This window comes from Lemur catta, chromosome 1, assembly GCF_020740605.2.
Source record: "Lemur catta isolate mLemCat1 chromosome 1, mLemCat1.pri, whole genome shotgun sequence".
Classification (NCBI taxonomy): domain Eukaryota; kingdom Metazoa; phylum Chordata; class Mammalia; order Primates; family Lemuridae; genus Lemur; species Lemur catta.
Genome location: NC_059128.1, coordinates 92,585,940 through 92,874,297, shown reverse-complemented (window position 1 = coordinate 92,874,297; position 288,358 = coordinate 92,585,940). Strand labels below are relative to the sequence as shown.

At 37.3% G+C, this 288,358-nt stretch overlaps 2 protein-coding genes and 2 long non-coding RNA genes across 5 annotated transcripts in view; 3 read left to right on the top strand and 1 right to left on the bottom strand.

Annotated features, from left to right (window-relative positions):
* LOC123641027 overlaps positions 1 to 19,075 on the top strand; it is a 19,685-nt gene extending 610 nt beyond the window's left edge. The window contains exons 2-3 of the long non-coding RNA XR_006736196.1: positions 96 to 203; positions 18,937 to 19,075. This is a non-coding gene — a long non-coding RNA (uncharacterized LOC123641027). The remainder of the gene's footprint in view (positions 1 to 95; positions 204 to 18,936) is intronic.
* Positions 11,598 to 13,929, top strand: LOC123641033. The gene is made up of 3 exons (XR_006736197.1): positions 11,598 to 11,616; positions 13,571 to 13,659; positions 13,885 to 13,929. It is a non-coding gene; the product is annotated as an uncharacterized LOC123641033 (long non-coding RNA).
* A 34,651-nt stretch (positions 19,076 to 53,726) lies between the features above and the next one.
* C2CD4A (C2 calcium dependent domain containing 4A) lies at positions 53,727 to 55,604 on the bottom strand. Its single transcript, XM_045555453.1, has 2 exons — positions 55,499 to 55,604; positions 53,727 to 54,998 (listed from the first exon to the last, which is right to left on the bottom strand). The coding sequence occupies exon 2, from the start codon at positions 54,947 to 54,949 to the stop codon at positions 53,816 to 53,818; it is 1,134 nt and encodes a 377-aa protein (XP_045411409.1). The 5' UTR covers positions 54,950 to 54,998; positions 55,499 to 55,604; the 3' UTR covers positions 53,727 to 53,815.
* A 4,731-nt stretch (positions 55,605 to 60,335) lies between these two features.
* VPS13C (vacuolar protein sorting 13 homolog C) lies at positions 60,336 to 226,418 on the top strand. 2 transcript variants are annotated; one of them, XM_045530580.1, is made up of 83 exons: positions 60,336 to 60,524; positions 72,697 to 72,740; positions 75,016 to 75,058; positions 78,575 to 78,670; positions 80,061 to 80,162; positions 90,460 to 90,569; positions 94,057 to 94,116; positions 96,322 to 96,381; positions 97,211 to 97,291; positions 98,162 to 98,219; positions 99,693 to 99,820; positions 101,861 to 101,967; positions 102,512 to 102,683; positions 104,309 to 104,371; positions 109,162 to 109,291; positions 109,855 to 109,949; positions 112,388 to 112,530; positions 113,378 to 113,570; positions 114,751 to 114,865; positions 115,787 to 115,923; positions 118,092 to 118,215; positions 119,318 to 119,435; positions 122,798 to 122,927; positions 123,584 to 123,662; positions 124,348 to 124,487; positions 127,945 to 128,098; positions 130,711 to 130,790; positions 131,893 to 131,952; positions 133,159 to 133,321; positions 134,066 to 134,182; positions 135,614 to 135,717; positions 135,907 to 136,074; positions 136,593 to 136,897; positions 138,172 to 138,319; positions 139,040 to 139,148; positions 142,814 to 142,950; positions 145,036 to 145,192; positions 146,447 to 146,526; positions 147,057 to 147,116; positions 147,825 to 147,987; positions 149,772 to 149,888; positions 151,228 to 151,331; positions 151,764 to 151,931; positions 153,317 to 153,621; positions 154,561 to 154,708; positions 157,747 to 157,900; positions 158,731 to 158,843; positions 160,567 to 160,736; positions 162,052 to 162,296; positions 163,486 to 163,715; positions 164,940 to 165,032; positions 167,151 to 167,516; positions 167,901 to 167,987; positions 170,615 to 170,764; positions 170,934 to 171,198; positions 171,816 to 171,976; positions 172,972 to 173,093; positions 173,927 to 174,221; positions 175,489 to 175,878; positions 177,407 to 177,511; positions 178,226 to 178,390; positions 179,942 to 180,070; positions 180,350 to 180,483; positions 182,061 to 182,187; positions 188,020 to 188,255; positions 195,233 to 195,374; positions 196,387 to 196,527; positions 197,297 to 197,378; positions 197,493 to 197,562; positions 198,155 to 198,266; positions 198,395 to 198,508; positions 200,400 to 200,539; positions 203,229 to 203,310; positions 204,311 to 204,424; positions 205,192 to 205,267; positions 206,657 to 206,820; positions 208,160 to 208,205; positions 210,536 to 210,659; positions 211,042 to 211,156; positions 216,412 to 216,500; positions 222,588 to 222,711; positions 224,029 to 224,112; positions 224,445 to 226,418. In XM_045530580.1, exons 1-83 carry the CDS (start codon positions 60,425 to 60,427, stop codon positions 224,544 to 224,546), a joined length of 11,133 nt encoding a protein of 3,710 aa, XP_045386536.1. In that variant the 5' UTR covers positions 60,336 to 60,424; the 3' UTR covers positions 224,547 to 226,418. The 2 variants fall into 2 exon arrangements, with proteins under 2 accessions (XP_045386536.1, XP_045386544.1); XM_045530588.1 differs by lacking the exons at positions 216,412 to 216,500; positions 222,588 to 222,711; positions 224,029 to 224,112; positions 224,445 to 226,418 and adding an exon at positions 211,893 to 213,033.
* Positions 226,419 to 288,358: the final 61,940 nt, after the last annotated feature.

The window sequence follows — 288,358 nt, the reverse complement described above, 5'->3', positions numbered from 1 at the left end:
CAACACAGAGCAGTAGGAACTCTGGGCTCAGGAAACCCCTGTTCTAATGCTGGCTTTGACACTCACTGGCTTCTTTCTACTCTTTCCTCCCAAAGTGCCCTACCTCAGAGCAACGTTGTCACTGGTCACTGCTGAGGGATGCCTTTGAAGACAGTGGTGCCTTGGTCCAAAGGGAGGATCAAGTCTCCAACAAGATGAGTGAGGTACTGTGGGGTCTTCCTGGGGCACACTCTGCGTAGGTTGAGGCAGGCCCTATGCAGAAAGGACCCTTTTCCTACGGAATCATCATGCAACTGGCAATGTGAGCCATGTCTCACAGATCTGTTGTCTTGCAAGACCTCTTGCTGCCTCTCTCTTCCTCCATCAAGACACAGCTGTGATTCAGGCAAACAAAGCACTTTTGCAGGCACCATCTATCTCTTAGTTTTCTTACTTGGGGTCCATCATAATTGGGAACTTGCAAGAGCATCATGTGCTTTCAAAGGGACAAGATGCCTCCTACCTGTCTCTCCACCCACACTGTAGCGTTCATGGACAGGGGCCGTGCACTGTTTGTCTTTGTATGCTTCAGCACACAGTACGAGGTTTACTACTTCAACTAGTAGATGAGAAGGCCACACTCCTTCCCCAAGACTGAAATATTTTAAAGCCCAACTCGTTTTCACTGATTTGATGTGCTCATGCTATTTCAAAAAGGATATTTAATAGAAAATAACAAGCTCATTCTAAAGTTCATATGGAAGTAAAATGTGTAGGCTGGTTCCCACTCTGAAGTATTTTTGCCTAAAAGTAATAATAAAAGGGCACTTACCCTACCAAATATCAAAATGTAAGGAAAAACAAGTGTGGTATTGACACTGGACTAGAATTAAGGATGAAAGAACATAAAAACAAAAATAAGGCCCTGTGTAGTTGAAAATGAGATCTATGATAAAGGAGATATTTTAAATTTGGTGGGGGGGAAGATGGATAATATCTACTAAATTTTATAAAGACAACTGGCTATCCTTTCATAAAGAGAATTTATTTCTGGTTTGTTTGTGAACATGTGGGATGACATAGGCAGGGGAAAGTTGGGGGCTGCTTTCTCGGCCTGGGGATTTACTAGCTTAATATTTCACATGTTGAGACTCCTTTTGGAGGGTCCCCAGAATAAACTAGAAGGATCTTAGGCTTCAAAGTGTAAAAAATTTGATGGTTGTGTTACATGATGATGTAAGAGAGTGAACACATGAGCATGACCGATTGGGGTGAAGTAGAGAAGTGAGCTTGCTGGGCACTTCTGGTAATAGTCAGTTACACCCTGATAAGCTCTGGGCCAAGGAAGTGCTTAACTGAGCAATGACCTGCTCTCCAGCTGTGCTGCGTGCGCCACGGAGTGCTGGGAACTCCAGATGCGGAGGCTCCATGTGCTCTAACTGGAAGGAGCAGCTCCCTACCTTCCCAGGGCCCTCAGCTGTCTAGCTGAGAATATAGCTGGCTGGCAGGTGCGATTGGGCAACAAGTCATTTGGGCCTACTCCCAGCTCTCTGGGACAAGGGGTAGCAGAAGTCAGCAATAAAGTAAGCTTGGGTTTTTGTTTTTTGTAAACTCTTGGTGTAAACGTGTGTTCTTTGTTATTCGATCTAACCCAGTGCAGACAGAAACCAGATACACTGTAGTGAAACTGCATACATGGAAGTATGCAGAGAAAACTTCAAAAAGGAGAGGAGGAAATGAGGTGATAACTAGAGGAAGGTTTAGGAAAAAGGGAGGATTTGGTGGTTTTGCTTGTTGGTTTTGTTTCTGAAGGTGAGAGCGATTTGAGGCAATTTGAAGGGAAGGAAACTATTTTTTAAAGGGCTTAAGATAGAGGAGAAAATTCTTTGCACAACGTCATTGATGACCACAACTTTGATGACCATTGAAGCTGCCAGTCCTAGACACCTCCTTCAAGATTCGTATTTTCAGCTATCTACTGGACTTCAGACTTATCTGTAATGTCTTAATTTCTTCAAAGGAGAACCCGCTAGTGTATTTAATGAATAATTGGAAATTAATTTAAACCCATACCCCCAGAATAGAAGGCAGGCACATTATAAAGGGTGAGGTCAGAGCCTAGATGATGGGATGGTTGGTCTTGGTTAGAGAGGAGGGGGAAAATGGCGAGTAAAGATAAAAAAAAAATGCATGTGCGAAATGCAACAAAAGGGAGCACTTTCTCTGTGAAGTAGTATGCACATCCTCCCACCCTCCAGGCATCAGTGGGAATGCCCTTTTCTACAGTAACTTTGCGGGTGGCAGGTGCTTCTCAGGTTTCAGTGAAAGGACGTGTGGCCGAATCTCATGCTCCACCTATTGGTTAGTTGAATTTGGGGACCTGCCCGTGCATAGCAATTTCTGGGAAGCCAACATGCTGAATTCGGAGAATTAGGGTGCCTCTTACAATCTGAGCCTAGAAAAGTCGTTACCAGGTTAGCTTGCTGTTACGGACTGGCAGGGGTGTAATGCACGGATAAGTTTATTTGGCCTAAAGGACTAGGAACTGAGTGGGCAAATTAGTGTGGGACAGAGAGGGGGCCGAGAAGGGTGTGTGATAGGCAAAGTTGCTGACCAACTATCTGAAAGAATGACCTGTTAGCATTGAGGCCCCAGCTGAAGTTCTTAACATCTTCATTTCCTGTTTTGTTTTACTGGAAATATCCCAACTTCATTAACTCATTAGTACTACTGGACAATAATTACGTGTCTGCATTTTCCCAGAGATGTGTGTATTTCCAACAGCTTGCCTATAATAGCAGTGATTCAGGAATGGTCAATATTTGTACTGCCCTTTGTTACTTAAGGTTGCAAATCATTGTCTATCAGAGTAAAATACAAGCAGTTTCCTGTCAGGTGAACGTACTTATTTTTTTCTATTGTAGGCATTACCTTAGTGTTTCTGTTTTGTTTTTTTTTTAATCAAGAAAGAAGCTAAAAGTAGACTAGCTAACCCAACATAGTGATTAAGAACACGATTTTCGGAGAAAGATGCTCAGGGTATGAATCTCAATTTCACTGTGATAGCTGTGTGATCTTGCAAGCCATTCAACTTTCTTTGGGCCTCAGTTTCCTCATCATGTATAATGTGAATAATATTATAACAGCATGGGCCCCATGGCATTGTTGTAAGGAGGACATGAGACAATCCTTGCAAAGCACTTTGCATAGTGCCAGGATCTGGTAATATATTCTAGCTATATGTGCTTGTTATAAATGGTAAAAGATCCTGGGTAGTCTGTGAATTACTAAAAAATGAATCAGGATTTTAGAGCTTGAAGGGGACACCTGAGATCATTTGTACTAGGATGGCTAATATCTGGCTTGTTTTCCATCACTTTCCCACCATACCCTCAACAGATATCACTAATTAGAGCCAGCATTCTTTCTCATTGAAGTCAATAGGATTTCAGAATCCTCAACACAGGATTTTATCTGGTCATCACCAATGGGTTGGATTTGATCCCTGAGATGAAACCATCTGCCACCCCCAGTTGTTTTCAATGGGAGAGGAAGTGACGTTCCTAATGTGACACAGTTGATTAGCGTCAGAGCCTGGACACAAATCCAGTTTCTTGTCACATAGTTGACTATACCCATCTTTGTAGATAATTTACAGTTTTATATAATATAAACCCTTAAAAAGATCTTAAAAATAAATGTACTTTGAAGGAAAGGGTGTTTGGAAGAAAACATTGTGGGCTGAAGAAAATGGGAAATGAAAATTATTCTTATTTATATTTTAACTTTTCAATCTTGATTATGGGCCACAGTTTGGCTAGTGAAAGAAATTAAGCTGGCTATAGAAACCACACATTGTGCATCATTGTGAGAGGCTTAATTCACTCACTTACTCAGCAAACATATATTTGATGCCAGCTTTGTACCAGGTACTGTACTAAGCACTGAGAAGACACAGGTATCAAAATAGGACCTTGACCTTCAATAAGCTTAAGAAACAGTAGGAGAGACAGACATGAACAAAACTGGATGCGTCAGCAATGTGCACTTCACTACAGGTGTATATGGGGGCCGTGGGAGCAATGTGGTCAGTTCTACCCAGAGGGATGGGAATCAGTGAAGGCCACTTGACCTGGGAATCTTCAAGAAAAATTAACCTCATAACCCAAAAAGTTTGGAAAATGTTAGTAACCGTTACTGGCAAGCCAGAAGTTGTATTTTGGGATAATGACATATTTGTGGACTTGAATTTACTTCATTAAAAGTTGGTATTGGCCGGGCGTGGTGGCTCACGCCTGTAATCCTAGCACTCTGGGAGGCTGAGGCAGGCGGATTGTTTGAGCTCAGGAGTTCAAGACCAGCATGAGCAAGAGCGAGACCCCATCTCTACTAAAAATAGAAAGAAATTATATGGACAGCTAAAAATATATATAGAAAAAATTAGCTGGGCATGGTGGTGCATGCCTGTAGTCCCAGCTACTCAGGAGGCTGAGGCAGGAGGATTGCTTGAGTCCAGGAGTTTGAGGTTGCTGTGAGCTAGGATGATGCTACGACACTCACTCTAGCCCGGGCAACAGAGTGAGACTCTGTCTCAAAAAAAAAAAAGTTGATATTAATAGGCCACAAGGCTTTGTAAGGGCAGGCCATAGTAAATGTCGCTGCCTGCTATGAGGCTGATGGAACAAAGTAAGGTTTGCCACAGTCACATCTGCAGGAGCAGATTATTTTGCATATTTACCTGAGGGGCAAATATACTGCCTGGTCTAACAGACAGACTCTCCTCATGTGTCTGTCGGGCTGGTGTCAGGGAGTTCATGGTCTGACCCCAGGTGAACCCTGTATGGCCCAAACCTTCATGTCACTACCTGCAAGACCAAACCGATGCTTTACCCTGTTTGACGTCATGGCCTTAAAGTCAAATTTGCTTACCCTCATTCATCTGTTGTTAAACACACTCTGGTTATTGCTCTCTGTTTAGGTAAGGGAGAAAGATAAAGAGCCTCTATCCTGAAAGCCTGGGTCATAAACAAACCCATGGTGGCTGCACACCAACCATCCAGACACGACTGGTGGCCAGTGAAACCCAGAGCCAAATAGGTCACCCCGCCAGTTAAGGCTAATATTGGTAGACCAACTTATAAAAGTGTTTTTCCATTCTCTTTGGCAAGGATAAAGGGAAATGCATTCATTTACAGGCCAAGAAAATCAACCTTGCTTGGAATTCCATGTATAATGAAAGGCTCTACCACAATGTAGGCCGTGACAAAATGTCACTGGCCTAGATTCTCTGCTAAATCAACACCATTAAGAGATGACGACCCAGTTTCCACATGACCTTCACTTTCTGTTTTTGAGTTTGGATTGCCTGGGTTACTGCAGAAGCTAAGAGACAAAGGTTCCATTGGGTGAAAGACTTGGTGTGGATTGCCTTGATGTTCCATGAGGAACTATTGAAGAGAAATTTATGGCTGAGTTTGGGATGCTCTTGGACAGTATCAGACACAGACTGGACTCTTCTTATGTTGATGAAATTTGGCTAAAACAAATACCATTCTTCCCCAGTGGTATCTCTTAGTTCTTGGTGGTGGCTGCTGAGGTCACCATGGGGCTGGGGGCAAGATTGGAAGTTACGATGGATTTGTAGGAACGGTGCACTGTGGGGTACAGTGTGGGGTTGTGGGGGTGGACTGAGGTACATGGGACCCCTGGGCAGGATCCCCTTCAAAGAGTTGCAGGACATTTATAATAATTAGAGGAGCACCTGCCTGGGGAAAGAGCAGTGAAGCAAGCATGTCACCCCTAAGAGCCTGTCCGCTGTGGTCTGCGACATTCAGCTCTGGATCCAGACATGTGCACCTCACTCAACACAGGGAACTGCAAAGGCAGCTGAGGTGTTACCTGCTGTGACCAGAGCACATCCCATGGGGTGTACACGCCACGTCAAGCAGCTTCTAACTACATTCAGTTCTGAGAGGAGTTGCCCTAACTAGGATGTTCCTCACATGACTGCATTTCTAGTGGGGCTTCAGGGCCCCTTACAGAGACTGGAAAAACACCTGACCGGCCCATCGGTGCTGTGCTGAGGGTAGAGGCCGTCATCCCAGAACTCTGGGGCCCGCTTTGAGCATGCGCACTGGCTGAGCCTCCAGAGCAGCGGGCCCTTCTGAGTATGACAGCAGGGCTCAGAGTTGAGTTCCAAGAACAGAAGAGCAGCCCGGAAGGTTGTAGCAGCCAACTCTGGCTGTGGGCCTGGGCTCTCCACACAATGGCCCTGTTGTCGTAAGGTCCATGAAGTACAAAATTTTTAAATAGGATAAAGATATAATTTTAAAGAAATGCGAGCCTGGACATACAGAGCTTCTTACATTAATGACAGACTCTTCCGTGTTGCATTTTGATTGCTGACTTCATGCCACTTTCCCACTTCCCTGACCCTCTCGCCTTCATTCATGCAGCACACATTTACAGAGCATCTGCTCTGCTTCAGGCGCAGCTGTAGGCCCCGGACGTGCACTAGTGAAGAGGGTCAACCAGCTCTCTGCCGCCTTGGACCCTGCGTTCTAGTGGAGGGTCCGACAATGACGAATAAAGCCGAAACTATATATTATATCACATAAGGTGGTGCTAAGTCTCCGTCGTCTGGGGAGGAGGACATGAGGGGCCGGAGAGAAGTGTCCCTTGTACACTGCACCTCTTGGGGTTCAGAGCGTGAAAATCCAGAGTGGGGAAAATGTGCTCCCTTCAACAGAAGGCAAGACACCGGGGGTGCGGGCGAGAACACAGTGCGCTGCAGTGCCTCAGTCTGATCCCACCCATCCTGGAGAGCCCATTTCTCCAGCGCACCGGGCCACAGACACCATGCTAGCAGTGAGGGCTGCTCACACTTGGGACTTCCTGTCCCTCGCACTACTTATGTACCTTTCTCCCTGGACAGCAGCCACAGCAAGATGGTGGAGCTTCTCTGCTGTCAGAGAGGACACTGTGCCGGATGGCAGAGCCATCCTTATGGTCAGTGAAAGGACAATGACCCTGGCTCTGTGCTCAGCTGGAAGGCCTTCATCTATGGTGACCAGGCTGGTGACAGCTGGAGGATTCAGGGGAGGGGAGAAAGAGGAGCAGACAAGTTTAGATGTTGTGGGCACACAGTAAAGGGGCTTGGGGAGGGACTGCTGGAGGGTATGGCGTTACTTTCTGGGGGTAATTTAAATGTCCTCGAATTGGAGGCATAATTGTACAACTTTGTGAATATACTAAAAGCCTTTTCAAATATTCATATAACTCAAACTGTAGAATTTGAATTATATCTGAATTAGACAGAAGCAATTCTAAATTCAGCAGAAAATGAGAGGGGAGTTGGTCTTTGGACTTCAGCTCTTATATTCTCCCCATCATGCTACAGCCACCTTAATTATATTATTACATTAACCTTATTTCTCATCAAAGGGAAACACCGTAAAATCAGAACCATTTGACCTCTTCTGCCTCACGGTTTCTGGGGACTTCTGGTTCCACTTTTAGTGTAGGCTCAGTCATTTAATCCCAGTGCAGTTAAAAATAAGAGCTGTGCACTAACAGGAAGTCAGGACCAACGCCCGTGCACAATAGGGACAGCATGTTTCTGAGTCACTTGGTGGAACGCGTACGTGAAAGGAGAGCACGTGGGGTTACAGCACTGCCAAAGGCGAGGGCCTCACGTTGCTGAATGTGTTCCCCACACTGTTGTCTTCTGCAGAGGCCTGAGAGGCCGAGCAGTTAAAATCAGTAACCTGGGATTCTAAACACAGCGTGGCAGCACCATCTGGACAGGAGAGGGAAACGCATTGTGCAGAAAGTGAAACTTTTGCCGGGCAGGATGGAAGGGTTTTCCCACTGTTTCCTACCACCAGGGTAAGACCTATTAATAGGATCAAAGGGGAGCCTCAAAATGTTCACCTCCGGAGTTACTGTGAAATGCAGCAAAGCAATCTCCCGGCTGCGTCGCTTGTACCCATAAGACCAAAGGGGAGTTACATCCCCTCTCCCTGAACTTCTGTTTCTTCATCTGTGTGGTCGGGATATTAATAGTTCATTCCTGGTAAGGTCGTTATGAGGATTAAATGAGATCCCGTATATGCACATGACCTGGCACACAGTAAGATGTCAAAACTATGGTAGCTCTTCTTAGCTAGGAGGTAGCCAGGGGAGGTGTTATGTCCTGATTCAACAACAGATAGAGAAACAATAGCCAGAAAGTGTTTCATGACTTCTTAGGGGCAGAACTGAATAAACCTCTGTTTTATGACCTGGCTGAACAGACTGTCAAAGTCGTCTTAAGGATAATGCACATAAGAGCAAAGCAGAGTATGGAGGCCCCCAGAGCCACTCTCCAGAGAGCCCATGTTGTGACCCCTCCCCTGCCTTGCCTTTTGAAGTCACAAGCCAGCTCATGACATACCACCCTGCTCACGAATTGTGTTAGCTTCCCTTTCCTCTCAGGAGAAATCCCAGGCTCCCCGCTGTGACGAGACCCTGCAGAGATGGGCCCTGCCCCACTGCCTTGCCTTCCCTTGGTCAGCTCTTGGCCTGTCCTTTATGTGCCATGTGTGCCACCATACATACCTTTGTACAAGCCGAGCCCCCTGCCCAGGTGGCCCTGTCCTCTACCCACTCATGTCCCACTCATCCTCCAAGGTCTGTTTCAAACGCTGCTGCTTGGAGAAGCTTCCTCGCTCCCCTGGCCCTGTCTACTTCAGCACACCAGTGTCTCCTCCTTAAGCCCAAGTACTAGGTTCCTGAAACCCTTGGGATGGGAGAATTCTGCAGTTAAATAACTTCAGGTCTTAGAGAAACATAGAATCGGAGACTCCGAGGTCACAGACCTACCAAATACCCTTATTTTTACCTTTACATTTTATTTTTGCACATATTATGTAAGTATAATTTCCTTAGAAATGTTTCAGAATTTGCCTACACTGCAATTTCAATGATAGGCTTGTACATGCATTTACTCTATTGCTGATTAGATGCATGCCAACAAGTATTTTGTTTCCCTTGTCTGATTTGATGACTTGAAGCTGGTGACACTTGTCTCCCACTTGTACCTTGTCCCAGAAACCCACTAAAATGCACACTTTAACTCTCTTCCTTCTCACCAATGGGGGAATGCAGCTATAGTGCCACGGTTTACTGTTCCTTGTCATTCTTTCTCTACCCCCACGATGCATGGTAAATACCTTTCCTCTCACCCAGACGTATGGGCTACCATTCTTTTTTTCCCAGCTATTTTTTTTTCCTAATTACAGTCATGTGTTGCTTAATGATGTGGATTTGTTCTAAGAAATGTGTCCTTAGGTGATTTTGTTGTGTGAACATCATAGAGTATACTCACACACCTAGGCTGTATGGTATAGCCTACTGCTCTTAGGCTACAAACCTGTACAGCATTTTACTGTGTGGAATACTGTAGACAACTGTAACACAATGGTATTTGTGTATCTAAACATATCTAAACACAAAAAAGGTACAGTAAATATATGGTATTATAATGTTGTGGGACCACCGCTGTATATGCAGTTTGTTGTACTTAAAGAAGTTCAATGTTCAATGATTCTCTGATTGCTGAAAAGGTGGTGTGTGGAAGCAAATATGCAAACACCAGAATTTGGCAAAAGGAGAATGCATGACTAGGATGCAATTGCCTTAATTATCTTAATTGGGGACATGATGGAGAAATGCTGATTGAAAGATGAGAGAGTTAAACATAAGAATCTCTCTCCCTGCCCACGTGGTGTTTTCTCTCTGAGAATAGGGCTATAATTTATCCAGCTCTGTATCTCTAGTGCAGAATCATTATAGATTCTCTAATAAAAGTTTGTCCAATGGATGGAGAAATGAATAAATTTGTAAAGATAGAGTCATGATGACTAAAGTCCAGGATGAATTTAGGCTTAAAGACAATTTTAAGAACAAAATAAGAGTTTTTTTTTTATTTGGTTCAGAGCAGGAAGAACTGCAAGGGCACGAGCCTATCGTTTGGGTTAGGTGGTGTAATGTTTACATTGACAAAGAGAAAGCAGAATTGTTTTTTAATTTTGCCATCCTATCAAGGTTAATGATCTGCAGAATGAAAAACATAGGGACAGGAAATTGAAGCTCAAGATAGGATAAAGGAATGGGGGAAAAAAGCACCTGTTTGAATAGGTTCATATCCTGGTTCAGGCAAATTGCATGTAAATGAGATTAGCATGCCTGTCAGCTGTCTGAGGAATTACGGAAAACAGGAAAGTACTAAAAGATCGGAGAGAGGAAAACACTGCCCCAATTGTCAAAAAAGGAAGGAAAGTGAAGTCTAGAAACTCTACAACCAATTGTTAAATGAATATTTTGTAAACTCTCATTCTAGTAAGTAGAAATTCACTAGGAGCTAACAGTGGTTCACTGTAAATTGTGCTCAAAGAACTGTATTTCCCTTTTAAATAGGACTGTTGGCAGGTCACATCAGGAGTGTACAATAGGCATAGTGTATGCGGATTGCAAGAAGGTATTAAACAAACTCTTTAATGATGATAGGAGAAGCTGGGGAAATGCTGATTGAATTACAAGAGAGATTAATCTGTAACTTTTTGAAACTGAAACATGGAACTTAAAACATTATTGATTGATGAATGGATGATGGATTGGAAAAAGATTTGTAGATGCATGCTGTAGAGTTTTGATCCTGAATGGTCACGTTCAATGTTTATATCAATGACTTGAATGCAGACTGTAGGTCTCATTAAATTTGGGACTCATATAAAGATGTATCATAGTTTGATGGTAGAATTAGGAGCAAAATAATTTCAGCAAGAAGAGTGGCCTGATTTCAGCAAGGTGGAGTGTCATGGATATAAATATAAAGTCTTGCATCTGGGCTTTAAACATGAAATGTCCTAGTAGAGACGGAGAGTCTCAAGCCCCAACAGCAGTCTGTGGACAAGCAACCTAGTAGTTTAATTGACAAGTAGCTCTGTGAGAGCCAACAGTGTGTGTTCTGACTACCAGAAAACTGAATTTAAACCTTTACAGAGGACATGGCAAAGTGATTTCATGGACTAGGTAGGTGTCATGCTTGGAGGCCTCTACAGGCCCCCCAGTGCCAGGTGATGTAGACATGTGGTCCTCTCCTCCACTGAGAACAAGTGGGGTGTGCTAAGGCAACAGAGCAAGGCTGGGAGAGCAGACCATGTGGCTTCCAGGCCCTCTCCTCGCCGCTGGGACTGTCCTCCAGCCTGCGGGGGGCTTGCGCCTCAGTCCCCGTGGGTTTCTGGAAGGCTGATGGCTTCGCTCACTGTGTATCTCTTGTCCCAGCAGCTGTCTTCTTAGGCCATCTGTAGGAACATTGGGCCTCCTGGATTCCCCTGGCCTTTGTTTCTGCTTCTCTCTCTGTTTCTGGACCTACTGCTCCCTGCACCTGAGAGAAAGCCATTGGGGTCAGGGCAGTGAGGACTTGCTTGAGATGCCAGTAGCCCCTAACTGAGCAGTGTCGCTCCTCACAGGGCAGGGAGCTGGCCAGGCACCCATGACAGGATCAGGTCCTATGGCAGCAGGCACTTGAGGACCAGAGGCACGGGCCACGCTGAGGTCTGGAGACGAACCTGGATCTGAACTCCAAGGAGATCGGTATACACACCAAGTCTGGAGAGGCTGGGGTTGAGAGGTCATGCTGGCAGCCATAGAGCTGAGGGTTGGGAGTCTGATGGAGGCGGGACCAGATCAAAAGTAGGGGGAGCAGGGAAGGTCACAGGAACAGCCTGGGCCACCTTTATGGGCTGACTGGGCGGAGGCAGAGTGGGTGGAGCCCTGGACTAAAGAACCAGCGGGTGTCAGACGTCTATGAGGAGACAGTGCTGCTGAGCGAGGGATGACGATCTGTGTGAATGTGTGTGGGTGACAGTGATCGGAGGAGAGAGAGTCGAGTGATAACTACTCCTTGACGGACAACGGAAACGAGGTCATCCCAGGACGTGAGACAGTGCACACAGACCTTGAAGTCAGAGTGACTCAGGATTCACTCCTGCTCTGCCACCCGTCAACCACATGTCCTTGGGCAGGTCATTTAACTCCCAGAGCCTCTGCGTGCTCCCTGGTGTAGAGCAGACGATACCAGCTCTGTTATTGTGGGGGTGGAAGTGGGTTCTCAGCTGGCCCCTGGGAAGCGTGCGCCTGGCACAGAGTGGATGCTCAGAGAAGCCAGCACGGGCTCTTCCCGCTTCCCTTGCTTCACGTTCTCCTCTCTTCTTTTTCATTGCTTTCTCAGCTGTGATGGGCTGGCAGAAGCCGACGCAGTGCCCCATTTCTAAGCAGCGTCAGGGGCAAACACTCCTGTAGGAAGGCCTGACAGAGAGACAGGGGCCAGAGTCAGCAGCTACATGGCTGGCAGGTCACAGCCACTAGAGTTGTCCTTCCAGGGCTATGATTTCAGTCACATATCCTCTTATCCAAGGATGGAACACGGTCACCAGCAACATGGTAGTTGTACCTAACTCCCTGCTCTTCAAAGAAACCACCTGGGACTCCAGGGGAGTTAGTCCAAGTGGGATTTGTCTGTCTTTCCTATTCGCATGCCAAACTGCTGTCTTCCTCGAGGTGGTAACGATGCGGGCCAATTTCCTTGCCCTTCTCATGTCCCCTTCCGTCTCAGACTCTCCCCGTACCCCTTTCCTTGTAGACAGCCACGGATCTGCTTCGCCCTTCCCCATTCACAATCGTCTAGGGTTTATACTTTTAGGAATGCCTTGGAAAAATATACACACCTTTTCAAAAGAAACAATCCTTTAAAATGATGAAGAAACAAAACCTGAAATCAAAATGTGCACTTAGGGGCCACCCCTCCTCCCTGCAGGGGGGAACACACCAGCACAGCACTGATGCACGCTGCGTTAGTGATGGCGTGCTGCCTTCTCGTCTCACACCGCTGAGGTCTTGCATTCGGGGGTAATATAGAGCAGAGATGACTTGCACGTGAACACATAAAATTGTCCTCCCCCCCCCCAGTGATTAGGACTTGGCAAGCTATTAACAAATAATTTAGAAAAGCAAAGGGAGAAGCTGACTGGATTCCAAGCAGTTTAGGGATTCCTGGAACCAAGAGGATAGCCACAGTCTAACCTTGGGAGCCCCAACATATCCTTGAGCCTGACCTGCAGTGTCTGAGGACAGGACCTGAATTATTAGTACTAGTTAAGGGGTACAGACACACATACACACACAGACACACACACTGTGTGGGCCACTGTTTGACCACCTTCTCTACAAGTCACAGGTTTGACCACTGGCGAGTCAGCTATTGTTAGACACGCCAACTGGTATCACACATCTTCCTCCAGCTTCCCAACACAGGGTAAATGGTCCTCCTACTGACAGCTCTGCTTAAATGGTTAAAAACGCTCCTCTTTAGGGAAAGAGCTCCCCTGCTCTCCCCCAGGTGCTCCATGTCCTCATGAGCTCAGCTCTACTTTCTGTCCCTGCCTTCACTGAGTTACCCGTTTCCTTTCAACATGGTCCCCATTTTTGTTGAGCTAGCTTGCAGGGTTTCTGTTCTTTGTTCCCTGATAAAGACCCTGACATCACACAGGGATAAAAATGACAGAATTTGCCGGGAAGAAGGAGTGAGTCTGAGCAAAGAGGAAGGTGCAGGGTTGCTTCTGGAGCCCTAGACAGAAGGTAGGTGCCTGTGGCTTGGCGAGGGTAATTGGATTCTCTTAGGTTGCACTAGGAAGGCATTTTAAGTGGTTGCAATGGGGTGGAATTTATTTGCTAATTCAAAGTTGGATAATTGTTCCTTTGTTCCATGATTGGAAAATGTAGGCTTACGCTTTCAAAACAGGACTTCACCATCATTGGAAACGCCTTTTGTTCTATTCTCATGTTTACTATGTCTTCGCTCAGAAAGAGAAAGCACAGCCCATCGGTGACATTAATATTAACACGTACAAAGGAAAACATGAATCGTATTTGGCTCTAGCGGCGAAGAACACATAACAATGTTGAGAGAAATGTGAGTAAATTATTCTGCCAGTGACTCAGAAATTCTGCTGCCCTAAATGAATCATTTGTAGAGGCCAAACAAGTATTAATACAGGGGACATAATCCCAAACAAAGGGACAAATCTGACATTCTGTAATAGCTCTTTTTGTCACTTGTGGTCCAAAAACAGATGAGCTTTGGAACATGTAATTTTATTGCCGAAATCAATAAAGGCTGGCCTCAGGCCAATGCTTAGAATAGCTGTTGCAACTGGCTGGCAGATGGAGAGATTGCTGCTGCAGGCCTCCTGGGCTCGCTGTTCCTCTGTTGGTATAGATTTTAACCTGGACCCCCAAATCCATCCCCTCTTCCAAGCCAGGCCATAGCGGGCATCCTCCTTTTTCCAAGCTGAGGGGCTTCACCAGTGCAAACCCAGTACCTTTCCACTTCAGTGTGATGTATCTTGGTTTCTTTCTCAAAAAGCAAACAAAACATTATTTTTCCAACTCTCCAGCCCAGGCTGAGTCATAAAGGTCACTGGCCATTTTGGGACTTTTCTCTCCCATGTGGGAAAAGGATTTCATGCTAGTCTATGTGCTGATATCTGCTACTGCCCTACTGTGGGGTCCAGGAGTCTTTCAGCACTTTGGGGTAGTGGTTGGAGCACTGACCTGGGAGGCTGCGATTTAAGGTTCTCATTGCGGTTCTGCCACTAATGGGCTGTGTGAGCCGGGGCGAGACTGCAAGCTTCCCTAGGTTGGGTTTCTCCGTCTGTATTGGGCTGGAATTGAGCGGGGGTCAGGGACTTTCAAACTGTTCTGCAAAAATGCTTCAGGGGATCTGCAAACGCTTGAGTCAAATTTCATTAAAAAAATGAAAGTATCTTTAAACTATAATAAAAGACAGCAAGAATAGTGCAATAGATTGTATTTGATTTTAACTGTTAGGATATATGAGCACATTCATTTGTATTTCCATGTGAATTTATTCTGTGCTTTGGAAAAAATCTTATCTGGACAGCTCCCTCGTGCATATATTTTGATATTTTGTAGGTGTGCATTGGCCTGGAAGGGTGCCACTGGTCTTGTCTTAAAATCATGGCTGTTCATTTGCACTAGCACAGCTCCTGTGTGCCACACCGGATTAGAAGCCACACCAAGCTCAGATGCATCTGCTTGGCACACACTCTCATTGCAGACTGATTCTCACTTGTGCAATAACTAGTAAATGCCAAACATGTTGCAGTGTGGGAATATCATGTTATAGATAATTTAAGTAATTACTGTGATGTCTGGGTACTTTAATGCCAGATTTTTACTTACACAAACACACACACACATACACATACATGTATATACACAAATATGTAATATAATCTTTGCACTCATACATACATATATAAAATATAATCTTTCAAGCTTTAGTGACAGTTTTTGAGGTTTTTTTTGGTTTTCATTTTCCAGGCAGGAATTCCAGAATAATGACAGTTTTGTCAAAATGTCTCCTGAGGTTGATAGAAGAGCTGTTAAAAGACTGGAACAATTAAGACTACTTATCTATGTGGTAGGGTTTTCCTGACACTGAACAACCAAAACAGAAATACCCACAACACAAGTTATTAAAGATGATAAAAAATTTAACTGTCATCTAATGTCCCGATTGCTTTATTCTATTTTTAATTAAAAAATTGTATATATTTATGGGGTACAACGTGATATTTTGAAATATGTTTACCACATGAAATGGTTAAGTCAAGCTAATCAACACAGCCATCACCTCATATACTTTTTTTTATGGTAAAGTCCCATTTTCAAAACAGCCTCTTGTTTATACTTTCCAGGTTGTAATCAAAGTTTATAAATTTAAACTAAAATAAATTTATATTAATAAAATATGATATGCATCTGTTTTATAACTACTAGCATCCAAGGCAAAATTTAATTTGGAAGAAGAGAGGTGTTTCCTACTAAAAATGTTTGCAGTGCCTAGGAAGATGATCCTTCCTATTTTTACTGCCATTCCAGCCAGGACGGCCCTTGTGAAAGACGGACACCCATTTGGTGTGATTTGGGTGCACCAGGAGAATTCTCACTGTTGATGTGATTTACTTTATCGAGAGGCGAAGCCTTTCTTTCCATGATGCAGTTGGATAGTTTTCATGCCATGTCTGGGGAAAAATATGCAGAGAAGTAGAAATTCACATTGAGGTGGGAAAGATTTCCAGAGAGTAGGTTTTGGCTGCTGTGGAAGGCTCTGGTACATAAATAGGGGTAGAATTTCAAGGGCAATGGAAACTGGAGTTTTCTGATTTCTTCAATGGTTTTGACAAAAGAATTTTTGTTCTGACTCTAGGGGGAATAATTTTCTGGTGATTGGGTTGGGGTAGGGGGCACAGTATCTACAGATTACTATTAATAACTATGAATTCATTGTGCTAGGAGATATTCTCACATTGTGATCTCTTAATCGCCACAACAACTTTGCAAGGCACTGTTCTTATTTCCAAATTAAAGATGAGGAAATTGAGACATTGAGAAATTAAATGATTTGTTCAAAGTGAATCTGCCTGGTAAAAGGCAAGTTGGGACTGGAAGTCCGGTCTTTCCTACACATTCCACATTTGTGGGGAGGACGGAGGCGATAACCTTCTTTCTTTTGCTACAACTGGAAGGGGATTGTGCTTGCCATGGTGCACGAGGTTTGTGTGCACACAGGCAAGAGGGATAGCTACCAGGGGAAACTGGAGGTCAGGAGGTATGAACTAGAGCTGCAGTCCCCAAACCCTGGGGCCTCAGACCAGTATGGTCTGTGGCCTGTTAGGAACCTGGCTACACAGCAGGAGGTGAGCAGTGGGGCCAGCGAAGCTCCATCTGTATTTACAGCCTCCCCTTCACCGCCTGAGCTCCCCGCTCCCTATCTCATCCATGGAAAAATTGTCTTCCATGAAACTGGTCCCTGGTGCCAAAAGGGTTGAGGACTGCTGAACTAGAGGACTGAACTCTTCAGTATTTAGGTTTGGCTGTTGCAGGGAATAGCACAGTGATCTGTACTGAGCCACAGTGTCTCTTGGGTTTACCCTGAAGAAGTGTAGATTACGTTCTTGGCAGGGGAGAACTGAGGGGAAAGCGGGATGAGTCTGCATCCCTGAACCTATTCTCGCGAAACTCTGTATTTATTACTGATTGACAATAGTCACAATAACACCCTCTTGAATCCAGCTGATCCTAGTTAATGATTTAACCAGGGTGTGATATGCCAAATGGCTGACATTCTATGCATGAGGCTTTTTTTTTTAATAGTCCTTTTTAAAGCATGAAGTATGAGGCTTTTGAAGACATCATTTCCGTTCCCCATCTAGAATGGTGAATACTTTCCAGAAGGTTTTCTATTTACTTTGCCCAGATCCATCAGAGGAATCACTATCTATGGGAGCTATAGCCTTATGAAATGTATTTCTTAAATAATAAGACTTGAAAGTCCAAATGACTCCTTGAGCCATAGGCTGCAGAGTGGATGTTGTGTTAGCAGGCCCGAAAACAACAATAATCTCCTCATACTTCTCTATCAGACCTCTTGGTAACCACAGGCATTGTCAATAAGCAGTAATATTTTGAAAAGAATCTTTCTTTCTGAGTAGTGGGTCTCAACAGTGGACTTAATATATTCAGTAAACCATGCTGTAAATAGATGTGCTGTCATCTAGGCTTTGTTGTTCTATTTATAGAGCACGGGCAGAGTAGATTTAGCATGATTCTTAAGGTCCCTAGAATTTTTGGAAGGATAAATGAGCATTGGCTTCAACTTAAAGTCACTGGTTGCATTAGACCCTAACAAGACAGTCAGCCTGTCCTTTGAAGTTTGTAAGCCAGGCATTGACTTCTCTTCTCTAGTTATGTAAGTCCTAGATGGCATCTTCTTGCAATAGAAGGCTGTTGCATTTCCACTGAAAATCTGTTGTATAGTGTAGCCATCTTCATCGATGATCTTAGCTGGGTCTTCTGAATAACTTGCTGAAGCCTCTGCAGCAGCACTTGCTGCTTCCCCTTGCACTTTTATGTTAGGAGATGGTTTCTTTCCTTAGGCTTCATGAACTAACCTCTGCTAGCTTCAGACTTTTCTTCTGCAGCTTCCCCACCTCTCTCAGCCTTCACAGAATTGAAGAGCATTAGGGCCTTGCTCTGGATTAGGCTTTGGCTTAAGAGAATGTTGTGGCTGGTTTGATCTTCTGTCCAGACCACTAAAACTTTCCCCATCTCAGCAACAAGGCTGTTTTGCTTTCTTATCATTCACATGGTCACTGGAGTAGCACTTTTTGTTTCTTTCAAGAACTTTCCCTTTACATTCATAACTTGGCTCACTGTTTGGCACAAGAGGCCTAGCTTTTGGCCTATCTCAGCTTTCAACATGCATTTCTCATTAAACTTAATCACTTCTTTTGCTTTCTTAAAGTGAAAGATGCCCAACTCTTCCTTTCACTTGAACACTTAGAGACCATTGTAGAGTTATTATTTAGTCTAATTTCAATATTGTTGTGTCTCAGGGAGGTTGGAAGAAAGGGAGAGAGATGGAGGCAATGGCTAGTCAATGGAGCAGTCGGAACACAAACAAAATTTATTGATTAAGTTGAGCATCTTTTACAGGTGTGTTTCAAGGTGCCCCAAAACAATTACAATAGTAACATCAAAGACCACTGATCACAGATTACCATAACAGATATAATAATGAAAAAGTTTGAAATATTGTGAGAATTACCAAAATGTGACACACAGACACGAAGTGAGCACATGCTATTGGACCCAGGATTGCCACAAACTTTCAATTTGTAAAAAACACAATATCTGTGAAATGCAATAAAGCAAAGCACAATAAAATAAAGATGCCTGTCTTGTATTCAGGGTCTTTAAAGAGATAACTAAGTTAAAATAAAGTCATTAGGGTGGGGCCTAATCCAATCTGATTGGTGTCCTTATCAGGAGAGGACACAGACATGGACAGAAGGAAGATCATGTGAAGACACACAGGGAAAAGACGGCCATCTACAAGCCAAAGACAGAGGTTTCAGAAGAAAACGACCACCCTGCCAACACCTTGATTTGGAACTTCTAGCCTCCAGAATTGTGAGAAAATAAATTTCTGTTCTTTAAGTCACCCAGTCTGTGGACCATTGTTATCACAGCCCTAGAAGACTGATACACAGCCCAACTGGAATGTTCGTAGAACTGGCTTCAGTCTGAGGCTCTTCCTACCCAACCCTCCTTTCTTCCCACTCCCCTTCCCAGGCAGCCGGCCTCACTGCAGTCTGAGGTCTCTCTCCACCTACTCTGGCTCCCCTCTTCTTCCTTACAGGTGTTTCTCCCCAAAAAATCTATTGCATACTTAATCTCTTTTGGCATCTGCTTCTCAAAGGATCCAAACTATTACAAATATGAAAGAAAATTGTAATTAGACATATATTCCTAAGATTATTAAAAAATAAATTCTAATACTATGTGACAGAGTTCTTGAAAAATAAATCCAAATTTATTTTGCATTTATGTTCCACTTGCCAGTATAGACAGATGAAGCTGCATTTCTTGCCCTGACCCTCTAGGCCCTCCCAGCTGGGGTGTCATTTCCCCCTCCCCTCCCCAAGCAGGGGGGCAGCCCCGAGACAGCTGTGGGGACCAGAGGGTGAAGACCTCGCCCCTGAGGTTCTTTTCGGCTCTAGCATATGAGATGATCACTCAAGACCAGCCACACATCTCACACATGGGGAAACTGAGTACCCAAATAGTTAAGTGTCCATGGGACTAACCCAGGGTCAAAAGAGCCAACAAGTGGCTTTTATTGGCAACCCAGGAATGCACTTCTTAAATGAAATAGAAACTGCTATTTGAAATTATGTGTTTGGATAACCTATGAGTTACTAGTCACTTCTTTTGGCTATCTCTCTCATTCCTCTTAACGAAATACTGGCTATCTGGTCACACATGTGAGTTGGAAAGATGCCTTTCCCCTTCTCACCAATGCCTGGGGCTATTTCTAGGCACAGACTCCTAATAGCAAGAGAGTGGGTTGAAACTTTTTATGAGCTGTCACAAAGGGTAAAGCCTGGCTCAGTAGCTGAAGCTACAACACACCCACACAGGACAGCAGGGGCTGCCTCAGGCTGGCAGCAGACTGGGGAGGGGCTGCCTCTTCATCCCTCTGTCTCAGGGATCTCACAGACCCTCCCAGCAAGCTGGCTGAGCCGCCCTTATCAGCCCACAGTGGAGTAGCATGAGTGTGGGGCTAGAAATATTGGCAGAGGCTTAGCCTGAGTCCAAGGCCCTTCCTACACTATTCCTGCTTCTAAATCATTTGTTAGTCAACAGCTTGTGCTAGTCATATGGCAGAAGATCTTAATTGTTAGTGAAACGGGCCATCCTCTGCCTTCTCCACACCTCGCAGGATCAGGAGGCCCAGCTGAGTCAGAGCATAAGTAAGTTTCACAATTCCTGGCTTAAAAGAGGCCTCAGGGCCCAGTTGCTTCTGAAATACTATTTTGTAGGCAGTTGTGAGGCAGGGCTTGTTTCCCAAAGGAGGTAGCCCAGCCATTGTAACAAAAGTTATACAAGCTTACGAGTTATAAAAACTTATAAAAGCAAGCACCTGCAGTTTGCCAATTTAATTTTTGGTTCGCCCTTAAATTTCACAACTTTAAGGAAGTGCCTCACTTGACCCAGCCTAGTCCCAGCTCTGAGATATCTATTGCTTTCCTTCGGATGTTTATTTCCCTCCTCCTGGTACCAGAACACTAAGTGTCCTTTGAAAGCGACCAACCCCTCCATCTTTATTCTGGGTTCTGCGGCTCCTGCGGGATAGGCCCCGCCCCCGGCCCCTGATTGGCTGAAGAGCTCAACATGCCCCTCCCTCCCCACGCAGGATGGTTGATTCACAGGGCTGGCGATTAAGCTGGTTCAGGAAGAGTGAACTTGGGACTTTTAAGCCGGCAATGCGGGGCTGCAGACACTGTCTCTTCCCTGGGTTTGTGGCGTGAGGATATATGTCCAGGAACTGCTGGCACCACAAGAAGTGAGCTTAAAGCTTTGGGACACCCCCTGGACACCGCCGAAAAAGTAGAATCCAGGGATGGATGTGGGTTTTTTAAGGCCTGTAAGCTTATACCATTTTGTAAGCTTGTACAATTTTGGTGCGCTAAGAAAATAAACACATAATTACAAATATAAAATTAAGTACAAATTTGAATATCTAATTAAAATGAGAAAAGAAGTCATAACGAATTACAAATTGGAAAGAGCTGACAAATACCGCAAGCATCACAAAATCTAGGAAAACAGCACAAAATTTTTGTTAATTACTACTTGACATTCCTCTATAGTACTTTCCCCATGTTTTTGGCTGCATATTATTTGATCATATATTTATATGACAGTGATTTTGTAATATCATTTTTTATAGAGAGGATAAAAAGTCTTTACTTTGGATAACTGAAAATTTTTTATTATGGATAGTTTAGAAAACTATCAGGATCATAACTCATTACTGGTAATGACATGTGACATTTTTAGGATGGCTGTCAAATAAGGGAAGCTTAGGCTTCATTACCTCCTTGGTAAATCTACCTCTTATCTCTATGTCAGCTACATGCTAGGTGATGCCTCCCTGCCTTTCAAGACCTGTATAAGATTTTGGCTCAAATTCCTGTTCTAGGTCTTGCAAAAAATAAAATACCCTCCTCAAGATTTCTGCAATTCCTAGGGAGAGTCTTATATTCTCATTATATTAATAGTTATTTGGGGGCAGCCAGCATCTATTCACCCTATTTCTAGTGACAGTATTTTCAGTCTTTCCTCTTTTTCGCCATTATTAATCTGTGCATTTGAGTGGGACTCATCTCCAAAATTCAAGGTTGGAGCACATATTCCATATGCAAAACCACCGACAATTGTACCTCTCCTGGCCACCATGGTTGGCTCTGCGGTGGGCATAAGATTCAGTCAGAACCCATGATAATGATACTCAACTAGTCTTTTGTTGAAGCTTTTGGGGAAAAGATGCTTGCTCTCACCTGAAAAGGTGTGAGGTCTGATAAAGCGTAAAAAGTGTTTAAGGGACTGTGTGAAAGTGCTGGGAGAGATGGAGAAAACTGAGCTAAATTTAGCCTTCTTTGCTACCTTTGTAATGTTTGGGGAAAGGAAATTCATGACCCATCCTTAGGTTGACAGATGTCAAGATTAGTGCCAAAGGAAAGAAGAGAAGAACTGGAAAGGATGCATGAAAAACAGAATTTGATTCTCTTAGAAAGAGGTAGGCATCCAGCTTCTTGACCTTTAAAAGCAAATGATGGGCCCAGCCAAGGGCAACACAACAAGGTCTCCCTATGGCCAAAAAGGCCAAAAACGGCCCATCTATTTCAAGTTACGTTTAATGCATGGAATATTTGAGTTAGGAGGATCTTAGAAGGTAAGGTTTGAAAATACTAAGACTTTATTATCAAAAATTTAATTTCATATTCAATGCAAATCTGACTGGCGATTTTTATTGATCCTGCTTCTCAAGCCCTATGACAGTGGTAATCTCCATTTACATAAGGATATCATAAAAACTCAAGACAAAAATAATTATTCAGCCTTATTAGCTCTCATGGTACTTTGTACATTCCAATCTTGACAACCCTTTTCTCAGTCTATGTCAGCATACGTTTACAGATCTTTCTTCCCCCTTAGACTTCAAGCTACTTCAAAAGATCCTGCCTATATTGCATTTTCCCCAACAATGTCTGGCATATAATGGGCATTCAAAGCCAGCTAGACAGATTTACATTCAGAATCTCAGTTCTTTCACTGGCTGACTGGAGATCTTTGTAAAAATTATTTTAATCCTTATGAACACTCTTAGCACATGCTTGATGCAGAGTATGTGCTCTTCCCTCTGAATGAATGGAGGGAAGGAAAAGATTGATATTTGTTTCCCAGCAAACTGTTAAGGACAGGTATGGCAAGAATTCACGACTTTTGGACTCTTGGCCCAAGAATGTTACATGTCAATTTTTCTTATGTCAAGAGGAAGCCGTTTCTGGAACTCTTCTCCCAAATCCATCTTTGTTGTGTTTAATGAGAAAGCTGTAACCCATAGTAACTCCTGGCCATGGAGAATAAAACTCTATACAGCAGGAACTGTGTGGCTGGGCTCTATGCACAGCTGATTAAATATTTGAGCAACCCATTTTATAATGTGACTTCACTAAGTGCCTACCTATTGCACCAAACCCATTGACAATCAGATGGCTCAGAAATAGCCTCAGAATGCAAAGGCATATCCTTTGTGGCTTAAAATAGAAAAATCACTAATGCTCTCCTGAATGTCACAAATGGAGATGCTGGGACATAGGCTGTTTAATGACTCAGCCGGAGACAAGTCCATACTGGTGGGACTATTCAGAGGTTGCCCAAATGTTGCCACATGACAAGTACCTGTACAGCATGATTTAGAACATGTATTCCAGTGGTAAAACCCAGTGAATGTAGCTAAGGTTGGGGTTTACATTCCTGTTAAACTCCTGGACAGCAATCACTTCCTTTTGAGTTGTCTGTGGCTGACTTCCTCTGACGTCAATGAATTAGGCAGACTTCCTTCTAAACATATTTTCAAAAAAGAATCTAATGACTTAGAATTTTCCACTCATATGAAGCATATTGGGTCATAACCAGAATTTTTTTTTTTTTAAGTAAAATGGAGTAGAAATAGAAAATATGTGTCCACCCTATGCAGTAAGGGTAAGGGATGTTCTTAGCAACTTTTGTTTGAATTTCGTATATGAAATGTATTGTGATATAAATGTATTACTTACTTTGGGTCTTGGTATGAAAAAGAATATGTATAAATCCACTGGGTTTGAGGACACTTCTGTTTCTAAGGTGCTGTTGCCATATATATTTCCATGAAAATTAAACACTGTCATGGCTCATTTTGGTAATAATATTTACTATTTGTTGGATACCTACCTCATCCCTGACAGTGTAGAAGATGCTTCACATAACTTGTTTCAAGGTGAGCTTTAATATCCCTACTTTAGCACTGAGGAATATAAAGTTTAAAACTCTTCCTTGGTATGTCCACCATCACATCACTAGCAAGTATCTCATATGAGGCTCAACTGTCTTTTCCTTAAGCACAGCATTTTACTGAAAAATTAATTAAGCACAGCATTTTAATAAAAGGATAATTAAAGGTGCTCTTAAAAATCTGTTGATTTGGGTCTGGAAGAGATTTGAATCTGTTGGACTTAGTCATTTGAAAATTTGTCCTCCCTGCTCCCCCCTGCAAAGATCCGGATCTTTTGGGAGAATGCTTGGAAACATAGAGGCAACTATCTCTAGAGAATGGATGTGCAACTGCCTATGCTTCCTAGAAACCCAATCAAATGATCTAAGGAAGGTGAAAACAGGAGATAATGTGCACCAAGTTTGAAACTAGAGAAAGGTGTCCAGAGACTTGGCGGAATTTCTGAGAAAGTAGCAAGATGTCATGGGAAGTCTAAGCTGAATCCCCCTCCCTGGCTCGTATATCCCTTAATTTAGAGGGTTGGGTACACTGCCATCTCCAGCTCTAGTCCCCTTTCTTCCTCCTCCTCCCAGAACTCCTTCACCTACTGCTTAGCAACACATGCAACCGGATACCAGGCTGGGTTTGCCTCTCCGGGGCTGGCTTACTCTGAGGACCCTTCCTTGTCCTCGTCCTCTTTGCAGCTCTGTGTCAGGGAGGAGGGCCGTGGGGGGTAGAGTCCTGCAGGAAGGCAAGCTGACCCCTGCAGGACCCCTGTTTCCCAGGCTCCCGTGTCAGCTGGCTGCCACCGACCGGAGGCGCTGGTGGATTGGTGGGTGGAAGGGAGAAGCCGGGAGTATTTCTTCCCCTCCCTCTACCCCCGGGGGTATCCCCAGTAGCGGCTGTATTTTCTCTGTGGCTCCAGCTCCTGTTGGACAAGCCTGCGGTAGTTCCAGTTTCTGCTGCTTGTCTCTGGTCTAGGGGCACAGGGGTCGTTTGCTGTTGCTCATCTGCGAGTTGCCTCAACACACCCTAATGGCGCCTTGCTCTTCCAACACCTAAGTAATTTGTTCCCTGCATTAATGTCCGTTGGCTCTAAATACTGTATTCCTGGTTAGACGCTGATTCATACGGTGGAGTGGGTGGGGCCCCAGCCCAGAGCCATTCTCTGAATCTCAATCAGGCCCAGCTGGAACACCTTGTTTACCCGGAGACAAATACCCACAGCAGAGTGAGTGGTAACAATCACTCAAGTGTCTGAGAAAACTACTGGCATGCAGGTGCGATGTCGAAGGAAGGCTCTGGATCTCGAGTGATCTATTTCTATAAGCAGCATCACTGTGCTCTCCGGGTCTGATTGTGCGGTGGCCTCGTGGCTCTGCCTGGAGCACAGGGCTAGCTGCACTTTACTAAAAATGGGGAGGGAAGGAGGCACTCCACCACCACCCACACTGCCCTCATCGTCAATGCTTCCTGCCCAGGGACTGTAGGCCACAGAGAATGAGTCTTACCTTGTTATGACTCTCAGAAGGACAAGGACCCAAGGTAGCCAGGGGCTTCCAGCCAAAGTATATTCCTCAGCTGGCCTTTGGCGGTTTGTGTGTTTGTCTTGACTTTGTAGCAAATGAATTATATCTTGAAATAAAATTCATAGATAATAAAACCTGCCTGCATATATAACTTTTATAAATCAATTTAATGCCACAACTATAATATAATGGAGAAATAAAATAAAGTTAATAATGATAAAATGTATTCCAATATGTAAATGGTAAGGTATGATTTCACTAGAAGACATAAATTGGTCAGATGGTTGCACCTGTGCCTGATAAATGAGTTGGGCTTTGAGTGAAGGAAACAGATAAGATACCACTTAGTATGCAAAATGTAAAGGAAAGTAAAAGAGCAGTGGTACCCAGGGAGGACACCAAAGTAGAAACAAGTGTTTGGATACATAATAGCAGACCAGAGTCATTTATCTGTGATAAAAGAAAGCAGGAAGTAACCTTACTTGAGGCAGGACTAATATACCAAGATAAACTATATACTGACATAGTGGAGAAAATGAGGAAGCATAACATATTCTCACTAATGAGGTGGGACATATTTATAAGTACAGTATTCATTATTGCATCTGTTATGACGCGGACTGAAGAATGACAGAGTTTCACGGAAAATACAATTCCTATCTTGAAATCCTGCCACATGTAGAATTTTCTAATCCCATCTCTAGTGCCTAAAAAGACTTTAGGGACTATGTGAGTGTGTGTGTGTGTGTGTGTGTGTGTGTGTGTGTGTATAAATATATATATTTCATCCCCAAATATATATATTTCAATAGGTGATGCAGAATTAAGGATGGATTGGAGATCATTCAGGAGGCCGTGGAGTAAACATTGAGCATTGTTAGTAAAGATGGAAAAAGACAGTCAACTCTAAAACAAATGTATGATTTCAATAGTAGATTTCTTATCATTGTTCTAAAAAATTAGAACAAAAGTGAGGGCAAAGTTTTAAATGCAAAAAATTTTATAAATGAAATACAATAAGATTCTTGCGCTTAATATACATCAATATTTTAAATAATATTTGGATCCAAATCTGCTAAAGAATCTTCTAAAGGGAGTCTCTATTACATTTTTGTTACATTTTTACATGGGACACCTACAAGTGCAGCCCAAAGTACATGGCATGATTCTCCACCATGATGAACAACTTTTGGTACCTTTTCAAACAAAGTTCAGACTTTCCCTGATTTGCATAGAAGCTGTATTCTTGGAAAATCAGGGTATATATTAAAACAATGCAAACACTACTTCATGTTATGTGTGAAATGGAGTTAGATTCTAGGCTCATATAATTATAAAAAGATTTTTCTACTATATGAATACCTGCTGGAACATTCAAAAATCATACCAGACTTGAGAAAATCCTTTGTCCTATGGAACTGTCCTGCCCGTTGGAGGTTGTTTAGCAACCTTAGTCTACCACAAAATGTGCACAGTGTTCCCACAATCATTGTGCTGACCAAAAACTTCCCTTCAAATTACCAGTGTGCCCCCTGAGATACGATATCAGCTCATTGAGAACCATTGCTTTAAGCCATGAAATTATCTAATCAGCTGTTCCATACAGAGTCCTCCTCCTCTCCACTCGCTCACGCCTGACACAACCCCAGGGGCTGAGCTGATGGCTGTTGCCCTGTGCCTTGCTGATGTGGCTTTCCTGGGATGTGACACAGCTGCTGCGGTTCTGCACTTCATTAACAGCCCAGTCCCTCACCTACCCCCTCCCTGCGGTAGCAAGTGGCACGGAGGCCACTGACGAGAACGTGAGCTAGGGAGAGTAAGGCGCAGAGGTTTTTATCACGTACCCCATTGAGATGACGCAACATGTTGACTCCTAAACCTTTCACCACATGTATAAAAAGTAGAACAACTGTTTATTAAGCAGGATTTTTCTTGCTGCCCCGCCCCGCTCCCGGTGATTTAAGGACTTAAGATCTCTTTTTAAGATCCAGTGACTGCCCATCAGTTCCTCTACCCAGGTGCTATCCAGGCTGCTGCTAGCTCACAGGGCAGTGACAGTGCCTGTGACTGTCACAGTTACTAAGAGGCACCCCATCCTAGACACTTCTGTAGGAAAATGCCATCAAATACTGATACTGTCATCGTAAATCCACAGATCCGTACTGTCCATACTGTGACTATTCCTTAAGCCACCCCTCCTCCCCCAGTGCACAATCTGCCTAACTGTAGAGGCAGTCCTGACCTTGTCTGTCTGGAGCACATAATTCAAGCCTTTGCTATATCCTGGGCATTGATAACTCTAATCATTTTGACTCTGAATTAAATTAACAAGCACTCATTAATCACCTACTACATGTAAAGCTCTTTGCTCAGCACTGAGAGGCAAATATAGATGGATCAAGAAACGAAGCCTTGAGAAACTTATAATTTAAGTTTGAGAAAAGAAAGTGTGCTGTATATTGCCCTGGCTGCTGCTTTCGGATCAGCAACTTGAGGTTAGATAATTTGCTTAACCTTATCACAGATGGTTTTACAACAGGGATTCAACTGGTCTTCTACCAGTGTCACAGTAATTGTATCAGATGTGATACGTCAAAGAAAGATACAGGCAATTTAGATATTTTAAAAATACAGGCTTACATTACTGCCTTCTACATAACAGCTTTGGAATCTGAGCCTTGCTAGGATATTGTAACCGCTTGCCTTTAAGAAACTCAATTTTAGCTGAAGGCCAGTTGGAAGATGCATTACTTTTTAGTGTGTCTGCTGAGCATTTTTTTCAAGTGATTTCCTGGTGAGCTCCTTTTCTTTTTTAGCTGATAATGCACATAGGATGTGTCCTTCTCAGGGGAAGATTATGAACTTGTAATAAGAAAAGATTGCTGGCTTTAATTAGTCCTTTGACATAAATGCAATAATCATATTTTCCTCTAGGAGCCCTTCAACAATGCTCTCGTAATTAAAGTGCACTGATAAAGTTGTCCCCATCATAGAAAGACGAACAAATCACACAAAAGTCCTTAGGAAGATTGTCGTGAAATCAATTCTTCACCGTACCAGTCAAGGTGCTTGGTTGCAATTGAAACGGACTTTAATCGTTTAAGCAGAAAAGGAATTTATTGAGAAGATATTGGTTTCTCACTAGATCTCTGAGAAGACTGGAGGACCAGACTTGGAAAATGGGAGAAACAAATGCAGGGAATTCATACAGTTGGAACAAGATCCCAGAGCACATCCACCAGTAAACCAGCCCCACAAGGATGCTTGTGCATCCAACATAAGAGCTAATACTGGCTCAGCTGCCACTGCCCCTGCTGCCATGAAGAGCCAGTGCTGCTGTCACCCCGCACTGCTTCTCTGAGTCCCTATCTGTGCGCTTCCAATCGGCCAAGCGAGGTCATGGGCTCCCTGCCCTAGTCACAGGGAAGGCCGAGAAAATGAGCCTGGTCTTTTCAGCTTCTGTAGTGAGAGCTAGTCTGGAGTCCTACCCCAACCTCAGACTTTAGGGAATTCTGAAACACAGAAAGACAGTTTAGATGTCAGGCAGTTAAAGACAGGCAAACATTTGTTTCTTTCATGGAATGACTAAGGAGAACAACTGGAACATAGATATATTTTATCTTGCTGAACTGATATCTCACTTTGTAAATCTTCATCCTCTTTTTTCCTAAAAAATCCAAGTAGCATTTTTTTTCTATGTTTCCCCAAGAGATTATGTTTGGAAATAAATATCTTTTCCCCTTGCTTAGGAAGCCAAGACAGTACTTGAGGCCAAGAGTGTCTCATTGCGATTCCAAGCCTTTCATAACGTTATTCCCCTTGTTAAGAACTTGAAGTGACTCCCTGCTGCCCACCAAAGTGAATTCCAGCTCCTCCCATCTCTGTGCAATGAGCGCCCAGTCCTAACAGGCTACCCTGCCCCAGATGAATGGAAACGTGTCAGTCCACTGAAAGATTGCTGCATTAAACTAGTTTTTAGATGCTGAAGAGCTGACTCTATCAGGAAGCTCTCCATCAGCTTTCCTCTGCTGCAGGAAGGTGGGCCACAGAAGTGACCCTAAGCAAGTGTGGCCAATGTATGGGCTTCAACCCATGGGCTAAGGAAGGTCCATTTGATCTGCATGTTTCCATTGTGTAAATCACAACCATTGAATGAGTTATTGCATTTTTAAGTGAGTATTAATTCATTATATTAGTTCTGAAACAAAATTGTTCTTGAATAGATATCAACTTTAGTTAGATTTTCTTTCACATATGACCATAGCATTATGGGCCTGTTGAATACGTTTTGATTTGGGTTTTTCTATCACAACGATGGAGACAGAACATACCACAAATGTCAAAGCACATCTATGCTCTACTCCAGTGGCCTACAGGAAATAAATCATCCAGTCCGTTGCATGGTAACCTAAGTCTCCTCTTCCTAACTCCTAAATGACTGAGCAGTTGTGAGATCAAATAATACAGCACTAATTAAAAAGTTAATATGGACATGGATCACTGTATTACTTTGTATAATTCATATTTCCTCTACTTCTGCGAAAGCTTTTCCTCTTTTATTAGTTTCTCCTCAGGTTATTGGAATAGAGTATAACCCACTTGGGTTATTATAATGCTCAGAGAGATCATACATCAGCTTCACCAGTAAGTCCAGAGCTTCTATGAAATAGCTTTGATCATTGCCAGTCTCTTAAGCAGAGGCCTCAGAAGCTTTTGTCACAATCAGCAAAGATAAAGATCTGTCACAATAAGTGGTAGTTCTTTGATCTCTAGCCTCTTTTTAGTCAAGAAGATGTGAAGGTCTTTGTTGGAATCGTATAGGTACTGCAAGCCCACAGCATTGTTCTAAGGCCAAATGGAAATTTATTTTCCATTTCAAACATTTCCTCAACAGAAAAGTTCACTTTTCTAATATTTACCAGATGCAATAATATTTTGAAACTCCTTGTATTGTAAAATATAACACGCATAGGGAAATGAGCAAGAGAACAAGAACAAAAAGGTACAACTCAATGATTAACCGCAAGGGAAACTTACCTGTGTACCCACCACTCAGGTCAAGAAATGGAACCTATTTACACAAAATCTATACACCAATATTTATAGCAGCTCCATTCATAATCACCAAAAACTGGAAACACGAATGTCCACCAACTAGTGAATGAATAAACAAGCTGTGATATACCCATACCATGGAATACTACTCAGCAATAAAACAGAGCTAGCTGTTGATACATGAAACAACTTGGAAAAATCTTAAAGTCATTATGGGAGGGGAAAGAAGCCTGTCTCAAAATGTTACAGACTGTTGTCTTACTGATATGCTTAAATCCAGCCTGATTGCTCTCACCTTACTGACATGCTTCAATCTAGTCTGGCAGTGTTTTAAGTCAAGGGACTACCCACTGAGTTCAAGAGGTTAAGGGGTAGGAACAGTGCTGACTTGTTTGTACTTCCTACTCCAACACGTTTCATTCAAATTGGTAAAAATAACATAGTGGAACCTCAAGAAATATTTATGGAATCAAAGAGTAAAAATTTACAAAGGGTATAGTAACTATTTTCAAGGTACCTGCATTCTGGTATTGCTTTACTCAAAATCATCAAGAGAAATTAAATTATTTGTAAATTTGCTATAATAGCATTACATGCCATGAAATGAGGACAAGGTTTTTTGAAGCATGTTCTTTACAAAATTTTATTTCTGACAACTTATATCACTTTATCTACAGCAGAATGTGTTCTGTCTTCCCAAATAGAAAATCAAAGACTAAGGAACTCTATAGGACAAGAAAATTTAACAAGTTACCACCACTTAGAATAAAAACCTAGCAAGCTGAAAAAGGAAAACTATAAAATTAATGGTTATCTGATTGACATTTTAAAATTTGATTTATATATATTGGTAGAATTATATACATATATGTGTGTGTATATATTACTTTTTTGTTATTTTTGGTTTTGAGCTCCAAGTTGCTTCACATAACATTTTTTTATTACAAAGAATGTTATTTGGTTATTAATAAAGTTATGTACCCATGTGTGGCCAAGTAAGCTTATTTTTATGTACTAAGGGTGGGTGTTGGAAGACCAACATCTGTTGTTTTTGTCTTGGCAGCATCCCTGTGCTCTTTCTTTTGGGACAGCAGTCCTTTCCCCTGAGGAGCTGCCCCTCCACTGCACCATGAGGTTTGGTGCATGGACAACAGAGCTACCCGCTTACCTTGGCCACTGTGATTAGCCCTGGGAGGGTCATATGACTAAGCCAGGCCAGTCATTGGCTTGAGAGAGAGATACAGACAGGAATTCACACCTCTTCCATGAAGCCCTCCTTCATTACTCAGGTGACACTGACCTCCCAGTGTGCACAGTAGGCACTTCTGGGTTAAATGCTTGTGAGTGAAGCCTGCCAGTGTCCCCTCTCACAGGCATTACTAGAAATGCATAAGGCAAAAATGCTCACTTGAAAAATTGCTTCTTATACCTTAAATTCATAATATTTGTGCCAGTAGAAACCTGCAACTAAATGTTCCTGCCCTATAAAGATCAGAAATGCAGACCTGGAAATTAGGCACATTTTCTGGGGAACTTCCCCACTTTTGGCTCAGCGTTTGGAAACCTGACATTTTTCCCAGCAACCACTCTGACAGGAGGTGGCTTGGGGAGCAGTGGGGAAGGGAGGGGGCCAGAGAGGAAGTGTGAACTCTGGGAAAACAGTCATCTCTTTCAAAATATCACCAGCAGAATGAGGCACATCACGTCCAGCTGACATTTCTATTTTATTGAAGAGATGCAAACAAATGATTAGGTAAGGGCTTCAGCCTTTATTGAATCAATGTTAATTGCCCTTGGGCTTTACTTAGTGAAATCACAAAGATCACCAGGCTTAAGCTACTAGAGTCATCTTTGAGATGAAGAGTTTCATCATCTCTCAGCCGATGACATGCATTAGTAGGTAATCTCCCACGGCAGGAGGCTGTGCTGGAGCTCAGAGGACCAATTCCAAATTTGTAAAGGAGGGAAAGAGCCAGGTATTGAAGGTGGGCAGAACTGGATTCAGAGCCTTTATCTGCCTCCTACAGCAGTGTGACACCCCAGAGAATTCTCTGGAAAATGGAAATAAATCATACCTACTTTGCTGGATTGTGGTGATAACTTGAGATACTATTTGGAAAGCACCTATTTATGCCTTGCAAATAGTAGATGGTCAAAAAGTAACTCTCATGAAAGGTATGATGCCAAAAGGCAATGGACAAAATGGCTGGGTTGAATGTTACCAGATTTGTATACAACGATTATTTTTAACTGAGCAGATTTGTACCAGGCTACTTGTGATTAAAGATTCATATACACACTTAAGAAATGGAACTTACTCCTCAAAATGTGCCTAACACTTGAATGGATATTCAACTGGCTTCATTACTGATAATGCTTGCTGTCCATGTTTGTATTTATTTTAACTGGTCCTTTTTAATTTATTTATTTATTTATTTATTTTTAATTTCAGAGTATTACAGGAGTACAAATGTAACTGGTCTTTTTAATGTCAAAGAAAGGCTTAAAGCAGTGATGAAATGTATGACAATATTTGCTCACCCTGTGCCCATGGCAGACATTACTAATCAATTATAGCTCTACTTTTGTTGATGTTGAACTTGGATGTGGTTTCTCTATCCTCAACACGTTGCTCCAGACAGCCTTTACTAATTGATCACATTTGGTATTTGAGATAAATCTTATTTGGCATCCTGGCTTAAATTTGGATATGTGGCTAGACAATTTGGGCAGGGGGGAGCTCTGTGACCCTCAGTATCACAAGCAGCTACTTATAAGATCTGGCTAAAGCAGACAGAAACAAACATACATCTACCTTGCAACTCTTTGCAATTTTGCTGTTTACAATATTATTTTTATGTGGATTATTGGCATGGGTTTGAATCAACACAACCTATGTCCTTTGAGAGTCCACTATCTGTGGTACACCACAGTATCATGAATGTGACAGTGCAGGCAGCACAGAGGGCATCTGTGGAGGGATCTTGGTCTTGAGGTCCCAAGGGTGTGCTGGTCCCTCTCTGTCATCCAGAGGAGAAGGAAGGTAGAACATGCACCCTAGGGACCATTGGACATTTGAGGTCCTCACTGCACTTCTTGCCTGCAGCAGGGGTAGATGAGGCTGGCTTTGAAGCCAGAGTGCTGGCGTGGATGTGGGATTGGGCTAGACACTGGTGCTGACTTATAAGCCGATATTTTTCTCATTATCCAAAATTTAAATATTTTAGCTGGAAAAAAAATGAGGCCCAGCAGATCACAGCATCCCTCAAGCAGCTCCTTGGACATTAGTGCTCTGGTGCCCCTGGAGCTGGAGTCCAGGGTCAGGAGGGAGACTTGCAGGTCATCAGGCCCATGGATTTGCAAACTATTCTCCTAGAAGTCTGAGGAGTTCCAGGAGGTCCCCAGCAGAAGCTGTGGGTGTGAGGAAGAGGCTGAGGGATAGGGATGGGCCTTTGAACTCTATGCAGACCCTGGACACATTTCTCACTGCCTGTTTCCTCTCTGGTCTGAGCCACCTCACTTCTGGCCTGAATTAGGCACTAGCCTTCTAACTGGTCTCTACACTTCCACCGTCATCAACATCTAGTGTCTCCTCTATGCAGCAGCAAGAGCGAGCCTGTTAACACAGAAGTCACATCAGGTCTCCCCTCTGCTCAGATCCCTGCGGTGATTCTCCATTTCACTCAGCATAAAAGCTGAATTCCTGGCAAGACTCCGCAGAGCCTTGTGCCATCTAGCCCCGCCGGGACCTCTCCAATCTCATCTCCCACTGCTCTCATCCTGGCTCACTGCACTGCTGCCAGCCCGGCCTTCTCGCTGTCCCTCCACCGTGCATGTATGTTTACACGGAGGGACTTTGCTCCACCTGTGTCCTCTGCCGGGGACGCTCTTCTCCCAGGTATCTGTTGGCAGTTCCCTCATCCCATTTTCAAGTCTTTGCTCAAGCCTCACTTTGTCCTTGAGAAAGTGCCTTCTCTGACTCCGTTTATCGAACTTTCCTCCACACGAGCTGAGCACCTGGAGTCCCTTTCCCCTGCTTTACTTTTCTCCTTTCTGTCATGTGCATCTCCTTCGAACACACCATGTAATTCATTGACTTACTATGGCTATTTATAGTCTGCCTCCCCTTGCCAGAATGTAAGTCCCCTAAGAGCTGGGATATTTGCCTGTTTTGTTCACTGATGTTTCCCAGACAGTAAGAACACTGGCACACAAAAAATATTTCCAAAAAATGTGTGGAATTGGTATATGAATGAATTGAATGAAGAGGTTTCTGGATCTGTCATCTCTTCATCAACCACAGTAACTTCATCTTTAAAATTAGAGCCGAGTGTGGTGGCACACCTGCACTCCCAGCTACTCGAGAGGCTAAGGCAGGAGGATTGCGTGAGCCCAGGAGTTCACAGCCAGCCTGGGCAACACAGTGAGACCCTGTCTGTCTCTGAAAAAAAAAAAAAAAAAAAAAAAAAGCTTTGATGTTGGGTTTCTGTATATGACAACATTTGAAGGAAAGATATTTGGCAGCAAATTGAAAACTACTACTCTGGTCCAATCCTCCTTTTTCACAGATGGGAGAGCCTGCACCCAGAGGAGTCACACATCTGGTGAGGGCAAAACTGGAAGATGACCCATCTCTCCTGATTTATGCTCTCAGCCTCCCTCAGTCTGTTTTACACTCATTATCCCCACTAAATGCCTTCCCCTATTCCTGCCTTAAATCTGTATATTAATACTTGCTTTTAAAGAGCAGCATTTTACAATTAGTCTAATCAAGAGGGTCACTGCTAAGAAACAGTAACAGGAGACATACTCTGAAAAGCCCCTCTCTCTTTTTAGGCTCTGATCACAAGTGACAGGTTTGTAAGTATGTGATAAGCTGGGTTTTCTATTTCCAGCTCAACCCCCGCCCCCAGGTGTGATTAGGCTTATTGATGCTGTTATTGCTAGTAATTAGCTTTCATATATTTTTTTTCTTCTGGCAACACCTAGTTCCTAGAAATTTCGCAAGCGTTTCTCACATATGCAAAGGTGAATGCAGTGGTAAACATCGCCATCTGTTCTGTATTTTCCTCCCCAGCAGGTGTTTTTTTTTTTCTTTCCCTCTTCTTTTCCTGTTTATGGTATTTTATGGGGAAACGGTTGGCTAATCATCCAGCTAGAGTTAGAGACACAGTCTACGGACTTTGTCCTGTTTCCAGCTTTAAATAAAAAAGAAAAAGAGCCTGGTGGGACTCTGTCCCACGTGGCTGTTGTCTGGAGCAGCAGCCATTTATCTCTGTCTGCCTTCTTTCCCATCTAAGTGTGTGCCGCCACCCCATGGAAGTTTCAGTGGACATGGACATGAGTCCCCTAGGGCCTCAGAACTATTTTCTCGATTGTGAACTGAAGGCCGACAAAGACTATCACTTTAAGGTGGATAATGATAAAAATGAGCACCAGGTATCTTTAAGAATGCCAGTTTAGGGGCTGGTGCAAAGGCGAATTTCACATTGTTGAAGCAGAGGCGGTACGACTAAAGTAACACTGGCAACTTTGAAAATGTCTGTACAGCCAGCAGTTTCCATTGAGGGCTTTGAAACAACATTACTCTTATGGATGCAGTTGGTTCAGGACCTGTGCATATTAGTGGGCAGCACTTAGTAGCTGTGGAGGAAGATGCAGAGGCAGAAGATGAAGAAGAGGAGGTTATGAAACTCTTTAAGTATATCTGGAAAGCAAGATCTGTCCCTGGAGGTATTAGTAAGTTTGCACAGTAAAAAATAAAACTTGCTGTTGATAAAGAGGATGGAAAAGAAGAATAAGATGAACAAAGAGGAGAAGGAGGAGAAAGAGGAGGAGAAGAATTTTACGACAAGGAAACTGAAGAAAAATCTCCAGTGAATAAATCTATACAAAATGCTTCAGCCAAAAATGTACATCAAACCAGACTGGAAGACTGGAAAAGACTCAAACCCACCAAGATCAAAAGATCAAGAATCCTTCAAAACAGAGAAAAATGCTCCCAAAACACCAAAAGGACCTAGTCCTGCAGAATACGTTAAAGACAAATTGCAAGCAAGTGTAGAAAACGGTGATTCTCTTCCAAAAGTGGAAGCCAAGAAGAATTGTTTCAGAATGGGAATTGTGAAGAATTGTTTCTGGATGACTGACCAGGAGGCTATGCAAGATCTCGTAGAGGAAATCGTAGAGGAAATCTCTTTAAAGAAAATAGTTTGAACAGTTTGTTAAAATTTCCCATCTCATTTTATTTCTGTAACAGTTGATATTTAGCTATCATTTTTATAATGCAAAGTGAGAACTCTCCCTAGCATATTTGATAAATGCAAGAAAGGTATCAGAAGGTTACAAGTCCTTGAGAGAGACTATCAGCTGTTTGTTTTTTTTGTCAAAAGTTCCCCATAATTGTTATTGTTATTGTAAGTCAAAATGTTTTGCCTTTACCAGGGATTAAGAATATGGATTTATATAGGAAGCAAAAATTCTTTCAATGGGAAGCTGAGCTTTGACATAGACAAATTCATGACCGAAAAAGAGAGGCCACTACGGTTGGTCTACAGTGTGTGCTTGTCAACAGTGTCTCACAGACCCTAACCAAATAGAGGCTAGGAAGAGGCTGTCTGATCAACAATTCAACAATCATTGATCTCAGATAAGGACTAAACAAAGTGACCTTCTTTCTTAAATTGCCAAGACAGGGAATGCCCCCATCAAGGTTTTATAGGGAATCTGAGGCAGTGTTTGACCAATCACTCTTTTGCAAATTGGTCACTGCTCCCAAGGATTTCTAACCCTATGAGCCAGCTTGGATTGGAGACTTATCAGGCTTATGCCTCTATCTGTTCTTTATGGACTACTTTCTTATACATTCAACAGAAAACACAATATAGTACAAAACAAAAACACACGAAATGAGACTTTGTACATGTAGACAAAAGACAGCAAAAGCAAAGCAAACAGGGTAAGAAGGTTTGTGGTAAAAATATTTAGCAAATGATACACCTTCAAAATAAAAGATCTAATGACTTTAATCAAAGACCTAGGTCTAATTATTTAACAAATGGTACACTTCTGAACCAAGAGGTCTAATTAATTAATACGAAGACCAAAGCTTGGTGATCTTATTATGTGAAGACCTCCTTGCTTAACAGGTAGCAATGACAACTCAATGGGACTAGTCAGCAACTGTGACTATTGTTGAGACTGACTCACCCAGTGACAGATCTGAAGAACAAATGGGGTTTGGGCCCAGAGGGCCCAGTGAGGCATGTTGTTTTGATGGTTCCCTGGAATGCTCCCAAGCCAGTCTTCAAAATGATCTTGGCGGAAACTCTAGAAGCATTAAAGGATGATAAGAGCCCTACTCAACATCTGAAATTTAAAAACAGAAAATCAAAAACAAAGCTGAGTTTATTGCCTGCCATGGTAAGGAAGAACTATATTGATTAGGCACACTCTGAGCAGAACAAGTCTGCTAATATTATATAGGGCTGTGAGGAAGTATGGGGTTCAGGGATTGGAGGATTTTTAGAGGCATAAATATGTTGACATGTGTAGAAGCACGGTTACTCTCTGAGACTATTGCTGACTGGTTAGCACTCAGAGGCATGTTTATTGAAGTGAGTCCATCCTAACTGGGGGTCAACTTTTAGAAGTGAAGGTTGACACTGATTGGTTGGCTTGCAAAAGTCTAGTCACTGAAGCAAGTTGATTGATTAAACAAATTTAAAACCAGTTCTGGTGACTTCTTGTTACCATGATTACATAACGATCAGTCTTTTTCTAAGTTAGTGGGAACTTATTTCATTTTTGTTTTCAACCCTGACTGATACACCCACTTTAGTCTAGGTTAGGACTTTAAGTCTTTTTTGAACTATGCCTCTTTTCAACTTTGTGACACTTTACTAAACTTCAGCCACCTGAGTTATAAGATAGGGCTAATGATGTCTATCTCTAGGATTATTCTGAAGATTAAATGTTATAATGATTGTAAAAACTGTAAATTATAAAATAATCTGGAAGTATAAAACACATTTTAAATCCTCATAAAATTTGATAATATGCTAAAATGGTGTGTAAACTCTAAAGTGTTATGTAATTATAAATATTTATATTATCTTTTTAATATTTAGGTGGTTTTTTTTTTTAGTATTTATATTATTATCATGCCCTGTTCTTTAAGACCCAGCTCAAGTGTTTTTTCCTCCAAGAAAATATCTTTTTGGCTTTTTTGAGGCAGCGTCTCACTCTGTCATCCAGGCTGCAGTGTAATGATACAATCGTAGCTGTAACCTCGAACTCCTTGGCTCAAGCAATCTTCCCACCTTATCCTCCCAAGCATCGGGGACTACAGGCATGTGTCATCATGTCCAACTAATTTTTAAAATTTTTTTGTGGAGATTGGGTCCTGCTATATTGCCAGGGTTGGTCTCAAACCCCTGGTCTCAAGCAGTCCTCCCGCCTTGGGCTCTTAAAGTGCTGGGATTACAGGCATGAGCCACCACAAGCAGCCTCAAGAAAATACCTTTATGGAACTGGAGAACGTTATGTTAAGTGAAATAAGCCAAACTCAGAAAGACAAATCTCGCATGTTCTCACTCCTATGTGGGAGCTGAACATTGAATACAATTGATTTCATGGAGACAGAGAGTGGAATAATGGTCACCAGAGGCTGGGAAGGGTAGCGGGGAAGGGGATAAAGTGAGGATGGTTAATGGGTGCGAAAATATAGTTAGTTAATTAGATAGAATGAACAACATTTGATAGCATGGCAAAGTGACTGTAATCAACAGTAAGTTAGGGTATACTTTAAAATCACTGAAAGATTGGAATTGGAATGTTCCTAACACAAAGAAATGATAAATGCCTGAGGTGATGGATACCCCCATTACCCTGATTTGATTAACTCACATTGTATGCTTGTATGAAAACATCACATGTACCCTCTAAAGATATACAACTATTGGGCCGGGCCTGGTGGCTCACGCCTGTAATCCTAGCTCTTTGGGAGGCTGAGGCGGGTGGATTGTTTGAGCTCAGGAGTTTGAGATCAGCCTGAGCAAGAGCGAGATCCCATCTCTACTAGAAAAAAATAGAAAGAAACTAGCTAGACAACTAAAAATATGTATATATAAAAAAAATTAACCGGGCATGGTGGCATATGCCTGTAGTCCCAGCTACTTGGGAGGCTGAGGCAGAAGGATTGCTTGAGCCCAGGAGTTTGAGGTTGCTGTGAGCCAGGCTGACGCCACGGCACTCTAGCCTGGGCAACAGAGTGAGACTCTGTCTCAAAAAAAAAAAAAAAAAGAGAGATATACAACTATTATGTACCCATATATATTTACAATAATATACAATTATTATGTACCCATAATAATTAAAATTTAAAAAAGAAAATATCTTTAAATACTCAAGGTTTTATTGGTCTTATTATTTTCTAGATATTGACATTTATTATCTTTACTGCAAAAAGTAGCCCTTATAATCATTCCATCTTGATTTATTCACTGTAATTTCTGGTTGTTGGCCTTTTCTCCCCAGCCAGATTTTCGGTTTCCTAAGGCAAGAATCTTGTCTTCATTAACATCAATACATATCAGAGCTGGACAGCTCATGAGCTGTCAATAAATAGAAGCTCATGTACCCCCACTCCATTGTGAACCTATAGAGACGTAGCTAACCAGTTGGGAACTCTGTCCTCCTAAGCCCAGACATTACCTTAGAATTCTTTTCACCAGAGCACTCCAGGCAGCCACCATGAGTTTGGTGGTATTATACCTGGAATAAAACCTACTTGCTATGATGGATCTACTGTAACCCTCTTACTTTCCAAAGGAGGAAATTAAAGCCCAAAAAGGGAGTGACTTGCTCATGGGGTACAAAGCCAGAACAAGAACCCACATCTCCTATTCCTTGTCATCATCACTCTTTCTTCAATGTCACTAAACATGCCACATTGTTAATATCCCCAAGGTGCCTGACACAGGTGCTGAGGTCATACCATGTGCTCAACAAACACCTGTGACTGTCTTTCTCAGGGCTGACTTTACTCAGGTATGTGGAGAGCAGATCATTTCCACAATACTGCTGACATTGCAATTTAATATTGTTGGGTCTTCCTGGGTGGCAGCTTCATTCGTGATTGTAAGTTATCTGACATTTCAGTTCAAATTTGTAGTTTTCAAACACTTTTTCTTCTATAGTGAGGTCCACAAAGGATATCCTAAATCTGCTAATGTGCATGCCCCGCTCCCCCACCTCACTGCTTGCTGAAGTCTACAGGAGTTGCACAAACGGAATTGTAATTGTATAAAACTTCCCTGGTTAAACACGGTAATGGAAAAATACATTGATCACATTCATCATGAAAATTTGATTTAAAAAGCGTAAGTGTAAAAGCATATTTGCATGAAATTAGTTTATTCTCCTCCCAGTAATTTAAGACTGAGTTTGATGCATCTGATCTAATTTTTCCTTCCACTTCTCTTTCCAGGCACTTAAGTAGGCACTTAACAAACCAATAATTAAAGGCAGTAGGTTTTTTGTTTTTTTTTTTTTAAACCCCATTGCCATTAGCATTTTTGCTGTTTGGGGCTGGTTGTTGCAAACTAGACCCTGAAGTGAGAGAGGGAATTGGATAAGAAGGGGACCTTTGCTCAGCAGAAACCGAGACCACTAAATCCTTTCAGAAAGGGACCCTGATATCCATAATACATAACAATGGTAGTTGTTACTTACCAAGAGCAACCAAGCCATCCTCACTCCTTTTCATTTGCTGTGTTATCTCTGAGAGAACACTGGGTACTGGGCCATCTACAGATTCAGTTCTTAGTCACAAGCCTATTAAATTTAGGACTATCTCTCCCTCCCCCACCACAGTCCTTTCTTTCCTCATTTCACTTTGTGAAAGAAAATATAACCAACCAGAAAAGTCAATGTATAAATGTATATTAAGGACCATAACAATGTTCATAGGATTTGACGCTGAAATCTCATCACCTAGAATTTATTCTAAGAAAAACAACAAAGAAAGAAAAAAATAACAATAAAATGAGTAGAGTGAAAAAAGTTCAAATATAGGAAAATAATTAGGATATATTTGCTTCAAGAGCTATGATACCAAAGACTAATAGCAACATAAGCACTTAAACTATAATCATAAATAAAAAATAGAAAACAAAATGTTATGTATATGTGTATTATTATCGGGACCATATAAATGTAAATATACTTTGAGCGAAGAGTGGAAGGTAGTGAAAAAAGGCAAAAATGATTTAGATCAGAGTGGCAGGAAAACAGTTATGTTTTGATGGTGATCATTTTTAAAACATTCTTTAGAAACAGAAAAAATTAATGGTACACCAGTGTAGTTAGTATTATGGCATATGATAGCAGAAAGAGCACTAGTTGGGAAGTCAGAAATTGCCACTAACTAGCAAGATAAACCTGGAAAATCCTTTCACTTTCTGATCTCACTTTTTTCATCTACAACATGAGGACACTGAGCAAGTTATTTCTAAATTGACATGTAGTTTTAAATTCAATCATCTTTCATGGACTTTCTTTTTTATTTAAGTTGATGTTTGAAAGTTTTAATGTTTAAGGATAGTAAATATTTGTCAAATTTCAGGGTCTTGGTCCAGTCAAGAAATTCCCAGGCCTCAGTTTTAAGCTTAGAGAAATGGGTTACATAAAATAAAAAGTAATTTATCTGTCTTATCTCAAAACCAGCTATTTTTTAGCATAAAAATTCTATTTGCCCACTTTTCAGAAAAGCTCATATGTTTAAACTGCTGCTAACTGCATAATTAATTATGCAGAAAAATATCTCTGAAAGATGGAGCAATGGTGTTATTCAAGGGCAATCTGGTATATTGTGACTGAATAAATGGAAGTTTGACTGCCCTCTTCTAGTTGTTACAAGACACAGTGATGTCTATAATTTAGTTTTATGTGCTAAAAAATCAACAAGTCAAAGTTCCCAGCAGGTGACAATACAATCACCAACAGAACCTTCCCTAAATGTGCCCCCAGGCAGATGTTGGGGACCTAAGTAGCAGTGTTTCTAGAACACATTTTACTTATTTTGGCTCCAAAACCTATTTCCTTTTCTAAAGCTGCCCTTCTCCCTTTCTTCTCAGATCGAAGTTCAGCCCACCTTTTGAGTACCCAAGGCCTAGCAGAGGCTTTGTGGTCACATACACATGGGTCTAAATCATTGCCTTCCCCCTTATCGGCTGTGTGACCATGCAATTCTCTGAGCATCAGGATTGACTTACAAAGTTCTTCCCCACATGGCCGTGGCAGAGATCCAATAATGTGTCTAGGGCAAGGCCTGGAACATGGTGGGTATTAAATAAATGTTGGATCATACACAGTTTCTACTTGGCCTGTGTGGTTTCAGTAGAAGAAGAATTTTTTTTTTTCTGCCTAATATTCTCCACCAGATTAATGAAATCCAATTCCTAAGAATAGGAGACTGGCTTAATGGGATGTGGAGAAGTGTACTTATATCTGTTCCTTGCTGCTTATTCATTCTCATTCTCATCTATGTTCTTGTCTCCCTTTTCAGATCTCTTGTTACTTGAATACTAACTCAACTGCTCTCTCCACAGTTACCAACTCAGCTTTTACTATGTGAAATTTCTAGGGAAGTTCCAGACAGAGAGAATGAAGGAGCTCTAGAAATTTCACCCCAAAATATGACTCCTTGGTATAAAAAAATTTTTTTTTTTTTGAGACAGAGTCTCACTCTGTCTGTCACCCCTGTTAGAGTGCAGTGGTGTCATCATAGCTCACAGCAACCTCAAACTGCTGGGCTCAAGTGATCCTCCTGCCTCACCCTCCCAAGTAGCTGGGACTACAGGCACGCATCACTATGCCTGGCTTATTTTTCTATTTTTAGTAGAGGCAGGGTCTCGCTCTTGCTCAGGCTGATCTTGAACTCCTGAGCTCAAGTGATCTTCTCACCTTGGCTTCCCAGAGTGCTAGGATTACAGGCATGAATTAAACGCTCTCAGAGATTAACAGACCCTTGGAAGAGGCTTGCCCTCTATCTGCATAAACCAAAAAATGAAAACAAAAAATAAAAAACAATGGATTTCCCTTCCTCTCCCTGTTATCTCAATATATTGCAGGAAAGAAGATTAAGAATGCAACCAGACCGGGCCCAAATAATTTGAAACATACTACCTGTCTCTCAGGTTAATTTGTAAGTCAATCTGTTTTCCCCCCAACACCCCCCTCTATTCCTCCTTCATAGCAATTGTTTATTGCCCCTAAGCAGAATTTCCTATACTCCTCATTTCCCTGCCCCTCGAAGAAGACAGGTTTAAAAATATCTGGACTTCATTGAGATGTTGGGTAGTCAGTCTGTGATTCTCCTCATGTGCCTGGTAAATAAGCATTTCTCTTATTAAAAATAAAACAAAAATAAATAAATAAGTAAATAATAAATGAATGTTGGGACCTTCTTCACTTCTTGACTCCCTTTTTTAAGAATCCTTGTCTATTGGCCGGGCGCGGTGGCTCACACCTGTAATCCTAGCCCTCTGGGAGGCCGAGGTGGGTGGATCGCTCGAGGTCAGGAGTTTGAGACCAGCCTGAGCAAGAGTGAGACCCCATCTCTACTAAACATAGAAAGAAATTATCTGGCCAACTAAAAATATATAGAAAAAATTAGCCGGGCATGGTGGCGCATGCCTGTAGTCCCAGCTACTCGGGAGGCTGAGGCAGTAGGATCGCTTAAGCCCAGGAGTTTGAGGTTGCTGTGAGCTAGGCTGACGCCATGGCACTCACTCTAGTCGGGCAACAGAGCGAGACTCTGTCTCAAAAAAAAAAAAAAAAAAAACCACAAAGCAAAACAAAACAACAAAAAAAAAGAATCCTTGTCTATGGTACTGTTGTCTGCAACACTTACTTTGGCACCTTGTATTGTTCCTCAAATGATTCATATGAGCATAACTTGGTTACTAGCTCTCTTAGATATAGAGTCCAAGCTCTAAGATAAGCATCTATTGAATATGCTAGAAACTTGAGAGAAAGTCCAGTAACATCAACCATTAAGAAGAAGCAAAAACAGAACTAATATTATTGAGTGATTCTACATACCAGTCACTGCACTGCGGATTTATGAATGTATTATCTCCTTTAATCCTTACAGAAATCCCATGTGGTAGGTAATATTACCCCTCTCTACCAATGAAGAAATGGCATTTAGAAAGGCTAATAGATAGGACCAAGAGACACAGATACTAAATGACAGCTGAGATCTGTAACCAACATCCCTCTGATTTCTAATTTAAATTCTTCTTAAACAATGAATTTATTTTCAATAACAGTTGCAGAGTTGCTACAGAGTACCCAGGGCCCAGCACCCACCCCAGATGTGTAGATGGAATGGTGCTTTTGACTAGTGACTGTTAGAAACTGGTTCTGCAGCAGTGCTCTAGTGCTGATGTCACTAGATAGCTCATATTTCTGCTCCACCAGCTGCAGGGTAATACAGAGAGGAAAGGAGAGATTGTCGGCTCCTTGACAAAAGTGAACTCTAATAACTTAACCTAGAAATCAAGCAAGAGAGTCCCTAAGCCCTATCTCTATTCAGACTTTCCTTTAATGATATAATTGTTATCTCCTTTAATTGACTCTTACAAAATTTGATTCTGCTCTATGGTAGATCTCTTTTATCTGTATTGCTTTTAAGTGGCTAAATTAATGGCTTTTGAAAAGAAACCCAATAGCTTTTATGGAATTCTAAAGCTGTTGAATCAGCACTGAATATTTAAAAATCCTAATGTTCCAGGATTCTTTAATGGAACTAGATGGTTTATGAATATCTCATACCAAGATAATGATTACATTACTTTGAAATTCTTTGCCTAATGGTTATTGCTACTTTTTAATTATTAAAGTAAAACTGTGGTCAAAATTATTGAAGAGACTGAGGTACATGGTTGTAACAATACATAGGTAACAAAAATTGGAAACTTTAAATACAGGTGATCCTTGACTTATGATGGGGCTATATTCTGATAAGTCCATTTTTTAAGTCAAAAATGCATTTAATATACTTAATTTACTGAACATCATAGCTTAGCCTAGCCTACCTTAAATGTGCTTAGAACACATACATTAGCCTACAGTTGGGTAGGATCACCTAACACAAAGCATATTTCGTAATAAATTATTGAATATCTCATGTAATTCATTAAACACTGTATTAAATGTGAAAAACAGCATGTTTGTATGAGTATTCAAAGTATGGTTTCTACTGAATGTGTATCAGTTTTTCACCACCATAAAATTGAAAAATCGTAAGTTGAACTATTGTAAGTTGGGGACCATCTGTATAAATCTCCTTCAAAATGTCCTTATATGTGCAAGTGTTGTTGAGGATGTAGAGCAACCAGAACTCTCATATCTTGTCAGTGGGAAAGGAAAATGATACAACCACTTTGGAAAAGAGTTTATCAGTTTCTTAAAAAGTTAAATGTACAGCGACCATATGATGATCCAGCTATTCTACTCTAGGTATTTACCCAAGAAAAATGAAATCATATGTCCATGCAAAGTCTTATACATGAATATTCACAGCAGCTTTGGTCACAATAGCCCCAATAATCTAAATGGTTATCAACAGATGAACGGATACTGATTCTGGAATTCTAGCTTCCTGAATGGGGTCAGCTTTCCTTCTTTAAGCTTAGAATGAGCTCCAACACATAAAGAGCTTAGGCATTGTCACTCCCATTCTTACAATAAGAAAAAAGATAAACAAACTAAAAATTGATGACTTTTTTTGGACCCATCAGAGATTTGAAGTAGCAGGACAAACCACCACCCTGAAATCTGGAGAGGCAGGCTGATATGGAGAGTCTAGATCAGCTTACCTGAAGCAGAAGCTACCAGAGCCACAAACTGACAGGAATACTTAAATGGTAATTTTGACAAACTGCTGGAGGCCGAGTAAGAACTAATGCACAGTCTTGGCGTGGGGGTGAGGGTATTGTAGGTGGCACACTTTCATTGATCATTCTTCAGAAGTCCCACCAGGTTCTCATGGTGAAGAGCTAAGAAAAATCTAAATAGTAAGAGTTAAAATTTTGAAATATTCTCAAAGAAATTTCCATAACACAAAACCTACTCTTTTTCTTTCTTTCTTTCTTTTTTTTTTTGAGACAGAGTTTTGCTCTGTTGCCCGGGCTAGAGTGAGTGCCGTGGTGTCAGCCTAGCTCACAGCAACCTCAAACTCCTGGGCTTAAACGATCCTACTGCCTCAGCCTCCCGAGTAGCTGGGACTACAGGCATGTGCCACCATGCCCAGCTAATTTTTTTCTATATATTTTTAGCTGTCCAGATCATTTCTTTCTATTTTTAGTAGAGACGGGGGTCTAGCTCTTGCTCAGGCTGGTCTTGGACTCCTGACCTCGAGCCATCCTCCCACGTTGGCCTCCCAGAGTGCTAGGATTACAGGCGTGAGCCACTGTGCCCGGCCCCAAAAAACTACTCTTTAAGAGAAAAAGACTTTACTAGAGCCATATTAACTCAAGGGAACAGCAACTACCCAACTCTAGCCCTGCTAGGCTTCCCGTCTCACCTGGGGGGAAAAAAGATAAGGAACCTTTGTGAAGGCCACAGCCCAGGGACACAGGCCCACTAAAAAACTGAAATTTAATCATAGGATTCTAGATTGCTTCCCCTCCCCAGCATTTACCACCATATCAACAGGGGTCCAGGACACCCGTGGATAATGGCTAAAAGAGCTGCAAGGCAGATACTCTATTTAAGAAGGTTTTCTTAGGGAAACCCAGATACAACAGAGGATATTAAAACAAGGACACTGAACGAAACTGAAGCCTCAGACACCTACGGCTGTAACAAAGAGTAACCACAGCATAACTCCTACAGATATACATAAACTCTCTTACTAAAGGCCTGTTCACCTCAGTTTCTATTATCTAATGCATTATGTTCAGCTTTCAATAAAAAAATTACAAGGCACACTAGAAGGCAAGAAAAAAACAGTCTGAAGAGACAAAGCAAAAATCAGAACTAGACTCAAATATGACACAGATTTTGGATTGATCAGATGGAATTTAAAATAATTATGATTACTATGTTAAGGGTTATAATGGGGAATGTAGACAACATGCAAGAACAGATGAGTAATGTAAACAGAGAGATGGAAATTTTAAAAATGAATCAAAAGGAAATGTTAGAAATGAAAAACACTGGAACAGCAATGAAGAAAGCCTTTGATGGCTTTATTAATATTAATAGATTGGGCATGGACAAGGAAAGAATCAGTGAGCATGAAGATAAGATATGTCCATAGAAACTTGCCAAACTGAAATGCAAAGAGAAGAAAATGAAACAAAGAACAAAAACCAAAAAAAAAAAAAAAGCAAAAAACAAAAACAAAAACAAAAACAAAAAACCAAAAAAATCAGAGCAGAATATCTAAGAACTGTGTGATATTTTCAAAAGGTGTAACATATGAGTAACAGGGAGGAGAAAAAAAGAATAAAGCAAATAAAATATTTGAAATAAAAATGGATGACAGTTTTCCAAAATAAACGACAGACACCAAAGAACAGATGAGTGAAATAAATGACAACAGTGTTTTAAGGGATGGAAGGGAGGAATGGAAAATTCACTTTTATAACATACCTGACTAACTACCCATGAAATGGTATAGTGTTATTTGAAAGTGGATTTAGATTAGTCATAAATGCATGTTGCAAGCACTAGGATAACCACTAAAGAAATTTTAAAAAGGAATATAATTAATATGCTGAGAGAGAAGAGAAAATGGAATCATATAATTCCATATATAAATTTTAATATAAAACACAAATTTTGGGCGTAGGTTTTCCAGAGTTGGTGGGTAGGATCAGCCGTGTCATTGAGGAACAAAGATCATATAAAATTCTCAATGAAAACCAGAGAAAGCAGAAAAAGAGGAGAAAGGGGAAAAAACATTAACAAGCATAAGGAATAGGAATCGTTATGAATGGATAAAATATTTATAATTGTGATTTATTCATTACATAGTCCTATATTCAGCAATATAAAGGAACAAACTATCAATATAGGCAACAACAGATATATCTCAAAATAATAAAGCTGAGTGAAAAAGCCATTCTCTCAAAGCCAGCCTTTCCCTGGGAACCAGAGAGAGGAGGTGAGGAGTGGTAGGGGATGGGGATCACAAAGGAGTGTGAAGAAACTAGCAGGATTATCTTGATCGAGGTGATGGTTTTCATGAGAGCCTGTGTATGTCAACACTCATCACATCATATGCCTTAAATAAGTGAAATTTATAATATGTCAGTTATACCTCAAATAAATAAAGTTTTTTTTTTTTTTTAAAAAATGGGCTTACATAAGGAGATGTCTCTTACTGTTGTGAGATGTTGTAAAAAAAAGCAGTGAGCACGGAGGTCTGAGAGGTCTGCAATTACATTCATGGTTTACTTGCTGCATGATCTTGGGCAACTTATTCAAGTCTTCTGGATCTGAGTGTTTTTGTCTGTATAATGGGTATTGTATCCATTAAGATTTTGTGTTCATACATATCTAAACACTTGAGAAAGGTTGAAATAAGTAAGGGATGGATTTGTCTCAGGGACACAAATTTTGGGTGTAGGTTGTCCAGAGCTGGTGGGTAGATCAGCCATGTCATTGAGGAATCAAGATCCCTCTGCCTTCCTTAGTGCTGGCCGCTTTTGCTTGTGTATTCCAGCAGGAACGAGGAGGAAGGGGAGGAGGCATCATCTACTGACTTCTTGTGTCTCATTGGCCATAACTGAGTCGCATAGCTATCTGAAGCTGCAAAATGGTTTGGAAAGGTAAATTTTTGTTTTCTAGCTTCTATAGCACAGAACAGAAAGTAGTAAGGGGTTGGATTGGGTGTTGAAGGAGCCAACCTACAGCATCTACCACAGGTACTATGAGAGTAACTACCCTAAATAGTGGTAGAGGAACTTTAAGGGCATAAAGAATAAATGTTTGCTGTGAAAACCATAAAATGAAAAAAATCATTTGTTCCTTGTCCTAGTCCATTTTAACAAAATACCATAGACTGGGTGGCTCATAAACAGCAAAAATGTATTTTTCACAATTCTGGAGGCTGGGAAGTCCAAGATCAAGGTGTTGGCAGATTCAGTGTCTAGTGAGGGCCCATTTCCTCATAGATGGTGGTCTTCTCAGTGTAATCTTACATGTGAGAAGGGGTGAGGGTTCCCTCTGGGGTATTTTTTATAAGAGCATTCATCCCATTCATGAGAGCTCTGCCTAATTACCTCCCAAAGGTAACCACCTCCTAATACTATCACCTTTGGGTTAGGATTCCAACATGAATTTTGGGGGGACATACACATTCAGTCCATTTTATTCCATCCCTGGTCTCTGAAAATTCAAATCCTTCTCATATGCAAAATATATTCATTCATCCCAATAACCCGCCAAATCTCAGCTTGTTCCAGCATTAACTCAAAAGTCTAAAGTCCAAAGTCAAGGTCATTTGTCTATTCCAGCAGGAAGAGGGAGGATGGTGAAGAGGCACCATCAGCTGACTTCTTGGGTGTTGACTGCTTGGATTGAGTATTGAAGGAGCCAACCTACAAAACCAATACCAGGCACAATTACAGTAACCAGCCCAAACAGTGGTTGAGAAGTTTTAAGGGAATGAAGGATAAAAGTTTGTTGTGAAAACCATAAAATGTTAAAAAAAGAAAAAATATATTGCTATATTTGTCCCCTCATCCTAATGCCCCAGAAGGCCTAATCTGAGCAGAGTTTGGCATTCTCTCAAATTAATGCAATAGCCATTATAGGCCCATAATAAAATTCTTAGCTAATGAGATTGTGCCATACACACGTACAGAGTAGTAAACACAGAGTTTGTAAGCACAATGGGATGTCTCAGGTCTATTCCATTTGTTGAACTCACAAGTCTGGAGTCAGAATAGCTTCTTATACACCAGGGCTGAACCCCACACTAGGGGGTATTTCCCCATACCAGTAAGATGCTAGCAGACTTCCAAGGAATGCACTTATCAGGTGACCCTGGGAGGGTGCGAGTACCCAGATCAGCACATGGGATTGAAATACAATAGCAAATTTAAGTGACACATAGAGAAGAGACTCATGTCAGGTCTTCATAGCGGCCTTTCTTAACTTCCCAACCTAAGGTGCCCCCTCAAATCATTTATTGTATCTATCCTCCCCTGACTTTGCAAATTTAATTCCAGAGAGCAGGGGTTTTTTTGTGCCTCATATACAGTTATAAATCTAGAATCCTGAACAGCATTAGTCCCATAATAGATGTTGTAAACCAACCTTATCCACTTATATGTTTTTCTTGCTTTAATATTATACAGATCACATAGTCCCTACTTTTTGCCTTGTCTTTCAAATGTCTTTAGCCAAAAATAGTATTTTGACCGAAGTCTTGGGAATGGATATAGGGAGAACATTTGTGAATCATTGAAGTGTGTATTAAAAAATTAAATTCAAAGATATAATCTTCTAGGCATGTTTGGGCCATATGCAAGCTAGTGTTTTAAGTGTAGAATGCCTTATCTTTGTAAAACCAAGCGACAATGCAGTGATTTCTAAATTTTTACTCACCTAATGCCATTTATACTGGCATATTCTCTGTTGTGTAGGGTTTTTCTTTGAGTATGTTCAGATGTTTAAACCACAAAGAGGAAAGATCAGGCCATATAATTTGTGGAGAAGATGGGGTACCTAAAGCCTGATGAGAAACATGAGTACTCAAAGCAGTTTTCTGCAAACAACATGCCATTGCCACACACTCCCAACTTCGTTATTACTGGGAAAAGTTTTTCTCCTCTCTTTTTATCTAAAAGATTTTTTGCACCTTCTGCTATTGGATAGCTGTATTTAGTTTTTTTTTTGAGATTTGACTCTTTACCACAATGTAATATTAGCAAATATCTCTAAGAACATAAGGTTTGGGCACTAGATTGGTCTTTATTTAGTTGAGATGGTCCAATACTAAGGAGATAGAACCACAGGGAAAACTCTTGAGAGATCCACTAGAGGGCAGCAAAGTGTAAACCAAATTTAAATTTGTCCCAGAAAAGTTGATATTGAAAAAATTTGTATTGCAAATAAGATTTCTTAAATGCAAAAAATTCAAATTAGGTCAGTGATGTAAAAATAATTTATGTACAAATGTTTCTACTTTCCTGGAAATAGTGGTGAAAAGACTCACTAGATTGAAGGGCAAAATGAGAATAGAATTCGTTCTAGTTCCAGCTCTTTTACTAACAGTGTGATTTGGGGCAATCTAAAATTTGCTTCTCTGGTCCACATCTATGATATATAGATTTGCACAAAATGATTCTTAAAGTTCTTTTCAATTCTGAAATTCCATGATTTGTGATTCTATTTCAGTTCTTTTAAAATCTTTTTGATTAGGCTCTTAGATTATTTGATCAACCATAACTTGGCATTAATGGAGATTCTGTTTGGAAATAATCATCATTATTTCATGGAAAATTTAGGTCCCTGTAATGTGTTGATTTACTTTCTTGGAAAAATCTACTTAATAAAACTACACGTATATAATCTAGTGACAGTAGTGATTGCAACGTTTTCTGGAATAAAGCCTTGCTGTCAAAATTATCAGCACAATCTGTTTTTATTTTTTAAAAAACAGAAAAATAAAAACCCACAATGATGTTTTACATAGCCAAGTTATTTTCTCTCTCCATTTATTGTCCTTTTAAAGTACTTACATTTGTGAAGTCGGTAGTAGTTACCCTACCAAAATTCTAAAATCACGAAGTGGGTTATGCGTTTAAAAAAAATGTTGGCTTGAGGGCCAAGGAACTAGTGACTGAGTACATAGAAAAGTACATGTTAGATCTGAACTACTGCACGTCATCATTCATTTGGTCAACTGCTGCAAGCTTCTGGATGTCCTTCACTTTGATAGAGTCAAAGAATTCATAGTATTCTTCACAATTGTTCAATGGTCATCTTTGTAAATACCCATCACAATAATCCATATTCAGTTTATGCCTGATTTGTGACTGAAACTCAAACTCTTTTGTAAATAGCATTTTTCAAGAGCACCAATGGATAAAACTGTCAACAAGTGTAGTGGAAACAGAAACCATTTCTGAATCCAGACTGATAATGTGCCACATATTTAAATATTTTCAACTTTTCCAGCCCTCATGTAGAACACATTTTCCTCCTATATGTATAATAAAGGAAGAAATATGCCTGGCTGGTAGTGAATGTGAGGAACGAAGTAAAGTCATTTGTTAAATCATAGGATTATTAGATCTATTATTATCAGAAGCCAGGGGTAGAACAATGTTCCATGTATGTATACCCTAGACGCCCTGTTCTGGCAGATTAACTCACCTGGTGAGTCAACAATTTCAGAGGGAAATTGCACAATCTCACAACTTTAATAAGATAAGCCCTTTAGACCTTGTAGTATTACTTATATTAGTAACAAGTGATATACTGCTTGCCTGGGTTCAAATCCCAACTCGGCTCTTTATTCTGTGCCTCAATATTCTCATCTATAAAATGGGGATAGCAGTGCCTACTTTTTAGGGTTGTCTTAAGAAGTAAACAAGTTAAAATTTGTAAAACTATTATGATTATTATTTAAACCTAGAACATTAAAATGGTTTCATTTTCTCCAGTGCTTTTCCAGCAAGATGTAGCTAAAAGAACCAGGTTGGAGTCCTACTACCTACTAATAATTCGCTGTTGACCTTGGACAAGTCACATCACCTCTCTTGGCCTCAGTTTTTTAATCCAGGGTCTTAATGCTTTAAAAGTAATACATGCTCTAAGATGGTCTCAAAGGATGCTGTGGAATGAACAAACTTTAAAAGGAGGCTATTGGAGCCAATAAATGGCCAAGACACCTTCTAGTTCTAACACTTCATATAATTCATTCTTTCCCAACAGAAGTGTGTGTGCTACGTATATGCAATTGACTATCTGCATTGGGAAACACTGCAGAACACCGTTCCATTTGCTGAAATAATTTTGACGGTATCTACGCAAAATATCACATCTTTTACTGTGATAGTTAATCCAGTATCATCTCTCCCAACAAAGGCCATCTCTGAAACAAAGGCCTGATTAGAAAAAAAAAAAAATACACGTTTACTTTGTACAAAGCAGCTGTCAGAGTCCAGAGTCCCCCAGCCGGCAGAAAGCGCCCCGAGGGAGGCCCGGGCCCTCAGAGGAGCAGGAGGGCGCCCAGCGGCAGCTCGCCCTGGCCCAGCAGGCGGCCCCGCTCCAGGCCCCGGCCCTTGTTCTCGGCCTTGACGCGCACGGCCAGGCGGCGCACCTCGTCCTCCGTGAGCCCGTCGAAGCAGAAGTCCTGGCCGACGGCGGCCTTGCGGCTCCGCCGGAGCACGGAGCTGCGCTGCCTGCGCGTCGTGCGGGGCGGCTGCAGGACCAGGCTGATGCGGCAGCCCACGGCGCGGGGCTCGGAGGCGCCTCCGGCCAGGCCCTCGGCGCGGAGCAGGCGGATGCGGAGGCGCCCGCTGCCCGGACAGTACTCGGCGGCCAGGCGCAGGGCGCCGCCGGCGCGGGCCAGAGCCACGGTGCCCTCGGCCTCCAGGCGCTCGGGCCGCGGGCCGGGGAGCGACGGCGGGCGCTCGGAGGGGGCTCGGGTGGGGGGTTCCGGGTCGGCGCCGCGCTCCTCGTCCTCGTCCCCGCTGGAGACTGAGCGGGCGCGGGCCAGACCGCGACTCCTCCGGGCCCGCAGCGCGCGGCTCAGCAGCCCGTCGGGGGCGCGCAGGAGGCGGCAGCCGCGGCACCGCGGGGAGATCGCGTCTCGGGGAGGGCTGGGGCAGCCCAGGGCTGCGGAGGTGACGGCAGGATCCGGTCTCACGGGCACAACCGGGGAATCTCGGCCGCCGCCACTATAGGTGTGGGCCCGGGGACGGGGCGCGGGCCGGGCGGCGGGGGGCCGGAGGAGCGCGGCGGCGCCCGGGTCCCCGAGGAAGAGCGACTCCTTGCGGCGGGTGTGCGGGCTCTCGAGCAGCGCGCAGAAGCCGTAGGCGGTGCGCGCGCGGGGCAGGTGCGGCAGCGAGAGCGCCGCCTGCGAGCGCGGGTCCCAGTCGGTGGGGGCGGCGCCTTCGTCCGTCTCTGCCTTTTCTCCCCAAGAATCCCGGAGCGCAGCCAAGGCCAGGCTGGGCACGAGTCTCGGTGGGATACAGAACTCGGGTATGCGATCCGGTGTGAGCACGTTTGCGCACGCGGCGGTGGTGCGGCCGCTGGCGCCCCGGGCCCGACCCAGGAGAAGCCAGTGCCCGCCCCGGCGGAGGCGGTCAGGACCCAAGCAGAGCTTCTCCAGGCACCACATCTGGCGACAGGTGCCGGATCGGGACGACCCTCTGCTGGATCCTGCCTGTCTGCAAGGCACAAACACAGGCGGATCGTCAGAGCGAGCCCCGCAGGGTGCAATAACTCCTATCCCTTTTCTTCTACTTTCAGGGTGTTTCCTCCTGCTTCTCTCGGGAGAAGGCAAAAGACACTTCACGCCCCTATTGCAAACTATTTTTTCAGTGATTTAAAAACAATTGTTTTTCTACTGCCCCGTCTCAATCCCGTTGTCATGTACACTTCGGGATTTGTTGCTTTAGTTTCCATCCGCCCTCGCCTGCCTGCGGCAGAGATTCTCAAAATGTTGGTTTCTAATTTTGGTCGCACTATCCTCGATGCTAATAAGCAGCTCTTAGAGTAGTCATTTCCTGAATCCTAGGACTATTACGTTCTAGTTTTCAGCGAGAATTAAAACAATAATGAATATCCCCTCCAGGAAACTGTGGTTTGTTTTCCCCTTTCAGAGGCAAAGTACCTGAGACGAACCCCCCAGGGAATTAAGCAAGCCGGTGGGTCCCTCCTAGTGTACCTGAAGTCCGCTGTCAGACGGGTCTCCGCACCGGTCTGCCTGGAGCGCTGGCCAAGAGAGGCGCGTAGCCTCCGGGAAATTCAAAGCGCGCGCGGCGGGGTTCAGCACCGGTGCTCAAGGACAGCTGGCGTGAGCCTTTATACCGACTGCCGGGAGCGGCGCTGCCCGGTAACCTGATGCCAGGCCCTCCCTTTCCCTCTGCCACGTGGCTGGATCTGCGGAGCAAATTTGGAAGACCCAGTTTTTTTCCTCTTTCCTGCTTCAGGTGGAGGTATTCTCCTTGGAAACTCTGAACATGTTTGTTTCCTCTTGTGCAAAAGACGGTTAAGCTTTGACTCTATCGCAGTCATTGTGAGGATCGACGGACATAATCAATGTGAATGCATAGAACCATGCTACATCACAATTAAAATGAAGACACAAGTCGGGTTTGTCTTATTCTTACCTGATACCCTTCCCCCAAATCCGGCCTCCGGTTGCACACCTTTCGAAGTGATTTACTTGCTTTCTGATTTTCAGTTCTGATTTGAGATGTTCTTTATTGATTATAAACCACTCTGGGTTAGGGGAAAGAAACCTTATGAGGTGCTGCAAACGTTCCATACCTTGATTTGGGTGGCATTACAGGGGTGGATCCATTTATTAAAAAAAAAATCACCTAGTTCACTACACTTAAGATTAGGGCACTTTATTGTATGTTATATCTCAATTTAAAAATCACAACCCACTTCTTAAGCTATGTGTGCTGACTTTTTGACTGTGAACATATGTCTGGGTTGTTGGAATTATCCTTTGGAGGCACCCTGACTACATCTGGCCTTTCTAGGATGTGCCCATCTGAGAGACCCTTTTCCTTCCTTTTGCAAACTAACCTGTGTTCATTCTGTAAGAGAGTTGCTTCCAGCTAGCTTAGGCTGAAAGAAATCTGAGGCATTTTGCTCACGGTTTGGTGTATGACTTCTGCTTAGGATACTGCCTTGCAAGCTAATCTATTCATTAAATAATGTTTAATGAATTAAATTGGATTCATGAAAAGGTGATTTCAGAATAGAGCATGTGCATTTTGTTTTCAGGACACACAGACACTGTGCTGGATGGTTTACATATAGTTTCCAGACTTGTTATAGAAACCCTGCAAATTCTGATCATTCCTATCTTACAGATGAAAAACTGAGTTTCAGAGTCAAGTATCTTATCATGGGAGATGGAAGAAATAATACCTATTAATGGGCATAAAATGAGTTGTTTGGGGAATTGAATTAATAGTTTAAAATATTTTGCACAATGCCTGGAACATGGTGAGTGCTGAATACATAGAGGTGGTTAATAATAATTATTATTAATAAAGATAGAAGGGAGGTTGTTAAGAAAATTGGGTCTGATCCATTTTTGATTCCAGAATGGTAGCTCACTATATGACCTTGAGCAAATTACTTAACCTTTCTAAGATTAAGTATCAAATGTAAAATTGGTAATAGTATCTACTTTTAGGGTTGTTGTGAGTATAAAACAGGATAATGCATATGAAGAGTTTAGCATAGAGCCTGACATGCACAATGTTAGATATTATATTTATTATCATTAGAGAAGAGAACAAATGCTCATTAATTAATTAATTCAAAGCAATATTTACTGAGTGTTTCCTAGGTTCCAACCACCATGATAGGCAGGTGTGTCCAGGCTGTACAAGATCATATTGGCTGTGTAAATTCATCAGAAGAGGAATGAAATGATGAGGATGAAATATTTGAATTCAATCTGGGTGAAGCAGGAGCAAGAAAAGACTATTGAACATTATTTACATATTTAGGAGGCAGGATTGGTGGATTTCTGGCTTTACTAGCTACTCTTTTGTCTTGGTATCACCTCCACTCCTGGCCAAAATTCTTGGGCCAGGCCTAAATCTATGTGAGAATGATTACCAAATTGTATGCTTGAGGGCCATGTGCATGTGTTCTGACTAAACATTTTTAAGAGATGAGATGCTATTAGCTCTGTGACAGCCCAGGTTGCCCTTGGTTAAAATAATGAGGAGCACAGACCAAAATTCATAGTCTAAGTTGGCTAAGAAGTTGTTAAGCAAGTTAATTAACCTGTTTGAGCCCAAGTTATAAAATGGAGATAATAATATCTACCACATAAGATTGTTGTGAGAGTTGAAAAGATATGCCTGAAAAATGCTTGGCAGGCAGTTAAGTGATGGCTAACAGTTAGCTGTTATTATTGTATTACCATTGTTATTATTATTGTGAATGTTTGGCCAAGGATTAGCTGATTCACACATGGCTTCCTTTAAAAACATTCCTCTACTCATCCAAGTGAAGCAGATTTGTTTTGTTTCTATTAACAATTCACCTGTTCAGTAACATCTTAATAGCATTTCCTGTATATGATTTCTTGAAAACAGAAATGTGCCCTTGTGTGGTTGGTCCCCTGTAACCACATTAAGCCTTATGTTTTACTTAACTTGGAAGCATAAACAACCCAGTACTCAGGAGGATGGTGTAACAGGGTCAGGAACACACAAATCTGCTCTGAGGAAGACTGCTCATTCCCAGCTCACAGATGTAGCCATGGGAACATCCAGTAATGGACCTGGAAAACAATTCTGTGAAGTGAGTATGAGTAGATCACACGCCATCAAGGCCAGAGGTGCTCTCAGAGTAAAAGGAAACTGAGCACTTTGAAGCTGAATACAAAAGTATTATACAGGAGGCTGGATGTCAAGGAAAGCTAGCGTTTAAGACCAGTAAAATACTGGTGTTCTGACATCCATGACATTCCACACAACTAGAGTATGGAGTGCTCAGGGAAGCAAAGGAAATTAATACCGGCTGTGTGATTTTGGGTAAGTCACTGAACATTCTTGAGCTTAATTTGTCTATAAAATAGGGACAATACTACTACCAGCATTACTTGCCTCCCAGATCTTTTGTGAGGATTACATGAAAATACCTACCTTGGCGTAATAATGACATGATAATAATGATATGATAGCTCATGATAACTGAAACATAATATTAATAAAATGGAATGATGCACACAAAAGCACATTTATACATTCTTTCAAAATTGTAAAGTACCATAGAACTGTAAGGAATTACTGTATTATGCAAAGCATTAATATTGCTCACTTCTCCCAAAAGATTGTACCTTTAGTTCCACTGGCTTGATGGTGCCAGACTGCCCCTGCTGTCTTTCAAATTGTCTGGCACTGTTAGTCATACATCCTTGCAGCAGTTTGTTTCTTAACTTTTTATGGTGCGTGCCTTATCTCAACCAGAACATATTTCTTTACATTCGCCTCAGTGTGAGCATACAAGGGGAAAGGGATTGTTAGGCGCAATGACTAGAAAGAACTTGGGGACAGACTGAAGAGGGTGTTTAAACACTGGGAAGTTACTGGATGTTTTTGAGCCGATGATCAACCTAAGCTCATCTGTGCTTAGGAAACTAACTCTGGTGACAGTGTGGAGAATAGATTGGAGGCAGAAAAACTGGGGGCTAGGAGGCCAGTTGCAAGGTGATTGCATGGTCCAGGGAAGAAGATATGAGGAGAATTTAGCAAATGGCAAAAGCAGAATAGATAGGTTTGGCTGTGAATAGTGAAGAAGTCTAAAGTTCCTGGTAGGTATTTTGTATGTGACCAGGTAGGAAAAACAAATGGTAAAGGATTTGTGTGTGCAAGAGTTCAAGATGAAAGTGGATATTGATAGTATAGTCAGTACTGCTTCTTTCTTTGTACCTTCAATTTTACATAAAACCAGTTGTAGCCATCTTGATTATTTTTCTCTTCTTCAATAGATTTTGAATTTAAGACATACTTTTTTGTGTGTGTGTGATCTGCACAACCCTAGGTGGGTTAAAAACAATACACACATAGTCTTGCAGAGATTACTTTCTGGCAAAGCATTTAATAAATGCTTGTGATGACAAATAATCTGAACATTTCTTAGGTTTTTTTCTGTTTCCCCTACCTCAACAGCCTTTTGAAATATATTTTAGAAAAAAAAAATTCCAGTTCTCTGAAGAAGTGCATTTCATTGGGTGCTTAAACTGCACCAAGGTTGAAGGCATCAGAGACAATTTAATGATAGCATAGAAGAAAGTGGTATATAAACAACGTGTTACTTATATTTAGGAAAAAAAAAGGAAATATCGTGTTTGTTTATTTTCGCAATGGGGTAACTAATTAGTGGCATCTGAATTAACTAAGCGAATTTTAGAGGAGGGAGCAAAAGAAGTAGTTTCCAACAAAATGCACATTCAGTTCTATCTGCCATTTTGATGCGGTTCTGTTCCCCTCCACCATTTAAATTATTAGTGTGTTTTCAAGCAGCAAAAGGCAGCGGAGACCTTGCCCAGGAGGAGTCGAACTCTTGCAGGACAAGAATGCAGGGCCTCCTTTCCCCGTCCTGATCCACAGGTAAATCGGTGGTCGCTTAGCAGATGCTCAGCTCGGACGCGAGGCCCGGGGAGCGCCCGGTTCCCGCCGGGCCGGTCCGGAAAGGGGCCGCGGCTGCTTTGGTCCTGACGGTAAAGCTCTGCGGGACTGAAGTCCACAGCAGGCGACGGCTGGGAAGCAGAGCTGCCGAGTAGATGTCCCTGTGTTCAGTAACTCCGGCTTTTCCCTTTTCTTCTCGTGCAGGCCGCTCGAGCACGGCTATTTAGGAAGGCCCAAAGTCGGCTTCCCGGCTGCTCTTCCGCCTGCCCCCGGTGGCCGAGACCACAGCGGCCACTAGGACGCCCAGTCACGCCGAACCCACGCGCCTCCCGGGCCAGGTGGCGGCGCGCCTGCGCACTGGCGGGGTCACGCGCGCGGCGCGGGGGCGGGCCGGCGCCGGAGGGGCTGTCATTCGCGGCGCGGGTCGCCGCCCTCAGCCGCGCCGGGGCGGTTCCGGCTCCTCCCGCCGCCTCAGTCCCACCATGGTGCTGGAGTCGGTGGTCGCGGACTTGCTGAACCGCTTTCTGGGGGACTATGTGGAGAACCTGGACAAGTCCCAGCTGAAGCTGGGCATCTGGGGCGGTAAGCGAGAGGGGCGCGGCCGGCGGGCTGCGGGCGCTGAGGGCCCACGCCGCGGACTCCTCCCTCCCGGGCCCTGCCAAGTCCGCCGCCCGCGACTCCGCCTGCGGGCGCGCGCCCGGCGGGACCCCCTCGCGGTGCGACAGGTGCGAGGTGCCGGAGGCCTGTGCCCCCCCCGGCCCCCCCGCGAGTCCCCAGGGTGCCGAGTTCCCGGCTCGGGGTGGGGACACGCGGCGGGATCACGCCCGCGCTAAGCTCGCACCTTTCCAGTCCCTGAGGCCGAACCCCTTGTCTGCCCATCTTTGGGGGGGAGTCTTCCCGCTGCGCTCAGTATGGCCCCTTGGCTCCACAGCGTTAAACAAAAAAGCCTTTTCTGCCTCGGTACTGCATGGAGTGAGCATGGTTGCCTGGTTATATATGCTCAAATAAAGTGGCAGCAAGAAAAAAGAAAAAGGAAATTGTGTTTTCCAGTTATCTTCCCTACCATTTTTTAGGAACTGGGTTCCTTCTCTTTAAGGTTGCCGGGTTTGGAGAGGATAGGTAGGAGATCTTTAAGAAAGGCGTGTCCGTAGGGCTTCTTACTCCTGATGCTTTCAGCTCCTGAGAAAGTGATCCCTTCCTTTAGTAGTTTACTTTTCCGTCCATACAAAGAAGACTTTCAGTTTTGTTTTGGAGCAGCAGAGAAAAATTCAAGCCTCAACCAGCATCGTCATTAATTAGGTGCCTGCTTGGTTGCATGCCCAGGAATTTATGCCAAGGTTTTTATCCTAGAGATTAAGTATTTAGAGGTAGACAATAATATGCTTGCACATGCTTCAGAAAGCTTTATTTGCCTGAATTATGTGTTGAGCTTTGGGGACTTTGAGGGTACTTTATCACTCTACAGAAGATTTGGGAATTTTGTCAGCTTTCCAGGGAAATCCGAAAAGCTAATCAAATGGATGGAACAAATAGTTTCTAATGGGGTAGCCACTAGCCACTGTAGCCATTGAGCACTTGAAATGTGATTAGTGGGAATTGAGACGTGCTAGTAGTATGAAATGCATACTGTTTTGAATTGAATATTTTTCCTAATGAAGCAGGAGAATAAGAATGTAATACTTCATTAATAATTTTTTATGTTGATCACATGTTGAAATAATAATATTTGAATATATTGATCTAAATTATGTTAAAATTCATTTCTCCTGTTTCTTTTTACTTTTTTTAAAGCCTGGCATTTAAAATTTATAATTACATATGTGGACCATATATTTATATTGGGCAATGCTGTTATAAAACTGTGAGTGTTGCCCTGATTGTAGAGGAGCCTGTTTTTATTAATAATAGGTTATGATCATCTGATTGGTTCACTGTGATTTGTTGAACAGTATGGTGGTCCCTTGGTATACCCCGCAGGATTGATTCCAGGACCCAATTTAGGATATCAAAGTTGGAGGATGCTCAAGCCTGTTATATAAAATGGTCTAGTATTTGTATATATCCTATGCACATCCTCCTGTATACTTTAAGTCAATTCTAGATTCTCTAGATTACTTGTAACACCTAATACAATGTAAATGCTGTGTAAATAGTTGGTATACTGTATTTTTTATTTGCATTATTTTTTATTATTTTTCATTTTTTCCCCAGGTATTTTTTATTAGTTGGTTGACTCCTTCCATGTGTACGGCCCACAGCACATACTTTGTTTATATACCCCCACCGCACTAAGTGTAATACAAAAGAAAGGGAAGTAAAGAAACACTTAAGGAATTAAATGTCTAGTGCCTTCTGCAGAGATCAAGTATTTCTTCAGAATACTGGCAATATTATTTCCAGTTATTCCTTATAGTTTTCAAATATTATTTGAAATTTGAAAAAGCAAATCTGAAATCTGAAAAAACCACTGAGTTCTAGGCCTAAGGTGTGCTGTGCTGCACAAGCCATTTACCTTCTTGGGCCTTCATCTTAATGGTTGTTGATGGTTCTTCATCTTACTAGTTTCTTCATCTTAATTTAAAGTTTCACAGAAAAAATATTTTTAAATTCTGAAAAGTTTAAGTCATACTGGGCAGTATAATATTCCCACGTAATTACTACTCAAATTTCAGTAAGTTACAATATTGTGCTGTATTTACCTCAGACACTTTTTAAAGAGATAAGATGTATGGATACAGTTGAAGGTTTCTTCACCACCAAATCTTATTCTTATCTTTGAAATTAGAAGTTGGACTAGGTACCAAGTAAGGGTCTTTCCAGTGCCAATATTCATTCTAATTGTAAATGTTCTTACTATGACATTGAGAAGTATGCTGCCTGAAGATTTTGAACCTTTTCACAACTGAAATTAAAATGCCATAATTTTATGCCATTTCCCCATGTCTTTTTTGGTGAAATCTAGAAAAAGCGACTTTCTTTTCTTACATTCTGCTTTCTCTTACTAAGGTATTCTGCCAGTGACCAACATTAACTTATAATAGTCCTGAGCAAATAAACCCATTTCTTTCACAATTTGTGTCCAGCGTACGTCCAATCAGGAGTCTCTCAGCTTTATCAGCCCATAGCTCTGCCTGTATAAAATTTTGCTGCCTTTTATTTTTGTGGCTCCTATAAATAAAGCTAGAAGTTATGAGCTTTTATAGTTATTGCATAATATATTGTCTAGAACCCTAATTCCCCATTAAAATAGGCAAAATACTTGAGTTGGTTATTTCTGTTCTTTAGAAATTTTGCTGGAGAAATTTGTCTTAAAGTTTTTAGGGTAAAGAAATGGGAATAGTAAGTTAATTTAATAAGGTAGCTGATATTTATGATATCCATGGTGTTGACAAATTTTACAAAGAATGGATAATTTGATATGTTATTTGAAAACTATTTGCTTTAGCAAATATTTTACGAGTTTGGTCTTTCAGTTTGTCTTGTTGAATTTTTAAGTCTTTATTTATTTATTATTTATTTATTTTTGAGACGGTCTCACTCTGTTGCTTGGGCTAGAGTTCCGTGGCATCAGCCTAGCTCACAGCAACCTCAATCTCCTGGGCTAAAGCAATCCTCCTGCCTCAGCCTCCCAAGTAGATGGGACTACAGTCATGCACTACCACACCCTGCTAATTTTTTGTATTTTTAGTAGAGATGGGGCCTCCCTCTTCTTGCTCAGGCTGTCTTGCTTGAACTCCTGAGCTTAAGCGATCCTCCTGCCTTGGCCTCCCAGAATGCTAGGATTACAGGTGTGAGCCACCATGCCCGGGCTATTTTTCAAGTCTTGAGAAAGAGAAGAATTCATTCTTTAAAAAATTCACAGACCTAGCCATGTGTGGTGGCTTGTGGCTGTAATCCACTTGGGAGGCTGAGGCAGGAGTTTCACTTGAGGCAGGAGTTTGAGGCTATAGTGCATCATGATTGCAGCCTGTGAATAGCCACTGCCCTCCAGCCTGGGCAACATAGTGAGATCCCTCTAAAAAAGGTTTCACATATCTGATCACACTATTCTTCGGAAACAAATGATAAACTACATTGATACATCTTAAGAGTATTTGAGTAGTCTAAGGCAGTGGTTTTCAACCAGGGGTGACTTCGCTCCCAACAGGATATTGGTAATGTCTGAGACATTTTTAGTTGTTACACTGTGAGAGCGGAGGTGTGTTACTGGCATGTAGTGGGTCGACCCTAGGGGTCCTTCTAAACATCCCACAATGCAGCGGACAGCTCCCTGCAAGGAAGAATTATCCAGCCCAAAATGTTAGTTAAGAAACTCTGGTTGAAGAAGACTGAGATTCTCTTCTGCATTTAGAGGATATCTATAGGGTGCTGAACAAATTGTAGTAAGGAGTTAAAAAGGACTTAGAGGAAGTATATTATTCTTATAAAATTTATGGCTCGAGAGAGAGGGAAACTGATGTTTTAAGAAGTAATTGAGGCCGGGTGTGGTGGCTCAAGCCTGTAATTCTAGCACTCTGGGAGGCTGAGGCAGGAGGATCGCTTGAGCTCAGGAGTTTGAGACCAGCCTGAGCAAGAGCAAGACCGCATCTCTACTGAAAAAGAGAAAAATTAGCCAGGCATGGTGTCGCATGCCTGTAATCCCAGCTACTGGGGAGGCTGAGGCAGGAGAATAGCTTGAGCCCAGGAGTTTGAGGTTGCTGTGAGCTCGGCTGATGCCATGGCACTCTAGCCCAGGTGACAGAGCAAGACTCCACCTCAAAAAAAAAAAAAAAAAAAAAAAAATTTTTAATTGAAAGGTTTTGTGTCAGTAAAAATGCATACATCTTTGCTTCGATGATACCCGGAAGTAGTTTTAAGAATCAAAATATTGTGTTAACATGATTTGAAAAAGATTGTGCTGTGCATACATTCACACTTATATAAGGCATTCACAATGAAATGCACAATAAACAAAAAATTATAGAGTGACAGAGATGGGGAAAACTATTACAGTGTCTAGAAGCAGGGAGTGTATTCTGGGTATTGCCTTTAATTTGGAGAAACAAAAAGCAACCCACCTCTGCCCCCCCCAAAACTCTGAAACCTTGCTGTTTTCTTTCTGTATTCTTAAAGTTTTTTTTTAATGCCAAGCAATTCCTATGTATTTTTCAAGTGGTTTAAATAGAATATCCTTTAAAACATTCTTGCCATTATAGAAACATGAGACCCTGATTATTTATTAGCTGTGGGACTCTGGGCAAAATATTTTAATCCTATAAGCTTCAGCCTCCTAATCTATAAAATGGATCTGTAACACTCACTGTGTTTGTGAGACAAATGATGTGAAAATCCTTTGTAATTGTTAATAGTACTGCTAGTAATAGTGATAAACAAACTTACTTGAGTGATGACAACGGCCTGCTTTGTTTTATTTCATTTTCATAAGTATGTTTCTTCCAACATCAGATTTTAATTTTGTGTAGAGCTAACATTACATATCTAAACATTTCTTATTTTCCAAATAAATCTCTGAAAAAAAACTTATTTGCATTTGAGTTTACCTTTATAATACTTACATAGTATTACCTGGCAGTTAGTTTGTAAGTCAGGCTTTCAAGGATTTAGAAAAGTGCCTGGTGGGCATGTGCTGCCTACACAGGTAGGAAGGTTTATCTAGATTTATGTTCCTCACAAAGTGGTACCAAGAGATAAATTGCACAGCCCTTACCTATTTGAGGTGTGTCAGGGATATAATTGTTTTAAGAATAACATGTATTTGAAAAGGTCCGTTGAAATGCTATATCTTTTGCAATTTGGTTTAAGTAGTATTGTTGCAATGTAGAACCTTTGCCAATTTGATTTTTCAAAGTGATTTACTGTGGAGAGTCCGCAGGAAAATCCTCCATTCAGAACTCTGTTGCTCTTACTTCCATTGGATAGGTGGAATAAACATAGAGGATGTGATGTGTTGAATGCAAGGGTGGCTGTGGTGACCAGGTATAGGAGCCAGGGAGAATGCCCTTAGAATTTGCAGCTCTGCAAACCAGGCCAAGCCTGTGCTGTTTACTGTACTGACCCTTCCCCATGAGCTGCCACGTATTGCTGGAGCAGAGCAGCCCAAGGAAGGAGGATGAGCACTGGAGCAGGAGAGAGCAAACCTGGGATCTAATTCCATCTCTGATGCTACCTAGTTGTGTGCCTTTTAGCAAGTCTCTGACCAGTGACCATTAGTTTCTTATCTGTAAATGAAAGGGTCAGACAAGGTCATCTCTTCTGTCTTTAAACTTTTGTGACTTGAACAAGGCTGGATCAGCGTGAGATCCTTTAAATAGAAAAGTGGTACTGCCACTTTCTCTGTATTCATAGTGAGAAATGGTAGTCAAATAATGTATCTTTATCTTTTCTTTTTGTTCTTCATACAATACTGGTGAATAAAGAGCCACTCTTTGCTCATAGCCGTGAACGATGACAAGATAAATGAAGTTCCAGGTGCCTGTTATTTGCAAATCCAAATCTAATATACTGTATTACATTGTCTTAATAGGTACCTAAGGCAGCTTGAGAATGAAAGAAAAAGCAGGTCTCTTTGCCTTCTTTTTTTTGCCTTGACACATAAAATTATGGCAGTATCTAGGTATTTCTTCACCTGTAGAAGGATGTTGTTTTTAGTCCTTTCCTCCCAGCTTCCCAGTATAGTGGAGGCCACATTTTTATTAGCTTGTCCCATAGCATATTAAATAAATAACAATAAAAAGGTCAATACTGTGTAATGTATTCAGGTTCAGTTCCTATCAGTTAAAGCAATGCTTAAAAACTTAAAACTCCTTTCTATGTAGTTAAATAGCATTATTAGTTAAAAATGTACTCTTTTTCTAGAAATAGTACTGAGAATTGGTACTTTGGTAACCATTCTGCTAGGAAACTCTGCCATACAACTCACTATCATGAAATCCCTGAATTGTATGGAAAGGGAGAAAGATCCTTGGTAACATTGCAGCCTCCACCTTTCTTTGAGAAGACTTCCTGTTTTAATAGGGAAATGGAAAGAGTAAGAGTCTGTTGTTTCCTTTCTCTCTTCTACCTTCCTCTCCCAGGACAAAGACATTGTGAACACCTATTAGAAGGGATCTAGATTGGTATATTTGGGTTGAATAGCTAGATTCATTTGAAATAAATAGCTATAATATTTTCTTCAGTATTCTTTACTGAAACATCAGTCATTAAAATAGATTCATGCTTTTAAAAACTGTTCATTTACTTTAGATCACTTCCTTGGAAAGTAAATGTGTCTGAACATTTTAATATACTTTCAAATAAATAATGAATGTTTATGTTATAGATACATAAACGAAATCTTAAAAAATAAGCATATAGCATTATATGTTCTTTTTTCACTATTTTACAATATGCAAAGCTAGTTTTTCATGGATTATGGCATGGCATTTTTATTTGTTGGTTTTTGTTTTTGATCACAGTTTTGGATGAATCTCTATGTTTTATATTAAGAATATTGACTCAGGAGTCAGGAGACATAGATTCTATTCTTAGTACTGCCACAAAATAATTGTGTAACCTTGGATAAACCACCTAATCTTTTTATACTTCAATTTCTTATGTATAAAGTGAGAGGGGATTAGATTTAAAGATCTTTATGGTCCTAAATAGTTCTGGATCCTCAGAATTTCTGTGTTATGTTTTGAGAAAAAAATAGGTTTTTTACAAGTACTAAAACAACCATTTTGCAATGCCATCTCCTGTGTCTATGCTTTTCCCTGTGGTACTACCTCTTCTGGTAATGTTCCTAACATAATCCTTTGACTTTCTTCTGCATATGCGCTTGTTGTAGAAATTTAGTTACCCTTTTTGTTTTTGGATTTTTTATATCTCTTTTAAAATTCAGAGGCTAAAAGTGAAAACAGCAACTACATAGGCCTATCAACACTGAGTCTGATTCTTTTATGGCAATTTTTTTGGGCAAGAAAAGTAGATTTACATTTACCTTCTGAATTAAAATACTGTATCGTTTCTGCTATATACAGTAGTGTTCTGAACATAGCATTGAGTGCCATAAGATTTGAGCCTTAGCACTACCACTTTGTAGGTTGCCATAGGATTCTTAGCCCAATTGTCTAACTGCTGTAAGCCTCAGTTTCTCTTGCTTAATATCTATGACCTGTCTTGTACCCAGGAGGCCCTGAGGATTGAGTAATGTAACAGATCTGAAAGTGTTTTCTAAAATACAAAGGTTTATGTTATTATAGTTGTTTCTACCCCAGCACAATATGCATTCTAAATCAATTAAGTCAGTATTTATTGAGTACCTATTATAAGGAGAGTCAGTAAGGAGTTTATAATCAGGTTGGGAATTTATATAAGGTTAAGTGTTAAGTACCATAAGAAAGGTATACCCTAAACTTTTGTAGAAGTTCAGAGAGATTATTTCTAGTTGGAGGTATGTAACATTAGCATATTTCTTATGTTTATTTTGTAGACCATTATGTGTTTTATTTATTTTTAATCAAAAAAAATTTTTTTTAGAGACAGGATCTCACTCTGTCCCTTGGCTAGAGTGCAGTGGCATGATCATAGCTCACTGCAACCTCAAACTCCTAGGCTCAAGCTATGGTCCTGCCTCAGCCTTCCTAGTAGCTGGGATTACAGATGTGCACCACCACACCCACCTGATTTTTTTAGAATTTTTTGTAGAGGTTAGGTCTTGCTATGTTGACCAGGCTGGTCTTGAACTCCTGGCCTCAAGTCACCCTCCTGCCTCGGCCTGCCAAAGTGTTAGGATTATAGGTGTGAGCCTTGGCAACTGGCCCATTATGTGTTTTAAAGGGTATTCTTAGACTTAGGCAGGATTGTTCCATATTATGCCAGTACCATTTGATTTTTATTCATAAATGTACCAACTTGGTTGTTTTCTATAATTTAGCAGCTATTTCTATTTTATTTTCTGAGATGACTCCAGCTCTTGGTGTCATTTGCTAATTTGATGGATTTATTTCCATTTTCTGGTTCATTGACAAAGATTATTAGATAAATTTTGATCCAGGATTTACCCTTTCAGTGTACTTCTTAAAATATTTTTCAAGATTGGCTTTGAGACTTTAGGTGTGACTTTCCCACAGCATATACTTATCCCATATATTTGTAGCTTATTACTGAGAATGACATGGGTCTCTTCTGAAGCATAGACTGTACCTGTTGCTTACCCTCATCCTGTACGCCTGTCAGTCTAGCACAGGAGGAGATCACTTCATGGAACTTTCTAGTCTGTCCCCTTGGTCTCTTTGGACTTGATGAGATTAGAGCCTCCTGATTGTGGGATTGGCTTTAGTGCTTTCCTTGCTGGCAGAGTTAAGTTTCGTCATCTCCAATCATTAGTCAATTAGTCATCCTGTCCCTATTATTTTCTTTTTTTTCTTATAAAGATTAGATACAAATATTTACCCTTCTTTTAGTTTTTCAGGAACGTCTATGGCTTCTGTATGTTCTTAGTCCTGGTGGTTTGGCTACAGCAGTAAGGTTACATGTGTATAGAATTATTATGTTAGAGTAGAAAAGGAGAATAAAATCTTTTTATTTGGTATTCAATTAAATATAAAATGGTTGATTTTTAGGGGAGAGCTGCTTTAATTTCAGTTTTACAATTTATTTTTTTAAGTGGAATTTCTAGCATTTCATAGGCTATATAAGAAACTGCTGCATGTTTATCCGTCAGATTAGCATGCAGTTTAGTGGAGATAAGACACTCACCTACTGGTTAAATGAATGAATGTACTTTTACCCCATGTTAATCTGAAATTTGCTGCCACTCCTCCCCTTTTCTTTGTATTAGGACTGGTGGCTCCTCCTTCAGTGCAAATAATTTATAGGATGTAGCTTTCTTGTTTCATTGTTATAGTTACTATTTGTGAGACAACATTCACATTTTCAAAGAGGAAGTATGCATATGTTTGTTCCACTCTGGGTAGTGGAAATAGATATTTCTTTGTTATTTTTGTGTGTCTTGGGTAGATATTAAATATACAGAGAATTTATGTAAAAAATATTGAGGTCATATTGACATTAGAATTTACCTTTGTTTTATTTCCCCATTTCCCTTATTATAATTTGTATAATAATTTCACATTAAAGTAATATCTAATTATTATAAAAACCAGAAAATACTGAAACACATTAATAAAAAAGCCATCTTTAGTTCTACTACCCATTGATAATCACTGTAATCTCTTTTTGTCAGTCCTTCTGTATATGCTTGTTTAACTGTGTTAGCCATATTGGTAGTTTTCAGTATTTTATGTCTTAAATATCACCCATTACTTTACTTTATCAAAGAACCAAAATGTCACGGCAGTAGTACTAGCCCACTTTTTATAAAGATACTTATATTTTTACAAACATTATGTTAGTACCTTAACAATGATTATAAAAACTTCATCTCTGATGCAAATAACTTCTGAGCACTCCTGGCAGCTGAAGACCCACCAGTTACTGGGTAGAACAGTCAGAATTCATGAGCAGGTTTGCAGGTCTGCATGTGGGCCTTAGATCTTGTTAAACTAGTTTGGATGGCTTCAAATATGCACTGGCATCTTTGCAGATCACTCTGTCGACTTGAATAGAGTTCCCAACTGTAATTTTATGTAATTCATTATGTAACAGAAGTAAATCCAGGAATATTTTTTTACTGTATGTAATTTTAGTGTATATAATGCTTAAGGACTTTTTTTCCCCAATTGCCAAACGCGGCAGTCTTCCATGATTGCTTTATTATCTCTACATCTGGGCACACCTGTCATGTCAATTCTGCCTGCAATATAACTCTTTACCATAACTCTACCTTTTTGATCCTGAAGTTACTGCCTTATTTTAGGTTATCTTTTCTTTTCTCTGTTATATAGAAGCTGCCTGTCTGTATCATTTCACTTTCTTCCTGTTACAATACTGTAGTATTTTTTCCCTTTTGTGAGGTTTCTTACTTCCCTTTCTCCCCTTGTTTTCAACAATTTATTTTAGAAAATTTGAAAACCATACATATACAGAAAATGAACTTTATTATGTAGAAATAACCACTGTGAGCATTATGGACAGATCGGCAGTTATTCCTTAGGAGAGTGAAGTAATGATTCTGAAATACTGTCATCTGTGTTATATATATTTTGTCTCTCTGTTGTGACCAGTCTGAACTTTTCATACTAAAGGCTCTTTGTTAGTCTGGCCCTGCCTGCCTTTCTGACTTTATCTCCTATTCTTTTCTCACACCCTCCAGCTACACCAAACCACATGTGCTTTCTTAAGTGTGACTTACCCATGTCTGTTTGTTTTTCTTATCAATTCAGTAAATACTTCTTCAGTCTTCCAGCCTAAACCTATGTGTGTTCTTGGTCTACCTAGGCAGAGTTAGGTGGTTCCTCTTTTGCATCTTGTATACTCTTCTGTTGGCTTGCTAATAGAATATTTCTAAAATTTTCAAAATTTAGTCTCTTCCACTAGGCTAGACTGTGAGTGCTTCAATAGCAGGGTCATTGTTTGAGTAATCTTTCTCTTTCCAGCATCTAACCCATGGTAGGTACTTAATAAAGGTTTGAATAAATTTGAGATCTGGGGAAAAGCAGATCTCTAAAATGGCATAACCAAATTAAATATACTTTTTAATTCACTCTCAGATACCGTGGAGAAAAAATTATTTGATTGAAATATATGAATGGAGAGTATAGATACAATAGTATATATTTTTTCTCATTTAAAAAATTTATTTATTTATTTCAAAATATTACGGGGGTACAAATGTTGAGGTTACATATATTGCCTTTGCACCGTCCGAGTCATAGATACAAACATGCCCATCCCTAGATAGTGCTTACCGCACCCTTTAGGTGTGAATTTACCCATTCCCTCCTCCCCCTTCCTTCCTGCCATACACCAATGAATGCTACTTGCATATGTGCACTTAAGTGTTGATCAGTTAGTACCAATTTGATAGTGAGTACATGTGGTGCTTGTTTTTCCATTCTTGTGATACTTCACTTAGAAGAATGGGCTCTGGTACCATACAGGATAAATAAATATTATGAGTGATTAAGAAAATATGTCATAGTAATTTATGCCTGTATTTAATGTTGAAACTGTAGTTTTATTAACCTTTGGAATTTAAGTGAAATAAAAATTTTTGGCTTAAGTTTTTATCTGAGCACAAATACTTAACTATCATATAAAATTTAAGTAGTGTAATAGCATCCTTAAGACTTTAGTTTTTATAACAACATCTGAATGACTATAAGAAAGGTTGGACTAATTAAAGAATATTAGAAACATAAATAGTAGTCTTTGAGAAGGTAGAATGTTTGGAGTCGTGAAAGACTAACACCAGGTTTCCAGAGAAAAATGTTAATTGATACCATGATTCAGGATTCCAGTATAATTGATGTGTCCTTGTAATCTCTTAATGTCCTTTTGAGATTTTTGGCTTTATCATTCAAAAGGATGGCTGCTTTCTTTGCCTTTAAAGTTCTTCGGTCCAAATTCTTTCTCGTTTTTTATTTAAATGTTAGCCATTTCAAATGTTTTGTAATTTCTTTTTTGTTGGGCTAACCTAAAGTGTGCTACAACTGATAACTCTTGTCTATATATGGCAACTATTTTGTGCCAGTAACCTTTTAAGTTCTTTTAGTCTGCTTTGTTTGGCATTGTGTTCTTAGCACTGTGTTATGATAGGTTATACTAATTGATGTATTAATGTTATATTTTTTCTCTTTTTCTTTTTCTAAAGGTAATGTGGCTTTAGATAATCTACAGATAAAAGAAAATGCCCTGGTAAGTTTTTTAAGCTACGCTAATAACTCAGTTAATTTGGTAAGTTTGCTTACTGGGCATCTGGTACCACGTACCAGATAAAGTGATTGAGTCACTCAAAGAAGGATTACTTATTTAACTATTTGTTGTTTGAAAATCTGAGATTAAAGATTTACAAATTATTTTTCCTTAATGATTAAAATCGTATCTCTTGGAAACGGTAGTGTTTTTCCTTAACCTAATTTGACTATATACCTTTGTAGTTGACTTTTTGTTTTACAGGAATATTTTCCTTCAGAATTATCTTTACATATTTTTCCGGTAAATAGGGATTGATTTTTAAAAATTTATCTAGTGAATAATGGTATTTTTGGAAATATATTGACAGTCTAGTCTAATAATAGTATAGTAATATTAAGAGGTAAAATAGAGTTTTTTGGACTCTAGCTCCAGAAAGTAATTTGTGTTATTTACTGTTGAACTAAAAGCAAAACAACACTCTCCCCTTCACCCCTATCAAGTTTATATTTTAGCCTGTTGGGCTAAATTTGCATTTATAAATTCATTTAAGAATGAGTTTATTGTTTATTTTTTCAGTTTTCTTATTTCTTAATATCATGGAGCATCAGTTGATCATCTTAGAGTTAATTATGAAACAACATAATATATCTGTGTCTTTCTGGCTTGAATAAGATGATTAGTAGAGCCTGGCATATAGTAGGTGCTTAAAATATTTCAATTTTCTTTCCCTCTCTTTATATAGGATGCTATAACTTTTAAAATTTTATACAGAAATTTAGAATTTATGATTCTGTTGCCAGGGATGGGAATGTTTTTTCTCTATGACAATATTTTATAAGAAAATAAATAGAAATAGAATTTGTATTTGGTGACAGGATATATATCTAATGTTGTTTGAACTCTGTGTTAGCGTCATTTGAATTTTGGTTGTAATTAAATACAATGAAATTCTTTGTAATTTAAATTCTCTTTTAATTCAAACTAGCCACTAGCCTCCTTTCCCCAATTAAACCAGATTGGTGAGGTTTTACCGTATTATTTTGTATGAAAATTGTTTCAGGGGGATCAAAATGAACTTGAGACTGCATTTTTAGAAGTGTGTAGTTTACAGTTTGTATCCTATACAATGTGAATTCCCTTGAATGTATCTTTTCTGTCTGAGGACAAAGCTGCTTTCTTATTGGCAGTGAAGTTTTTTTTTTTTTTTTTTTGGTATAAAAACAACTTTTTGTGAAGAGTCATTAGTTTTTTGTTCAATTCCTATTGACCTAGAGTGCACGAGTAATCAGATGATCAGGTAAATTGATTACTTTAGTTAATTGTTACCTTAAGTACTATCTTTCAGTGGTCAGATTTTGGTAGTATTAGTATATATTAAATCTAATAGAAAGCCTGTACTGATTGGTTTAATTTTTAATAATTCTGAAGACTCAGGTGATCATTGTGAATATCAGTTATTTAGTATTCTGAATAAAAAAGTTATCTGAACTTTCTAGTGGTTTGGAATCTAGGTAGGTGAAAGTTTATTATTATTTGTTGATACTTATCTAAAGGAGATGCTAATTTGGTAAATAATATATTGGAAATCTACCTTTTAAAATTTTTATTTATTCATTTACTAAATATTTTATTTGAGAGAGAATTGTTATTCAGTTATAGTTTTCGACTAATTTAGCCTAAAGGATTCTATTCTTTTTCTTGTATTTCAGATATGCAATGCCTACCTGTTTAAATTGATTTGATTTGAATTTCTGTTCAATTTGATTTATTAAAATAAGTAACCAGTTTACTCAATTACCTTCTTTAACTACAAACTTTTTCTATTTTTCCTGTCTTATAATTTTGCTTCTCTGTGAATTCTTTCTTCAAAGTCAAAGTTTAAGTTAATGAAACTCCAGCCTGAGCAACATAGCAAGACCTTGTCTCTAAAAAAATAGAGAAATTATCTGGGCTTGGTGGCACTCGCTTGTAGTCCTCGCTGCTCAGAAGGCTGAGGTGGGAGGATCACTTGAGCCCAGGAGTTTGCAGTTGCAATGAGTTGTGATGATGCCACTGTACCTGTAGCTCAGGCAACAGAGTGAGGCCCTGTCTCAAAAAACAAAAGTAATAAAACTCTTTTTTTTGGCCATAAAATGTGTTCTTTATGAGTTACTTAAATATAGAAAATTTGTTTTTTGTTTTTTTTTAAAGATGAGTATATATGAATGATGATACAAAAGTGATTTTGGGGGAGCTTAATTTAAGATGTCCTTTAAATTTTTTCTTCCTTCTGAAGTGCGAATTGGATGTTCCTTTTAAAGTCAAGGCTGGCCAAATTGGTAAGTACTTCAGTTTTCATTTGAACTATTCTTAGTCCTTGTAGTTTTTTATTTTGCTTGTGTTATTTAATCTAAAATCTTTTTTAGCTTGACGAAAAGTGTGAGAGATTTTTTGAATCACATTAATTAGAGCTTGTAGAGTTCTGAGCCTAATGTATATGATACATAATACATACATACTTGTTTTTTTGTGGAAAGGGTAGAAAATTACTCTCTAAAATGGAAGGACATTTGAACTGCAATTATGCTCTTTAGGCTTTGGTTCTACCACATAAAAATATCTTCATTTTCAAAATTGATATCCAAATTTTGTGCTTTTTCTTTATATGTGAAAGTAGTATAATTTGCACACTCTAGTAAATAAATTTTAAATGTAGCTTATTTCCGTCATGTTTTTGTTCAACTGTTTTCACTTGAGATATTATGCAGCAGTGTGTGGTAGAGGATATGTTTTGGTAAGTACATAGTCTCTTTCTTTGCAGCTAAACTCTTATACTAAAGACCATCTATAAGTAAGCATATATCTTTGTTGAAGAAATTTTTCAGTAGAAAATTTGATTTACAAAGTCTTCCCTACTAGATCATGTACCTGATTTTTACTTTTTAAAAAAAAGTATAAATTAAAACTCTACATGGCTTACTTTTATTTTAGAATTTTCACCTATGCCACATTCTCCCATCTCCGTCACCCTGCGAGTACAGCACCTCGCTTTTCGTCTTTAGTCAGTATTCTGTGTTCTAGGAAGGCTTGTCTTTCATTACTCTAGCATCTCTTAGCAATATCTTGACTATTTTGTTTGGGTTCATTTTATATCACATTATGTGTCCTTATAATACAAAAGAACATTTTCATGTTTTTGTCTCTTGAAACAGGAGCTATTCCCTTAGAATGAAAACATCTGTAGGGCATGTACCATCATTTTTATTAATATTTGTCTATTAAATAATGCTGAGTGTGGTGGTGATGTTTAGCAGTGCTCTAGAAGTATAGTTGTGGCCCTACATGCTTGATTGAAATCCTAGAGTGTAGAAGTTATAGTCATTCATTTATTCTTTTACCTTCGAAATATTTATGTACATATGCTATGTACAAGACTATGCAAGTAGCTATGGGAGAGGCAAAGGTTGAATATGACATCTTTGTCTTAAGAAGTTACAGAGATGTAAAACTAGGACATAGATTGAAATTGCATTTCCAGCATTTTCAGTGAGTTACAGTTGACAAGAAATTTTGCATCATTTATTATATTCTTACAAATAGATTTTTGTTTTGGAGGAGATTTTCTAATGATTCAGAATTTTTTCTTTTTGCTTTTAATGTATCATAAGGATTTAATGACTTCCTTTAGGGTTACTCATTGAGTTACAAGAGACCTTTTACATATAAGGTTGCAAAGCATATTTTTTAATATTTATCCATTTTTTTGGCTTATGGAGCATTTATATTAGTTACTAAATTTCTGCTTAGGTTAAAATATTATACCTAGTGGTGTATACCTGCAGCCCTAGCTATTCAGGAGACTGAGGTAGGAGGATTGGTTGAGCCTAGGTGTTCAAGTCCAATCTGGGCAACATAGTGAGACCCCATCTCTAAAACAAAACAAACCGAAACAAAACACCTAAAAAACATTATACTTAACCTGTAGAGTCAGTGTGGCTAAGTAAGCTAAAACATGATTTGGTTTTTTAAGAGCTAGATATATTTGTGGGTGCCCCTGGGTTATCCTTTTACATAAATTTTTTAGAAAATTTCCTGATCTCTATAAAGAAACAGTGATATAACTAACTGAATTCCAGGACCTTTTTGAGAGATGGAGGGAATAGTGAGTTAGGATAAATGGAGAGAAGGAAAAGTTTAGGGAACAGATAATACCTTTTTGGTATGCTAGTTAAAAAGGCGTTTTCCACTTTTTCAGTCTTATGTGTACCAAGAAGGCAATCAAATAAATTTTGTTAGGAGATTATGAGATAATTACAAATATAACAGTACCCATCTAAATATAGGTGGTACTCACTATAAAATCACCAGACTTAGAAATGACCCAAAAGTATAACTGATATTACCTCTAGGCTTCTCTGACAAGGGAGCCATTTAAGAAACTCAGCCGGTTTATAAGCTGAAGAGGAATGAATATTTAAATGGAGAAATAATTTGTTATTTTAACCCGGGAATAGATTCCTAGGTAAAACTGGCTTGCCTGTGTAGCCATCCAGGTGACCCAGAATATCCTCCCTTACATTGCATTATTTTATTTCCTCTTCAGTGTGTTATACTGTTTATCTATTCTTTGAACTTTGAGCATCTTCATTTAAACATGCCGATGATTCTGGTTGTGTAAGTGACTTGATTATTCACCTTCTAGCATGGCTTAGTTGAATCAGACTCTCTTCTCCTAAGTCTTGATCAGCAGTTCTGAGAGAACTGTAGTTTTTATAGTGTCATTATTTTTTCAAATTATGATGAAAGAAGGTATTTTATTTTGCAACATGGAAAACTTTAGAGATAGGAAAGGTTTAGATAGAATTGCTGTAGTACTGTTGAGGGCAAATTGGGGCATTAGCTGCCTGGAGATCTGGAAAGAGGGAGTACTAAAGATTGGGAAAGGATAAGAAAATAAATAAGGAAAGATATCAAAGACAGATTTTGTCCATTTTGAAACTTAGCTGAGAGCATGCCTTTTTTGTCTTTTCTCTTTTGCCCTGTACAACCTTTTCCCCATAAAACCCCAAACTTGGGTTAGTACTATTAGGGCTATAGTTCATTTGTGTTGTGAGTGAAAGTTTTTGTGGGCTTATCTCTAAAGGACCTGACATTAATGGCATTGTTTCCAAAAGAGAAAATGTTTACTGCCTTCCAAGTGATTTATAAGTAGATATTTGGAATATAACTGGTCTCAGTTGCCTATAACTCATAATACTATTCATAAAAGAGTACACCTTGCCTGTAGAGCTGTCCTCTTCCAGTCGTAGCGATTTGGCATGCTGTCAAAGTTCTATTCCTTAGGGGCTCTTCTCTGTATTGCTCCTTCAGTTCCTGGTATCATGTGCAGCTATTATTTTACAGTTGATCTGTAGAGATTTAGATAGAGCATTATGTACAATATTAAGATTATTAACTGTTGTCATGCATTGCGTCTGGTTCCAGCACTCTCACTGATGACCTGGGTGGACTTAAGTAATTAATTTAACCTCTCTGGGACTGAGTTTCCTTTTTTTCAAAATTGAAATAATAGCTGCCTCATCCATCTTGTACTTTTGGAATATTAAATGAGATAATAGTTATCCAAAAGTTTGGAAACTATAAAGCACAAGGTGAATATTCACTTCTAATAGTAATATTATATGGAAAAGATATTTGTAAACTTTAGTGTTGGAGTTTTTTTCTTTTTCCTGAGTGATACACATACTGTATGCATGAAGAGTTTTGTTATACTTTTTCTCTTACTGGTAAGTGAGAAATTTATATTTTTTTGAGCAGTCAAATAAGAATTTACAATTGAAATTATGTTTCTTTAGATAAGTTAACTCTGAAGATTCCTTGGAAAAACCTTTATGGAGAAGCAGTTGTTGCGACCTTAGAGGGATTATACCTGCTTGTTGTCCCTGGAGCAAGTATGTTGTTTTAGGTTATGACCATTTAGTAACGTCACAATGAAACTAAATTGTTACCTGGGTTAAGCATTTTAATTTATTTTGTAAGAGAGAAGATAATTTAAGTAAACTAATCATATACATATATGCACATAAATACCTACATTTTACCATGTTTGTATATAAGATACTTTTATGTTAGTGTTGAAAAGAATAAATTTAACCATTTAAAAAATTTACTCTTTTCTTGATGAGTATTTTGCAACGAAGGCTGCCTGTTGAGTTGAGATGCATTAGGCACATTTACTGATGAGGAATGAAATGAAATATGTTTTGAAAACATACTGATGTGTTAATCTGCAGATTTCAAAGTTGGAATTTTTTTCCCGAATTTTGTTGCTTCTGATTTTGAGTGAATATTCTCTCAAAAATGTGTGTAAAATAGGCAATTTTTTCTCTAGGAATTAGTATTTTTAGTGAATGTTTTAATGTAGTGATGTTCAATGTCTTTAGTTATTAATTTTTTCAGTTAAAGACAATATAATGTTAAGAAAAGTTTGATGTTTTGGGGAAAAATTACTTAATCATTTCTCAACCGTAATATAAATATAATTTTTATGTTTGCATTTTGCTTTCCAGTTTTTACCATATACATACTTGATTTTAAGTAATAATTATCATCTTATATATGTAACACTAATCTGGCCTTTTCACTTAATATATACAGTCTTATATGTTTCACAGTTTTCATGGTGATAGTAGATTTTGAAAGGCTGTATGAAACTCTGTTGCGGGCTGGCTACCTACTCATTTTTGCTGTTATAGTGAATACTATAAATACTTCCTTCTTATAGATCTGTTTTATTATTTTGCATTGTTTCCTTAAGACACATTATCAGAAATGAGATTACTAAATAAAAAGTGTGTATATATTTTATGATTGTTGATACAATATTACTGAATTACTTTCTGAAAATCTTTTTATCAATCTGCATTGATACCACGTGGTCTTAATATTAGATATTAATTTTTTTTGTAGTTACCCAAAATTTTACCACTCAGAGATGATAACTGGCAATATTCTGGTGTATTTTCTGCCTCCCTCTTCTTCTCCCCCTTACCCATCTACTCACCCTTTTCCCCTCTTTCCCCTTTTCCTATCTTCCTTTCTCTCTATAATTCTGTACCCTCCCTTCTTTCTTTTTGATACAAATTTTATAAGTAAATAGGAATCATATATGTTTAAACTTTTTGTAAAACTAATCCAAAGAATGCAATAGTATTTTTATATTACAAAAAATGACTCATGACTTAACATTACACATATACACAATTATAATGAGGCTGAACTTTCCCATTTGTTTATTTACTAATTCCATTTCTTTTGTGTGGATTAACTAAATATTTTTAGGTATTAAATATGACGCTGAAAAAGAAGAAAAATCCTTGCAGGATATTAAACAGAAAGAGCTATCTCGAATTGAAGAAGCCCTTCAAAAAGCAGCAGAAAAAGGTAATGTAAGTTTGTGTTTCAGATAAGATTTAGATAACTATATTTTAGATATATTTAATGTCCTTTAAAGAGTATGATTTCATAAGCATTTATAAGCTGTTGTTCCAAAGAGTCTTTTTAAAAAAATCTCAAAATATTGACTGTAAATATTTTAATTACTCACATGTAGGAAAAAGTAATTGCCTTTTTTCTGTGATTGTTTTATCTCACTGCCAATTTGATTATCCCATTTTTTCTTAACCAGTCATTTTTATTGTGCTACTTTCGGAGACTTTTCAAATTTTATGAGTTTTTACAGAGCTGTTTTGGCCAAATGTTAGTAGTTTCTTTCTTTGCATTTTTACCTGTGTTCTTGCAAAATAATGAGGTTAAGCATATTACTATAGTGAAATGATGTTTAGAGGAAATGCTGCTGTAATTCTAGTCCTAGCTATCTCTCTTCTTAACATATAGGATATTTTTAAACACTTGATTTTTCAGGTTTCAACATTGTACCATCTTGTCTTAAATTTTAATTTTTGTTTCTGTCTAAAAATAAATCTGATGACTGTTTTGATTTGTATATAGAGCAAGAATAAGGATAAGGTGAAAAAGAATATTCTATAGAGTGATGAGTTGAGGGATTCTTGCAAACATTCAACTTGTTTGTCTCTTTTAAGTCAAATTATGCCCCAATTGTATAAGAATTATTAGCATTTTACATTTTTGTGTCATTTAGTGGCATGTGTGTATATTTTTATGATGAAGGAATATGTTCTTTCTTAAATGATAAAGCAAATATTGGGTTAGAAATGGCATAAATTATCTTTAGCTATAATAAGATTTCTTTTCATGGCTTAGGCTACTGACATTTGATACAATCAATGAGAAATCTGTCTTAAAAATATTTTCTCATTAAAGTTTTTCCTTAGTGATTCTAATTCTTGCCCCAAGTTTTTTTTTTTTTTTTTTTTTAAGAGACAGGGTCTTGTTCTGTTGCCCAGGCTGGGGTGCAGTGGCATCATCATAGCTCACTGCAACCTCAAACTCGTGGGCTTAAGCAATCCTCCTGCCTCAGCTTCCTAAGTAGTAGGGACTACAGGCATGAGCCACTGTGCCTGGCCCAAGTATTTTTTTTCTTATGCAGAAATATTAATTCTTTTACAAAAAATTACAAAACTACTTAAAATAGAAGTTACCATAATGGAAGAATTTTTTTTTAAGCCTATGCTTTTTTCCCTTTTTCTTCATACTTAAGCATATTTTGTCTTTCTGCTGAAGCTTAAATGTTTTTAGGAAAATAGTTTTCTTTGTTTTCATTAGTTTTGTGTGCCAAATAAAGCAAGCTGAGAATGGTTTTATGACAATTCAAGTGTGATTCTTTTCTTTATATTCTGTTTTGGTTAATTAGTATTTGTAGAAATAGTGTTATAAAGATGAAGAGGAAGTTGGAGAGCACTAGAGTTTCATTTCTTTCATGAAACTGGTCAGATTTAATATATTTTATTAACTTAATATGTAATAAATTCATCAATAGGTATATTGACATATACTTAGATTTCTTGATATATAATTATACATTTATAATTTGTAATATATATAATTATGGGTTCTTTTGATAAATAAACCCCAGACTTCTCCTTTTTTTTTTTTAGATGGAAATAACTTGGGATTGTTAAAAAATATTTCAGTGTTTTCAGTCATGTGTAGGAAAAATTATGGTATAGCCTCGTCTGTTTTAGTAATTGACAGTTTGATTGGCAAAATGATAACCTGCTATGCATACATTTTGTACTGAGTGCCTATGAAATTTTGTCTCCTGAGTCTTCAGTGCTTCGGAAGCTGATAAAAGACTATTCTGGATTATTGGGTTGATCTATGGAGGGCATATATCTATAGTATTAATTTTGTGTAAATTGAACCATTAGGTTTATGTAATCTATAATAATTACATTATAGCTTCTTGGACAGTAAAATTTCAGTTATGTTGGGATAGAACTAAAAATCAGAAAATGAAACCCAGTTGTAACATACCATGTTAGAATTGTCGAGGAATGTTCTGAGGATAAAAGAGATGAATTCAGGAATTCGAAAATATGTTGAGAGAGATTATTTTTCCTTAACTATGAAGAAATATATTTAAGTATCTTGACTACATATATTTTCTAGTTTCTATGGATATGAGTCACATCTTCATATATTATACTTGGGAATGATGAAAGACAATGCTGGCCTTTAGATCTTTGACATTTTACCATTATTAATTAATAGTTATTACTTAATTTATTTTCAGACTTATTATTTTTCCACTTGTTTCTTGATTTTAAAAGCATGAAAGCAGCATTGTACATGAATAGGGACTCAGAGGGTAAGGAGAGAAGGTGATTCAACTGTGAGCAGCAGATGATAAAAATGAAAACAAAATCTTCATGCTGATATGAAAAAAACCCTATTTTTACTTAATTAGTTTCATTTGATAAAAGAATATTTTCCACTATTGTGGGGAAAAAAAGGAAATTGAATATTACTTTGAGTATATTTCTAGAGAATTTGCTTAACTGTAAAAATAAACTTTGTGATATTTTTCTCCTTTTACTTCATTGGAGTGAGTTTATTTTTCTGGCAAGGGCTATCACACAGTAAAGGGAAAGAGTAAGTTCCTAGTAGGGCCAAAAGATTTCCAAATGCTAGATTCTGTATTTAAAATTTTGACTTTAGCAAAGTTATATATATACACAATTAAAAATCAAATAGTTTTGTCAAAAAGACATGAGAAATGGCAGTCTCCTCTTCCACCCTTTGCTACTTTTCTGACCCATTCCTTAGAGGGAACCATATTTTTGTCAATATTAATATTTTGTCATTATCTAATTTATTAACATAAGGCATTATCTAGAACTTCCTGTTATGGTAGTCAAGGAGTTTACCTTTCTTAGTATCACCTTTCACCCTAAATCATAATATGGATGTATATAATAATAATTTTTGGCCAATTGTCAATATTTATATTACTATGATAATATAATTATTGTTTACTGCAAAGGTCAAATAATGTACTCTGATTATATTTCATTTCTTAAACAATCTTTTGTTTTCCTTGAATTTGTAAATGCTTCTTTTTTTATTTGCTTAGTCTTCTATGTAAACTTACTTTTAATTCTTTTCACATGCCACATGAAATCTGTCTGTTATGTAAGTATTGATATTATTTTCCATTGCCTAAACCCACCTATTAATACTCTTTACCTATTCCATTTTCTTTTGGGCTTCTCCCTTTGAACTGGTTATTTTTTAGGCCTGCTACATGGTTGTTATCTTGGGACTGGTCTTTATTGCTCTTCTATGTTTAATTCACTGTTTTCCTGGGTCCCTTGCCTGTTTTTTTTTTCTTTTTTCTTAGTTTACTCCTTTGTTTTGCTGGAGCACATGTAGAAGCTTTTTAAGAAAGGATGCACTGGACATAATTTTCAAAATTCTTTCAAGGCTGAATGTCTTTGTGTTTTACTTCTACACTTGTTTGGTTTGTCTGAGGATAGAATGCTAGGTTGAAGATTAGAATTTTGAAGACATTATCTTCTAGATTCGAGGTACTTTTGAAAAGTCTGATCCTAGTCTGCTCTACACATTGTTGGAAAAACAACAAATAGAAAAATCCCTGGACCCTGCTGTCAAACACCTTACATTTTAATTGGGCAAATACGACATTTGCATAATTTTGAGCAAGAGAAAGTGTTGAGTCCTGTAAAAGAGATAGAGTGTTATAGGAGTTCAGAATTCATATGTTATGTTCAGCCAAAGAGATCAGGGAAGAAGACACTCTGAGGGTGTATTTTTGAGCTGGGTCTAAAGGATGGATATGCAGAAAGGAGAGAGGGCATTCTAGATAGAGGAGACAGTACAGGACAGATCGAGGGGAAAGTAAAAGGAAAAGTATAGAGCATCTTTGGGGAACAGCTAACAATTTGGGAGTTTGATGCGGTACAGTTGATTGTAAGGTTGGAATGCTAAGTTTAGGTCAGTTTTAAGAGATCTGATGCCCTAATGATGTTGATGGTAATGACAATGATAGCAACTGACATTTATTGAGCATTTACTATTTGCCAGTCATTCTTCAAAATGCTTTATATGAATTAACTCAATAGTCACTACTGTATGATACAGATGCTATTATTGTTACCATTTTAAAATTGAGGAAGCTGAAAGATAATAACTTGTTCTAGGTCACAAAGCTAGAAAATGGTAGAGCTAAAATTTGAACTCAGTCTAGCTCTAGATCTTATATTCTTAAACTTGTGCAATAGTGAACATTAATTTGTAGCCAGTGGGGGAGTCTTTCTTTAAAAATCTAAGGAGCGACATGACAGAGCTGTGATTTAGGGAGGTTAAACTTGCAGTGTTGTCTGGGATAGGCTGCATTTGGGGGGAAAATGGAAGTCGATGCCATCTAGCCAGCATTAGCAAGAGTGGATATAAAGGACTTGGACAGTGTATCTAAAGGGAACAGATCACACTTAATTAAGATGAAGCCGTTTCAGTTGATTCTAAAGTTAGTGTCTGGCTGGGCATGGTGGCTCACGCCTGTAATCCTAGCACTTTGGGAAGCCAAGGTGGGAGGATTGCTTGAGGCCAGAAGTTCGAGACCAGCCTGAGCAACATAGTAAGTCCTTGTCTCTACCAAAAAAAAAAAATTAGCCAGGCATGGTGGCTTGTGCTTGTAGTTACAGTTAATAGGGAGGCTGAGGCAGAAGGATCGCTTGAGCCCAGGAATTTGAAGTTTCAGTCGACTATGATGACACCACTGCACTCTAGCCTGGGCAACAGAGTGAGACCCTTTCTAAATAAATAAGTAAATAAATAAATAAACTAAATAAAAAATAAAATAAAATTGGTGTCAAATATCACAGTAATATTTCATTCTAAAAATGGGCAAAGTGGTAGACAAAAAGAGAACCAAAATAGCAGATTTTTGCTCTGTTTGAAAATTTGTCAAAGATTTCAGTGAGGTATTACCCATAATTGAAATTTGCCTACCTCATTTAATTTGAAATGATTAATTATTAAAATTTTAATCTAGAATTTTTGTTTTCATATTGTGAAAGTTAAGTATACATGTTGAAAGAATGAAAATGGTATCACTGTGACTATTTTCTTAGAAATAAATGGTTTGATGTCACAAAATTTCAATTGTCCTGTTACATGATTTCTAATTCTTTAAAATTAAGTTTAGGCATATTTTACATGTGAAATTAAAGGTATCTTTTAAATGCTTTGCATTTTGGTTATTGCTGCCATGCGGATGCAGGCGCACATTCAGGGGAGTTCATATATGGCTTGGAAAACTTTGTTTACAAGGACATCAAGCCTGGTGGGTATGCATGGTTAATTATATTCAACTATATAAAAATTATATTCTTATCCATACTTGTGCTTTTAGTGGAGTCCATTTGATGATGTGCCATCCTCTTAGAAAATATGGAAATGTAATTTGTGTTTTTTCCTATTACCATCATTTCCTTTTCCCCATATCTGTACTCGTTTATTCATTTATTAAATATTTGAGGGTCTTCTTGTGGCAAGCACTATGCTGGATGCTGGTGTTCATGGAGTAAACAAACACAATTCACTCTGCCCTTATAAAGCTTAGAATTTGATCTACTGATAAGTTTCAAATTCAGACTGCCTTTTTAACTTTAGTTCTATAGTACAGTAGGTTCTTAGTTGAACAATTTCTCCTATAGCAGTGTCTTCAAATTTGTAAAAGCAATAAAATGGAACTTTTTTTTTTTTTTTTGAGTGAGACTTTATTCAGAACCTTGATGGGAGGTGCTCCTCTGAGCTTCTCATATCCTCCTTGATTTGTTTCACTTTTGTAGTAGCTCTGGAAACACCTTTAGACCACTGTCCTTAACAGTATATTTAAATTTGAAGCTTCACAAAAGGCGCATTGAAGGCTGTTTGCTTGAGGATTTACAATAGGATTCTTTTATATATTAGGAAATCTACCAAATATATTAAAATAATATTTTTTAATATTTTAAATAATTTGATTTATTAAACTTTGTATTTTATGTAACACTTCAGGAATAAACTGAATCACACTTACAATTTGTTTTGATTAAATTATAAGTCTGTGCCTCAAAATATAAACAGTAAACCTCATGTAAGAATTACCTCTGTAGTGAGAAATTTCTTTAATATGTTGGGTCTTTATGACAAATAGAAAAATTTGCATGGCAGCTTTCACAGCATTAAGTGAAATTACCCTGAAAGCAGTTTCCCTTCTATCAGATACGTTCCTTTAGTAAGTGTGGCTGACTAACTGTGTTAATTTTTCTTACAATTACTTTGTTTAATGTAAAAGATAGCATGAAGATATTCATGTTTCACTGTCCAATTTTGTAGGTTATAATTGAACCAGCTTTCTGTAGTCTGGGCAACATTGTTAAAAAATAGCAAACTATAACAGTCATGATAAAGGCAATCCTAATTGATTCAGGTTTTTTTTTTTTTTTTTTTTTACGTGCATTAGCCTGGATTAAAAATGAGGTCTAGAATGCTGGTGCTTCTGAATTGAGAATAGTTAATTTTGTTGATGACATCTTCATTCATTTGGCTAAGACTTCATGTATGCATCATGATTATTTCCTCTTTTCGATTTCTGAGTGTATATTCGTTCCTCTTTTGATGTTAGTTTCTTTTTTTATTCTACAGCAGTGATTGTCAAAATGTCAAAACTATTTTCATAATCATACTAAGGCATTATTGATTTTTCGCTATGTTGACATTTGCATTGCTGGTGCAGGAGCATTGATGTGTAAAATTGCTTTTCTGACTTCCTTAGCATGACTCCAGGCAGTGATACCAAACTGTACTAGTAGTCATTGTATTCTTCATTACCATGCATTCACAGTAAAAAAAAAAAAGTGCCAGTTTTACATAAGAACTTCCTTGATGAAGTGAGAAATTCTTTATTTTAATAAACTTCAATTTTTGAGCACGTACCTCTTTAATATTTTGTGCAACAAAAGAGGATGTATGCATAAAGCATTTGTGCTTACTGAAGTAGAGCGACTGTCTAAAGGAAAAGTATTTATGCAGTTGTCTGAGTTGTGAGCTGAACTAGTTGCTTTTTTTTTTGTGGAATACCGTTTTTACTTTGAAGAATGACTGACAGACTATCATTATTCAAATTTGAGTGTTTGGTAGATATTTCAACAAAACAAACAATAGTTTACTTCAGGTAAAAAAGCAACTTGCAATATTTGTTGCCAATGATAAAAGTTGAGCTTCTGAACAAAAATGAGAATTTTAGAAAACTTGTACTTACCACCTTGAGCTTCACGGCTTCCCAGTAGTACTTTAAGACTTTTCTGATGAGATTGGTTTGTATTCTTAATAAATGTGACTCTTGATGTTAAATAATGAAAAGACTCAACATTTGGAAGATTTTTCTAATTCGGTAAAGTAATATTTCCATATTATCAATGCATACATATGTAAAAGGTCCATTTAAAGTACAAGGTGGACCATTGATTTTAATTTGGATGAAAAATTTAGTGATAGGGTTTCAGAGTCCACAATGCAATTACCTTTCTTTAAAAAACTTCCACTTCTTGAGTTTGCGTGTAGTATCCATAATTAAACGAAAAAACCATGAAAATGCACCTCCTTTTTCCAATTACATATCTATAGTGAGATCATATTTTTATCATATACTTCAATCAAAACAGACTATCTCAACAGATTGAAGGCAGAAGCAGATACACTAATCCAACTGTCTTTTTACTAAGACAGATGTTAAAGAGATTTGTAATGAAGTAAAACATGCTGCTCTTCTCACTACAATGTTTTGTTTGGAAAATACAGTTGCTTTTCATAACTGTATGTTATCTATGTTATATAATGGTTTATTATTATTTTTAAATGAATTAATGCTTTAAAATTTTTTCAGTTTTGATTTCCAGCATGGTAAATTTTAAATAGTTACAACCCACACACATAAAAAGGTGTTTAGACTTCAAGTTTTAAGTGTGTTAAAAGGGTCCTGAGTCCAAAATGTTTGAGAACCACTTTTAGAGTATAATTGAGAATCATGAATTTATTATTCATTGAAATTATAATCTTTCTCTAAAGAACTATGCAGCATTCAGATTAGAGTTGAAACTGTTCAGAGAGGCTTAAACATGGTGCATCTGACACTGAGATCGAAGACAGAACATGGGGCTAGAACAAATGTGAAACCAGAAAGATAATTAGTTAGGTAAGAAGAGAATCTAAACCCAGACAGCTGAAATTCTGTCTCTGAAAGCTATTGAATCCGAGTGGAATGGTATTTAGGGTTAGTCTGGCTTTCTTACTTGTTTCAAATGGTATTTCTTTGAGGATCCATTCTTTTTCTGTATGTTTAATTTATGAATGAATAGTCAGGGACCATCATTGTGGCAAGAAATACTGGTAATAGCACTATCTACATTCTGCTGTATGTTTATTAAATATTTTCTTCTTGAAACTCAGGGTTTATTCTTGTAATCCAAGATTTGGTTCTTAATTTTTTTAGTGGCAGGACAATTTGCTTTAAACTATCCAGGAAGAAGAAATTCAAAATTTCAAGCTATCTTTGACATATATTCTCTCATATATTATATTGTTTATATATTGTGCTATAATGTTCAAATGTGGATTTTTTGAATTATTTGAACAGATAAGTACTGTGTGCTTTGCACCCAGATATTAGGATAATGTCTGCCCTAATGAAGCCTCCTGCCTGATGGCAAGATAATTATGCAAACACTTCAAAAACAGTATAGTCACTGTTAAATGGAATTCTATGTAAGATATAGGCCCTGGAGCTGCTTAGAGGCCTTCCTATTGAAGGAAGGCTTCATACTGGAAGTAGTGCTGGACCTGAGATTTAGAAGCCCCGAGGAGTTTGCCTGGTGAAGAACTTCAGGGAGGGCAACCCAAATTCAGGGAATGACATGTGTTAGAGGCATTAGGCATTAGAAGGTATGGTTTGTTTTTGAAAGTATAAATAGTATTTCTGTAGTATCCAGTGCAAGGATGAGTGGCAGGAGATAGAACAGGACAGGGAGATAGGGGTCAGATCATAAAAGGACCTTCTGTGTCATGCAAACTCATTTTGATTTTAATGGGCAGGCTGCAGAGAATCTTTGAATAATTTTGAGCAGCCGATTAACAGGCTGTGATTAGAATTTTAGAAGACATCAATCTGGTAGCAGTGTAGAAGGACCTGTAGTAGGAGGTGAGGATGGAGACTTGAGGCCGTTAGACTGCCTCAGGGGTTCAGACTAGAGGTGATGCGTTGTAGGCAGTTGATTGTGAAGATTTGTAAGTTGCATAGGACAGGTGTTAGACCAAAACGTGGTGAGGCAGTGTCAAATAAAAGAAGATGAGGTTTTAAAGGAATTACTAAGCTAACCCAGCGTATAGTTCCATGTACATGGTACACTCTTTTTACATTTCTTAATATCCTTCAGTTATTAAATAATTTGCTTGTGAGGCGTATCATCCAAAGGAAGTCACCTGTCGGCAGTCTACCCTTTCATTTCATTTGTGTTCCTATGTTCCTACTATACGTTTATCAAAACCTTTCTCTGAAAGTTTTATAATCTGTCATTGTTACATCTCCAGTATTTTGGTAGCATTGAAATTAAAGTGAATCTTTGTATTGTGAAGTCATTAATATTACAAAGGGCATTGAGTAATGGATATTTTTCCAATTTTAGTATAATTGTGCCTGCTAAGTTATTTTCTAGATTACCGAAGGTTATTCTTTACTAAAGAAGGTTTGTGAATTTGTGTTTGTATTGAAATAGCAGGTCAGTTTAGAATAAGGTAAGGTGAGTTGTACCAAAATTTGCTGTCAGGAAGAATTCTCTTATTTTCTTTTCTGTCCTCTTGTCTGCTAACTTGAATTTTATCCTTTTCTCACTAAAATGCTTCCACTGAGAAGGACGTAAACGTAAAAAGCACAAAAAACATTTTAAGAAACCTTTTAAAGGTCTTGATCGCACAAAAGGTAGGTAAAAGTAGTTTTTATGCCGTATGTTGTTTATACACATTGCCACTTGATTTCTGTCTTGGAAGGTAAAATGAATGTTAGATTACAGTGTATCTTCAAGAATAAGTTTTAAGGTGGAAATGCATATTAAAATCTAAACTAAATCTGAAATAAAACAAAGACACTAGAATAGGCTGTAATTTCTATTGAGTAGTACCTTAGCTATCCTTTGGTAAGTAATTATGAGATATGTGAGAATTTCAACTCTTGAGCTTGTATTTTTCAATTTTTTTATAGATAAACCAAAAGAAGCCAAAAAGGATACATTTTTGGAAAAATTGGCAACTCAAGTAATAAAAAATGTACAAGTAAAAATCACAGATATTCACATTAAATATGAAGATGATGTAAGTAACTTTTGTTTACTTGGTTTAAGTTAGTAATTAAATATGTATTTCATAATATTCTTGATTTATCTATATATGGATCATCTGTACCCATCTTTAAATCCAAGATTGATTTTTCTCCTGAGGAGTACACTATCATATTTTCTTTCCTGTGTTAGGCTAGTTTTATTGGGCATTTAAATATTAATATGTAAATCTACCGTTAAACCTCCATGTGCTCCTTTCTGAAGCTGATATAAGAGATTTTTGGATTGTCCTCTATTTTTTTTGAATTTTGTTTCATATGTTAAGACTCATAAGGGACTAATTTTTGCTTTTTACTGAGAAAAGCAGTAGTTCCAGAAGGTGATGAAATGACTAATGGTAATAATAGCCAAAAGGGAACTAAAACTCTGGCCACTTGACTGTAGTCCCATTCTCTTTGCATTTCACTGAGTTGGACTCATGACCCACAGCTGCTCATACACATGTGCAACAATATGTTTAGAAACCAAATTTCACTCATGACTAACAGTTTAAATTTAACTGTTTAATCTTAATTAAAATGTAAAAAATAGTTTGAAGTTAATATGCATTGCTTTGTTTAACAGTTTGAAACATGTAAGAAACCCTGAATTTTTTCATTTAACTAGGAAGTTGGAAGTCTTACTCTATCTCTTCTAAAAATGAATTTATGTTCTTTTTTGTTTTTATTTGCTTTAAGTTTGAATTGAATTAAAGCAATGCTGACATGTGTAGAATTTATTTTCCTTTCTTGGTAAGTTTTTTGTGTAACTTGATATTCAGTAAGATATTTGTAGTTTTTCAAAAAATACTATCATCTCTATCTTATACCTACTTTATCTCTTAGCTTTATGGAGTCATTAAAATTAAATTTGTTAGTAAATAAACGTCTTACAAAACCTAACTCATAAATGTCCTTGTTTATAACAAACTTAAGAAAATAAAATGTATTCAATACATTATGGAAACAAAAGAATTATTGTTAATATTATGTAGAGAAAAGGGAACCCTTAAATACTGTTGGTGGGAATGTAAATTGCTACAGCCATTTTGGAGTTTCCGTGAAAAACGACAAATATAATTACCATGTGATCCAGCAATCCTATTTCTAGGACTAGTAGTCACCCCTTATCTGTAGTTTTGCTTTCTGTGGTTAGCAAGTTAGTTATCCATGGTCAACCTCAGCCTGAAAACATTAAATGGAAAATTTCAGAAATATTACATATCACATAAGTTTTAAATTATGAGATGTTCTGAGTAGCATGATGAAATCTACTGCCATCCTGCTATGTCCCCAGTGGGACATGAGTCACCCCTTTGTCCATTGTATCCACATGGTATATGCCATTAGTCAACTTAGTAGCCTTAGTAGCCATCTGAGTAATCAGATCAGTTATCAGATTGACTGTTGTGATATCGCAGTGCTTGTGGTCAAGTCATCCTTATTTTACTTAATAATGGCCATAAAGTGCAAGAGTAGTGATGCTAGCATATTGTTATAATTGTTCTATTTTATTATTAGTTAGAAATCAGTATGCTGAAGAGATGATCTACACTCTCATGTTCATTGCTGTGTTATTCACAATAGCCAAGATGTGGAAACAGCTTAAGTGCCAATCAGTGGATAAATGGATAAAGAAAATGTGGGATATACAAACAGTGGAATACTATTCAACCATAAAAAGAAAGCAATTCTGTCATTTACGAAAATACGGATGAAACTAGAGGACATTATGTGGATTGAAATAAGCCAGGCACAGAGAGACGAGTACTGAATGATCTCATCATTATGTAGAATCTAAGAAGTTGAACTCATAGAAGTAGAGAGTAAAATGGTGGTTACCAGGGGCAGAAGGAAGGGGAAGATTGTGGCCAAAGGGTACAAAGTTTCACTTTGTGGTCAGGAGGAATAAGTTCTGGTGATCTATTTCACAGCATGGTACCTATGGTTAATAATAATATATTGTATATTTCAAAATTGCTAGAAGAGTGGATTTTAAATGTTTTACCACAAAGAAATGAGGGATATATTAATTAGCCAGATTTGATCATTCCACAGTGTATATGTGTATTGAAACATCACATTGTACTCCATAAATATATACAATTGTTATTTTTCAATTAAAAATAAAATTATAAAAAACAATAACAAAAAAGTAATGGTATATTTTTGAATGAGAACCTCAGTTTGAACTTAAACTAAGCTTTTAACTGAGCAAATACAATTAGGTACATTATTTCTCTCCTTTTATAAAAACAAAAACATAGGTACACAGGAGAGGGATAAATAACATCAATCACATTTAAATTGGTGTCAAAGACAAAAGATATTAAAATAATCTAAAAGAAAACTAAAAAGTGCAAAGGATTCTTGAATTATGGCTCTTTCAATGTAATTACCTTAATTATTGTATATATTAATAGGATAATGAGAAATATAGTGTAAGAAATAGCTGTAGGGAAAATATAATTTATCATAAACATGCTCATTGGTTAATAGCAGTAGTTTGTAGGAAATGCATTAGCAACTGACAAGTTGTGTTTAATTAAACTAATGAAAGTTTCTTCTGAAATAAGTACAAGTTATTTTGAGCTAGTTGTGTATAGGTATAAAAAGATGATCATGTAAACAAAGGAAAATGTTTTGCCACAACTCATTATGTATCTGATATTAATTAAAATTATTTAAAATGAGGCTCATAAAGCTAGTTGTGCTTTTCAACTATACCAGAGCCTACATTTTTTCCTATTTGAGAAGGGTCCATGTGACTAAACTCTGTCCCAGTTGTAGGATTTAGAATGTTATATTTTTCCTGTCTCCCTAGTTCCCTAGTTTCTGTCATGACCAAACAATTCTATGTGACTTCTGAACATCTTTAAGATGTCTGAAACAATGACCCTGGGCACATTGTGGTATAGTTTAAGCACTGTGTGTAACTTAGGTATTGAAGATCAGAAATAGAGCAATAATATTAATATAACATTGGCAGATTTTGGGTAAAGAGACTGTGGAAATTTAGTTTTTCCCAACAAAGTATTTTCGAGATGTCAAGAAAATTAAAGACTTAAAGAGATAGTTCACATTTCCAAGTATGAAGGCCTTAAATGTTTTAAAAATGATTTAGTGACAGTGTTTTCTGTAACACTTTTTAAAATATATCTATGAAGAACATCCTTAATAATACACATAAAAAGACTGTCCCTTTTTAACTATCTAGAGAGAAGTCCATTTAGTTGTAGTGAGTTGTCTTCTAGTAGGAAAAGAGTTCCACTGGGAAAGTATCATATAAGTGTCGTAGAAGTGTTATACCTTCAAAAAGTAGAAAATCCCAGCCTTCCTCCCTTTCCTTTTCCACAAATCCAATTGGGTTGTGTGACTTACTTGTAAGTACATTTTCTCTCTGCTGTGTATTATAAAGGGTAGGGTGTGGATCCCACCTTTCACCATCCGTATATTTTAACATCACCTATTCTTCTTTGGTAGGTCACTGATCCAAAGCGGCCACTATCATTTGGCATCACACTGGGAGAACTTAGTCTATTGGTAATGTTAGCCTAATTTAAAATTTCTGTGGAACCTGTAAAGTATTCTGAAGTCACTTTAGAATTGATTTTAGGTGAATTGCTTAAAATCAACTATCACTATTATATTTTTTATGTATTATCTTGCTACAGCTTTTCTAGAAGTTTAACATTTTTAATGATGCTATTATTACATTTTTTTAATTATTTTGATTTGTTCTTCCATGTAACAAATATCAAAATACCATTATCAAACAATTTAAAAGAAATAAAAGTGATACCTTAAAAGTGGGGAAAGAAAGGGAAGATAAATTTCTATAGAGTCATATAATCATCCTTGGTACAGGTAGATGAATTTTCTAACTAGCTTATACATGTGTACGTGTGTGTGTGTGTCTTTGTGTGTGTTACATTGGGATGTATGTAAAGTAATTCATTTTGATTAAGTATTTTATAATACAGTTTGTTTTTCTCTTTAAGGGTAGAGAGTTGTGTTTATACAGGCTGGACCTTTTTTTTTCCCCATTAGGGACAACTCAGTGGTAGGCAATGTGTTTGGGGGCATACAAGTGAAGAAAAATAGGTAAATTAGGTTTTTTTGTAGAGAAAAAGATGTGGTTCACATATACTTGAAAGTTAAGGGCAGTGAACCATAAATCATACTGGCTATAGGCTTGCCTTATGATTAGTTATATAGAGAGGGCCTCAGTAGAGAAAGAAGAGGTAGAAAAATGGAAGGGAGGTAGACTGGCAGACAAAGAGAAAGAAGGACATCGTTGTGTGGAAGGGTTAAGAATGACATATGCATATAGAGAAGTAGAGATATACATCAAGTTGAAGGACAGAGCAGAAACAATAAAGAAAAAGCTGCAGAAACAAAGAAAGTCAAGGTAGCTAGTGTTTAATATACGGTTTATCTTCTACCTGTTTCCAAAATGAATTTGAAGTAGCTTTCAATAAAAGAGTATACAGTAATACCTTAAAGAGACCAGAATCTGTTCTGAAGGGCAGAGGGAATTGTTCCAGAAAACTTAGACTAACAATAGTCATCATAAAGGAATGCAGTATATAACTTTAAGCTTCTAGCAGACAAAATAGAAAATACGAAATAGTCATGTATCTCCTATAGTCTGATAACAAGCATACTAGTGTATAAAAATATGTAGCTTTTTTGGCGTTTGCTCTTGTTTGATCCTTTGTTCAGACTCTTTGTACTGTTTTATTTGCTTGTATTACTGTCGTCCCTTTGTCTGCCTGGTGATTCTACTCAGGTTTTAGTATTTATGTGATGTATTACTTTGTCTTTCTCATTTTTAAAAATTTTTCTCTTAGAATTTACCTCTTTTATGTTTCCCATTATATTTTATCAAAGACCTGTAATGTATTATTATACTGGTTACCATGTTAATCTCCTTCTATCTAAACTGAGTTCATTCACTAATATAATAGTATCATACTTACCGTTTAGTGGTTTTATAATGATTAAATGAGATACTTCGTGTAAAACACTTAGCATATTGTCTGGCTCAGTTATTTCCTGATTCAACTACTACTGTGGCTATTATAGCGACAGTAACAGTAAATCTATATCTTTTTTTTCCATACAATTCCTTTCTTCCATTTTTCCAATTAAAATCTCACTTAGATCTAAAGTAGTCTTCCCACCTCTGATCTGGATCTCATCTTAACCCATGTTACTGGCTCCTTACCTGTTGTATTGTGACTTGACTCACTGCACTGAAACTGTTCGTAACAAGTTCATCCGTAATGCCCTGGCTTCTAAATAAGTTTAACATGTGGCATTGCTGACCACTCTGTCGTTTTAAAAACATGGTCTGTGCAGTGATTTTCATTCTCTCCTGGTTTTCTTCCTATTTTACGATAATTACTTTATTTGTTTTTTTTTTTTTTTAATAAAGTGCACCCTCCTCAGTAGTGTAGGCTGGCTCTTTGTTTTCATTCATACCCAATTCTTTCCACAGCTCATACATATAGTAGCCCAATAATTATTTTCTGAATGAATGAACTCAGTTAAATTAGGACCTCCTCAATTCTATTTTCATTGTTCCTTTGATTTTGCCATTTCATATATGAAGAAACAGCTGACATTAGCTACCATTAGCTAGATTTATTTTCTTCCTAAGTTATTTTGTTATAGTTTACAAACATAAGAGCACTATTGTATGACATATATACCACATTTCAGTTATTTTCTTTTTTCTTTTAGACTGCCAACAAACACTGGACTCCATGCATATTAAATGAAGCAGAAAAAATTATATACAAGGTATTATTAGAATAAAAATTTCTTGTTAGTTTCCTAGGTACAAATACTTAATGTGTTTTCTTGGAGAAACCTGGATGGAGCAGAATGTGCCTTTGGAACATGAGTTCAAAGTCTAAGGTCTAGTTTTGGCTTTCCTATTTATTAATACTATGTGACATTCTATAATCACTTCCCTATTCTGAGGTTTCGGCTTTTCATCTAGCGAATGAAGAAACTGGATAAAATTATTTCCCAAATGATATTTTATGAAGCATTAGGTAATTGAGATATTTTTAAATGTTGTAGAAGAAATATTCTCTGGTCAAGTGAGATTACTGATTCAAGTACTAAGCTACACATAATTAAACGGTATGTTTCATTTTGTTTTAAACTACAGGATTTCACAATACTTTCAATATGCTAGTAAACACTTTGTATCTCCAAGAGGGATGTTTAGCATGTGGCTTCCCCCATCTTGTTGATTGTAGGCTCCTATCGTTCTCTTCTGGAAACCAGTATTTCTCATATCTGCTGGAGGGATCATGTCTTTCTTATTCAGCAAAACATTTATAGGGTCTGTTAAAAATTCTCAATAAATATTTGATAATTGAATGAATGAATCTCTTGGAAATAGTGTTCTCAAAAGCACAATTTAGCGTATGCTAGACCCAATAAAATCTATGAATAACATGAATATATTTTCCCACCATTTTGTATGATTTTATGTCTTTTAGAAGTTCAACATTGCAGTTGGGTAATTTTAGAGTAATGAATTTGAGAATAATATTTTAATATTGATTCATAACTTCAATGTGTTAGTTGCTTGACCTCTTTAATTTTTCTTTTATAGCTTATGCAGCTTGATAGTCTTAGTGCCTACTGGAATGTAAACTGCAGCATGTCTTACCAGGGATCAAGGGAACAGATTTTGGTAATTTCAATTTATAACTGTAAGAGCTAACTACACTCCCTAAATTTGTTGAATGTAAGAGATCCTTAATGAGGACAGATACCAGTCATTTGTTTAACTTCTGTGTCACTAAGTCAAAAGTGTGGAAAATATTCTTTGGAATCTACTGTGTGTCTTCAAAAAAGCAGTTTTGTTTTTGAAGATCTCTGTGTAGATAGTGACATGAAAACCAATAGTATTAAATTAAAACTGCATTTATGTTTTTTTACACTCTCATTTTGATGGCATTTTTGTTATGTTGTGGTATTTCATATGCAAATGATTACTTTAAGAGTATTATAAAGAAAGATGATAACTCTGCAGTATAAAGCATATATCCTTGGCAAATGTTTTAGGCATTGTGGTGATGATTTCTTGAACAGTAGAGTATTCAAATTCAAAACTTGTATATGCTAAACTAATGTTAGTCATGTAATTTACTTAGGAGAGAAAGGAAGAACAATTGAATTTTCTGAAGGGGGTTAATTTCAAAGTTCTACTTCTTATTTCTCATTCATATACGGTAACAAATAATTTGCCTTTGAGAATGTGTTTGAGATCCCAATTCATGGATGTACATATATAAACATATGTTTTTTTCAAAGTCAGAGGTAAACACAGCATTACAATATTGTTTCCAGATATTTAGAATTTCTTAAAAAAATATCTGCTTCTGTATCTTTTTACTAAAGAAATATACTTGTAAATAATGCTCATGTATTTTTCTTATGGACTACTAGTTACAAAAATAGAGGAATAAAAATACTGATGTAAGAACCAAGTTTTTTTTCTGTATGTATGGCTGAATATGTGTGTATTTGCTTTCTTATTCTCATTCAATTTTTTGTTTAGGATCAGCTGAAAAATGAAATTCTTACAAGTAGAAAGATACTCCCAAATTATCAATGCAGTAAGTAATAGTAAAAGTTTATTTCTTGTTACAGGAAAAACGTGGAATTAAATATTTTAACAGACTTTTTCTGATAAAGTTACTTTGACAAACAGAACATATTAATTTTATACCTTAGTGATATAATACAACGTATTTGGGTTATAAATAATTATTTAAGAATAGATCATAACACCTACACCACTAGAGAATAAGAGTTCACTCCCTACACCCAACCTCCTTTGGCCTCCACATATTCTTCTTACTTTGTTATTGTAGTCTTTCTTTTAGGATTTAGGTTTTCTTTGTTTTTTTTTAAAAAAATGACTAAATCTCTGAGATCCTGATATTTAGGTCACCCCTAGCATGTACTATTGTAGTGTTAAGATAAACCAACCACCATAGAAATAAAGATTTTTTTTAGGTGAGCTGTTCTGTTTCTTGGCAGCCTCACCTTTATTTTAAAACTAAACAAAGCTACCTGCTTATTTATTTATTTTTTTCCATCTGTTTTCTTCATTTCAGTTTCATTCTAAAGAAGCTATTGGTTTGTTTTTATTTAGTATAACCCTTTATGATTGTTCTCAGCTTTCATACACATGCTATTCTGTATGACTCTGGTTCACTGTTGTTTTCTTCATGTTCTTTTATAGCTCATTGTTATTGGATGATAGTTGGCACTTTATCTTATGTTCATAGACTCCGGTATTTAATGATGACAAAATTTTCAAGTGCTACTATTTTGTGAAAGCATTTAGTTTCATTGATGATAGAAGTAGTTCAGAAAAATCTACGACTTCATTCTTGGGCATTTTCCATTTATAAATAACCTGCATATCAGTTACAATTTTTGTACAATCTTATATTAATACAAATTGTAATTACCATAAGGTATCATAATTTTTATAGTTTTAACACTATTTTCACAGTTACAGTTTATCACCTTACTTTTCCCTGTCATTTTCCTGTATATACCTTTTTATACTACTTCTTAACCTGAAGAATATCTTCTTTAGTTGATTCTGAGATTATGTATATGTGATCATTTCCAAAGTCATAAAGTGGTGACCAATTGTTTTTTTCTGAAATGAATTTTGTGTTCCTAAATTCTGTCAGTGATTACATAAGACAGAGTTATTGAGATTTCACTTCCTTCCTTGTGTTAGTATTTTGAATGACTAATAAAATCATTAAATGTAGCAAGGAAGAGAAGCCTGATTTTATACAGACTGAATAACTAAGAGTAGATTGTCTGTTTTATACATTTTTTGCGTAGAAGCATAGGACTCCACTTTCCTTCCTGGGGATTCCACTTTACCCATTGGAGCTTATTATTATGCAGACAAGTAGATGCTTAAATATTTTTTGGTAGTGATTTTGTTACACATATTTTTGATTACTTTTCTTTAAGAGTAACAGTATCTCATAATTATTTACAATTGTTCCCATGTAAGAGCATATAAACATATCTTACCTCTTCCCATGTGCTGTAAGTTTTCCAGCCAGTATCAGCCTCTGCAAAACTCTACATGAATCCTTATGCAGAAACAGAGCTCAAAACACCCAAACTGGACTGGAACATGGAAGTACAAAATATTGCCATTGAACTGACCAAGCCTCAGGTACAATTTATTTGGACATTTCTAGCTTTGTTTAGCCTTGAATTTTCACTGTTTTTATCCTTTGTGATTATTGCTTCTCTTATGGTCTGGTAGTTCTTTTGGTTCGTTATATTGCGATTTGACTCTTAAAAAATCTTTTTTTAAATAAGAGAAAATAGATTTCAAGTTTAAAAAATAATTTCCTTTATTTTACCTGATATTTTCCTAAATGGTGGAGAATCGTATTAGGCTATAGTGAATGACATTATTTCCATTTAATTCCCAATTGTTGGTGGAGGATTTTAATATGTTTTTCCCTCCTCAGTTTTTAATAACAGACACTCTTTTTTTTTTTTTTGAGACAGAGTCTCACTTTGTTGCCCGGGCTAGAGTGGGTGCCGTGGCATCAGCCTAGCTCACAGCAACCTCAAACTCCTGGGCTCAAGGGATCCTACTGCCTCAGCCTCCTAAGTAGCTGGGACTACAGGCATGCGCCACCATGCCCGGCTAATTTTTTCTATATAGATTTTTAGCTGTCCAAATCATTTCTTTCTATTTTTAGTAGAGACGGGGGTCTCACTCTTGCTCAGGCTGGTCTCGAACTCCTGACCTCAAGCGATCCACCCGCCTCGGCCTCCCAGAGTGCTAGGATTACAGGCGTGAGGCACCGCGCCTGGCCAACAGACACTCTTATATTAAATATTGTTTCTTTAATTTTTAGAACAGCTGTGTTAGCAGCTTTTTCTTCCATTTGTTTTGCAAGCATTGTTTCCAAGGTTATCTATCCAGAGTGTTTGGGTAACAGACCTGGAGAACTGAAAGTGAAAGGAAGACAGGCAATTTAGCTAACTGAGCTTTTAGCCCCGTACTGTCCAATTAAAATGTAATGTGGGCAGGGCGTGGTACTCACACCTGTAATGCTAGCACTCTGGGAGGCCAAGGCAGGAGAATGCCTTGAGCTCAGGAGTTTGAGACTAGCCCCAGCAACAGCAAGACCCTATCTCTACTAAAAATATAAAAATTAGTCCCAGCTACTTGGGAGGCTGAGGCCAGAGGATCCTTTGAGCCCAGGAGTTTGAGGTTGCAGTGAGTGATGATGACACTACTGCATTCTAACCAGGGCAACAGAATGATACTCTGTCTCAAAAAAAAAAAAAAAAAAAAAAAGTAATACAAGTTGTTTTTGTAATTTTAGTTTTTCTCATAGCTAATTAGGAAAGTAAAAAGAAAGAGGTGAAATTAACTTTAATAACATTTTATTTTACTTAACCTAACATTTCTAAAATATTATAATTTTAACATATAATCAATATAAAAAAATTAACAAGATATTTTACAATCTTGCCCCCTCCCCCTCTAAGTCTTTGAAATCTTATAGACTTACAGTACATTCAAGTTTAGACTAGACGTATTTCAAGTGCTGAATAGCCTCATGGTAACCCTTAGTTAAGAATTGCAGTAAGAAAAATTAGAGAGGAGGAAGGTAGACTTGCCCCTTTCTCTGTCTTGCCTGAACTCTGGTTACCTCTGAGTGTGTGTGTTTTTCTTCCATTTGAGTTGTTTATCAGATCCACACAGAGTTGCATGTGTTGGTGGTAAGGTGGGTGCTTAGATAGCTTTATCTTGCTTTAGTTATGCAGTAATTTTCTGGAGCAGTTTAAAAATCAACACATAGATAGCTGCTGCTGAAATGATGGTCCAGAGGAAAAATATGTAGTTTTAGAGACAGATGTTTCATGTTAGCAGTTACAGATACCATCTTTTATTGTTTCTAAGACATAGATTTATTTCACATTTTAACATATCTGGAAATAGGATATATATTATTGGTGGTATGACAGTTTAATTGGCAGCAGTTTTCTTTTGTAGTGGAATCTAAAAATTATGTTACAACTTACAATTGATAGTGCCTTAAGTTTGGTAAAATGCAGTATATTATTGAGTTACCGGGCAACATTGTTCAGGGAATTTAGAGTCTCACTAGACTGAAAAGTATAATAAAATTTGGTCTTTATTCATATGTGCAATATAATAAATATAATTTTATTTTTGTTTTAATAGTACTTAAGTATGATTGACCTTTTGGAGTCAGTGGATTATATGATTAGAAATGCCCCTTACAGGAAATATAAGCCTTATTTACCACTTCATACCAATTGTCGACAATGGTAAGTTATGCTTTGTTTTTTATTTTATAAGAAACGTATGTAGTTAGGGACTCTCAGAGTTAAAAATTCTTTAAATTCATGTAATCTAGCCACTTTTTTAAAAAAATGGACAAGAGTACGATATCTTTTCTATGTCCATGTTACCTTTTTCATAAACGTTTTCACTTGTACTCCTGCTCCTAGATTCCCAAATTCTTAACTTAGCATTTAAGACTTTCAACATTAAAAAAAAATCTTATTTCTCATCAGTTACCCACACGGATTCAATGTTATAACCATACTGGAATACTATTAATTTCCTATAACATGTCATTTTGTGCCTTTATGATTTTTTTTCATAGTCCCATCCTGGAAGATTTTTTAAAATATCTTAATCTATTTAAGTCAGAGAATTGTACTGGGTAATTGAAATATTATTGCTGAGCTCTTATAGGAAGACACTTAAGAACAACAAAAATTTAGAAGATCTGAAAAGTCAAAGGTATTTTTTCCCTTTTCTTAAACCTTTATATTCAAGTGTGCATTAACAAAATTTGATTTTCAGGTGGAAATATGCAATTGATTCTGTTCTGGAAGTTCATATAAGAAGATATACACAGATGTGGTCATGGAGTAACATAAAAAAGCATAGGCAGTTACTCAAGAGTTATAAAATTGCCTACCAAAACAAGTTAACCCAGAATAAAGTCTCAGAAGAAATACAGAAACAAATTCAGGTATATCTTACATATATTAGTGAGAGCTATTATTTGTCTAATCATCCTTTAATATTAATTCTGCATTTAATTTGAATCAATGTATAATTTTAGAAAGAACAGAACTCGTCTCTTTTTGAGAGAGAATTTTATGGGAAAATGCAGAGTATTTTTTTCCCATTTTTTTCTGTAAAAAAAAAACCAACCCTTTTTCCCCATCTTAATATCAGATAAAATAAGGTTACTATAAACTATTTGGGGAATTGTGTCTGGTTTTTTCAAATAATGTTTAGAAAATCAATATCTTAGCTATTTATATATGTATTTATTAGCTAGCTATATCTTGTTTTGTTAGTAAAAGCCCTATATTTATATGGTAGTGGCTTTTTTAAATACGTCAATATTTTATTTAGAAAAAATAGCTTTTACTTTTTGAGAAAGGAGAAGAATCTGATTTATCCCCTTTTAAAAGATAGCATACACACACTGAATCCATAATTTGCTTAATATCATTTGATCTAGGTTATAAAACTATTTCTGCCACTGATTCATAGTGTGAAGAATGAATTGAATTTCTGTTATTCTGAAATATATGACAATCAGCAGTGTCTTATATTAGAAATAGCATAAGTGTTAGAATCAGATGGATTTGGGTTCAGGTGCCAACTTGGATATTTACCAAGTGTTCTTCTGACCGTGGACACAAGTTTCTCAACCTTTTGGGTCTAATGTTCTCGTATATAAAATGGAAACAATATCTGTCTTCCAGAATTGTAAGAATCACATGAAATGATACATAAAGCACCTATAACAGAGGTCATCCAGTTAATGTTAGATTCCCCCTACAAATTTTATATAAATTCCTCAAATCAGTTTCCACTTTAGCCTACTTATTAACTTACAGAATTTTACATTCTTAAGTTTTGTGTGTTTTATAATGGTGCAGTGGTACAGTGGTTGTAACATAATATAGAATGGGGAGAGTAAGAAGTAAGCACCATAAGGATAATACCTAAAACAAGTCTCCTTAAATGTTTTCATGTGCATATATGGCTGTCTATGAATTATAATGGTCTTACAGAAAAATTATTATTTTCATACTATGTTTAATGAGGATTTACTTTCTTGGAGTACTTATTTCCTCTTATTGTAAAAATTTAAAAAATGTGGCCTGGCGTGGTGGTGGCTCACTCGTGTAATCCTAGCACTTTGTGGGGACTGAGGTGGGAGGATCACCTGGGGGTGGGGGCTAGGAGTTTCAGACCAGCATGGACAGCATAGTGAGACCTTGTCTTTATAAAAAAAAAAAAAAAAATTTAGCTGGCATGGTGATGGCGTACCTGTAGTCTCAGCAACTTTGGAGGCTGAGGTAGGAGAATGGCTTGGGCCCAGGAATTCGAGGCTGCAGTGAGCTATGATGATGCTACTGTACTCCAGCCTGGGAAATATAGTCAGATGCTGTCTCTACAACAAACAAACAAACAAACAAACACCACTAAAAAATTCAAAGCCTAGTGTACATTCAAATTTATACTTTCATTAGATCACAAGTACTGGTAATGGACTAGGTAAGCCTAGAACTCATAGAAGAAAATTTTTTTTCACCTAATCATTTTTCTTTACAAACGTATCTCTTTGTTTTATAGGACTTGGAGAAGACTCTAGATGTTTTTAACATAATTTTAGCACGGCAGCAAGCACAAGTTGAGGTAATCATTTTTATCAGCTAATTTTATGTTTTAAATATGTTAATACCAGTCCTTTAAACCTAGGATCATGGCTGAGTTTTTATTGCTTAATTTAGTCTCAGGAGAAAACAAAATGGAATACTGGAAAAAAGCCACTGACGTGGAGGGGAAAAAACTTGAAAAATTTTATAAACTTTTGTAAATAATTTGAAAAACTCCTAAAAGAAGATGAATAAAAGTTATCCATAATCCTAACAATTTAGAATGCTACTGTTAACATGCTGGCATATAGCCTTCCAGTTTTCTCCCATGCTTGTATACCTACTTATTTATGATTTTTGTCCCTCGTTTCTTTTACTTTTTCTTTCCTATGTTTCCTTTTTGTTCCCTTCCTTCTTTCTCTTCTTCTCTTCTTTCTTTTCTCCTTCCCTCCCTCCCTCTCTCCTTCTCTTTGTTTTCATCTTCTTTTCTTTCTTTCCAAAATTGGAATTATTCTGTTTATAATGATTTATGACAGTTTATTTATTGATGTCCTGTGTATATTGCTCGATGTCCTTTCATTTCTAAGAGTCAGTAACTTGACTTTTTGGTATTTAAAAAAATATATTACAAATGCAATACAATTCATTATAGAAATATTAGAAAATGTAGATGAACAAAAGAAGAGAATAGAAACACTCTTCTTACATACTAAAGGTAACTACTATTAAACCTTTCTGTATATCCTTTTAGTCGTTTTTATGATTATAGATCTCCATGTATACTCATACTTTTAAGTGAGATTAAAGTATATACAGTTGACCCTTGAACAATGTGAGGGTTAGGTGTGCTGACCCCCCTGCACAGTTGGAAAATTTGCATATGACTTTTGACTACCCCAGAACTTAACTGCTAATAGTCTGCTGTTGACTGAAGGCCTTACTGTTAACATAAACAATTGATTAACACATATTTTGAATATTATATGTATTACATATTGTATTCTAACAATAAAATAAGCTAGAGAAAAGAAAATGCTATTAAGAAAATCATAAGGAAGAGAAAATGTATTTATTATTCATTAAATGGAAGCAGATCATCATAAATGTTCTCATTCTTGTTTTCTTCACACTGAGTAGGCTGAGGAGGAGGAGGAAGAAGAGCAGTTGGCCTTGCTATCTCAGCAGTGGCAGAGGTGGACACAAATGTGTGTTTAAGTGGACTTGTACATTTCAAACCCATGTTGTTCAAGGGTCAGCTTTACATTTGTTCATTTATTTGGCAAATACTCATTGAGTGCCTATTGTGCTAGCATTATGGGTAAGAGTTTGGACTTGGGAGTGAGATGGTCTAGATTTTGATACCAGCTTTGCTGTCTCCTACTTGTATGATTTTGGGCTATTTAACCTCTATGTGCCTTGGCTTCCTGATTTATAAGATGAGATTAATTAATAGTACCTATATCATGGGTGATGTTGTGAGGAGTTCTATAATGCATATAAAGCACTTAAACTGTTAGGTGCCTGGCATGTAGTAATTGCTAAATAAGTAATACTTTTTCTTGGTCATCATTATTATTTGCATTAGCATACAGAAATGAACAAAACAGATACATTTGCAATGTAACTCCATACTTTACATTCTTGTAGGAAAGGAGGTTCATAAACAAATACATAAATAAAAATAAAGCAGGAAAGAATATAGATAGTGCTGGAGCTAGGCAGTGGTGATGATTGCTGTTTTAAACAGGGTGGTCAGGGAAAGCCTCACTAAGAAGGAAACATTTGAGCAAAGACCTTGAAGGATGAGTCAGCCAGAAAGCTATCTAAGGGAAAAGTATAACCAGGCAGAAAGAATAAAGTGCTGAAAGATTTTGGGGTAGGGACATATCTGGCTCATTCAGGGAACTAACTAGAATCGTGAGAGAGGAAATAGAGTGGTTAGTGGAGTCAGAGAAGTAAGGTAGCAGAGGATGTGTGTGGGGTGTTTGTGAGAGTTGGGGAGGAAGCCAGGTTGCATAGCATTTTAGAAGCCACTGTGTAGATTTTAGCTTTTACTCTTTTTTATACATACATATATATATATATATATATATATATATATATCTCAGAATTTGCTTCACTATTTCCCAGTTTTTATTTAATTATAAGTGATAATACAATGAATAGCTTTCTCTGTAAATTTTCTCAAATGTCTCTTATTTTCTGAAGTATAAATTCCCCTAGGTACAGTTGTTAGGTACAGTTAAAAGGTATTTGCATCTGCTAACTGTGAAATAGAGGCATGAATACTGGCAGAAACATATTGTTTTAATCCTCCCTAACTTAAATTGCTTTAGTGTAATTGTATCTTCTTAACACCAGTTACAGTTGCTTAAAAATTGAAGAAAGAGAATTAATTGTTGGATACAGTAGACAAAGAAGGATGACTATGAAAGAGAAGGCAATTAGATTCATCCAAGATTGGTGGTTTTTCATTGTAGTGGAAAGTGCAAAGCGCCAGAGAGTTTAAAATACAGGCTGTGGATTGGCTGCAGTTATTTACCGTGGGCTCTTAGCTGGACAGGGAAGGGACTCAAGGCAGCAGATGAGTATTTGGGAAAAAGTGAAAGGGTTCTGTATCCATCTTCATAGTCAGTCATATATATATTTTATTTATTTTAGGTCTTTCATATATTTTATTTTGAAATAATTATAGGTTTAGAATACATTGCAAAGATAGTTCACAGAGGTCCTGTGTACATCCAGTTTCCCCCCCATGGTTACATCTTACATAATTAGAGCACAATATAAAAACCAAGAGTTTGACGTCGATATGATGTGTATGTTTAGTTCTGTGACATGTCTCGAATTTTTAAATGTTAATTCTTGTATTTTTAAATGACAATCGTCAACATATAAGAAAGCTTTTCTTCATTATTTTTTATTCTGTTACTTTTTCTTTATAGCCTTTGTCATTGTTTGAAATTAGTATTTTTATTTGCTGTTTTCATGTTCATTTCTGCTTCTTCTCTTAAGTCTAAGATTTTCAGTTCATTTTGAAATTTCTTCAGATTTATTACATGTTGGTCACACCTTTAACCAAGATTTCAATGCTAATAATAGCTTTATCTTTTCTTTTTAAATGTTTTTAGAAATTTAGGTAGAGATTTGGGAAAGGGAGAGGTGAATGCTGGGATTTGTCACCACGTTATCTTGATGTCTCTTATCAAGATATTATTTTTAAATCCTTTCATAGTTTATTTCAATTAATTCATTTTTCCAAAATAAAAATATTTTTTCCTCAACATTAAAAAAATATTATCTATTATAGAGTAAAATTTTTATGGGGGCTAAAAATATGGTAACAGTTAAAAAACAATTTAGTGCCTGCCCTTTTAAAACTATCAGTTTACTTAAAAAGATTTTAATAAAATATTCAGATGTTTTACAGTTCCTTCTGTATTTAGATTTATAAAGAACTATTATAAATCCATTTATTTTTTAAGTCTGAGTATCAAAGAGAGGTTTGAACTTGCAATCTCTGGTTGCATTTTCCCTAAAAGAATTGGTAGTAGATTCTTTAATGCTTAAAAGCACAGATGATATACATTTAATTGCATGTCATTTCCAAAATAGCTCAGTTTCATCTACTTGGAAAACTGTTCAGGGAGTTAAACTCCTTGCTTGATGGTCTCTGCTTTTGTTGAAGGAAACTTATTTGTTGTCATCTCAGTGGTTCAGAACCCTGGTTGCACATTAGAATCACCAGGGGATTAAAAAAAATACTGATGCCTGGAACCCACTCCCTCAAGATTTGATTTAATTGTTGTGTAGTGGGACTTCGGAACTGGAATTTTTTTTTTAAAGCTTCCAGATGATTCCTATGTGCAGCAAGAATTGAGTACCACTGAGCTGTGTATCCACAGTAGCTGACTCTCATTCACTTTCCATTGGCAAATCCAAACAGGGCTTGAATGTGTGCACTCAGCCATGGCTTGTGACAAGTTTAACATTTTCCTTATGCTCAGTCTTTACATTCACTAATCAAACCTAGTCTCTTTACTATAGAATTCAATTCTTTTCATTTAACTTCTCTTTTAGATTATTTCACTTTTTATTATACACAGGTGCTTACAATATGTTATCAATTCACCCTCTATTTAAAATACTCTATATTCTAAGTGGAAAAATCATGAAGTGTACTTATTCAGGGAATGAGAACAACGAGTCTGAATTACTTATCCCTTTATTCTCTTTATCCTTCTGTTTTCTGCTTTTTGGTTATTCATCTATATTTCACTGAAAAGTGGGCAAAGAGAAGGAGCAATAGAAAATCAAGTCAAAATTTGTTGAGCAAAGAGGATGAAATGAGATTTGAGGACCATTTTTATTTACATCCCTCCTTCCCCTGCCCTGTTCATAGTTAGCAAGCCAGCAATGTATTAATATATGAACTCTGAAATATGATTGTTTTAAACTAATAACGTTTTGGGGTGTGGTCACTTTCAGAGGACTTTTTGTCTTAAAAACCTGCAGGTCTATTGGCTCCTTAAGTTAAAAATTTGGAATTCATATTGCTCAGAAAAATTTTACTTGAAACCTTAACTATATATTGCTGACAAAATGCAGCCTCATCAAAATGCTATCAGTTGATGTGGCAAGTCAGTTAACAGAGGGAGTAGGTTAACCAAACCGTATTGTAAGCATTATTTAAGATCAAACTGGCTTTTTTTTTTGACTACTTTCATCTAATGTGGTGTTTAAAAAATTAACAATTGTTCTTACCTGGCTACACCTGAAAATGAAGAGGGCATTATTCCTCAATTAAATTTTTTAATTTTTATTTTTTAGGTGATTCGGTCTGGGCAGAAATTAAGGAAAAAGTCTGCTGACAAAGGCGAGAAACGTGGAGGCTGGTTTAGTGGGTTTTGGGGTAAAAAGGAATCTAAGAAAAAAGATGAAGAATTGTTGATTCCTGAAAGTAAGTTTCAAGTCAGATAATGCATTGTACACTGATAAGAAACAACTATGTAAATGATATCTTGCCTGTTAGTTGAATTTTTTTTTCAAATTACATTTAAAATAAAATTAGCTCAGTATAGTAAACATATAAGCAAATACATCAGGCTGGAACATTCCTGTGTTTATCCAACTAAAATAAGATTTTGATTTTTTGGGGAAAAATTATATCAAATTTAAAATGTTTAAATTTAGAGGCCTCAACATTTAGCGTTCTTTATTGTTACCTTTTACATGGATATTTAATTCCAAGTTTTACTTAAGTTTTAAAATACTTAAGAAATTCTGAAATCCTCATAAGAGAACTGAATTTCCTTCATGGTATCTCTTTGATTTTTCTTGCCCTAAACCAGCCATGTTTGTTTAACTAGTCAAAGTAGTAGTATACTTGAGATTACTGGGCTAAATTTGCTTTAGGATTTGTTTCTGTTGATTTTAAGACTATTGTTAGTTTGGTTTGACTTTTCAATTGTATCTGTAAAGCGGAAGCAATTAACTTCTTAAAATACTGTCTTTTCTTTGTAGCTATTGATGACCTTATGACTGCAGAGGAAAAAGATAAGCTCTTTACTGCTATTGGTTATAGTGAGAGTACCCACAACCTAACTTTACCCAAGCAGGTAATTATTGAGTGGTTTAATAGATATTTCTGTCTCATTTTACTGTGTTAAATTGAATTGGGTTAAAGTTATTGATTTTTTAAGCAATTAATAAAAACATGTTATTAGTTTCTACTTTACTGTTTAATTGTTGAACATTTCTAGTCAGGCCTGATGAAAGTTCTCTCTATAACTTTAGATTTAGTTGCTTTAGTGAATGTAAGAATAACCTGATAAAAAGTACTTATTGTAGTATTAAATTGAATCTTAAAAAAATTTTACCTTAAGAAAAAATTCTTAAATTTTGAAATATTAATATAACTCATATGTAAAAGCATGAGCAAAACCAAAATGTCCTGCTCATTTGATCAAAAAGGGAACAGGTATGTAACTATTATTAAGGTCAAGATTTAGAATATTGCAGAGTTCCACTGTAGAAGCCCCTGCATCCCCCATCATTGCTTCTGCAGAGGTAACCAATATTCTGATTTTTGTGGGAATCATGTCTTTGATTTCATTTTGTTTTGTGCTGTAAACACTATAATTTTGTTTTGCATATTTTTTATCTTTCTACAAATGGACTCAAAAAATATGTATTCTTTTTGTGTTCAGCTTTGTTGTTAGATTCAAACCTGTTGTTGCAGTAGATGTATTTTGTTCATTTTCATTTCTGTATAGGATTCAATTATTTGAAAATACCACATCTTATTTATTCGTAGTATTGTTGATGAACATTTGGGTGGTTTCTATTTTTTGATTGTTATGAACAATGTTGCTCTGAACTTCTGAGTGTCTTTATATGTGTATATGTAAGATTTTTTGTTTATCTACTTAGGAGTAGAATTGCTTGGTAATAGGATATGAGTATGTTTAATAGTAGATTCTACTAAACAATTTTCCAACTTGGAGAACATTTCCAGTAGCAGTATATGAGGATTCTTATTGCTGCACGTCTTCACTGACAGTAGACATTATCAGTCTTTTAAATTTTCGCCATTCTAAATGGGGATATGTAGTTGTTTCATTATGGTTTTAATTTTCATTTCCTGGATGACTAAAGAGGTTTTATACTTATATATTTATTGGCCTTTAGATAGCCTCCTTGTGAAGTGGCTTTTAAGTCTTTTCTCCATTATTAAGTTGTCTGTCTTTTTCTTATTTGTTGTAGGAATTCTTCATGTATTCTGGATATGAGGCCTTTGCTAGTTAGACATATTGTTAGTATCTTCCTCCACAATGTGGCTTGGCTTTTCATTTTTAATTGTGTTGCAAATATCTTATCTCACAATGTAAAGTGCATTTTCACTGTCTTAATAGTGTCTTTTGATGGCTATTTTTAATGTTTATTTTATTTATTAATGTTTTCATTTATGGCTTGTGCTTTTTTGTGTCCTGTTTAAAAAGTCTTTTCTCACTATAAGATCATGGAACTATTCTTCCAGAAGCTTTATATTATTTTACTTTATATATTTAGATTTATGGTTCATCTAGAATTGGTTTTTGTGTGTGGTATGAAGTTGAGGTTAAAATTTGGTTTTTGTCTACATGGCTGTCTACTTGATACAATACCCATTATGGGAATGACCATGCATTCCCACTACTCTGCATTTACCCCTTAATCATCAGTCAAGTCTTCATATACTTGTGGAATCCCATTCTCTACTACATTGGCCATTTGTCTGTCTTTGTAGTGTGCTGTCTTAGTTACTGTAACTTCATAATCAGCCCTGCAACCCAGCTGTGTAAACCCTTCAACTCTGGTTTTCTTTAAGATTGTTTTATCTCTTCTTGGCCCTTTAAATTTCCATATAAATTTTAGAATCTGCTGGTCAGTTTTCTCAAGAAACTGAGATTTTATTTTATTGAATCTATAAATTAATTTTGGGAAAATTGATATCTTTATAGTATTGAATCTTATAATCTGTTAATATAGCATATGCCTCTGTTTACCTCTTTTTTCATGTATCTCAATAATGTTTTGTAATTTTCTCTGTAGAAATTGTTTTGTTGGTTCTCTGTCCTACTTCCGGTTTTCACCCAGCAAATTTTGGGGCAGGATTTTTTTCCAGTGTCTTACTAACGCTGTACAGCTATTAAGCAGATGTTCTGTAGAGTTTTTCTTTTCCTCAGCCAGAGGATTGGTCCCAAATACTTAATTTGCTTTAGTGAAAGCTGCTGAATTGAATCTGTATGCCCAATAATGTTTTATCATTGTTTCATGTTATAACCTTTAAAACTAAGAGAAATGAATTTTTGAATCTTTTGTAAGTGTCCTATTGGAGCAGGCAATTTCATATTGAATTTTTAAGTGTTTTTTGTTTATAGTGAGCCTATGAATGCCAGAATGTACCATGCTCTATTTGTTACATCACTTTGTTATTCAACAAATTTAAATAAGAAATTATCAAAGAAAGTAATTATTTAAATTTTAAAACTTTTCATTCTTTCTTTCTGTTTAGTATGTTGCCCATATAATGACCCTGAAGTTAGTAAGCACCTCTATTACAATCAGAGAAGACAGAAATATTCCAGAAATACTAAAAATTCAGATAATTGGCCTGGGCACTCAAGTATCTCAGCGACCAGGAGCACAAGCACTTAAGTAAGTTTTTAAAAACTTCTTATTTCAGTTTTTCTTTCTAGTTATGATTTTATGACAAAAAATTGTGTGTTATTCAGAATTTAAAAAACTCATTAGTAGTAGCTCTTCTTTAATTTCTTTTCCCTGTATGTACCGAGATAATCTTTTTATCTTTGTTTTTGTTGTGTTATAGAGCTATTTGGATACCTCATCATTTGTTCCACCCTCCCTCCTTTCCTTCACAAATATTTGTTGGATACTGTTTTGATTTATAGGCTCAATTCTGTGAAAGTTTTGAATAGGTACACAGTAAGTTTCTGTTTTCAGGAAGTTTATGCTATTGTTGATTAGAGAAGATATATATAAAAAGTTAATAATTTAAGAACAATATAACATATTAGACAGTTCAAAGATGAGAAGGTGTTGTAAAATTAAATACATCATAGTTAATGCTACACCAGCTCAGTCGCAGAAGAGAATAATTGAGCTAGGAGAAGGGTTATGCTAGCTGAATGGAAAGAACTCGGAGAAGCAGGGATGAGGTGGGAGGGTGTTGAAGGTGGCATGGAAATAGGGAGAGGAGTTCATCCATGTTGCATGAGCTTTTATTCATACAACGGTGATCAATACTTTTGCAGTATTCTAGAGTTAAATAAAATGGTTTTTTTTAATCTGGATAAAGAGGGGTTAATAAAAACAACAGCAGCGACAGACCAGATTGTGCCAGGCTAAGGAGATTGAACTTCAGCTCTGGGTAATGGGCATGATCCTGGTTCTGAAAGGTTTTTAAAAGAAAATGTATATTTTAACCTATTACATTACAAAGGATATTATTTATATCACTTCCTTTTTCTTCATTGGATTGTAGGGTGGAAGCAAAATTAGAACACTGGTATATAACAGGTCTGAGACAGCAAGATACTGTACCATCACTTGTGGCTTCAATTGGTGATACTGCATCATCGTTGCTTAAAATAGAGTTTGAAACCAATCCAGAGAATAGTCCTGCTGACCAGACTCTGATTTTTGAGTCTCAGCCTGTGGAGGTCATCTATGATGCTGTAAGTGCAAGGAGAAAGTGATTCTTTCTAAAAACCATCTTATATTTTTGACATGTGTTTTTCTTATTTCTCCTCTCTCATACTTAACATTTATTTACTTAACAGGTATATTTCATAACACTTTTTTCTTGTTTCAAAGCAGTACGTGCTTAGCTATTAATTTTGAGTTTTTTACATGCTATAGATTTTTTTTACTGTAATGTTTACACTTATGTTAAATTTTTAAAAATCTAATATACTTTAAAAAATCATGTTTATTGTACCAGCTACTACTCCCAATTAGTTATACACTGACTTCCTACTTCAGCTCCTTATTGTGTATTGTTTCTTTGCCGTCAATGTTTGGAACGAATTCAAAGAGCTTTAGGAGTGATGAAAAGAAATTTCAATATTGTTCACATGAGAAAAAAGTATCAGCATTTATATGTTATTGAAAATGTTGACTCTTCAAGTTCTGTATCTGTGGCTTCACCTTTTATTCAGGCTGTCTTAGCCATCATCTCACTTTAGTCAGTAAGATGGGCATGGTTCACTACTTGTCTCATTGCTTGGAGATTGGCCCCACCCTCCTGTTGAGATCCTTGACTTAATTTTACTTTGCAGTTTAGAGCTTGGATTCACCATGTGTATGGAAGGCAGTATATAAAGACTCCAGAACTCATTGTATTCTACAGTTTTAAAAGTTGTAGTGTTAAGTACATTCACATTGTTGTACAACCAATCTCCAGAACTCTTCATCTGGGAAAATCTCTGATTTTTTTTTTAAGTTTAAGTTTGCATATAGGTAAGGGCTGAACAGCTTTTTTGCTATTTCTTCTCTAAACTTCAGAGTGCAGGGGAATCCAATAATAGTGTGGAGAAGTGGAATTTCACCTTCTCACTAATTGGAGACTAAAACTAGAAGTAATGTCTGTTGCTGCATCCATATGACACTGGCAAACGTGTACTTGGCACCTTAATGATATACACACATTTGTTGTCTCTCCAATAAGCTTACTTGGGGTATTTCTTTCTCCAAGTTCTCTTTCACTCCATAGGGAGATGTACAGTAGTGGGACAGAATATCTTTAGAGGTCCTTGGTTCAAAGCCACAGCGGTTTAGAATTGAGGTGAAACCTTAAAATTTATAATATAGAAAGTACTGTATGTAACTTGGTTATGTTTTGAAATTCTTTCACAGAAAACCATCAATGCAGTGGTTGATTTCTTTCAATCAAATAAGGGATTGGATCTTGAGCAAATAACATCAGCTACATTGATGAAGCTGGAAGAAATTAAAGAGAGAACAGCTACAGGTAAAAAATTTGAGTGTTTACATAAGCATCAACTAAACTTTAAAAATTTTCTCTGTTCTAATGTAAACGTTATATTTAAAATAGTATACATTCCTTTTTTTATTTATTTTAACACATATTGACTGCTACACTAGATAAAAGAATTTTTTCCTTGGGGCCACAGTGTTTTATTACAAAAATAGAGTAAAAACTTAGAAAACAACACAATCCTTTCTCATTTAATGAAAAATTTGTTATTTTTAATTGTTTTCTGTGGGTGAGTTATATGCAACTTGAAAAATAGTTCATGTGGCTCCTGAGGTGAAGAGATGTGAGTTACATATGCTTCACGAGGCCCTGGGCTCAAAACTAGCGTGAGTTAAATAAACTCATGAGGCAGTTAATGTGTTAAACTCAGGCTGCATTATAGTACAGAGTGGACATGGCTTACTTGAAGTCATATATACCTGCTAGACTGGGTGAGAAAGAGAATAAGGTGAGGTGTATATGATTATGTCTGCTATTACTTTCAAGAACCTGTGCTCAGATAAGCTTGAGATTGAAAACATCCCTCCATCTCACTTTTTAAGAAACTGTTCACCACTCTGTGAGTGAATCTAGTTTTAAAAATACATACTTTTGTATAACATGGCCTCTAAACTCACAACCCATTTTATCTGGTTGCCTTACCAAGGAAATAATAAGTTCTTCTATCTCTGTATAAAATACTAGCTATGCTAGGTTTATTATACTGTGCTATGATATGATTGTTTCCCACTGACTTTGGGCAATTTTCACCTTACATGTTGAATTGAGAATCTAATTTGTGAGGAAAACTGACACTCCTTCATAATGCTTTTCAGGTAAAATTCTTATTCTAGTTGTTAATAGTATGGTTATGTATTTCAAATTGACCAATCATTATTTCTTTGCCTTCTTTAGGACTTACGCATATTATTGAAACTCGAAAAGTTCTTGATTTAAGGATAAACCTGAAGCCTTCTTATCTAGTAGTTCCACAGACAGGTTTCTACCACGAAAAGTCAAACCTTCTGATTTTAGATTTTGGTACATTTCGGGTAGGTATATGTGGATTTTTTCCTCAAGAGTTCACTTAAACTAAACCTAGACTTACTTTTTCTTAGCATTTTTTCAAGCCCAGAGTAGAGTATTTTATATATATTTTATGGTTATTAAAACAAACCAAAAAAACCCCCAAATTTTCTATAGTGGTAGGTGATTTGACATTGAGGACTGGATTACTTCTATCTTCTCCTAATTAGAGAGAAGCATTCCTAGTTTACATGGTTTCCAGAGTTTAATTGTTCAGTATTATCTGTTGCTTCTATATTTTGACAATAGGAAATTGTACACATATGAATGTATATTTGTTACAGCACTGTCAATAACTAAGTAGAGCAAGAGAACTTCTAGATTTTCGTAGGAATGTAAGCCCCTGTTAAACGGTGAAGATTTCAAAATATATGAGGAGGCTTCAAAAAGTTTGTAGAAAAATGGAATTAAAAAATAAAAATTTAAAATATAAACTTTCCCAACATAAGCTCCGTCAAGTTCAAGACCCTTTTCTAAGTGATGATACCAGGCATTTAGTCCATCCCTAAAGAACTGAGGGTCCTGGAAATCTAAGGATGTCAACACAGTCTTTTTTTTAATATTACTAACTGAAGAAAAATGGGTGCCCTTTAACAGTTTTTTAAGATCAGGAAACAAAAAGAAGTCAGAAGGAGTCAAGTCAGGACTGTAAGGCTAATCAGACTGAAAGGATGCCCAGTGCTTACCCATCAAAACTCTCACAGAATTGCCCTTGTTTGATGAGAGGAATAAGCAGGAGGGTTGTTGTGGTGGAGAAGGACCCTGGTCAAGCTTTCCCAGGCATTTTTCTGCTAAACCTTTGGCTTATTTTCTCAAAACACCCTTATCGTTCTTTGGCCCTTCAGAAAGTCAATAAACAAAATACCTTGACCATTCCAAAAACCTGTTGCCGTGACCTTTGTTCTTGATGGGTTGCACTTTTGCTTTGACTGGGCCACTTCCATCCTTGGGAGCCACTGCTTTGCTTGTGCTTTGTCTTCAGAATTGTACTGGTAAAGCCATGTTTCATCTCCTGTTACAATTCTTCAAAGAAATGCTTCAAGATCTCGATCCGCTTGTTCAAAATTTCCTTTGAAAGCTCTGCTCTGCTCTGCAGCTGATCTGGGTCCAGTGGTTTTGGCACCCAGTGGAAAGTGGAAAGTTTGCTCAACTTTAATTTTTCAGTTGGAATTGTGCAAGCTGAACCTATTGAGATGTCTGCGATGTTGGCTATTGTTTCTGCTGTTAATTTTTGGTCCTGTTTAATTAGGGCCCAGGATTAATTTTTTCCTCACAAATTGATGTGATTATCTGCTGCTGGGGGTTTCATCTTCAACATCGTCTGGTCCCTTCTTAAAAAGTTATTTGTTTGTAAACTGCTGATTTCTTTGGGTCATTGTCCCCATAAACTTTTTTGTAAAGCATCAATGATTTCACCCTTCCTCCACCATAATTTCGATGTTTGTTCTTGCTTCAATTTTAGCAGAATTCATGTTGCCTCTTGATAGGGACTCTTTTCAAGCTCATGTCTTATCCTTCTTATTGCCTCATACTAGATCCCGTTGAGACATGTAGTAACAGGTTAGTATGAGTTTATTTTGGTGCAAAATAATTTTTAAATCCGTGTATAGTTTTTCATAATATACATTTCACATGAACTTTTTAAAGACCGCTTGTATAGTCCTGAATTAATCCTTGCCACTGGAAAGGGGGAAAGGAAGTAGAGATTGGAGCTGAATTCTAATAGCATAATTATGCTTATAGTATAGTGGTGAGAAGGAACAACCCTGCTATTTTGTGGTGAAAGGTGTAGGTTGTTAGTAGTGGAGCTAAGCCATAAGTGGCAGTTACTCCTCAGAGCCAAGGAGGAGGAGTTGCATCTTAGACAGGTTATTTGAGGCAGACAATTATGTAAATGATCTTCTAATTAATGAAAATGTGCTGAGCACCTATTTCTCAACTATAATGGAGATGTATGCTGAAGTATATTCCTAATAAAGTATTTATAAACAATTATCAGAAAATTAATCAAAATGTGAATTCATTAAGGACAGTCATTTATTTTAGTTAGGTTTTCAGAAGCCTAACTGAAGTATGTTGATGTATATACTTTGCTGTTTTGGAAAAAAAAATTCAAGTTTTTCCTCCATTTTAGCTCAACAGTAAAGATCAGGGCTTACAGAAGACTACTAATTCATCTCTGGAAGAAATAATGGATAAGGCATATGACAAGTTTGATATTGAAATAAAAAGTGTGCAACTACTCTTTGCAAGAGCAGGTAAACAATTATTCAAATTTTAGAATCTTGAAATTAATGTTGAGTAGCTTCAGTAATATATGTGTGTGTACATGTGCATGTATATCACCCCGGCAACCGTCTTGCACACATATCCTGTTGGTCACTTAAGAGAACCAGATAGGAGCCTATTAGCATAAATCATTGCCACAATATCGTAGATACAGTCTTAAAACGTTAAAGGTAATTAATTATTTCCCAAAAAGCTTTGGTGTTTTCTACTACTTAAGTAAAGATTTTTGGTTTTTTAGGCTTGTTTACTTTCTAGGAGCAAAAAGTATTTGTTAATTACCCTTGAATATATCACTTTGGAGTAGGTCATTGGAGGAAAGGACAGACATGATCTCTGTATGCAGAGTTTATACTCTAGTAGGAGTGATGAGATTTATTAAATATAAATATATAATGCTATACTTAATTTTTATATCCTAGGAAACTGTTAATTCCTTGAAGGGAAGTACTTACACAGACCATTAAAATGGCTTTTTCTTTTGTATGTACTTAAGTATAATTGTTTGAATTATAAGTGATAAAAAATGTTCAGTCATTGCCATCAGTAAAGATCTGTATAGGACTCCATTAGCCATTGGAAAATCTGTCTTGAGACCTTATTTGAAGAAAAGTGATTATTACACTTTTTTGTCATAAAATCTTACTTGATAAAACTCATTTTTACTTTGGAATTATGTGCTAACCTAGTGTAAATACTGCACTTAGGAACCCCATAAATCTCTTTTTTTCCTTTTTTTTTTTTTCCTATTTTTTTCCCTTCTTTTCACTGTAACTGTCTACCATCACTAATTCTGGAATCAAGGTAATAAATTCCTGAGGCTTTTTTTTTTCTTATTTACTTTGACATGCAAGATGTTATCATATGAACATTATGCAAATACTTAGAATTAATTTTATATCATAGTCTTTGACTCTCGCCTATGTGTATTATAAAAATAGGTTATTTAACTTGTATGCAGAAAGAAGTAAAAGTTGATAATCATTAACTCTGTTTTAACTTAGAATGATTTTCCACAGAATACCTGATAATTTAAAAAAATAGCCATTTAATATTTTAAATTATTTTTTAAAGAGGAAAACTGGAAAAAGTGTCGATTTCAGCATCCATCAACTATGCATATATTGCAACCAATGGATATTCATGTTGAGTTGGCCAAGGCAATGGTAGAAAAAGACATTAGAATGGCCAGGTAATGTATGAGTTTCTTTTGTATTGGAAAATCAACAAGGTTAAGTATATCTGCATCAGTTACTGGATTTTAAGGAAAGAAAGATAAATTTCTGTAGGAGATAGAAAAAAATAATGATTGTTCTATCTTGTAGCAGAAATACATTTTTAAGAAAATGTATATTTGAATTACATATCAACCTATCTTATGTCAGAAGTATTTGGACTTTTATAATATATTCTGTAAAAGTTGGTAATGTATGTTTTTGAATGGATCCAATTGAAAGTTCAATATCAATGAAATAAAATCTTCAAAAAAATTAGAAATTCTTTTGATCATGAAATCATGTAGAATCCTGAAAAAACTAAGAGAATAAAAAATAGAAACTGAATTTTGAATTTAAGTAGACAGTTTTGAAATATTTATGCTGCCTTTTTAAAAACAGCTTTATTGAAGTAGAATTGACATCCAATAAGCCATATGTACTTAAAGTTTACAATTTGGTATGTTTTGACCTCTTCTGTATATCTGTGAAAGTGTCATCAAAATAATGATGATGATAATGAACACATCCATTGCCTTCAAAAATTTCTTTGTTCCCTTTGTACTCCTTCCTTTCCTTCCCTGCCTAAATCCTCTCGCCCAACTTCCTGCACAACATTGGTCTGCTCTCTGACATAGATTTGTTAGAATTTTCCATAAATGGACTCATAGCATTTTAACTTTTTTGTTTGGCTTCTTCCATTCAGCATAATTAGTTTGAGATTCCACTTTTATGTTGTTGTGTGTAGCAGTAGCTCATTGATACTCTTTATCACGTGGATGTTAAGCCAGCCTTGCATTACTAGGTAAACGTCACTTGATAATGATGTGCAGGTTGAACATCCTTAATATGAAAACCCAAAATTTGAAATGATTCAAAATTCGAAACTTTTTGAGTGCCACGCCACAAGTGGAAAGTTCCACACATAAGTACTTAACACAAACTTTGTTTCATGCACAAAATTATTAAAAATATTAGATAAAATTACCTTCAGGCTATGTGAATAAGGTGTATATGAAACATAAATGAATTTTGTGTTTAGACTTGGGTCCCATTCCCAAGTTATCTCATTATGTATATGCAAATATTCCAGAATCCCCAAATTACAAAGTCTGATGCACTTATTTTCCTAAGCGTTTTGGATAAGGGATACTACTCCACCTTGTATTATTTTTTAAAAATATTATTGGATGTGGTTTACTAAAATTTTGTTATGAAGTTTTATATCTTTGTTTATGAGGGATATTGATCTGTGCTTTGCTTTTCTTGTTTTGTTAACGGCATAATAGTGGCTTTGTGGAATGAGTTTTCTAGAGGATGTTGTGTAGAATTGGTATTATTTCTTCTTTAAATGTTAGGTGGAATTTACCAGTAAACCTGTCTGGGCCTGGAGTTTTCTTTTTGAGAGGGTTTTAAACTATGAATTCAACTTCTTTAACAGATAAAAGGCTATTCAGGTTATCTATTCTTTTGAGTGATCTTTTATATGTTTCAGGTTATTTATTCATTTATTTATTTTTAATTTTTTAGATACAAGATCTTGCTCTTTTGCCCAGGCTGAAATGCAGGAGCATGATCATACCTCACTGTGATCTCGAACTCCTGGGCTCAAGTGACCTTCCCACCTTAGTCTCTTTTCTTTTCTTTTTTTTTTTTTTTTGAGACAGAATCTCATTCTGTTGTCTGGGCTAGAGTGCCGTGGCGTCAGCCTAGCTCACAGCAACCTCAAACTCCTGGGCTCAAGCGATCCTACTGCCTCAGCCTCCCGAGTAGCTGGCATGCGCCACCATGCCCGGCTAATTTTTTCTGTATATTTTTAGTTGTTCAGCTAATTTCTTTCTATTTTTTTAGTAGAGACAGGGTCTTGCTCTTGCTCAGGCTGGTCTCAAACTCCTGAGCTCAAACGATCCACCTGTCTCAGCCTCCCAGAGTGCTAGGATTACAGACATGAGCCACTGCGCCCGGGCACACCTTAGTCTCTTGAGTAGCTAGGACTACAGGCATGCACTACTATGCCCAGCTAAATTTTTTAAGTGTTTTGTCAAGATGGGGTCTTGCTGTGTTGCCCAGGCTGGTCTCAAACTCCTGGACTCAAGTGATCCTCCTGCCTTGGCCTCCCAAAGTGCTGGGATTACAGGCATGAGCCACCATGCCTGGCCTGAAGTGTTTTAAATGAGGTTTTGAGTTATTTGTGTGACTCAAGGAATTTGTCCATCTTAGTTGTTAAGTTTATTGGTATAAAATTACCTTTATAATACATGAAGAATCTGTATTGATGTTCTCTCTCTCACTCCTGATATTAGTAATTTGTGCTTTTTCTCTCATTTTCTTGATCATTCTGACTAGAGGTTTATCAATTTTGCTGGTTGTCTTCTGAAAGATCCAGATTTTGGTTTCTTATTTTCTCTATTGTGTTTCTGTTAATATTTTTCTATTTTGCTGATTGCCACTTTCATATTTATTATTGCTTTCTTCTGCTTACTTTGGGTTTCATTGGCTTTTCATTCCTAGTTTCTTAATGTGAAAGTTGAGGTCATTTGATATCTTTATTATGTTCCAATATTGGCATTAAGTGCTACAAATTTCCCTCTAAATACTGCTTTACTGTCTCCCAGTAATGCATCTAGCAGTTAGTCATCTGTCAACTTGAGCTGTTGATAGTTTAATCAGGAAGCCAAAGTTAAACAACAATCTAAAAGAGCTTTATGAGCAGCAGGTAGCTGCCACAAAACTATTGAGAGAGGTGAACATGAGGCAGTTCCATTGAGTAGGGAAGCAGAATAGAAGCAGCTGGCAACAAGTGAGCAACTGATGAAAGGGTGATGGTGATTCACCAGTGAGTAAAACAGATGTCCCCATGGAGCTTACATTTTAATCAGAGGAGACATAAAATACACAAGTGTATGTTAATATATGATATGTCAGGTGCTGCCAAGTGCTCTGTATAAAAAGAAAGAAAACAAGACAAGGGGATAGAGAGTAGTAATGGTGTAGATACTCTTTTGTGCTTATGATGAGAAATCTTTGATTCCAGGAACTAAAGTACATTTGGTGTTTTTGGTTTTACAAAAGTATAGTGTTTGGAAAGAGTTTCATAAAAATTAGTTAACTTAAAAAGGTTTGACTCCTTAAGAAGGATTTGTTTAAATTATCTGGAAACGTGGCTTGCCGTAGAACTTCCCATTTCTTGACAGTGTCTAAAGGATGCAGAAGTGTGATTAGATTAAAACAGGTCCAAAGGAACTTTGACTCTGCAATGTAGTCTCTTCTCCCATCCACTCCCCCCACCATAATATAGAGAAGCTGACCTTAAAACCTTACAACTGAATTGTATTTTTAGATTTAAAGCAACAGGAGGACTGCCTTTGATGCATGTGAGAATTTCTGACCAGAAGATGAAAGATGTGTTATGTTTGATTAATAGTATACCCTTGCCACAAAAATCATTGGCACAGTCTCCAGAGAGACAGGTAAATGGATATAATACAAATGCTAAATCTCTTATTTTCACTAGTGTTTTAGAGTAGTGCTAGAAAGTCAATCTTAGGGCAAAGGGTATAAGTGAAAGGACCAAAAATACAGAAATGAAAGGAAAATATTTTTCAAATTTATAAGATATGTTTTAAATAGAAATAGAAATTTTCTTTAAAATGATGCAGGTAGAACACTTGGTGTAAAATTTCATCATATATTAGACTTAAAAGTTCTAGGTCATTTTATTTGGAATTGATCTTTGCAACATAAAAGAAATGTTGGATTTCCACTTACTTCGAAATGAAGTTTGAGAGAGCCAACTGATGGTGATACCATTTTCCAGGGACCTGTAGTAAAAATGTATGTTAATATTGTAATGGACAGCATGTAAATTATACACAATGACAAACAGACTAACCTACTAGACTCATACATAGTTTTGTCCTTGTAAATGGAGATGGTAGTTGTCTTAATAATTTGTAAATTATACCCAATCATTAGTTAGTTGATTGCATAGTATGTTTTGTTGGAAGATTTGTATATTATGTGTAGAAGTCTTTCCATCTCTCTCTATCTCTATTACTTTTTAGTCTTTAACATTTAATCCTGCTGAATGAATATTTTTAAGAAGACTTTTTAAATTCTTTGCTAGGTATCATCAACTCCCATTATTTCAGGTGGGACAAAAGGTCTACTTAGTACTTCCCTATTGCTAGATGGAGTGGAATCAGGTAAGGAAAGTATTAATAAAATATTCTTTATTAAAGCAAGCTTATAACTTGTTATATAGAGATAAAATTTTCTGAAAATAAAGGAATTCTGGAAGTCCTATAGTCATTTACTGGTTCTAGTTCCAGTTGTGCTACTAGTAGTGTGACTTTGAGTCATTTATCTTCTTTAAGCTCAGGTTTCCTCATTGGATAAATGAACAGATTTTTGTGGTTGACAGTGCTTACTTAAGATTTTAAATAAGCTATTTTTTTGTCCCAATCTCTGTGTGTTCCTTTTCTCTGGTTCTGTCCTAATTTATCTCTTTTAATTTTGAACTAGAATGTAAGCTTCATGAGGACAGGACCATGAATATCCTGGTCATTCTGGTGTCCTTAGCGGCTAGTGCAGTCTGATACATGGTAATTGATGCCCAGTGAATATTTTGTTGTGTACTGAATGAATGAACTAGTGAAAAACAGAATTATCAAAGAAAAGATTTGCTATTTGGTTTTAAATATGATTACCACATGCCAGGTTGAGCCATTTTGTGGAACTTTGAAAAAGAAACTATTTTGATGTTTAATATGAAGATTATACCTAACAAGTGAAATTTACTTTTGGGAGATTTAGATTTGAGTGTTTTGAGTGTTTATACAGTTTTCAGTGAACATTGTCTCATATCAAATGAATGTTTTTTTCCTTTAGAGTCTGATGATGAGTATTTCGATGCTGAAGATGGAGACTCACAGACTGGTAAAAGTATGAAAGGATCAGAAGTAAAAAAAGTTGCAGAGGTCCCAAATGAAGAGCTCATTAATCTTCTACTCAAGTTTGAAATTAAAGAGGTATATGCATTTTTTTGTCAATAAATAAATATATTCTTATTGTTACTATCTTGTAAACTATCTCAAGCTAGCCCTAAATGTTAAGTATATTAAAAATGTGGTACTCTATCTTCGCTACTGCCCAGAACACCTGTGCACACACACATACTCAACACACAAAGTTTCAGAAAAATGTTATTTTCTAAAAAACTAATGTAAGAGTGATTCATGATGTATCTACTTTATTCTGGAAGAGCTTAAAACTCTTAATTAGGGTTTGCTTTTCCGCAGAAAATTTTTATGATGTTTAATTTTTTTAAATTTTTTTACTTCTAAGCTAAATAATATTGCTCATTTTCATGTTCATAATTTGGAAAACTGCAAGCAACTTAAATATCCAACATGTTCTTTACAGCCTTTAAGAGTCATGTAGTAAAAGTAAACATGGAAAGATGTTCACAATATATCATTATTTGGGGAAAATATTACAATACCAAGGACATTATGATTCCATTTAAAATGACATGTATATATTTTCTTTGATAAATTACAGACAGTATTCATTTCTGGGTGGTGGGATTACAGTTTTTCATATTTGCCTGTTTGCTTCTCCATATATTCTACCATTTCTATAATAAATTTATATTGCTTTAATAATAAAACACAAAAGATATAAAATGGAGAGATGTTCCTTATTGACTGTTTTATATCCCAAAGTGAGAGCATGTCCTAAAATATAATGTTAGAAATACCAGATTTTAATTGTGTGTACAAATCTAAGTAGTATTGATATTTGTTTTAGAGAAAGATAGGTTCTCTGCTTTTAGCCTTGTTTGACTTCTCTCTTTCTCTCATACTCTCCTCCAAAATATGAGCAAATCCCTTAACCCTAACTTCAAAATACATTCAGCTGTTTGCTCTTTCCTTCCACTGCTAGTGTATTGTTCACGTCACCATCATGTCTTTCCTGGATTATTGCAGTAACCTCTTACCTGTCTCTGCTTCCGTCAGGTACTCTGTTCTTACAGTTGCCAAAGTCATCTTTTAAAAGTGTAAGTTAGGTCATGTCACTACTCTACTCAAAATCCTCCACTGAACTGACTTTAAATCTCACTCAGTGAAGGACTAAGTCCTTCCCATGGCCTATAAGGCCTTACATGTGTCACCGCTTGTGACTGGCTTTATCTTCATTCTCTCCCACCTTGCTTACTTTGCTTCTGCCATATTTCTTTTATTCTTCCAATAGTATTTTTCATGTGCCATCATCTACCAGATGTTTTAGATACTGGAAAATAGCAGTGAGTAAAGTTCTTGCCTCATGGCATGTACACTTGTCTTTTATTCTTCCTTATATATACCAAAGCACATTCTTGTGCTTGCTGTTTCCTTTGCCTGGAACACTCATTTCCTACATGGCTTAATTCCTTAGTTCTTTCAGGTATTTGCTCAAATGTCATCTTATTGGAAAGATATGACCACCCGACACAACATAGCAACCACTTTCCCCAACACTCCCTAGAATGTAAGCTTCTTGAGGATAAGGATTGCCTTTGTCCATTTTCTGTTGCTGTAACAGAATACTTTGGACTGGGTAATTTATAAGGAAAAAAGTTTCTATTTCTTATAGTTCTTGAGGCTGGGAAGTCCCAGGGCATGGTGCCTACATCTGGTGAAGGTCTTCGGGCTGCATCATTCCATTGAGGAAAGGTGGAAGAGCAAGTGAGCTTGTGTGAAAGAGAAAAGCACAAGGGGCTGGTCTATAACAGTCAGCTCTTGCGAGAACGAACCCACTCTCAGAATAACATTAATCCATTCATGAGGGTGGAGCCCTCAGGACCTAAACAATTTCCATTAGGCCACACCTCCCAACACTGTTACATTGAGGGTTAAGTTTCAACATGAGTTTTGGAACGGGCATTCAAACCATAGCAAGGACCATTTCTGTTCTGGTCATTTTGGTGTCCTTAGTTGCTGGCATAGACTGTTACATGGTAGATGATGTCTAGTAAATATTTATTGAATATTGAATGAATGAACTAATGTGAAAAACAATCAGAACCACTGAAGAAAATAGTAGTGCTATTTGAAATATATTTCTCAGTGTGACTTTTTTTGTTGTAGTTTCACATGTTTCTGTAGTGAAATTTATTGCATATTTTCTTTATGTCCCAGTTTTAATGTATGTTTAGAAAATTCTGTTACAAATATATTTACCCGTGATTCTGTATATTGTTATACTTTATTATTTCATTGTTTTCATTTAAATCATTTGTATGAAACTTTTTTAAATATCAATTTTGTACTTAATACCTTACTCTATACTATCTTATTGTCATCTTACTGTTTTTCAGTTGATACTCCTGGTTATTCTTAAGTATATAATTATATCATCTGCTAATAATAGTAATTTTTGCCTTTTTTTCAGTATTTATATTGTTCTGTTGTTGTAGTTACTGTTGCTGCCTATCAAGTTTCCCTAAAACTTAGTAGCCTAAAACAGCTATTTCATTTTGCTCACAATTTTGTGCTTTAGGAATTCTGGTAGGGCCCACTTGGGTAATTTTGTGTATAAACTTTCATTTGGTTGCAGTCCAATCTTGTCTGGGGCTGCAGTCATATGAAGCCTCAAGCTAGACTCCATGTGTCCCACTCATGTGGTTGCCAATTGATACTGGCTGTTGGCTGGGAGCTCAGCTGGCACTGTTGACCAGAACACCTACTCATAGCCTCCCAGCACGACAGTCTCAGAGTAGTTGAACTTTTTACATGGCAACTGGCTTCTCCCAGACTGAGCATTTCCAGGTGGGAGTTTCATGGCCTTTTTTTTTGATATCAGAGGACATCATAGTATCACTTCCTTTCTACCCTATGATCGAAGCATTCATAAGCCTGCCCAAATTCACAGGGTGGTGATAAAAGCCTCCACGTCTTGACTGGAGTATCAGAGAACTTGTATCTTTTAAAAATTGCTATGTATATGTTTTATTTTTTATTGGGTAAATATTCTGGCTGTCATTTCCAGAATTAAGTAGTAGTAGGATCGTGAACATTCTCGCTTACTTTTGGCTTTAATGGGGATACTCTTTTTTTAATCACCAAACATGATTTTCTTTTTCTCTTTTTTTTTCTTTCTTCTCTTTCCATCCAGATTCTAGAGCAGATTTTTGTTTTTAAATACAGGTTTTAGAAAATCATATTAAGGAAGAACCCATACATTCCTATTTTATTAAATTTAAAAAAGTAAATCAGTGGAGTTAAATTTCATCATGATGTTTTCTAGATGTACTTATATTCTCAATAATAAAATTTAAGATGATAATTTCTGATTATGTTAAATAATATTATGATAGTAGAAGAGTATGAGCAAAGCTTCTACCATTTTCATAGTGAGGTTTATAGAGAAAGATTTTGTTATTGTTATTTTAAGTATGATTCAGACTTCTTACCAACTTTTCACTGGCTGTGCTAATTCTTTTAGGTGATTTTGGAATTTACTAAACAACAGAAAGAAGAAGTTACAATTCTAGTATTTAATGTTACTCAGTTAGGAACAGAGGCTACAATGAGAACATTCGACTTAACTGCAGTGTCTTATTTAAAGAAAATCAGCTTGGATTACCATGAAATTCAAGGTAACAGCCATAAAAAATAGCACTAATAGCCAATAATAAAAATAGCACTTTTGATTATCTGAAACACTTTAATTTATGATAGATAATAGCTAGCACTGTTCTAAACACTTTACAAGTAATAACTCATTTAATCCTTATAACAATGCTGTGGGGTAGGCAATGTTGTTATCTCCAGTTTACGTGTAAGTAAACTAAGTCATAGATTGGTTATGTAATTTACCCATAGTCACACAACTAGTATGACTGAACTAGTTGTTAGGGGCTGAACCATGGTTTTAATGCTAGAAATCCGGCCCTAGGATCTATGGTCTATTATCTATTACCTCAGAGAGTTTATAGAAATCCCCTTGATATAGGGAGTATTATTCCCATTTTACAAACAAAGAAAGCCTAAGTAAAGAAAGATTAAGTGGCTTACTCAATGTCATGTATCTCTTAAATGGCAAAACCTAGGATTCATCTCTGGTCTTATGATATTGAAAGCCTTGTTCTTTCTATTAGTTCGTAGATCACAAGAAGCACCAGGTTATGAAAATAAACGTGGTAGGATGTAAAGTTAGCTCTTCTAGAAGCTTTTATAGTTTATTCATTTCAATGTATATCTTGTATGCTCAGATATTTGGGGCATGAAGGAATGGATGAATCTACAGTAATTAAAATTCCCTAATATTTGCCTAATGCTTTAGTCAAATACAGTCATCCCTTGGTACCTGTGTGAGATTGGTTTCAGGATCCCTATGGATACCAAAATCCGCAGATGCTCAAATTCTTTATGTAGAATGGTGTAGTATTTGCATAGAACCTACACATCTTTCCGTATACTTTAGATCATCTCTAAATTACTTATAATACATAATACAATGTAAATCCTGTGTTATGGTGTTGAGTTTTGAAATTTGTACTATTTTTGATTGTTGTATTATTTTTTATTTTTTCAAATACTTTGATTTGAGATCGGTTTATTCCATGGATGTAGAATTCACAGATATGGAGGAGTGACTATATAAAGACCTGTGCTTTGTAATTTTTTTTTTTTTTTTTTGAGACAGAGTCTCATTCTGTTGCCCAGGCTAGAGTGCTGTGGCATCAGCCTAGCTCACAGCAACCTCAAACTCCTGGTCTTAAGCTATCCTTCTTCCTCAGCCTCCCAAGTAGCTGGGACCACAGGCATGTGCCACCCTGCCCGGCTAATTTTTTCTATATATTTTTAGTTGTCCGGTTAATTTTTTTCTATTTTTTAGTGGAGATGGGGTCTCGCTCTTGCTCAGGCTGGTCTTGAACTCCTAACCTTGAGTGATCCTCCCGCCTTGGCCTCCCAGAGTGTTAGGATTACAGGCGTGAGCCACCGCGCCTGGCCATGTAATTTTTTTAATTGTTGAAAACTTTAGAGGAAAAATGTTTTATGTCTTAGTAATTTTCTCTGGGCACTGTGTTAAGATAAGAGCTTACTGTCTTGAGGGAAAAGATATAAATAATAAATTTTCTAGGCTATTTTGTCCCGGGGAAGGTTATGACCTTGGAAGTTAAGGAAAAGTTTTAAGATGTCTACGGAGCAAGAGTTAATAATAAAAGATGTATAAAATGGTGGGCAAGTAATTTCTCCCTCCACAGCTTTTAGAGGTGGTAGTTCCTTGGCACATCTATATAACGTTATAGAGGACATCTGGTAGTACCTGGTGTTTTTAAGTTAAAAAGAAGTTTAAGGCCAGGCGCGGTGGCTCACGCCTGTAATCCTAGCACTCTGGGAAGCCGAGGTGGGTGGATCACTCGAGGTCAGGAGCTCGAGACCAGCCTGAGCAAGAGTGAGACCCTGTCTCTACTAAAAATAGAAAGAAATTATCTGGCCAACTAAAATATATATATAGAAAAAGTTAGCCGGGCATGGTGGCACATGCCTGTCGTCCCAGCTACTCGGGAGGCTGAGGCAGTAGGATCGCTTAAGCCCAGGAGTTTGAGGTTGCTGTGAACTAGGCTGATGCCACGGCACTCACTCTAGCCCCGGCAACAAAGCGAGACTGTCTCAAAAAAAAAAAAGAAGTTTAACAGTTCTTCCTTAGAAAAAAATCTTTCTTCTTCTAAGTAAGTCATCTCTCTCAGTATAAATAAAGGAAAATTATTTAAATTTCTCCAATAGAAATAAGTTATTTGCTCTAGAATGTTGGAGCTCAACAGGATATTAGAGATTTTTGTAGTCCTCCAACCTCCTTGTTGTATAGTTGAGGAAACTGAAGTTAAATAATTTCTAGTAAGAGTAGAGATGGACTAGAATTCATATTTCCTGATTTTTATACCATTGGTCTTTCTACTACCCTACGAATATACATATAGCCTTAAAAATATCTAGAGAAGTTTTATTTTTGAACACAGATGTGAAATCAAGTGAAAATAAATATACATGTTTTTAAGTAAGTTGAATGCCAAAAGTAAGGTAAAGATTTGGATGGGTTTATTTTTTAAACAGTGATGGCCTTAGTATTTAATAACCATGACAATATGCACAAATATGTTTTTAAAGCTTAATTAACAAATTAAAAAGAAGACATGTAGAAAGTTCAAAAGTTAAAAAAGACCAATTTATTTGAAACACTTTTTTTCCTTTTTCTTTAATCTAGGTTCCAAAAAGAAACCCCTTCACTTGATTAGCTCTTCTGATAAACCTGGATTAGATCTTTTAAAAGTGGAGTATATTAAGGTACGGGCCATAGAATGATTATATATTTATTGCATACTCGAAAGTATACCCTTGGAAGGAAAAAGATAATAGTACATTTCTAATGGCTCTGGATGTGTATCACAGTTTTTAATTACAGGAATATCTACTGTTTCTTTTTTCATCTATACACCTTATTTCACCTTCACTTAATTTCAGGGCTATTACAATAGTACTAAACTTCTTGTCCCTAGAGCCTGGGGACAAAATAGGTGCTATTTCTATCTTCTAGGGCACATTTGCATACCTACACTCATTGTAGGTCATATATAGGTGACATTTGGCTGAGTGTCCTGCATCAAAAAGGATAAAGTCAAATTAGATTGGATTCAGAAGAGAACTTCTAGGATTGGGAAGGAACATACGGTATTTAGTTTCATTGAAGATTTGTTGATTTGCTTAATCATTTAACAACTATTGAATATCTGTATGTGTTATTGAATGTCTATATTGTTAGGCCCTTGGGATATAGAGATGAAAAACATTCCCTGTTCTAAAGGAAATTAAAGATAGACAAGTATACAACATTTAAAATATTAATATAATGTGATTGATTTTCTGATAAAGAAAAGCTCAAAGCATTATGGGAGTAGAGAAGCAGGGAAACTGGCCAGGCCAGAAAGCATCTCACAGGAGGTTAATCTTTGAGTTTGAATTTACTACATTTATTCTCAAGGGACAGAACTTGGACCAATGGGTAGTTATGATGTGAGATAAGATTTTCAGCTCAGTAGAAAGACCTCACTAAGTCAAAGTTCTCTAAAGATTGGATTTGTAAGGAAACAAGATTTCTTTCACTGGAGATTTAAAAAAAAATAGATTTACTAAAGACTTTATAGAAGGATTTAAGCATTAGATGATGGACGGACTAGATGACCTCTATACCTTTCAGCCTTCAAAGTTTATCATTCTGATCTTAGCTGCAGTTTCCCAGAAGTGAATGTTCTCGCATGTTTAAAGAGGATGACATATTTATAAAATACATTTATAACTAAATATAAATAAATTCACCAGAGATCATAAAAAAGTGATTTATTTACTTTGATCTTAATTCATTCTTTAGAACTCTTGTTTGTTTTTTTAGGCTGATAAGAATGGACCTAGTTTTCAAACTACTTTTGGAAAAACTGAACAAACAGTTAAGGTAAGAAATCCTGTTAAAGGAATATATTCTATTTGCAAATAACCTACTTTGGAAGTCTCTATCCTTTGAGCGTAATTTGATGACATAATCAAGGACCAGTAAAAGTTGTATGTAACCTTACCAGATACTTACCATGCTCTGTGTTTATGATTCACCTTACCAAAGCTGTTGTTTTGGCTTACTGTATCATATCCTGATATCCTTAAAAGTTTTAGTATTTTTTCTAAATAAGGGAGTACTATAGACAAAGGAACTTTGATTTACAAAGAGCTAACAGGATTCTAAATAAACCAAATTAGATTAAACCATTGTTTAATGCAGGGACAAAAAAGTGAATCCAACTGAGTCAAGGAGAGATGTTGGGTACTTTTGAAATTATATTACTTAGGTAGTAGCTTAGAGGAAGAAGAGGCAAAATGTGCTTATGAGTTACATTAAAAGGAAAATGAGAGAGATGAGCTCTTTTGAGAGATTGCAGAATCTGTTGTAATATTGTGAACCTTCTTTTTGTAGTTTTTATATCCATTTAGTGATTTGATAAAATGAAAATAAATTCTTTTCTCTAAATAGATTTTTATTTTAATTTGCTATTTGAAAACCACCCATTCTTGAAAACAGTATGTTGTTCCTTAGCTTTCTAAAGTCTTTGTTTTAAAAATGTAGTACTTTCCCCCTAAGTTATATATAGTCTATATTTCTTTTTAAATGATTTGACAATTACTATAGTTTTAGATCATTTAGTAACTGAGAACTCACTCATATTGTCCTTTTTGTGTTTAAATCTCACGGGATACCACATTTGAAATAATTTCTGGAAATAATAGTAGCCCATGATAGTTCTAGAGTTTTGTCTTTGACTTGTGCATCTTATATAATCATAATAGTTATTGGAGATCCCAGAAACCATATATGTATGTTGAATGTTAGGATGGCCATGAGAAGCAGATTACAGACTCCATGACCATTATGCTTGGGAAATAGAGTAATTAGGTTATTGTGATACTCTAATGTAACCCTGAAGTGTGTAAGTATAATTTACTCTATGTATATTCCCTAAGGGAGTTATGAATCTTCCTCTCTTTCCTCATCCTTCCAAGCAGTGAAAAGCAGTGATGCAAGCCCAGCTGTGGGAGCCTTTTGGGTCCATTGTGGAGACAGGTTATAATTGGCTGAGGAAAACTAATTTTCTCTTTAAAACATTCTTAGGTGGCCTTTTCATCTTTAAATCTATTACTACAAACACAAGCTCTTCTCTCTTCTATTAATTACCTGACAACCATTATTCCGTCGGATAATCAAGACATAGGTGTTGCCAAGGAGGTACAAATTCCAGCTGAAAAACAACAAAAAAATTCAACTCTACAGAAAGGTATGAAAACACATTTTAATTTCTTATTAGAAAGGGTTTTAGAATTCTAGAGCTAAATGAGGAATATTAGAGATCATCTAATTCAGTCATTTAAATGCTGTGTCCCCCCCTTCTATCCCTTTCTTATGCAGGTGCCTGTTATATAAGGCAAATCTAATCAATATCACTGTTTTAAAAAATGTTTGTATTTGTTCTTATTTTGATGGTGGTAGGGGATGTCTTTAGGTAGATAACAGAGGAAGAAGACCTGTATTTATACTGAGCTCTTCCTGCCCTCTTGGTGATTCCTAAAGGGGCTTTAGGAAGGGTTAAGCTCATCTTCTATTTTACACACAAAGGAATTAAGACCCAGAGACAGAAGTTAGGCATTCAGGGATAGCATCTAATCGGCCAAGAGCCTAGATTTTGGATCAGAAAGAACTCAGTTCACATCCTGATTCTGCTACTTAAAGTGTGTGGCCTTAGGCGCATTATTTAACTTCTCTGAGTTACAATGTACTTATTTATTTATTTATTTATTTTAGATTTTTTTTTCTTGTTATTAAATTACAGAAGTAACATGTCTCACTATTAAAAATGTAAACTCTACAGAATATGTAAAGCAAAAAAAAGTGTTTGAAATTTTTAAGAGTTTTATAATTTTTTTTTAACAGAATACTGGTTCATTTAATATAGGGAAGAAAGCTGAATAGAATTTAGATTACTAGAATCTAACTGTGATGGAATACTTTGTTTTATTTTCAGTGATTGTATCCTCTAAAGATAGTGACATTATTGGCTTCAGCCTATTTGCCAAGTTGAATGCTTTCTGTGTCATTGTTTGTGATGAAAAGAGCAATATTGCCGAAATCAAGATTCAAGGTAAAAGTTCTCAGTGGTATTAAAAATTGCTGAAAAGATAAACTCCTGAGTTCGCTCTTTTTCCCCCTCCTGCCCGTCCCCCCTGCTTGTTAATGCTAAAGAATATACAAATGGAGTGAGCTGTGAAAGCTGAAAGGACCTGATCGCACTGCTTGCGTTCTTCTCTCTGGGGTGTAGATGTTGGTCAGAATCTGACCATCCAGATGAAACCCATACACACTCTGGTGTTTGGGACCTTCCTGAGAGTTGTCTGGCGGGTGGAAAGGGGTACTGATGGCAGTGTAGGCATCCGGTTGTTGGACTGGAAGAAGTGTCAGTCTAGAATTCAGGCGAAGGTCTGTGGATATGCTTTATCTTTATAATATTTAATTTTTTGAATCTATTTATGTTTTTTACTTTTGTATTAACTTTTTATTTTTTTATTTGAAAAAATTTCTTAGATATACCCTTGACTATAGACATTTTTTTATTTCTTAAAATTTCTTAGATATACCCTTATATTATCTGTACATATGATATTTTATATGTAATTATATAGTACATAATTATATATTATATTTATCTTTATTTAATCATGCTTTATCTTTATGTAAAACAACCTTACAATGAAGAACAAAATCTACAAGCCCATTAAGGTTTTTTTAGGCAAAATCTGCTAAAACTCAGCTAGCTTTTCCTTTGGCCTTATCTTTACCAACTTATTGTGATCTGGTAAAGGTAAAGAGTATGTTCAGTGAGATTCTTTAAGAACTTAAAAACCAGAATACTATGGTCTTTTTTTTTCCACTGTCCTTTCCAAACTGGCAGTGCATCTAGTAGCCTGAATTTGATTTGTGACTTTTCTTTTTAATTTTTTTTATTGATACATAATAATTGTACATATTCATGGAGTACATGTTACATCTTGATACAAGCACACAACATACAATGATCAAATCAGGGTAACTGGGGCATGATTCACCTGAAACATTCATCATTGCTTTATGTTGGGAGCATTTGAAAACTTCTAACTATTCTGAAATACAATAAAGTATTGTCAACTATAGTTGCCCCATTATACCACTGAACATCAGAACTTCTTCCTTCTATTTAACAGAATTACCCCTTGATTTGTGAAACTTTTATAGTTTCCATGTAAATGACTAGATGAAAGGTAAAAAGGACTTCCGTAAATCCTGAGATAATCAATTTGCACTAGATGTGTTTTTTTTCAGAAGATTGAAAATTCACATAATTATTTTTTAACAAACTTATAGGTTTTAGTGTTTATAAAACTGAAAATACCTAATATTGTCATTTGCTTATCAATTCAGAGTTCAAACATCGTTAAATTTTAAAAAAATATCACCCCAAAATAAAATCATGCAGTGGAAGGAAAGCTCTTATTTATGGTAGTTCTATAGAAATTATAATAATACAATTCTTTTTCAGGCCTTGATTCCTCCCTTTCTCTTCAGTCAAGAAAACAGTCACTTTTTGCCAGATTGGAAAATATTATTGTCACAGATGTTGATCCTAAGACAGTTCATAAAAAAGTAGGTGATAGTAAACAGTTAATATTTTTTGATGATTGAATATGAGGTTCTATTATAAAATATATTAAAAAACATTAATGAAATATGCTTCAGTAGAATGTTTTTATACACACAATCCCTTTTCTAAATGGTCTTTTATTTTGTCATTAACTTTCTGAATAGAATACATTTCAAATCTCTGTTTTTCAGGCTGTGTCAATAATGGGAAATGAAGTTTTTCGTTTTAACTTGGATTTGTATCCAGATGCTACTGAGGGCGATTCGTATACTGACATGTCCAAAGTGGATGGTGCACTATCGCTGAATGTTGGTTGTATTCAGATTGTGTACCTTCATAAATTCCTTATGTCACTTCTGGTAAAGTCATTATTTATATATTTTTTCAACTGAGAACTAATTAAATAACTGATGGCAATTATTTAATTGATGAACTAATTAAATAACTGATAATTATGATGGCAAATATTATAAACTTTAGATTTTAGGGTGGGCATTGTTTTGATTATATAATAGGTGGTATTTATGTATGAATGTAGAGGTCAAAACTACTGTTTAACAGTTGAAATCTGAATCATTTGATATTTTTTGTCTAGAACAATTTATTTTTGCTATAACATAATGAAGCTAAATTCTTGAATACAAAAGTTACTGAAAAAATTTTTTTTTCTCTGTTCATTAGACATATGACATTAGCCCTTGTCAGGCAGATCATCACTGTAAATGGATTATCCGTAATTTCTTACTACCTCTAGAAAAATAGGGTGCAACTGAAAGTTATCTATTGTAAAAAATTAACATATATAAAAAGATGATAGTATTATTATTGATGTGCCTGTGTTCTGTTTGAATTTCTCCTTTTAACTTTATGTCTGTAGAACTTCCTGAACAATTTCCAGACAGCCAAAGAGTCTCTGAGTGCTGCCACTGCCCAGGCTGCAGAAAAGGCTGCCACAAGTGTGAAAGATCTTGCCCAGAGGAGTTTTCGTGTTTCCCTCAATATTGATTTGAAAGCACCAGTTATAATCATCCCACAGTCTTCCATTTCCACCAATGCAGTAGTGGTAGATCTTGGGTTAATCAGAGTGCACAATCAGTTCAGTCTGGTGTCTGGTGAACACTACGTAAATCCTCCAGTAATTGATAAAATGGATGTTCAGCTAACAAAGCTCACACTTTCTAGGTATGCTCTCAGTAATTGTGGATTTAAGTATTAATGTTTTCCTTGAAATTTTATGACCATTGAAATTCATACCCAACATACCTCTTCTATTCTACAGAGCAGTTTATTTTTTCATGAACTTTTTATTTTGAAAATTTTCAAACCTACAGAAGAATTGCAAAAATAGTATCATAAGTGTACCTACATATACTTGTAGATTCATCAACTGTTTACATTTGCTTTAATCTATATATATACATATTAATATTATTTAAAGCATTTTTTGCCAAATTATTGAAGAATAGACATTGTAACCCTTTGCCCCTTAAATACTTTGTGTGTGTCTCCTAAAAACAAGGACATTTTTAAATTAACCGCGATGTAATTTTCAAAATTTGGAAATTTCCTTTTGATAAATACTATTATTAATATCTAAAATACAGTCACCATTTGGATTTTACCCTTATCTGAGCAATGTCCGTTGTAGTAATCTCCCCCACCCCGATTCAGGATCACTCATGGCATTTAATTGTATTCTGTAATACTGAGGGGAATTTCTGTATCCATGGAAACTTATTCTGGAATAGTTCTTCAGCCTTTCTTTGTCTTTTATGTTTATGGGTACATAACTACTATGTTATGAATTTTGAAGAGTAAGGTCTAGTTGCAGAGAATTCCTCTCAGTTTGATTTTGTCTGAGTGATTCTTCATGGTTTGATTGAGCTTAGACATTTTGTCAGGAATACTGTATAAGTAATGTTACATCCTCACTGCTAACCCTAGGTGACACATGAAGTCTGTACATAATTCATTTAAAAATCATTTTCTACCGTATCCAAGGAGATTTAATTATTCAGAATAAAAATAATGGTTATAAGGCAAGTCCAGAAAATAATCTTGGAGAAGGGCTTTTGAAATGCCTGAGAAAATGCTAACTGTCCACCTTACCATTGTTGTCTTCAGTCTCTGTACCAGTACATCTGTTGATCCTTAAAGAAATTGTATTTGACGGTTTCTTCCATCTCTTCAACAGTGTGAATTTCTTTTAAAAATTTATTCCATTTTTACCTATCTACTGTTTAAAGAAAGAAGTTTTCTTAATGGTTCATTATATTATCACATATCTTAATCCATCTCTCCTAGTGGATTATAGATTAAGTTAATTATAGATTTAGTTTTGAAAACAGCAGCACTGTTTCAAATCAGTATTCAGACCAGCAAATGACTGCTTGACTCTGTTTTTTAAAATATGTTGCATTTATTTATGCATATGCATCATTTCTATTTTTTATTAGGACAGTGATCCAACCAGGCATCTCCCATCCTGATATTCAGATGTTGCACCCAATTAACTTGGAGTTTTTTGTAAATCGGAATCTAGCTGCATCTTGGTACCACAAGGTGCCTATTATTGAAATTAAAGGACATCTTGATTCAATGAATGTAAGTATATGAGTGAAGAAAACTTTGCTATTGAAATTTTAAACACTGAAGACTTTCTCAATATAAATCTAAATGAAATGTAGAATTTTATACTGAATGGTGTAAGAAAAATTTCAGTGAGACATCGTTTAACAAGGTCCTTATTATTTTTAGTAGAATATTACTTAACTTTTAAATTTGCTGTACGTACACATTGGTAGAATTGTATGTAAATTACTTTTTAGCATATTATATTACATCTCATACTGCATATTTATACACACATTTTTATTGTTAGGGATATCTGAGTACTCCTCAGTACTCAGTGATAATTATAGCGTTGAGGGAAATGCCTATTTTTTTATATTAAGGACAACTCTATTTCATTGGAATTATTATTCTTATAAAAGAATTTATGTATTTTCTGAATTTTTCACTTTTTTAAATTGATCAGATTTTTTTGATCATAATTAATTTTCAGTAAAGATAATATGTTAAGCCATTGGAGCTAATATTGAATCATAAATTATATTGTTTTTCTGTCAATGTTTTATTTGTCTTTGAAAATAAAAATTTTAACATGAAATAAGTAGTGAAATAATTGAGTGAGTAGTTAACTTTTCATTCAGTGTTAGTTATTATCCTGTCCTTTGTGTTTTGTTACTGTGAAGTTATTTTATGTATTAAAATTGTTTCATTTTAAAATGTAATATATATATTTTTTAACATAATATTTCACAGGTTACTCTAAACCAAGAAGATCTTAATCTTTTACTTAGGATACTAGCAGAAAATCTTGGTGAGGCTGTTGAAGACGTGGATAAAGTGAAACCAAGGGTACAAGAGACAGGTAAGAGGCTGACAGTAGGGGGCATAATACACGTGTCTATTTTACAATTTAGTAAGGAGACAGACAATAAAAATGAAGTAAACGAATACATATTTACAAATTGTGATTTGTATTAACAAGATAAAAACAAGATGCTATTGAATGCAATCATAGTTGGAGATGATTGACTTTTTTTAGTTAAGCAAACAGTCAGTTATAGTTTCAGACTTTTTTTTCTAAGTTGCATGAGTTGAGAGGAGGCCATAAAGAAGGGTTTCAAATCAGTTGTGGATTCCTGGAATAATTACTGAATTTGTATGTATAGAAAGAACATTTTGAGTTGGCATGATGGTATGGTAGCATACACTATCTGGTTTTAAAATAAGTCTTAGTAGCAAAATACCTGTAAGAATTGAGATAGTTAATAAAGTATCACTTCCCAAAGATACTGAAAAAATTATACTACAATAAAAATGCAAAGAAAATTTAATTTATTATAGTGGCCCTTTTGACCTAATGACAAAGTAACTACCAGACTTATTTTTTTAAACTGCAGTATATGTATATTTATACATAATGTACATTTACATTCAAGTATATAATCTTTAATTTTTTCAAACAAATGATAGTATCCTATATATATGTGCATTTGTGTTTGTGTATTTATGGACATTGCTGTTTTTTAAAAAGTTAACCATCTCTTTTGGTGTCCATTCCATATCTGTGGATATACTGTGTATAGATCTGCTTCATTCTTTTAATGGCTGCCTGGTATTAATTTCTGTCGAAGTGTCATAATTTATTTATCTAGTGATAGACATTTCAGGTTGTTTTCAGTCATTCACCATTACCGTGTTGCATCAAATATCCTTGTATATCCACTTTCACAAGTGCATGCATATCTGTAGGATAACACCAACTAAAGGATATGCAGTCTTTATTAATCTAACATAAATCCAATCAATAATTAATTAAATCAACAAATAAATTCAGTGAGCTTAATTTAATTTAAAGTTCTGATGGATCATGCTGATTGCCTTCCATAGAATTTGTACTAATTTTGCACTCCCACCAGGTTATTTTCCATACCTTTCTAATGTAGTATATTATCAGATTTTAATATTTTTGTCCATGTGCTAAATGAGAAGTGATATCCCACTGTATTTTTTATTAATAAAAAATCTTTTTTCTATATGTTAATATGTACAGTAAAGTACACAAATATTGTACAGTTTGATGAATTTTACATATGAGTGCACCTGTGTTAGCACCACGATCAAGATACAGCACATATCTAGCACCCCAGAAGGCCTCCCAAACACCCTGCCTGCACATTTACCCAGAGGTAATTACCATTTTAACATATTGACTGCCACATCACAAAAAAAATTTTTTTCCCTGGGGCCACAGTGTTTTATTCAAACAAAATGATCCTTTCTAATTTGTTATTTTTTTGTTTTGTTTTCTATGCATGAGTTATATGCAGCACAATCCCCATTTTTAGAATTCAATTGTCAATATTAATTGTAACAATAAGAACATCAATGAGTAAGATTTTCATGAACCAGCTGCAGGGTTTTGCTTCACAAGGCCCCAGGCTCAAAACTAGCCTGAGTTAAATACAACTCACATGGCAGTCAATGTATTAACTTGTAATAGATAGATTAGTTTTGCCTCTTTTTGAATTTCATATAAATAGAATCATACAGAATTTACGGTGTTTGGCTTCTTTCATTCAACATTTTGTTTGTGAGATTCATCCATGTTGTTGTATGTAGCAGTCGTTATTTTTGTTCCTGTGTGGTACTCAGTTACATGGGTGTATCACAATTCATTTTACCCATTCTATTTTTGATGGACATTTGGGTTGTTCCCAGTTACCTATCACAAATAAAGTTGCTATGAATGTTATCATACATGTCTTTCGATGTACTTATATACTCTTTTTTTGTATATATAGGTAGGAGTAGAATTACTGGGTCATATGTTAGATTTACATTTAGCTTCAGTAACTTATGGTAAATTATACCAAGCAGTTTTCCAAGTGGTTATACTAACTCACTTTCCTCCCAGCAGTGTATGAGAGTTCTAGCTGTTTCACATTCTCATCAGTACTTGGAATTGTGAATTTTTTAAAATTTAGCCATTCTGGTGGATATATAGTGGTATCTTGCTATGGTTTTTATTTATTTGACTTACGAATGAAGTTATATGAACATCTTTTCATATACTTATTGGCCATTTGGATATCCTTTTTTGTAATATAACTGTTCAAGTCTGTTGACAATTAAGTTTATTGAGGTTTTTTAGTTGATGTATAGGAGTTTTAAAATTTGTTCTGAATATGAGCCTTTTGCTGATTATATGTATTATATCTATATATATGTGTTGGTATATATGTAGAAATATCTTTTCCCTGTCTGTGGTTTGCCTTTTCACTCTTAATGGGTCTTTTGATGAATAGAATTTGTTAATTTTACTAAACTTCAATTTACTGTCTTTTTCAATGATCAGTGCTTTTTATTTCCTATGTAAGAAATCTTTGCCTATTCCAGGCATTGTTTTTTAAAAGCAAAATATTTGCTAGAATTATTTTCCCTGGTTTACATTATGTTTGGAATAGTGCTAGAACAAGATGATAGTTAAGAAACCTTAACTACCTCAAAGGTAGTTACTTTCTCAAAGATAATAATTAACAGCAGTGGTTTTCCATATGGAATTCTGGTATAGTTTACACTGCAGGGTTCCTGTGTGTTGTGTTATTTGTCAATATAATGCTAACTCTATTAATAGTAATAATTAATTTAATGATATTGAGGGGTAGTAAAGAGTGAAGGCTATAAAATCAGACTTACAAATTTGGATTCCACCACTTGTGTGACACTGGGCAAATTACTGCATCTGTCTGAACCTCAGTTTTCTCATCAGTAAAATTAAAAATAAAGGACAATAAAGTTCCTAACCTCAAAAGAATGTCATAAGAATTAAATAGAACAATCCACTTATAGCCTTAGAACAGTGTCTGGCACACAACTATCACTTAGCAAGTGATAGTTGTTATTTTTGTGTATTACAGTTTAGAAAGAAATTTTATAGCATTTCAGAGTATGTGAATTCAGGAAAACAGCATAGGGTTTATATAGCTTTGCTTTTGTTTCTTGTTATGGCATAAGAGGGCCTAACCTCCCACCGCTTTTTTTTTTTCTTTTCTAGTCTTACCTCTTGTTATCTTCTCATTAGTTAACCATATCAAATTCCATTCTGTTTGCAAAATGTGTTATTGTTCTTTGATTTTCCACACTTTCTTATCTTTTTCTTGGAATGTCTCCTCTGGGTGAGGAGGTCTTTCCACTTTCTTTGAGTGATGCCTCCTCCATTAAGCCTTTCTTGACCTCCCCACAACAATGCCATGCCTTGTTCTGTGCTTACAGTGCATTTCATACAGAGTCCGTTAACACTTCTCCACTTCATGTGACTGTGTGAGGCCTACTTATTTTGTTTATTCGTATTTTAAATGTATAAGTCTCTTCTACTAAATGATGAGCTTTCTTAGGGCCAGAGCTATTTCTTATTTGTGGATTTTCAGTGCCTGCACGAGATCTAGAGTATTCATATAAGTCCACAATAAGTATTTGTGGAAGAAATGTGTGAATAAAAGTGAATGAATTTCTTTTAAACATTTTTAGGTGAAATTAAAGAGCCCCTTGAAATCTCTATTTCACAACAAGATGTACATACTTCAAAGGATACTTTAACAACTGGAGTGGAAGAAATTAGATCTGTAGACATCATTAATATGCTGCTGAATTTTGAAATTAAAGAGGTGTGTAATTTTCATCTATTTTTGTATAGTGAGGTGAATAAATAATGGATATTTATAATTACCTCTACTAAAGTAAACTTGTAGATAATTGATACAGATGAAAAATATCTTACATAGGCTATTTATGTGTGACAGTGATGTTTCAAAATTTGAAAGTTTATTCGGGGTGAATTATATTTGGGAGATATAATATTTCATAGAGAAAATGGTAGCATGTCCTATTACATGCTTTTTAATGATTTTAGTACAGTTGGAGTATACCTTTCTTTGGATTTCATATAAGAAAGTCAGGAAAGGGCAATAGTGACAGAGAAATCCTTTGCAAATTTTAGAAACCCATAATAGAATAAAACACAATATGTCTACATTTTTAAAAAAATGTTACATTACTATATGTTTTTCACCTGCAGATTCTTGAGGAAAGATTAAATGAATTTTCCTCTTTATTCACACATTAACAAATATTTATTGTATGTGCTAGGTGCTAAGTATACAGACGTACAAGGCAGAGACTTTGAACTCAAACAAGAAGACGAGCAATTAAAATTTTTATATGTTCCCTTTAAAAATACACTCACTGTCTGGGGAATGGTCATGCTGGAAGGTGCTGACTCGGGGAGGTGGGGGCAGGGGAGGGGATGGAGGTATGACTACATGGTGAATGCCAGGCGCACTGTCTGGAGAATGGACACGCCTGAGGCTCTGACTCAGGGGGATGGGCGGGACACGGACAATGTATATAACCTGAGCTTTTGTACCCCCATGAAGAGCTGAAATAAAAAAAAAAATACACTCAACGTACTGTTGGAGCTTGTGGTGTTGATGGTAGGGAGCGGCATCTAAGCAGACTGAGAGGGTCAGGGAAGATTTCTTGGAGGAGATGACATTTGAGTCAAATTTTTAAACAAAAATAAATCATCTGGGAAAAGAAAAAGGGATCAGGAAAGGCTCTGCGTCAGGGTAGAAAGAGAAACAAGGCTTCAATGCTGAAAAAAAAAAAAAAAAGAATGGCCAGCCTTCAGGCTGCAATCTTTTGTGAGAAATAAAGCTCTCCTTTCCAAAAAAAAAAAAGGGAAACAGGCATAAAAGTATGTGTATGTGAGAAAGCATAGTAGATAACAGGGGCTTTCAAGAACTTCCTTCAAAATCCCTTTATCATAAATAGTGGTATGGAGGTGGTGGTCTTTTCTAAGTTAAAAATAATAAGCTTGTTTAAACAAATGAGGCGGTTCTCCTTTTTTGATCTGAAATACATCTTTGAAACTAATTTCTTTCATCTTAAACTTCTGAGTGTTTTTGGTTAGTATGAGTTAGTGAAGATTTTTAATCTTGGGTAATTGAAACATTGATAGATGAATCATTCTATTTGTAATAGTACTTATTTAACTTACTTAAATCACTTAATTAAATCAACTACATAGAATTACATAATTCTATTAAGTATTTAAGTAATAATTAATATGTACATAGAAAACTCAAGTCATTTTTAATATTATTTGTAATACATATTATGATAGTTCCACTTCTTTAAGACAGTAGTTGAGGGGACAGTAAAGGGGAAGCAGTTTGCAGCTTCCAGGTAGATATTTGGCATTGTCTGAAAACATTACCTGGCAGGGAGTGTGCTAATGGCAACTAGTACGTAGAGGCCAGAGATGCTGCAAAATGTCCTACAGTGCACAGGACGGCCCCCACTGCAATGAATTATCAGCTCAACATGTCAGTAGTGCCAAGGTTGAGAAAACTTGCCTTAGGAGTAGTATAAAAATTGGCTGTTTGTCTCACAGATTTGCAGATGGAAGGCCATCCATCAGACTAAGGGTTTGGGGAATTAGGCTGAACCTGCCTATTTTTTTTGGTACTTTACTTTTGAAAACTATCAGACTGTTGTGGTGATACTTCAAAAGTCTGAACAAATAAATGTGCTTTCTGAGATAGATAATACTAGGCAGTTTTTGGGCTCAATAGAAGTAAATATCTTTACATTGTGTGAATTTCTCATATCCTAATGGTTATTACATTTTTGACTTATCTTCATTGTGTATTAGTGACATAGTTTGTGTTAATATTGATACCTTCTTTTAGGTTGTGGTTACTTTGATGAAAAAAGCAGAAAAGAAAGGAAGGCCTTTACAGGAATTAAATATCTTGCACCTTGGAATGGAAGCTAGAGTCAAAACCTATGACATGACTGCTGAAGCTTATCTTAAAAAAATTAGTATGCGATGCTTTGATTTCACTGGTAAGTGTGCAATATCATCTGTGTAAATTGCTCCTTAGGCAGAAGGTCCCTATCTTTTTGTGAACATAAGACATTTATTTGTGTCACCATAATTATTTGGTTAGGTTAAGTAAATTATTACACTGAAAATTAGCTGTGCGTGGTGGCATGTGCCTGTAGTCCTAGCTACTCAGGAGGCTGAAGTGGGAGGATTGCTTGTGCCCAGGAGTTTGAGGTTACAGAGAGCTATGATCAGGCACGTGTACACCAGCCTGGGTGACAGAGTGAGACTGTCTCTTAAAAAAAAAAAAAAAAAAAAAAAAAGGTAAAACATTAAAAAAAAAGTTATACTGATATAGAGGAATTTGTTATTTTAAAAATTTTACTAATTTATGTAGTTATTTATCATAAACTAAGAATTTATCTCAATATCTGTATTTAACATGAAGGAGAATATATCTAAAAAATGAAACACATATCTTTAATGTATACATATTAATACATAATACTTCAGTACTTGTAAAAAGCATCATTTCATTCTGACTCTGCAATGAGAACTGACATATTAGGGAATCAGAAGCCAGGTATAACACCTAAGTACAGAGTCCACTGACCCTTTTTGAAAAGTTGAGTTAATTTACTAGGAAATATAGCTTTTATTTGTTTTTTTATTTTTAAATTACATAAGTTTTTAAGTTTGTTTTTAATTATATTAATAGGAGCTTATGAAAAATAAAAATTAAATAAAGGAGTATGTAGAGGGAAAAATTTAACATCACTTTGTAGTTTTACTTCCCCTCAAATAAATACTAAATTATTATTTAGTGGACATCCTTGACACTATTTAAATTCACTTTCTAAATTGCAACAAGCCAACTTTTAAACTTAGATGAGTGTTTAAAGTTTATAAGAATGCTATGGGATATCTTTAAGTAAAGTAAATTTGTATTGAGAATAATTCCTAGTTTATGTATTTTATAAGTTTGTTCTTTAATATAGTATGATTAGTTTAAATGAAAGTAATACAGTAGTACCAAATGTTATACTCGTTGTAATTGGCTGGTACTAGGTTTTTTGTTGTTATGGAGTGCCTTTCTACTTTTCAAAGCCAAGTTTATTGAAGTATGGTTATATCCAGTGTACTCTACCCTTTTTAGTGTACAATTCTATGAGTTTTGACAGACATACATTTGTGTAACTGGCTGGTCCTGTTTGAAAACATGTTTAAAATGTTTAAGAGACTTGATGGGTCAACCTTGTCTTTTTCTCTTTTAGACTCTAAAGGAGAACCTCTTCACATTATTAACTCTGCTAATGTGACTGATGAACCTCTTCTGAAAATGTTATTGACAAAGGTACCCAGTTTAATTTCTAGGATTCTTTAATGTTTGAATATATGAAGTTATATATATTACCCTCATATTTAATATTCCAGTTTTCTCTCCTAATATTTTTTATTCTAAACCGTTGGTTGTGGTGAATTATGCAAGCATTTGAAAATCCTGGATATTTTCATTAACCTTCTGCGTTACCCTATGTTGTTGAATAAATGAGAGTAGTACAAAGTTCTGTTGTAATTTGAAGCAAAGTATGTTAAAATCTAGATATATATCAGCATTTCTCCTACTTTTTAGATTAGTATACCTAATCTAGATATACTAGCATTTCTTCCCGTGTAGGATAAGGAATTTGAATTTTTGTTTGTATAGAATGTGAGAAATGCTTATATGGTCAGTTCATTTTGGGCATGTTCTTCTTTGCCTTTAGGAAATATGTTTATATTGTTTTATTAACATACTTTGAAACGTATTAACAATATGTGTATTTTCAACATGTGAATTTTTAGTGTTTATAACCCAGTGTTTTAATTTCCTACTATTTGTAGGCAGACAGTGATGGACCAGAGTTTAAAACTATTCATGATAATACCAAACAGAGATTGAAGGTAAATTTTTTATAATTTACTATAAGCCTGGGTTGTGTTGATTAAATCTAGCTCCATAGCCGTTTTCAGTTGTGAAAATGTGAGTTCTAAAATTAGAAGGAGGGTACGAATAATAATAGATCTAATAATGGATCTAATTTGTAGATAAAGTACATGGATATAGAATTGAAATAAAGATTTTATAAAAGATTATTTGTTTCCCAGGTATGAATTGATTACTTGGTAAGTATAAAAATAATACTCTTAAAGGGAATTTTGTTTATTTTTAGTTCATTATGGTTATTTGGCCTAGTGTTGATGGAAGCATTGAACATTTGAATTACGTATTGGCATTAGGGTTAGAGTAAGATTAAGGACAAAGATAAAGCATGGCCTAGTATAGACATTGCCCACGGCCCATGTGAGCATATCATAGTCAGTCTTGGAACTATCTGAAATGTGGCATAAGGCCTGATAATACTTCCTATTTACTTAAAACTCATCAAGTTTTGTTGAAGTTAGAATTGTGGTCATACTTGCAAGTGGGCAAAGTGTTGGTTTATTGTCTTGTGAGGATTAACATTGTAATAGCAACTCCTTTCTTAAAAAAGTAAAAATTTTAAAAAGGCTCTTCATTGAACTATTCTTGAGCTATTTGTATCTGTTGAAGTGTAACATAAAAATGTTACTGTAGCTGAAATCTTCCTCTCTAATTGTTCATTGTCTTAGGTTTCATTTTCATCTTTAGACTTAGTACTTCATTTGGAAGCTTTACTTTCCTTCATGGATTTTTTATCATCTGCTATTCCATCTTCTGGACCATCCTCTTCTGAGAAGGAGTCTGAGCTGAAACCATTCATGAGGGAGTCTAGAAGTATCACTGGCAAAGCTGGTATTAATTTTTGAGTCGTGGTCTAATACTTTCTATCCAAACCTTAATAATCATATAATAAATTATTTTTTCAAGCTAAGATAAATATTTAGCACCTTGACGTTACAGCTGCTTTGACAGACTAGGTTAGTTTCAAAAGAAAGCAAATGTTATCTCTGTGGGATTATAGAGCAGTTTATGGGGGATCTTAAACAAATTTTGTTTAATATTGATTATGTATTTATATTTCATTTTACTGTCTAGCTTTTATATAAAATAGAAGTTGAGTATACTCTGGGCTGAGGTTTCTTTGCAGTCTTCAGTCCAATGAAAGTGATAAAGAAGTTAAATTATGTATACAATCATACATAGTAACTAACAAAGGCCCATTTCTATTAGTCAAGTGTAGTGCTCAACAATTTGAAGTGCTTTGTGAGATGCTGAAGGGAGGGAATCTCATGGAAGAGACAGACTCAACTTTCGTTTCTAACCAAAACTGTTACTGAGATCGCTCACAGATATGGGTGCATGTTCCTCTGGCATATTACTTGTGCTATGAAATATTAAGTATGAAGTATCCTGAGTGAATAAAGAACATATTCCTGTTTTTAAGTCAAATATCATTTTAATTATTTTTCTTTCATATTATATGATGCAAATATTTAACATCTAGTAATTTAATTTTCAGACCATTACGACTTTGAGTTATATCTACATTATTGGCATCTTCAGTGTAAAACTGGCAGTACTATATTAGCTCTGATACAAGGATCTGATTTTTTTTAACAGTGCAACAGAGCACTAATTTTGTTTTATACTAGAGTAAAGGAGTTTTACCTTCTTTGCCTTTAATGTACTTGTCATATTAATATCCTTACAAGTAATATCATTAGAAACACCTCTTCTTTATATAATATATATGATAATACACAACACAGTTGATAAATGAAAAAGCCATGTTTAAACTCACAATAAACTACAAATAATATAATCCAAAGAAACTGTCTTCGAGTTTTGCTATATAGTTCGTCTTAGTGGTTTGATTATGCTACAATAAATATTAAAGGAAAAAACAGCCTGTCATCATATTGGTGACTAAGGACTTATACTCTTCATGCATTTGCAGTATTATCAGAAGGGTCTGTTTGCTTCAGGCAAGACAGATTTCTAGGAAAATGTACTCTAAATTTATCAATCAGGACCTGGACTACAGTAGATTTAGGGAATCCATTTGATTATGATTCTTATACATGTACATTACAAAATAATTTTAATTTTTAAACTGTTCATTTTTCATAGAATTTATTTTAGAAGCAACAGGATATAATCTAGACAAGTTGATTTTGTAGCTTATAACATGAACTGTAAGTGCCATAGTAAATAATATGTATTTTATTAATCACTCATCAAACTATTTCAGTTTTTTATGTATTATTCATCTTTAATTTATGAAAAGTTCAGAATCAAAATTTTAGACTAACAGATTTATAGAATTCTAATATAGAGGCTTTTCTTTTTTCACAAAAGAAAAATTACTGTAAAGTTTCCATGTAGTAAATTGTACTTTCAATGTGCTATTAATAATAGTTGCCTTTATTCTTAATTTGAAGGAGAACATGCTAATTTTTGTCTGATTGGCATTTGAAAATTGATTCAAAATCCATATTAATTACATGGTATCTTAATGGAGGCCTTTTAGTTCCTCATAGTACATTCTGTACTTTTGTTCTAGTGGATTTGAGGTTACTGTGAGTGTTACATCATCTTTGCCATTTGCTAATCACAGGGTTTCTATTACTTTTCAGTATCTAGCAACACCTCTCAAAAGGATGTGTTTGATTTAAAGATCACAGCCGAATTAAATGCATTTAATATCTTTTTCTGTGATCAGAAATGTAACATTGCAGATATTAAAATACATGGTAAGTTATTATTCCTTGTAGGTATTTCTGTTTCTTTACATAAACACCCAGGAAAAATTGGCTTGTAGATTGGTAGATTTCCCATCAGTCATCTTTTGGTTTACTTATATTGAAGACTTATGCAAACTTTTCAAAGGTATACCTTAAAATGCTAGAAGTAAATTTGGTATGATGCATTGCTGACTTGAGACATTCTTTATGTATTAAAAAATTGCAGAATAAATCTGTTTTAATCTCTTACTGTTCTGACTGCATTTTTCAGAATAATATAACTTTAAATTGAGAAATGGATACATGGTAATGTCTTACTTAGTAAAACAAAGTCATTATCCTTATTTCTGTGGACTTTTGTGCATATATCACATCAGGAAAGGAAGTTTCTAAAAGAAATCTTGTAAGCTTTTCCCATCATTAGCTTGATGTAAGAACAAAGTATTATACATGGTGTAATGGTTTAGATTATACCATAGATTCTAAAGTCATCTTGCCAGGGTTCAAGTTTGGACTCTAACATTGGCTGATCTTGAGCAAATTAATTTGCCCTTCTATACCTTAGTCCTCTTCTGTAAATGGAGATACTAATAATTATTCGTGGGGTTGTTGTGAGGATTAAGTAAAATTTACACATTTATGTATGTTTAGAAAAGTGCCTGATAAGTAGTAAGCAGTTTTTTAAATAGGTTAAAAAATCACTTCCATTCAACACATATTACTGTGTATCTTTCATGGGAGACATGGTAATAGTTTGGGCTTGTTACTGTGTCTCAGCTTCAGTTATTGTCTATGTACTAAGGAGCAGTTGTAGAAATCATTATTCCCTTAGAAATTATGAGAATGAAAAATTTTTTTGGAGAGCAATCTTAGAAGACTGTGTTCTAGATACAGTTTATTGTAGAAATAAAAGTACTTATTTATCAAATGGTATTCATTTACTTTTAGTTATTGGAGCATCACTTTTAATAATAAAATAAACTTTTGTGAGACAGATGTTTTAGCAAATATTATGTCTTCCTAAAGGACCACTTCTGGTCTTGCCAGTGGACAGGATATTTGTGTTTGTAGAAATGTGATTAATTATCTTTGAAATTGGGTGTGTGTTTTTTCGTTTTGTTTTGTTCTAAAATTTCTACAACTTTTATGTAGGAGATCCCTATATCTCTTAAAGGTGTTATTATTTTTCTCAGTTATCTTACACATGGAAGTTGATACCATTAATATGTCTAGTAATGGGTAAATTTTATTTACTCTATATCTTGTCAGTATATTACTGAGCTTAAACATCACTGAATTGGTTCACTTGGATTAGGTGAAAAGTTTGTAAATGTTATGTTTCCCCTAGGATTGGATGCCTCTATTTCTGTGAAGCCGAAGCAGACAGATGTGTTTGCCAGACTTAAGGATATCATAGTTACAAATGTAGATTTGCTGTCCATTCACAAAAAGGTAATTAAAAATACATTTCTATGTTGACATTTATTTTGCTCCTTGGATTTGAGATGCTATTATTTATTTGTTCAGAATACATTTATTAGTTGTGTGTCATGTGGCAGGTGCTTTATTAGGGATTAGAGATGAAAGTGGTAATGGTCGGCTTTCACATTGTTTATAGGTTAGGTCTCCTGGTACACAGTGATTTATAAAAGTTATTTTTGAACAGTTAAGTTATTGATATTTCCATTGATCAAATGATTTTTATAGAAATAGGAAAAAGTTATTGTCAAGTAAAATATTTTTAACTAATAATTTTTAAGGTTGAATTTATGTATTGCTTCTTTATATATCAAGGATTTTGTAATAAGGGAACTTATTTACAATACATTGATAAGGGCTATACAGCCCTTTTGATACAATAACATGTTATTCTAATACTTTTAGGCTGTCTCTATTTTGGGAGATGAAGTCTTTAGGTTCCAACTGACTCTTTACCCTGACGCCACAGAAGGAGCGGCCTATGCTGATATGTCTAAAGTGGATGGCAAACTTAGTTTCAAAGTGGGCTGTATTCAGATTGTTTATGTTCATAAGTTCTTCATGTCTCTATTGGTAAGTTTATTGTTTAAATGCATTTATTTCTTATTGAAGCTGAAATATTTTTGCCTATACAACTGAACCTAGATAGTATAAATCGTCATTGGTAGGGCTATGTGATAAACGTTCAAATACTGAACAGAATGTTATAGTTAAGGAAATCCTTCATATGATGGTTAACCAAATGAGTTTTTAAAATTACTGTTTTGAATATATAAACTATCATTCTCTAACATTTCCATAGTTATGTATTTTGAAAGTACTTTTTGATATTTTAATTTAGGCTTTTCAAAAAGTGTTACTTGTTTGATGAAATACTCTTAAGAGTATTTAGCTAAAAGAATTTTTTAAGGAAGCTGACAGGCATTCGAAGGACTAATACTGGAACTTGCAGCTTATAATTGCGATCAACGAGACCATGAAATTCTTTTCTTATAATGTTATTTATTTCCATTTAAGTGTCATGTTCTGAAGAGTTTAAATCTGCTTATACCTCTTATCAGGAATGCTAATTAAAACTTACAAGTCAAGAATTTCTACTTAAACCATCATGTTCACTTTTCTAGAGAGTAATTTGTTTGGAGCCAGAATGGGGGGAGGTTAAGTTACTTTTGTATTATAAATAGATGAGCATCAAGAATATTGCTTAAAGCTCTGATTCGGGGGGAGAGGGGGGGCAAGGGCAATATACGTAACTTAAACTTCTGTACCCCCATAATATACTGAAATAAAAAAAAAAGAATATTGCTTCTAAGAATGTTCTTTTCGTCATTGGGAACATCTTTCAGTTTTTAGTTGAAATTGAGATGAAGTACATCTAAGTATAAATAAAGAACCTTTGATTTTTACTAATGATTACAGGGTCATAGACAATTAAACATCTTTCCTTATGTGTGAGTACATTTTAAAAAAATCTTTAGAAATAAGCTGTCAGAACCTTAGTTTCTAAGAGTAAACTTTATTCCTGTGTCCTAGCAGTACAGAATTGAACCTACAGTGCTCTCTCTCCTCCATTCCTTTCATTTAAATCTGAATTTAAAATGTCCAATATTCATTAATAAAAAGAATATTAAAAAAAGAACTGTTATAAAAATTTGCCATAAAAACAAAATAATTCTGAAATATAAAAAATGAAATTTAAAGAACTTTTTCTAAGCTATAGTTAATAGCTATTCTTAGTAGCTATTCTTAGTAGCTATTTTAAGCTATTGTTATCTAGCTATTATTCATAGCTCTGAGTGTATATGGACTTTCTCCATATAATCATAAATAAATAAGATCTCTTGTATTACATCTTTTATTTAGTTTTTCTTTTTCAAGTAAATGCTTTTTAAAGTGTTTCCTTTAAAAAATAAATACCTTTTTGGGAGAACTCTCTAAATATTCATTTCTTCCAACAGAACTTCCTCAACAATTTCCAAACTACTAAAGAGGCTTTGAGCGCAGCCACAGTCCAGGCTGCAGAAAGAGCTGCTTCCAGCATGAAAGATTTGGCTCAAAAAAGTTTCCGCCTTTTGATGGATATCAATTTGAAAGCACCAGTTATTGTTATTCCTCAGTCTTCGGTATCACCTAATGCTGTTATAGCAGATTTGGGTTTAATCAGAGTTGAAAATAAATTTAGCTTGGTTTCTATGGAACATTTTTCTCTTCCCCCAGTCATTGATAAAATGAACATTCAGCTAACTCAGTTGAAGCTGTCCAGGTATGAATATATAATTTAATTGTATATTGCTTATTAGAAATAGGGTTTTCATTTTTGTCTGAGGTGTAAAATACTTGAGTAATTTGTGGTTCTCATTCTTTATTTCTTCTATTTATGAAACCTTGGCCACTGTTTTTTGGTCAGTGGTTGATAGTAGTGTGTTTCATAGAATCTGTATTTTGTCTTACTAAATTTATAATGTGACTTTTTTTCCATTTTATAAAAATTACCTGTTAACAAAATTATAGTTCACTCAATACTGAATTTAATTTTTTTTCGCACTTTGCACATAGCTATTTCCTTTTCTGTAGGTGAGAGAAAACTTCCTAAAATGTAATAAATTTTAAGATTTATTTCTCATTTTCAGACTTTGTCACATTTGGGAATTCTCAGTGAGGCATTTAAAGGATTTTTGAATCCAAATGGGAAAGTGTTGGCTCTGTTGAATAGCAAGAGTACTTATTTGATTGTGGAGATGGGTGTTGGCAGGCAAGCTAGAATGACAATTACCGTATGTTCATTTAACTTTTAGATTTGGTGAGTTTTTTCCTCCTTGAGTTTGGGGAAGTACCAGTAACATTAAGGGCTCATTATATGATCACTGTCTTTATTGTCCAGTTTTAGGAGAATGTAATGTTTGTATGACATTGTACTGGTTGCTTTATCAAATAGTCTTTGTGAAAAACAGAAAATAATGCAGTAGTCATACTGTATGAAAATTATGTCTTTGAAATCATTTGTTATATAGGCTTTACTTTAGATAGTTCTACATATAAGCTTGATTTCTGATTCAGATTGATTTGTGAAAGGAAGTATCTTCTAAAAGAATTCTGATAGAAGCTTTTAGTGTTTATGAAAATGCTGTGTGGAAACTGTCACACTATATGATAGTCCTCTGTAAATTTCAAATAAATAAATACATTCTTGTTTTTCTTTTAGAACTATTTTGCAAGCTGGTTCTCCACAACATGACATTGAAATTTTAAAACCAGTCAACATGCTTTTGTCCATACAGAGAAATTTATCATCAACATGGTATGTGCAAATTCCTGGGATGGAGATAAAAGGAAAACTAAAACCTATGCAGGTAAATACCTAGTATAAAATATATGACAATTGTTTGATAGGCTTTTATCATGATCATAGTGCTATACACAGTTCTAGTGTATATCAGAAGTGATGCTACATTGAAAGAGAAAATTTCGTTAACTGCAAATGAGACCATCCTTGTTTCCCACACTTTTTTTTATTTCATTTTAGTTAGATATTTAAAATGAAGAGGTCTGAGATAAAACCTATTGGAGTCTACTGAAAATATTATCCTCAATTTTGGAAAATTAAAATTTTAACACAGTTAAATTATAAAACAATGCAAAGTGATGTTCAGATACCACATATTCAAAGCATCTTAGTTTTTTAATGTGTAGAAGCTTTCTTTTAAGTAGAAAAGTGGACATAATTTTGAATAGGTAAATATATTTGTTTGGTAAGCATATAAATACAGCAGTATTTTTAATAGTATAATTAGCAGGTTACATGTCGGCTCACAGGGGGAGGTGAGACTGGTTAAAGATAGTCACAGAAGTGTAGGAGTCCTGTGACTCTTGCATGCATATGTGTGAAACTGTTGAAGCCAAACGGCAGGAGATGAGGGAGGGAAGGACATACAAAACAAATAGAGTATGTGAAGAACAAATACAAATTTAATTTAGTGGTTTTTGATATCTGTGATTATTTCAGAGTTGGTTCTAAGATAAACAGGAAGGGTCAAAGGAGCAGAGTTCTGCTAGGGAAGAAGTTAAAATTGAAGGCTATTGTGGAAATGAAGGTTTCTGTTTGTATGCACTAGTGGATATATTACATGAGGAAGAATTACTGAATTATGTCTGTTTGGGGTATTCACAGAATAGGCTGTTTTCCAGAGTATGGATACTTTTCTTAATTTCTCCCTTGCTGCCCAGAGATTAGATTCCAGGTCTAATATTTGACTCTTCCTTTTAAAGATTATGTGGCTATAGGTTTGCTAAAAGCAACAGTAAAACCTAAATGTCTGTCAGTAGCAGAGTGTGGATAAAATTATGGTATATTTATGTAATGGACGTTGTAAAGCAGATAAAGTGAATGGACTAAAACTATATGAAACAAAATGGATATATCTTAAACATAAAAATGAAAAAAGCGAGTTGCAAAATGATAGTACAGTTCTATATTATTTCAAATTTTATAACAGGCAAGATAATGCTATATATATTGTTTAGAGATGCAATAGTAGTAAACGTAAGCAAGTATTCATGGAAATAATAATTCTCTAAGATAGTGTCTTTCTCTGGGGATAAAAGGAGAAGGAAGTGGGGTCTCAGGTACACATGGGGCTTCAGCCATATCTATAATGGGGAAATGAGATCTGAAGGAATATGGCAACTTATGACTTGACAAAGCTAGGTGGTAGATTGACAGAGGAGGATTAATTATAGTATTCTCTATCCTTTTTCTTTATGCTTGAAGTATTTCAAAAGAAACAAGGAAAAAAATAACAGGTCTGATAGTTTTGCATGAAAATATGATCTTTACTTTCACCATAAGAACCTTTGTTAAGTCAAGAATGTAGCTGCAGGGAATAAGGTCTCCACTGCCTAACTTGTCAGTGATCCAGGCCTCTGTAAACACTTTGGTCATAGTCATAGTCTGTATAGTTTTGGTCATAGTCTGTATAGTTTTCCTGGGTTTGGGGTGCAGCTAAGAAAGGGTATCAGGAAGGTGACACCAACAAGTTGTTTTGGGTAAATCAGTTTGACAGTAGGGGCTATCTTTCAAAATTGTCCTTCAGACTTATTGAGGGTGAATATAATATATAATACAGTTGCTCTTTTTACCCACAGCAAACTGAAGGAGGTGGTGAAGTTAGCTACTCTTCAGGTAGCTGTGGTATCTTGGTTGGTATCACCAGTGGGAATGGACACACAAGGAAGTTACAAGGAGTTAAAGTTACACCTGTTATTTGAGGACTAGGGCTTGGGACAAACAGGAAATTCCTGGTCCCTATCTTGTGCTAAAGTATCTCTCTATTTTCATTTAGGCTGGGAACCAGGCAATTTCCCTGGTGATAGGGACCTAATTTGGGAGGCACAGGGTATTGTGACATTCACAGGTGATTTGCTGTACATGCATGCTTGTATGAATTTGTGTGTAAGTGCTTGAGACAGGCCTTTTGGACCACTGTAAATGTAGGGGAAATTTACAAAAGGTAGAACAGTAAGAACCTTCAAAGAAAGTACTGATTTAATGGATCTTAGCAACCAGTAACAGCTTCGTTCATTCTAGTTGCTTCACGTTGTTCTGCAGCCACCTGTGAGGAAGATGGTATTATCCCTATTTTAAAGATTATGAAATTTGAGTTAAGGAGACTAAGAAACTTGACCAACAACACAACTTGAAAGTGGTAGAGCTAATACAGATCTTCCTGATGCAAAATCTCTTTCTTTCTTTTCTTTTTGCTCTACATATCCTATTACAAAGATAGCGATGAAGAAGATACTGTCTTCCTGATTAGTTTTTTTGGTTTCTAAAAATTCTTTGTAGATGCATTTGTTATTGTTTAAGAGGTGTTATTCTTGATAAGTTTAACAAATGTTTTATGTATGTCCAGATGCGTATGTACTGAGATGAAGAGGTACATAGCAGGAGAGAATTTTTTTTACTTTTTGGTAGAGATCAGAAACTGAACAGCATTCTTCCTGTATTGAGTTTGGAGGGAAGTAGATAATGTAGAAGAAGGAACTAGTACTGGGTGAGAAGAGAGAGAGGCAGAATTGACATGGGAAGATAGGGAAAGGGCAGAGAGGCACAGGTCCAGGAACAGGATGGCATAGTAACAGACAAGGCAGGGAGAGTGTTAGAGTGCCAGAGGGGGCTTGGATATGGGTAGAAGCAGAAGTGTGCTTACACACCTTAGATGAGGTGAAATGAGTCTAGCCTGGTGTTTGTGGTTTCTTCTGTTTCTCCTTTTCTCTTTAAAATAGATGAATAATTAGTTAATTTGAGAAACCACAAATTGACAAGAAGATACGATAGTCTGCATTTTTTATTACTTTATGTTAACAAGTTATTGGTGGTTTCTATTAATAGGTTGCTCTCAGTCAAGATGACTTGACAACTTTAATGAAAATTTTGCTAGAAAATCTTGGAGAAGCTTCTTCACAGCCAAGCCCTACACAGCCGGTGCAGGAAGCTATGAGAGTGAGAAAAGTAGATGTCCCAAGTGGACTTGACCACCTTAAAGGTATAAATTGATGAAGATGTTTTGCTTTTATTATGGAAAAAACTTAGTATTAATGTCATATTTATATTTAGTGGTTTTTCTTTTTTTTTTTTTTTTTTTTGGTCGAATGTAACATGGTATGAACTGATTCAGTATTTTACTGTTTACTGTGGAAAATCTTCTGGGGCTGAGGCTGCCTCTTGAAGGTCCTGGGGAAGGAGGTAGCTGGTGGTACCAGCATTATAAAAGCACAGCAGCCTGAGACTATTTATTATAAGGATATCATCTCTTTTTAGCCATGAAAATATTAACCTCTTTACAGGCTAATCACACACGTGATATTCCTATCTATGACTTTAAATGATGAAAAACGAGTGAAATAACATTTCACATAATCTGTTTGAGAAAGTAAGAGGAAACCTTATATTTTAAAATGGCTGAATTCAAAAGGTTCAATGCTTTTAATAGGTTCAATTTTAATGATCTGAAAATTTGTTTTATGTATCTGACTGCATAATTCTCCAGTACAGCCAGATAAGTAAAGCTGTTGCTATGCAAGAATAGTAACTATGCACTTGTTGCTTGCATGACGCTTATTTACTTTTTACTTATGAAAGCTAAATTTGCTGAATTCACTAGGCACGGAAGTGGTATAACTTAAGAGAAGAGTCAACTAGGCATGCAGTGTAGCAAGGTCCCAAGAATTAAGAGAGAAAAGGACCTTGGTATCACATATCATGCTCAGATGAGTGAACCATGAGAAAGGTATTCTTGTGTAGTAACAGCTTTGCTTAAAATCACATGCCTACTTAAAAGCTTTTTAATTTCCATATTTATGTTTGAACCATTAGAACAGGAAGATATGACAGACTCAAAGCCTTCTGTGGACCAGAATGTCACTCTCCAATTTGACTTTCACTTTGAATCACTTTCCATTATTCTTTATAACAATGATGTCAACCAGGTATGTAGTAAATTTCTGTAGTTAAAAATAAATCCTTAGTTTTTTACATTCAGCTTTAGAATATTGACTTTTTTTGATGTGGCTATTCAGTGAAAATGTTAATATCTGTAAAATAATATTTGGCCTGTAGAATATGCACTGATCCTGCCCTCTGTCTTTACTTTGTTAGTGTTTTTAATCTTATAAGGCTAAGGAAAAGCACTGATAGTTTTCTTTCCAAGTAACATTAGCACAAAAACACATTTTGATTGATCATTAATATAGGAATTTTATATATGAGTGGTTAGTTATATGTACTGTTTTATTACATAGCTAGATATATGTAACTATTTAAGAGGAGTATTTTAGTAGTGGCTTTGGAGCCTCAGATGATTATTTTTAAATTCATGATTACCCATGATATATAAGCATTAATTATATATTCACTGAATAAATGTTACATGTAGTAAGTATGTATTAAAGATGCCAATTAAAGAATTGAATTAAAGCCTTGTGTCATAATGAATCTGTATTGATGATCTGTTATTGTAGTCCATTTGTATATGTTCATTTATATTACATATTGTTTTCTAAAAAATATACAATATTCATACGTTGTTACTATTGAGTTTTGGTCTAGTATGTCATTTGTATAATGAACTGCTGTAACTTCTAATGTTTAATACTCATGAAAACATCATAAAATGACCTTGTAGGAAGTGAACAGTAAAATGCATTCTTCATTTCACTTAAGGTGCCATTATTCTCCTGGTTCCTCAGCCTTAGAATTTTGCTATCTTCTTTTACTTCTTTGTTCACCTTCCTTCTTCACGTAGATACTGAGTACTGTCAGTTTTTTCTTTGAATGACATTGTGTTCTTTTCTGTCAGTTCTCACTGCTGCTTTATTTGAGACTCTTCTTAGCTCATGCATATAATCCTGCAATGGCTTCCTTGTTTGTGGCTCTTTTTCCTTTCATCCATCCTAGATATTGGCACAAGTTCAGTTTACTAAATGAATCTCTTGTAGCTATTTTCAACTTCCCAGTCTACTTAAAAACATTCAGTGTTATATTATTTGAATTTCATCTCATGGGAAAAAAATTCAGTTGCTCCAAATTGTCTATATGAGGATACCATATTAGTAATCACATCAGGAAAACATTAGTTATGTTGTGATCAGTAGATGTGTCTGAGATCATTTCTATTAATGGGTACAGAAGAGAAGTTTGTGAATTACTTCTATTTTTTATAAGTTAAAGGCATTCAAAGTTTGCCAGTATTAATGTCCTTCTGACCCTACTGTCTTGAGGGAGAAAAGGTACGGAGTTCTGATCAGTGTCCTAGGGATTGCACATCGCCAGCACCCCTTTTATTGCTGTCCTGGTCTCTAATATCACAGTGCTTTTTGCAGAAGAGCTCATGAAATATTTATTAGTTTGATTGATTGATTGACAAAAATCTTTCCTGACTATTTTTATTTGCATTGAACTGTAAATCAGATAAATTTTTATGTACTTAACCATTGTTGAATACCTGCACCACATATATGTACTTATTTGTATGTACATATATACTCATAAACATGCATATTATCTTCCATTCCATTTATGTCTTTTAGCACCCATACTTTTAAAATTTGTGAGATTGATTTGCCTTTAAGCTCTGAATTAAGTAATATGTTTAAAAGTAATTACATAATATTTAAAGATAACTGATTCTTTTGCTTGAAAAATAACCCACAGGAGTCCAAACTTTCATTACACAATGACACTTTCCGGCTTGGTGAACTCAGACTACATTTTATGGCCTCCGCAGGGAAAATGTTTAAGGATGGCTCAATGAATGTCAGCGTTAAACTTAAGACATGCACCCTTGATGATCTCAGAGAAGGCATTGAGAGAGCAACATCGAGGTTTGTCAGCTCTGAATTTGCTATACATTATTTAAGGTTGACATGGCATCTGGCATTGCTACCAGGCATTGCTAGGCTAGGAATCATCAAAAGAGATTTCTGTCTTTTGGTCTTACTTCCTTATTTGAATTGCTTCAAGAAGTAGTGATAATTAGATTCAGCTGCTTTAAAGTTTACATTAAAGAGAACTTTAATAACAAAAGGGAATGCTATCTTAAAAATGGGAACTAAGAGAATATAACAGTTTTGTTTTTATTTTTGTTTTTATTTTATTTTAGTTTTTTATTTTTTTTTATTCAGCTTATTATGGGGGTACAAAAGTTCAGGTTATATTGGTAATATATTTTTCTAAATTCTCCCCAGCAGAATAATTTTTTTTAAAAAGTCTTCAAGTTATAGATCTTTCGTTTGTCATATTATTTTGTTCATGTCTTTTTAAAATAGTTCTGCAAAATTTCTTTCAAAGTTTTGATAGAATCTCTAGCATATTCATGTCATCAACCGATTTTTGAAGGAGTAATTTATATTAGCCCCCTATAAAGTGGGAAATGTGTAATTTCAGTAGCTTAATTACATTTTTATTTCTTTCTCAAATAATGAGACACATGATATTTTGTACTTGATTTTTTTTTGGGGGGGAAACTATGTTGCTACTTAAATTTGGACTCTGTTACATACATACTAGATATTTCTGAGTCCTTTGTTTTTCTGAAAGATCAATCAGTGAGGAAAGAGTGCCATCATGCAACTAGCTTTTCCAGTTTGCAAATTTCATGTCTGGGGTAGCTGTCATAGCTCTTTAGGCAAGGGTGATAAGTGCCATCATCTCTTTGGTAGCAGGCTCTCTCCTGCACATGTGAGGCTATTGGGGAATTATCACTGGGGACACTTGAAAAACGCTTACTGATTTGAGTTGCATTGGATTCAAATTTTATAGAATAATATTTGGAGATAAATTCCTTCAGGGGAGGTTATATCTCCTAAAGTAATATGATATTACATTTTGTGTGACCACATTGATGTGTTTTGTTAATCGCTCAAATTCCTTTACAGCATCATTGGTTTGTTTCTCTAGGATTGCACTATAGTTATAAAATATTCTGTAATTGCTTAATAACATGGGTCTTGCTTTGGAGATTAGGAGACCATGTCTAGGTTGCTAATGGGTAATTAGATCCAGTTAACACTGACCTGTTTTCTATTTAGATGAGAAACTGAAAGGTGAAAGAAAGATTATTGAGTTATATAGGAAAATTTTAATCTTTTTAATTGTTTTAGCAGAAATAAAATAATGAATGGTATATATTTTTTTCAGAATGATTGACAAAAAGAATGACCAAGATAACAACAGTTCTATGATTGATATAAGTTACAAACAAGACAAAAATGGAAGTCACATTGATGCTGTTCTTTACAAGCTGTATGTATGTGCCAGTGTGGAATTTCTGATGATTGTGGCAGATTTCTTTATCAAAGCTGTGCCTCAGAGTCCAGAAAATATGGCAAAAGAAACACAGATTCCAAGACAGACTGTCACAGGGAAAGTTAAGACAGAGAAAGGTTAGCAGAATTTATCTGTTATAGATGACAACTTGAATATTTTAACAAAAGTTACAAAGAGGAAAAAAAGAAATGAGAATTTAAGAATGTAAAATGAGTTTTCCTTTCAGATTTAAACATGTTATATATAAAAACTGTAGTACAGAAACGTTTTTAAGAGAGAGATGCAGTAGAAATTGGTTTAGGGGCTAGGAAACTCTGCTCTGGTTCCAACTGTGTCATTAACGTTTCTTTACTCATCCAGAAATAGCAGTAGTTAATCTGGGTCAGTGGTTGACATCCTGTTTTACAGGAGGGGAAACTTCTTTTCGAAAAAAACATTTTGAAAATTCTAGCACATTGAAGAGCAATTGAAATTTAAAAGCAGGTGGGGACATTGGAGGACCCAGCAGTACTCCCGTGGATATCACCTTAACTGCCTAAACTATGTGGAATAGTTTGCAATTGTCTGGTCTAGGTGTACCCTGAAGCCACTTCAGTTCTATATTTCTTTTATTACAGTGTTACCAAGTAGACCAGTGATTTTTTTTTTATGTTAAATTATAATTGTCTAAGGTTAGGCATTTTTCGAATATATAACTCAGCAAAATTGGAAAACTAACATTTACTGGCAAAGTAAGAATGTTGTATTTTTATTACTTTTAATGTTTCTTAAATAGTGATCGTATCTCATATCTCTGTATTCATACATGCCTTGAATATATTTATACTATAGATTACATGACATTGACTATGAACTTTGGATGAAATTGAAGTAAACATGTAACAATAGTCTATCTACTTATCAGGGTCTCTTTTCCTCTTCCTGATATTCCCTTCTCCAGTTTTCTCCTCCTTGCCCCTGCAACATAACATTACATATGCGTGTATGTATGTATGTATATATACACACCTTAATTTTGACAAAAAGAACTTCCTAACAAGATTATTCTTGCTAGGTCAAAGTGGTAATGATCTTGTTGGGCCAGGGATCAGATTACATTATCTTGCACAGTCAGCATTTGTTAATAATTATTTCCTCGGTATTATTAATAGTAATAATAAATATTAATACCTAATTATTATATCATTAATTTCACCAGGTTCATTATAGCAAAATATTTAAAACAACATAGCAACTTGTAGATAACATGTAGTCAGGTGACAAGATTTACTTGAAACTTATTTGGTTCCTGTTTTGTTTCTTCAGATGACTCTGTAAGACCAAACATGACTTTAAAGGCCACAATTACAGACCCAGAAGTGGTATTTGTTGCCAACCTGACCAAGGCTGATGCTCCTGCCCTGACAGCCTCATTCCAGTGTAACCTCTCTCTATCAACATCCAAACTCGAGCAGATGATGGAAGCTTCTGTGAGAGATCTGAAAGTGCTTGCTTGCCCTTTTCTCAGAGAAAAGAGAGGGAAAAACATTACCACAGTAAGAATTACCTTGTATCCTAATCTTGGAGTGGAGAATGGCAGAGATGGTTGATTCATAGAATCCTAGAATATGAGAGCTCTACAGAACCTTGGCCATTATTTATTACAAACTTGGGGTTTTACAGATAAGGATGTTGAGTTCCAAATATATTAAATGACTTAGCCATGGCACCTAGTGACAGAACTGGGGACTACCTCCAGATTGGTTTTGTTTTCTTATACTATCGTCTATTGAAAAGTATTTGAATTTTAGTATAAATCAATACTCTTTTTCAGCTGTTTCTTTTGTTCACCATAGTATATCCAATGAGTGAATATTTAAGCTTAGAGTGAAAAAATTAAATTAGAATCATGTGACCAAAAGAGATGTATTCTGCTATTATTAAAAGTGAACTTCAATTATGTTTTCATATTATTGAAAAATATTTTAGTCAATTAACTTAATTACCATAGCAATTATTTTTTAATATCAATAATTTCATTGTAAAAGGCTCATTATGTTATGTGACTCATTTGTAGTGGTAAAAATTCGTGGGCAAAGTGACTTGCATAAGGAAATTCAGTGCTACTAGGCTTCATCTATACTTTATTGTGAAATATTCTTTGATAGGACCATCTTTTGACATGTCACAGAAAGCTTATATTAATTATTCCATTAAAAGCTCATCCTAATTTTTAAAAAATGACAGTTATGTAAAACTAATTACCCTATGCAGTTAAGCTGAAAGGTTATTTAATTTATATCTTTAATGATATATCCATCTACTTTGAAGATTTGAAATTTATTCTAATAAGGACCTTCTATGATATACAAAATTGACCTGTTAATCATCTGGAAACTGTTCATTACCTACCTTACTGTAGTCTTTAGATCATTTTTATAGACATTTCAAAAACATATTTTACAGAGGGCATCATTTTAAAAATATCTTAGCAAAAGGAAACATTTTAAACTTCTGATAGTAAATGTTTATCATTACTTAAGGATTTGGCAAGAAGAGATTCATCAGAACTGCTTAAATTCTTTTAACAGTGTTTGCAGATTTATCACAGCTCAGAAGAGCCCTCACAAGAGATTTTCAGCTAATTTAATGTCTTTTTGCTTTTAGTAGTGGACTATATACTTAATAAGATCCCAATTTAAGACATGGTTCTTGTGTGTATAACATATGTAATGGATCTTTTACTTAAAGAAATGTAAATTTCATTTATTTATTTTTAGGTCTTGCAGCCCTGCTCTTTATTTATGGAAAAATGTGCATGGGCCTCAGGAAAACAAAATATAAATATTATGGTTAAAGAATTTATAATTAAGGTTAGTGCCTATCATATTATTTGAGTTAATTCTTATTCTTCTAACAATATTGTATATTTGCAGTTACTCGACATAGTATCTTTTGACCTCTCCCATAAGTCAAGCTGAAATCGATTTCTCTCTCTCTGCCCAAAGGACACAAAAATGAGGTGGTTAATATCAATAATGGTAGTAGCTTTACTTATATGGTCATGACCAGTGGTGACTGAACTATGGCTCAAACTCATTTCTTTTGAAGTACCATGTAGGCCAGGCGCTGTGGCGCATGCCTGTAATCCTAGCACTCTGGCAGGCTAAGGCAGGAGGATTGTTTGAACTTAGGAGTTCGAGACCAGCTGACCAAGAGTGAGACCACCTTCTCTACTAAAAATAGAAAAATTAGTTGGGCGTTAATGTTGTGCGCCTGTAGTCCCAGCTACTCGGGAGGCCGAGGCAGGAGGATGGCTTGAGCCCAGGAGTTGGAGGCTGCAGTGAGCTGTGATGACACCACTGCACTCTGCCTAGGACGAAAGAGTGAGACTCTTGTCTCAATAAAAAAGGAAATTGAAGTACCATGTAAATAGCAGTGTAGTTTTTTCTCAATATTTTAAAATACTGGAAGTGTTAGATCATGTTTTAGTAATGGATTTATTTTTTAAAGATACAGAGTAGTAAATAGAGGGAAAACTTGAATTTGCATGTATTTTCTCTAAGGCACTAGGTTGGATGCTGGGGGGATTTTCCATTTCTTTGTACATAAATTTATTTATTGATTCAACAAACATTTTTTGAGCTTTTACTATGTATAAAAAATGTCCTGTACAAGACATTGGGTATAGATGGTCCTTGCCTTCAAAAAACTTAATGACCTATGTTGAAGAAAAGTAAATCAGTGATTACAGCTTTCAGTGCTAGAGGCTAGAGGCATGCACAGGGTACAGTTGGTAGCATAGGCAAGGCGCCTTTAATTCAGACCAGGACATCAGGGAAAGCTATGTGGAAGCAGCTATTTGATAGGACTGCTTGAACTTTGTTTTGAGAGTCCAGTGAAGGTAGATGGAGAGGGAGGGGAAGGGCTCTCCAGACAGAAATGGCAATATGCACAAAGGCAGAGGTGTGAAAAAATTCTTCAAGAACTTAGAGGGGTGGTCCCATATGGCTGGAGAGAATGGTGTTGTGGAGTTGTAGGACTGGGAGCATTAATTATCAATGATATTAATAAGTCAAGGAAAAAAAATATTCAGTTGACAAGTAAGTTAGGAAAGCAGTGCATATTACATCCTCCTTTTGGTGATATAATTTTATCTCCTTAGCATATTAAGTGAGTAAGAATTATGAGAAGTAAACAATAAAGAAATACATTTAACTTATTTAACCCAGGATTGCTCAAACTTTGGGGAATTCTGGGCAGCTAACTAAATAGACACTAGGCCATAAAGAGCTCTGTACACTAAGCTAAAGAGAGTTTGAATTTTATCAAAGTTATGGGAAGCTGCTGAAGATTGTAAACACAGGAATGCCATGCCAGATTTAGGTTTTAGAAAATTACGCTGCTGGCAGTTTGGAGGGTTGGCTGAGAGGGTGCTGACTAGACATGGAAGATGTCATCAGTGTAGAACTAAGGTACAGTGATAGGAATGAGGAGAGTGAGACTCTATCCAAAGATAATAAGAGGTAGAATTTGCAGAATGTAGGGTAAGTCAAGGAGATGCATGATTTACAGCCTTCCTGTTTCAATAAGACATATGGAAGCCCAGCTGTGTCTATCTTGATGAGGAGCACACACTTTGGTTTACTTAATGCAGTTGATGTGTAACTGAATTTTTCATTTTCAGTTTACATTTGTCTGTTCACCTAACACTACTTTGCTGTGAAATGATTGGTTTAATTTTAGGTTTTTGACTATTGACATATAACCTTGGTTACTTAAATTTAGGTAACCTGAGCAGAAATCAGTGATATGTGGCTAGTTGACTTTACACATGATTTTGTGTGTTTTCTCTTGTTTTTCTTAGTTATGAATTTGATATACTTAAATTTTTAATGAGTGACTTTTTAACTTTTTTATCATATATATATTATTTCTTCTCATCAGGGAAATAATTTATTTTAAATATTTTTCTGCTTTCTTTTTTAAAGATTTCACCCATAATTCTTAATACTGTGATGACAATCATGGCTGCTATGTCGCCAAAGACAAAAGAAGATGAATCTAAAGATACGTCTAAGGAAATGGAAAATCTTTGGGGTGTCAAGTCTATTAATGATTATAACTCTTGGTTTCTTGGTGTTGACACGGCAACAGAAATAACAGAAAATTTCCAAGATGTCCAGCGTCCATTGATAGAGGAAAATTGTGCTGTTGTTGTGGAGTCAATTCAAGTTACCTTAGAATGTGGCCTTGGGCATCGAACTGTCCCCTTATTATTGGCAGAATCTAGGTTTTCAGGAAATATTAAAAATTGGACTTCCCTACTGGTTGCTGCTGCTGATATGACACTAGAGGTATGGCCACATGATTAATACCTTCAGAGCCAACTTTTTGAAAGTATAATTACAGAATTAAGATATGAGCTCTTCTTGTTTGTGCATGGCCACTGCAAGTAAATATGTGAATAGATAATGTATTCTAACATTTGATTTGTTGATGTATAGTGTTATTTTTTGGTAATTATTTTTTAAAGATTCTTTTGCAAAATAATTTGTTCATGGTAGTAAAGTTAAGAGAATAAAGGAGATACACTCTATATATTATTTGTGTGTTTAGGTGGGTTTTTAAAATGTATAAGACATATAACATTAATTTACTAAATATTTTTTTCCTACTGGTTACAGAAATACGTGATTAAAGTTGAAAGACTTGCTTATTATAATTTTGTGCCTTTCTAGGTTCACTATTACAATGAGATCCATGCTGTCTGGGAGCCACTGATTGAGAGAGTAGAGGGGAAGAGACAATGGAATTTAAGGCTTGATGTAAGGAATCTCAACATATCTTTGTATACAGTGATACTGTGCATATCCATTAATATTTTTTAACTCAATGACTCTGAGGATGTGAGCCAGGATCCTTGAAGGGGATCTATGAGGTCAGAAAACTCTTGTCATAATAATACTCAGACATATATCTCTCATGAGTATACAGTGGAGTTTTCCAGAGACTATGTGAATGCAATATTGAAACATATTGAATGCAGAGCAGAAATGAGAATTTATCTGTCTTCTCTTAGGGCAGGCACTAAAGAGATTTTCATGTACCCCTCCTTTCACTATATTTTTAAATAAGATTTTTTATTAAACATCTTATTTATATTAACATATAATTTTTACTTTAAAATGAATATTAAAAATGTTCTCAGTTTTAATTTCTAGTAGAGTGTGTATTGGTAGATTCAACACATAAATGAAGCTCTTTAGGTTACTTGGTGATTTTTAGGGTGAGACTAGAATTCATTTGAGAACTGCTCTTCTAGTTCATGAACTCTTTTATGTTATCTTTTTATGGTATTTCTTGAGAATACTTCAGAATTCTAGATACTGAAGTGCATTTTTTCAGATTAACAGGAATGTGAGTAAATTATCACAGCACACCTCTCTGGGGCAGCCGGACTGAGGAGTCAGGCACTGAACTTGACTCCACAGATTTTTTTGTTAAAGAGAAGTCACTTAACCTGTGTCCCAAGTAAGGTAGAAGTAATAGTCTTAGTAAAGTGGAAGTAATATTCTGACCTATCTCTTTCTGATATAGGGAGGCTAACAAAGAATGTTTTACAAACCTTTTGAAATGTTATTGTAACAAAACCTGATGGAATCTGATGGCTAGTTGAAAGCTTATTATATTACTTATTCGTAGGTGTTATTGCTAAAAAGTAGAAGGAAAAAAACATTTCCAGACAGTAACTCCAATCAGGATCAATTTATTTATATATTTTTTCAGTTTTTTCAAATTTTTAGTTGTTATGGATACATAATAGTTGTTTATCTTTATAGGGTACATTTGATGTTTTGATACAATGTGGCATACAATGTGAATCAGTCTAATCAGGGTAATTGGGCTTTCCATTGCCTCAGGTATTTAACATTTGTGTTAGGAGCACTCCAATGCTACTCTTTTAGTTATTTTAAAGTATATATGAACTTATTGTTGATTATAGTCTCTTTGTTGTGCTATGAAATGTGGTTCATTCTAACTAACTATCTGCACCTACTAACCATCCCCACATTATCCCCTCCTTCCCCACCCTTTCCAGCCTCTGGTAACTGTCATTCTGCTCTCTATCTCCATGCAATCAATTGTTTTTAATATTTAGCTCCCACATATGAGTGAGAACATGTAAGATTTGTCTTTCTGTGCTTGGTTTATTTCGCTTAAAATAATGTTCTCCAGTTCCATGTTGTTGCAAATGGCAGGATTCATTTCTTTTTTGTGGCATATAATATTCTGTGGTGTATATGTACCACAATTTCTTTTTTTTTTTTTGAGACAGAGTGTCGCTTTGTTGCCCTGGCTAGAGTGAGTGCCGTGGCGTCAGCCTAGCTCACAGCAACCTCAAACTCCTGGGCTTAAGCAATCCTACTGCCTCAGCCTCCCGAGTAGCTGGGACTACAGGCATGTGCCACCATGGCCGGCTAAATTTTTCTGTATATATTTTAGTTGTCCATATAATTTCTTTCTATTTTTAGTAGAGACAGGGTCTCACTCTTGCTCAGGCTTGTCTCGAACTCCTGACCTCGAGCGATCCGCCCGCCTCGGCCTCCCAGAGTGCTAGGATTACAGGCGTGAGCCACCACGCCCGGCCTTGTACCACAATTTCTTTATGCATTCATCCATTGGTGAACATTGACAACATCTTGGCTATTGTGAATAGTGCTGCAGTAAACATGGGAGTGCATATATCTTTTTAAAAAAATATTTTGATTTCTCCTCCTTTGGATATATACCCAACAGTGGGATTGGTGGTTCATATGGTAGTTCTATTTTTTGTTTTTTGAGGAACCTCCATACCCTTCTCCATAGTGGTTGTGCTTATTTACATGCTTCCCGACAGTGTTCAAGGGTTCACCTTTCTCCACATCCTTGCCAGCATGTGTTATTGCCTGCCTTTTTGATAAGAGCCATTTTAACTGGGGTGAGATGATATCTCATTATAGTTTTGATTTGCATTTCTCTAATGACTAATGATGTTGAACATTTTTTCATATACCTGTTGGCCATTTGTATTGTCTTCTTTTGAGAAATGTCTATTCAGATCTCAATAAGGATCAATTTAGACTTCAGAGTCATCTTAGACTGCTCATCAATACATAATCACTAGTTAGGCAATAGTGAATAAATATAGCTATGCTTTGGGGAATGCACAAGAGACAGGTATTTTAGCTAACTTTGAGTACTTTCGTGGCACAATTCTGAACCCATGCATAGACTATGCACTGAAAGAAAGAATGCTGATCTGTATGATATCAAAGTGAAGCACTGAATATTTTTGGAAATGAGACTTTTGAGATTATAAAGTGACCAGTTTAGGAGAACTTAACTCTATTAAGTATTTTAATTTTATTAATTGGCTCATAACTTAAGCTTGTTATATTATTTATCTTCATAGGTAAAGAAGAACCCAGTCCAGGATAAAAGTTTGATGCCAGGAGATGATTTTATTCCTGAGCCACAAATGGCAATTGGTATTTCTTCAAGAGATACAATGAATATAACAATATCCAAAAGTTGTCTTAATGTTTTCAACAATTTAGCAAAAGTATGTTTGATTCTTGATTGGAATATTTCAAGTGGAATTTAAAAATGAAACATATATGTATTTTTTTTTGTCATCAGAATTAGTTTCTGAAAAATATGTAGTCTTGGTATATTTTGGAAAGAATGTACCTTTTGAAGAAATTTTATTCTGATGTTGTGTTCCTTTTCAGGGTTTTTCAGAGGGCACTGCCTCTACTTTTGACTACTCTTTAAAAGACAAGCCTCCTTTTACAGTAAAAAATGCCATGGGTGTTCCCATTAAGGTTCAGCCCAATTGTAATCTCAGAGTAATAGGCTCTCCTGAGAAAACTGATATTTTTGATGTTGATGCTGGCCAGAATTTGGAATTGGAATGTTCCAGCATGGAACTTTCACATCAAGGGAAACTGTCTATATTGAGCCGTCAGGAAAGCTCCTTCTTCACTCTGACCTTTGGTAGGCCATATTTATTTTATTTTAAGGACATCTTAGGAATTGTTTGTGTGAGCTTATTTTTGATAAAATATGAAAAAAAATTTGCTGCAGATATCTTAGGATACAGCATTTCTAAAGGCTTTAATCATGTAGTTGAAACTTGTCTCTTGTTTTCTTCTAAACTCGAGAAAATGAAACTTTACTGATTTAATTAAGTACCTAACAAACTTGGTTATTCCTACGCCTTTAAATAATACAGTATATAGTGTGCCTCAAAAAGGATGAGCATTCAATGAGGAGAGAAAATAACTATATTCAGAAGTCCTGAAATATTGACAGTAATTATTACAAGGAAAAGGAGATGGTTGTTATATAGTTGAGAGAATAAGAAATAAGATGAATTTTGTTTTAATATATTCAAAACCCTAAGAACAATCATTTGGGTCAAAAATTTTATATCAGTAGCTGGTTTTCTTTCTTTATTAGTTCCTTTGTCTTAGAAAAGCATTTTGTAGTGATCATTTCTAGTCATGAGGAAAAATACTCATCATTATTTTGAGGTGTTGATGATTATTCTGTCATAGAGAAATATCAGTAAGTTAATATTTGGAATTTTTTTCACTTGTGCTCTGCCTTAGTACCTCATGGATATACAGAAGTTGGGAATATCCCTGTTGCCAGACCTGGACGCCGATTGTATAACGTACGGAATCCCAATGCCAGTCATTCTGACTCCGTCGTGGTACAGATTGATGCAACTGAAGGGAATAAAGTAATCACCCTTCGCTCCCCTCTCCAGGTGATACTTTAGAGTGAATTGTGTTCCTACAAGTATATCAAGAAATACTAAATCATTTAGCTGAATGTAGGAATATAGTAAAACTTCCTTAAGTCAATACTGATTATTCAGAAATAAATAGTAAACTTAAATGGCATCTATTCCCTATCCAAGTTGCTTTTGTAATATTTTTTATTTTAAATATCTATAGTTTTGTTCATTTAAAGTTCATTTTTGTTGCCTTCTGGGTTTAAAATTAATGAAGTTTTTTTTGTATATTCCTTTAAATATTCAGAAATGAGGAATATTATAGTTGGTTGTCAAATAGTATAACATTCTGTTCTCTTTGCATATCACTTGGAATTGTGTTTTTCAAGTATAAAGGAATACTGGAATGATGTACTCCACTGAAAAAAAATTTAACATGTTAATCTATGTAAATACTTTTCTACCTTTACGGCTTTATCATACATTTTCTTTTTCTGTGCATTACTACACGTTTCATTATATGGTCAGCAAAAGAACATTTTTTCCTGATAATGACATAAGCTAAAAATGAATTCAAATTTTGACCATTGTTATCTCTTTGTTATTAGTTCTGGCATGTAATAGACTGTAGGCAAAAAAACCAAACTTGTATTACTCTTCTCATATTTCTTTTGCTGTCCTTTTCTGTGTAGTAATGATGCATTGACAAAAGGTTGTAATTGAGAAAATATGGCTGAAATCTTCAAAGAATAACACATTTGAAAGATAATATTGACTAACAATAAACATAAGCATGTAATATATAGAGCATATGCATATCTTATTAATAATTTTCAACTGCCACTTAAACATCTAATGTAAAATATATATAACACTTAACTATCCTAAAAGATTTTCAGTTGCTAATAAAAATATCTTCCAATAGTGAGTTTGAAATTTTTAGATCTAAAGGTAATTGTGTGCCTCTCACATTTTTCTGTTAAACTTACATATATTTTTAACAACTTGTATGTCCTTTTGTCCAACAGATTAAAAACCATTTCTCTATTGCATTTATCATCTATAAATTTGTTAAGAATGTTAAGCTGTTGGAGCGCATTGGAATAGCCAGACCTGAAGAAGAGTTCCACGTTCCTTTAGATTCATATAGGTAGATACTTCTTTGAATATACCAAGCTTTACAAAATTTATAGTTATATATTTTTAATTTCATGATTTGGGGATCTATATTCTAGATAAAACCTCTGATTTTTATTATCTAAAGATCTATAAAAGCCAGATTTAAGATATATATTGTTTATCCTTCTGTAGGGAAATACATTATTATCGTTGAATTTACCAGATGAAAATTCCTTACTGTGTATTTGATGTTTTTGAATTTTCTGAGATCTATTTTTATTAGATTGCCTTTGTATTTGAAATGGGGAAAAATTTTTTTTTGAGACATTGTCTTGCTCTGTCACCCTGGCGAGAGTGCAGTAGTGTCATCATAGTTCAGTGCAACCTCAAACTCCTGGTCTCAAGTAATCCTCTGGCCTCAATTTCCCAAGTAGCTGGGACTATAGACATGTGCCATGATACCTGGTTAATTTTTTCTAATTTTAGTAGAGACAGGTTCTCGTTCTTGCTGAGGCTAGTCTCGAACTCCTGACCTCATGAGATCCTCTTGCCTCGGCCTCCCAGAGTTCTAGGATTATAGGTGTGAGCCACTGCAACTGAAATGGAAAAAAATTTTTAAGTCCTTATTTACAGAGTGTTTTTTCCCCCATAAATTTCCTCCACGAGTCAGCTGTGTGACATTGGGCAAGTTTCTTAACCTTTTTTAGCCATGGTTTCTTTATCTGTCAAAATGGGAATAATGGCACCCAACTTGTAGAATCAGCATGAAAATTTAATGAGATTCTTTTTCTTAAGTTCTTGATCAAAACTTTTTTCCCCACTGTTTTTTGTTTGTTTGTTTGTTTTGGTTTTTGTTTTTTGCAGATGTCAATTGTTTATTCAGCCAGCTGGACTCTTACAGCATCAGTACAAAGAATCTACCACTTACATTTCCTGGAAGGAAGAACTTCACAGGAGCAGGGAAGTCAGATGCATGTTGCAGTGTCCATCAGTAGAAGTCAGCTTCTTACCGCTCATAGTGAATACAGTTGCTCTGCCTGATGAACTGAGCTTTATATGTACACATGGGGAAGACTGGGATCCAGCTTACATTATTCATCTTTATCCTCCTCTCACTTTGCGGAATCTTCTCCCGTATTCTCTAAGATATTTACTTGAGGTATATCTCTTGAATTTTGTTTGATTTTTGTTGTTGGACAGAGTGAATTCTGATTCTGTTTTACGGTATTTTTAGTTGCGGTATGTGTTTTATATAGCATGTGTGTACTTCTTTAATAGTATTAATGATAGCAACAACTGGCATAAAATCTATGTGTTTGGAACTATACCCTGTACTTTACATGAATTAACATAATTTAATTTTTACAGTAACTTCCTGACGTAGATACTATTATTATATACATTTTACGTATGAGGAAACTGAGTCACAGTTTCTGTGAGTGGCCCAAGGTCCCACAGCGAGTAAATGGTGCAGCTGGCATTGGAACTCAGGCGATTTGGCTCCTTGATCCCTACCACTTTTCTCTGCTGCATCTGCCATAAATTAAGAACCCATAACCATCTCTTTATTAAGTAAAATTTCATTAACTTAATGATAGAAAACAGCCAATGAAAATATATTTCATCTTAATTTAAGGTTTTTATGTTAATGTTAATATGATTATTTGGCCCAAGGTTCTATTGAAAATAAAAATAATTCCTGGATCTGTTAAGAAATAATTGGGAATATTTTCTAATAATGAGGTATGATAATTTTTGTTAAATTCTGCATACCATAATACATTAAAACACAAAAATCGGGGAAGTGTTTGGAACCTAAATTATTTGTTTATCTGACAATGAGCCATTCCTGGGTTGTGGAGACAAAAATTAATTAAATGAATTAAATAGTATTTATACAAGAGAAGTTTTCAGTAAGGAAGCCAGATTAATATGTTGCTGTTACTTATTTTTAAAATAGTTCCACCTTACTTAGATAGCCTGTCAGAGGTATTTGACATCACTTTCCCTATTCCATTCATATGGGAACCATTAGGCATGGCATGTGAACAGAGAATGAAACTGAAGCCCGGACAGTTAAGTGGCTCATTTAATGATAGCTCGAATGTTCATTCATAAATGGCCAGGATTCATGAATATAGCCTTGATTCTTTATATAGATCTGATTTTTTCCTCAAAACTTTTGGTTACTTGCCTGTTAATGGCCCAAAGTCCATTTCTGCCTGTAGCTATGGTATAGTTTTTTTCTTTTTAGTTTTTAGTGATTACTAGACATTCATAATATGTAAACAAGGTACTTCAGGGAAGACTTGACTATTAACTGGCATTTGGTTATTTATTTAGTATTTGTGTAAAATATGGATTTTGTTATTTCAGAGGTTTTAAAAAATACTAAGCAAACTCAGTTGTTGTTTGTTTGTTTTTAGGGAACAGCAGAAACTCATGAGCTAGCAGAAGGCAGTACTGCCGATGTTCTACATTCGAGAATCGCCGGAGAAATAATGGAATTAGTCCTGGTGAAATACCAGGGCAAAAACTGGAATGGACATTTCCGCATAAGTGATACACTTCCCGAATTCTTTCTTGTGTGTTTTTCTTCTGACTCCACAGAAGTGATGACAGTTGACCTGTCGGTACATGTCAGGCGAATTGGCAGCCGGATGGTGCTGTCTGTCTTTAGTCCCTATTGGTTAATCAACAAGACTTCTCGGGTTCTCCAGTATCGTTCAGAAGATATTCATGTGAAACATCCAGCTGATTTCAGGGATATTATTTTGTTCTCTTTCAAGAAGAAGAACATTTTTAGTAAAAATAAGGTATGTTTTCGTTCACATAACAAGTTAAAGTAAATTCTTAATCTAGAAACTTGGGAATTATTTGCCTTGCCTACAACCATACTTTCCTGTTTGCTAAGTGCCATTGGTATGAACTGGGTCCAATTCCTTTTAAGAAATGCATAATGAAGTGGGTTATTAGGAACTAACAACAACAGTTTCCTGAGACTAAGTTACCTTTTTCTCCAATTCCTGTAGAATTACTTCTGTTCTTGGAGTAGTGTCAGATAGAATGGCTTGATTTTATGTACTTTACCAATGATAAAATGGCATTTCTAAAGATGCAACTGTTGAATTTGGCTTATGTTAACTAAGCCTTCCTGTATATGAAGCACTAAGCTAAGCCTTTGGGAGAGAAACCTAACGCCTAAGGCTGGTCCTTTGTGCTCTGGGTCCTTCTTTCCTCTTCAGACTCATGTTTTGCTATTCCTCACTACATGCTTTCCCAAGTGCTCACCTCTAGGCTTTTGCATATGCTGCACCCTCTGCCTAGAATGCCTCTTCCTGGTTGTCTGCTATTCATCCTTTGGCATTCGGCTTAAGCTTGATATGTGTGAAGATTTAAAATGAGTCTAGATATCCCATCCATGAGTAGTGGTTCTCAAATTTCGGCATGCATTAGAATTGCCTGAAGGGCTTTTAAAACTGATTGCTGGATCTTCCTGACTCTAAAGTTTGATTCAGTAAGTCTGGGTAGAGTATGATAATTTGCATTTCTAACAGACTAACAGATTCCCAGGTGATACTGATGCAGCTAGTTTGGGGACCACTTTGAGAACCACTCTCTTAGAATATTGATTAACGCATAGTATTGTAATTACTTGTTTATGTGTCTGACCTGTGGTTGTCCTCAGGTTTTTAATAATCTAATTGGGTGGATGGGGGTTTGATTAATACAGGGCACAGTTAAATCTCTTCTGTAAGACTTTTCTAAAACCCAGAGCCAGAAGTAAACTCCTTACCCTCGTACCTTGATAGCATTTTGTACCTCTTGTATGGCTCTTATCACATTGAGCCTTGCATTATAATCATTAATATTTCCTATTCTCTCTGTTTAGTTGGAAGCTCATTGAAGACAGGAACTATGTCCTATTGTCTTCCATTCTGTCCATCATAAAACCTTTCATATAGTGTCTTGAATAATGTTAAAGACAAATTATCTATGTGCTAAAATTTTAAGAATTTGTTAGCTCTATATGCTAAGTCCAACACTGGAAAATATTTTGCATTATAATTCTTTTTAAAAACAACACAAAGTCTCATTGGCATACATCTCTAAATTCACTGTACTTACAGCACAGGTGAATGGGAAGGTCAGAACTATGCTTTTGTTGTATTGTTCTCGAGAGTTTTCTGTGGTTGTGTTACCCATTTCCAGTATGGATTCGATTATATTTTTATGTGTCCCGTGATACTAAAGAAATTTCTTATAATCTAGCAACTTTCCATCAAGTAAAATTATTATAGTCTTTTAGGTTTCTTATATGATGGTGTGTGTTCTCTGATATAGGTACAATTAAAAATTTCAACTAGTGCCTGGTCCAGCAGTTTCTCGTTGGATACAGTGGGAAGTTATGGGTGTGTGAAGTGTCCTGCCAACAATATGGAATACCTGGTAAGACTCTGCTTGCTTATTGGCCTTTGACTCCACTCACCTTTTTCTATAGTTCAATAAACAAGTTGGCTCCTAAAGGGTACAGAAATTTGAATTCAAAGTATTATGTGAAGGGCTGTTATCTCTCTAGATTTTTATGGCCTTTGGTATCAAAGCAAAATCTGAATTTGTCTAAGTTTAAAACAGTGAGTTGAATCCATCCAAGTGAGCAACTTGGTAAATACTCAGTGTGCTAGAATCCTCATTCCATACCACCCACGTTTCTTAAATCTTAAATTTGACTACTATGAAAATTTGAATAATCTGATGCCAGTCAACTTCTTTTATTATTGTTTTGAAATTTTTGTTTTATTAATAACAAATAATAAAACAGCAAAACTTGAGCCTCTACAGTAATTATAAAGCGGTTTATGTTTGGAATGTTAAAAAGTAAAGAATACTAACCAAATTAACTTTGTTATTGCAAGTCTTCATTAGTTAAATTACTGATTGATATTTTTTGGATTGGTATCTGGTGGAGCCAAATTAAGGAACTAAAATTTTTTTTCTTAGTGAGAAGATAGTATTGGAATATGGCTTATCGTAGTTACTTTATTTAAGAATTCTTATTTTAAAATATTTTAAGAAGTTTGTGTGTGAATGAGGGTTTGTGTGTGTATTTCAAAGAGATTGAATAAAGTACTAGAAAATAAGTTTGTTGTTTTCTTTCCATAGGTTGGTGTTAGCATCAAGATGAGCAGTTTTAATCTTTCACGAATAGTTACTCTGACTCCCTTCTGTACCATTGCAAACAAGTCGTCATTAGAACTAGAAGTTGGTGAAATTGCGTCTGATGGCTCAGTGCCGACTGTTAAATGGAACTATATTGCTTCATCAGAGGTAAAATTTTTCTTTAATATAGCTGGTTCCTAAAATATAGAAATAAATATTGATATATGAGTAACAATTGTATATTCCTTTTTATCATACTCTGCTATTATATTTATGTGTTAAAATGGGACGGCCAGCTTTGAAAGATTTTTCTTTCACATTGTTACTATATGTAAAAAAAATTTTATGTGATAATTTTTACCACTTGTCTAATGTAAATGGTTAATGGTCTTCCTCTAGTTCTTCTTATATGTGTAGGAAATGGATATGTACTGTAAGAAGCACATAAAGATAATATACTATGTATTGTCTCAATAGTCAAGATACTGTCTCTATATTCAAGAAGCTATAATTTTGTTGGAGGAGCCTAAGACTCATATAAATCAACACATGGAGAGAAAGGTAGCATATGATAAGTTATAGGTGGTTGTAGAATTTCTGAATAAGTGAGCTAGAAGTTTCCTTGAAAATTAACTAAAATTCAACTCTCCCACTTTATGGAAGAGAAAACTGAGTTTCAGATTTTTCCAAGGTTAATAAAATCATTGGTAGTTGGGATGGAGGTGTTCTAGATCAAAAGGTAAAGTTTCAGGGAAGAGGTGGAATTTGAGCTAAGCTTTGTAGGCCCTGTAAGGTTTGAAGAGGTGAGGAGAATGAGGGAAAGAGTGGGAGAAGACAGGTGCAGAGATAAGAACTAGTGCTTGACTTTGAGTTTTCAGCCAAAGCAGCTGACCCTCAGGATACTTGAAGGTCATTCTTTTTTTCCTGAAAGAAAAGATTATAAAGTTATTTAAAAAAGTACTTAACAAAAGGCTCAAGAGGAAGGATTCCAATTACAGCATAAACTAATTTAGAGATCTAAGAGGCATGGTCTTTTCAAGGCACTGAGAATGATTTCCATAGAGTTGGCAACAAATTTGTATTATCTATCTTTGATGTGAGCTTGATAACAGTAGTATTTTTATTCAGAAATAGGATTTACCCAGTATTCTATAACAGAAGGACATTTTGTATTAGGAACTAAATTTCCAGTTTTCCAGATAAGAAAACTGAAGCTCGAAAGTAGTATATAGTTTGATTGAGACCAAACAGCTAAGATGGTAGTTATATAAGGACTTCCAACTAGATGTGTGGTGCTCTCTCCCCTGCCTTCTGTCTTTCTAGTTTATCTAGGGTAGGACATGCTGAGGAATAATTCATCATGTTTTAATTTATTAAAATAGAATATGCATAAAAGCAAATGTTACTCAGATTATATTTTTTAAATATTCAAGATATTTGAGGCATTCTCAATCAACAGGCTCTTCCATTTCTCATAGTATGATTATACCATAAGTGCATATAGACTCATATATGTGTATTCTTCTGATGAAGTTTCTTTGGTTTCATAAATAGGCGTTATATTGTCAGTAATCTTGATACGAGAAGTGGAGGGCATATTTTAAGAAACTTAGCAATAATTTAATCAAGATCAGATTTAGAATTGAAAACTTAATTAGTCAATGTCTTACATATACCACAGTATTGTTTTAAGACTAATACTAACTTTTATGTTTTTAGTGCCTTCCATTTTGGCCTGAAAATTTGTCAGGCAAACTTTGTGTGAGAGTGGTGGGCTGTGAAGGATCTTCCAAACCATTCTTTTATAACCGCCAGGATAATGGCACTTTATTGAGCATAGAAGATTTGGTAGGTTTTCATATTTTAAAATAAAATGTCTTTGATTTTTAAAATTTACTTTAAAATATTTCATTAAGCCATGCTATAAAAATCTACTGGTAATTATTTGAAGGTGCTTCTGTATCAACATATAATGCCATACATATATTTGTAACAGTTCGGAGCCAGTTTGTTTTTTATTAAGAACTTAAGAAAACAAAGCTTTCATGTGTACATAATTGATTAAAATTCCATATGCAAGTGCAGGTTAAACCAATGTGTCCAACATACTTTTTTTTTCTGCAATAGAATTGTGGTATCTTGGTGGATGTAAACACTGCCGAACATTCAACTGTTATAACTTTTTCTGATTACCACGAAGGATCTGCACCTGCTCTGATAATAAACCATACACCTTGGGACATCCTCACATACAAACAGAGGTATGAAAAAAAAGAGTTAATGGAAAATCTCATTTGTTTTTATTGGTCTACAATCCCTTCTGGGAATCACTCGAGTTTCATGTTTCAAGTGTTTTCAGATTTTAGAAGGGTAAGATGGAGCACATGCGGTTGATTACTAATACCCTCAGCATATTTTGAGACAGTACTCTGTACACAAGCACACTAATATTTCTGCAATAAAACTTATGAATATTTGCACCAAGTGGGATAAATAGGAAGTATTAATAGTTTCACATCAGTTCAGATCAGGTTTTACTGTCAAATGACTTTTAACATCAAACTTCCAGACAAATCTTTGGGCTTTTGGAGCTTTTTAAATTTCAGAATGGCAGATTAGGGAGTAAACCTGTTTAAGCATTATTTTTCATTTGTAATCTGGTAATGTTCAATGAACTCTGTATAAATCTATATTTAGTTTTTTTGGCCAGTGTAGTAGAAGCTTAAATGGGAGAACAGTGAGTAGACAGTGGTGCCGAACGTGTAGTATAGGCTGACAGGGGTTTTGTTGTTCATGCCTGTGCTGTCATTTGGCTTGGATGATGCCATTATTTGGTGGTGAATAGTTTAAGGCCTTAAACTATATAATAATAATTTTACATATATACATCTATATACACATAAAAATATATGCATATATGTAGATTTCTTGAAGATTTCTTTATTTTTAACTCTCATGGAGTAAATCTAGTGAGAGATTTAAAAGTACAGATTAGGTTAGAATCCTAGTTGGATTACTTTTTTTTTCTTTTCAGTTCTCTGGAATGTTTTTTTGTATTGTATGGTATTGTATGGACCAATACTTCTTAAACTTTAATAATTAATTTAAAAATCTCCCAAGAATCTTGTTAAGATGCAGATGCTGATTCAGTAGGTTTGGTGGGGTCCAGGGTTTTGCATTTCCAGCAAGTCCCCAGGTATTGCTGATGCTGGTACACAGACCACACTTTGTGCAGTAATGGTATGGACCTTTTTTTTTTTTTTTTTGAAACCTGCAGTATATGTTAAGTATTATATTGATTTAAAAGTTTAGCTGGGTTTGGTGAGGCACATTTGTAATCCCAACTACTCACGAGGCTGAGACGGGAAGATCACTTGAGCCCAGGAATTCTAAGGTATAGTGCTCCATGATCTTCTTGCTTCTGAGTAGCTACTGCACTCCAGTCTGGGCAACATAGCAAGACCCCTTCTCTTAAAAAAAAACTTTAAGCACTGAGTGAAGTTCTTCTGCTACTAAAGATATTTGCTATTTATAGCCATTTCTGCAGGTGGACTCTGATGTGCCAATCTTTTTGCCTTAATGAATTCCATTGGCATGATTCTGCCTGGAATAATTCAGAGTGTACTGAAGCTTTGGAAAGGGCAGTATTCTGTTTCTCCAAGTTAAAAACTATTAGTTTAGTGGACATTTTAGGGTACTTATTTTTAGGCAGAATTGTGTTTTATTAACTAAGGCAATTTTGTAGGACTTTTGTGCCAATCCCCTCATCAATAAACTATAGGTATGGGTTTCTTGAGGCCAAGATATTCTAATCTTCCCTCTGTTAATTGTGTTTTAGTGGGTCACTGGAACAAGTGGAATTGCCACCAAGACAAGCTCGACTTTTTGCCTGGGCAGATCCTACTGGTACCAGAAAACTTACCTGGAGATATGCAGCAAATACTGGGGAACACAATCTTTTGAAGGTATTATTTGATGCTGTGTGAGTTGCCTGCTTGCGAGGGAAGTAAACAAGCTAGCTTCACCAAGTCTTCCTTGTCTTTACTGAACTAAAAATGAATTAGAAGTATTTTCAGAATAAATTACTTTTTGACTTTGGATTGCAAATACTGTAGTTCAAACCAGTATTTTATCTTCGATTAATCCAAGTAGTTTATTTACAATTTAAAAAATATGCCTGCTTTATCTTGCCCAAGTAAAGACTAGTAGTAAAGCACCTTTTTTGTATACATTTATAAAAGGAAGGAATTTTAAGGCTAAGTGAAAATAACTTTATTTTGAACGTTATCTATACTCCTGTTGGCTGTTAGGTTGTTAGGCATGTAAGGCTGTATGTTTTATTAGTAAAGTCAGGTAGTATGTAAATTATCCCATATAAGACATTTAATGAAATTTTTATTGAAACAATGTTTAGGTAGCTAAATTAATTAAATATGTTATTTATTAGATTCTTACACTCTGAAATGGGCTTAAGAATTCATCTCCTAGTCTCCCACCTGCTACAGGAATTTCTCCTGCATTAGTGGTAGATCATCTAGTTTCTTAATGAATATATTCCATGATGAAAAAGTTCGTATAGTGTCATATACCATTGTCCATTAATGCCAGTTGTTAAAAAGGTTTTCTTGAGTTTTGCTTTAAAGTGGTAATTGCCAGCAGTGATTGAACTATCCTCATTTCTTCTCTCCTCACATTTGATACTACTCAGCAACCACAACTCCCAGTAAGTAGCATATAAACACTAGAGAGAAAGTGGCAATGACATTCTGGAGGAGGATATTAAAGGTCAGTGCATAGAGGCAGATCCAGAAAGAATCCTAGTAACAGTGTATGCAGGGATTTCAGTTTTTAATGTTTCTCATCTATTTGGTGTTAAAGAACCAGGCAGTAGGAAAAGCAGGTGATTCTACCTCAGTCAGCAGATAGACTGCCAGGTATTGAAAACTGAGCTAGAAGCAAGGAAAATTGCCCATTTTCTTCCTTACTAAATTGACCTAAGAAGGGAGTTCTGCCCAGACCCAAGTGGACATGACAAGGGAGTTTAAAGAAAACTCTTACATTATTGGCAAACACTAGGTCTGCACAGATCTTTCCTTATCTAAATATGAATAACAGGAAAAAACAACATGGAGTTTATGAAAAAAAGCACTTCATGACAAAAATGTAACATTATCCTGTAGATTCAGATTATAGTTACACCTCTGAAAAATTTTTTACTATGGGAGCAAAAGAAAAATTTTAAAATGGATGCCTGACATCCTCAACTAAGTTAGAAAGATATGACAGCAGAAAGCAGAGGAAAGCAAGGTGAAACAAAAACCAAAAACAACAAACTACAGTGAAAAGGGAGAGGGGAAACAATAGAATCTGTGCATACTATATATATACCATTAATCCTAAATTTTAATTAGAGAAATTATTTATGTAAAAGATTATATCTTTTTTAAAAAGCTATTAATTAGAACTATTATAAAATCAGAAAGGAATTTCAAAATAATTGAGAAAATGAAAATAAAGCAAACTTTGCCCTTATAATAAAAGAAGGAAACCTATGAAAGTATATAATAAGTGACAGATAATGTTTCATTCAGTGCATATCAGACTTCAAATCTGTTTTATCTGGTATAAGAATAGCTAGCTACTCCTGCTCTTTTTTGATTTCCAGTTACTTGGAATATCTTTTTCTATCCCTTCACTTTAAATCTATTTTTGTTTTTATAGGTGAAATGAGTTTTTTGTAGGCAACATATTATTGGGTATTTTTTTTTATTCATTCAGCCACTTTGTCTCTCTTAACTGGAGAATGTAGTCCATTCACATTTAATGTTATTATTGATAGGTAAGGACTAACTACTGCCATTTTGTTACTTGCTTTCTGGTTGTTTTATAATCCTCTCTCCCATCCTTCACCTGGTTAAATTATTTTCTCTGGTAGTATGTTTTACTTTGTTGCTTTTTATTTTTAGTGTATTTGTTACAGATTTTTGCTTTGTAGTTACCATGAAGCTTACAAAAAACATCTTATAGCTATAACATGTTATTTCAAAAAAGATGACCACTTAACTTTGGTCACAAAGAAAAGAAAGAAACAAAGGAAAAACTGAAAAACTCTACATTTTAACCCCCCCCACATTTTGATTTTATGTCATCTCAATTTATATCTTTTTATATTGCCTGTTTCTTAATAAGTTGCTGTAATTATTATTTTTGATAAATTTATCTTTTAGTCTTGACTATAGAGGTATATTACACATCACAAATACAGTATTAGAGTATTCTGAATTTGTATGTGTACTTACTTTTACCAGTGCGTTTTAGAGTTTTATACCTTCAAATGTTTCCTCCTCCCTCCCTTCCTTCCTGCCTTCCTGCCTTCCTGCCTTTCCTTGCCTGCCTTCCTTCCTTCCCCTTCCCCTTCCCTTACCTTTCCTTTTTTGAGGCTAGTCAAGTGAAGCAGTGGGAGTGGAGAAGGAACAAAGAAATCTGTAAGTGGTTGTGATCAATTAGTTCTAAACATCATCACTGTACTCAGACCAGCCCAGATGTTTTCTTTTTACACATCAGTGTCCTTTTCTTTCATATTGAAGAACTCCCATTAGCATTTCTTGTAAGATGGGTCTAGAGGTGATGAATTCCCTCAGCTTTTTTTTCCCCCCAGGAAAGACTTGATCTTTCCTTCTTGTTTGAAGGAAAACTTTGTTGGGAACAGTATTCTTGGTCAACATTTTTTTTGTTTGTTTGTTTTGTTTTTTTTGTTTTTGAGATAGAGTCTCACTCTCTTCCCCAGACTAGAGTGCCGTGGCATCAGCCTAGCTCACAGCAATCTCAAACTCCTGAGCTCAGGTGATTCTTCTGCCTCAGCCTCCCGAGTAGCTGGGACTACAGGCATGCGCCACCATGCCCAGCTAATTTTTTTGTATATATTTTAGTTGTTTGGCTAATTTCTTTCTATTTTTAGTAGAGATGGGGTCTCGCTCTTGCTCAGGCTGGTCTCGAACTCCTGAGCTCAAACGATCCTCCCATCTCGGCCTCCCAGAGTGCTAGGATTACAGGCGTGAGCCACTGCGCCCGGCCCCTTGGTCAACAGTTTTTAATTTTTCTTCTCCCTCTTCAGCACTTTGACTGTGTCATCTTACTCCCTCCTGCAGAGTATGGTTTCCACTGAGAAGTCTGTTGCCATACAAATCACAGCTCCTTTATACATTGCTTGCTTATTTTCTCTTGCTGCTTTTGGGATCCTCTTTGTCTTTGACCTTCAAGAGTTTGATTATTATATGCCTTGGAGGGTAGTTGTATTTGGGTTGAATCTGTTTGTATTTGGGTTGAATCTGTTTGGTGATTTCTAACCGTTCTGTACTTTGATATTTATATCTTTCTTTAGGTTTGGAAAGTTTTTTGCTAATATTTCTTTGAATAAGCTTTTTACCCCTTGCTCTTTTTCAGCTCCCTCTTGACCACCAGTGATTCTTAGATTCACTCTTTTGAGGTTATTCTCTATTTCTTGGAGGCATTCTTTGTTCTTTTTCATTTTTTTTCTCCCCTGATTGTATTTTCCGACAGTCTTTCTTAGAGCTGACTGATTCTTTCCTCTGTTTGATCCATTCTGCTTTTGGGAGCCTCTAATTAATTTTTTCAGTTCAGCATATATATTTCTCAGTTCCAGTATTTCTGTTTAATTTTTAAAATTTTAATCTCTTTGTTAAATTTCTCTGATGAATTTCTGAATTGTTTTTCTGTGTTATCTTGGAGTTTGCTAAATTTCCTTAGAACTGCTATTTTGAGGTCTTGATCTGAGAGTTCACACATTACTGTCTCATTAGGGTCAGTCACTGGCTGTTTGCTGTTGTTTCTTGTAGGCATATGTCTATGACTTCGCATTGAAGGATTAATTATTCCAGTCTTTGTTCTCTGTTTTGGTATTTCTGGGTTATATTTGCTTAGAGGTCCTTTGCAGTTGTCTGTGGGCCCCCTTAATCCTAGATTACTGCCTATTTTCAGCACTAGATGGTGCCTTAAGCCCAGATTTGCCTTGGCTCTCAGAAATATTGGCATATTGCCCCTCCTGGGTAGTGGGGGATCCCAAAAGGGATACCCTGGCTGTATGGGAAGACTGGCTAGGTGTTCATACCCAGAAGACCCATGAACTGTGCCTCCTGTAGTGTGGTGCTCCTAAACTGCCACAATGAATTGGCATCTCCTTTGACTGAGATAAAGAGCAGGGTTTCGTGGGCTCGGGTTTCTAGTTCAGCTTTCTCTCTTTATCTCTACCTGCCCTCAGTATTTTTTCTCCCTGTAGGCCTTGGTGATGCTTCCCGTGGGTTGACGCAGGACTGTTTTTCCTGAAAGGGAATGCAAGATGGTGGGAAAACTGGCTGTCCACTGTGATCTCACTTTTCCCATTGTAGAAACTATGAGTCCAGGAGAAATTTTCCACACGTGGTATTTGGCATATTGTGGGAGGAGCGTCACAGATACAGAGATTTCTTTCTCTTACCATTTGCTTGGAGTTTTTCACTTCTCTGTGGCTGTAGGGAACATCTCAGCGTCAGATTCGAGTTCTGGGGTATTGCTGGTAATAATCTTGGCATTGATGTTGTGTTTGGTCTTCAGTGGGAAAGAGTGATTGCTTCCACTCTGCCATTTTGGTGACGTCACTCTCTCTGTTGATTTTAATTTCTCACCAATTATAATTTAAAACAAAACCATTAAATAGATTATGATAATGTGACAAAGAAAGAATGATAGCCATAAACCTTCATGCAATGAATAGCATCGCATCAATATATAAAACTTAAAATGCTAGAAACTAGCTGAAATACAATTGATTAGGGATATTTTAACATACTTCATTTAATGTTTAACAGATCTAATAGATGAAAAACAAATAGAATTAGAATATATTAGAATAATAACTGAGATTGAACTAAGATACATATCAAATTTTGTAATTTACAAAGAAAATTCACCTTCTTAATAAGTAGGTATTTCAGAAATTTGGCATTAAGAGTAAAAAAAATTAGACTATTTTGACCATATAATATACCTCAAAAGTAATAAAATTTAAATGACAGCATTCAGCTATTCCTATGATCTTGATACATCATTTATTTGTTTTTTGTTTTTTTTCCCCAAGAAAGCGTGAGATGAAGTATATAGCAGGTACTTGTACTGCCTGTTGAGATGACCTATTGTTATATTTATGTTAAGCCCAGAATGAAGAGGCATTTATTACTATTATTTTAGTGTCTGAAAACAGTGACCAAACCAAGCCTACTATTTTTAAGTGCTATATGTAAGCCTCATCCAAGAAAGCTATTCTTAGTGAAGCTTAGTACAAACTGATTACCATAGTTGACTATTTGACAATGTGATTTACATAAATATTTCCTTTGTTGTAAATTACTACAACATAAAAATAAACTAAGTTAGTTTTGCCTGAGATTACTTTTCTAATAAAGTTGTGAACCATTCTGTTCTCCAGCTTGGAGATAAGTTATGTTATGGCATTGTTGTTACCAAATGATACTCTTGTTCCTGTTTAGTGCCCTTTGAGCACTAACTAGGTAACTCAAATTAAGGTATAACAAACTAAGCACTATTAGTCTTAGTCATTGTTTGAAAATAATTGGTATATTTTAAAGTAGATTATAGCTTTATTTACATCATTTTGATGGTTACAATTTTTCAGTTTATACACTTTTCAAACTTTTCTAATCTTTCTCAGTTACCATAGTTCAATTTCATGTAATAAAAACTACTTATGTGTAGGTTTAACAAAAAGTCTTTCTTTTTCTAAGGATGGATGTGGACAGTTTCCCTATGATGCAAACATTCAGATACACTGGGTATCGTTTCTGGATGGGCGCCAGAGAGTTTTGCTTTTCACCGATGATGTTGCCTTGGTTTCCAAAGCTCTGCAGGCAGAAGAAATGGAACAGGCCGATCATGAAATAACCTTGTCTCTCCACAGTCTTGGGCTTTCACTGGTTAACAATGAAATCAAACAGGAAGTTTCATATGTTGGGATAACCAGGTATGTAAGAAGAAAAATAGGCATCAGAAACCTATAAAGGGCATTGAGCTTATAATATCCAATTTGATGAGGGTAAACTGATACCTGATCTGAATTTCATGTGCTGTACATTCATTCAGTAAAACTTACTGAATAATTGGTGTGAACTGCTAGTTAAAAGGCCCCAAGGATAGAAAGATGACTGATATTGTCTTTGCCTTCACGATACTTGTTGTTGGTTGGTGGAGAAAAAAATGGTTTGCTTCTTTCTTTGTTGTTTGAATGTGTTTTTTAAAATGATTTATAAAAACACTGAGAAATTATACAAAGATGGATGTACATGTGCAATAGAAATACAGAGGTAGGAGTAACTACTTTGTTTTGTGCCATAGAATTTGGAAAAAATGGCATGGGTCAGGGGAAAGAAACAGAAATAAATTGGAAAAAGGATTCATAAGAGGATGCAGTATTTGATACGAGTGTTTCCTCTTTAATGGTTAGTCATTGAGAACTTTGTAATACTTATTTTCTCTGGTTCTGTTCATACCTATATAAAAATACATTTGAGGCCGGGCGCAGTGGCTCACGCCTGTAATCCTAGCACTCTGGGTGGCCGAGGTGGGTGGATCGCTTGAGGTCGGGAGTTCGAGACCAGCCTGAGCAAGAGTGAGACCCTGTCTCTACTGAAAATAGAAAGAAATTATCTGGCCAACTAAAATATATATAGAAAAAAATTAGCCGGGCATGGTGGCACATGCCTGTAGTCCCAGCTACTCGAGAGGCTGAGGCAGTAGGATCTCTTAAGCCCAGGAGTTTGAGGTTGCTGTGAGCTAGGCTGACGCCATGGCACTCACTCTAGCCAGGGCAACAAAGTGACACTCTGTCTCAAAAAAAAAAAAAACAAAAACAAACATTTGAATATTTATTTGGTTTTTTAAATGACACTTAATTAGGTAGAAGACTCATTCTTTTTTTGGAGGCTGATGGGTGGAAAGGTTAACATGATACCAAATATAACCAACATGGTTGGTTAATTATCATGTGTTCAGGGAATTAAAAGCAAATTAAGGAGAAAATTAAGTAAATAAAGAGATAATATATGTAATTCTCTTTTTACAGCTCCTGACAAGTTACAGGTTCTATAACTGGTATCATATATACTATTAGTATAATATTAATATGTTTATGTGTATGTAAGTAGTATATTGTCTTGGTTATACAGTTCAGTATTATATAGTATTTTTAACTAAATGTGAAAATTATTTTTAGTCATATAGATCTAATTTTCTCTTTTGTTCTTTGATATAACTTCTTTTTAATATTACAGAGCTATTGTATTTTGTCAGGTTGGTGTTTATAAGGACATTTTAAAAATTCATCTAAAAGAACTTGATTGCCTTTTTTCTCACATTGTATACATTCAATAAAATCTAGATTTTAAAAGAAATAATAAGCCAGTTATATAATTTTTTTAAAAAGACTCCTTTTTTTTAAAAGCAGCTTTAGGCCTAGAGAAAAATTGAGTATAAAGTATCAAGTTCCCATATACACACAACCCTGTTTGCCCTATTATTAACATCTTGCAGTGGTGTGGTACCTTTATTACTATTGATGAGCTAATATTGATACTACAGTACTATTATCTAAAGTCCGTAGTTTATATTAAAGTTTATTCTTTGTACTGTACGTTCTGTGAATTTTGACATTTGTGTAGTAACATATAGTCACCATTAGCGTTAAATAGAGTAGTTTCACTGCTGTGAAAGGTCTCCTGTCTTCCTCTTGTTAATCTCTCCTGCCTACCCCAAACCCCTGGAAACTACTAATCTTTTTACTGTCCCCAAAGTTTAACCTTTTTCAGAATTTCATGTAGTTGGAATCATATAATGCGTAGTCTTTTCAAATTGGCTTCTTTCACTTAGTAATATGCTTTTAAGGTTCCTCCATTTCTTTTCATGGCTTGACAGCTCATTTGTTTTTCTCATTGAATAATATTCCATCGGAGGAATATCTGTTCAACTATTGAAGGACACTTTGGTTGCTTGCACATTTTGGCAAGTATGAATAATGCTGCTATAAACATTTGTGTTAAGGTTTTTGCATAGGCATAAGATTTCACTTCTTGCAGGTAAATATCAAGGAGTGTGATTGCTGGTCATGTGATAAAAGTGTGTTTAGTTTTGTAAGACCAAACTGTCTTCCAAAGTAGCTGTACCATTTTGCATTTTCATTAGCAGTAAATGAGAGTTGTTCCACACCCTTGTCAGCATTTGTTGTCAGTGGTTTGGATTTTAGCCATTGTAATAAGTGTGTATTGATATCTCATTGTTGTTTTAATTTGTAGTTTCCTGATGACATATATTGGTGAGCATCTTTTAATATGCTTATTTGCCATTTGTATATTTTCTTTCATGAGCTGCCCGTTTAGATCTTTTGCCCAATTTTTAATTGGGTTGTTTTCTTATTGTTGAGTTTTAGGAATTCTTTGTTTATGTTGGGTACCAGTTTTTTATCATGTATGTGTTTTGCAAATATTTTCTCCCAGTCTCTGGCTTGTCTTTTCATTCTCATAAACAGTGCCTTTCACAGAGCAGAAGTTTTAAATTTTAATGGAGTACAACTTATTGACTTTTTCTTTCATCGATTGTGTTTTGGTGTTGTATCTGAAAGTCATCGCTGTACTCAAAGTCACCTAGATTTTTTCCTGTTATCTTCTAGGAATTTTATAATTTTGTGTGTTAAATTTAATTCTAATTCAATTTTAGTTAATTTTTGTAAAAGTTGTAAGCTCTCTGTCTAAATTCATTTTTGTTGCATGTGGACGTCCAGTTGTTCCAACATCATTTGTTGAAAAGACTGTTCTTTCTCCATTGAATTGCCTTTGCATTTTTCCAAAGATCAGGTAACTGTTTTTCTTTGAGTCTACTTCTGGGTGTCCTGTTCTGTTCGATTGAGTTGTCTGTTTTTTCAACAATACCACACTGTCTTCATTACCATAGTTTTATAGTAAATCTTGAAGTTGTATCAATCTTCCAACTTTGCTCTCTCTTTCAATATTGTATTAGCTTTTTTGGGTTTTTTGCCTTTCCATATAAACTTAGAATCAGTTTGACAGTATTCACAAAATAATTTGCTGGCATTTCAATTGGAATTGCATTGAATTTATAGATAAACTTGGAAAGAACTAACATCTTGAAAATATTGAGTCTTCATATCCATGTCTATGTAATATCTCTTTATTTAGATCTTTGATTTCTTTGATCAGATTTTCATAATTTTCCTCATATAGATCATGTACACATTTTTGAAATTTTTGTTTATACCTAAATATTTAATTTCTTTGGAGCTAATGTAGGTGGTATTGTGTTTTTATTTCAAATTCCAATTGTTTATTGCTGGCATATAAGAAAGCAATCGACTTTTACCTTGTATTAACCTTGTATCTTGCAACCTTGTTATAATTGCTTATTAATTACAGCAGGTTTTTTTTTTTTTTGGGGGTTCTTACTGATTTTGGGGATTTTCTGTGTAGACAGTGTCATCTGTGAACAAAGACACTATTTCTTCCTTCCTAAATTTATTTTCGTGTCTTATTACATTATCTAGGACTTCCAGAATAGTGTTGAATGGGAGTGGTGAGAATGGACATACTTGCCTTATTCCTGATCATAGTGGGAAAACGCCTAGCCTCTCACCATGAAGTATGATGTTAGCTATTGGTTTTTAATAGATGCTCTTTATGAAGTTGAGGAAGTTCCCCTCTATTTCTAGTTTACTTGGAGTTTTTATCATGAATAGGTGTTAGATTTATGTATTTTATAGTAGATATTTAATTCACTACCTTCATTGTCTAGTATCCCCTAAACACATATACTGAGGACATTGTCATTGACTAATATCAATAAGCTTATATAAAGATATTATAGATTTATATTTTATCATTATGCAAGCAGTATTCTCTGATTCAAGTGTCAGCAAAGTATGGCCTGTGAGCCAAGCCTAGCCTTCTGCCTGTTTTTGTACAGCTTTTCATCTATGAATGATGTTTTACATTTTTATATAGTTGAAAAAAATCCAAAGAATAATATTTTGTAACACATTAAAATTATGAAATTTAAAGTTTGTTGCCCATAAAGTTTTATTGAAACACAGCTATTTTTATTCTTTTACATATCTGTAGCTACTTTTGTATTGCTACTCAGTGCACGACAAATCACAGTGAGTGTTTGAGTGTCATATATGTTGCTGTACTGCAATATTTATTTATTTTTTATTACTAATGTAACCCATCATGTCAATACCAGAAGAGAAGAGTGTACTTTGAATTCGCTTTCTTAGGGCATAATGGAATGTGGAGTATCTTCTTATCAAATTTACGGCAAAGCGTTATTTTATTATGTAATGACACTAGAGTCAATGTTTATAAACTGTTATCATATTTCCAAACCACAGGAAAGCAATGGCCAGAAAAATTAGAAAATTTAAGGCACAACATCTCATCACAGCAGAATTTCTTCACAAAAATATAAAACAATAATGTGGCTGTGTTTCAGGAGAATCCTGGGACTGTGTAGAAAAACCAGCCTGCAAACTGAGAGGAAGCCAAAAGACCAAAGAATGATGCAGACAAGTCCAGCTTGTCAGTTAGATGAGTTTATTAGAGGTTACTTACAAGGGCACTTGTTCCTGGGTGGCACAGGAATTTCTTCCATAGGAGCTTGCTTGCATACAAAAATCCACACCTGCCCACACTATGATGTTGCCTTAAATGCCTTCCCAGTGAGTAATGCAGAGCTTTTGCATTGTGTCATCACTTGTTCACAGTGAAACAAATCACACATAAGCAGTACCATCATCATGCTGTCATGCAACCTATGTAATGTTAATGATATTACAATTTTCCACTAGGCAGAGATTTTAGCATTACAATTAGCTAAAGGGTACTGTAGGACAACCAAAACAGCTCAGGGCCATTTGAGCCAGCTGTCATTTGAGCCAGCTGTTTCAGGGCAAGAAAGTGCTGGGCACTTTTTCTGATCCCAGTAGTTATCTTGGTACCTGCCTAATCTACTTTGTGACAATTTTGCTAAGCACTCTAGGCTAGCATACTGTATGGTAGGGAACCTACATTTTTCCCTCAGGGTGCAACCAAAGTTAAGTTTCTAAGTGACTCATTTGTGAGCCAAGCAAGAAAATCCTTTTAATTGAATCATTTCTGATTTCAGCAGCTAAAGAAATGTGTCTTGAGAAAACAAACTTGGTTAAGGCTATTAGTGTTCCAGTGAGAACAGTTGCTTAAAGAATTGAGGACATTCAGAGCAACATCAATAGTCAATTAAAAAAACAAGGCAAATGGTGTTGAGTGGTTTTTCTTGGCTCTTGGTGAGTCAACAGATGTTAACCAGTTGTATATTTGTGGAGTTAATGCTAAGTTTAAAGTGACTGAAAAGTAGCCTCTATGAGTCTGCGTAGAACAAATACGGGTGAGAGTATTTTCAAACATGTTGAAGAGATAATACTTTGGTATAAGCTGAAGTGGAATCCTCTAAGATATATTACAACTGATTATGGGAAAAATATGTGTGCAGCAGAAAAAGACTTAGTTGGACAAACTTACAAAGCTTGTGAAAATGTAAAGCACTGAAAGCATCTGTCAGTAGGTACCTGGTGGAAAATATTAGGTAGAATCCGTTGTGTGTTATCAAGCCATTAGCATCAAACATTGAATTTTATTCAGTCTTATGGACTGAATCATCATTTTTGTGAATTTTCATCAGAAGTAGAAGCTGAATGTCCTGATTGGTGTTACTACACGGAGTTTGATGACTTAGCAGCGGTAGCTTTTTATTATACTTTTTTTGAGTTTTAGGCCAAGGTTAAAATCTTTCTGAACAAAAAGAGCCACCCTCACCCACTATTATTGAATAGTGAATGGGTTTGGAAGTTAGCTTTTGCCACAGAATTGATACTGTTTCTTAATGAATTTCAATCTAAAATTGGAAGGCAAACAGTACTTACATGTACAACTTACAGTGCAGTAAAGCCATTTCAAAGACAACTAATGTTTGAATCGCAAGTAATATCAAGCTGTTTTATGTATTTCCTGTGTTGGCCAAAGTTAAAACAAGAAGCAAGATCTCCACTCTCATACATGTTTTGAGAGGGTATATTTTATGACCTGCAACTTCAGTTCCAGCAACATTTTTCCCAACCCAATGCAAATCACATTTCCACCTTTCAAAATCCATTTGTGCAGTTGAGGAGCTTCCACCTAGTTTTCAATTGGAAGTGATTGGTCTGCAGTGTATTGATACGCTGAAAGACAAATATCAAGAGAATAATTTAATGGAATTTTATAAATGCCTTCCAAAAAAATAAATAAATGCCTTATAAGTGATGTATATGCTCAATTAAAATAATATATTCTTATAGATCAATATCAGCATTTGGCAGTACTGTTCTGCGTGAAAGGACATTTTTAAAGATGCTCATTACAGAACAGCATTAACAGATGAAGATTTGCAATTGATTTTGATACTAAGTGGCAGTAATTAGGTCAAATATCACTTGCTCAAAAGTTTAGTTTTCTCATAAATAGACTTGTGTTTTGAAAAATTACACTCAAGTATTTTATATTTTAAATTTCATCAGTTAAAAATTTATTGAAGATTCTTTTTCTCTCTCCTGAGTACCTGCGTAATAACCTCAATTTTGTCTCAGCACACAAAGCCTTTAAAACATTTATTATATGGCCCTTTGCAGAAAAAGTTTGCCAATTCCTTAATTAATTGATGTCAATGTGTGATAAAAAATATTTTCTTCCCTACCCCCTGTCTTTATGTAATTTTGCAACACAGATATAGTTTGTTATTTTAAGAAATCTCTTATTAATATAATTTTTATAGAAGGTTGATAGTTACAATAATCTGGAGTTGAATAAAAGTTCCACAAACCTAAATATGTATTCCTGATTTAATTTTCTTTGTGAATTATTTTAGTTCTGGTGTTGTTTGGGAGATGAAACCAAAACAGAAATGGAAGCCTTTTAGTCAAAAGCAGATAATCTTATTGGAACAATCCTATCAGAAACATCAAGTATCAAGAGACCATGGCTGGATTAAGCTAGACAGTAATTTTGAGGTATATGAAAATTTTTTTGTTTTGATTTTTATGTGTGTATTTTGTTGTGGTGGTGGTGGTAGTAAGTGAAATTTTAATGCCCAAGTAACGATGTGTGCAGAAATTAACTAATAATGTATTAGTATATTTTCAATTAAAACATATCGTTATTAAATCATATACCATGAAATAGGACTTAAGCCTGTTTTTCTTCTGTATTTTTATAATTTGTTCTATTTACAAATCAGTTTCATGGAACTTGTTTTGTTTTCAGTAAGATTATAGAGAAGTTAAGATTGCTTATTGAAACTTTTTCTCTTATGATTTGAATAATACTAATATATGTGACTAAATAAATATAGTTTATTGATGGAAAACATACAAAAGCCTGCTCAATTCAGTTCATTAAATGTGAATGATTGTTGGACGTGAGTAGGTGTCCACAAATAAAGGTGTGCCCTACATGGGCTCTTACACAGTAAAAACTACAAGTCACTCACCTTTGCTCCAAGAAGACTCCAGAAACTTGACTGCAATTTCCAGCTGGCCATGGTTTAATCATGCAATTTGCTTACTCTTTGTGGTGTCTGATGGTTCAGTTTGCACTGGTTGCCAGTTATGTTCCCTACCTACCCCCATCATTGTTAGCTGTACTTAAATGAAAAAAACTATGTAACAAGTGTCACACATAAAGAAGCTATTAACTATTCATTGTAAAACAAAGTTTAAGAACTATCTGAAATTATCCTTTACCACTGAATTTTTTTTACATAAAGCATTTTTTTTTTCAGAACAATTTCTGTAATTAAAAAGTTTCACGATTGTTTTCTTGTTTTTCTAATAACTTTTTTAGAATAATTATGCTTTTGCTTCAAAGATTTCAACTGTAGATTACCTTGAGAGAGATCTTTTGGTGAAATACAGAGATAAAGATAATTTTTTCTTTCAATTTGGTAGATAAACAGATATTTAAAATGGACTAGCTACTGCGCTAATACCAGCTCATCACAAAGCCATGTGCTTTTTCTTCCAGGTCAATTTTGATAAAGTTCCAATGGAAATGCGCCTCCCTGTTCGGTGCCCTATAAAACGAGACTTTTTATCCGGGATTCAGATTGAATTTAAGCAGTCTCGTCACCAGAGAAGTTTAAGGGCCAGGTTGTACTGGCTTCAGGTAACATCGTCATCCTCAGTTAAATAGCTATTTCTCATCACTATGGGAATCTTGGGAATGAAATTTCTTATTGTAATTGATGTCTTTGCTTTCTGTTTGTATGTTTTTTTCCCCTTCTCCCACATATCCTGTGGGTTCAACATCTTACTTACACTCTAAGTCCAAAGACCTTGTGACTGTGGAGATTATTTAGTTTGATCAGTTGGCATGCAAACGTGTTTTTTTGCACTGAGATTATATTATTGTTAAATGTTTCTTTGAATTTATCGTGGAGTACCCAAGTAAGAGTTTCCATTGTTGTTCTTCATGGCAAAGAGCAGAGCAGGGTTCTTTTCGGATGCTTGCTTGCTCCCTCTCCGCCTCTCCACTTCCTTCCTTTTAACTATTAAATACTATTCAGAACATTTTTATTCTTTTCTACCTGTCCTCTTGTTTCATAGTCAGTCTCTACTTACATTTTATTTAAACCATAGACAATGAAAATCTCACATTGATCCACAGGTACAAATATTTCTGTTAATGGTACATGTACTGTACAGTGTTAATGCAGTTATGAGGCTATTTATATATTCCTTTATTTAAAGGCTTGTCCTTGCTGAGGTTTGTAAGAAGTTTTACAGATTTAAAATGAAACTTCTAATTGTACTACATATACATGCAGATACTCAATTATGAAATTAATGGCTTTTTCTATAACATTGTCTTTGAAACTAAAAATTTAAATCTAATTTATTTTAAATCCTGCTAAGTTGGTCTTCTTTTCTTTCAGATTGATAATCAATTACCAGGTGCGATGTTCCCTGTTGTATTTCATCCCGTTTCCCCTCCAAAATCTATTGCTTTAGATTCAGGTAAATAAACATTAAGTTGAAATACAGATATACCATATTTATAAATGTTAAATAGACATTAGTTTAACCTAGTATAAAGCGTGTTTTTTTCCTTGTGCTCCTTCTTCCTCTTAGAGCCCAAACCTTTTATAGATGTGAGTGTCATCACAAGATTTAATGAGTACAGTAAAGTCTTACAGTTCAAGTAAGTAAAGATTCCCCATTTGTCTAAAGGAATTTAAAACGATAATCTACCTTGAAAATAAATTTTACTCTTTTTGAAAGTGACTCATATAAAAATTATCTTCCAACTGAACATTAATCCACTTTTGGTCAAATAATCTTTTATGCTTCAACTTATTTTAATAACAGTCTGTACATATTTTAAAGTGTAGAATTCCTTCAGCTATCTTCTACCCTTTGTAACCCCAATTAGAATATAAAATAGTACGTGAAATATAAATGACATATGTATTTGTGTTCTTTAATGCTATTGCTGTGAACTTTAAAAAATGGATAATACACGCTATATCATCTAGTTGTATTTGTCTCTTTTATGGCATGATAAATGTGGCCATTTGGGACTTTAATGCTAAGTGTTAATACATCAGTATTACCTTGAGTGGAGCTTTCACTCTAGTGAAAATGTCTAAGTAGACTTTGATCTTATTAACATAATTTTAAAGAGATGAAGGAATGAAATCTTAACTGTGGCTTTTGACTAAAATCAGTTTTAATGTTAAAAATTACGAGGTTTAATGAAAATCCTTTTCCATTTTTAAAAACATTTTCCTTAGGTATTTTATGGTCCTCATTCAGGAAATGGCCTTAAAAGTTGATCAGGGGTTTCTAGGAGCCATTGCAGTACTGTTTACCCCAACAACTGACCCTGAAGCTGAAAGAAGACGGGTAACAATTTTTATTTCTTTGGAAAAATATAAAATTTTTAAAAATTTTAATCAGCCTTTTTTGAACAAAATCTAATTGTAGTAGAGAAAAAAAATTAAAGTAGAAATTCTTGATTTTTTTTTTTTCAGACAAAGTTAATACAGAAAGATATTGATGCTTTAAACACAGAATTAATGGAGACTTCAATGACTGATATGTCAATTCTCAGTTTCTTCGAACATTTCCATATTTCTCCTGTTAAGGTTTGTGGTAATTATTATTTTGAAAATTTAGTGGAATTGTTGTAGAACTTTTAAAGGATGTGTGTACAAATGTTTAATTTATTACATCACATATTTGGTGAGAATTTTGTTTGATTAATCAGAATAATTAAGACAATTCTCTGTAACATATGTACAGCCTTAATTCCCACAGAGAAACCACCAGAGCATGTTCCCTAGTCTTGAATTAATAACCCCTTTATTCAAAGAAGAAGCTGACAAAAGCATTTCTTAATTAAGCGTAGAAGTGCTTGCCAACGTTTAATGTTTTGGTTGCACTTTGTAACTGCTATCACCATCTAAACAGAAAGCTATAATGGGGGCCCAAACCAGAATGTGAAAACGCTGAAGTAGGTATTATACTGTTGATGTGGTGTTTTTCCCCCTTCCAAAATTTGATTGTAACTGAGGGAGTGGAAAATTGGATACCTTTCACTTGCCTGATTTTGTGGTTTATGAATCCATTTCCTTTTCCCCTTTTGTTGTTCTTTTTAGCTTTTATTGAGAAAGGTGACTGCTTAGTAAATTCACAAATGCTGTCAACCATAATGCTCTAAGCTTGTGTAATGGGCCAGATTTACAATTAAGTAACTCTTTAAAATATTGATGATCTTTACATTTTCAAAAACTGTTTACAGAACATTATTTTCAATTGCATTCACCAGTCCATTTAGCTAAATGCATGAATTTTTAAAATGGAGTTATTATTTTTAATTAATGTATTAGTTTGATGACATCAGCCATATTCATAGTGTCAGGTTTAAAATTGATAGTGCTTTATATGATAGGCTATATACAATTTCTTTCTCATTATTAAGTGAAAATCAGTTATTTATGAGATTGAAGAATACCTTCAACAGATATTTGCTGCCCATTTTCAAAGTTGGTGTAGAAGTATAATATGACTTCATGGAGTTTATAATCTAGGGAGGTATTAAAGTTTGATAATTTACTTGCTCATGTTCTTAGGCACACTGGAATTTGTGCCATGAAGTTGAATGATGAAGAATATGAACCACAATTCTTGTCTTAGTCCATGGTGATTTTGCCCAATGGAAAGGCTGGGTCTCTGTCCAGCTGTGCTTAGCTTTCCTGGATCCCAATACTCCTAACTCTGCACAGGGGCAGAAGTTCACATCAAAGGAAAAACCAAAAGCCAGGCTTTCCTGGCCTTGCCCCAAGTCCACTTTACTTGAGCTTTATATTGATTAGGTAATATGTGGAATGACAAAATGGGAAGGGAGAGTCACCTGCTTTATTTATACATGTTGAATTACCTTTTGCTTGTGTCTGCTTGCATTATTGCACTAATTAGAAGCTACATGAGAATCTGAAAATCTCGTTTACTGAGTTGGAGGGTCCATGGAAACTGAAAACCTTATTTTTAAAAAATTTATTTGGAAACTTAATTATTGTTGCCTTACTTGTCATGTTGTTATTAATTGTTATGATTATTACATAATTTTTATTGTTTTTTTTGCCATAAGTGATTTACCTTAATTGGATGAAAATAAATGATTATCCATTATTTTGACTGGTAGACTACTTGTGTGCCAGTTGATTTGTTTTTCTTCTTAAAACAATTATGCCATTTTTGTAAAGTGTATTGGTCTCTTCCATATAAATACAATGATACTTATACACTTTGAATAAAATTAGAGCTCTGTTTTTGGAACAGAATAATTTGGATTTTATCAAAAAGTAAAGAGAATCAAATATAAGTGGGTTCTGTGTAATATATAGAGTGACAAATAATAGCTTTCACTAGGACTCTAATTGAAAGATACTGTTTTTGTATCTCGAAGACCTGGTTCCTGTGTATGCAATTCTTTTGCTTTTAGCATTCATTTATTGAACATTATTTTTCTTTTAGTTGCATTTGAGTCTTTCTTTGGGTTCTGGAGGTGAAGAATCAGGCAAAGAAAAAGAGGAAATGATTGCAATTCATTCTGCCAACCTGCTGTTGAAAAGCATAGGTGCTACTCTGACTGACGTGGATGACCTTATATTCAAGTAAGACTTCTGTTAGAGTACATTGGGAAGCAGGTGTGCCAAGGTCATGTTTCTTCATATTAATTCTCTCCATTTGTGCAATGTTAGCTTAGAAAAATGATAACTTGGCTGGTCGTGGTGGCTCACACCTGTAATCCTAGCACTCTGGGAGGCCGAGGCAGGTGGATCACTCGAGGTCAGGAGTTTGAGACCAGCCTGAGCAAGAGTGAGACCTCGTCTCTACTAAAAAATAGAAAGAAATTATCTGGCCAACTAAAAAAAAAAAAAATATATATATATATATAGAAAAAATTTGCTGGGCATGGTGGCGCATGCTTGTAGTCCCAGCTACTCGGGATGCTGAGGCAGTAGGATCGCTTAAGCCCAGGAGTTTGAGGTTGCTGTGAGCTAGGCTGACGCCATGGCACTCACTCTAGCCCGGGCAACAGAGCAAGACTCTGTCTCAAAAAAAAAAAAAAAAAGAAAGAAAAATAAAAATGATAACTCTTACTACTCACACTTGAAGAGTTGGCTCATTTCTAATTATACTCTTTAGATATGCTTATTTTATTCATAATGACAAGGTAAAGAGTCATATTTTCTTTGGGTACTCATATGTACATGAATATAGAATAAGATTGATTTTTATTGTGTATTATAAATTGACCATGTTTTAAAACAGACCTACATTTATAAATATGTAGCAATAGGGTGAGATTTCAGTATAATTATATGGTAAAGTATAGACAATAAGAAAAACTTGCTATATTTAATAGGAGAATATGTATCTATGCCAGATATATATAAATTAAATATTAATAAATGTTTATTGAATCGAATTTTCAACAATGGTATTAGAAAAAGTAGTTTCATGGGAGGAAAAGAACCCATTTAGATCATTTTCACCCTATGTGTACGCTACCAAATTTCGGAGTAAACAAAGGATAAAATACAAAATTCAAACTGAAAAGACTAAAAAAAAATTAATTGCTATCAAATCTTTGAATAGAAGTCTATAAGTTCAAAAGCAATGAAAAAAATCCCAATGAAAATACAAGATAGATTTGAGTACATGAATATTAAACACTACAACAAAATCAGTGAAAACAATTAAAAAAATAACTGGGAAAATATGACAGAGGATTAATGTCTTAATATTAAATATTGATAAGAAAAACCTAAAGATTTCAATGACATAATGGCCAATGGACAATAAGAGGTAATTGACGAAACAAAAGATACAGTGGCTGATAGTTGAAATGTTTAGCCATATTATCAAAAAATACATGCAAATTATTAAAAATTTCAAAATATGAGCCATCCTAGTAGTAGAGAGGGTGAGTCTAAGAAATGGGCACTTTCTTATACTATTGACATTAAGTGGAAAACTTCATATATAGGAACATTACATATTTTTGTTGTTTTTCACTCAGTAATTCTCTTTTTGGGAATTCTTTTAAAAAAAAATCTTGCAAAGAGTTATATTAAATATATACATGGCATCATTGATTATCATGCAAAAAATTGGAACTGTCTGACAGTAGAACAGTTATTTGTGACAACACTGCCACATGGTAGAATGCTATACATCCATTAAAAATGGTTATGAAGAATTTTAAGTTATGTACAGAAATACTTATCCATAATGTTGCGTGTAAAAGTAGCATACAAAATGTTTTAAATATTTTATAATTGCATAGTAAAGAAAAGAAAGAATTCAAAGTGGGAAATGAGGAAAAGAAAAAACTTTAAAATCTACTGTGTGGTGAGATTATGGTTGACTTTTTTAAAATTTATTTTTGTTTTGTAGAAACAGGGTCTCACTCTGTTGCCTAAGCTGGAATGCCCTGGTATGATCATGGCTCACTGTAACCTTGATCTCCTGGGCTTAAGGAATCCTCCTACCTCAGCCTCCTGAGTAGCTAGGACTACAGGCATGCAGCACCACACCTGGCTAATTTTTAAAAATTTTGTATAGAGATGGGGTCTTGCTATGTTGCCCAGGCTGGTCTTGAATTCCTGGCCTCAAGCAATCTTCCTGCCCCAGCCTTCCAAAGTGCTGGGATTTCAGGCATGAGTACTGCACCCAGCCTATGGTTGACTTTTTAAAATCATTTTACTCTTTATGTATTTATGAAAAACTTATATGGGAATGCATTGTTTTTATGATAATTTGGTTACCATGCTATTAAGATATCAACGATATTATACGTGGTAGATGTACAAAGTTAATTTTGAAAGCATTAGCTGTGATTAGAATTAGCTATCATTGGGCCGGGCGCGGTGGCTCACGCCTGTAATCCTAGCTCTGGGAGGCCGAGGCGGGTGGATCGCTCGAGGTCAGGAGTTCGAGACCAGCCTGAGCAAGAGTGAGACCCCGTCTCTACTAAAAATAGAAAGAAATTATCTGGCCAACTAAAAAAAAAATATATATACAAAAAAATTAGCCGGGCATGGTGGCTCATGCCTGTAGTCCCAGCTACTCGGGAGGCTGAGGCAGTAGGATCGCTTAAGCCCAGGAGTCTGAGGTTGCTGTGAGCTAGGCTGATGCCACGGCACTCACTCTAGCCCGGGCAACAAAGTGAGACTCTGTCTCAAAAAAAAGAAAAAAAAAAAAAAAAAAAAAAGAATTAGCTATCATTGAAATTTTAAGTCCCTTTTCTGTCATGTAATCTTAGTATCTTTTAATCTTTCCTTTTTCTCCTTCCAGACTTGCCTATTATGAAATTCGATATCAATTTTACAAGAGAGATCAGCTCATGTGGAGTGTTGTTAGGCATTACAGTGAACAGGTAATTTCCTATCATAGTAGCTCATAAAGCATATACTTCATAAAATATCAAAACAAAACATTTGTGTGTGATTGTGTAGTGTGCAGTAATGTTTACCTAATTTACCTCAGTGTGCAATCTCATTACTTACTGGTTTTCTTGAATGATTGATTTCTATTTATTTAGTTCTACCTCTGTTTATACACCTTTTAAAATTTCCTCCAGTTCCCTTTTTCCTTTGCAATTATACTTTTACCACTTTGGAAAGAATAGTGATTTTGGAGTCATTATACTTGATTTCTTCAGTGATTATAGTTTCTAAGTGTAATTTAGTGTATTACAAGAGAAATTCTAAGCCTGTTGCCTACCCATGCCTCAGTTACTCTGTGGTTCACATATGTATGCACAGAGACAGAGTAGTTGTTGCAGGGTACTTGGGTACCATTGCTATACCATGGAACTACAGGGTGACATTTCTCTTTTCTTCCACCACTGATACGTCCTTTCTCCTATGGTATATATGGACATTATGGTTATTATATTAATATATTCAAATAAGGATATATTTTCCCTTTTTTTGTTTTAGTTATTGATTATTCTCTATCTAGTTTAATATCAATAGTCATGATAAGCTAATAAAAGCAACTAACAATTATTGAATTATATATTCATTTAATATGCATACTCATCCATGCACAGTCAGTATGACCTCCCATTTTATAGATGAGAAGACTAAGGCCCATAGTTACTAAGTGACTTGACTAAGGTCACATAACTGCTAAATGGCAGACTGTGCTTCATACATAGCTCTGTCTAATTTGAAAGCTCCATATAAAGTGTTAGCATATTGCCTGGCACTTAATGAATGATTAGTTAACGGGTGTGATGGTAGTTATGCCACGCAGCTTTTCTTTAACACAAACTTAAATTTTATTAGTAGACCCCTTTTTTTCTATTTCATCATGATATTATTTCTTACAACAGTTTTAAAGGACTTAATTTAATTGCTTTTTTTCTTTAGTTCTTAAAACAGATGTATGTCCTTGTTTTGGGGTTAGATGTGCTTGGAAACCCATTTGGATTAATTAGAGGTCTGTCTGAAGGAGTTGAAGCTTTATTTTATGAACCCTTCCAGGTACTGATCTTTCATTTATTTTAAGGATAGGTATAGAAAAGTGGATGTTCTATTTTTTAATGATAATAATTTTTATTTTAACTGTATTTAGGAATGGAATGTTTAATGTTAATAAAAATATATCAGTTTAATAAATTAAAAGTATGTCAGATAACATTGAAAGATTGTTTAGAATTCGGTGAGCATTTCTAATATCTGGGCAATAAAACACACCCACATTTTCCAGGATTTAATGTCGTAAGGATATTTAGAGTGCTGGCTGGGTAGATAAGACTGTGTCAAGGCTGTTCCACCACTGTGGAAAGGACTAATGGGGCATTAAAAGCAAATTTTGTTTCATATTCAAGCTTTTATCTAATCTGTTCACCTCCACTTAAAGGATCTGGGAGCTCAACGTATGAGGGTTTTAGAAGAATAAAACAGAGAGATAAATGGGAGAACAAGATAGTAAAAAATTTCTGGGCTCTTAGTCTTGTTACTAGCACAGTTTGCTTTAGCAGTCTGATAAACCTTTGTCCTGGGAGGCCAACTTCAAATTTTGATTAAAGTCAATCATTTACAGCTATCCAATTTATATCTTATAGAATTTGCTAAGATCATGTGAGCTGAAAGTATCTTCAAACACAATAGGTAGTCTATCACATTTGGGGTAGAAGGTGAAAATTGTTTAATCACAATGTTTATGTATCTTTGCAGATTCTGTATCTTTATGGAAACCCTGGAATATAAGATTAAAAGTCTTAAACTTAATTTTATTTTTTGGCCAGGGTGCTGTTCAAGGCCCTGAAGAATTTGCTGAGGGTTTAGTGATTGGAGTAAGAAGTCTCTTTGGACACACAGTAGGTATGTATCATATGTTTATGTATTTGTATATATTTTTATTATGTTATAAAATTCTTGGTTATGCTTATATTTAATAAAAAAGAGATCACTTTCCTAACAATCTCTTTTAAAAAACATGTTTCTTGTTTTAAAATGGAATACAAGTCAACAGTGGCCTGCTGGTATTTTTTTATGTCTTTGTAGGGTTGAATCAGTGTACTTTAGTTTTATTCTTCTTCTTGATACATGGCAGAAATTAACTTCTGCATTTTTTTATATGAGGCAGATTTTTAGGCACCTGGTTAAACAGTTGCATGCTGTATATTGTGATAATGCTGTTAAAAGAAATGTGACTTCTCTGAATCTTTTGTTGAAAATTTATTTTTTTTAATTGGCATGTAGCAATTGTACATATTTATGTGGTGGAGTGAAATTTGATATATGTATACAATGTGTAATGATCAAATCAGAGTAATTAACATATCCATCATCTCAAACATTTATCATTTTTTTCTGTTGGGAACATTAAAAATTCTCTCTACCAGCTGTTTAAAAATGTACAATAAATTGTTGTTAACTATCATCACCTTACAGTGCTGTAGAACACTAGAACTTCTTTCTCCTATCTAGTTGAAATTTTGTATCCATTAACCAGTCTCTCCTCATTCTCTTCTCTCCCCCATAATTCTACTCTTTGTTTCTGTAAGCTCAAGTTTTTTTTAGCTCTCACATAAGTGAGAACATGTGGTATTTGTCTTTCTGTGCCAGACATAGTTCACTCACTTAACATAGTATACTTCAGGCTCATTCATGTTGTGGCAAAAGACAGGATTTCATTTTTAATGGCTGAATAGTATTCCATTGTGTATACATACCACATTTTCTTTATCCATGCACCTGTTAATGGACACTTATGTTGATTTCACATCTTGGCTATTGTGAATAGTGCCACAGTAAACACGGGGGGACAGATATCCTTTTGATATACTGATTTTCTTTCCTTTGAATGTGTACCCAGTAGTGGGATTGCTGGATCATATGGTAGTTTTATTTTTAGTTCTTTGAGGAACCTCCATACTGTTTTCATAATGGTTGTGTACTAACTTACATTCCCACCAACAGTGTGTAATGGTTCCCTTTTTTCCACATCCTCACCAACACTTGTTATCATTTGTCTTTTTGATAATAGCCATTCTAAGTGGAGTGAGGTGATATCTGATTGTGGTTTTGATTTGCATTTCCCTGATGATTAATGATGTTGATCATTTTTTTATATACTTCTTGGCCATTTGCATGTCTTTTGAGAAATGTCTTTTCAGATCATTTCCTCATTTTTTAATAGGATTGTGTTTTTTTGCTGTTATTTGAGTTCCTTGTGTATTATAGGTTTTAATCCCTATCTTTTGATAGGTGGTGCAGCAGGAGTTGTATCTCGAATCACTGGTTCTGTTGGGAAAGGTTTGGCAGCAATTACAATGGACAAGGAATATCAGCAAAAAAGAAGAGAAGAGTTGAGTCGACAGCCCAGAGATTTTGGAGACAGCCTTGCCAGAGGGGGAAAGGGCTTCCTGCAAGTGAGTCTCCTGCTAAATCTTCAAGAAATACTCAACTTTTAAGTATACTTTAAAAATATGTACTCTAGCTGGTTGTTTGAAATTTAGAATGTTACTTATGAGTCTGGGTTAGTCAGAGTGGCAGTGATAGTAAGTCACGGACTTTCCAGTGTCCTTTTTACTCGCCTTCCCCATCATCACCACCAAATCTATCCCCCATATTTCCAGACTTGGTTTGGTGTCAGGCTAAAGTAAAACTGTCATGATGACAGGTTAGCACTAGCGTGGAAGATGAGGATGGAAGGAGCAGAGATGTATAGTTAATGAAGGCAGCTAGAGGGAGGAGGAGGTCTTCAGACCATTGGCAATTAACCATTTCTGCAGGAGGGATGTGTGAGAGTTAACTGTTGATAAACCGGGAACTGCCTTTTGTTACCTTTCAGTACTTTTAAAATTATACAGGTAATGTATGAATCCTGTTTCATTATAGAGGTAATGTATGATATTCTCCTTATAATTATGAGAACTTATAAGTTCTTCTTTTAATAAGTAAGTAAAATAATATAGGTAAGGCTGGAGTGCTCTTTACTCAGGTCCCCCTTCCAGAGGTGCCTCATCTTTTCAATTTAGTGTATATCCTCTCAGTTCTCTTTATGTTTGTTTATAGAATATACACGTAGTTTTAGTTACTACTGTTACTTGACAATTAAGAATATATTAATGAATTTATGTATTATTTTTGGAAATAATTTCAGGAAGCTGTAACTACTGTGTGTGACAGTGATTTGTAATGTTGTGTGTTGTGTTCTCTAAAGTGCTGTATTTGTCAAGTTATTTGCTGTCCTTGGAGGTCCCTTTATTTTAAATTTTCTACATTTTCCCTAAGTTACAAAGTCATCTCATTATAATTTATTATTATATCTTAGAGATTATTTGGCTCAACTTACTCATTTTACTTATGTGGAAACTGAGGCTTACAGAAATTGTATCAACTGCCCATGATCTCACAGATGATTGGTACCAAGCCCAGATTTAAAATATTTCCACCTGCTTTACTGATTCTGTTATCAAATTTTGCTCCTGCAAAGTACTTTCATTTAAAATTTGCTATGATATAATATTTGTAAAATCATGGTGCTTACCTATATGTGTTATATATGTTGTTCACATTATCAAATAAGTCCTTAATTTTTTTTTTTTTTTTATTTCAGCTCATCATAGGGGTACAAAAGCTCAGGTTATATACATTGTCCATGTCCCATATATATATTCCCAGTATGTCTGTAGAGACCTCTAGTGGTTGGTTTAAAATTAAGCACCATCTAGTCAGTGGAGACTGTATGATTGATTTCTCTTTCAGGGAGTTGTTGGTGGAGTGACCGGAATAATAACAAAACCTGTGGAAGGTAGGTTGAGAAAATTTCCTTCTTTTACAAAGTCTGAAGAGTCGATGCATGGTAAACGTAATAGATGTTACTGCTACTAGATGTTTAAGAGAATTACTGACTGGATTTTCTACTCATAGTCTTAAATTGTTTAATAAGTATATTTTCCTCAGAAAATAGGTTAAGTAGTGGACTATAATTCAGACTTTGAATGCCATTTTCAGCAAGGCCATAGGTAAACTAGATTCCTTTGGGCCCTCAATACCGCCAATTAACTCATTTTTTTGTTTGTTTTGTCCCATTAAAAAAGTACATCGTTCATTTGATGTAATTCCTATCAAGATCCCAGTTGGTTTCTTGCAGAAATTGACAAGCCGAATCTAAAATTTGTATTGAAATTCAAGAGACCCAAAATAGCTGGAACAATGTTGAAAAACAACAAAGTAGGAGGACTTACACTTCCCAATTTTAAAACTTACTGTAAAGCTACAGTAACTAAGACAGTGTGGTACTGGCATAAGAATAGTCATATAAATTAGTGGAACATAATTAAGAATTGAGAAATAAACCTTTACATTTATAGTCAAGTGATCTTTGACAAGGGTATCAGATAATTCAATAAAGAAAGAATAGTCTTCAACAGATGGTGCTGGAAAAATTTGATATCCACATGCAAAATAAAAAAATTAGACCCCTGCCTACACCATATATAAAAATGAATTCAGAATGGATTAAGTACCTAAATATAAGAGCAAAACTATAAAATTATGAAGAAAATACAGGAGTAAGTCTTCATGACTTGTGTTAGACAAAGCCTTCCTAGATATGACATCACAAGCACAAGTGACAAGTGAAAAAATAGATAAATTGAACTTCATCAAAATTTAAAACTTTTAGGCTTCAGATGACACCATCAAGCAAAAGAAAAGATAGTTCACAGAATGGGAGAAAAATTTTGCAAATCATACATCTGCTAATAAAAGACATATCTAGAATATATAAAGAACTCTTACAACTTGATAATAAAAAGACAAATGACCCAATTTAAAATGGACAAAGGATATGAATATAAATTTCCTTAAAGAAGATATGCAAATGACCAATAAGTACATGAAAGGCTGCTCAACATTATTTGGCATCAGGAAAATGCAAATCAAAACTATAATGAAATACCATTTCACAGCTACTAGGATGACTATAATCAGGGTTGAAGAGGATGTGGAGAAATTGGAACCCTCATACACTGCTGTTGAGAATGTAAAATAATACAGCCACTTTTGAGGAAAATATTCTGGCAATGCCTCAAAAGGTTAAACATAGAGTTGCCATGTGACCCAGCAATTCTCCTAGGTATACATTAATACCCAAAAGAATTGAAAACGTGTTCACACAAAAATATGTACATGAATGTTCATAGCAGCATTATTCAAAATAGCCAAAAGATGGAAACAACCCATCACCTGATGTATGAATAAAGAAAAGGTGGTATATCCATACACTGGAATATTACTCAGCCATAAAAAGAATCAAGTATTGGTACATGCTACAAAGTGGATGAACCTTGAAAACATAATGCTAAGTAAAAAAAAAAAAAACAGTCACCATAGACCACATATTATATGATTCCATTTGTATTAAATGTCCAGAATAGGCAAATCCATAGTGGCCTATTGCCTATGTCTGGGAGTGGGGAGAGGAAGGGAAGAGGAAAGGTAAATTGGGTAGGATTGTGTAGGCAGGGGTTGGGAGAAATGGGGATTAATTTTTAATGTACATAGGATTTCTTTTTGAGATGATACAAATTTTCTAAAATTGATTGTGGTGATGGTTACACAAGTCTGAATATACTAAAAAGCATTTAATTTGTATACTTTAATGGGTAAATTTTATGGTATGTGAACTATTACTGTGTTTCAATAAAGTTGTTATATTTTTTAAAAAGTATACTGCTTAAAAAATCTTCTGATGGTCAGCACAGAAAAAGAGAATGTTTTCTGGTCAGTCCTTAGACCTTCTAGTAACAGGTACTGATGAAACTCTTGGATCAGTAGTTCCCAAACTTGAGCATGCCTTAGGATTACCTAGAGTGCTTATTAAAACACAGATTGTTGGCCATACTGCCAGAGTTTCTGATTCGGTAGTTCTGGGGTGGGACCCAAGGATTTGCATTTTTGACACATTTTGAGTACCACTATTTTATCATGATAGGATTAACTTTAAGTTCTTTAGAAAGCCAACTTCTTGAAGCTTCCTGGGTAAAACAGTTCAGTATTTGACTCAGGTTTTTGTTGAATTCAAACTTGCTTATTTTAAAATATCTTTATACATTCATTGTCCTTGGTTTTCCAAAGGTGCCAAAAAGGAAGGAGCTGCTGGATTCTTTAAAGGAATTGGAAAAGGGCTTGTGGGTGCTGTGGCTCGTCCAACTGGTGGAATCATAGATATGGCCAGCAGTACCTTCCAAGGCATTCAGAGGTAATTGAGTGCATACTGTGTGCAAGGTATGTGTCTGTGTGCTAACTGTTGCTAGGAGTGCATAAATTGTTTAGATACTTTGGCTGCTATTAAGGATCTTAAAGTCTAATTGAAAGCTACGATAGCTTCATGAGGTAGAGGGCCACCAGAAATGAATAAGAAAGGACATTTTTTTAGTGGCTCAGCTTCTCTTTTATTCAACAAATGTTTATTGGTATCTACTGTATGCCAGGCATGGTGCTAGACACCAAAAATACAAAGACTAGATGACCTAGTCCCTGCTTTTCTTATTTTGGTATTTTATTTTCTTTTAGAAAATGGTAGGGGACTGGGAGTCAGATTCTCACACATTTTCTTACACTTATGCTGATGCCTTATTTAGGGCAGCAGAATCAACTGAAGAAGTGTCTAGCCTACGTCCCCCTCGCCTGATCCATGAAGATGGCATTATTCGTCCATATGACAGACAGGAATCTGAGGGCTGTGACATTTTTGAGGTAAATTCTGTTCTTCATGGTCGGGAGTGAAATTGAATTTTGAAGATTTCTAGGTCCAGGATTTCATAGGTGGTTCTTAAAGTTCCTGATTCATAAACTTGTTTGAAGGATTACACATGATTTGTAGAGTAGAATCTGATTGTTTATTTGTTTTTTTATTTTAGTGTAACATGTTCAGTGGAAATAACTGATAATTTTTTTCTGCACAGGAGCAAGGCGTTTTTTTGTGCAGAATAGATAATATTAAAAGACGTTATAGGCGATATCACTATTTCTGTGATAGCTCATTTAGTTTACATTGTTGGCTTTAGTTACATTTTGGCTTCCTGGTTCGTAGCTAATTGTTAGAATTTCACTGCTTCCATTTCTCCCAACCAAATAACTTATTTGCATTACTTTGTAAATTTAGATTTATTTTGGTAAATAGAACTAGAGGAGAGAAAAAAAGATGATATACTACTATCATCTGGTTAAACCTTAAAAAAATTTCATTATTTTCTTGCTTTTATTTTAGTTTTAACTTTATTATATTTAGGTAATATGTACATATATAAATTGCTATTCTTCCATGACTGGCTTTCCCCCAAAAGAAATTTATTAGTATTTTTCTACCTGAAATTTAAAATAAAATGACTCTTAATTGTTCGTAGCCTTTGGTTTTTATTATATGTGACTCCATTTTAAAATCATTCTGCATGCTTCTAACTTTATTTTCTTTGTTTTTCTGCCTACACAGCAAGAACTGGAAATACAAGAGTAAATGTTTCCTATACTACTACTTGATTTCATCCTTAAAAATCAAAACAAACTGTGGTATTTACTGTGTGTGAATTAGATTGTCAATTTTAATGAAATTTTCTTTACAACGCTCATCTCCATCTGAACTTTTTATAGTAGTGGCTTGATGACAAATAAAAATGGTGGTATTCCTAGTCATACTGTCCAGGAATAAGATCAGTATAAAAGATTAAAGGATGCAGGAAATCAATTTTCTCCTCTATTTAGTGGGTGAAAGACTTTACTGAGTTCAGAAGTGGATAGTTTTCCTATCATTTTGTAAATTTTATCTTTTCTTATGGTGTTCATGTGCATTTCAGGTAGTTGAAGCCCAGGACAATTACTATGTCCAGTCTAGTGAATGTGTTCTTTTTGCTTGTTGAGTCCTAATGCTAGAATTATTAATGCGTAGCTTTCTGTTTCACAGGTCACTCTAAATATACTCAAACTATGGGACTACTAATTGGGCATATGTTTTAATAATTGAAGTGTCAGTTGCTCAAACAATAGTTGGCACATGAATTTTGAGGATATGTTCCTCAATTTATCTTTTTCTTTAACCCTTTGGTAATGTTGCTAAATAAACCACATTTTATAATTAAGTTATATACATTCTCAGCCTTTAGCATTTATGCTTTTGAAAAATTGAATGCCCTTGTTCTTATTTCATAATTATTAGTTTAATTAATGTAAATGGAAGTAGGACATATAATTAGGCAAATTGAATATATAGATGTCTTTATTTTTATAAACTAACCCTTTTGGCTTTTAAATCGTTAGAGAAGAAATCCTTAAAAAAGATTCATTATCTTAATGAGAATAAAAATGTTATCATCTTGAAATTAGTGCCCCCATAGTTAATTCTCAAAATAAGTTATATTTTACTTTCTTTTTTTAAATAAATAATGGAAATGTTTGATTTCGCAGTGTCTTAGCTAGCAACATTGATGCTTCTTCCCAAAATTGAAACCAAAGTATAAACTTAGACTGAATGTGTTGTATATTTGAAGAGAATGAAACTGTTAACATACAACTATTCAGTTGCATTATTTATTTTGAAAACCATAGTCATCAAAATAATAAATTGAGTAGTTTATATTTAAAACAAGCACTTTATTTTTTTATTTATTTATTTTTTTTTGAGACAGAGTCTCACTTTGTTGCCCGGGCTAGAGTGAGTGCCATGGCATCAGCCTAGCTCACAGCAACCTCAGACTCCTGGGCTTAAGCGATCCTACTGCCTCAGCCTCCCGAGTAGCTGGGACTACAGGCATGAGCCACCATGCCCGGCTAATTTTTTTTTTTGTATATATATTTTTAGTTGGCCAGATAATTTCTTTCTATTTTTAGTAGAGATGGGGTCTCACTGTTGCTCAGGCTGGTCTCGAACTCCTGACCTCGAGCGATCCACCCGCCTCGGCCTCCCAGAGCTAGGATTACAGGCGTGAGCCACCGCGCCCGGCCTAAAACAAGCACTTTAAAGAGGAAAGAATGACATCCAAAGACCAGCCTATGCTGGATATACAAAAGAAATAATTCTGTCCTTAAGGGACCAAGTGTAACAAAACATGTAAATATTTTGAGTAACTGATGACCTTTTCTTGTGCCTACGTAATTGATGGTTGGCAAAAATGTCACTGCACGTATAGTTTTCTGTGGAAATCAAGCACAATAACTAATTCAAGATGTTGTCTTAAATCATTACTAATAATTGCCCTTCCTCAGATTCTTTGATTAAAGTGACATTTTTTAAATTTTCCTGGATATATTGCTGTTTAAATGAGACTTTTGGGAATTCCTAGAACTCGTTAAGATTTTTTCCTTTACTTATTGCTTACTTACTTTTTGTTTAGCTTTTTATGTTATTAACTTTTTCCTTGTGACTTCTTTTTTTACAACTGTGTCAATAAGCACAAAACATCAAGAAAAACTTTTTGTTATTTTAGCTAGATATGGTCATATTGTCTGATTTGTTAGTTTTTGGTAAGATATCAGACAACTTTTAGACTTTAATGTATTATTATAATTACTGAAAGAAAGAGAATGATTATTACATTGAGAAGACTTGGTAACTTTTTCCAAGGGTGGCAAGTGTAGACATGAATAATTAAGAAATTTAGGCTATTTCATCTTTTGTCCATCTTGCTATGATTAGTTAATACAGTAGGAAGTATTTATTGATTATTTAGACTGTGCTGGATATACAAAAGAAAACTTTCTATCCTTTAGTGTCAAGTATAACAAAACATGTAAATACTAAAGGGCACTAGAGTGTATACTTATGTCCTCCTAGCCCTTATTGTAATATGGGCGCATTCTAAACAATTTATTTGGGAATCTTTTGATCCCCATTTTATTTTTCTCTTGAGTATTTCTCTGTATTCTTTAATACTCAGCTTTGAGAGTTACTAAATTATATACTATATTTTTAGGATATACTCTCTACTTATTTTCTTTTCTCCGTATATATATGTATCTATGTATATATAGCTAGTTTTTTATTTAATATTCATTTTGGTTCACATACTTAAGATCATACAGTATTTAAAATGGTGTTCTTTTTTCCTTTTAGTTAAATTTTTCTATGTTCTTAGAAATGCTTCACTGACATTTTTAATTCTTGCATTACCATCTATCGAGGTAATCTTACATTGTCTAGTTGGTGATTCTTAATTCTTGACATTACAGTTGTTTCTGTTATTTTACTAACAATAATAATACTGTAACAAACATCATTGTACATTTTGCTTTTTTATATCTTACATTTATTTCCTTAGATTTATTTGAAAAAATTGAATTAGTAGGTAAAGGGCTTTTACAAAGTATTGTTAAATTCCTTAAGTTTCGTTATGAAGTGGAAGAGTGAACATTTTATCAACTAATCTGGTTGTCTGTTGCTTTCAGTGACTAAATATCTTAATCTGAATCTTAGAATGCAGCGGACTTTTAATAGTGCTTAAAACAAGGTTTTCTAAAATGTATTATGGTGACAAATGTACTTTAAAAGCTCTCAGTGGCTTGAAGCACAATAGCCTGATAACTAATGAAAATGCATACAAGATAGAAAGTGGGTAGTATTTCTGGTATTGTATCTCAAATCTAAATATTTTAACATATTTCAATTTCAGCCTGAGAATGCACTAAATTATTATGTTCATTTCTCATTTTCTCTTTGAAGACATTGAGACAGAAATATGAAAAGATTTTAGGAAATTCACACAGGTGAACTGTTAAACAAGTAACTATAGTGATGAAATCCGAACTCTCTTCTTTAGAAGACTCATTCTAAAGATGAGATCCCATTTCTTCTTTGTGGATTCCTCTTCCTTGTTCATGGCTTTTTGTAATTGTCACAGAATGACTTGGAACCACGCATCTTTTAAAAATGTATATTCAAGCATTGAAATAACAACAACAAGTGTACTTTCTTTGCTGTGATTATATTGAGTATTTTATCCTTTTAATAGTATTGGTGTTATAGTCTTAGTTATAAAATGTTAAAGTCTTAATGTATTCAGTATATTTATGTTCTGTATTTTCATACATATTGTCTGATTTTCAATCATGCATTATAGATGTTAATACTGTTTCATTAGCATTCATTATAAAATCTCTTGTTTTTTAATGTGTGTTGACTAATTCAAGTCACAATAGTTTTGAGATAGTTGAAAAAGAAAATAAACGTATTTTAATGGGCTACTATTTATACTTGAATTGTTTATGCTTGTATTTGTCTTTAGAAATAAATTGTGCCAGCTATTTTGAAATCTTAGAAATTCTTTATGTCCATATTAATATTGACATTCCATTTTCTTTTCTATCAGAAATATAGTTTGCTATAGAAATAAACTCCTCAATGCCTGATTAATCTATAAGACCAAATGTTCAAAAACATTAAACATCAGTTATCTTGGAATTTTATTATATGTATAGTATCTACCTCTGTGTAAATCAGTGGGTCTTAACCTTTGAGAGGGACCACAGACTCCTTCAAAAAGTTTGGTGAAAAGCATGAACTGTCCTCTAAAAAAAGTTGCAGAACCACATTTTCAAAATTTTATATTCTATGTTAGGTGGTTCATAGACCCACTCCAGAGTCCTGCCATGGATGTCTGTTTAAGAACCCCTATGATGTTAATGCAGCAGTTTTATATTAGCATGTTTGTTATTTAATTAAAATATGTAATTATTTCTGGTAGATATTTTAAAATTTCTAAGTTACTATAGAACAAAATGCATTTTTCAAGAAGATAACTTGGTAAGCATTTAATACACTTTTTTCTTTTAATGAAACAGAAGTTAATTTATACATGTGCTATGAATATTTTTCTAGCTTCATGTGCCAATATGTAGAATTGTACTTTTGTTTCTAATAAACTTTGTCCTAACACTGTTGTTATAATTAGCTAATATATGGTATTGTAAATACTGTTTGAATGCACATACTTCCCAAATTTTGAGTCTTGTTTCTCTTTCAGAAGCATATCAAAAAGTTGGAAGGCGAGACTTATCAATACCACTGTGCTATTCCTGGAAGCAAGAGGACAATCCTTATGGTTACTAATAGGTATTAATTTGAAGTGATATTTTTTCAAATGCAACTTAGTTGTGTAGATCATAAGAATTTTAAAGGCTAAAATGGCAGAGGGTTTGGAGAACTATACTTCAGTGTCAATGAAGTATATGTTAATTTTCATAGAATCACAAGAATACAGATCTAAATAAGTCCTTTGAAATCATCTATTCCAACTCCTTCATGTTAGAGATACTGAAACTGAGATTTAATATGATTTAGGAGTTTATCCAAGTTATACAACTACTGAGAGACAGAGTCTGGAATAAGGTTCATACCTGCAGTGGTGATACCATTATATGTAAATTACAAATGCAGTTATGGAGTGTTAATTCATGAATCATTTTTTCTTACTAGGTTTTATTTGAGGTGAATAGTATACCCCTTTTAAAGAAGGGCATTATTTCTGTGTGTAAGTATTTTGGAAGTGGTAGATAATTTTTCCAAATAAAAGAACTTTGATTAAACTACCAAGCTTATTTTCCTGAGATTTACCTTAGATAATAAACTTACATCCCAAAATTATAATTATAGATTAGTAATTTTCAGAACTTTATAAGTGATGTGTTTTGTAGGATTAAGGCACAGTACTATTTATAGTAGGCAAAATCTAGTTCTCATTACTGTGTTTGAATATATTTAGATGAGAAGGAAAGAAAGGAAAACTGAGTAACAGAATTTGTACTTTGAAACCTACAAGTTTTTTCAAAGAAAAGGTTAACCAGTCTTATCTAGTCTATCTTGCCCATTAATTAAGAGATAAAAATATCTACAAAACAATCTCTAAAAGGCAGACTTTATGCATTTGACAAGTAATTACTTATTTTTATGCCCATAATTTTATATTGTCTTCATTAGATTAAACCAGAAAACAATGTTTATTTGTATTATGTATTGCACTTAGCTGAGAGTGGCAATGTGTTAGTTCTTTTTCACATTCCTTTTATATAGATTAATACAAGACAATGGGAGTCATTTAGATTTTTTTGTAATACTACTTAAGTACTTGTTTGATTTCATGGCATTCTGTAGGAATATTACTGTATACAGTATATATCTGGTTTTCCTTCAAGTAAATTGAAAAATCATAGTAATTTTAAATTTAGTCACTGCTGGAGCTTTTTAGGAGGCAATTAATAACATAATACTCCTGACCAGTGCGATGACTTAGTCTCCCTATTAGCTTTAGTAGACTCTTTCTAACAGAAATTTCTTTGTTTGAGGTATTTATCATTATGCTAATCTGTTTGACCTTTAATGAAGGGTTACATAAAAGTAATAACATTTCTTCCAAATTCAGTATTCTTTTTTTTGAGATGGGGTCTCACGTCTCACTGTATCACGCAGGCTGGAGTACAGTAGTGCAACCATAGGTCACTGCAGCCTTGAACTCCTGGGCTCAAGTGATCCTTCTGCCTCAGCCTGTAGCTGGGACTACAGGCATGAGCCACTATACCCAGCTAATTTTTGTTTCTATTTTTTTTGTAGAGATGGGGTCAGGGTCTTGCTATTTTGCTTAGGCTGTTCTTGAACTCTTGAACTATGTACAAAAAAATGCATTGCATTCATTTTAATAATGTAAGTTTTTCATGTTAACAATATACTATGATCATCTTCCCAAACCATTAAATATTCTTTGACAACATGATTTTTAGTGACTGCATAATATTGCTTTTGTATACATACTATAATTTATTCAGATATTCCCTTACTATTTGACATTCAGTTTTCTTTTTCCCAGTATTTTAGTATTATATATTTGCAGTGAAATTGTTTTCTATTATTTTCTCAGAAAAAATTCTTAAGAGTGGGATTGTTAATTTAAAAGTTGTAAAGATTTTGGCCGGGCGCGGTGGCTCACGCCTGTAATCCTAGCTCTGGGAGGCCGAGGCGGGTGGATCGCTCGAGGTCAGGAGTTCGAGACCAGCCTGAGCAAGAGTGAGACCCCGTCTCTACTAAAAATAGAAAGAAATTATCTGGCCAACTAAAAATATATATACAAAAAAAAATTAGCCGGGCATGGTGGCTCATGCCTGTAGTCCCAGCTACTCGGGAGGCTGAGACAGTAGGATCGCTTAAGCCCAGGAGTCTGAGGTTGCTGTGAGCTAGGCTGATGCCACGGCACTCACTCTAGCCGGGGCAACAAAGTGAGACTCTGTCTCAAAAAAAAAAAAATAAAAATAAAAATAAAAAAAAAAAAAAGTTGTAAAGATTTTTGAGGTCTTTTCTGTACATTGCCTAGTTCTTCTTCAGAAAAGTTGCATCAGTTTTTTACATACCACTCACAATATATGAAAGTATCCTTTGTTCTGTATTTTGCTAAGATGATCTATTATCATTTAAATTTTTATTTTTGCTAGATTAATGGATGAAAAATAATTTTTGTTTTAATTAGCATTTCTTTGATGACTAATGCATATGAAAATTTTAATACATCAATATCTGTTTGTACTTTCTATTCTGTGAATTACTTGTTCATATCCTTTACTCATTTTTTATTGGTATATTAGTCTTTTTCTTACTGAATTTAAAGAGCATTACATAATGATATTAACCCTTTTTATCCAATGCATTATTTTCATGTTAATGATTATATATTTGGTTTTCCAATATATAACACTTCTAATTTTTCCATATTGAAATTCATCCAGAATTTGGTCGCATTATTTTTTTTCTTATGAGTTTTTAGAACCAAAACATAAGTTCTCCTGATCTAAATTTCTTAGGCTGTAGCTCCACTAATTGGTCTTAACTCCTCCATAATTTATTTTAGTAATCTTTTTAACCATCAATATATGACAGATACAGCAACACAGAGATGAAAGTTACATCTCTATCCCTTCTGCATCTGAAGGGGGGAACCTATAAATTATCAGTGACATCATAGTGTGATAGCTGCTAAGAAAAAATAACATATAGAGACTCTAAGGACATAGGAAAAACTCTTTGTCCAGTAAGGTGGGGACTAAAATGTCATGGGGAAGGTGTAAGGGAGGCCTTTTAGTTGAGGGAGTGCTTGAGCTGAGTCTTACAGAGTATGGAGTTGTCACACAGGTAAACAAGAGGCAAGCAGGGGCATAAACAGCCTGGCACTTTGACCAGTATGCTGAGTGTGGAATGGCTGGATGGTGGGGGGTTAATGGGGAAGCTCTGGGAGATGAAACAAGAGTCATAGGTGGGTGCTCATGAGATTGTGAGGGTTTAGGTTTTATCATTAATGTGATGGAGAATCAATTTTTTAAGTTATAGTCTGTTATATGCACATAGTACACATGAGTAATCTCTTTTTTCTTCCTCACTGACGACTTATAAACAAGGAGTAATATGATGATGTGTGTAGTTGTGAAAGATCTCTGGCAGCAAGTTGGATGTTGGATTGGAAGAGGGTTAGACTGGAGGCAGGGAGGCCAGTAAGAGACTGTTTAAGTACTCTGTTGCTGCATGACAAATCACCACGAATCCAAGCCCATTTAATGTTGTTGGCAACATTCAGTTTCTTGCAGTTGTCGGACTGAGATCCCTGTTTCTTTGATCTCTGTCAGGCAGGGGGCTACTCTCAACTCCTAGAGGCCACCCTCATTCCTTGCTGTGTGGCTCCTTCCATCTTCAAGCCAGCAAGCGTGCTTTGAATCTGTGGCTTCTTGTTTTCTGACTCAGATTTAAAGAGTCTGTGATTAGGTCAAGCCCATCTACATAAACTATTTTTGCTTGAAGTCATCAGTGCCATGTAACAAAACCTAATCATCTGTCATAGTCACAGTGCTGGGGATTATATAGGGCTGTATACCAGGGGATGGGAATCTTGGAGACCATCCTAGAATTCTGTCCACCGCAGAGACTGTGGTAGTTATCTTGGTAGGAAGTGGTAAGGGCCTAAACTCAAAGAACGGGGGTGGAAACAGTTGGTAGACTTACGAGCCGGGGCTTGGTGACTGATTGGATGTTGAAGAAAAGGAAAGACAAAATAACTGTCTCGTTTTTGTCCTGTTACATTTATAGTAATTTGAGAAGAAAAGGTGATTTTTTTGTTTTGTAACTTTGTTTGACCTAGTTTTGAGATATCAAAGTGGAGATGCCTCAGCAGTCAGGGGGGCAGACATAGAAAGATAGATTGATGGATGGATGGATTAGATGTTATATATATATAGATATATAAATATATAAATATAGATACCTATGTACCTACAGATGTATGTGATAGATAGATAGACAATTGGAGTTTAGATAAAGAGCCAGAGTTGAAATCTTAGAGACCACTCAGAGAGTGTGTTGAATAGAAGATGACCAAGATTTGAAGCCTGGTAAATATGGAACAATAGGAAGAGAATGAAGGGAGACCTAAGATGGTAGAAGAACAATAGTATTATTGGGATATTCAAGAGAAGAAAGAGTTTAAAATATTCAGAATACTGAATTGCATTTGGCACAAGGGTTTGTAACAGCCATCTTTAACTCTTAGCCCTATCATCTGATTCTCAGCTGGGGCCAGGGGTAGGGGGGTGGGATACACTTCCTAGAAAGTGTTTGGCAAGTATGGGGGTAGTGGAGGTTATCACAGTGATTGGAGGACACTACTGGCACATATTAGGCTGGGGCTAGGGATGCTGACCTTTGTACACTGCCTAACACCGTCTCAGACAAGCTCGAAATTTCAGTGGCACCTCTGCGGAGAAATACAGTGCTGGGTTCTATTTTAATTCCCCACACTCCAGTGGTCACCAAGTTCATTCTCATCTACCTTCTAAACATCTGGAATCTAACCCTTTTTCTCCCTTCTTGAAGCCACTGCTGTAATAGAGGCCCTTTAGTGTCTCCCGATTGGATAGTTGCTGTGGTTTCCTGCCTTGATTGTCTGCCGCCCGTCTCTGTGCCGCCTCCCTTCTGTTCATCACTAGGGTGTCACTCTAAAACAAGAAACTATCATGTCATTTTCTGTTGCCTGTAGATTAAAGTCAAAATTTCTTACAATGACAAAAAGATTTTCAGGGTCTGGCAGTAAGCTCATTTTCTCACCACGTCACCACTGTACATGTCTGGTACTCCAGCTCCAGACCTCCACATTCCTCAAATAAGTCTTCCCTTTTTTGTACTCTTATGTATGTCAGCGTGCTCCCCCTTTGCCTGGACTGTCATTTCCCATTTCCCATGTGGAGAAGTCTGTCCACTCAGGAATCAACTCTTGGGTCACCTTACTTTATCAGTACAATCTGCCCCTCTCTCCTGTGCTCCAAAATACTGGTCTGCACCCTGTTTTGTGGCACTTGTCTAATTGTGCTGTACCATTTATTTATATGTTTATTTCCCCTTCTAGCCTATGAGTACTTTTCAAGCACAAACTTTATCTTCCTTGTTTCTCTGGCATTCTAGATATTTGTCAACTAAACAGTTCTTCTACTTTTCTAGTTTTGCTTTCTGTAATAGAAACTTAAAATCAAGTATAGTTATATCAGTAATTAATCTGAATCACACACTGGGAAATCAATGTGGGACTCTTGTTTATTTTTTTCATTGCTATTGAGTAAAATGGGATACCCTGCAATAAAGTACATCCACGTTAAGTATTTGAATCTGATATTTATTAATATTAGTAGGCCTAAAGTGAATCTTTGCTGACATTTGAGGTTTGTGATATTTCTTGCATGTTCTTTCTTGACTGGAAGGTATAAATGACTGACAATAAAGAGCAATTAATAATTTTCCAAGTAAAACATTTTCAGGGGCTTCTGCCTTTACTACTTCCCAGGTGACAGTACAGCCTATTCCTTATGCATTTCAAACATGATTTCCCTATCAGTTTTTTTGTCAGTTACCAAAAAAAAAAGTTACACTTTTCTGAATTCTGCAAGATTGGCAGAAGGGGAATTTTTGAAAGTCTGCTTCCTTAGCTGAGTAGTTATCATATTTGCTCTTTGACAGTTATCTAGACTTTTAAAAAAATGTGGGGCACTTTTTTTTCAGTGCCAGTTTTTATTGTTTACTAAGCCAGTACTACCTGTGCCATCCAGCAGAGTGAAATATTAGTGAGAATAATTGCCTGTCTTCATCACTACCTGTATATTTTTGTTTTCTTTTACAAAACAGGCGAGTGCTATATGTAAAGGAAGTTGAAATCCTAGGCCATATGTCCATAGACTGGCAGTGTCCGTTTGAAGATTTTGTATGTCCTCCTAGTGTCAATGAAAATATGCTGAAAATTTCGGTTAAGGTAAGAAAACATGAATCATATTTTAAGAGCTAAGAATTTATTAAATGAGTAGAAACTGATACTTCCTGACAGTTTTAGTGCCATCATTATTGTTATTATTATATGCTTAGATGTAAAGAAAGATGTAGTCAGTTATTTGTGTGACTCTATTTTCTAATAGGCCTTGACTGCATTGAGTGAAATATCAGTCTGTCCGCCCAAAGAATTAGGATTCTGATATGCTGATATTTCTTTTTTGGTGAATTAAGCATTAATAAATAGAAGGTTTTTTTTTTTTTACTTCATATGGATACTCATTTTGCTGTAATTAGACATTTTTGGAAAAATTCCCTTTTTTAGGCTTTCAGGAGATTATTAAATGATTTGGTAAAAATAAATAATATGTCTAAAATGCCCATGTTTTATAATATTTGGCATTTACAAAATATGTAACAATACTTTTATGTCTTTTGTCCCCATCATTTTCTAAGAAAGAACTTTAATTATGTAGTAAGTAATTAGCAAAAATGATACCCCATGTTTGCTTAGTCGTCAGACTCATGTACTTAACTTTGGAACATGTGTTTATTACATTATATATAATGTATTATAAATGTATTTTCATTCCTTTAAAAAAACTATGCTTTGTCATCATAAATATGGTAGTTTTTATATTTTTTTCCTAAACAATAATGTTATTTCTATTACTAAAACCGTCTGAAAAACCTACCATAAAATTTAATAGAGATATGAGTACTGTTATTCTTTAATTGATGTTAACTTTTCTTTTCATGAAAATTTACAAATAAAAGAACTACCTTGTCACCCTACCATTTTGTAATTTCAGCATTACCTCATTGTACAGTGCCAAAATTTAAAGAGTGTCTTCGTGTATGAACCACAATTTTCAAACTAGGAAAGACTATGTCACTATGCATTTATTTTACAGTTTTCTCAGCTATCACTTTTCTTTCACATCAGTGGTGAGAATTGACTCAGTGTATTTTACATTATATAAGAATTTTATCTATCAACCAAGGAAATGAAGGAATGGTTTTTTGATTTGTCAGATGTGATGAGTTATCATGTGGTGTTTCTGTAGGCTATTTATCATAGCCTGTAGAAAGCCATTATTTTATACAGATTGGTCTATATTCATCTAATTTTATAAATTCTAACAACTCACACATGGAACCAGTATCCTTATACCAAGATGATTTATTTCGTATCATACTTGAATGTGTGTATTTGGTTAGTCTACTGATTATAAAATAGGCATTTAAGCATTTTTTCTTCCTCAGCATAACTTCTTTTCTGTCATTGTTTGTTTTGAAACAGGAGCAGAGTCTGTTCCAGAAGAAAGACAGTGCCAATAAAGGCTGTCTTCGGAAAATTTACCTAAAGGATACCACCACAGCAGAGGTAAAAGATTTATTTTTAGAGCACCCTTCACTTTTTTTTTTTAGCTAAAAGGTTAAAAAACCAAAAAGCTCCTGTTACAATTAGCAATACCCTTTATTTCTCCCCAAACCTCTTCCAGTTATAATTTGGTTGGTTATATAAACTTAAAATAATAAACTGTGGACTCGGTAGGGAGGAAGGGTCTTATTTTGCATTATGTATTTGGACTGTGTCTTTGTCCTTAGCTATTGGACCTGTGTGGAGAGCTCTAACTCTGGCTTTTGTACCTTGGTCTTCCACCAAATGAGCCCGTACTTGTCATTACAATTCACAATAAGTATTTTATTTTACAGAGAGCATATCATGCCATTGAGGATGCACAGTCAACGAGACACCAGCAAAAATTGACGAAGCAGTCATCACTGAGACTTCTCAGGCCCCAAATACCATCTTAATCACAGATCTCAGGGGGAGAAAAACCAACCATCAGTCTTGTCTGTAAATCACTCTGCTTTATATTGCTAAAGAGAATTTTTCAAGAACGCATTTAGTTTTATTTTTCTCGAATAGCTAGTATTGGGTTTTCTACTTTTTTCCCCCTTTAGGTTTTACTGTAATTTTGTAACCATGTGTATGTTAGCAATCCACTTCTACGCTGCCACCTCTATGGATCAGACCATTGAAGGAACATCACTTCAGACTCAGAGTGAAATTTTCATTAATATTAAAATTGTGAAGCAGAGAGCAATAGGCTTATTTTTAATTAAAATCCTTAGTGAAGAATAAGAAAGGATCTTAGAATGACTAGTGTTATTTGAAAGGTTTTACCCACAGTCAAATGTTGGACACTTTGACATTTTGTTTAAGGGTGATTTGATTTGTTTAATAATTGAACTGAGATAACATTTTTGGTAAACAGGGTCATTGACTGAAGAAAAGCCACCAAAGGGAGAAATGGCATGTTTTCTTTTTTTTTTCATGAAAACATTGTTTTTCTCCTAAGAAAACAGGTTTTACTTTGGTGCTTATTTTTCCTCCTTGCACTATAATAAAAGAAATATGGACAATCAAACCTCAAAATAGAGTATAGATATACTCTATTTTTTGTAATGGAGTATTCACAAAAATTTGGAAGTTATTTACATGCTCTTTCAAGATGAACTTATATGGCACAATTATAATTTGCTAATATATGAATATATCACATTTTAAGTTTTTCAAGGCTCACAGATATGTAAAATTCAGTATTTTTATATTTCCATAATTGTTTCTTAGAAGTTGAAAGACTTTAAGGGCATCATAAATTAACTTTTAATTGTAATGCATACCTAGAAATGTATTTTAAATACTTATTAGGAAGAGTGAAGAATCTCTAGTTGCTTTATATATAAATAAAATAAGACTGAAAAATAAGTATTAGATATGTTCTTTGAAGGAGCAGACCCATGAGAGTCAATTCACTGCAGTACTTTTTGTCCTTTTTGCAACTCACTTACACTGATCAGAGATGCACTGCTCATTAAAACTTTAAAAAATAATCAAAAATATTTAATTTTTTGGATGAATCTTTATATTTGCTCATGGTGTTTAACATGGCATTTATTTCAAATTGCTGAATTAATGATTAGATGAAGATGTGGACACACTTGGTTGGCTCTATTTGTATTTATGTGTGGTAGTGGTTCTGTCATCATTATTCATGTTTTTAAAGACCTGGCCATAAAAACTTTAAAGATTTCCTAGTGCTATTTAATGTATAATCTAAAAAGAGAATGTAATAACTAATGCCCTAAATGTTCGATCTCTGGTAGTCAGTGCCTTTTTAAGGTCATTCTTTTTTGTCTGTGAAGAAAAGTATCATATATAAAACTTCTAGCTTTAAACCAAATTTTTATATTAGTGGTTAATTGGAATTTATTAAAAAGATCATTATAAACAATTTCATAACAAGTGTTGTAGTATTTTGTGTCTTTAAAACTGACTTAATCAGGAATTTGGGATATCTAATTATATTTTTCGTAGGAATCATAGCTATTGAAAACATCCTAAATATTTAAGAAATTATATTACACTGATAGTTTATTCTAAAAATGCATGAACAAAATATTGAACTAAGAAAAAGTATAGAAATTGATAAACTCATCATCTCAGTTGGTTTAAAAGTAAACATTCATGTATTTGTAACGTTTTTTATTTGATTTAATCTCCTGGGACAGAAGTAATTCATTGGTAAAGTGTAATAATGTCTGTTGTGCATTTTTTAAATGCTTTGAGAGTCAATTATTTGCATATGAATTACTGAGAAATATAAAACATTTGGTACATTGTTCACAAGCGTGAAAACTTTGTGAGTTTGTGTTATTCAAGTAACATTTGCTTTACTTTTTGTCTTTCCCTTTTTTTCTTCTGATCCATAATAGTGAGGAGTTAGATTAATAGTTATGGAGGGCTTCAAAACTTGCTCATAAGGGAAAGCTTTTTCCCGGGAGTCCTACGCCGCTTTGCCACATTGGAGATCAGAGAATGCAGTTGAACAAAGGCCCAGTTGCACTTTGAAATCCATTGCTGCATTTGCATTGAGTCCATGCCTTCCATGGTTCCTCTCAGCCACGGAGTGTGGCAAGTATACTAAGGCCCTTCGTGGGAGACACAGAACTCCTCTGATAGCTGACTTTGGTTTGAAGACTTTTCAGTGGCCTTATAGAACTTTCTTAAACAGCATGCCCTGCATGGCAGTCTGGGATGCTTCTATTCAGTCTCTCTCCCTCTCACCCTCTCTCTCCCTTCCCCTCCATCGTCCACTTGGGGCTCAGACTACAAGTCTGAAAACTCACCCAGGCCTGCATTATCCAGTGGGAAGAGTCATGCTGAGGACTGTAGCAAAATAGGGCCATCAAAATAAAAAAGGAACAAAAAATTGGAAGCGTGCACCCAAGCTTTACATGAAAAATTCAATCTAGGGTGGACTTCCCCACATGTGTTTCATGATTTATTATTGTTTTCATTGTGAATTATGTATGGAGGGGGACACTATCATCTTTGGTGCTTTGAGTCTTCTAAGCTTATTGATCTGGTGCTGCCTGAACATGGATTTTTAACAAAACTCCATGTATATTTCTAAGGTATAGCCAGGACTGAAAAACAGTGTTCTGGATTTAAAATAATCAAACTTGTAAAGAGCTCTACAGATCTAAATGCCAGTTAAAACACAGAGTTGCAATTACTGCCAGAGCTAGAAGAATCATCTTTTTATTGGGAAAAAACCAAAGATTCTTAGAGGATAGCAGATTGTTCATATCTGGATCATCTGTCTTCTAGGTAGAAGCCCTTTTGGTTGAGAATCACTACCAGAATGACCATCAGTATTGGTGGAAGTGTGTTCTGTGCCATGTGTCTTGACTCTGAGAAAAAATTGAGACTCACTGGAGCAGAGGGAGCACATTTCTCTTGGAAGAATTTAGGCTTAATCTTGAATTCATGCTGGAGAATTCTTATGTTTGGTCTAATACTACTGTGACAGTTTACCAGTCAAAGTGAGAAAATAAAAACTTTGGATGTGAGACATAAAACTTTCTCCATTTCTAATGCACAGTCAAAACTAAGAATCAAATGCCTGGTGTTCTACCATAAACCATCATGGAGTTCTACTGATACCGGAAGCAGAAAAAACATGCCCAGGATGCGTACTCCGTCACAACTGGCTAGGGGGTTGCCAAAGAAGAACTGATATTTTTGAGCATTGTACACGACATTATGGAGTAGTAATGTAACAAATGAGCAGGTGTTCAAAGATTGCAATTTGAATGGAGGCTATAAAGTTTGAGCTTCACCAGAGGATGCTGTCGCAAATTAGTTAAGCAAGCACTTATTGATGGTTTAAATTAAGCAGCCACTCTGGAACAAGGCACATTTCCCTTCCCTGTGGAGTACTGTGAGAGAGTCTTAACCTACTTTGACACTTCTGATCAAATCTTCCCTACTTCATTCAATTCAGAGTGATTCATGCTTTCAAAAATAGTAAAAAGAAGAAAGAAAAAATAGGGCATGAATTAGAGGATTAACATTAGAGTTCTTTTTCAATAAAGATTTCCTGGACTCTGCAGTCGTTTCAATAATCTATGCTATGGGGTAGTAGGGTTTTTTTTTCTTTAAGCCAAGAGAAGGGAGTCATACTCCTGATAGATTTGGAATAGTTATAAGGTCTATGGGACATTTGAATATATCTGGAATTCCTGGTAGTAGGAAACGATTGCTTATGTAAAAGATTCCTATGGTTAAAGTTTAAAGGCCTGGGAAACACTCTTTTCAAGTTGACCCCAAATGAACGGAACAGAAATCCTGCATGACTATTATTACAATCCAGGTGGTGAATATATACTATTGAAAGCACTGTTTTGTAAGTGCCCTAAAGACTGACTACAGATGACTTAGACCAGTGAATACAAATATATTTCCCACTCTACCTAAAATTAATGCTTAATCAACTACTGTTGAATTATAATGCAGCTCTTTTAGAAACACTAACAATGTTTATTTTGTGTTGAATGGATTATTTTTAATTAATATCACTCATTTTTTAGCAAAAATAATTCACTTGGGGGCTTTTGTTTTAGTTGTACTTACGTTCGTAGAATTGTAATAATAGTTTATGGTTGGATGGGCCTTATATTGAGCATAGTTCTGGTTTTTTGTTATCCACTGAGCCCAAATCCTTAGGGCCATCAGAGTAAGAATGACTTTTTCTATATATGAAAGCCTGTATATGGGAGCACTACCTAACAGAATTGAAGAATAGATTTGTGTCTACCATTCATTCAGCAAGCACATGAGTCTTCTTTTCAAGTTCTCATCTTTTCCACCTAAACCATCCCTAATTAGACTTAACGTAAAGTCATCCCATAATCCTGGCAGCTCTCCCTAAACAGTCATCCATGTCCCTCTTAGGATATGGTGTGCTAGTTTGCAGGAGTGTTCCAGGAAACAACTAAGGTAGTTGATACTTGGGTACTTGGACAATTCCATTTTTCTACTACTTTTCTAATAGTACTAAGTATCCTGATCTACTTAAAGCAATTACTTATATAAAGTAAAATTTCCTCATTATTGTAATTTATTAATCTTGTAACTTTTGCTTATGTAAGAATATTATCAAGTTATCCTCTTTATCACGTTTACTAAAAGTAACAGTGAATTTGTGTGGTACTGTAAGTTTAAAAATCAAAGACCTTAAGAAAATCCCTTTACCTCTCTTAGCCTTAGTTTCCTTATTTGAAAACAAGACTTGTGGACCACATTTGCCTTTTTTGATCCCTGTGAATTTTACAAATATTGATAAAATGACCAGTTTAAGAAAATGTGAGATATGTTGCTTGAAGAAGTTTTTATTTCCTCTTTCTCAAAACACCCCCCCACACATTAAATATACATTCTTAATAATCAGTGGGCTTTTTTGTTTGGTTTTGTTTAACTACAGAGCCTTTAACAGATAAAAGAGCAAGTGTGAGAGATTGTTGCTAGCCCTCAGATGGAAATGGTCTGGATGCAGAGACTGTGGGTAACTGAGTCCCCAAAGAGAGCCCCTGGAAGGCCTGTGAGCAGGGAATGGCCAAGTCTGGAGCCAGGTTGTTGCTGTGAAAATGGGATCCTAATCCTCCTTCTCAGAGGCTCACCCATAGCAGTGCTGGTTAGGTGTCTGAGAAGCCACACTGTGTGAGGTGGCCACAGCTAACACCAGGCCAACCTGGGCTCGTCGTAAGACATCACACACTCAGAAGACTTCTCTGCTAACCAGCCCTGTCATCTGAAATTTATTGGAATCATTGCTTTGGATAAAGGAATGCAAATGTTAACCATGTGGGTAAATTTGCATGGATTAAATTACTAAATCAGAAAAAAGACATTTTAGTAACTAACCTACTAAAGAGCTTTACAGCTTATAAGTCCATATTTCATCTTTTATTCTTAATAGCAACCCCATATGGCAGATAATGATATTTCCATTTTGCAGACAAACAAGGTTTTAGAAGTGATTTACCCAAGTTCACATAGCTGGATAGTGCAGTCTCAGGAACTGATCTAAAAGGTGAAAGATTTATAGGATCTGAAGAGAAGCCAGAGTATAGGAACTGATTTAAATCACATTCCTTTCCTATCACACTATGCCACCTCTTTGTAAGCACAACAGCCTGCAGAGATGGACCATTTTTAAGCTGGAGGAAGCAAGATAGATAAAACAAATTATAACTAATATGGATGCAGCTTTAAATATTTTTGACTAGTTATGCATGCATTCAGATGTTCTTTTCTGACCCACTTGCATGAGAAGATGAAAAGACGTTCTGTGGTTCCTTGTGGCTTCAACTTCTCATAGTTATCATCCTTTTCCCATAGGAAATTTTATAGAGTAAACACAGGCTCCTCATGTGCCACTAAACCAGTCATCTGGTGAAAGCCATGTATTCTGGTTGGGATGAATTTATGCTCACCTTTGTCTTTCAGACTGTTACCACTAAATGGTAGGTTTACATTATGGTATATCCATTAGCGTATTTCAGATGCAAGTAACAGAAAATTATGATTGAATTGGCTTAACAAATAAGGGCATTTATTACCTAACATGTTGGAAAGTGACGTAGTGAGACATAGATGGCATCCTGTTTTGTTAGTTCATGACACACTACTATCATCCATGAAGGCAGAATCTTTCTGTCTTTTTGCTTTGCTGTCCTCAGCTTGGTGGCTGTCTCCTCTCATGGTCTCTGAATGGCAAGGACAGTTTCAGACAATACATCTGTTAGAGAAATAGATGAGGATAAATGCAACAAAACAGACTAACAACAGATCTGTGTATACATAGAAATATATAATACAATAATAAGAATAGTATCTAAAACATATATTTCCTACTATATAAGTTTTAGGCACTGTTCTAAGTGCTTTACATGTTCTACTTCATTTATTCTCAAAGATGACATTAAATTTTAGGCATAGCAGCATTATTCATAATAGCTAAAAGGTAGACACAACTCAAATGTCTATCAAGAGATGAAGAGAAGCCCGGGCGCGGTGGCTCACGCCTGTAATCTTAGCGCTCTGGGAGGCCGAGGCGGGTGGATTGTTTGAGCTCAGGAGTTCGAGACCAGCCTGAGCAAGAACAAGACCCTGTCTCTACTAAAAATAGAAAGAAATTAGCTGGACAGCTACAATTATATACAGAAAAAATTAGCCGGGCATGGTGGCACATGCCTGTAGTCCCAGCTACTCGGGAGGCTGAGGCAGTAGGATCGCTTAAGCCCGGGAGTCTGAGGTTGCTGTGAGCTAGGCTGACACCGCAGCACTCTAGCCTGGGCAACAGAGTGAGACTCTGTCTCAAAAAAGAGATGAAGAGATAAATTGTGGTATACAGATATAATGTAATAATATTCAGCTATGAAAAGGAATGAAATACTATATGCTACAAGATGGATGAGTCTCAAAAACATTATGCTAAGTAAAAGGAGCCACATTCAAAAGGTCACATCTTGTATGATTTCTTTTATGTGAAATACCCAGAACAGGCAAATCTAAAGAGACAAAGAGCAGATTGCTGGTTGCTAGAGGCTGGACGAGAGGGAGTGACTACTTAAAAGGTATGGGGGGTGTTCTTTTGGGTGATGAAAAAGTTCTGGAACTAGAGAGAGGCGGTGATTACACAACGCTGTGAATGTACTAAGTGCCACTGAATTGTACACTTTAGAATGGTTCATTGTTAATGTGAATTTTGCTTCAAACAATTTTTCAGTCAGCAAAGATAAACTATTCAATAAATATTGCTTGGGAAATTTATTCACATAAAAAAATTGGATTCATTCCTCATACCACACACCAAAATAAACACCAGGCATATTAAAGACCTAAATGCAAAGAAATATTTTAACCTTCTGGAAGAAAATATGGGAGAATATCTTTGTGGTCTTGAGAAGCTAGAATTTTCTGCAAGAGAAAAGACCATTAAAATGTTAAATGACAAGCCATAAACTGGGAAGGGATATATGCAACCAATACAACTGCCAAGGGTTATTATCTGGAATATATGAAGAACTCCTTCAACTCACTATGAAAAAGACAACAACAACTCAATTGAAAAATGGGCAAATGCTATGAACAGACAATTTGCAGAAAAGGAAAACGGAAAGTTACCCATGAACATGGAAACTGAAATAATGAAATGGCATTTTACATCTGTCAGACTGGCAAAAGTGGAAGTTTGGGATCAGCTGATGTTTCTCAGGATGCGGTGACACGCACACAGTAAAACATTGCTGATGGGATGTAGAACCACTTCAGCGAGCAATTTGGCAATGGCTACCGCAGCCGAACACACGATATATACACAGCAGTTCCACTTTAGATATCCAATCTAGAGAAGCTCTCATGCAGTCTAAGCAAAAAGAGAAATAAGTAAGTACATAAGGTGTTCACTGCAACACTTTAAATAAAAACAAAACTGTGGAAACAACTGTCTACCAGTAATGGATTAAAAATATGCAAAAGAATATTAAAATCCCAGCTGTAAGAAATGAGCTCTCTCTCCCTGTCTCTCTCTCATTCTCATATATATGTATGTGTGTGTATATATATATATGTATATGTCTATATATGAGAGAGTCTAAAAAACAAAAATTTGAGGGAAAAGGATAACTACAAAAGGATATAGATCATGTACATTTAATAATACATGAGTCATACATGAAAATTATACATGCCAACTTTAGGAAAATGATTATTTCTGGGAAGGGAGGGTGAGAGAAGGAATAGGGTAGGGAGCGGGACGGGCTTTAGTTATATCTGCCATGATTTGTTCATCAAATAAAAGAGAGATTGCTAGCAAAAACGGTAAAATATTGACATCTTTTAAATCTGGGTGGTAAGTAAATGGATGTTTAAAAGATTACTTTTCACATTTTCTGTACCTGAAATGTTTCACATCTAAAAGAAAAGCCAGGCCGGGCGTGGTGGCTCACACCTATAATCCTAGCACTCTGGGAGGCTGAGGCGGGTGGATCGCTTGAGGTCAGGAGTTCGAGACCAGCCTGAGCAAGAGCGAGATCCCGTCTCTACTAAAAATAGAAATTATATGGACAACTAAAAATATATAGAAAAAATTAGCCGGCCACCATTGGACAACTGAAAATATATAGAAAAAATTAGCCCGGCATGGTGGCTCATGCCTGTAGTCCCAGCTACTCGGGAGGCTGAGGCAGAAGGATCACCTGAGCCCAGGAGTTTGAGGTTGCTGTGAGCTAGGCTGACGCCACGGCACTCTAGCCCGGGCAACAGAGTGACACTCCGTTTCAAAAAAAAAAAAAAAAGCCAGAGGGAAGAAGGAAGGGAGAAAGAGAGAGAGAAGAGCATGGCGTCATGGTCAGGACAGGACCTGAAGGACTGTCAGCACGGCTGGGCAGGCGGAAGCCTCCCCTCTCCCATGGCTGTGCGGTGGTCCCAGGACGCAGCGTGGCCTCCCTCGCAGGCCAGGCCGGAGCCCCCCACGGCTTTCTGAAGGGTCGCTTGTCAGGGAGGGCTCCTGGTGGGGGACGAGGCCGTCAGAGGAAGACGTTGAACTAACGCCGGGTCTTGGCAAAAGGCAAGAAGGGAACCGGGGAAAGGGAAGGGATCAAACTGTCCCGGAGGCGTCGGGCTAAACAGAGCCCCCTGCGCGCACCTGCGGGCTCCTGGCCCTGCCACGTGGGGGAACGACGGCGGGACGCCCGCAGGGAGAGGACCGCGGGTGAGAGACGTCAACAGAGCGGAGGAGGAGGAGGAGGATGGCCCCCTTGGCTCGGCGACCTGGGTGGGCCTGGGCCCGAGGCCCCGGTGGGGGTGTCGTCGCAGCCGCTGGCCGCTGCGTACGCACAGAGCAAAGCGAAGGCCAAGCTCTGAGTGGGACTGAAGACGATTCATTGAAATACTTAAAATGAGTGATTTTAAGACATGCCCAGCCTCCCACAGCCAGCTGACATCCCTCTGACCGGCAGGAGACGCGGGTAAGTGGGGTGTGTGTGGGGCGGGGTCGGCGCCTGGAGAAAGTGACCCAGAGGTGACCCTGGAGGAAGTGACCGGCGGCGGCAGCGTGGGGCGCGGCTCTGCGGGTGCGCAGGGGCTGGGGGACAATCCCGTTCTGATTAAGGAGACCCCGGTCCTCCTCCCTCACACTCCACCCCGAGCCTGGCAGTCAGGCTGGGAAACCAAGACGGAAATACTGATGCTTTTCCTCTGGAGAAGCTGACGTGCCCAAGAGATTTTTGGCATTTTGAGATTTTTGACGTTCATATTTCTGACACTTGAGGTTCCCCCCAGCGAAGTGGCTGGGTTTGATTCCGACGTCTGAGGGCCGCCGCGACCACGGGGAACCACGGGGCTCTCAGAGTGATAACGAACGGCAGAAACAAGGCCCCTCATTTCACAGAGGGGTAAACAGAGTCCCAGGGGGTCATGGGGCCGGCCCAGGAGAATATTAAAAGGAGGTCAGTCAAACTTGAGATAGCCACATATATAATGCACGTATTTTTTTTCCCTTTAAGATAGAAATGCTATATAGTATAGTAAAAATATACAAAGTCAGACTACGTGGAAGGGAATTTCTAAGGCAATCTAATTCTATGACTTTGAAGTACTAAGAGTTTCAGTAACTTAAACTAGGCTATCAAAGTATGGTCTGGCCAGGGCTCTGGGGGACCCGCTTTAATGAATTAAAGTTGATTCATATCTCATATACCAAATGATTGTCAATTGCTCCTCCTAAGGTAATTGAGAATGCTTGAAAGGTAATTTAAGTGATACTTTATACTATTAATTAGCTCTACCTAACTTTTATATTTCATTAATAGAGCAAAAGCCTGGCTTGAATTACTTTGACAACCAAGCTACTGAGGTTTTCTGTGTTAGAAAATGTTTCTGGATGTAGCATGGCCCGACAGGAATCTGGTTCAGACTCCCAAAGCTTTTGACCTACTGTGGACACTCATTTAGGATTGCCATGTATCAGCCTAGCCCTGCGTCTATCTGGTTTAGCCAATAATTAAACCTTTTGATTGGGAATCTCCCTCTACTAAGGCAGAACCCACATATCTGAAACAAACATGTCTTAGGGTTGATCTGATTAATTAATTGAGAATCCAGGCCTTTGCAGAGTTACCTTGTTGCTTCTAGAAACATTTGCTTTTGATTCAATATCTTTGTTAAAACAAAGATAAGCATAATCATGTGGCCTCCCAGAGAAAGATAAGCTCCCACTCATTTGTTCTTTGAGGCAGCTTGCCATGTCTTTCTTCCTTCCTGTGAGAAATACATGGAGATACTGTACAATTGCCTCCAGAATGGCTCTTGTCTTCATGGGGCTGGCCGTCTGAATGGGAGACTCAACACAACACAACAAGGCCATAGTAAGGATAGTTGGTTAAGGATCAGCTCAGACATATCTCCCACTACCTGCATTTGATTCCACCTTTTGATTTCCCCTTCTGCCCCCCCAAATCCCCCTTTCTCATTTGCCCCTTTTCCTCGTTCTCAGCTGCTGAAGAGGAGAGACTCTGAGCTCACCTCCACTGGCACTGAGCAAGGCTCATTGTGCTGCTTGCTATGTTTGCCTGGACCGCCCCACTGAGAATGGGCTAGTCACTGTGAACAGAGAAAAGATATTGTTGTTTATCTTGGAGAAGCTGTTTCTCTGTCGTGTGGGCGCCTTGTGAGGCCCCAGCTGCACAGACATAAGGCAGGAGCACCAGTTTTGCAGTCAAAAGGCCTGGGGAGGGGTTTTAGGGCTGCCCTGACCTCTCTGAGTCTGTCTCCTTGATGGGAACTGAGTAGGTTGGTTCTGAATGCACTTCCAGTCCTTTAGTGGCTTGAGTAGGTTGAACCATGAGTAAAAAAATCCCAGTTGCAATGAGCTTGGAGTTTCTGTTTTTGTTTTAAAAGAATGATGGGTATATTTGTCCGTGGTGAAATTTAGAAACCTTTCTAGCAATCAAACTTGCAACCTAGAAGTTGTTAGCACAGGTCAATTAAAGAAACATTTAGTGGGTACCTACCATGTGCTAAACACTGCCCTAGGCTGAGGACACAGAATTAACCAGTCTCTGCTTATCTGGGCCATTTGGCCTAGGAAGCACCAACGTAAGAGAGAAACAATCACAATCAGCTCTAACTGAACTTTATAATTTTCATTGCTCTTCAGATCTGGAGGATAAAGTTTCCTTACTTTAATTCTCTTGCAATAGAGTAAACTTATATATTAATATCTCTAATATATTAATATATGCATAATTATTATTAATCTAAACACACTTGAATTGTATACTTCAGAATTAAATTATGAAACACAGTTTTAGTAATGCAAAAAGAAAAATGGACAGGCATGTTGATGGATTTAGTTACCTTTTATAAATGCTGAATTGGCTTCTTAAATTAAAATAATCATATGTGTCTCTTGAAAAGATATTTACACCGACAGTTTATAAATGCTAACTAAATTCATTCCAGACCAGGCAGTCAGGACCTTAGACTGGAGGCATTTAATTTTAGGAAAGGTGAAGTTTAAGATTAATTAATCATTTGAATTTTTTTCTAAACATTATCAATAATGTTTGGTAAGTGCTAAAGTCTTACCAAAGAAGAGCCAAAGTTGTGTTTTTGCAGGAAGTACCTCATTTGCTTTACAATCTGTTATTCAAAAGCTGTGCTTTTGGTAAATTTGTAGTTTATGTCTTTCTGAGATTACTTACCACTGTTTTGTGCACCGTTCGATTTTGGTCTTCAAGTTTCCAAATGTATTCATGTAATTTAGATGGGAGACACATCTCTTTTCTAAAGGCATCTTTGTATAGAAACCTGTTGCTGAATGCCTATACAATATCCTTTTCCTTTCAAGCATTTACTTTAATTTAACCTTTCTGATTTGAAATTCTTTTTGTCTTAAAAGTTTATTTTTTTTTCATTCAGTCAGCATCCTTTGGTTTAGGTACTTTAGAAGTGGGTTACTATTCTTTTTTTTTTTTTTATTTCAGCATATTCTGAAGGTACAAAAGTTTAGGTTACGTATATTACCCTTGTCCTCCCACTCCCCTGAGTCAGAGCTTCAAACGTGTCCATCCCCTAGACAGTGCGCATCACACTTATTATGTATGTATATACCCATCCCCTCCCCCCCACATCTGCCCGACACCTGATTAATGTTATTCCTAAATGTGCTCTTAGGTGATGATCAGTGAAACCAATTTGATGGTGAGTACATGTGGTGCTTATTTTTCCATTCTTGGGATACAGAAGTGGGTTACTATTCTTGCCAGTACTTATAACACTTACACAGGAGGAAGGACAATGGAGTAGAAGACCATAGACTGTCCAAGCAAACAGACAGGGCAAATCCCTGCTCAGTCATCTTGTGTCCCTGTTTAGTTTCCTTAACAATAAAACAGACATAGTAATACCTACTTCATGAAGGTGTTAGGAGAATTAAATGAGATTATGCATATAAAGTGCATGGTGCTCAATGCTCAGAGAAACCAAATAAAAGATAAATTCCTAATGTTCTTTGATTTCATAATTTTTGATCCAGCATTTCTGTTAAATATCCACATTCAAATACTGTTATTACATATAACAGGTTGTATCTGTATCTAAAACCACAGAAAATTTAATTGCAAAAGGCATATCATAATCAAATATTAATAACTCTTATATGGTACTTAAATAATTCAATTTTAATATCAATTTTTAGTTTACATGAAAGTGTAGGCCCACCCTGGTGCATGTCCACAAAATAGGACTGTGTGCATCTGCTCCAAGCATTGCTGGAATCCAGTCTATACGAATGGGTGTGCGCTGCAGAATGGATTTTTATATTTTAAAGAGACTAATAAAAAGACCAAATGCTCTGGAAATGAAGTGAGGCGTTTTAAAAAAGAACAGCCACTATTTGTCTCGGTTTTCAGACCTCCTGTTTGAAAGGGCTGTGCATGGGTGTGATGCCCAGATTTGGAAGTTCCCTGAACCAGGAGAACCATGTGTGAAACGCATCAAGGGAGTAAAGCTGCCCAAACACCAAACTGCATTGTTTTTCTTGGAAGTGGAGAGAGCTGCTGTTCAGAAAAATTTCCAAGGTTTCTGTGATTTGTTATGAATTGAAAGTCGTTCCCTAGACTGGGTCTCAGGAGGCACCGAAGTCTGCCCGCCAGTCAACGTGGAAGCAGATGTGTGCTGGCACTCCTGCAGCACAGGGAAGAAAATCCACGAGCAAAAAACTCCCTTGGCTTGGCCGGTTCTGTTGCTTTTCGCCTCTCTCCAGGCTGTCTTTTCCTGGTCTTCCACTAGAGGGCGCGCAGCCACCGGCAGTGCCCGTGCTCCCCCGGGCAGCTCCTCCGATCCCGCCCTTGGCTTCCGCGTGGGGTCCCAGGGAACAGTTCCGGCCAACTACAGACTCGGGAGCATTCTGGGTCCGACCCGGGCGTCAGGGATCCCTCGAGAGGTGACCCTCCGATTCCCTAAAGAGGGTGGGGACTGTGAGAGCCCTCCACTGCAGCGCTGGGGTTTCAGAAACCCTGATGAGGGTTTTTTACATTTCCCATCTTTTATGTCTCTTGGATTCAGAAGGGCGCTGCGGGAATGAATTAGGATGGTCCCAGGGCTCTGGGGACTATATGTCCTGAACCCCAGTTGTCAGGCCCTACCAAGCACGTGTGTCCTTATGGGAGCAGTAGACTGGAATATTTGAAACCAGAACTGCAGAAAATCCAGAGCAGATGGTGTCTGTGATCAGGGCGCGCTCTGTGTCCCAGAGCCCCTGGGCCTCGCTGCCCCCGCCAGACTCCCCCTGCACTGGCCAAGGGGGCTGCTCCAGACCCAGGGCTCGGGCCAGCAGGCCCCAGGCTCCTGGTGTGGGGGTGGCGCCCCTCTCGGCAGGCTCTGCGACCCCCACACTCAGCAGGAGGACGTGACGGGTCTGGTCCTCGAACCTGTGCCTGCCCCATTCTGTTTCCTCCTGGCTCCGCGTTTTAGGAGCTAATTTTGAGCCACCTACCCCTGTATGAGTTTCTTCTGACACGCTGCAGCATTTGATGACAGTAACCGGGCGCCAGGTTTCCACTGTACTTTAAAAGCCTTACAATGTAGCTTTGCACGCGTGTTGCCGCTTGCTGCTCCTACAGCCATTAGGCAGAGGTAGGAATAATGACTCTCGTCTCGCCCGCCTCGCAGGCGAGAACGGAAAGGCTCAGAGTGAGGAAGTGCCGAGATCAGGACTAGAACTCACATCATCTCATTCAACAGGGATTGCTCATAATGTTTCAGCAGTAGGAATTGGGGGTTGACTTCAGAGAAAGCCTCTGACTCTCTGACCTTCAAACACACGAGTGTGTGTAATCAGGAGACTGTGGCACTCCCTCCAGACACTCGTCACAAAATGGCAGTGATGTTGTTTCCTGGGTGGGTTGGAGGGGGTCCTTCCCTGGAGGACACGGAGGTGGCTTCCAACCACACTGTTCTGCAGAACAAAGCACCCAGAAATAGTTGAATCGGTTCCTTGAAACACAAGCACGTTCGTGTAATTGTATGAAAGCAGGCGGCTTCCAGTCCAATTGATAACTATTGTGGAGGGTTTTAGAGGTGTTCGGACCGAAAACCTGCGTGCGCTGGGGCGCTCATTGTTCCAGGCTGGGTCTGGGTCCCGCGTGAGGGATGCAGTTCCGCCACTGGCCACAGGGTGGCGGAGCGAGTCCAGCTTCTTGCCTGTGTCAGTCTCCGGCCGAAGCTCGGCTCTCGCCGACAAGAGCAAACTGGGGCAGCTACGACTGTGTTCAGAGAGACATGCACTTCACGTTTGTGAAAACTCTTAACGCCAGTGTTGGGAGGTGGTGAGGAGAGGGGGTGCTGGATTCTGAAGAAATAGAAGGGGCTGTTCCAAGGAGCGCTGAGTGGCCAAAGTCTAATCCACCCATGGGATGGCCCCTTTAGCTGGCAGGGGACGTGTGAGCTCTGTCCTGAGCATGCCCACCTTTGGGAATTGCAAAATGATCGCCTTTTCTCCCATCTCTGTCTGAATCTTCTTTTATATATTGTTTGTACCCATTTTTTTTTTTACTCATTATTTCTTAAAGGAATGGTTTAAGTGTTTGTATACATTTTGGAGGAAATAATGTCTAATGGGACAAAGATCCATTTTTGAGCCCCATATTTGTACATATGTTTCTAACATGCATGGCTGTATTTACTGGAATGATGAGAGAAAATATTTAAATTTGGGACTAAGTTGGACCCTCTGGGATGTGCAGGCACCACACACAAACACACACACAGACACCATAGCTGGCACCTAGACCTGAAGGAGCATGCGAGGCATGTCTGTGCCTGTTGTGTGCATCACAATGCACGTGGGAGCCAGGGTTCCAAACACCGAGGCCGCACCAAGCTCCCAGGGTTAGGTGGAGAGGGCAGGAGCCAGCACGGACCCCACCCATGCCCATGTAGAAGCTCTGGGCTTGCTCCTCCTACTGTTCTCCCCAAACCCTTGGTGCCATGTATAAAGGTTTAAGTGGTATTAGCAAGATTAGCAGAAGGAAGGAAGGTTGAATGTCAACGTGGAAACAGTGTTCAAGCGCATCTTGAGAGATAGAAGAGCTCCTAGTATTTTTTTTGTGGAAGTAATTAATATTCACTTTCTCTCATTTGAGGTCATAGACGTGTGTGGTGTGAGTATGAGTATGTGAGACACACACACACATGCAGCATGAAACGGGGGCTGGGAGAACTGCTGCTAATGTTTCAGTACAGAGTCTGTACATATTTAGCTTCTTTCTTCCTTCAATATTTGTTTTTTTTGTTGACATTTGTGTCATTCATTAATTTAATCTTTTGTATACATTCATAGAACACCTACTCTGTGCCAGGTAAGTTAAGATGAAACAGGGTCATGCTTATTTTTAGAAAAAGACAGATCTCTGGGTATCTGTTTTTAGTTTTTTGGGTTTTATGAGTTTTTTTCTTTTTTTGAGACAGGGTCTCACTCTGTCACCCAGGCTGGAGTGCAGTGGCATCATCATAGCTCACTGCAGCCTCCCACTCCTGGGCTCAAGCAATCCTCCTGCCTCAGCCTCCCAGGTAGCTGAGACTACTGGAGTGAGCTGTCACACTTGGCTAACTCTTCTATTTTTTTGTAGAGATGGGATTTCATTCTAGCTCAGTCTGGTCTTGAACTCCTAGCCTCAAGTGATCTTCCCACCTTGTTTTTTTGTTTATCTTGTTTTTGATAGGGAAAAAGCAGTGCTGTACAGTTGGCTGAGACTGTGGGCTTGGGGCAAGGCTGTCTGGGTGTGAATCCGGGCCCAGGATTTTCCTATCTGTGTGCCTTTTGTTCAGCTTCCTCATCCCAATTTGAGGATAATAGCGGTACCCACACCAATGCAGTGTTTTCAGGACTAAATGAACTGATATCAAGGGCTTTTCACATGCTCATAGAAAGAACTCAAGAAATATATAGCTCAAGGAATACATTACTCCTTTCTCTTTGTCAACTAATGTGTTCCATAATCCTCTTCTAACAAATATCTACCCCGTGCTTATAGACTGGCTACTGTGAGAAATAAAGATGAACTGGACCCAGTCATTTATGCTAGGGAGAGCTGGGGAGACATGTCGTTATGGTCCCCGGGGAGAGGGGAGATGAACCCACCACTCTGGGCTCCGATGGAGGCGGGCGAGACCCGGCTGTGGCCCCTGCCTCTGATTCGGCTGCTTGGCTGGGAGCCCCGTCCCCCTGAGGTCCTGCTTCTGTGTCTTCTCAGACACTGCAATCCCTGAAGGAGAATACGACCTTCAGAGACACAGAAGGTCCCTTCACCAGTGAAGAAGATTCTAGGGCTTGGGGCCGCTGCCCTCAGAGCTGACTTAAGCTCCTGTTTGCAGGGACTGAAGCCCTGGGTGGTGGAGCCCTGTGCTGCCTTTTGGGGCCTGGTAATCAAGACGCAGGTCCACGCCGGTGCCCAGGTGCTATCTGCTCGTTCTAACTGGGCTTCCTGGGCAGTGCCTTATCCCAGGTTCCTTCCGCTGGATTGATGAAGCTGTGTGGGAAAACTGTGTATTTAGCTCCCCAAGCCTTGAGTTCCCCGGGGGGGGGGCAAATGAGTGAACCCCCAGCTCTCAGCCGAGGTGGAACAGTGCCCTCGGGTGGCTCTGAAAGGCTGAGAGGTTCATGCTGCCCCCGGCCGCCCCGTGGCTCATGGCTGGGTGGCTAGGCCCTGCAGGTAACGCGACCTGCTGGGAGAGAGAGGGAGAGAGAGAGGGTGAGCACCCAGCACCTCAGCCCCCCGACAGGCGATATGGTGATGATGAGGAGGAGGAGCAGGGCTAGGAACTGGACACTTGAGTTTTCCGTCCTGCTTCCTTAACCAGGTGACATCGCACAGATTAGTTCACCTCTCAGGGGCTCGGTTTTCAAATCCGTCAAGCAGGGGAAACTGCTGCCGCTGCCTCCCTCGCTGGGCTCTGCCGCAGGTGTGCCCAGGTGTGGGGGTCCGTGGAGAGAGGCTGCTCTGCAGGGCCACCAGGCATCCCAAGGCCTCCACCTCGGAGTCTGCCCCCAGGCGAGGGGCAGCCGCAGTGTCCACAGGTTACCCGTCCTCACCGCATGGCCAAGACATTCGCTGCCAGGTGCCAACTCCACTCAGTTTTGAAGTCACAGGCTCTGATGTCCGCAAACATCTCCCTTCCTCAGTCTCCCACTTGTGTCTCCTGCTCCCAGCCGGAGTCCAGAAGCTCCCTCGCACGGGGGACCTGCGGGGCCCCACGCCTTTCCCGTCACCCAGACCCACAGCTTGCTCAGTTGCCACGAGGTGGCCTGTGGGTGGAAACGCCCTGGCGGTGTGCCCATCCCCCAGCCTCTCCCAAACCAAAGCACCTTAGGCTTAAGGCTTGAATAAAGAGGAATATTTGGGCACCATGGCAGGGCCACAGAATTCCTCCTACCCCCTTTGGACTACTCAGGAGGCTTTGCCCTGACCTGGGCGTTGCTGGGCTCATTCTCAGCATTCTCCACTCGAGCTCACGGTGAGGGCACTTACAGCGTTCCCTCCCCCACTGTCCCCTTAGCATGCCATGGTGGTGACAGACATGGCCGCTGTCTTCAGGGAGCTCGCAGGCTGGCTGGGGGAGTCCCACTGGCTTTAGATCTAGGCTTCATTCCTGCATCCATAAAACAGGTTTCTCTGGGCCCCTCAGCTGAGTGACACCAACCATCCTTGGTGTTCCTCTAACCCGCTGATGCCTGGCTGTCATTCATCCCCATCACCAAGTATGTGCTGAGCACTTCCTGTGTTCCAGGGGCTGGGCTGGGCGGTGGAGAGCTTTGCAGTGCACAAGGCCATTTTCCCCACTGAGCATCTTGTCTAGCGGAGAGACACAGGGAAAGTAAAACTACATAAATGATCGTGTATAGTAAACCAGGGATTGTTATACAGTTGCCATCCTTGCCTCTGTCCTGTGGTGTGCAAGGTTGCTGCTGCCTCCTGACGTCTGGCTTTGTCATCTACGGGACGTGCCTATCTGCTCCTGTCCACGTTCTCATCCCTCCGGGCTCCTCATTGGAACCACAGAATACACGAAATGACCCCAGTGATGATTTTCTCAAACCCGCCACGGATTGTTCAGGACTGGGACCACTCCAGAGGCAGAGGAGAGAAGATAATTCTCTACCTGCCGTGGGTGCCCCGGGGCCAAATGTTCACACTGGGGTGTTTTCCTTTTTTTGCTTCTTTGTGACGTGTTCTTCCATTTTCCGAACTCTTAACATTGCTTTCTCTAGCTTCCTGCTTCTTCTGAACCCTTTCTTTTTAAATCTTTCTTGAACTGTTTTCTCTAGCCTGTACCCTCCCTCCTGAGCACAGAGGCGGAAACAGAAACCCCAGGCAGGGGTGGGGCACTTTCATCGGGGAGGGGGGAAGATTCTGTTTGATTCTGAAATCTACACATAGAAGGGGTGGGATCTAAGGTAAAACACACTCTACTGTCTGTGGCCCAACCAGGATTTTTTTCAGATTAACCATGAAGAAGAAAATAATCAAATTCAGCAAATATTTGTATTCACTCCCCTCCCCGCACAACAGCCAACTTTATAATAGAACAAGGTTCTCTGACCTATCTTGCTTAAATGTGGCTTCTCTGTCCTCCCTTTAAAGTGTTTTAAATTTAGTTTTTTTTGGATAGATAATAAGCGTGCATGCCCCAAACCTCAACAGGTACAAGGCACACGCAGGGAAGACCACCTTCCTCCCTCCTGGCTTCTGAAGTCACCTCACTCCTGCCCCAAGGAAACCACCCCGCTAATTTCTTTCTGTCTTTTTTAATCGCAATTCTCTTTATCTTGATCTTAGTTCTTTCTTGATACAATTCTCACGACCAAGGGATCAGAATTGACAGGTAAAGTGAAGTGAAAGGGCCATCCTGGCTAGTGGGGAAACTGAGTCATGATGATGGCTGGGCAAGAGGAGGCATTCTGGCTGATGGTGCTGGGGTTCTCTGGCCACGGGCATGGAGGCTCTGGTCATGTTTGGTAGCAGCCCGGGGTGCATCTCTTCCTCCTGCTTCCTTCCTGTGCTCCCCCGCCTCTGCAGGGGCAGGGACCCCATCAGGTGTGGGCTGAGGCAGCCGCCTGTACCCACTGCAGCCTGCGATCTCTCTATGCCTGGGTGCAGTGCTGACACAAAGGGCATAGGCAGGATTTTCTTCCAAAAATGTCCCGCCAAGCTCTGGCTTTGGTGCTAAAGGGGGCTCTGCAGGTTGCAGACAATGTTTTGTTATTGTTATTATTTAATATTCATTAAGTGCCTGTAATGTCTTAGACGACATTGAGAAAGATTCGTGGCTGGTGAAATTACACTGAGCTCAGAACTGGCCTGGTGCCTCTCGGTCCCTGGCAGGCCAAGTTCTGGTTTCTTCTATTTGCCCACAGGAATGACCTCACAAACCAGGAATGGGAAACCCCCACCAACATGCACCTGCCGAGAACTCCCCTTAGAAAAGGCCTTGGTTCTCATCTTCTCCCCACCTTGGGTTAAACAGGAGATAGTGATGCTGTTGCCCTTAAGAATGAGAGAGCCAGAGAGGGAAGGTGACCCAAAAAGGTGACAAAACAATCAGTGCAAACTGCATCCTTGAGCCAAATATATGACATCAGAAACGCTGGGCTTGGGGCTTTCTGCCCCTTTCCCTGGTTGGGATGCTTTCCCCTTGACATACAAGGCTCCTCATTCTGGTTCCTCTTTCAAGACGACCTCCTGCAACAACCATATACTTATTCATACTAAAGAGTAATTGGCTGATAGCTAACATTGTGGGGTTCTTAGCATGTGCAGGCGTTGTGCTAGGTGTTTTACCTCTATTATTTCACTTAATACTCCCAACAACCCATTGTGGTAAATGCTGTCATTAACCACATTTTATAAGTGGAGCCACACAGTGTTAAGGTTCTCCAGTGTTAAGGCCAGAGGAGCCAAGGTGTTCAGCCACTACTTGTAGCATTATATTTACCACACCTGGGAGAGTTTACCCTTTAACAAGGCAGAACAGCTTTAGGCTGGGGAGTTCGTCCCTGCCTGAACATTAGAATCACCTGGGGGCTTTTAAACACTCCAGAGCTGGAGCTCCTCCCCTGAGTTCTGGATTCACCTGGTCTGGTGGGAGAGGGAGAGCAGCATGGTATGGTCGGAACACTCGCCGGGTGACTCTAATGTGACCCTAGGGTTGAGAACGCCCGCTGACAGGAAGTCCAGAGGGACGGGCAGTGAACAGCGGAAAAGAGTTAAGGGGTGCGTTCGGAGAGACTGCCACCCAGGCTTGGAGAGGTGGCAGCTCTCACTGCAGTTACTAAAGAAAGCTGGTCTTGACCCCTGGCAGGGTGCAAATGAATTAACTGTGCTTGCACGTGGTCTTGTCTGGGCCAGCTGAAATTCTGTAACCCAGGGACCAATTTGCCAAGGCAGCGTCCTCAGGGTGGCTCTCAAAGGGATCCATTTCACGGAGGGATCCAGGGCCTGACCTGTTTTTCTCCCCACCAGAGTGGCTGGCTTGATTGGAGGAGATGCTCTTGCAGGGCCCTGAGGGGCCTGGGAGGGGAATTTGGGGGAGGTGGTGAGGGAGGGGTAGGTAGGAACACAGCACTGGAGAGATCAGACGAAGACAGCTATAGTCCTTGGACTTGTGCTGCCGGCTCCAGACTCCTCTCATGGCGTGGAGAACACCTAGTCTAGATCTCTGAAGGCAGAGTTCGTCTCTCTGTGGTTTCCCCCCAAGGGCATGAGGCCCGTGCCTCCACTAGGTGCACCCCAGCAGGGCAGGGCTGCTTGTTCACCATTCTGTCCTCATTTACATTGTAACGGGACCTTGTGGTTTGAGAGTGTGTCTTGTTCATCTTTGTACCTCTGCCCCCATGCTTAGCACAGAGCCAGACACATAGTAGGTGCCCAAAAGGGTGACTCACTGTCTCGGTTTGCATGGGGCTGAGCGGGTTCCTGGGATATGGAACTTTCAGTGCTAAAATGGGGAAAATATTGGGCAACCTGGGAAAAGTTGGCCACCTTAGTGCCCAGGAAAGACTCCGAAGTAAGAGCCCCAGGTGGCAGGAGGTTGGCTTCACTAAGGCCCCAAAGTTGCCGTGGACAGAGTCAGCATAGCCTGTCTGGAGGTCATTTGTCTCCCTGAAGGGTGTCTCAGACATGGCATGAAGACCTGTCATAGTCATCAGCCCCACCGGTTGTTTCTCATTTCTTCTGCTACCTGGGAAATAAACTACATGGGTGGTAGGGGAAGCAGGAGGGGAAGCAAAGTCTTAAACCGGAAACTGAGATTCCTCAGGGGAAGGTGGGAAACTCATCTCCACTTGAAACTGTGAAGAGAGTGATGTTTGGACAGCAAGAGCTGGCTACAAGAATGGGACAGAAAAATAAAATAGTCCTGGGCACAGGGCGTAGTAACAGCCAAAATAATGGCTACTCTCTTTTGAATACTTGTTTTGTGCTAGCTGCTATAATAAGTTTTGTTTTGTTTTTTAACATTTATTTGTAAAATACAGAAAGCATTAAACATTCATTTGAAAAATACAGAAAAAACAAAAAAGTGAAAATGTGCTATAATCCCACTGCTATTCTGGGGTGGTGAATATGGTCACATAAAGGAAGAGTCCCTCTGCGCTCACCTGGGCCATGCGGGGTGTTACCTTCCAAATGGACCACAGATAGCAGTTTGGGGCCTGTCCTTCCCGACTTTCTCACATGTGATGCAGGGATGCAGAGGCCTCTATGTCTATACAGACACGTCTTTACAAATGGGATCAGTCTGTACATTTTGGTCTGCAGCTGCTTAAAAAAAAAGTTCATATATAGACATTCTTCTTCCCAGATCATTGAATACTGATCTTCTGTGTAGCACGCCAGTGTATGAATGCGACATAATTTTTCTACCATTCCCTTATTGGTAATTTACTCAGATATTATTATCATTTTGTTATAACGACGCCTCATTAAACCTTTTTTACATATCTTTATGCATGTGTACAAACCCTTCTGCTGAATATATTTTTAGAAGTGTCTGGATCAGAATTCATCCACATTTTTATCTTTGTAAATATTGCAAAATTGACATCCAAAAGGGTAGTACCAATTTATTTTTCCAACTTCATTTTTCTACACCCATGTCATAATTAAATGTTATCCTTAAATTTTTTTTTTTTTTTTTTTTTTTGCTGGACCTGTGAGTGAAAAGTGGTATCTTGTTTTAATGTGCATTTCACTGACTGTCTTTCTGATACAAATTTGAACATCTTTTCATCTTTTCATTGGCCATTTGAATTGCCTCTTTTGCTCATATCTTCTACCTAACTTTTCTACAAAGTCCTTGTATTTTTCTTACAAATTTATTGCAGATATTTTTGTATAAGAGACATAAACATTTTGAGCATTACACTCTATTATCCTTTTTTACTTTTTCAAATAAAGTGTTAATTTTGATATGGTAAAATTTGTTAATTCATTTCTGTTTTCTCTGTCTTGGGAAGATCTTCCTTACAATGTTATAATATAAAACTATTCTCAATTGTATTCTAAAATTTTATGCTTTCAAAAAATACTTAGATCTTTTAACCATCAGAAGACAGGTATCTAACTTTTGTCCTTTCAGAGGGATATCCTATTTTCCCAAGACTTGAAATGTCATCTTTATCATATATTGAACTCCCACAAACTCAGATATATTTCTATGCCTTCTGTGCTTTTCCATTGATCTATTTATTTATTACAATGTCATTACTGCTTTGAATAGAACAGCTTTTTGCTACATTTTCTATTTAAAATGATGTTCACCATCACTCTTCTTGTTCAAAAATTCCTTGACAGTCCTATAAGATTTTTTAAGGATTGTACCATCCTTGCTAAATTTTTCTCCCATACTTTTACATTTAAATGAACGGTGTCAGGAAAAATCTGTAGGACCTCAGAGATACCAGTAAATAGGGATCGTGTGACAAAGTGAAGAAAATCTAACAAAGGAGGAACATACACTTTAGATTTTTGTTTGTTTGTTTTTTAATCATGGGTGAAGTTAGCACACAAAAAGACTTCTATCTTTTGCTCACCTTCTCTATTCATTTTTGAGTCTGAAAAGACTAATACTTGAAAATATGGCTTCACTGTTCCAACTGTGAGCACCCTATCTCTCCTCCCTCCAGGCTTCCCAGCTGTGCCACTGTTCCCAAATCCAGGTGAGCTAGAGATGTTCAAAGATAGAATGGGCTGCCTTGCATGGGGAAAAATGAGTTTCTACTCACTGAAGGTGTTCAAACATCTTGATGGGGTTATTGTAGAGAAGATGGGGTCCCAGGGTCTAGTCTAACCCTGAGAGTCTCTGATTCTGGGACTCAACAATTGAATATATTAATGGGAAGGAATAACATACAATGCATTCAACAGGAATAGAAGTGGAAATCACAGAAGGGGAATGAGGTCTATCAAGTTTCACTGGAATGCAAATCTCAACCTGGAGAGAAGGTGCCGGTGGAGGCAGACACAGGACTTTTAGGAGAGAATGGATAATACTTTTTAAAGGCAGAACACAAAACTGGCATGAGGCAAGATCCAGGAGTAAGAGAAGACTTCAACCATCTGGGCATCAGCCGGAGTCCCAGGTTTCTAAAAATAGATAATTCTTGTCTGGCTTTGCTGATAGTTTCATGCCCAAAAGATGAAGTGAGAAAGCAAAGAGGAAAGCTGGCAATTGAGATCAGAAGAAATTTATTTGGGGGTAGAAGACAAAAAAATCCAGAAGAAAGTGGCCCTAGTCCTAGAATCTATCTAGGAAGGAAGAGAAGCTGAGAACAAAGTGAGTCACATTATCCACACTTGAGGAAAAGCATCTAAAAGGATCAAGAGATGTGATTCTTACCTCTCAAAGTCTTAAAAGTTGACATGAATTACGCAGACAGCAGGCTCTAGGATGCCGTTATGTCTATACGATTATAAAGGACCCAAAGAGAAAGAGATGGGGAAAACTCTTAAAGAACCAGCACAGCCCCACAGAAGAGGGGAGAAGGGGTGGACTAGTCAGGGTTTTCCAGAGAAACAGTCCAACAGGATGGAGACACACACACACACACACACACACACACACACACACACACACACACGTTCTTTAAGGAATTGGCTCACATGATTGTGGGGGCTGGCAAGTTTGACAGGCCTTTAGGTTGGAGATTCAGGTAAGAGTTGATGTTGTGGTCTTATGTCTGAATTCTACAGGGCAGCAGGTTGTAAACTCAGGCAGGGTTCCTATTTTGCAGTCTTGAGGCGAATTCCTCTACTTTGAAGAACCTCTGTCTGTGGTCTTAAGGCCTTCAACTGACTGGATTAAGTCTACTCACATTGTGGAGGATAATCTGTTTCACTCAAAGTCTACTGATTTAAATGTTAATCTCATCTCAAAATCCCCTCACAGCAACATGTAGAGTGGTGTTTGACCAAGCAACTGGGCACCACAGCTTAGCCAAGTTGACACATAAACTAAATCATCAGAAGGAGCATATGGCCAAGGACAAACACGAGGACACTGTGATCATGCCAGAGGAGTCCTAGGAAGGCTAAAGCTGAGAATGGGCTGAAGAGCCATCAAGAGAACCAGGGTGGGGGCACTTAAAAACTAGCATCCAGTAGATAGATGGTGTCTTAGTCCATTTGGCCTGCTATAACAAATTACCATAGTCTAGGTGGCTTATAAAAAATAAAAAATAAAAATTTATTTCTCAAAGTTCTGGAGGTTGGGAAGTCCAAGATCAAGGTGCTATTCAGCCCTCACAATTGAATCATCTCCCAAAGACCCCACTTCCAAACATCGTCACATTGGAGAGTAAGTTTTAACATGTGAATTTGGGGGGACACAAACATTCAGACCATAGCAGATGGGGTGCCCAGTATAGTAGGGTGCAGATCACTTATCTTCCCTCTTTATCAAGAAGTATCTCTAACCTGGACTAGGTAAAATATAACTGTATGAAGGAGACCTAAGGCTGAAGATAAAAGAGCCCCCAAGCACCTTTAAATCATGAACTTATGGGCTGAGACCATTTGCAGCCCAGGGCACTAAATATTCCTAGAGATGTGATCACTGAAGCCCTGTCTGAAATTTTAGAGAAATCACGGAGAGCCACAAGGGGTCAGAACATTGCAGACTAGCTATTTGGCTTTTCATAAAGGGAACATACTGCATGTAATCTTTGGCCAACTTCTAAAAGAAATTACAAGCCAGTGGTCTGAGCATTTAGAAATTGAGGGTTGCAGTGAGCAAGCCAGCCCAGGGTAAAAGATTTGCAATGTGCTGTACACCTGTGCATTGCATGCCTCACCCCAGGCCTGGGCTATGTTGCCCTCATTCGCCATAGTATCCCTACTTGTAAGTGAATAGAGTGAAGGGAAATGGTGTGCCCAAGATCCCACAGCTGCAAATAAAAGGACTCAGGTCATTAGCAGAGCTTGTACTCTTTCTCTTACTGTACAGCAGGGGCTGTCAAACGATGGCCATGGGCTAAATCTGGCCTGCCAGTTGTTTTTGTATGCTCTGTGAGCTAAGAACGATTTTTACACTTTTAAATGGTTGGGGAAAAAACACAAAAAAAGAATTATATTTTGCGAGATGTGAAAATGATATGAAATTCAAATTTCAGTGTCCCTCAATAAAGTTTTATTGGATCACAGCCATACCCACTTTTTTTCTGTATATCTAGGGCTGCTTTTGTGCTAGAATGGCAGAGTTGAGTAGTTATGACAGACCTTCTGATTTTCAAAGCCTAAAGCAGTGGTGGGGAACTTGTGGCCTTCTAAGTCCTTAAGTGTGGCCTTTTGAATGAATCCAAATTTTATTGAACAAACCCTTTTATTTTTATTAATACATTTTTGTTCATCATTTATGTTTTTATTTTATTTTAAAAATGAATGTATTTAAAAAACCAAAGAATAAAATATGTTTCAATGAAATAATCCTCCTAGATTGGCTGGCACAATTAGAACATTAGTAAGCCATAAGGCTAAACTGACGGCTGCTATTCTCATGATTTAGTTCTAACTTCCCCCGCCTGATGGACACCCCTACTGCATGCAGCTGGTTGGTGAGAGTTTATGGGGGTTGAGTATGCAAGTCTGTTATCAGCTTTTGACAACGGTGTACTGTGTTTCTGTTTGAAGTGGAATTTGTGGGTAGTTGCACTGCTTGACAGTATTTTTTAATTCTGTCTGCTTAATAGCCCATCATGTGAAAGAAGACCAAGAGAACGCTGAAGGAAGGAAACAGATTTTTTAATGAGGATTGGGAATTGCAATATTATCTTGTTTCTGCTAAAGATAAGATGATTGGCTTGCTTTGTGATACTGCAATATCAACATTAAAGAAATTCATTGTTCATCAATATTATAACACTCCTAAGGATCACAATATTTTAAATTAGAGGGAAAGGCATGAAAGGTGTGTTGCAGAAATTAAAAGATGAAAAGCAAAAGCAAAGACAATTCTTTCAAGCAGCAATAAGACCTGGAAATAATGCTACTGAAGCAATTTATAATGTACTCAGGCAAAAAGGGAAGCCATTCAGTGAGGTAGAAATTGTGAAAGAATGCATTGTCGAAGTTGTAGGATGCTTAGACCCTGATAATGTTTCAAAGTACAAACAACTGCCTCTTTCAAGGAGAACCATGATGGATCAGCAGCATGAATGAGATTTCAACTTAATAACTTCATGCAATATTTTAACAGGACAATATATATTATTCAGTCACTTTGGATGAATCAACTGATACTACTGACTTGGTGCAGGTTTTATACTTCATTTGGGTCATAACAGAAGATTTTCTTTGCTATGAAGAGTTACTCGCTTTGGGCACTCTTGTGAACAGAACACGGGGAATAGATATCTTCAACTTTCAAGATAAATGTATGTACTGATGGTGGACCTTCCATGACAGGAAACCATGAAGGGTTTATTGCACAGATTTAAAAAAGTATTAAAAGATCCAGATGCTCTCATTTCTTTTCATTGTATCTTGCATCAGCAAAATCTCTGTGCTAAAGCTACTATTATAAGTGACAACCTTTGCAATGAGTTATGAGTATTGTTAACTATATTGGTGCAAATACAACACAGCATTGTCAGTTTTGTAACATGCTAAAGTTGAACAATGAGGTATTCAGTGTGGATTTGCTATATCATTCCAAAGTGTGTTGGCTATTGCAGGGACAGGTGTTATCAAAATTTTATCTCTGTGAGAAAAGACAGTTAAATTTTGTGATGAACTGAATCAACAATATGAATTATTGAAAGAAGATTTCTGTAGGAATGCATCATTTCTGTGTGGTATCGTGTCAAATCAAAATGATTTGAATATTTCTTTGGAAGGTAAAACTAAGTCTATATATGATATTTGGCAACAAATCCAAGCATTTCAAAATAAGCTATCCTTTTTCAAAACCCTTCTTCAAAAGGAAATTTCGGATCAACATTTTTCCCAGTTAGCAAAGGACATTGACGAGCAGGATGATATATATGAATCATTTGAAGAATATGCAGCTGTTATAGACCTATTCATTGGAGAATACAATGAAAGGTTCACTGACTTTGAGAATCATGACATCACACTCAAATTATCATTTCAGCCTCACTTAGTTGATATCACCAAGGCACCTAAAGAACTATAGATGGATTGAGCTCTCTGTAGATGGCATTTTAAAGTCATTGTTTGATGCTGAGAAAGATCCAATTGAAATACGAAAAAATGCAGTAGAATACCCATGCCTTCAGCAATGTGCCTGAAAATGCTTTTTTGCTTTTCAACCACTTATTGCTGCGAATCTACGTTCTCCTACTTAACCCAAATCAAGACACCCTTAAGATCACAAATGACTGATACCCATCTAGAGGATCAACTGAAACTGCGGACCTCCATGCTGCAACCAAATATTCAAATGCTTTCCAATAAAAAGCAGACACAACAAAGTCATTAAAAGTTTAGTTAACTTTAAAATTAACAAATAGTTTTCATTTTTCAAATTATTAAGTATATAGGTTTTTACAAAACAATGTACATTTTTAAGTTTCTTGAATGTGGCCTGATTTGATTACAGCTAATTAATGTGGCCTTCCAACATGAAAAGTTTCCCCACCCCTGGCCTAAAATATTTATTATTTGGCCCTTTACAAAAAAAAATTTGCTGACCCAAACTCTCCAGCCTCTTGGGCTGTCCTTCTAGGGCTCCTGTGTTAACAATTACCAGAAAAAAGTTATGGAGACATGTCAGAACCTGAGAAGGGAAAATATGAGGAATGTTTTTCATACTGGCATAGCTTGAGTGAGGTAATTCCATGGAGCACGGGAAGAGAAGGGGAGACACCGGACAAGGCAGGGTGATGAAAGATCCTGGGATTTAATTTAATTTCATTCAATCTTTTAGACAATGGGCCTAGCTTTCAATAGGGCATTTGCAAAGTCTCTCATGATATCCCTGTGGATCGAATAGAGAAAATGTGGATTTGATGATAACAATTAGATATATGTGCCGCGGGCTGATCAACTTGTACTTGCAGGATTTGATTAATAATTTGCTGGCAACCTAAGGTCTCTAGCAATATGTTGTAGGGCCATATCTTTGAGCCTGTCCTGTTTCACATTTACATCAAATGTTTGGATAAAGGAACAGAGAGCACACTTATTCAGTCCAAAGTAAAATAAGGCTGAGAGCTTTAGCAGTTTGAGTCAGAAGACCTGGAGTTACACTTTAACAGGAAGGAGATTATAAACCAAGAGCGTAATATGATGAAAAAGTAAATGCATTCTTAAGACTAAGAAGAGAAGTATAGTGCTTGGGTCTAAAGAAATGACAGGACTTGGATTGTATCGGATTGACGTGCAGGGGCATTGCATCCTGTCCTAGGCTTCATATCTTAAGAGAGATCTTTGCAAGTGAGATGACCATGGAGGAGCTTGGCCAGGGTAATTTAAGGTCTGGGAACAACATCACAGGAGGAGTTTTAGGTGTGGGGTACAGAACTTAGGGTATTGTCTTACTTGGGTTCCCCAGAAACAAACTCTGAGACAAGGATTGGGTGCATGTATTTTATCTGGGAATTACAGAAAACACTGGATGGGGGGTAGGGAGACAGGGCCAAGGAGGAAGCCAGTAAAGAGTTGCCTTATCTGGCCAACTCCCACTGTGATTAACTGGGGCTTAGTGCTGCAGGGAAATGCTGGGAAATGGTGTAGAACATGCATCTCAGTCATCTCATCCAAGGCCTGAGGGACTGGGGCATTTGCACGTCAACTGCCATCCATCACTGATTGAGGGCTGTGCCCAGGAGGGAGAGGCCCTAGACAGAGATGAGGACCCTGCAGCGGGAAGGCTGCATGGGCAAGGTACCAGCACATGTGCTACAGGCAACAGCCCTCGGATACTGGGAGAACTGTAATGTGTGTGGATGAAAATTACGGGAATCAAACTGGAGGTGAAGGGGAAGAAGCTATTTCCAACCCTTGCAGCTCCACACATTGGTGGCTTCACAAGGCAGCACGATTGCCAGCAGCAGAGCCTGGGGGGCCAGATCTTGGAAATGCTGTGGAGGGATTCTGGCTTCGAGGGAAATGTTGAAAAGAATGGCATGCTGTTCCCTTCCAGGTCCAAGACACTCTCATGTTATGATGAAATCCTTATGGGATATTGAGCATTGGGCAGTGCATGGGCAGCTTGGTGGTGATGGCAGAGGGCTGGAGGAGGGGTGCCACTGCTGGCCACCCCCAGCCTGAGAATCATACCATGCTCCTCATTCTGCCAGGCCTAGATAAGACCGGGGCACTGTCAGCTACCACCAGTCCCGGGCTTTGATTCCCTTGACTCCCAGCATCAATGTTGCTGAGCAAAATCGAAGGGCACTTAAAACAAAGCCTCAGTTCAAAAACAGCTTTGGGCAAAAATGTTACTGTACGAGGAGGTGCGGGTCCTGCGTGCCCACCAGTCCCGCAGCCCTCAGCTTCATTTCGGAGGCCTGTGGGCGCCGTGGCTGCGACTCGTCCCCACCCCTCCCTCCCAGACCCTGTGTCGGAGCTCAGCAGCTCACGACAGAGGCAGCTCATTATTTTGCTGCAGTTGACTTGAAATCTGAAATCAATCGGGTATCAAATATTCAGTCCTCGGTTTGATACTGTTTTTCAAAGGTGCACTAACGTTCAGAAATGACACTGCATTTCCTAATTATGAAATTCTGTCGTTGCCGCTCAGTCTAGAATGACTTGGCTTCAGGGTTTTCTTTTCTTTTTTTAAGGTTTAGCATACAGTGAGATTATTTTAAAATGGCTTTGGAAGAATATATTTCATCAGCGAATTACGAGTGTGCTTATTACTGAAGTTTGGAGGCGATTTGGGAGGAAGGATAAATGAGCAAGCTCTGGGGGCCTGAGGAGGATGCCCTCCCTCACCACTGCCCCTCACCGGCGCCCGGGAAGCCTTCACGTCAGGGCCCCTAGGCTCCTGCCCACCTCTGTCACCTCCCACCAGTCAAGATCATCAGCAATTTGGGGAACTCCTGCTCCCCATCAGAAGCGTGGCACTGCTGAGCGGAAGGGAGGAGAAGGGGGTGGGGATTTAGCCCAAGGGCTCCCTGAGAGTCAGGGGTCCCTGTGAGCATGAGGAGAGCTGCCAGCCACACCACAGCCTGCTGGGGGCCATGCATGCCTTTGGGAGTAGTGGCGCTGTTGAGGGAGCTCCCAACATTTAAAATGTGCTCCGGAGCTGTCTTAGTCTCTTGAAGCTGCTATAACAAAATGCCATAGGCTGGGTGGCTTATAAACAACGGAAATTTATTTCTCACAGTTCTGGAGGCTGGGAAGTCCAAGATCAAGGTGCTGGCAGATTGGGTGTCTGGTGAGGACCTGTTTTCTGATCCCTTGATGGCCAGTTTCTCCTGCTGTGTTCTCATATGACCTCTCTGGGGTCTCTTTTATAAGGGCACTAATCCCATTCATGAGATCTCTGCCACCATGACTAAGTCACCTCCCAAAGACCCCACTTCCAAATACCATCACACTGGGAATTAGCTTTCAGCGTGTGAATGTTGGGAGACACAAACGTTCAGTCTGTAACAGGAGTGGATTACTGACACACACAGTGGCATGGGGAATCTCAGAAACGTGACATTGAGTAAAAGAAGCCAAACAAGGATGGGCTATGTGATTCCACTGATATTACAGTTCTAGAATAGGCAAAACTCATCTACGGTGAAAGTGTCAGAAGAGTGATTGCCTCTGGGGAGGCAAGGATTTCCTGGAAGAGGGCACAGTGTGTGGTGAGGGGAATGTTCTCTGTCCTGATGAGGGTGCTGTTCCATGGGTGCATATGTTTGTCACAGTAAATTGAACTGCACGCTTTAAAAAAGGATTGTGTTGGCCAGGCACGGTGCCTCACACCTGTAATCCCAGCACTCTAGGAGGCCAAAGTGAGAGGATTGCTTGAGGTCAGGAGTTTCAGACCAGCCTGAGCAAGAGCAAGACCCCATCTCTACTAAAAATAGAAAAAAAATAGCCAGGCATGGTGGCACACACCTGTAGTCCCAGCTATTCAGGAGGCTGGGGCAGGAGGATCATTGGAGTCCAGGAGTTGGAGATTGCAGTGAGCTATGATAATGCCACTGCACTCTAGCTGGGGTGACAGAGTGAAACTCTGTCTCAAAAAAAAAGGATTGTGGTGACTTACTCCCACCTTAGATGAATGTAGATAGGAACTCACCACCAGTTGGAGCCTCCCTGGAGTCTCACAGGTGACTCAGCTCCCGCAGGAGGTGCCACCTCAAGGGCTTACATTTGTTTTCTGTTAAGAAATGGAGTCACAGCAGCTTCCTATTCCTGCATAGGGGCCTGTCCTGTTATCCTAGCCATGAGCTAAATACCTAAATCCTGGCCCACTCTCAGGGGAAGCAGCCTTATTTTCTGAGTAATATATTCAACCTGGAGCCCACGCCTGGCAGGACTAGCATAAAGTCACATGCTGGAGGACAGAAGCTGATGACACAGGTGTGCCTCCCGGACCTGGTGCGAAGGGAGCTGCCTCATCTGCAGGAGATGATACTTCCCCAGAAACTTACTCTTTTCTTTCTTCTTTCTTTCTTTTTTCTTTTGGTAGCAAAGACCTCTTCACATTGACAAATTATGAATATGTAGAAAAGATGGTATGAGACCACTCGGCGTCTCTGAACTGAGGCCAGTTTAATTCCTAGGACTCTAGTCACTGGTACTTTTCCTGCATTTTCAGCAGCACCTGAAATAGATTTTGCTTCATATGAAATGCAAAACACTGCAGAGTAAAAAGCTCACCCTGGTCTCTGATCCAGGCGAGTGTTCTCAAGCCTGGTGTTCATATTTTTTTTCTCTCTTTCTTCAAAATACTGCCTTGCTAAGCCCACAGATGGGGATCATACGATAAGTAGATGCATAATATATTACCCAAAATATTCTCTTACAGGCATCTTCTCTTACAGGTCAGGAGGACTTGCAAATGGAGTCTTCTAGGTCACCGCATTTCCATTCGAGAGAAAGTCTCTCTCGTAATTAAGATTATGTCAGCATTTCCATTACAGAACCCGGTGGTAAAATCCACTCTGAAATGCAGGTTGGTTTTAAGGCTCTTGGTCTTGGAGAGAACTTTCTCTCTCTGACAATGGTTGTGCAGCACTTTTTCCCTGGGAGACTAGAGAGGCGTGCAGGGCTGTGCTGCCCTGTGCAGCCATTGGTCAGCCTGGCTGATGGTCAAGGAGTTGGGGAGAGGAGGTCTGCCCGGGCCCCCTGGTCTCCTGGATAGCAGGCAAGCACAGCGGGAGGAGCCTCTCAGTTCCAGCCAGTGTCCCCTGAACTGTCCTCTGCCGAGTCCCTGTGTCAGAATCGCCGGGGCAGTGCCTGAGCTGAGATTCTTGTCCTCCTATGGCACCGTCTACCTGCTCCCTCAATCAGAATAGCTGGGCTGGGGCCTGGGAATCTGCATTTTACAACTATGTTTCCCAAATGAGTTCTTTGCCCAGGAAACATGAAGTCACGCTGTTCTAGGCTTTGCTATTTTGTTGCTGGCGGCCTTAGCCAAATATCTTCTCCTCAATTTAACTTGTATCCTCATTTATAAAATAATAGCTGCCATTCATCCAGAGCTTACGATGTGTCAAGCATGTTCTAAGAAAGTCCCATAAATTCACTCATCTTATTCTCACAGCAGCTCCAGGAGATTGGTACTATAATTATCTACACAGAGAGGTTAAGTAAGTTGCCCAAATCACACAGCTAATAGAGTTGCAGAGTGGGCTTTGAACCCAACGTCTGGATAATATAACTCTTACCATCCTGGGTTGTTGGGGGTAAATGAAGTAGGAGACATAAAACTGATTTGTAGCCTGTGTGGTTATTTTTATGGTATTTTTACCCCAAGTTGGGTAAATGTGGACCTGGTTCCATGTCTCTCTGTCCAGGTCCCTATGTAGGACTGTCCTGGCTCGCTCCATTCTCCTCTATTTACTTCTCTGCCCTTCCTGGACCCGCTAAAATCTGACTTGTGAACAGCTAATCTCACCAGCTAATTTACACTAAAGTGTTAATAGACGATGATAGCCTAATGCGATTGCTTCTCTCAGATAACATGCTTTCATTTCAGCTGCAGTTTTAACTCAGAATTTCCTAATCTGTCCACACCAGGGACCCCTCACTATCTTCTCCCTACCAGCCCCACACTCTGTGAGACGTTTCTGAAAGAAGCAAACTTCATTAACTAATTAGGAATCTATCCCCTATATACAGCTTTATATTTAATAAAATGGAAGATAATCCATGGGTATTATTTCTGAGGCTTTTTTGAAATCTTCAAAACTTGAGAAGAAATCCTCCTCATCTCCAGCTTAATGGGTCACCAGTGTTTGGGGGAAGGCATTGTCTGTCCCCAAGGGGTGACAAGTAACAGGGCGGAAAAGAATCTGTCAGAGTGGTGGGTGCCATTCTGTGACATGTGTGTCCTGCTCTGTCTGCAGGTCGGGCGGGCCCCGCTTACCAGGACTTTCTTCCCCAAGGAGCTGCTGAGAGGACAGACAGCTCATGGGGCGGTGGCCGGTGTACGGTGCCACGGGAGTGGGATGGGGGCGTGGCCAGCTGCTGCCCAGGGAGGAAGACATGGCTGGAAGTTGCTGTGAAAGTTAAGCATGGTTGCTTGAGAACCATGACTGTCCTTCTCCACCCTGTGAAACTTGTTCTGTGCTCTATTTGATTAATTTATATATTCCCTGTGCTCAGTATCCTTACCCAACACACAATAGGGGCTGGGTAAGCGCTGGGTGCATGAATGACTTGGTGGCTTGTGGAGTGGTCTGTGTCATGCCCTCATCTCCCACGCTGGGCTGTCAGGTGGTCTCTCTTTCTTAGGGTTAGTCCTGAACACCTGACATCCTGGGAAACCCCTTAGTCCCAGGCAGACGGAGACTGCTGGTGACCCTGCATTTTTCTGGAACACTTTTCTCCAAGATACCAACAAGGCAAACTCCTTCACTGTCACTGGGCCCTTGCCCAAGTCTTATTTTCTCAGTGAAGCCCCTGCCTCTGCCTGAACCACTCCCCATCTCCTACTTTGCTTATTTGTTGTTTTAATAGCACTTACCACCTTCTTTCGTGCTGTGTTCTTCACACATTTGTTATATTTACCGCCAATTGTTTATCTGTTGCCACTAGAATTAAGCACCAGGAGGGCAGGACTATTTGTCTATTTTGTTTCCAGACTTAGCCCAAATGCCTAGAACAGTGCCTGGCAGATAGTAGATGCTCAGCGAATGCTGAATGGCTGGCTGGCTGGCTGGATGAATGAAAGATGGCTCTTATTTTCTGTGCAGATTGTACTAGGTACCATGGGCAGGGACTTAAAACAGTGAGAACTATAATTTCTGCCTTCAAAGAATTTATAACCTAGGAGGAGAAAGATAGCAAGAAGAGGTAGTCAAGCCTTTCCCATCTGAAAAAGATTCATCTTTTATCCGGAGGCCCACTCTTTATATATGATCTAATTCCTTCCACTTTTGTTGGGTTTTAACCATTTCTATGCCTGATTCCCACATCTCTGTCCCCAGCTCAAGCCTTGCCTCCAATCTTCAGCCTGGCGATGTCTCCCTCATGCTTGCCACAGCCCCACAACTAATCCCCAGGCACCCCTGGCACACGCTGCTTCCTGTTTCCTCATTTCTATTGATGACACCACCATTTAGCTAGTCTGTCAAGCTGGAAAACAGAGACTCATCCTTGACCTCTTTTTTCCCCCCTCACCTCTCATATTTATTAAGCCATTAAGTCCCATGAATTAGCTCCCGAACATTTCTCAAATGTGAGATCACTGGCACTCTGCACCAACCCTCCTCCTTCCCCTGCCTGGTCAGCTTCTCCGCAGCAGCCTCCCGAGTCTCCTTGCCCCGGCCTGGTGCCCTCAAGCTCAGCTCCACACAGCTGTCACTCTGTCCCTACTGAATGCCCACCATGTGCCAAGCCCAGTGATATGTACTAGGGACACGGCAGTGAACAAGACAGACAAGGGTCCTATTCTCATCCGTCAGTGGGATCCACATAAATATAAATCTTACGCTGGCCCTCTCTGGCTCACAACCTTCAAACATCTTTCAACCCTTATTCCAGTGATCCTTAACCTGTTTGGGTCATGGGTCCTTTTTAGAATCTGATGAAAGCTGAATCCATGCACAAAAGGTTCCTTACAATTTCTGGGGAGAGGACAGAGGACACCAGCCTTGGAAGGCTGCAGACTTCAAGAATCTTTAACCGGCCTGATCAAGTTTCGTCCTTCTATACAATACACCCGGCCCTTCCTGGCCTGACCTTCCACCCCTCTCCCCACCTTGCCTCTAGTCTTGTCCACCTGCCCGGCTCTTTGGTGTCCCAGCAACACGGAACTTTCTGAAGTTCCCCCCTGTGGGTCATTCATTCATCCAGTGACCATTAATTGAGAACCTATTTCTTTATATTCTGAGTCACCAGACGTACAGAGGTGAAAAAGAATATGACACCTGTCCATTTAGATTTATATTCTGACTCCATGCCTTTCTCTGGCTCAGGCTGTACCCTCTCCTGGTGCCCCTGTGGCCTTCCCCATTACCTGGCCAGTGTCCACTTTAAATGTCAACTCGGGCATCTGTCTTCCTGGAAGACTTTTCTAAATGTAACCTCTTCTCCATATTGGCTTTATATTGGATTCCTTCTCTGGATTCCCATATTCCCTTGTAAATATCTGCCTCCTTGCCCTTGCTACATTATATTGTAGTCATCTGTTTACGGGGCTATTTCTTGTACTAAAATAAGAGCTATTAAAGGACAGAATCACTTTTATTCTTGACTGTTTTATCCTCAGTGCCTGGCATCGATAAATATTTATTGAACAAATAAGTAAATGAACAGGAAGAATAAATAAGTCTAGAAAGGCTAGATCATGCCTCACCGAAGGACAGCCCTGAATGCTCACCTACAAATTTTGTTCTTTATTGAGTAGTGTCTTAGTTCAATCTGCTATAACAAATTGCCATAGACTTGGTAGCTTAAACAACAAACATTTATTTCTCATCGTTCTAGAGGCTGGAAGTCTGAGATCAGGGTGCCAGATGTTTGGATGCTTAGTAAGGGCTTTCCTCCAGGTTTGCAGATATCTGTCGTCTTGGTGTAGCCTCACATGGCACAGTGAGAGAGAGAGAGAGAGAGAATATATCCGATCTTGGGGACTCCATCCTCAAGATCTCATCTAACCCTTCCCAAAGGCTCCATCTCCAAATACCATCACGTCGGGGGTTAGGGCTTCGGCATGTGAGTCTCATGCATTTGGCTCCCACCAGGTAGCTAACAGAAGAGCTTTGAGAGTGTTGGGCAAAGGACGATAGGGTAAGAGTGAGTCTTTGTGACCACACATCTGGCAGTGGCTTCTCAGATGAGTTGGAGGGGGATGGGCCTCTGGCCCTGGCAGGATGTAAGTGCTAGTTACAGGAGCAGGACAAGAGGCAGGTGGGGACACAGCTCAGGCACCAGCTCCACCACTTTTTAGCTGCTTGATATTTAGTGGCACTTCCCACTCCTGGCCTTCATTTCTCCACCTGTTAAACGAGGAGGTTTAATTGGATGTACTCTGGGACCCTGCTGTATGTTTCTGCATCTCTCCTGCTTGATATTGCCTCTCTGCTGCAGGCCTAAACCTGCAGTGTTTTTAGGAGCCAGAGATTTAGTGGCCGGTGCTAGCAACGGCCCCTGGAGGCTACCATAGCACCTCGTGCCGTGCTTAATTTGGATGCCTAGATAGATAACTCCAACTTGGATGGCATCCGAGGGTATTTCAGGGTTGATAGGAATCTCAGATGTCACCAGGGCTTTGACTGCCGGATAATTAGGCCCCAAGCGACAGCTGGCTACATCTTCAGCCCTTTTGTCCCCTGTCGACTTGGCTCTCGCTCCCTCGTTTTCTCTCCTTGGTGTTGAAGCAGCTGCTGGCTGTGATCTTCCTGTCGGGGATCAGCCCCTTATCAGAGCTGGACAAGGCCCCCCTCAGAAGGAAGCCCGGCGGGGTGGGTGAGGCTCGCATGTCCACTCCTGCCTCTCACAGGCTACTGCATTAAACCAGACCCAGAATCCCCAGGGCAGGAGAGAATGGGAAGAAAATGGTGTCTCGCATGGGGCGCCTCAACTGCTGTGTCCCGACGCGTCCCTGCAGGGACATCAGAGACGTTGTCCCAGGGCCTCACGACAACCCTGGCAGGCGGCTGCTTCTCCTGCACTTGATAAATGAAGGCATTGAGACTGAGGAGCTTTCTGAAATCCCTGAGCCAGGGCTCTTTAACTCTAGAGCCTGTCTTCTTTCTAGCTGGCCAGGTAGAGAGAATTAGCACCCTGAGATGGTAAGTCGTCCACACTGGGACTTTGTATTGTTGCAGAGAATGGTAGGGAACTTGGGGCCTGAGGTGTGGGTTTGAGTCCTGGCTCTGACATGTACTCTGTGGCCTTAGGCAAGTTGCTTCACACCTGTGAGCTTCATGTGTCTTACCGGCTGTGAAGCTAAATCTGGCCTGAGGACGCCTTCGTGCTTTGAGTCCTTACATAAGGAACTGCGACCTAACTTAGTACATACAATTGCCAAAAGCCTAACTTAGGAGTATCCTCTTGTAACAAATGGCTGAGTCTCAGCCAATCAGCGCAGCTGAGCTTCAGTCAATCGCAGGCGGCCAACTGATCAGGCCAGGCTCTCTCTTTGCTTAATTAAACTCTGTTCAATTTAATTCATATAAAGATTTTAACACTGTGAAATGGGGGTGATTCTGATGCCAGGGATGTCCCAAGGAAGGGAGAAAACCTCCCTGAACTCACCAAGTGGGTTCTTGGCTTCACACGGGAAAGAATTCAAGTGTGAGACAACTAGCAACAGAAAGTGTATTGAGACAGAGACGGACAATAGATCCTACTCCACAGACAGAGTAGGGGTCCTTTTCTGATCAAAAGAGAGATCCCTTATGGGGCAATGGTAATGTTTTTAAATGTTCAAAAGTCCTGTACGTGGTCAGCGTTATCTTAGGGTCAGGCCATAAAGGTTAATCATAAACTGCTGTCACAGAAAGGTATGTACCGTTTGTAAAGGATTCAACTTAGTAATTCATCCATCCTGGATCCAGGGCCAGTGACTTGCTGGTGACATCCTTGTTCAGGGTATTTAGGGTCTGGATCTGTCAAATGTCTACACTCATGCTCTCTTCACCTTCCTTTTCTGCCTCACCCCCACATTAATTCCACTCACTGTACATACTGGTGAGGAAGAACTGGGAGAACAGATGCTAATTCCCGTTACTCTGCTCTGTGGTGGTGATCTTTTGGAGAGTGGCAGGGGTGACAGTGAGCAGCTCTCCCCTTGCCAGTTGGAGCTGAACTTCCATCCTGGGAGTTGTCCTGCCCACTTTGGCCCATGGCTGACCCCAGAGGGGGTCTTGGCTGCCAAGAGTGGCCGAAAACCAAGGGGAACATGGGCTCCAGGCGTCCCAGGAAGTGCAGGACCACTGTGGGAGGAGGAGGGGAGGGGCACCCCCAGGGCACCCTTTGGCCCTGCCTTTCAGAGGGCTCTAGTATTACAGGCAGTGGGGCTGAGAGGCCTCTAGGGCTTCAAGCTGCGGGGATGGTGAGAGGGATGGAAGCCCCTGGCGGGAAGCCCAGCCCTGGCACTTGCCGGCTGTGGGACCTGGGGCAGTTTACTCACCCTCTCTGCATCTTATTTTCTGCACCTGTGACGTGTTCAGTGTATCCCACAGGCTGTTATGGAGATTTAAAGGGAGGGAGAGGGGAGGCTGAATGGTGAATAAAAATACTGAGGTCATAGAGTTTTTTTTAAAAAAAATTGAGGTTACTGGTTCAACATGGATTTTTTTCTGATTTGTGAATTTATTGATATGAAAAGTCTTACAAAGTACAGAAATAAATTGTATTTTGGTATAATTGAATAAATAAATCATCTTTGTTTCAAAGACTAATAGCACTTCTTTGGAACTTTGCTAAAAAAGAAATATAGGCTATTTGATCACTGTCGATAAGAAATCCTTTTTATTCTTTTTTCCTAATGTCAATGGCAAGAAGACCTTGGTAGAGATCATGGCAGAAGCAGCCAGGCAAAACAAAACCTTCCTTGTTCCTTATGACTATTTTGAACACGTCCACTGAAAATATTTTTACCTGTTGACTCTTATTCCCCAACAAGGGCAAACACTTTCTCCTTTGCATGCCTCTTTCTTTTCATTTTCAATATTAAGTCTCTCCTTGAGGCCCTTTTCTGGAAACCAAAATAAGTATTTACTTGATTATATATAACGACACAGTACATGGTCCTGGACTAACACGGCACACGCATCCGGGCTTGATGTTTCTCTATTATTTATTGTGCTATCAGCACAGCTTCTCAATTGAATCCTGGTCTTAAATCAGGGCTCCCATCACAGAGCCTAATGTGAGAGAAACAAGATGCACCAGGAGCCTCCTTTCTCCTTCCCCCCTGGCTTGTCAAGCAGTCTGCAGATGGAGACTCGACATTAAAAGGTATGTGCCGAATAACTCTGTCTGGTTGCTAATGACACTGTGTTGTGGCAAGACACCAGCTATCGCTGACACTCCACGCAGATCTGCATTCTAGAGGAGGGAGACCCAAACTCCTTTGTCTAATACGACATTTAGCATTTAGAACATACAGCCAGGGCACCCCAAGGCATTTCAAATCTTTTTGAGTCTTATGGGAAATGTAAAAGGGTCAAGGAGTGAGGAGAGTTGTATGGGCTCCGAGGTTGACTCAGTTGGTTAAAATTCACTGGAGCAGAGCTCGGAGTGCCTGGATTTGGTACGGGGCTGGTCCCCTGACCAGCTGCATCTGGGTCAGGTGGCTGTTGTTATCTCATTTGACACACACAGCTGTGGAGTGCCAACTACGTGCCAGGCATTGGGCTGCACTCTAGAGAGGGATGTAGGGGTCAAAAGCCCTGGTCCCTGAAACCTATACTCTGAAGAGATGTGGACAAATACTGCCACATCTTGGGAAAGCTTCTGCAAGACTCCCTGTGAGGGTAGCTGGAAGGCTTTGGGGTGTTCGTGGGACTCTGGACTTCGGAGTGTTAATTCTAAAATGGGTTCCTGAACCTTCCCCTCCAACCTCTGCCTCCTAGAGAGTAGTGGTGACCCCCGAGTTTCCAGGAGGGTGCTTTTCAAGGGTCTCCTTTGTTCACTTCCTCACAGTAATTACTTAAAGGGCCAGTAAAGCTATTTCAGGTGAGATCGTGGATGAAGCGCTATGATGCAAAGATGGCTCTCTCTCTCCCTGGGCCCTGCAGCTGGCGGGGAGGAGGCGTAATGGTGCGACAGCAAAACTCGGCCCCCTTTCCTGGCTGTCGCTTGCCAGGCACGGAACCAGTGATGTGCTGGTAAACTGGTTTTCAGAGGGGGGAGGACAAAAACCCTGATTTTCAGTATCTGCCAATTCCCTGGTATAAATACTCCCATCATGGCCAATTTAAAACTGTCAATGGCTTAACAACTGGCTTGAAAAATTCCCAAAAATGTAACGGGCTGTGGTGAGCCACAGGAGCTGGCGCCAGCACACCACCGCAAGGCTTAACCCTTGTTTCCCCCAAGGTAACGGCGTCGGCTCTGGTGCCTCCAGGGCTGAGGCAGATACGGGATGAGGTAGGCCATGCCGCAGACTGGCACGCGCCTGGCACACAGGACGGTCTCAGGAAATGTCTGCCTTTCTCTATCCCGGGAATAGCAAAGTGATGTCTGTATCACCACTTAGTCATTTAGTGAGCATTTATTGAACACCTACTAGGTGCTGGCTACCCTGCGAGGCTCTAAGGGTTTAAAGCAGACTAAGACAGGAGCCTTGCCTGAAAGCATTAATTTAGGAGACAGAGTGATGGGTCAGAGCCATGGATGGCGACTCAGAGGTTACTGCTGTGAACCAGCCATGTAGAGGACTCCATGGGAACAAAGAGGAGGTTGCAAAGAGGAACAGGACATTGGGGAAGGCTTCTTGGAGGAGGGGACAGCTGTTGTGTTCTGAAACAGGCGGTAGGTGCAGAGGGGGAGAAAGCCCTACCATTAGGGTAGACAAGCAATCTTTTTGTTCATTATCACTCCCCTAAGGAGCCTTTTTAGACACTTTTTCTCTAATCACTCCCTCCCTACACACCATGCAAATTTTAAAATATGCTGCATTATCTGTTTATGTGCTGCATGCATATCTGTGCTTTATACATAAAAATTGTAGGATTTTTTTCTACTCTCACAGAACCAAGGGAGTAATATTTCCCCTTGCCGAGAATGTGCGCTATACGCCAAAAACCCTAAGGGGACAGAAGCCACAACTCCTCTTGCTAACCACTAAACACGTAACACGCTGTGGTTAATTATTTGCAAAATAAATGAATACAGAAATAAATGTCACTGCCAGTAGAAGAACTAGTTCAAGAAGTGGGGCAGAGAACAGCATCGGGTGAATGAGGAAATGCAGAGTTTTGCTCCCATTTACAAATAAGGAAACCGAGACTCTAGAAGTGGTGGGATTGGAGAAACAAACTGGGTCCGGCTGGCAGGTGCTCGAATGCCGGGCTGAGATGTGCAGTCAGCTGGTGTGCGAGATTCCTAACCCCCAGCGCAGAGTGAGGACAGCTTATCAGGTGACTTGTAGGACTCCTTACGGCCCCCCTTAGAGACGAGCCCAGAGGGTCTGTGCTCTCCAAGGCAGAGATGAAAAACCCCGGCTAACTTATTATGCTCCCAAGTTTTAATGAAAGAGCTACAATTACCAGGCTCTCTGCCTTTGGCACTTGAGAATCCATCTCCATTTCCCCTTTCTTTCTGAAGCGACAGTGATTAAGGATTCATTCTGCACATAAAACAAGTGATCAATGGCTTCTGGCAGTTGCCATTGTCTCTCTCTCCCCCCATCAGTAGACAATGTATCTTGGGGAGCTGCCGGGGCCTGAGAAAAATGAGTTTGCCAGACACAGTTCTATTTTGATTTAGATCACAAATAGCTCAGCTCAGTTTTTACATTGATAACAAGGAGATGGGTTCCATTTCCCAAGTTCTGCAACCTGAGAATAAGTCCCTCTCTGTTGAGAGAGAGGCTGATCATTTTGTGTGAGTTGTAACACACCGTACCCCGATTTTTATGGTCAGGTTGATGTGCAAAGAATCTCAGTCTGACTGACCTGGCCCCTTTCCTGCAACCTCAGGGATGGGTGAGGTCTGGTCTCTGAGGGGTACCACACCCAGGCTGTGCAAACCTGTCTTCTGGGCATCAGTGCCTGGCCTCTGCCCTGGAGGGAGGGTGAAGGCGTGGCTGGGAGGCAGGACTGTGGCCAGGGCTGCAACTCCGAAGGGGGTTGCAGTCAGGGGTGGGAAACCAGGAAGAGCAAGTTGGTGAAAAGGGAGGCAAAACTCCACTCTCTTTCATGGAAGACATTTTAGACAGACAGACAGATACCATCCTTTCAGGAAGAAAGATGGGCATTTGGGGAGAGAAAATTCAATTCCCCACCCTGACCTTCCTCCAAAATGATCTCTTTCCCTCCATCCCCTTGCTCCTAAAGTGGAATAAATACTGAATTTGCACCTGAGAAATCCAGTTTAGGAACAGGAGCCAGCCACAGGAACAAAAGGTGGTTCTGTGAGAGCCGTGCTGATGGTAATCCCCAAAGACTCCACCCAAAGTGCCATAATCTCCAATGGTGAAATCTCGAAAGAGTCTAAATCCCTAAGGTCTAAAATCCCTCACATCTAAAATCCCCCAAATCACAATCCCCAAATATTAAAATCTAGAATGTTGGAATCTTGAAAGCTGAATTCTGGGGAAGGGATTAGTGTGATTTTGGTTGTATGCAGGATAATTGCATCATGTTAGCTGGAAGTATTAACATTGACTTTGTGTGACAGCATTGTGCATGTATATAGAAACATTGAAGCTTCCTCGTTAAATGAAGGAATGTCCTTTTTGTACATCTGGATTTGTGAAAGTTAACATTTCTCAGGATCTCAGCTCTTTGGGGACTGTATATGCAGTGGTGACCCATTGTGGTGTTTGAACCGTCTCATGAAAAGGCTTAGGTTGTTTGTCATGATATTTTAGAAGACTGAATGTATAAAGCTGCATGTATACAATTGCCAACCATAGTGATCTTGTTGCAATCCAACCAAGTTCATTGCCTGCTGCTCAAGAGGAAGCCAATATACTGACTGAAACTGAAAGGGTTATAGCAGAAAAAAAGTTTAATATTGCAGGCACCATGTGAGGAGACAGGAGCAATTTCTCAAATCTATCTCCCCAAGAATTTGGGAGAAAGCGTATTTAAAGATAGTTTGGTGGGCAAAGGGCTACAGAATTGGGTCTGCTGACTGATGGGGGATGAACTCATAGGGTTGGGAAGCAGAGATTATCTTCTCAGGAGATTTCCTGGGTGGAGGGGGGGTCTTAAGGTCTTAAGGATCCATTCCCACACCTTTCTACGGGTCCTGTTGGCATCAGTGAGTCCCCCTGGAATGAAGAGTCTGAAAAATTCTTCAAAGACCAGTCTTAGGCTTTATAATAATAATGTTATCTAGAGAAGCACAAGTCTTGGGCTTTACTATAGCGATGTTATCTACAGAAGTAGTTGGGGAAGTCACAAATCTTGCGCCTGTTGGGGAGGATAGTGCCATTAAGCAGTAATGTTACAGCAGTAAGGAAGTTAGGGAAAAATGGCTGGTTAACTTCTGGCTATATCAATACTTTTATAAAAATCAGACTTTGGTTTCTATTTGTACGTTATGGCTCTGAATAACTTCAATATAGACAGTTTCAATATGTGTGTGTACATTTTGCTTTTTGACCTATTTTTTAGTGAATACTGTTGGTCTGCTCATAACTGTTACACCCATGCAACTGTTGTTAGTATACCTGAGTGTTTATGCTTGCAAAAATATGCATGTTATTATTGCCTGTATTATTATGTAAAGTGGCTTATGGAGGGTTCTGTCATGTTTTTATTCAAGGGGATTCAAATAAATCCTCTTTTAAAATATAAATAAATGCCTTTTAAATAATTGTCTAAAATTATTTTTTCCAGAATTATATTTTCAGGATTTTAGTCTTTCAGGATTTCAACATTCAGAATTATGGCATTTGGGATCGTGTCTTTTGGGATTATGGACCAAACCCCTATCCTTTTGCCAGCACCTGACACCACACAGTTTTGATTACTGTAGCTTCACAGTAAGTTTTGAAATGGTGAAGTGTGAGTCCTTCAACTTTGTTCTTCTTTTCAAAGACTGTTTTGGCTCCTTTGGCTCTTTTGAATTATTATATGAATTTTAGGATTGACTTGCTAATTTCAGCAAAGTTGGGATTGTTGCATTGAAGCTGTAGATTAATTTGGGGGCTTTAATTTTAAAGACAGCGTGGTGTGGAAGTGAGGTAGTATGGTGTAGGAGAAAGAATGGATGCATGCTTCGAAGTCAGGTGACAGGTGGACATCCGTTCCTGTCTGACCTTCCAGCACTGACTGGCTTTGTGATCTTGGGCAAATCAGTCTTCTCTTTTGAGCCTCAGATTCCTGATCTGTAGAAAGGCCTAAGGATGCTGACTCTAAAGGTGCTTTGAGGATTAACACATTCACTGCCTTGTGTGTTATATTTAACTCAGGCTGGTTTGAGCCCCGCGTGAAGCAAAACTCTGCAGTTGGTTCATGGAAATCTTACTTGTTAATGTTCTTATTGTTACAATTAATATTGACAATTTAATTCTAAAAATGTAGATTGCCTTGCATATAACTCACTCATGGAAAACTATAAAAATTAACAAATTAAAAAGGATCGTTTCGTTTTAATAAAACAGCATGGCCCCAGGGAAATTTTTTTTTCCTAGTGTGGCTGTCAATGTGTTAAATGAGTTTACCGTGCAGGCTGTAAGGACAATGTCTGGCACATAACTGTAGCATACATTCATTTCCTGGGGGCATTGGAGCTCACCCAAGTAATAGGAGGGAAACTATCAGGTTAGAAAAATGTAGAGACTGGAAAGGACCTCTGTAATTCAATTAATGCATATTGAAATTTCATCGTCTGTGACCTTAATCTTTCTTTTGCCCTAGAATACATTTTCCTCCACAGCTTTGACAAAATCCTATCCACCTCTGATGGCCCAGTAGGAAGTCGTCTTCCCTTTTCTGAATGCACCCAACATATGTTCTTCTCTGACAGCATCTAATTCTGCTTGCCTCTTTTTTCCAGATTTTGGTATGAGTCTTGACTCCACTTCTAAACTGTAAGCCCTATAAAGGCAGGATTCAGCTGTGCCTTCCTTGACATATCAGTGTGGAGGGCTTGATAAAGCATGGCCCCATTCACGTCCCTACAAACATGGAGGGGTGTGGGGGGTCTGATTTCCCTGTACTTTTTCCCAGAGTACACACATACCCTGCCCTATGCTCCATCAGGCTCTGCTCACCAGGGAAATGTGTAAGGATACAGGTGAATTGACTCTTGAAGACCAGATCTGTTTCTCCTAATGCTTTCATTTAGGCTCCAGAGGGAGCTTTCTTCTGCCTTTGGTGTGGGAGCTCCCCTGCCCGACACACCTGCAGGGGAGTGGGGGGGAGGCCAGAGACCTTTCCAGTAGGGAGGAGTCTGATTGCTTTTAATTTTGCCAATTTGACAGATGAAAAGTAGTATTCTGTCTTGATTTATATTTCTTTCATTACTGCTAAAGTTGAATTTTTTCATATGTTTATTAGCCATTTTTATTTGTTTTTTGATTAAATTTTCCACCTGAAGTATTTCAATATTTGGATTTCAACTGATAGGGAAGAGACTGGTGATTAGTAGGAGATGCAGTTCAACAACTTGTTAGGGGCTGATCAGTCAAAAGTTTGAAAATGGTTCAATATATATAGAATGTGTGTGTGTGTGTGTGTGTATAGTATGAGTCTGTGCTCATAGGTAGAGACACAGCCTGGGAGACTTAGGGACTCACCATGGACCTCATTCTGTGTCACTTTAAGTCATGACGGGACTCCTAGGCCAGGGACAGCAGCCATGTTATGTAAGACCTGGCAGGCCACATTGAAGATTCTGGTTTTGATGCTAAAAAAACAAACAAATAAACAAACCCCAAAACCACTGAAAATGCATAATGAGATTAGTGTTTTTAAAAGATCATTATTCTAAGAAGGAGCAAGATAATGGCAGAGGTCAATGCCCAAGAGGCTTGGAGTCCAGTGAAAAGAGTAGGTAGAGCGGTTTGTTTCTCCCTCCCTCATATCTCTGGCAGTCAGCAGGCTCCAGAGCTGCTCGAGAGCCTTTCTACCCTCATGAGCCCAAAAGTTGCTGCCACCAGTGAAATGGTAGCTACTTGAGGACAAAGCACCAGGCTGCCAGCCCCCTGGAGGTGCTTCCCGTTTGCACAGATCCCCAACAGTCTAATGGCACTTCTCAAGGAACTAGAAAAGGAAGAGCAAACCAAACCCAAGTCCGGCAGAAGAAAAGAAATAAGGTCAGAGCAGAGCTAAACAAAATGGAAAATAAAAAAACAATACAAAGGATCAGTAAAACAAAAAGTGGGTTTTGTGAAAAGATAAACAAAATTGATAGAACCCTTGCTAGATTAACCAGGAACAGAAGAGAAAGGACCCAAATAAGCTCAATCAGATATGAAAAAGGAGATATTGCAACTGATAGCACAGAAATACAGAATATTATCTGTGAATACTATGAAAATCTCTATGCACATAAATGTAGAGGAAATGGGCAAATTCTTGGAAACACACTACCTCCCAAGACTGAATCAGGAGAAACAGAACTCCTAAACAAACCAATAATAAGCAATGAAACTGAAACAGTAATAAAAAAGCTTCCAAAAAAAAAAAAAAAAAAAAAGCCCTAGACCAGATGAATTCACAGCTGAATTTTACCAGACCTACAAAAAAGAGCTGGTACCCATACTGCAGAAATTATTCCATAATATTGAGAAAGAAGGAATCCTCCCTAACTCATTCTATGAAGCCAGTATCACCTTGATACCAAAACCAAAAAGGAATATAACAAAGAAAGAAAACTACAGATCAATATCTCTTATTAATATAGATGTAAAAATCCTCGATAAAATACTAGCAACTGAATTCAACAGTGTAGCAAAAAAAAAAAAAAAAAAAAATCCACCATGACCAAGTGGGCTTCATTCCAGGGATTCAAGGATGGTTCAACACACAGAAATCAATAAATGTGATTTATCACATAAACAGAAGCAAAAACAAAGACCATATGATTATCTCAGTAGATGCATAAAAAGCATTTGGCAAAATTCAGCACCCTTTCATAAAAACCCTCCCCAAACTAGGTATAGAAGGAACATATCTCAAGATTATAAAAGCCATTCATGACAGGCCCACAGCCAACATCATACTGAATGGGGAAAAGTTAAAAGCATTCCCACTAAGAACTGGAACAAGGCAAGGGTGCCCACTGTCACGACTTCTATTCAACATGGTGCTGGAAGTCCTTGCCAGAGCAATCAAGTAAGAAAAAGAAATAAAGTGTATCCAAATCTAGAAAGAGGAGATCGAACTATTGCTTTTTGCTGATGACATGATCTTATATCTAGAAAATCCCAAAGACTCCACCAACAGAGTACTGGAATTGACAAATAATTCAGCAAAGTCTCAGTTTACAAAATCAGTGTACACAAATCAGCAGCATTCCTAAACACCAATAACAGTCAAGCTAAGAGTCAAACAAAAGACTCAATGCCATTCACAACAGCTGCAAAGAAAATAAAATACCTAGGAATATACTTAAGCAGATAGGTGAAATATCTCTACAAATAGAACTATGAAACACTGAGGAAAAAAATTGCAGATGACACAAACAAGTGGAAAAACATATTATACTCATGGATCAGTAGAATCAACATTGTTAAAATGTCCATACTATCCAAAGTGTTTTACAGATTCAATGCAATCCCCATCAAAATACCAAGTTCGTATTTCACAGATCTAGAAAAAAATAATTCTATGCTTCATTTGGAACCAGAAAAGAGCCTGAATTGCCAAAGCAACCTTAATCAAAAATAACAAAGTTGGAGGCATCACATTACCAGATTTCAAACTATACTACAAAGTATAGTAACCAAAACAGCATGGTATTAGCACAAAAATAGAGACAAAGACCAATGGAACAGAACAGAGAACCCATATATAAAACCATCTACGTACAGCCAACTGATCTTTGACAAAGCAGACAACAGTATACACTGGGGAATAGAAGCCCTATTCAATAAATGGTGCTGGGAAAATTGGATAGCCATATGTAGAAGATTGAAACATGATCCATATCTCTCACCACTCACAAAAATTAATTCAAGATGGATAAAAGACTTAAATATAAGGCCTGAAACCATAAGAATTCTAGAAGTAAATGTTGGAAAAACTCTTCTAGATATAAGCCTAGGCAAAGAATTTATGAAGAAGACCCCAATGGCAATCACAGCAACAATGAAATGAATAAATGGGACTTGAATAAATTAAAAATCTTCTGCACAACTAAGGGAATAACCAACAGAGCAAACAGAGAAAATAGACAACCTACAAAATGGGAAGAAATATTCACAGGGTATACATCCGATAAAGGGTGATAACTAGAATCAGACAAGTAAGGCTCTTCCCAGGTTAGGCTGGATAATCAAGTTAACTCAAATCCATGTGAAGGACTTTCTTTGGAAAATGTTGCGTTGTGGAAAGGTACTATATACACAGTGTATCAGTCTGTAATCTGAGAGCCAAAATCTTGTGGTCTCTAGAATCTACAAAAAACTCAAGCAAATCAGCAAAGGAAAAGCAAACAACTCCATTAAAAAGCAGGCAAAAGACATGAACAGAGCTTTTCAAAAGAAGATAGACATATTGCCAATAAACATATGAAAAAATGCTCAACGTCACTAATTATCAGGGAATTACAGATTCAAATGACAGTGAGGTATCACCTTACCCCAGTTAGAATGGCTTTTATTAAAAAGTCCAAAAACAATAGATGCTATATGCTGTTGGCGGGACTGCAAATTAGTACAACCTTTATGGAAAGCAGTATGGAGATTCCTCAAAGAACTATAAGTAGACCTATCATTTGATTGAGCAATTGCAATACTGGGTATTTGCCCAAAGGAAAATAAGTCATTTTATCAAAAAAATACCTGCACCAAATGTTTATTGTAGCACAATTCACAATTGTAAAGATGTGGAATCAGCCCAGGTGCTCATCAGTTCATGCATGAGTGGATTAATACAATGTGGTATATGTATACTGTGGAATATTATTCATCCCTGAGCAAAGATGAATTAAGGCCTTTTGCAACAATTTGGATGGAATTGGAGACCATTATCCTAAGTGAAGTATCTAAAGAATGGAAAAACCAACAGCACATGTACCTGCTACTAAACTGGAACTAACTTGAGTCCACAGGTGCACAGAGGGAAGGAAAACTCAGTGGAATGTAAGCAGAGGGGAGGAGGGTATGGGTAAAAACCTACCTAATGGGTACAATAAACACTATCTGGGTAATGGGCACAGTTATAACCCAGACTCAAGCATAACAAAATCAATACATGTAACCAAAAACATTTGTATCCCCCTCGCATTTTGAAATAATAAAAAAATCATGATGGATACATTTTATCTATGTGCTCTCTTTGAAATGCGAATTTTAGTAGCATCCTAGCCATCTACATAGGGCCATAGCTGAGATCTGTTTCTCTTAATTCTTTCATTTAAGCTCCCTTGCTGACTTCAGATGTTTACACCTCTTTCAAAACATCTCTTCTGTGTGCACAAGCTTATGATCACTTCCCTTGGAAAAATAGAATTGAACATTGCACAGTCCTGTTGGGGTAAGATATTGATTTTTGTGTCTGTTGTCAGTTAATTACCTACATGTTTGATGAAGGCTAGAAGGAGGCAGGGGCCGGAGGCAGGGGCTGGAGGCAGGAAGGGAGAGGCATCCGGGCACTCCCTCGCTGTGTGCAGAGCTCCTGGCTCATGGCCTGAGCCGTTGGAGCAGGATGGTCAGGACAGAGTTCAGCTGGGGCAGTCTTGAGGCCATGCTGGGACAAAAAAGTCAGCACCTTGTCTTTGCCCAGAACCCGAGAGAAAGGCTTTGTGGACAGCTGCATTGGGCTGGAAATGTTGAGACGGATGGTGAGGGCCAAAACATGACTGTGCTCCAGGTGCTGGGGACAGCCTGGGTGAACCTGGTGCCACTGAAGAACTTGATCCTTGGGAAATGGCAGGTGATTGAGGAGACTAGGCATGGGGTGTGGATGGTGGAGGCAAAGGATGACGGTGAAAATGTGGGCCTGAGCACCTGGAGCAGGTGGTGGGATTTATCCCACAGGTGAGGGGAATATAAAGATGAGGCAGATTCATTTAGAGTACTCAGGGAGTGAGTCAGCTGCCCATGTCACTGATGGGCTGTGAGGCTGAGTGGCAGAGCCATGCAGGCTGACTCTGGCTTTTGGTTTGGAAGCCCGGTGAATGGTCTTGCCAGGAATGTAAAATACATTCAGGGATGTAAGAAATAAGTTCTGGGTTGACTATATTGACACTGAGTCACAGGAGTCTGTGGTACATCTAAGAATATGGGCATTTGGGAGAAAGATGTGGGCTGAAGATAAAGATACAGGCAAAGGTTTGACAGTCACCAGGTCTGGTGGTAGCTGACTGTAGAGGTGCACGTCAAGTTGCCTAGAGAGAATGGCATGTGTGAAAAAATGAACAAGTCTCAGGGAACACCAGGATTCATGGGTGGAACAAGGAGAACCTGTGAGAAGTTTACACCACAGCATTGTTCTAGAATGCAGAAAAAAACAAAAAAACAGTAGTAGAGGTGATGGAGGCTGTAGACTTGCTGGGCCCTGGGACTTGGGAACAGGCAGAAGTGTGTCTGCCGTAGGGTGACAGGGACCAGAAACTCTAGATTCACGTCTAGCACCTGGACCTAAGGTCACTGGGAAAAACTGGGCACTGTGTTTGGCCCCATCCCTTCAGAATAGGCTAGAAGAAACTTTGATCAGTGCTTGGAGCTGTAGCATGTTGTAGAGCTGAATGTCTGGGTGAAAGGAAGGAGCAGAGGAAAGTGCATCACTAGGACCTCAGCCAGCAGTGGCCAGGTGTGTGGATGTCCCCATGATCACCCTGGAACAAGAAACCTGAGCCACTGTTACCAGACCTGGCCCTGGGCTAGGAGTGCTAGGGTAGAAAAATGAACAACTCCCACACAGGGAGGGGTGAGACGAGAGAGAGAGAGGGGTGGGAGGGAAACAGACAATACTCCCTCCAGATGAACTTGCTAAAGAAAGTTCCAAAGCACATGAATGAAGCTAATGCTAAGAATGACAGCAAACAAGTTCAAAATTCAGTAAAATTTACTCCCATTGAAGTGGGAATAATAGAGCAATCTGAAAATGACTTTAAAATAAGTATGTTTAAGATTCTCAAAGATATAAAGGGAGGAGTAACACCTAAAAAAGAGCAAGAAATTATGAAACAAAAACAGACAGGTAGAAATCAAGAACAGGTGCGTATAAAAATGAACTAATTAGCCATTGGAAATGAAAAAACAAGTAATTGGAATAAAAACATGTTTGGGAGACAAGATCAACTCTGGACTAGATAATCCCAAGAGAGCATCAGTAAACTGGGAGATAATATTGTGGAATTTACCCTAAATTTTGCAAGGAGATAAAGAAATAAAAAATATGAAAGAAAAGTTAAGAGACATGGAGGATAGACTGAGGGAGTCCAGCATGTGTCTAATAGGACTTCCAGAAATAGAGAATTGAGGGAATGGGAGGAAAGCTGTTTTCAAAGAGATGAAAGCTGAGAAGATTCTGAAATTGTAAAAAGACACTAGCCCTCAGAAGCACACACTAAATGCTGAACAGGAATATGCCTAACACTGTGCCTGGCAAAGAGTACCTGCTCAATAAATATTAGTCCCTTCTCTCCCTTTCTTCCTTCCAGAAACAATTACTGAACATCTGGTATGAACTTGACACTGTCCTGGGTTTTGGGCATAAACGTGATAAATAGCCCCTGACCAAGAGGTAAGAGTTTGGCAGGGAAGAAAGACATGTAAGCAAAGGCGTGCTGTAAAGTCACAGGGCCTGTGGCAGGAATAGCGATAGAATCCAGAAGACGTGAAAAGGAAGGAAAGGTATGTGCGTGTTTGCAAGCAGCTTCACAGAACAGGCAATGCCTCAGTTGTTTTGTGAAGGGCATGAGTGAAGCAGAGGGAACAGTTTGGACAAGGGCACACAGGCCCACGCCTCCATGTTTGGGGAAACTGCGATCAGCTCCTTGCGTTGGAGTGTAGGGTTTAAGGAGCATGCATGTATCTTTCCTTTTTTAATCCCACTTATTGTGAACTCCTCAAAGGTAGTTTGACTCTGTGGGGTCCAGTATTTTCCCAGAGCACATCCTGCAGGTTTCCTAAACAGCTGACCTTTAAAAAATACTTGCTGACTCGCCTGCATAGACACAGAGCTATCTTAGTGCATGTATTTTATTGCCAAACTCCCAGAGAACAGAGACGTAGTGCCCACTACAGATGCTGTGTTGCTCCTGCTCAAACACTGCTTAAACCCAAATCCCTTAAAGGAAGTGCTCCAACAGCCCCCGGAAGGTGGGGAATACCTTGGAGAGAGGCCCGTGTGCCTTAGCATGTGCTCTGCTGATTCGCTGAGGAAGAGCTTCACAGCTTCTCTGTTCTTTTATCTGTCACTGAGGAATGACAACAGCTTCCACTTATGTGTTTCGCAGACATGTTGTTATCAGGGACATTGGCAACACTCTTTGATATATGGAGATGAAAGATGCTGGATTAATTCAAAGCTTTATTTGTTGTTTTTTTACTATTATTAATAGTTAAATTGCTGAACACACTTTTGACAGTCTTGTCAGAGCTCTCAGATACGTTCTCTTCCCTGGAAGAGTAAACATTGCCTTCAGAGGCTCGACTACTCCTTTTTTTTTCTTTCTTGGCAGCAAAAAATGACTTCAAATCACAGTATTTAGGATGATGATATTTTTGATGTGTTCTATTCTCTTTCAAGCTCTCATTCTACTCCCCACTCCTGTTTAAAAAAATGAAAGGGCAGGAAAAAAATGGAGATATCAGTGTTGGCTTAGTCTCCAGAGGTTTCCTGGGGCCAGTATGAGGGGACAGATGTTGGACAGTGGGTGAGGAGGAGTGGTCACCCGGAAACAAAGACGTGGTGGGTGTCTGAGGTTCAGGTCTGAAAGTCCTGGCTGTTGCTGTCTCCAGAGTCACCTTTGAGCACAGATTTTACTTCTTTCCTAAGACACAAGTTTCTTGAGAGCCTGGATTTTGTGCTACCATCGTGTCCTCTGTGTGGAAAAGAGAGACTTCAAAGCTAAAAACGTTTACGCTTCAGTTTCTTTCATCTCAGATTCCACCCAAGGCTCTAGGAGAGGCCCTAGAAATGTGTTCTCATGTTTTCGTAAACTTAGAAAAAGTAAGATATTTTGATCACAACCCATTAAGACCAGCTCTATTTCCAGTCCAGCTTCTTCTCCCCAACGCTTGTTTTTGTGTCCGGGTGGCGTGAAGTGGCCACAGACATTTTTGGTATCCTGCTAAAGGAAAGTTGATTGGGAATACGCCAATTCGACTGCAATTTGGAAAGATCATTTGGAACATATCAATAAAACAAAAAGTTACAGACTCCTGATTTGGACTATATGAAGAGCACTTTCTTTTGTCATCTTTATTTATTGAAGAACTGGGAGAAAATTCAGATGAAGGTTAATAGACTGTGAAATGAAAGCAATAAGGTGAATGATTGCATCAATAAAATTCTTCACTTCCTGGTGTCAGATTGTGACGAAAATTTCAAATTCTACTAAAAGCAGCAGTTCTATAAGAAAAAGAGGTACATTTTGTAAAGAAATACTGAGTAGCCTTTTGGATTGTTTGCTAATCTGATCAATGATGGGGAATGAGCCACATAAATGCGCTGAGAAAAGATTTAATTTCTTTTTTCTTTTTTTCTGATCTGATGTGAAATACTGATATCAGCAAATAGAATAAAAGTCACCATACATCCCTATAACAAGGACATTGATAATAAAGTGATCAGTTAAAAAGGTATTTGATGAGCTATTCCAGAGAAAACTTGAAAGGCACCAAGATCTTACAGCTCATATGGGAAATAAACTGGGTTTCCCAAATGTTACAGCAATCTTAAAAGCTTATAAGACATTGTCAATACTGAGCTGTGAGGCAGAAAAGAAAAAGCTTCTCTAAACTGTCAGTAATAAGAAACAAGATATAGACATGGAAAATAAGCATATGAAAAGTTGCTTAACACCATTAATTATTACGAAAATAAAGCTGAAACTATAACCCCTTAGAATGGCTAAAATACAAACAAACTGCCAATATCAAGTGCTTGTAGAACAGCTAGAACTCTACATTGTTAGTGGGAATGCAAAATGGTAGAGCCACTGTGGGAAATTCTTTGGAGTTTTCTTATATTAAACCTGTACTTACCTTAAAGCCCAGCAGTCCTGCTCTGGGTATTTACGCTAGAGAAATGAAAGTTATGTTGATAACAGAACATGTATTTGAATGTTTATAATAGCCTTATTCTTAATCACAAAAACCTGGAAACCATCAGTCTTTCAACCAGTAGATGAATGAATAAAGTGTGGTACACCCATGTAATGAAACACTACTCAGCAATTAAAAAGGAATATGATTCACCCAACAACATGAATGAGTCTTAAATGCATTTTGCTACATGAAAGAAACCAAGCCCACATCTTGGTTTCCAAATATCATTCTCCAGTGAAAGGAACCAGGGTTCCTTGAAGAAGTGGTTGATTCCAGGGCTGGAGTAGGGAAAACACAAGATGGGCCTGGAGCATCTTTTGATGCTTGAAAGTAGAAAAGTACAAGAAAGAAAGGAAGGAAGAAGGAAGGAAGGAAGAAATGAAAAAGGAAGAAAGAAGAAAGAGAAAGGAAGAAAGAAGGGAGCATGCCAAAAGTGTACAGGAATCAATCTTAAAAAGTTCCTAACAGTCGAAACTAGAGGAATTTGAGCCACAAAGTAAATTAAGATAGTATGGAATTATAACCCAAGGAATAAAATAAATATCTCTGAGTTCAGACTCATACAAGAAGTCACTGAAAAATAAATGTAGAAGGAACAACTCTTTCATGCAGAAGAATTCCACTTAATAAATGTAGAAGGAATGAAAGACATAGAAAATCACCATTAAAACCACAGTAATACTGTAGTAATAATTGCTATAAGCAAGCTATATTAATCAATAATAAAACTAGTAGTTGAAAGTTTAAGGACAGCCAGGATTTCTGCATAGTCTCAAAATATCTCCCCTTCAAGTATGTATTAAATACAAAGGGAGAAATAATAACTTTACAGGGGAGAAATCTGGCAGACGCTACCTTAACCAGGTAATCAAGGTTAGCATCACCAGCAATAAGACATAATGACATAATTCCCCCTGATGTGATATGCAGAGGGCATCTCCCCTCTGTGGAGTTCTTTCTGGTAATGCATAAGTCCAATTTAATCATGAGAAAACACCAGGAAATTCAAATTAAAGGACATTCTGCAAGGTATCTGACTAGTGCTCTTTAAAAGGGTCAAGATCATGAAAGACAAAGAAAGGCCAAGGAATGATCACAAATTGGAGGAGACTCAGGAGACACAACAACTAAATGCAATGTGATTTGGACTCTGGAACAGAGAAAGGACGTTAGTGGAAAAGCCAGTGAAATCCAGCTAAAGTCTATATCTCAGTGCATGGTATTGTACCAATGTTAATTTCTTACTTTTGATGATTGTATTATAGCTACATAAGATGTTAACAAGAGAAGGTGATGAACTCTTTGTACTATTCTTGTAACCGTTCTATAAATGTAAAATTATCTCAAAATAAAAAGTTTTAAAATTTTCTGTTAAATATACACTAAAGACTGAATTATCTTTCTAATTTTTAGGTAAGAAATATAACAAAATAATTGCCACATGAAGAGGTAATGAAAGAGCATACAGTCAAAAATGTAGAAAAATAATATCATAGAAGTGTGTAAAGCAGTTAAGTAAGAAAAACATTGTTATTTTTCTGAATTTTGTGATACTTTATATTTGCTAACTTCTTATATTTGTAATTGTTGCTGAATTTTCTTATTTTATATAAATATTCTTTTTTTGTATTTAAATTTGTATTTTTAATCATGTATTAAGAAAATTGGCTATGCTTTGAGTCCTCCAAACATGGATCAATCTGGGAGTTGGTCCTGAGCCAGGCCCAAAGGGAGTATCTGTTGCACACGTAGGCTTCCTGTCTCATTCCTTCCATTTCTCCTGGCCTGGTGACTATGAAAAGGACAGTTTTTTCCAAAGGTTCACCCCTATTTTTGCATAACGGTGAAGCCAACAACCTACTGATAGTTTTAACATAGCCACAGTGTGCCTTCAAAAGACATGGACCCAGGGGTTAAATAAAGTGCCTGAAGTCCTGCTGAGTCCAAGACTCTGCTGTTAAATTTCTAGTTTTCTGTCTAGTGTTTCCAGTTAACATCCCTTTCTGTGTTTTATCCTCTATTTTGATTGAGCTTTATTATTTGGGGTCTCCAATGATAAGAAATATATTTGCTTTTTCTCCCCTTTTCTAAATTTCTGTTATTTTCTGTTCTGAAAAATAAATACTCTGTCTTTGAAATTAAAGAAAAAGAAAATCCAAAAAAGAAATCAAGAAAACAATGTCATTTATGATAGTTTTAAAAAAGGAATAAATTTAACTATAGAGATGAAAGATCTATCCATTGAAACCTATAAAACATTATTTTAAGAAATTGAAGAAGACTAAGTAAATGGAAAGATATCCTGTGTTCATAGATTTGAAGAATTAACATTGTTAAAATGTCCATATTACCCAAAGCTATCTATAGATTCAGTGCTACCCCCATTAAAATTCAAGTGACATTTTTTACAGAAATAGAAAAGACAATCCTAAAATTCATATGAAACCACAAAAGACCCCAAATAGCCAAAGCAATCTTGAGCAAAAAGAACAAAGCAGGAGGCAACATACTACCTAATTTCAAAATCTAATACAAAACTATAATAATCAAAATAGCATGGTACTGGCACAAAAACAGATGTATAGATAATGGAACAGAATAGGGAACCCAAAGATAAATCCATGTATTTATGGTCAACTGATTTTCAACAAAGGTGCCAAGAACATGTAATGGTGAAAGAACGATCTCTTCAATAAGTGATGTTCGGAAAACTAGATATCCACATGCAGAATAATAAAATTGGACCCTTGCTTCACTCCATATACAAAAATCAACTGAAATGGATTAAAGACTTAGATGTAAGACCTGAAACTATAAAACTACTAGAAGAAAATATAGGGGGAAAACTTCTTAACAGCAGTTTGGGCAAAGGTTTCTTGGTTATAACCTCCAAAGCAAAGGCAACAAAAGTAAAAATAGACAAATGGAATTGCATCAAACTAAAAAGCTGCGACATAGCAAAGGAAACAACAGAGTGGAGAGAAAATCTACAGAGTGGGAGAAAATATCTGATAAGGGGATAATATCCAAAATATATAAGAAACTCAAACAACTCAATAACAAGACAACAAATAAACTGATTTAAAAATGGACAAAGAAACTGAAAAGACATTTCTCAAAAGAAAACATACAAATGGTCAATATGTATGTAAAAAAATGCTCAACATCACTAATCACTAGGGAAATACAAATTAAAAGCACAATGAGGTATTGCCTGACTACTGTTAGTATGTCTATTATAAGAAAGACAAGAGATAACAAGTGTTGACAAAGATGTGGAGAAAAGGAAACCCTGGTGGGAGTAAAAATCAGTAGAGATATTATAGAAGACAGTATGTAATTACAATTAAAAATAGAAGTATCATATGGTCCAATAATCCCACTTCTGGATATATAGACAAAGGATCTGCACTCCCATGTTTATTTCAGTATTGTTCACAATAGCCAAGATATGGAATCAACTTAAGTGTCCATTAATAGATGAATAAAGAAAATACACAATGGAATACTAGTCAGTCTTAATAAAGAAGGAAACCTTGTTATTTGTGACAACATGGATGAACTTGGAGGGCATAATGCTAAGCAAAATGATCCAGGCACAGAAAGACAAATACTGCATGATCTCACTTGAATGTGAAATCTGTTAATTAAAAATAGTTGAACTCATAGAAGTGGACAGTAGAATAGTGGTTACCAGGGGCTGGGATGGGTGGAAGGAGGATCGGGGAGATGTTGGTAAAAAAATACAAAATTTCATTTCAGGAAGAATAATAAGTTCAGGAGATCTATCGTACAACATAGTGACTATGGTTAATAACAATGTATTGTATAGTACTTGAAAATCGCTAAGAATGCAGATTTTAAATGTTCTTATCACAAAAAAATAACTATATGAGGTAATGGAAATGTTAATTAGCTTGATGTAACTGTTCTACAATATATGAGTATCAAAACATGTACAGCATAAATATATGCAATTTTAATTTTTTAATTAAAAATAAATATGTATTTTAAAAAAGAATTCTCTCCAAGATATTCTATTCATACTAGCCATTATAAATAATTTGGTATAGCTTCTTCCTGTCTTTTTCTTATGCATGAGAATGTGAACGTGTTTATTTTGAAGCATAATTGTGATAATACTATATGTACAACTTTGTTTCCTGCTCGCAGCACAATGTAAATATTTTATCACAGTGTTTTATGTAGTCTTTACATACATCATATTAATGACTGCATCCTCTCCTATTGAATGAAAACCTGGTTTACTTAGGCATTCCTGAATCACTGAATGCAGTGATGGACTTTATTCATGAAGTGCGCATGCGTGTGTGTGTGTGTGTGTGACTTTTATGAAAAGCACTAAGGAATGGCAACCAGAAAACTTTGGCTAGGTGTAAGAGCACTCTCTACTAGGTCCCTGGAGTTGTCCCTTGGAGCCTGTGAGAAGTAGGGGGACAATACCTACAGAAAGACAAATTTTGGTTATAGGAAGGGTCTGGAGTTTAGCCTTTCGGTTAAGCTAAATAGTTTTCTCCTTCCAGGTTGAGTGCCTGAGAGGATGTTTATTAAACAGCAGGAGAAATGAAAATTAATGCAAATGTCTATTAGCCACTAAAGCCCAAGGAAAGACAAGAATGAGACATTGCAGCAGAGAGGAAATGCAATCCATAATAATGGAAAAAACAGCATGTGTGGAAACTTCCAATGAAGACAGAGACTTACAGCATAATTAAATCAAGTCCTTGGACAGCAGAGAGACAGGGCTGTTAATGTGCTGAAGCCCACTATGCAGCAGAGGAGGCTGAAGATGCATTAGAGAGTAGAGCCTTGGCTTCCTGTTTCTGTGGAAGCCACACTGATCCTGTGGTCCAGTATCTCAAAGAGAATAATTTTGCTAATTAGTAACATGAGTGATACGGAGGGCCCTAATTCTGCAGACTTGCCTAGGGTGATGGAATGCAGATGGTCATTTATTTATCTGGAAAAACCAACAATATTTTACCAAGGGAAGAGATTGTTCAGTTAATACAATTTTGACTCCTGATTATGTGTACAGTTTGCCTCTAAACAACCCACATACTTTGAAGGATATCAGTGACATTCAAAAGCCCAGAAATGCTTGGCATGGGAAGAACAGTGGGAACTTGGGACACAGCAGCCCAGGAACTCTGCAAAAGCCAGTTTAGTACTTTGAGGCAAGCTGGTATGGGAGATAGTCAACAACCTATCGGAAGCATCCCAAGAATTATCAGGGCTGTCACTCAGTTCAGAGAAAGGGCTTTGTATCAGAAGCCCCAGCTCTTGCCATACATGCCTTCTTGATGCCCACAATGTCCCACAAATGTTTCTAAACAAAGCAAAAATGCTCTTCTACACAAATCGGCAGACCCTGCCAACTCAAAAGAGTCAGGATCCTCTCAGGGGCCTGCTCAGCTGCTCAATGGAGAAGAGAAAATAAAAGAGGGGAAATTGTTCCTTTGGTGCAGAATGGAGCAGACAGAGGTGATTCTCCGTACAGTGTTGGCATCTGACAGGATAAGAGTTGTTTCCGAGCCAAACTTAGAGGGGATGTCATTGCCCTTTTTAATGTGATTTTTTTTTTTTTTTTTTTTGCCTAATGGAGGCAAAATCATTTTGTGGATTTATTTCCAATAAAGCAATGGTTTTCAGAAGGGAAAGGTAATAAATCTCAGTGACAAAAATAAGCCAACAGCTTTGGATTCTGTTTCCTGCCACCCATAGGATGATGTTCCCCACTTTGGCATAGCATTTGAGGCTCATTGTGATCATGCATTTCTGCATTGTTTCCCATCATGTTCCTGCCTCCTGCCCCAGCTCACCTTGTGGTTTCTAGAACATGTTATACTCTTTTTCAGTCTTCTAGGTTTGAAATGTTGATAAAATCGATGCTTTTCTCTGTGATATGCACTTCCCTCTGGTGATCTTCCATGTGTTCTGCAAGATGCAACTTGACATTCATTCCTTCAGAGAACCTCTGTATCAGGCAAGGCTCCCAAGGGAGACAAATAATGCACTCAAATTGGTGTGATTCCAGGTTAATAAAGTTATCGGTAGAAACAACAGAGTTACTGTTCATAGAAGAATGGGCAGGGTGTAGACCTGTCAGCACTCCTAGTCTGAAAGAAATAAGAAAAGGGAGGAGTTACCAGAATTCAAACCCAGAAGGACAAAATCATGCATATAGGGCCAACTTGTGAGAAGTCAGGCACAGCTGATCCAAGGCTCTGATGTCCTCTCTTCTCTTCCTCTAGTCTCCTGCTGCAGCTCCCCATTAGCTGCACCCAATAAGAAGCCAGAGGACATGAGAGTCTTCTTGTTGTGGCCCAAATAGATCAGCCCAGAACAGAGCAGGGTAGAGAAGGAAGGAGAGTAGGTCTGAAGAAGAAAGTAGAAAATATTCAGCATAGCCCACCCCTATCCCTATAGAATCCATTCTTGCCCTTTATCTGTGTAAAAGATAGATATCTATGTAAAAGGTCATATTCTCCAAACAGCAAGTGTAAAATTTGCTGTTTTCAATTTGGTTTCACTTATATGAGAAATCTAATCCATTAGCCACTACTGATAGTCTTTATATAAGGTAGTGGGGTGGGGGACGGGGTGAACATAAAGAATTAAGTAACAAAGCTATTATAGCCCTTACTTCTATAGCTAGCCTGAGCCCCAGGTGCATAATCAGCTCTTTACTACCATATCCATGTTTTTCTTACACTCTATGAGCCCCATAGGTTAGTTGGGATTCTTTACTTCATTTCTATATTGCTGAAGATACTGAAACCTTAATTCCTGCAAGATCAGAACCCTTGGTGGTCTTGACTTTTTTGAGTTCCATTGATCAAGTCATTTGGGCAAAGGAGTGCTTAAAAACATTGCAGTGAGTATTTGGGTTTCGAACCTAGTCCTTATTCTACTGGGTTTCAGCAAACCATTTTCCACCTGGTAATTGGCATCATACACATGCACACCAGCCAGTAGAATGACTCCCTTAAATTCCTTTTTGTTCAATGGCATGAGAAGCCCCCAAATGTTCAGAGGGCAATCTCAGCTTCTAATTCATTGGAACCATGACTTCTAAACCTACTGAGCCCAAGGCTGTGGGGATAGGAAGAAAAAATTCTTTAAGTGAACTTTTAGGAATAACAGTCAGGGGAACCACTCCCAATTCCACTACCAGTCTCTTGAACCCAAGCAAGGGAAAAGATGAAACCATATAGTGGCTACTGGTTCAAGATATGTTTTGCATCCTGTAGGAGAGTAACCTAACCTCACAGGGTGTTTTTCCAGCTGGTACTGTAACTAAACCTTCAGCAGGCTATTTTATTGTTCTATCAAACCAGTGGCTTTTGAGTACTGTAAGACCAATTAATTTCTCAGTGTGAGTCCAGGTCTGACCCTTTGTTATAAAATGTGGCCCCTGGTTGGAGGCAACATTAATGGGATACCACAGTCTTGGATAAGATATTCTGTAAGTCTAGAA

Bases quoted from the DNA above. Each gene is read 5' to 3' on its own strand.
- C2CD4A (XM_045555453.1), bottom strand. From the start codon at position 54,949: ATGTGGTGCCTGGAGAAGCTCTGCTTGGGTCCTGACCGCCTCCGCCGG.
- VPS13C (XM_045530580.1), top strand. From the start codon at position 60,425: ATGGTGCTGGAGTCGGTGGTCGCGGACTTGCTGAACCGCTTTCTGGGG. The intron at 98,220-99,692 runs GTAAGTAATAGT...ATGTGCTGTAAG, and splicing joins ACTCCCAAATTATCAATGCA to TTTTCCAGCCAGTATCAGCC. The intron at 197,379-197,492 runs GTAAATAAACAT...TCTTCCTCTTAG, and splicing joins ATCTATTGCTTTAGATTCAG to AGCCCAAACCTTTTATAGAT.